The following is a 272765-nucleotide window of genomic DNA, read 5'->3' as shown; positions in this document are numbered from 1 at the left end:
CTGTCCCACAAACATTGATGCAGTGGTATAAAAAAGGGTGACCAACAAAACTGCTCCACTGAAAATGAATGTACGTTTTCTTTTAATTTAAGATATGTAATTTATATTAGTTCCCACAAACACTCTCCATCTATCTGATAGTGGCCCGGCCTGGCCGCCAAATTTTAAAACTTATTGTGTGGCCCCTGAGCCCTCCCCTGCGTTAGAGACTTTAAACAGCGATGATTGAAATGATGGTGGTTCCATGATGTGCTGACATAGATTTAGCCAAACTGTCTCCAACTGCAGAATCACTGATTTGCCACAGTAGTTGGGTTGAGATATAATCTATGTCACCACTCCCTGCCGTAGGCGTCCATTTATGGCCGTCTGTTACTGTTTAAAGTCCCTATTTTTGGCTGGACTGCAACAGTATATGACTGACTGACTGACTGACTGAGTTACACCATTGGTTGGTCTTGGAGCAACCTCATTGGTTGTTGCTCTTTCAATATTCAGTGGCACAAATAGATTTAACTAGTAGGGAGGAATTTACAGGCAATATCATCAGATAATCAGCTATAATGCTGGATGCTGTATGGAAACATATCAACTTACAAAAAAAAACATCTAGTGATTTTGTGACAAACTTTAAAGGGACAACGAGGAGTTTTGGAAAAGCGAAGCGTTTTCACACTACATTTATGAGCCTCCACACGCACCGTGAAATTCTTTGACCGGCGCAAGACAGACTCATGTTTTCATTCATCAAGAATTAAAGTCAGAGGTTTGAAGACGATCACATACCGTCGTAGTTCAGACCATAAACGGCGATTCAGCTGCGTTATTCTCATGACTCACCACGAAACCGAAAGTACAGAAAACTGGTCGGCTCGACCAGCATCTCCACCACCACTAATAATAACAAAATAACGATAGAGACAAAACGATATATTTATCGAAAATGGGCCCATTAACAAGTGTGGGTAGCGTAGATTCATCCACATTAACGTGAGACTTTTTTTAATAACCAAATAGAAACTCCTCATTGTCCCTTTAAGATTACCAGCATGAGGTGGGGCTGTCTCTGCACTGACTCATGGTCTGCCATTCAGTTGACTGGCATTAAAGTAACTGCACTGTGTACTGTTTGACAACAGTAACAGAAAAACATTGAAATGTGAACATTTTTGTTGTGAACTCAGCTGTATTAAATACTGTGTGAGTACAGAGAGGAAAACAGGTAAAGGACTGAATGACAATATCACACAATGACGTCACATTGTGCTAATTAGCGCCTTACGTCATGTGCTGACATTTAGCAAAAACTTTGACTACATGCTTTTGGACGTTGAAATTACACAGTCCAGTCATGCACTAGGGTTTGACCTAGTTGGAGTTCCTCGCAGCAAAATCTATCTATCCACCACATACTTTGGGCTGACCTTCATGAAGTTTATAGAACATCATCACATTTAAATGTTCAGCCAGTAAATACGATCACGTAGGAGTGCATCTTAGGAGTTCATCATCAAAAGTTGACACTGGGGCGGTGGATCTCTTGGCCTGCATGTAGGAGGTGGGAGTTTGTGTCCCGTCTCAGACAACAGTAACATCATAGTGTCATAGCCTCAGTGTATTTTTACCATAAAGGTTCTGTAAGCCAGACCTAGGAAACAGATGTTTTCTGTGTGAATATGCAGCGGAGTAGCAGCATCGTGACATACTGAGAAGAACAAAGCCAAATCAAACCAATCAGATAAAAAAAGGCCTCAGACAAAGAGATGAGACCAGAGCACAGGTGGACATGTGGGTCAGCAGCTGGTGGACCGTCAAAACATCCTGAAAGTTTCTCTCAGCTTTTATCAGCTCTGCCAGTGTCACTCATGCAGCTGGTCCCGGTGGAGAGGTGTGGGGCTGAATATCTCAGTCTGTCTTTATACTGATAGGAGAAGCTCACAGGCTGCTAAAGGCTCCGGCCGGACTCAACCGGATCTTCTTCTTTTCTATGTGTCACTAGCTTGATGGTTTTGTGTCAAATATCTCCTTTTTATTAATGATGGCTGTATCTGACATGGTAATGTTAGCTAACTTGCTGTTCCCATCATTATCAGCATGTTTGGCTAATGGTGCTATCACTAGTTGGCTACCTGTTGGCGTCACTATTACAGCAATTGGGAGTGGACGTTATGGTTGGATTGTTTTTTCACCTGTTAACATTAGGGATGTGCTGATCCAGCTTTTTCAATCCCAATGCCGATATTGATACCTGGGCTTAGCGTGTCGGCCGATACCAATCTGATACCACTGTTGAATTAACAAACTGTACACTTCCCCATGTGGAAGACAGTGAAGGCATCAGGCTGGACTTCAACATTACTTTCCTAACTTTGTGGAACGCTGTTGCTCTATGTTAGTTGTCTACCTGCTGACACGTTATGTAGTATTGATGTCATGGATCAGCCCCATTATACGATACCTGATCTAGCTATTTTCAGGGACGATAGCAGATCTTAATACTGGATCAGTGGATCCTTAGTTCACATGGCAACCTTTGTGTTTATTGGAGGATTTATTACAACTGAGCATTGTAACACCTTGCTGAGTGAAGGTATGTAGGAGATGTTGTGTGTGGAGATGTTAGTGGTCCAGTGTGATATCTAACGACAGTGACACTGTTTAGAGTTTACATCGTCTAACCTTGTGGACAAAAAAAATTACATAGACTCTTGATTTATAGAATCAAGCACTAGCTATCTAATGGCACTTTTCCACTAGCACAGTACAGCACGGCACGGCTCTACTCATTTTTTTTGCTTTTTCACTAGCCCCTAGTACATGGTACCTGGTACTTTTTTAGTAACGCCTCAGCTCTGGTTCCAAGCAAGCCAAAGATGAGAGGATTGAAAAAAGAGAGCGAGACGACGTGGCCGTAGCTGCCGTGATATGGCGACCCCGTCCCCGCCCCCGCTGAGGAGACTATGAAGAAGCTGAAATGGAAAAGCACCTAAACCGAGCCGTGCTGTGCCGTGCTGTGCCGTGACTGTGTAGTGGAAAAGCGTCAGATTTAATTCTGATGATGAGGTTGGAGGCACACAGCAAACACAACATCTTCTACACAACACATTCATATAGAGCCACTGTCTCAGCCATGGGCCATGTTAGTGACACATGGCTCCATGTTGCTATAAGTAGCTCATGTGTGGACCTCAGAGATTTTTTTTTTATTAGCATCATGCCACATGTTTTTCAGGGCGTAATATGTGAGCAACAGATTAAAAGAGTGATGAGGCAGAGACCAGAGGCCGACCGAGAAACGCTGCTGAGGCATGAAGCGTCTTGGAGCTACTGAACTCCAGTGGCAGATTTATCCCCAGCATGGCCACTGCATCAGGAGCGTTCGAAGAGGCTCAAGAGAATATCCTGCAAATGGATACGGGAAATGGCGGAAACAGCATTTATAGAGCTGAAGAGTCAGCTAGCCCGCTCAAATGTAATAGCACACTTTAGTCAAGAGGCTCAGACATGTGATACGAGAGGCTACTCCGCTGGAATTAGGAACAAAACCAAAGAGATGGAGCACTGCCTTCATCTGGTCGTGTGAGAAATTTAAGGATGAATGATGTATATAGATAATATGAAACAAGAACAGTCTTTTTGGGGAGACATATCTCACTCTGTTTTTACTGGAGCTTCCTGGGTTTAGACCTACTGTTTCATTGAATTGAGTAACTGTTGTTTTTCATTGTTATGAACAGAACGAGTAGCTGTATTAAGTCATGGTGTCTTAGTGTTTTTAGGCTTATTATGTATTTAGATTCGTTGCCATTATGTTTTCAAATTGTCCCTCTGTGAGTTGTGTGTGGATGTGTTCATCCACCTGTCCTAAACGCCCAAAGAATATCTTTATCTAACAAAAAAGACTTTTGGTGGTTTGACTCACTGTGAGAGACACTCTCTAATGGTCATTAGAGCATTTTTTTTAATTTGATTTTTTAGCTCTGGTAAGATTTTTGTTGTTAAAGGTCAAAGTTCAAGGTCACAGTGACATCATGGCCTTGTTTGATATATCATTAATTATATCTCATGGAAGTATTCACTTTGACTAAAGGATAACTGAAAAGAACTGATAAAATCACTGTGACATAATAATGTTTTGCAGATATATTTCTTGCCTGTGCTGTTACTCAAAGTTACGACTGCAGTGCTGGTTAATGTGTCAGGTTTAAAGGCTGTGTTTCAAACAGAGCTGTGCAGGGTTCTCTTATTAAGTACTGAGATCCTCTGGTTTCCTGGCTACTCAGGTACTCCAAGGAAGAGGAGGAGCACTTCCAATACACTGAGCCTCACCACAGCAAATAAACTACTTTTGATAAACGTGTCATTATTAGTAAAGTGACAGAGGAGGAACTGAGCAGGGTGGGTTCAGACCTGTGGCTCATTTGCTTTGTTTCGATTCAGCAGCTAAACCGATACAATTGTAGCATTTCTTTTTTGGGTCATTTGTGTTCACACGGTAACAGTCCCAAGTGGTCCAAATTTGTAAACCATGCGCGAGCCAACTGTTGTCTCATTAGTCAGAAATCTTACCCTGGAAAAACCATGAAATAGAAGCATCAATGGGCTTGAAAATTAGAACCCGAGCAGTGGTTGAAGCCCGGACCTGAACCCATCTGAGTCGACTGTATTGTCAACCTGAACTCGGTCAAAAAAAAGGAAGCCAACCCGAGTCATCCTATATATTTTCAGCCTGAACCTGGCCAGAATTAGCGTGTCCGGCACTAAACCAGCGTGTCCGGTCGGGTCGGGCTGGCCCGGCCCTTTGAGAAGCATGGGACATCAGCAGCAGGTCGTGTGTTGTGTTGATTACGGGGCTCGAATGGCCCCTTGTTTTATTCCACACCCGAGCACGATTGCTGTGTTCATACATGAACAAACAAACCAATCTTTGGGGTGAAACGCCCCAAACGAGCCAGGTCTGAATACACACTGAGGAAAGAGAGCAGGAGAGAGAAAGTCATCAGTATTGAGGCATCATACTAACGAGTTTGACATAAAGAGCTGCTTTTAATAAAAGTCTGCTACACTCTGGAGGCGAGGTAAATAAAAATATAACTGTTTTGGATCCCAGAGCTGCGTGTAAGAGAATAAATAAGACTGATAATCTGTCTCTGGGCACTGTGGGGGCTCACTGGTGGAGCATGTGACATTTGGGTTAGTCCTTTCCCCGGCGCCGGGGTTTGAGTCTGGCCTGTGGCCCTTTGCTGCATGTCATTCTCTATCTCTCTCCCACCTCCTCTCACTTTGGCCTAAGATATTTTTACCACACTACAACCAAAACAATATAAGTAGTCAGTCAGTTTACTGTTGATGTTATGAGGGAATCAGAGACAGCACAATAGTGATTTTTTTTTGAGTAAAATCAGACGGGTCAAGCTTAAACTTCCCTCTTCTCCTTCACTGCTGGAGACACTTGACAGCATATGCATAACAGCATAGCTTTGCATCATCTCAGGCTTGAAAGACTTAATTATTTAACCCTCCACTGCAGGGCTCTGGGTCACAGAGCACAAAAAAGCATCTCTCACTGAGTGACTTCTAATGGAGCTTTCTATCCATTCTTAGCGTGTTGCTAAGTATCGCAGCTTTTCTTCTGGACACGGCATCCAGAGCGTATCTTTGCTTTACCAGCTGTATGAGCAGGAGAGCCGGAGAATGACATGTAACCTAATTTGTGCTACAAGCAACACAATAGGGGACGGGGGCATCTATTTTCCCTCTCTCTGACCTTGCTATTTACTGTCTTTGGCACAGATTATCTGACACCATCCTGCCAGCCTCGTGTTGTCTTGGTACATCTTGCTACAAACACATCTCACTGTCAACACTTTCTTATCTAAGAGAAGGGAATCAAATCAAATAATTAGCTAGTGTGTTCAGTATTGAAACACCTGTTATGACATGCTCACAAATGAACAAGACTGTATTATTATTTCTATTTTATATCTTTTTTTTCCTTCTCCTTTGATTAATTCATCAATTTTATATTATTTTATTTTTTGAGAGAGTGTGTGGGTCATCCCATCTAAATATGACATACTTTCCTTTAAAATTACCAGGGTGGGTGGGGGGATTGTTCATTTATGTTCTTTGATTGTAAAAAAGAAAAAGAAATAATATTATTTGTATGTACCTATGCATTTTATTTCTGACAATTGATAAATAAAAGTTATAAAAAAAACAAAAAAACAAATGAACAAGACCAAACTAATTGGATGTAGTTTTCATTAAGGTTTATTATGGGCCTACAGTCATATTGTGTTCAAATACCATTACATGTAGTTCTCAATTAGTGGTTTGAGGCGACCTTTCAGGCTTATTGTAGCGACTCTGATTTGTCTGATCTTATTCCTCATCATATTTAGAATAAAAATTTAGAAGAGATGATAGCCTCCGCTTGTTGTTGTTTGTTATTGGTTTAATAGAAACCAGTGAGTAGACTTTAGTCAGATAAGGATGTTCGTGGTCGCTCAGAAGCACTTCTGATCCACGACCACATCCATTCTTGTGATGCGTCTATACTGACACTCTCATCCACCACATCACCACAGTGGCTTCCTGCAGCGTTCAGGAAGAGCAGTTTTCAGAGCGAGTGACGGACAGGACCACAGGGCTCTGGTGTAGAGGCTGTGATAAAGACCGAATTAATGAAATTAGCAGGGGAACAAAAGAGCTGTGGAGCCAAGGTGAGGGGGCGTCAGGGTGAAGAACTAGTGATGTATGGGAAAGAGAGAGAGAATGTGGCACATGTTGCAAAACCAGGTTGGTTTTGGATCTGTAAACTCTACTGAATCTGAATCAGTGAATCATTATGTATTGGTGGAGAGTGTTGGTCACCTGACTATGCCACCCATCATCATATCGGCAGCTTTCAGTTTTTTTGACAGCGTCAGGGAAGATTGCTAGTTTCCAGTCTCTGTTCCCCCTGAGCATCAACTGACATTCATTAATTACACTGATATATTTAAAGGTGCTATACTGTATGTAGGTTTTGCTGTTTCTATCCATTTTACTGTGATGAAGGAATGTGGTGTTGTGCTGAAGGTTTCTCTCAGGGCTAGTTAGCTAAATCTACAGCGACATCTGGTTCCATGTTCAGCAGTTCACACTTTTTCACATCACTCTTAGAACAATGGTCAGGCGCAGTGGGGTGGTGTTAGCATCAGCAAAACCAGAACTTTTCACACACAGCTGCTGCATTAAGTCAGCCACAACTCCTTTATGAATTTATGAGCCTATTTAATATCTATATAAAATGTAGAAACATAAATGAATAAATGAAACAACTAAACGTCATCTGCAGTTTTACTTTGTTATTTCTGCTGTATTAAAGGGGACATATTATGGAAATATCACTTTTTGAAGGCTCTTTACATATATTTGGGTGTTTGTCTTGCCTTCCGGCCCCCAACATGCGAGAATTGACGAAAACAATCTGTAATCTTCAGGCTCTCTAGGTTGAAATCCATGTGGTTTTATGAGCTGTTCCCTCAGATGTCTTCCACTGATGTCACTAGCTTTCAAATTTGCATAACCCCACCCCTACCTGGTACCAGTAGAAGGGGCGGGGCAAGCAGTGGTTCATTTGCATTTAAAGGGACAGACACTGAAACCAGCTGTTCTGAACAGGGCTGTTTTGAGAGGATGAAAAGAGCTGTGATGTTTGATCCTTGGGGGATTTTGACCGAAGCATGTCACAGACATGTCTTTAAGACACCTGGGAACTATTTTAATTTGTGGAAAAGGGGCAGAATATGTCTCCTTTAAGAACATGCCATGGCCCTGACACCATACACAGTATGTCACAGGTATATACTGAACCCCTAACTTTCCTCTGCCCCTACAACCACCACGACTTCTACCTCAATTAAAGGTGGTACTTACAGTTTACATCAGTGGAACAGAACCCCCCTTACTTTAAAACTCCAGTAAAATCATGGTATACGTGTGTATTGCAGTAGCCTATGGGTGAATCAGTGTGTAGTGTTGCATGTTGATGTTGGGGGAGGGTGAGTCTAGAGAGGATGAATTAGTTCTGCCCGGGGAGTCAGACATTTTCTCGGGTGTTCAGTGCCAATGGTGCAGTGTTGCAGTGCAGTCCATTGAAAATACCCACAACTCACCATAAAAGCCACTGCTCACCATGCTCACTGACCATGAGTAACAGCACCACACTCCCACTGCAGGAGTGATGTCCATTACACTGGACAGTCATTCACTTTCTCTTGAACAGATCAGTCTGAGCATTAAGCAGCTCTTTATACTATGTAGTGTCTCCATGGTGCTGAGTGAATGGATGACCCACCTTATGTGACCTTGTATAGAAACTACATTAGTATCCACATTAAGATTCTTACTACAATGTAGTATTAGTGCCACATTGATAAAAAATAAAGAATAAAGTCGTAATATTATTCACAGAAAGTCATCCTTTACTGAATAAAATCATTATATTTTAGGAAACACAGTTTTGTTGTAATTTCTCTGGATAAAAGTCAATATCATTAGAATAAAGTTCTCATTATGGTTATGTGCTGTTTAAAGGGGAACAGCAGAATAGCAGCAGCAGCAGCAGTAACCTGCTTTAAAATAAGGACCTGGAGCATGCTGTGAAATTATCAGCCTCAGCATCAGGACAATGAACCGACTGTGATGAGACTGAGACCATTGTCCTGTTAGACTGACAAAGAGCAGCTGTCACAAGCAGCTCAGGCTGCACAGACTGTCCTTTCACTTGGCTGCTTGTATTATTCCCCCAAAATATGTAATTCTCTCTAGAAATTCTACATTTTTAAATCTTGTGATATTACAGCTTCTTTCTTCTTCTTCTCTCTTTGCCTGTTATATTATGCCGTCTTTCTTGAAATCCCAGATTTAGTTTTTCCTCACTGTGGCCCTAATACTGTCAGATCTTCCAGTCAGTGCTGTGATGTGAACCCTCTCTGAAGAGCCTGCAGACCACTGGCAGTAGAAGTGACAGACAGAGTGTGAAGGCAGAGTAACACCCACTGCAGGCAGAACTCCACGTATCCTGCCTCAGAAAATCACTTTTCACTTTATTTGCCATATGTCTGCTATTGTTATTTTCAGGATAAATGTGGCACTATAGTTTTTACAACATGCAAATACTATTCATAGATTTTATCTTTCGATCTTAGTGATATTGTTTGGTATTTCTATGTGCAGTGGGTTATCATCCTGAGAAGTGATGCTTTTCATTTGAAGCTAATTATAAGAATCAATGCATGAATAAATAGGACTGTGAAAACTAACACGCACATGTGGACAGAGCAAGACTAAGACCAGAGAAACTCAGACTGCAGTAACAACACAGAGGGGCGTGGCTTCATTCTGGGCTCAGGACAACATTACTCTGCTGTATCTTTCAACTGAAAACAGTTTCTTCTGTAGTAGGCCTATTGTTAAAAATCTCATATATAACCCTAAAGGTCACAGCATTTTCAGATTATATGTTCATTCAGCTTTTGATTTCCTGTAGTTTTTTTATGCATTGCATTTTAAGGCAAGGCAAGTTTATTTGTACAGCCCATTTTCACAGTTTGTCTCAAAGGGCTTTACACAGCATCATTACAACATCCTCTGCCCTTAGACCCTCACATCGACTGAGGAAAAACTCCTAAGGAGAAACCTCAGGGTGAGCAACAGAGGAGGGATCCCTCACCCAGGATGGACAGACATGCAATAGATGTTGTATACAGACAAGAAAACAGTTTTGAACATGGAATATGGAATAAAAGGAGCTGATGAATGCAGCTTCTGATGGGTAGGAACTATACAACAACATTGAGTGCACAATAAATGCCACCATCAGCGAACCTGCAAGCCTCATTACTGTGTCCTGACCGGCACCTCATCTTGACCGCTGTAAAAACCTTAAAAGAGCTAGCCCTACAACTTACCTCTGAAACAGCTGGTTTATAAGAAGGGATGGAGGGCAGGCTGGTTTAGGAGCAGAGAAAAGGAGGTGATGGTTGGTGCAGACGGATGGAGCTCTGGATCTGGTTTCCTAATATATACGGTCGATCATGCAGCAAACACTATGCACGTGTGCGTAGTGTCTCTAGTGCAGTGGAGCAGAGACGCACTCGTAGTAGTTTTTGTGGTCATCACACGTGAATGTGACCTTCATGAACTGTCGCTGCACTCTGACAACTGCGCTCTTTAAAAAGGGCATTTACAAACGTGCACTTAAGCGCAGTTGGCACAGGATTTTAGGAAGACATCATCCACGTCAGCACCACAGTCAGTCTCCATCTGCTCCGGTCTGAGCGTCTGCTCGACCAGTTGCTCAATCTGGGTCAGCTCCTTCTCTCCCGGGTTACAGCAGCTTGTATTTTTCATCATTATGTAAGCAGTCTTTTCATTTCTGCAGTTTTTTTTAATCCCACTTTTTTATTTTCTTCACATTCATCTGGCAGACCTTTCTATAAATACAGATGGAGCTTTTACAAACAGATGCCCGAATACGTTCTTGTTGAATTTCTACTGCATTAATAAACATCTTGACTTTTTTTTTATTTAATCAGTGAATGATTCTGGATCAGAACCAGCAGGACTCCTCGCAGAAGTTGCTGATAGTTGACAGATTCCACCCCAACGCTGCGCCTACCTGTCACTTTTTAATTACAGCCTCTTAAATCACACTATGCAGTCACTGTGACCAGACGCAGGAAACAGCAGGATTTATAAGTTGCTGACAGTTCGTGAGTAATTGAATTAAATTTGCCGTGCAGTGTGTGTGGTGCGGCCAAGTCTTGAACTGAGGCATATTCAGCCCCTCTGGATCCAGTCCAGAACCTTTGTGCCGCCTGCTTCCTAATGTTCTGTCTACAAGACACAGAAAAATCTAAATGGTCTAAATGAAGCTCCTCTCCCTCAGAGATCTGCTGCTCTGACCTGTTCCGCTTCTACTGCTCTCATCATGTGTTTGCTGTCAGTCTCACCTGTTGCTTCTGGCCTGTCTGGCTCTCCCTCAGCAGCGTTTTTGGCTGCTGTCCTTTTCCTCCTCCTCCTCCCCTCCATCACTCTCCCTTCATTAGCTGCAGCTCTCCCTGCCTGACCCTCTCCTGCTGCCACAGCAACTCTGGTTAAAGCCTGGACATATCCTACAACAAATTAAATGGATCCAACATCACTATAGTCACACTGTTTCCCATGTGCGTTTTCACACAGTGTTGGTTTAGGTTTAAAGGGATACGACAACATTTTTTTTGTGTGTCTTGCCTCACTCCCGAGTCCATGACCAGCAGATAGACACCATCCTTTCGACTGTGCGTGCAGTAACAAGGGAGATAGAGCCGTATCGCCCGTAATTAGCTTAGCTCAAACGCTGGAAGTCTATAGTGTTAGCCTGCCTCCTACCCCTAGCCGAAATCAGTTTTGTTCGGATGAATTTGGTGCTACTCAAGCTAGCCGTTGTGACCAACGCACTTCCAGTTACTTTCACAAAATAAAACACCCGTTGCCCTTTACATAAAGAAAACCATCACGATAGAATTTGTGCTTTTACTTTGAAATAGGAAGCTAACCTACCCTCGATGTAGCTAGCTTGAACCAAAATAAACCGTTTTTGCTTGAACTCTCCGTTTTATCTCGTCCCGTTACCGGCATTTGACCACTCAAGATGCCTTATCGGAGAGTTTTGTCAGCTCTGAGACGAAGATCGACCCGCCAGTTTCCATTGAGAGTTGCTGAAGAGTGTCTCTGATGACTTTAGGTGGAGGCAGGCCAACACTACCTATAGACTTCCAGCGTGTGAGCTAAGCTAATTACGGGCGATACAGGCTCTCCCTTGTTACTGCACGCACAGTTGAAAGGATGGTGTCTATCTGCTTGTCATGGACTCGGGAGTGAGGCAAGACACGAAAAGAAAAGAAATGTTGTATCCCTTTAATGTGAATAAACAGGTTGTGTTTGAAGTAACTGTTTCTGTATAACACCAGATGAGGGTCAGTGCTTTACCTGAACCAGGAGCAAAGAGTCTGAACAGAACCAAACAGTTTAATAAAGCTGACATCACCACTGTGAGATCCATTATGGGATGGAAAAGGAACAAGATGGCTATGAACATTTTATTGATATGGATCTAGCTTATTAAGTTAATTAACAATATCCTCATTGATGTTATTGGACTGTAAGCTGGCAGCATTTGAATTTCCTATAAATCATATTTACTGTAAATGCTAGGAGGCAGAGTTCACTTATTAAGATGTAACTTCAAGTCATCAGTTCTGTGCAGTGATGATACTGACCCTTCACTGTGGATTGATTCTGTTCAGTCATTTAGGAAACAGCTTTGTGTCTCCTCTAAGCTTCTTTGCGATCACTCACATTTTATTTGTGTGTGTGGTGTGTGTGGTGTGTGTGAGTGTGTTCGTGCGTGCATGCCTTCGTGTGTATGTGTGTCTTCTATCTTTGCAAAGACCAGTTTGAGCTGAAGCCCATACAGAGGAGAACAATTTGATGATATCAGTATGACTTTGTTTTTCGTGCTCTATTCTCTAATTGTATTTTTCCGAGTCAGATCAGATATCACAAAGGAGATGATAACTTTGAAAGTAATTTTTAAAAACTTATCACAGAGCAAAACAATTTCACTGAATGTCTGATGTGATATTCACACTGTTAGTGATGCATTTGGTGCCTCGTGCATTGGATAATCTAATGATAACTGAAAGCTGTAGCCTATAAAGCTTGTTAACATTGGTTTGGTGTAGAGACCTCAAACATCTCAGACTTGTGTGCTTTAATGTTTCCTGGGGTATTTAACAAGTATGATAAAGTGATATGTATAATGATGATATGACATTGGTTGAGCTCCAGCAAATCCTGGCCTGATTTGACCTCTGGGGTTAGGCATGTATTTGTGATGGTTACGGTTAGGGTTAGTGGCTACGGAATGTATTATATCAATGTGTATCTTCAAAAAAGTAGACAGTCAAGTTTGCATGTGTCCTAGTTTATCCAATTTGAATTTTCAGACCTTTTTGAAGCCTCACTTCACGAGAAATTAATCTTAAATTGAATTTTATTATATTGTATTTTCATATGCTCATGATGCAAATGGAATTGGACCCCAGGAACATTGCTTTATTGCATTAATAGTGGTACCTTGACGATTACTTAATTTTAAGCGTCATTTTGTGGGTCTGTTAAGCCTCTTAGTGCACTGATATTGGGCTACACAATGTGGCTCCATTACTTCAACACTTCTAAGTATTAAATTAAATACAATTTCTACTGTACTGTTAAGTGTTAAAATAACCAGGGCTGAATAATACAGATTTAGGCTTAGGCATTTATATTTGGGTATACTTTTGATGCTATCACCATCACTGAAGACAGCATGACTTCAGAACTCTGGACTTATTTTAAACTTCAAATGAGGAATTACATCAAACAACAAGATGGATCATACAATAGTTTGTTCCATTCTTTCAAAACCCTTCAAGTTCTAGTGGCCCCAAGAGTATCCAGCATTTTTGAAGAAGCTGTGAAGCCGGGTATACTCTCAGTGTGGGACAGTTTCAAGTGAAAATAGATCACATTAATGTTTCATGAATGTTTCTGTATAATCCTGGACACACAGTTAAGGACTAATTCTTATGATTAAATCTTGACATCTCTATATCACTGAATAACGTTTATGGTGATAGAGTTCCCGGGAAACCAATCCTGCTCTACCTGAATCTGAATGCCAAAATTAACTTCAGACACAGACTACAGGAGTTGTGGATTGATTAAACCCAGATTCCACCTCCTAATAATTGGTGGGGAAATATAATGCAGAACTTTGGTTAATACAGATATAATTATGTGAAGGGTCTAAGAGCAGATGATGTTGTTATGATGCTATGTAAAGCCCTTTGAGACAAACTATTTGTAAAAACTATACTTGTATATATACAAATAAATTTGCCTTGCCTTGCCTGCCTTGCCTGAAGGCATCCAGTGTTCAAATCTCCAAAACTACTCATACTTCCCCAATGAAGTCAGACATCAGGAAAAATCATAATGATCACAGTTATGATTACTGTGCACAATGCTAGCATACAACTGTTACAGCTGTCTACAACTGGCAGAAATGAAGAATAGATACTGTATATAGCGCTGATTGTGTCTCCCTGACCATTTTCTCTTCCATATTCGTTTAACCATCTGCTTTCATTTTTTATTTCTTCACAGTTTTATCAATGTTATACAAAGTTTACACTTGTTCTTCCCTCCTCATGCTTCCTGATAGACCCTCTTTTGTGTATGTTTGGGAATAGAGTGGAGTTTCTCCATATGTGCATGATGGAACCTGATTTGGAAATCATTTTTAAAACTCCTGTAGTTACCTAACAAGTATGCCATACTGACTCATGATATTAGCTTGAATGTCACTGACTGAAATTCTTTGTTATCTCTCCAGGCAACATCAACATTAACGCAACTTGATGGAGAAAACTAGAGGAGTCCCTTTAAGATGACACGCACAGACCCGCCTGACATAATCGTATCAGCTGTGCATCGTGATATAAAAGTGATTCCCTTTTCTTCACACTACAAGTCCTTGCAACCCTCCAAACAATGTGATTCTATAAATTACAGCACACTGGAGGAAAGTAAGAGCAAAGTCAATAAGAGGCACTGCCGTACCTTTGACTACAAGTCATTGGAGTACCCCAAATCTCCCAACTACTCAATGGAGTCCCCATACAGAAAGGCAGACAGGCATGCAGCTAACCCAGATGTTGCCTGGAATGCCTTGGGCCGCCAGCAGAGATACCGCTTCTCTGCTCCAGACATTTTTAGCCATAGGTTAACTCCTCAACCGATGGCTGCTGATATGGCCAGTGAGGTTGTTGTCCCTGAACAAAAAAGGAGGACCAGGTCAAAAAGTGCCACTCGGGTCCAGACCAGTCTCACCCCTGTGTCTTTTGAAGGGTCCTCATCCTCTGGGAGGAAAGGAAGGGAGTCTCAAAGGGCTCCAAGAGACTCTCGTTGGCGACCGGAAGTATCACCTCGTAGGGAGTCATCCTATGCAGCAGCCAGGGCTCATATGCCTGAAGTACATCCCATTAAGTTGCAGCCTCAAATGAGTGACAGCAGTAGATATTCACCTCATTTTGCTGGTGAAGGTTCAGAAGATGGAGGTCTAGATAAACCAGCAACTAGCCCTCATGTCAGGTGTCGGGTGGACATCAAACCAGATAATGGAGCATTACATCATTCAGGACGTAAACAGCCTTCACCTCAAGTGGACATACCCTGGCAGAGGCACCACAGTAGGAGTCTTACTGTGCCACGCCATTTCTCCTACTCCAGAACACCAACTCCCACTGACTCTTTAGGCACAGAGAGTAGGCAAGCTTATCAATACTCCCGCAGCATGCCAAATAGTTACTTGCAACCCATGGAGATTCCCTTGCAAAGAATGCCATCGTCAGGTGAATACTATGGAAGGGAACGAAGGGCTCATTCTAGTCCTAATGTGCCAACCAAGTTCTTTTATGCAGATGACCCAGGGAGATACGTCACTACTGCTCCTCCTCAACCAAGTACTTACTTTCATGATGAACGTTACACACCAGGACAAACATACACTCCAAAAGTGCAATATGTGCAAGATCCAAGGACTCGAGTGGTGCAAGCTGTAGCTACAAGACCCTATTATCCTGAGGTGGAGCCCTATCCGTACCCTGTGCAGACAGGATATCCCAAACCCTATACAGCAACTGAACCAGGTCCATACATCATACAAACACCTCCTAGTAGAATATTTTATGGGGATGATCCAAGGTCTTATCAAATCCAGACTGCGCCGCCAAGGTTTTATTATTCCAGTGATATGTATGCAATGCCTCCTGAGCACCATATCCCAGCAAGAGCTTATTACACGGAGGGCCGAAGGCATGCTAGAGTCATCCAGGCACAAACAGATGACTGGTATGGCTCTGATGCATCTGGCTATTCTACCAACCCTGCCTCTTATGTATCTCAAGTCACTCCAACCAGAGTCCGGCAAGATCCTGTCTTAACAACCTGGTATGCCAACCCATGCGTAGAACCTCCGAGAATTGGCACAGAATCTAAATCTTACTCCAGGTCTTGGGACAATATTCTCAATTCTCGTGTAGAGAGAGAACAACCTCTTCCTGTACAGCGGGGTCAGAGCTATGATGATCTTCTTGACTCCAGGAAGTCTGCGGCAGTCGCAGGTGACAAACCACAACCAGTGGTGGTCAATCTCTCCAGTTCACCTAGGCGCTATGCAGCCTTATCAATGTCTGATAATTCACTGATTGACAAAAGCCCAACAGAGATGTCAAAAAGCACAGCGAGCAAACTCTGGTTTGTCACCCCTGAGATAACAATCACTGATAATGACATTCGACCAGGCAACCTTAGCAAGGCTGAAGGACGGTCTGCTAGTTGGGACATTCTTGACTCCAGAAGTACTGAAGCTCAAGAACTGTCTCATTGTGACTTTGAACCCTCAACCAAAGAGAAGACACATGACAATGCCTCACTACAGCAAAGCCTGGAACAACTTGATGAGCTTCTGGCAGATCTTGTGACTGATTACAAACCACCCAGTAGAAGGGCAAGTGAGGACATTCTGGATCAACTGAAGAAGCTAATTGATGAGGAAGAAGCTGTATCTTTGTCCAGAAAGAGTTCAAAGGCAGGTGCAGATGAACCACCCCCCCTCGACAAGCAGCCAACCTCTATAAGAATGAATCCTGATGCTTTTCGAGATATGGATGGGGCCAGTGACGCAATGAAGAGTGCAGATGAATGCTCCCCAGATCAGAGCCCAGATGAGGATGACACAATGATGTGCTCCAATAACAAATGCCGGAGGACAGAGACCTTGTTCAATGCTTGCCTATATTTTAAATCCTGCCACAGCTGCTACACCTACTACTGCTCTCGTAACTGTCGTAGGGAGGACTGGGACATTCATAAAGAAAGCTGCCTATATGGAAGAATTGGCAGCACATGCCGTCACATCATCAAACACTGCCGGGAGACTGTTGAAGTCCACAAAGCTTTCTCCCGTATTGCCAAAGTTGGGTACCTTTCTCGAGGCAGAGGAGTTCTCTTCCTTGGTTTTCCAAACCCTTCGTCATCCAGTAGTTTCCTGCAGTACGGCTTGGATAGCCTACTTATGTCTCCTACATATCTGTCTCTTCGAGAGCTTGAAAGCTTCAAGGACAACCTGGGGGAGTACTGTAAGGAGCTGCAAGAAGCTGGCAAAGAGTATGACCCAAACGAATGTTTCATCTTGAATGTATCGATTGCTGTTGGAGAGCAATTGCCTGATGGGCCATCACCAAGGAACGAAGCTCCAACTGTTAGAAAATATGCAAAGGTTGCCCTGGCTTCCTTCAGCCCAGAGAGAAAGGTTCAGAGGAAAGAGAGTGACATGGAAACACTGATCCTCACTCCACCACCAGGAACAGCAGACATCGACAAAGAAGGAGAGGAAGGCAGGAAGGCCAGGGAAATCTGTTTTATCAATATACAACGAGAGTTACGAATTCGAGGGGTTTTCCTACGCCATGAATACCCACAAGTGTATCAGCAGCTCTGTGAGTTTGTGGAAAGTAACAGGAGGTTCACACCCACAACTATTTATCCCATTGATAAGAGGACGGGTAAACAGTTTATGTGCATGATTATGGCTGCCTCCGAGCCCAGGACATTGGACTGGGTAGGCACCCCGCATCTCCTCGATGACATTATTTAAGTGCACCTTTTGTTGTAAATATATATGTATAAAAATACATATATATTGTTACACATATTTATATATCAATCCAATTACAAACATTTGTAGATAAGTATTTTGTTATCAAAATGATATATATTCATGTCTGCTTGGTCAGTATTATTCATTATCAGAATATTTCCTGTCAGGTGCTGAATGAGTACAGTACATTATTTATTTTAATGTTTTTAACAAGTACATACTTTTTATCCACCACAAGTCATTTATCTGTATCCTGGTCATGTACTGTTACAATGCATTCCCTTTGGTTGGGATTCTCTAAGCTAACATGCTGGTTTTCAACTTGCTAATAACTGTTCTACTTTGTAATTTAGTTCAACTGTTCTTTGTAACTCAGCCTCTTTAAATGACAGAATCAATTTCTTTAAATGAGTACAACATGACTATTTTTCATATACATACATCAATGGTATACAGTGCATTCAGAAAGTCTTCAGAACCCTATTCACTTTTTTCCCTATTTCGTTTGTAGTCTATGATAAAATAGTCAAAATTATTTTTTCCTCATCAATTTACACCAAATGTCCCATAATAAAGAAGTAAAAAGAGGAATTAGACATTTTTGCAACTTTACTAAGTTTTATGAAAGTATTGAGACACTTTTGACAGCAATTAAAGCTGCACATTCCAGTCAGGGCTGTGGTTGGGCCCCTCAGAGTTGTCCCTAAGCCACTTCTGTGTCTTCGACGTGTCCAGCTATGAAAAAGGGAAACTTTGAACCCCCCCACATACACACACTTACACACACTCTCTCTCCCTCTTCCTCTGCTCCTCAACTTTCTCAATGCACTGTATCTTTAGAAAATATGAAATATTTTCTTAACCACATAAATACTTTCTATGCAAAGTTGCTTCATGAGTTAGCACCACGTTCCTGTACAAGGAGTTGTTTATTATATTATATTATATTATATTATATTATATTATATTATATTATATTATATTATATTATATTATATTATATTATATTATATTCATCTATCTAAGGAGAGTTTTTGTCAGAATTCAGATATAATGTTGAAACTTTTGTTTGCAACGTGAATCCTCATCATAAGAAAAATAATGAAAAACTGGAAGACACAGTTTTTCTACTTGAAATGTGATTTTAAAAAAAGGCACAAAATGTTCTTGTTGCTTTGGTAGAACAACCATGTTGAAAGTTAACGCTTTCCTCTTGACTGAGTCTGAGTTGACTGAGAAGGAATAATTGCAGTTTGCTCTGTAATTCTGCTCTGGGGATCTGCTGGAGCTGAGGTGTGCGGGGCTTCAGAGGATCTTTCACAATGAAAATTGAAATGGTGCCAGTTTCCAGCCACACAGTAGGTGTTGGCCTGTACTGTTCAGTTTTAAACACTGTGAAAAGTGGGAGTTATCTACTAAATATCATGCAATTTCCTATAACACTGAAGTTGATGAGTTGTATTTTTAGATATACTTAAATATAAAAATATATGAATTAGCAGCTGGAGTTATTGTCCTTAGAGCAAGGTTTGCCAGATTTGGCACAGTAGCTATATGGTACATAAATGCTTGAAGATGACATTAGTTGTGTATTTGTGCTGCACTAGGTTTATTATGTGTGATTAATACTGTCCTTTTTGATTTTAGCAAATCAGAACCATTACATTACTCATTGGTTGCAGAAGTTTTAGAGAGATTTATCAATGCAACCCAGCCGTGTTGCCTCATTCTTTCTATTCTTTGTTTTGTTTTCGTAGCATCCTAGCTCAATGATTTCCTGCTGGAATACTGAGGATGCTGAATTTTAGAAACTCAAGAGTTTAGCTGGAATATATTGTATGTTTGAAATGATATGAACTATTTAAAACTGACCCCGTTTGATAAATGACTCGTTGTCAATTTACCAGTCAATCCTCATTAATGAAAAGTCGAATAAGCTGTTTTCTCAGTCATTCATCATCCTTGCCCATTCAAACCTTTTTCCTTGTGAAATCAGATTTCCTCAGAGTTTTCAAGACAAAGTCAAATGAAACTTGAAGCACATACAGTGAGGTCACTGTAGTTTGGTTGACAGGATGTGCTGTACAGAGAAAAGTTGCTGGCTGCATGTGATTCTGTTTTCTATGCTCTGATCTTATTTAATAATGACACTGATGATAGTAACTTGCTTGATGAATGGATTTGTGAAAGTGAAATCTACTATGCTGTGTAAGAAAAAAACTAATGATTTTTTTCATTCTTGTCAGTCGTTCAAAATATGATAACATGTCAAAGGCAATGAAGAAGAGACCTCACCAACGAGAAAATCCTGTAATCTTGTATTTTTTTATACTTTCAACATATGTGTCTCAGTGTGTCTATTTATAAAGCATATCTAATAAATGGAATGAGAACTCTGGGTTATGCCGTCTCCCTGTTCTTTAATGGGACTAAATACATGGTTTTATTATTCAGACTATTATTCAGACCAACTGAGGTGCAAACATTAAGTCTGCCCTCAAAGTGTCTCCAGAGGTCATTCAGTCTCCCTCAGCATTTTAGATCATAATGATTTTCATTTTTCAAATATCAATCATCTTCCTTTATTGTTTAGAAGGTGAATCTAAATGTTACCGTTGGTAAGTCAGTGGGTTTCTTGCATCAATGCAGACGTCCACAGAATGCTTCCAGCAGAAAGTGATGACATGGGGAGAAAGGAGAAAGGTGTAGTCAAGTGTTCGCTCTGCAAAAAAAAAGAGAGAGAAAGAAAGAAAAACTATTTCTACAATTGTTCAGCAGGCTGCTCATGCAGCAGCCCACAGGCCCATTGGAACTTTTCCCCAAGTCTGATCATCATGATCTTATACCGAGGCTTGGCTCAGGGATTTGGTTTGGACCCCAGTAATGATGTCTCAGCTTGAAAAAAAAAACTGATTTTAAATGTGAAACTGTTTTATTCCCTGGTCATGATCAGCTGGGGATGGTAAGCACTGTTGGATCTTAAATAGAAGGTTCTGGGAGGTGTTTGCAGGTTCTCCCTGTGTGGGTTCTCTCCAAGTTCTCCAGCTTCTTCCCACAGTCCAAAGACATGCACATTAAGTTAACTGCACACTCCAAATTTGGTGTGTGAGGTTGTCCGTCTCTATATGTTGGCCCTATGGTGACTTGTCAAAGGGTGTACTCTGCCCACCCCCTATGTGAGCTGGGATTGGCTCCACCCAGATAAGTGGTATAGCCATTGGAAGGATGGATGGATAATCAACTGGTCTGCTCGTTATGAAGAGGAGGACATCTCTGTGGAAATTCAGCTCCAGGTGAAAATCTGGTGAAAATGCAAATGCAGGTGTAAGCAGTTTGCACCAAAAGTACAGGAACAAATCATCAATAACAAACCCACACAATTCTGATAAATGAACAGAGATGGACAGAGTACTCCACCCCAGTACTTGAGTAAGAGTACAAATACTACTGGTCAAAATTTACTCCGTTGCAAGTAAAAGTAGCTCAGTCGACATGTACTTGCTTTTAAAGGTACTTAAGTATCCAAAAGTAGATGCTTTTAAATTTACTTTAAGTAAAAGTAAGAGTAAGAGTAAATTTCTTATTTTTCACATCAATGAATTACTAGAGGACAGCAATTGTCATTTTCACGACTCGCGGTATAGTTTTGAGTTGACAAACGCAGTCAAGAGCGTGGCTACTTTGGCGGTATCCTTATGGGGAGGGATGACGTATTTACGCTTTTACGTAGATCCCAGTGGAGAGCTTGTGTCCAATAGTATTTTAGAAAAAAAAAAGAAAGAGCAGACCTGAAAGTAACGAGTACTTTTCAGCCTTCCTAGGAATTAACTCGTAATAAGTAATAAGTACCAAAGAAATCTAATACTCAAATCCTCTGGATATGTAAGTACAGTATTCAAGTAAATTTACTCTGTTACTGTCATCCACTGTAGATGAACAATGGTAAGTTTAGTTTTGCCCTCTCTCTCTCTCTCTGTCTCTCTCTCTGTCTCTCTCTCTCTCTCTCTCTCTCTCTCTCTCTCTCTCTCTCTCTCGGTGCCACAGTGGGACTTGATGGAGCCTTGGACTCTGAAGATGAACCTCCCTGTCACTGTGACCTCTATCAGTCCTACATCCCAGCATGCACCACCTTCGATTTCACAATCACTCAATACCTCATCAAACTTGCTCAGGCGTTTGTTACAGCTGTGTGTGTGTGTGTGTGTGTGTGTGTGTGTGTGTGTGTGTGTGTGTGTGTGTGTGTGTGTGTGTGTGTGTGTGTGTGTGTGTGTGTGTGTGTGTGTGTGTAGGCCCCATTCCTCTGGCTGGGTATCAAGCTGCTCGGCTCAGCATCTTTTGTGGCTGCTGGCAGTCTGACAGAGTGCAGCACATTAGTGCACTGTAGTTCATTCAAGAGAGCAGCTCAACTGTAGCCACAGTCAATACCAGTGCTCTGAGAACCCACCAGTGAATGTGTGTGTGTTCACACAGAAAGTAGGCCATGTGAGTGGAGAATCTAAAGCACAGGAGGACTGGGACTGAGCCTCAGAGTCTCCTCTTGTCCACAGTGGGACTGCTAATCATTTATAAAAAATAAAAACAAATCTTTCTCTGGTCTGAATGGACATTACTAATCATTTGATAATCATGTATGTGTTTCAACAGTTTAATTCCAGCCGGGACAGACTCAGCCTCAGTCGTCCTCTGTGTTTGAGATTAACAGAGCGGTAAGTGGTGTTGGTCTCTTGTGAAGGAGACTGTTGTCTGTCAGGACCGGCCCAGGGAAGCAGTGCATCATGGAGCTACAAGACCTCGTATGGACATGATCGCTGGAGTGTGAGTGCTGCTTGTCTGTGGTTTGAACGGCATCCAAGGAACTTTTTCTTTTCTTTTCTTTTTTTTCTTCTACCCAGTTAACTTGAATAGACAACCATATTTACAGCACTGCAGAGCAGCAGGGATTCCCTATCTCCCCAGCACAGGCCCCAACATTAACCACTGCCAATATGAAAAAGGAATAGTGTCTAAACAAGGATTACAGTATGTCAATGCATTATGTTTGTATATATATATAATATTTCCATGCAGGCAATCTTTTCTAACAACAAATGAATGAACAAATCATAATCCTGCTCCTTCTCAAACCACCCCCCTCTATAGAGTCCACTTGGTTTGCTCCAGTAAGGCTGATTGATCACACCAGGTCCTTGTCAACAGCACTCTGGTGGGCACAGCTCCACAGGGCTGATCCATCACCTCCGACACACACAGCAACCAGAAACAAAACTAGAAATCATGGCTGACAAAAAAAACATCTCCTGGAAATGAATCTAACATGGTGTATTAATCCAGTAAACAGGGTCTGTCCCAGAGGTTGTAGCCACATCAGTGGTCTGTCCTCTGACCGTGGTCACAGCAACAGACCACTGGTGATTACCACTACTGAACCTTCCCTGTGCATCCATCCTTCAATGGTCTCTATACTGCTTATCTGTGCAGCGTTGCAGGGGTGGCTGCTGATATAGGGTGAGGATGGAGTGCACCCTGCGCCCTGCACACTTTAAAGGGATAGTTCAACATTTTGGCAAATTCGCCTATTGCCATAATCCCTATAGTCATAGCAGTAGGTTCATTATCTTTAATTATCGGTGCATGTTGTTTTGAGATCCGCAGGGCAGAGACAGAGCTCATCAAATACACAGCACATGAGTCCTAATGTTACATAATTATACATGATTATTTCATGCAGGTCACAACTTGTTCACAAGAGCGTTTTGGAGTTGTTGGATTGTGTATTTGATGACTTTGATGAGGGACAGGGGACCTGCATTGTGTTCACTGAGCAGCTCGCATCTCTGCCCCTCCGATCTCAAAACAACATGCACCAACAATTAAAGGTAATTAGCCTACTCCTATGACTATAGGGATTATGGCAACAGGCAAATTTGCCAAAATGTTGAAATATCCCTTTAACCAAATGCTGCTATTGCATGGCATGGAGGATGCAAGAAGGTTCATTTCCCATCCCTGAAGCTTTCCTGTGCCTCCAACCATAGTCCAAAGACACAAACATTAGATTAACTGGCAACTAAAAACTAAAGTGTCCATAGTGTGTGTGAATGTGAGTGTGTGCATTGTTTTGGTGTGGTCTGCATCAGTCTCCTCAGCAGCATCGCACTGAATCAATACACGCCTCTCCAATCACTCTTCTATAAATGCCTCATGGTGACAAGATATGAGCCAATACATTTTACAGTCACGTCACATGGTGGTGCTGTCACTGTCATATTAATAAAGGGGGGAGCACTGATGTATGGTGCAGCTGTTCTCCCAGTGCTGTAGCTTTAACATATGATCGTGTTTTCGTCATTTATCATACGAGACATAAAACAATTCATATAAAGTCAATAGACGTAGATATCTCATTAACATGCTCAATATGAAAACTGTTTCTCACCACATAGGAGTAACTGTACAAAAATATGTACTAATAAATAAAAATAATTAAGGGTGGGGATCTCAATAGCATGCCTGCTGCAATCACAAAGGACAATTTTGGTCAGAGACAACAATCTCTAAGGATGATGATGGTGAAACCCCCCTGCCTTATTTACTGACCAATTCCATTTCCATATTTTTCCATATTCCATGTTGTAAACTGTTTTCTTGTCTGTATATAACATCTATTGCACGTCTGCCCACTGTGGGTGAGGGATCCCTCCTCTGTTGCTCACCCTGAGGTTTCTCTAGTTTTTTCTTCTTGGGAGTTTTCCCTCAGTCAATGTGAGGGGTCTAAGGGCAGAGGATGTTATGATGCTGTGTAAAGCCCTTTGAGACAAACTGTTTGTAAAAATGGGCTATATAAATAGAATTGCCTTGCCTTGCCTTGCCTACATTCCCAGAGTCAAGGTTTTTTAAGCATTGTATAAAGTTCTACCAGTCAGCCAGTGAACCAGTCATCAGTATGGGACATGAAACGGTGGTGGTCTCTGAAAACTGGCTCATTATAAGCCCTTCATTTGCATAATCCTTCAACTGGGATTCATTATATAGCATCACCATCTCTCCTTATATAACCTAGAGGTGAACAGAAGCTGCTTCACACACCAGCTGAGGCTGTTGCTGAAACACTGACACATATAAAAATGATCAGTCTTTTGGGACCCAAGGCACAAAATGGCAGGGGCCCTGCATATCATTACAGTTACTGAGTTTTATTATTATGACATCAACCATAAACTCTATACAACAGGTTTACTCCAAAATGCACACACAGATTTTTCAAAATATAAAATAAATATACATTTAAATAAAGAAGCCTAAAAACTAAAGAAAAGGGTTAAGAACTATAAATAAGCCACTCTGTAAGGATACTGCCAATTCATTTTTGATTTGATTATCATGATAACTGTTCACGGCATGTGCAGCTTTACTAAAAATAGTTGCTTCTGAGATGCTGCTGCAAATGATCCGGGGAGTGACACGGGGCCCTGCAGGGAGGTTTCCCACTGAGATGTCGCTTCAAATCATCTATTAGTGTGTTTGAGGGGGAGAGAGCTGCATTCAGAGACATTACTGTGCAGCAGAGTGTATTAGTCCTCAGGGCCCTCTGACAGCCTCGGAGCTATACACATTTGTATACAACTAACTGACAAACCCACATGCTGGGTTCATACTCGTATTGACCACCAGATGGCAATATAACAATAAGCAATAATCAAGCTTTTTTAATACATTGGAATTATCAAGTTTGAATGATAAATGTACATCACATTACATTCACCATTATTCTTATGGACATTTTTGAATTAAAAAACATGAATTTGCGTTTGCATGGCACAACATTTTTTGAGTGAATGCAAGATTTTGATTTCAAAGCCTGTTTTCTGAGATGATGCATGTCTGCCTTAGTTGATAGCTGACAGTGCAGAGCAGGGAAGAGGTTTGAAAGTCTGAATCTGAACACAGACCTGACAGCTCCTCTACACAGCACGGGCCTTCAGGCCTCACTGTGCTTCCAATAAAGTGTCAGAACAGCAAAGACAAAAGATTCACTCTGCATCCAAATACCCAGACTTTGCTGCACTTATTGTAAAGCCAGCACTGCCATGAACAGCAATTTCCTTACAAGTGCTCAGCATCAAACTTCATTCCATTATTCACCAACAACGTTTTCCTGAGGTGGCTGCGGTTGGATCTAACCCAACTCCTTCAACTTAGTGGAAATTGGCATTTAAACACTGAAATCAGCAGAATAGAATAGAATGAATCCCTGGATAAATAATTCAGATTTGAAGATGGATTTAAACATGGAAGAAAACACTCATTAGATAAACCATTTTATAAATTAATTCATGAATAAATAATAGAATTTGGAAAACTATTTGACAACCCTCTTTAAAAAAGAAATCATAACTGAACACGGGCTGTGGAGTTCAGTGAGTCCAGGTACTTCACAGAAATGGAACCCAAATCAAAGATAGACGTGTCCATATAATACAAAATCCACTGTTGTGTTTCCTGTTGGTGGGGTATGTCCAGGTTGTGAGATAGAGAAAATACCCATTCAATCTGACCAAAGCTCTAATTATGCATCCATGTTCACGTAGCATCAAGCATTACCTAGTGTGAAGTAGCCTATATCTGGTAGGTGTAACATTGTAATAACAGTCAGACTGCAGAAACCTCACATAGGCTTCACAGTGCAACCAATAATGATATCAGCAAAACAGATGTGTTATGACTCTGTTTTGCATTATTTATCCATTAATTCATTTGAATAGCCTATGTTTTTATGTAAATGTGCCAGAACCAGTCAGTGACTGTGCAGCATTGTCAAGTCTTTTCTCCTCTGCCTGTAATTTAAGAGTTAGTAGCAGTGGACAGCCTTTTCTTATGATCACTTTCCTCCTGTTTATATGCATTGGAAAGGTTAGCCTATGTACAGATGATGTATGCTATTATATTGTTTCTAGAGACTATAGATTGTTTGTTATTCTGGCCTCAAACAGTGGAGGTGTTAACACATTATTCACTGTCAACCGCAGTTTGAAAAATAAGTGGGCTGCACTCGGAGGAGACCTGATAAGAGGAAGCTGAGCTTCACTTTATTTCTCTTAACTCTCCTACCTCCAACTTAAATAAGCTGGTCACACTTGAAGGAGAAAACTTAAGCCAATGATTCACTTTGTCCCGTCACACTCTGGCTGCACATTTGCAACCTTCAAGCTCATGAGCAACAAGAGACTTCCTGCCTCTTTGTTTGTATGTGTGTGTGTGTGTGTGTGAGCATGACACAGCATGACTAACATTCAGTGGATTAGTGGAGTATCTCCAACCCTGCATTGTTTACTTCCACGTCATATTAGCTCACAGCCTGTTACTGGAACACTGATACATGTCTCAGTGCCATACCAGTACACAAACAGGCAGGGATGTGTGTTGTGTCATGGAAAACATTAGATTCCAAAGCTCAGGAGCTGGCAGAGAAAACAAGGGGAGGGGAAGTTGCTTGATGTGAGTTTCGGATGTCATTTCAGTTGTATTTACAGGACAGGAGGTTGTAATGTGTCCCCTGAGCTGCAGGACAGACCAGAACCTACTGTGACTCGCTATCGGAAAATGAGGAGATGGGCTAGCTGGTTAGCATGCTAGGGGGCGCATGGCGTCTGTCCGACTACCCATTTCTCCGACCATACATTTCTTTATTTTTGCGTCCATTAGTCCGACCTCCCACTTCTCCGACTTAAGTAGCCCTAACCCTTAACCTTACCCTAAACCTGACCTTAACACTGTAGAATGGGTAGTCGGAGAAATGAGCCATCTGACTTTTGGGCAGTCGGACTGATGTATGCTCCCCCATGCTAGGTATTTTGGTGTTTGTTTCCATCTCTGGAGACAGCTGTTAGTGAGCTAAGGACTTACGTTTGATGCGGAATTCACATTTCCATTAGACAGATCAGTAAACAGCTAGCATTAGCGATGCAGCAATAGTACCATAGCTACCTATAGCTCCTTTGAGCATGAGAGGATTAGGGACCAGATTAAGCTCATATCCCTCACCTCCCTGAGGACAGACAGACTCCTGAGACTCTAATCTAACGTCAGTCATGTCTTCAGGTGTCTCTGTCTGTCTCACTGAGCCATGGTTTGTGCTGCTCACTCACAAGTCTCAGCTCTATGAGATCCTGATGCCTCATGTCAGAACTAATGACTATGGCTAACAGCAGGGACAAAATAAAGACAACAAAGCAGTCGAACGTCTTATGAGTGACCTCCATGTGTGTCCACAGATGGACTTTAATATTCCTTTTAGCTCCTGCCAACTCGTCAAGGCTTCACATCAACATATTGTTGCTTAAAATCCTGAAAATGTGTCATGATCACCACCAAATCAGCGTGGTCAGGAACACCCACCTGACTAACACAGTCTGATTCAACAGTCCTGCACTGACTGAAACTCTGAAACCTCCATTAATAGATAGGGCTGCTTGATCATGGCAAAAATCATAGCTAATGATGATTATTTTTGATCAATATTTAAATTGCAATTATTCAACACAATTACTCTTTGGAAACACAATGCATTTATTGAACTAAAAAAGCGAAATGTTTTGTTTTTCCCATTGATACCTGATATAAGTTAAAGATATCTGAGTGTGGGATTCAATGCTGCTCATCGATCTGGTGATAGGACCTGTAGTTATCTCGTTAAATAATGTATGTGCTCCTTTGTTTTTAATTTTTTCTTATATGTACTCATGCTCTGTCCAATTCAGGTTGAATTTAAAAACAATCAGACAATCACTCTTCATCATTAATCCATGTTGGTGTAATGTAGTTCACTGTGTGGCTCCAGGCTGCAGCAACAAAACAAAACATCTGCACATGACAGACTTACACTGGATGGGACTCCTCCTTACTTACATGAAAAAGACTTCATCACATCTTTGAACTTTTAGTTAGTTAGAGCAGAGTGTCAATGTGTGTGTGGGTGCTTCAGGTGTGTGAGAGCGCTGCCCTGACACACCAGGTCAGACAAACAAGAGATGAAGTTGGTGAGAGTGGAAGAGAACATGGAGGAAATCTATTCCCCTGATTTCTTCAGTACCAAGAGCAGAGCTGATGACGATGGCTGGTGTTTGTAGGGGGATGAAATTTATTGTGAAAAACAATGTTCAATCTTGATTATCTTGTTTTCACACTTGCCTGAAACCAAATTCGTAAAAGAAAATAAAATGTGATTGAAGGTCCAGCCCTGATATCAGACACTGCATTAGCTTTAGCTGGGTGTTCCTAATGATCTTTTATAAATAATTTGCAGTCTTGGTTTAAGGCAGAAGCATATCGATCTGTTGTTTAATAACCCAGACTGGGCTGATGCATCATTATTATCACTTAATGTCACGAATGTAAAATGTTTCTGTACAGAACATTAAAATCAGAGGCTTTCTCTTCATGATGAGTTAAATCAGTTAGACATTGGACAGAAGCAATGACGAAGCTTTGATTTGTTGTCAATGTGTTGAAGCTGTACACATCCATCCAGGAGGACGGAGCTGAAATTCATAGGGAGTGAATAAACAAAAAAGCTGAACCTGATGGCAACATGACACAAGAACTGTCCCACAGGTTCCATTTCATTCTACGGAGAACAGTGCGTTTTTGTTTTTGTCGGTGTTCTGTCTTCGCTCGCAGAGTTTCCGAGGCGTGGCCGCGCTCGGCTCGACAGAGACGCGTCTGCCCGCTCCGTTTCCTGCTCCTCCGATGTCACCGTCCTGTCAGTCAACACCTCTGTTTTCGGGCCTGACGTCGTCTGCGCACGATGCTCAGACCAGGCCTTTGTTTTACGTGTCTGCCTGTGCGTGTGGAGACAGACAGGCTGAGCAGCTTCGGGTCGGCCCGTCTACTGGCCGGTCTTCTTGTCCTTCTGGAAGCTGAAGCTGGTCCGCCGGCTCAGCTTCCGCTGCTTCTGGGCGAAGTAATCGGCCCGAGAGGAGCTGGCCCGCGACTCCAGGATGTAGTTCACCTGAAAGTCACAGACAAGTTTTATTCATTCATTTATTCAGTTTTATTTATTTGTTCAAAGTCTTACTGTGGTATACTGTATATAAAGTTATGGTGAGAAGGGAAACAGTACATCCAGACTGAACTCACCTTCAGCACTATTTCATTGACAGTAGCAGCATCAGACTCAAAGTAGAGGGGCTTGTAATCGTGGTTGCTGAGATACGTGAGCTTGAATATTGCGTGGCCTGTAAGACAAGAGAGGAGAACACATCAGAGAAGCTGACAGCAGCAACACCTGTCTGTGCATCATCACTCATGTTTGTGTGAGCTCAGAGGTGTCACGTCTGCTCAGAGCTGCATCATCTGATGAGCACGGATCCAGTTTTGTGTTACATCTTTCATCATCAGTACTTTCAGAAGGATCAGGAACATCCACATCATTTCTCCTCAGAAAAACTGGGAATTAACTAACGCTAAAACAGGAAAGCAACAGGATGTGTGTAACATCCCAACAGTTCAAATTTACATGATGGATATTTGCAGGACAAGTATCATAGCACTGTTACAAGACTGTGAGCCTGTATTCTGTGTTCAGGATCTATGTCATCTGGTTTCAGCATCAATCTCTTAAATCAAACTAACTAAATAAATTATTGTGTAATTTATCTCTTCTATATAACAACTCCATGGACTTCTTTTATTTGGAACAAAGAACTTCTTAGAGTCCAAACCTACTCTGACGAGTTTTCTTCGACATGATTTGGGAAAATGATTCTGATCAGAGTTAGGGTGAGGTCAGCATTTACCAATCACAATCTATACACACGATAAGCACTCTGAATCTCTCAATTTTAAAAGGCCATGTTAACGATTCATTGTGATGCGAAACAACATGAATGATACATTTCTCATAACATTGATCATATTCGTGAAGAGAATAGAGGTCAGTCTCATCAGTAAGTGCATCTAAAACAAATAATAAATCCTTATCAGTCCATGTTTTATGTAAGTGGATGACAGGACCCCTGATTTTATAGGAAGTCAGTCAATCTAATGACCAAGGTGGTTTGACTTCTAAAAAACTTCTGTCAGATATGTGAAAAAAAAAAAGTTTTTGTAAAAGTCCAGAACTGATTCAACTTTTGGATGGACAGATCGGACATGCTGCAAGAAAGCTCATGAGTTAACTCCTTTCTTTGTCCCTGAACAAGATCCTTTCTATTGTTGAATTGACCTGTTTAGAGTTTTACAGTTACTACAGGGGAACCAGAGGTGAACATCATACAGAGACAGCGAATCTGTGTGTGTGTGTGTGTTGTGTGTGTGTGTGTGTGTGTGTGTGTGTGTGTGTGTGTGTGTGTGTGTGTGTGTGTGTGTGTGTGTGTGTGTGTGTGTGTGTGTTTGCTTCACTCACTGGGACTTCTCTCCTCTACAAGGTCACAGGCACAGAGGTGGTCCGAGTCGATGGAGATGGGTTTCTGCCGAATCCAGAACTTAGTGCTGGCCTTCTGATTGGTGACAGGATCGATCTCCAGCTTCTCCCCTGAAACGCCTGAGCAAACAGACAAATAGACACAGCGAAACGTAAGAAAAGCAGCGATTATGTAAAACATTTCCAACAAGCATTCTTTTGTGTGACCTCAGCAGGCGGAGGAATGTCACCACCTGCAGTAACAAGTGCGTACCTAGCTGAACGTCCGTGGTGAAGCGCAGCTTGTGGATCATACTGATCTTGAAGGACTTGTAGTGGTGACTGCTCAACATGTCTTGGACTGTGGTGATGTCAATAGGTGGGTCTTCCTCTGAACTCTCCTCCCCCCTGGAGCCTGGAGGCCAAAAGGAAAAAAGAAAACATGAAACACTGAAGTGTCCACTCAGATAAGAGGTGGAGCCGTCTGTAGGTCGTTCACTGAGAGGATGAAGCGGTGGTGGTGGTGGAACGTACTGTTTTCTCTGACCAGGCAGAACTCCAGGGTGCTCTGGCTCTCCAGCGTCGAGTCCAGGTCCACCGCCACATTTGGCTCCGTCTGCTTCTCCAGACGATACATGGGCCCTGTTGGAGGAGGACGGTGTCAGAAGTCAAGTAAAATTTTTTATATGACTCAATGTGGTTCACAATAAAAGAGAGCACCATACACCAAAAACATAAAATATGCAGATAGATATTTAAAAAATACACAAAAACAGATTGGGATACTTAAAATTACAAAGTAAAACTACACAAAGGAATCAGATTAGAGGGTCAGAGGAAAATTAGAAACAGAAATAATAAGAGGAAGCGTACCAACCAATCATGTACATACGTTTTACAGGGATAGTTCAACATTTTGACAAATTGGCCCATTGCCATAATCCCTATAGTTTTAGGAGTAGGTTTGTTACCTTTAATTGTCGAAGCAAGCTATTTTTAGAACGGCGGAGCAGAGCGGCGAGCTGCTCAGAGCTACGCTACAGAGGCTCATGGGATTTCTTGGTTTCCCTCATCAAACTCATCAAACACACAATCCATGAGGTTTGTGAGGCAAATGCAGAGACTGCTTGCCGAAAAACTGCCCCAGACGGGAACGCGCATCAGTGGTTTTGCATGAATTTACCTCAAAAACAACTCTGTCTTGTAACGTTCCGTTATTATCTCATACCGTAGTGAATGTGCAGGTCACAACTTGTCCACCAGAGCGTTTTGGAGTTGTTGGATTGTGTATTTGATGAGGGAAACCAAGAAATCACATAAGCCTCTGTATCTTAGCTCTGAGCAGCTCGCGGCTCTGCCCACTGTTCTAAAAATAGCTTGCACCGACAATTAAAGGTAACAAACCTACTCCTAAGAGGGATTATGGCAATGGGCCAATTTGCCAAAATGTTGAACTATCCCTTTAAGACTGCTTTTGAAATTCTTTGTTTTATAGGGAGTCAATGCAGTGAGGTTAAAACAGGAGATTCATACTTTTTACTTTTCATTAAAGCAGAAGTAAGTGATATATTTGTGTTAATATAAGTCTTAAATAGTTATATCTTCCGACAGCAATCACTTACATAGAGTGTTTGGACCGAAACACGGGTCTGTCAGTCACTCTGCTCTGCTCTGAGCCGAGGAGAAAACTTTTCTCGTATCCTACAGTTTTTATCCAATGAGGAGAGAGAACGGCATGCAGGGCTGTGTGTGCAGCCAAGGGATGCTCCTGAATGTGGTGACGTAGGGACGAGGACTGTTATGGTGCGTTCATGGCAACTCGTAACTCGTGTTTTTCCGACCTGTGAAGTCGTACCAGTTCGATCTGGTACGAGTTCACGGGTCGGAAGTTACGAGTGGCCGTTATAGTGACTTTCACCGGTAAAACAGGTCGGAAAAACACGAGTGGGTTGCCTGGAACGCTACAAAGTCGTAAGTTGTGACTTGAAGCTGTAATTTACGGTTTCAAAAGCCTGCCTGGAACGCAGCATTAGCCAAAACAACTGGATCGCTTACTTCTGCTTTAAAGCTGGAATCAGTGAGATGAGGCTGATATTGTCTAGTTGTGGTCTGATCAGGATCAGAAAAACCTCTCTGACAGTCAGCTGCTGCGGCCCAGTGTTTCCTCTGTATTCACTCAGCACCACCACAGATTTTACACAATAGAGAGCCTAAGCGGAAGCAGGAAGTAGCGGTCACCATGGGACCTCAACTCTGAAAAACTCGCCATTCAAATGAACGGGACTGAAAATTTTATTTCGTGATCCGTTTGAATTGTGCCATGAGAAAAAAATATGTCCTCTACCTGTTTAAAACATCACGTTTCATCCCGAGAAAACAGCAGTTTGTTGTAAAGCTATTGTAGAATAAAATTCAGAAGAATCTGTAAGCAGAAAGACTACAAGTCGCGTAGGTGACGTCACACACCAAATGCCGCCCTTTCCCGTGTCAGTTGGTGACGTATTTTCTGTGGGACACAGATCTGTAGTCCGTAGAGCGGTCTTTACACAAAATACATTCTTCTGTTGCCGTTTTACGATGAACGGCTGATTTCTCTTCATGAAACGTGATGTTTTGAACAGGTAGAGGACATATTTTTTTCTCATGGCGCAATTCAATCGGATCACGAAATAAAAATTTCAGTCTCATTCATTTGAATGGCGAGTTTTTCAGAGTTGAGGTCCCATGGCGCCGTTACTTCCTGCTTCCGCTTAGGCTCTCTATTATTAATAACAACAGGCGAGTTTCACTTGCATACTGCTCTACAGTGACCATGGAGGAATTGAGGTCAGAGCAGGTGATAAATGAGAATTTTACTTTTTTATATACTGATTTCAAGATTAAGATGCAAAAGACAAACACAATTAATCCTATCTACAATAATTCTAAGGTATTTTATTTTGAAGTTGCTCTGGTCGCACTCTTCATGGCACAACAGCACCACTGCAGAGAGACACTGTGCAGCCTGATAGCAGCATCCCACTGCCTGCCTTATCTCTTTGAGGCAGTGTTTGGCAGTTCTGTTTTATATGCCTTACAAAAGACACACTCGCTGCAGTTTCTCTGTTGAAAAAAGAAGACAAAACGCTCCTGTGTCTGATTTGAGTGTAGTGTTGCTGTTAAGTTCAAACAAAGGGGGCCGTACAGTAGATGATACCTGAGCCTTTCTGTGAGCCTTTCCTCTTCTTCAGTGCTTTCTGGAGAATCTCCTTCATGGTTACCTTCAGACTGTCCACTGGGATCAGAGAGAAACCATGAGCAGCATTTCTACAAGGGAGGAAGCAGAAAAAAGGTTGAGAATACAGACAGACAGGGCCCTGGGCCTGGAGCAGGACAACTGAAGACTGGCTTCTTTCATTCTGACTGAAGTCACTCACTGGATGAACCATCTACCTTCAGCTAACAGCACCACACTCTCCTGATGTGTGTGTGTGGTGCATATTCTATTTCATATTTATTTTTTCTGTTTATTTCTACACCAGATGTCCTCTGTCTTATCTGGACTTGGACCACACAAAATGACAATCACTGTGTTATCCTGGGATAATCTGAAAACCACTCAGCTGTTTCACTACGTTCACTCCTGGTGTCTACACAACCACGGTGTGTCTGACCGTCTCAAATTGAAGCTTTTAGGCTTTTCTGCTGTTTTTGTTTGAAACCTCTGTGGTTGTGTTGCAGCCTGGATGACAGAAACCTTTGATGACGCCAACAGTCGCTCCCTGATTGGCTCCCATGAGATGTAGTTGTAATACAACATGGACACAAGCATTACTGACCTATTTGTCTTGGTTCACACTGAGCAAGTTCAATTCTATTTTAATGTCTTTCCGTCTTTAATAAAATTTTAATGTTACATCTGTCTTTGTTGTTCTTCGTTCAGAGTATTTATGCAACTAGTTCATTCAAACCTTTGAGAGACAATAATTTATAAGAGTAAATCTAATTGAATAAATGGATAATCAATATACTGTGTTGTGTGATATACAAAAATAATAAATGCCATACATAAAATCAGTATAGGACATGAAATATAGTCCATAAAAGCAACATGTCTCAGTCAAAGTAGACATTAGTGCTTCCATTTGTCAGCTCACAGAGATTTAAAAACATTAAAAGGGATTAACTCATCTGACTTGCATTTTTTTTGCATTTTATTACACATGTGTGAAGCATTCAATATAAAATCCAATTTTCCTCACCCCACATGTGCAGGGTGAAGATGATCTACAGTGAACAAGACATGTCTGGTAGCCAAGTGCTTTGTAGATACAAATAATGCAGTGTTGTCTTCAACTTCAGAGTAAACAACCTGCTTCCTGTTTACACCGACATACACCCCCAGTGCACATGAATAGTCATGTAATCTGTGTATTCGGGTGTGTAAGTATAGACAGATTATTTATGACTGAGCAGATAAAAATGTCTAGCTTTAGAAATGTTATTTATTTATTCTAGCTTTAGTAATTAATAGTTTATGAGAGTTGGCACAGACAGAGTTTCAGAATTGTGTTTGGAAACAGCACAGAAGATTCAGAGCCTGTAAAATGATAAAAGGTGCAGCCATGATGTGATTTTCACAGCTCAAACACAACACTAGTGCAGCATTGTGATGTTTCTTACTCACATTCTGACAAACAGTGACTGTCTGGAGGCGAGGCCGGGGGACGAGTACTTCTCCACCAAGGCCAGAGTGCTGAAACCGAACTTGTGGATTGGCTCGTTGGAGTCGAGAGGAGGGAAGTCGGTGTCGACCTCGCCGTCATCCTCTGCGATGTGGAGGCAGTAGGCGTTGACATTCTCACTACGGAGAGAGGGAGAGCGTGTTACAAACAGCGTGACGGCGTAGGAGACTCGCCGGTGTTAATTCTCCCTCAACGCACTCACTTGAGTTTGGGTTCTCGTCCCTCGCTCGTGTACTGCCAGCAGATGAGACCGATGAGGTCGTGGACGCGGGCGTTGGCGATGGTTACCACCGTCATGGGATGTAGTTTCTCCTGGGCCATCTGCATCGACAGGTACACGTCGATCTTTTTCGTAGCCGTCGTGCCGATGTGGCCCTGAAACATGGAGAGACGGAGAGCAGTGAAAGATCCTGATCTCATGGAGTGAAAAAACCTTTAGTGTCACATTGTCTCTTCACTAATGAGGCAGAATTGACTTCCTTTCCTTTTTCAAAATCATCTGAATATTTCAAAGTTAGAGTGAAGAGCTGGAAAATTATGAACTACAAACATCTCAATGTGAAAAAAGGAATCGATTGAACAAAAGTACAAAACAAATTGGAGTTAAACAAGTTAAATGGGCAGAAGGATGTCTTGTGGAGGAGAGTTCAAGACTCAAAGTGGCAACATGGCAGAAGGCTGAAGATTTAAAGGGATAGTTCAACATTTTGGCAAATTGGCCCATTGCAATAATCCCTATAGTTTTAGGAGTAGGTTCGTTGCCTTTAATTGTCGGTGCAAGCTGTTTTTAGAACGGCGGAGCAGAGCCGCGAGCTGCTCAGAGCTACGCTAGAGAAGCTAATGCGATTTCTTGGTTTCCCTCATCAAACTCATCAAATACACAATCCAACAACTCCAAAACGCTCTGGTGGACAAGTTGTGACCTGCACATTCACCACACTATGAGATAATAACGGAACGTTATGAGACGGGGTTGTTTTCGAGGAAAATGCAGAAACTACTTGCCGAAAAACTGCGCCAGACGGGAACGCGCATCAGTGGTTTTGCATGAATTTACCTCGAAAGCAACTCAATCAGCAATCAGTGTGAGATGTGACTGAAGAATGTACAGGAACAGCAGCACCGTGAACCGCTGAGAAACGAACATGACTGATAGTGTGTGGATAGAAAAATGCAGCCCAGGTGATGTGATGTGTGAAGAATATTAAGATTAAGCTACTGTGTACTTTATTGTCCCGTCAGGAAGATTTGTCTTGGGCATTAGGTGTGGCGGTGCATTCACAATACATACATCATAACAGAACAGGACTGACATCAACACCAACAGAGAACAGTAACCAGGAGAAAATCAATCAAATCACAGCAGCAGAGACAGTGAGCACACAGCAGTACTCAAGGATATAATGCATTATTATGTGCATATGAGTAGTGTGTAAGGTAATTAAAAGTGACTAAGTAATTAAATATAATTACATAAAAAATTAACCAGTAAAAGAGGAAATCAACAGTGGCAAGTGTAGACTCCTTAAATTTACTTTTTGTTCAATAAGGAGGATTTAAAACGGTTGCCTTTGCACCTAATGACTCTAAAATGCTTTCCTGATGGCAACAACTCATACTCAGAAAATAAAACCTGAGAGGGGTTGTCTAGGATACTCACAGTGCCAATTTGACAACACTGCTTTCTAGGGCAGGGCCAATATGCTTATGTGCCGATTCGATTCTCTAACGATTTTTGGGTCCCGATTCGATTTAAATTGCGATTCTGATTAAACAAGTATTGCGATTCGATTTTACCAAGTATTGCGATTTTATATTTCAATTATTGTGATTTTCTTTCCTTTAACAAGAGCAGGTTGAACCAAACACTTGATAATACATCATAGACATCAAGTCATATTTACAAAAAACAATACACACATCACATCAGTTTGTCTGTTGTGTTCGTTTGTTCACAGAATACATGATCGTACAATAAAGATTGGTCGTCCCAAAAAATAAAAAATAAAAAAATCGATTCTCGTATGAGAATCAGACACTGATGACACAGTGTTTTACGTCTTTTTTTACAGCCAAGAATGCTTTGCACTGGTTAGGGGATACATGACTGAAAAAAAGGTTGAGAATCACTGTGATGTGGTGGTATATGCTTCAAAGTGCAGGGTGCAGTCAAGTATGGCACCTAAATTCCCTGGGGTGAATGAAGGGCTGTGATGTCGAGTGTTTTTGGAGCCAGTGAGGAGAACCTCTGTTTTATCTGAGTTATTCAGGATCAGAGGGTAGATGGTAGATACAAGGAGGCTAAGACACAGCCTCAGAGAGCACTGCTGATAAGTGGGCAGGATATTTGTCATGATGACTGTGTGTATAGAAACGGTGTCAAACTGTAGGAATATATAGAGCAATATGTTTATCTTTACTTCCCTATAAAATAGCTCACATTCATGATATATTTACTCTTAAAATTACAACAGGATTGAACTGTTCCATCACTCACCTTGCCGTCAAATTTGGAGTATTCATTGAAGGGGTTGTTGAGCTGCTGTGGACACTGCTCCAGCCGCAGCGACAGGGTAGATTTGGTGCCCGTTGTCCGCGGCCTGTCTTTAAAATCCCGCTTTTCAAACAGAGAGCCCAGATCCTCCACTAGACAGACAGAGATCATTTTCAGGTACACAACAGTTACAGTTCTTTGTTCTTAGTGCTGGAAAACATCAAGATGTGGAAGGATTTTATGGCAGAAGAAAAAAAAAGTGAGAGAATCGCAAAGCAGGCTCACCCTCCAAAATAATTCAAACTAGGTGCTGGACCACAAAGAAGAATGAATCAAAAAATTGAGAAATAGAGTCCACACACTAGATTCAGCTCCCCAATGTCAGACAAATCTGAATGAAACGTAATATGTGGTGACACTCACATTAAAACTTTCAGGAGCTGAATCTAGTTAAATTTTAGAAGCAAAAATGGTAAAATGATCTAATATATTTCCTCCAAAATTAAAACTAGAATATGAAGGTAATTTGTTGGAGCCAAATTCTCTCCCTCATTTCCCTCAGAAACCAAATGAAAGCAAACATCATGTAAATAAAAATAGGCAGTACCTGAATGGGAGGACGACCTCTCTTTCCACTGAACGTTTTTACATTTGATTTGGTTCTGCCGCTCCTTCCGTAGCCGCTCAAGTCTTTGGGCTGAAAGGGAAAAACAACTTTAAAGCGTCTGTGACACAAACGAGTCAAAATGAACACAAACCTGATGAAACAGAACAATCCATCATTACGTAAATCACACAGTGAAAACAACAAACCACTGAACGCTGGCTCATGAGAGGAATACAAGCAGACGGCATCACATGAAGCCGTTTCCACCTGACTTGGAGGACACCTTCCATACATTTGCAGTGTAACCATATCCAGTAGATCGCATGTGCAGTTGGTAATGTGTAGAATAGTGGCTGAGTGGACTGTCCACACCACGGGGTCATGACAAATAGACCTGACCTGTATGTACACAGTTTAAAGGTCCAGTGTGTAATAATTGGCAAAGTTTATTGGCAAAATCTGAATATACTACCCATGAATACATTTGTATAAGTGGATAATCGCTATAAAATAAAATTTGTTTGGTTTTTCCTAGCCTTATAATTCTTATTTTATATCTACATATAACAAGGGTCTTGCTTTAGAGAGTGTCGCCATCTTGCACCGCCATGTTTGTACGGCAGCCCGAATGGAAAATCCAGTCAGCCTGAGAGAGCGTGTTCTGTGAGTTTCGTGTGCATAAATAAACCAACGAAGAAGCGAGTGAGTGCGAGCGAGCGAGTGAGCGCTGCAACTGCAAACTAGAATCTGAACGCAATATGTCACAGTTTTACCCCCATTTTACACACTGGACCTTTAACTTGGCTTCAAGGTTCTACATGTTATTAATGAAGCTGGGGGCCGTTAAGTGACCTGCAGCCAGCGTCCTACTGCTTGCATAGTGCCGCTGGGTCCCAAAAGGCCAAAGGTCAAGTTCCTTGTGACATCATAATGTTCTGTGGGAAAAACCTCCGGTCATTATTCATTTCTGCAGCTTAGACAGGGTAGACTAGACTGTGAACATATTCGCTGCAACTTGACAGGGTGGTGCAGGGAACAACCACAAGGCAGTTATTCTAGTTTTTTAATACAGTTCATAGTGTTGTGTCTGCTTCCACTGTAGCGCAAAAGAAGAGATGCATTGAGGCAAGGTCCTCAGGAGATTTAACATCACTTCCTTCGGGTTTTCCCAGAAAAAAAAAAGGAAAGAAAATTGCCAAGAGTCCTATCCCAAGGATCAAGCAGTTGACTGTTGACTGAGAAAGTCCAGGGAGGTCTCCTGTTTAAATGTTGCTTCAATCCTTTCACAAAATGCCATGAAACGTGATAAATACATGTTAATTGCTTCACATTCTTAGATAGAAACACCTTAAAAGTTTTTGCTCATCCCTGTGATCTTACCAGCAGCCCCGGGTTTCTCACGACTGTCTTGTTGGAGTCCTGATGAGACAGCCACCACAGGTCAGTTCTCAAGCTCAGGTCTGAAAGTCTCAGAGGATTTTTTCTGCTTTCTACCCACAACCCAGAACCACGACCAGCACTCCACCAGACTTACTGCGCCAGTGAAGGGAGCCAAAAGGAGACGTGCTGTCTACCTTTGGACTCCCTCCATCACCAAAACCACCTTTACCTTCCAAATAAAACACTTACATGTAGCTTAGAACAGATTCACACTGTTTGATTGAAACTCAATATGCTCATTTCTTACAGCACCATATTGCACACCCACACCCCAACACGATATTCAGTTCATGACTGATTTGATGGTGATTAGGACACCAAACCATGACATATAAGGGGCTCCAATTATTTAATTGTATTGTATTCTGACAGAAAATAACTTTTTGGACATAACAAATCAGTTTTTGTCCTCTGTACTGGAGGACAGTCACAGCCAAAGTCAAATGGACAGGAAGTAGAAATGCTGTGTAATTTTGGAGGAGAACACAGACTAAAGGTAAAGGATAGATTAAAATATAAATAGCAGAAATAAACACTTGAAGGAAGCTTATTTATCTGTTTTCATCCATTTCACTGATGACAAGCTCTGAGACGATTTTTCAAATATACTGAAAGAACCTCTTTGCAGCTGCTTATTCGTGGTTCTATCCAATACATCAGAATGTGACATTGACTGTGACGTGATTGGTTGAACTGCTGATCTCCTGGAACCCAGAAAAAAATCTCTGAAATGACCCAAAAAATGTAGGCTCTTGTAGGCTCCATGTCACGAAGCAAAACAAAAACAAGTTTCATAAATATTTAGTGGAAAACTCCGGGGGCATATGGCATTAATCTGAATTATCATGCACGACCACTTTAATTACTGTAGTGATATAACTGCATGGCATAACTGTTGGTCTGGTTGCACATGTTTCTTCTCCCATCTGACTGAACTTTATTGAGACTCAGCACAGTGGCTGAAAACATAACTGAGAGCAGGAGCAAAGAAATCATCGGAATTTTTTAATAATCTGTATTTTTTCTGATTAACGAAGTTTAGTTAGCACATGATCTTAGAGCAATGGGCACATTGGTGTCCCAATGGCCTGCTGGTGTAAAACGTACATCATGTTATGTCAACATCCTTTCCTTTTCCTTTCTATTTCTATCTCTACAAACTACCTACTGTAATCAAAAGTAAAGCATAAAGGATGTCCCACTTCCGTACTAGCTGCTAATTTATGTTCAGTGTAGTGCTGTGCGATATGGACAAAATGTTATATCCCGATTATATCCTGATAACGATATATAGTATTCTTTCTTAAAATTACATGTACAGGGTTTTTCCTGCATAGAGAATTTAGTGGGGTTTTTTTCCCGCAGGCTTTTTGTGCATTTATTTTGAAAGATGATTTGACAGCTGGAGAGAAACAGTAATGGCCCTTTTCCACTACAGAGTTACAGCTCTGCTTGGCTCGGCTCGACTCAAGTTCTTCGTAGTTCCTCCTCGATGTGGGAGGGGTCGTCACATCACGGCGGCTACGGCCACGTCGTCTCGCTCTCTTTTTTTCGAACGTCGCGTCAGCTCCAAACTCACTCGTCTGCATCTCAATCACGGACCAGTCACCTGTTGCCATACCGACGAGCTAACGTGTCCTTTTTAGTTTATCATCTCCTCTCCTTCAGCGTCACGTTCTCACCACATGCTGTTATGTTGTCAACAAACACACATGCTGCAAACGAACTACACTGTTAAATGATTGGCTGTCACTCAAGCTCCCAGGATGTTTTACACTGCTGACTTGTATCACCAGAACAAACATGCCCTGCGACAAGTAGAAACCCAGTAGCCTATCCCACACATTAAAATTACGATATAAACAATAGAGGGTTGTATCGTACAGTAGACATTTTTATATCGCACTACGATCGTAATATCGCACAGCACTAGTTCAGTGTTTGTTTGTTTGTTTGTTTATTAGATCCCCATTAGCTGCTGTACAAGACAGCAGCTAATCTTCCCGGGGTGCATTGTCAACTTCTTTTCAATGGCATAATAAAAAGAGCAACACTTTCTTTGCCAAACTGGCGCTGATCATAATACACAATTAATAAAATTTAACAGTTAACTACAATTTACCCCATGCTTTCCACCCCAGCGGCAACAACCTTTGGTAGCACACACAATTTGAGTTGAGCCTCACTAAACCACTGGCCCAGATCACACACACACACACAAACCCCCTCCAACCAACAGCAAGACAGGCTATCTGGCAGCCGCTGCCATGACGACAGGAGGGAGGTGTGGCCAACAGAAAGCCTGCCTTGCTAAGCAGCCAGAGCCTCGAGATGAGCCTACCTGTGTTGGAACGCCGCCGAATCCCAAAGTCCCAGCTGGAGGTGATGTCCATGGACTGGGAGAGGTCACAGGCATGATTGTCCGTCACGCTGCTGCCCTCTTCGCTCAGGGTGCCCGACCCCGTTGACCCGCAGCTGCTGCCGGGCACCAGGGCCAGTTGGCACTTCTCCAGATCCACATCCTGGTCTATTAGTACCATCTCACACATTCCTGTATCATCACTGGTCACATGAGACTGTCTAATGTGGGCCAGAATAATGGCTGGATTGTCCAAGAAAGCCATTTCCTCTACTGTGTGAAGTGCGGCTCGTAGCTTTGGATGTTTTTCTCTTTGTCTCACGTCTTGCCTCTGTGACAGTGGACTTCTTTCACATCCTTTTTAGTCTCTCTCTGAGAGCGTTGAAGCAGTGGATGAGGACAAATGGAGCGCAGTCATTTTTTCCATCTCCTTTTTCTGTTTGCTCTCTCTGCCTCCAAGTAGGAAAGGTGTCAGTACCTGTTTGGAGGGAGACAGCAACTATTACTGTACATGGTGCAGGCTGAAACTCATGAACCACCTTAAAACACATTACCTCATTTAATTATGATAGGGAACAACTTCTGGGTTTAGCATGTTGTAAACATGTAATGGAGAGCTTTTCAAGCAACAGTCAATATAATTTGATGCTGGAAGAGGGACAGGGCAACACAAAATTAAATATTCATTAATATTTTGACAGTAGGGTGATACTCTGCATTCAGTGCACTTGATCTGAGTTTTGAAAAAACTTTCAACCCTAACAATGAATGACTAAATCCTCTAACAGTGTTTGGGTTAAAGATTTTGGCTAAAAGTAGCTAATTAGCCAAGTGATGTTGCAGAAAATAGAAAATCATGAAATTATAATGTTTTTCAACATGATTCTTTGTTTTTCCTAAATAGTTGTTAACTACCATTTATTTATATAATGGAGTTGAAAGGTTTATGTCAGTCTCACAATAAAAAACAATGAAATATACGTAAGAAAAGATGCTAACATTATCTTCTCTTTACAGTATGCTCTCCTAAAGACTTGAGTGATGTCACTTCCTCAGTGTTGAGGATGTTAAACCTGGGACTTTGGTTGAAATGAACCATTATTTTCAAAACAGGGGAATTGTTGTTAAGGGATTGAACAAAACTGGGGGACATGATCAAATATTCAGCTTTTTGTATAGTTTTGTTTAAAGTAGTCAGGAACATTATTATTGTAACGAAAAAACAGGTTAATTCATTTTATTGGTTTTAAATTCAACGAAAAAGTGATACTACCGGTCAGCAGGGACATACAAATTTGGCTGTCATCTAGGCCTACTCCAATAGCAACCCTTTTTTTTTTTTTTTTTTTTTTAAGATTTCTATTGTTTTTTGTGAGTTATAATCCAAAGACACATGGATCCATCAATGAATGGCTTTAAAATAAATGTTACTTTATTCACAGATCTTTGAGGTAAACCTCAGTGCACCGAATTCATGGAATCAGCCAGTAAGTGAATACAGTGTAGAGTAATATTTTAGTCTATCATACAGTTTATTTGTTGCTTAACCATAAAAACATGAGTAAAACACCCTGATAACACTGCCAGTCAACAGTCATAATTATTATATGATGTTGTTATTATGTGACTGTCCTAACAGGGTGTTAGCCATGACTGCACACTGCTGTTTACCGCTAAACAAATGGCCTCTCTTCCAAACACTGCTCGTCGCTTTCCTGAGTGTTTACACTGTGGACACAAAGCTGTTGATGGTTTAAACACTGTGGCAAGAGCCGTGACGAAGGACAAACCAACCCAATCACCCCGGTGTTGTGGCCCTACTGGTTTCAAGTTAACTGGTTACAGCTGCAGATGTTTTGCGCTCCCTGAGCAGATTCGTCACAAATTCACAAACATACACAACATATTACCAGCGAGTTTCAAGCCACAATTCACATCTACCGCGGCGAATATGCTGCTGTGAGTGAGCACTAACAGTTACGTACCAGCCACATGAAAAAAAAAATAAAGTGGAGAAAAAATAATCTTCACATATTTGCGTGGGTCGGGACTCGATCTCGCTTCAGCAAAACCAATTACACCACTAATCACCTGTCTAGCTCTGTGAGCCACTCAAGCTCACAGGTGCCAGCCGCTTCACTGGATATCAGTCAATTACGTCACTACAGGTAACGTTTTGACTCGAGCTGACCTGAAACAACTGGTTACCATCGGTTTGCCTTTGAAATACACGGACAATGCCTCGGTGTATTGTTCTTTTTCCTCCAGTCTAATCAACACATTCAGCGCTACACTTCTCTCCGCACAACGCTACGCACCACAACAAAGCCTGTCGTGTTGAGAAAGTGATGAACTAGCTCGGAAATACTGTCAAAATACGCTCAACAATATGTAAACAAAAGCGAAACACTTGAGCCACTGCATGTGTACATGGTTGAAAAGTACTACTTGCATTTAATCACATTACTGTATTGCGAATGTTTTGTGTACTTACATTTCTTTACACTTCTCTACAGATCTTATAAAACGCACAACGTATTTATTGGCGTGCATTAAAAGAAATGTTCACTTCAAGTCGCCGTGGTCGAGGAGGAGGTGAAGTTAGCTCTGAGTCTACCTGTTTCTGCCTGATGCGTTCAAGGGAACAGGGCAGCGTCGGACGTGAGTCGATTGTTTGAAATTTAGATTTCGTGTGTCGACATATTTTATCATTGCCCTTTGTAAAGGTATACTTTTCATTAAAACTAGTTTGACATTCACAAAAAAAACTGACATATCTATGACAGAAAATCATTCTGGACTAATGTTCAAATAGAGATTGATAATTTTCTTGCCATTTAGATCGCCATGGACCCAAAACTGTTTAGTTTGTCAGTTTTTTCTGTGAATCCGTCCGACGCTGCCCTGTTCCCTTGAACGCATCATAGCCACAAGGCAGAAACAGCAGAGGTTAACATCACCTCTTCCGCGAACCACGGCGACTTCAAGTGAACATTTCTTTTAATGCACGCCAATAAATACGTTGTGCGTTTTATAAGATCTGTAGAGAAGTGTAAAGAAATGTAAGTACACAAAACATTCGCAATACAGTAATGTGATTAAATGCAAGTCGTACGTTTTTCACCCATGTACACATGCAGTGGCTCAAGTGTTTCGCTTTTGTTTACATATTGTTGAGCGTATTTTGACAGTATTTCCGAGCTAGTTCATCACTTTCTCAACACGACAGGCTTTGTTGTGGTGCGTAGCGTTGTGCGGAGAGAAGTGTAGCGCTGAATATGTTGATTAGACTGGAGGAAAGAGAACAATAAACACCGAGGCATTGTCTGTGTATTTTCAATGGTAACCAGTTGTCTCAGGTCAGCTCGAGTCAAAACGTTACATGTAGTGACGTAATTGACTGATATCCAGTGAAACGGCTGTCACCTGTGAGCTTGAGTGGCTCACAGAGCTAGACAGGTGATTAGTGGTGTAATTGGTTTTGCTGAAGCGAGATCGAGTCCCGACCCACGCAAATATGTGAAGATTATTTTTTCTCCACTTTATTTTTTTTCCCATGTGGCTGGTACGTAACTGTTAGTGCTCACTCACAGCAGCATATTCGCCGCGGTAGATGTGAATTGTGGCTTGAAACTCGCTGGTAATATGTTGTGTATGTTTGTGAATTTGTGACGAATCTGCTCAGGGAGCGCAAAACATCTGCAGCTGTAACCAGTTAACTTGAAACCAGTAGGGCCACAACACCGGCGTTACATTAGCCTGACCGAGATAACCAAGTTAGCATGTGAAATCCAGGATGCTGTGGCACCATATGTCGTTAGGACTTTATTTAATGTCAGGAAATAATCACCAGATAACCGGCAGTATCCAGTTACAATCGTATCAAACATGTCCCTTTGTGTGCGGGGGAGTTAAACCACGTTTAAAAGCCAGTTTCTGCAAAGAACTCCTTCGCCTGACGCTAACAGCAGCTAATGCTAAGCTGCAGTGTGATTTCAAGTTTGCTTTGTCACTTGAGACACATCTTTGAATTTTGACAGTTTCATGGCCAGCGAAACTAAACAAGGAGTGTCTTATAATTGAGCCGAGTGTCTGAAATACCTTACACCCTACAACCGAATTAGGTAACTTAGTGATGGTTCCCACTGGTTAGACTGACGTTAGCTGATGTAGCTATTGTTTTTGTTAGCTATTCTGAACCTTGCTAACTCGCTAAGTTGAAAGTCGTGCAATAGAGATGAGTTGGTGTTCACTTGGTAAAAAGCAAAGTACATGACTGGTGTTCACACTATAAAAACTGAACCAGGGGCAAACTGCATTGTTTGTATCGAGTTAGCTCGTAGGCTTGTTTAGGCTAAAATCACTGAGACTTGCTTTGGCTAGCTGGCTGTGGTTAGCTGTTACCATAACCTCTCAAAGATGCTACAACATAACGGCGTCCCACCTTGAGAGGTCCCATCCGACGAGACGTCCACGCTGCCTCATTTTATCCAATGCATACTCCCAATAATAACGGATAACTGTTCATTAGTAATAATGCTACATAGCTAAATCATATGAGCTCTTCCTTGCAGTGGAAGTCCAGGTTCACTTCCGTTTCCGCCCCTTCAAAGTAAAAGACAACGATCGTTAGGATCAGGTTTTTTTTTTTGATGGGCAGTATGTCAACAACATCCTCATTTCCTTAGATGGACAGGAACCTAAAGGAAATGCATCGCCAGACCTATGCTGTAGGCTATGTATCTTGAAGGGTGGATTTCAAAAACACAATTGTCAGTTCACAATTTCACAGAGGATTTAATACTTGTGGTAGCCTATCTGCCAGAATAGCTGCACATTAATCTGCACCTTTGCACCATGGAATGAAAAATGCATCTCCCCCAGTCTCAGGGTCTTTTGAAATATCAGTGAATACAGTGAATAACAAGTAGGCTACTGCTCATTATAATTTTGTACAATGCTCCGGGCAGGTACATAGCCTATGTCTGTATGTTGAAATCTAGTAGGCTAGGTGCATCACAAATAAGGTAGGAATTGCTGTGAATGGACTGCTGGTCTGTAGCCTACTCCGTGTCTTTGGGTGGGTCAACAGGGTTAGGGACCTCATAGATCCCCTATATGAGATTCTATATAATAAAGAGGATTAAAGTTTGTGAAGCTCTCTTCCCCTCTCTCCATGGATGTATAAGGTCTTGATTTCCTGACTGAACTAATTTCTGACTTTTAAATCTCCATCTTTGTATCAGAAGGGAACTTTCAGTCCACAGTGAATGTGGCCTGCTATATGCCATCAGTATCTGTAGGCTATGCCAATTCCATATCTTAATTCGTACTGGCTGATGACTGTCTTCACTTGACTATTGGATTCAATGTTGATGCTGCCACCCTGTGACCATAGAGCAGAAGTGTGGACTCAGAGCTCCAAGGCAGGAACAGAAAAATAGAAACACTGAAGCCACAAAAAAAAGAAAAGAATGTTGAGCTGTATGTCCATCCACCAGCTGACCTCCACACACATTTCACTGGTAGGGTGCTGGGCTAAAAAAAAAAACACACATTCTGTCCTATTAAGTGAAGGAGTTCTGGCATGGCAAAACCATTAGAACAATGGATTATTTTAGGAATGGTTGTTGCTGCATGAAATACCAAATAGCCTATTACAAGTAAAAGCCTGAAGATTTTCACCAAAGAGGTGATGAGAGAGAGGCTGTTGAAAGTCTTTGCACTGACACCAACTTTAATATGCATAAGTGCACAGAACAACACCCTGCACATCTCTTAATCACTACTGTTTCAGGTGTCATTGGCAGCAGACACATTGAATGACATGATATGGCTGGATGTCCTGGATTGTAAGAAGACTTAATGATTTTTTTCATACCATTAATTTTATTTGCACAACATCAGAAGCCTGTACATTTGTTGCATTTTAGGGGAATTCAAATCTCTTTTGGAGCATGAAGTTTCCTTTGCTCCCTATGATTTGCCTGTTAATCCTTAGGGGGCGATATGAGACTTCACAGAGGACTGAGCACCCTCTGATTACAGGAGCTTTGGTGTTTTGTGTTTAACATTTATTGAAAGGTCAGTAAATGGCAACACGTGTTCAATATCACATGGACTTCTCCCCAGACATCCGCTCCTCTTCCTGGAGACCCCTCCCACGTGTTCTACTAACTATCAGCCCACGGCCCCGCTCCTCAAAAGCCAAAGAACTCAAGAAACATATGAACCAGTACATTTCAGCTCGTAATCTGATTCAACATTAAATGAAAATCAATATTAAGATTCCAGACCACGCCCAAACTAGTTTGACTGGCTTTGTACCTTTGAGGACACTCAAGTTGAAACAAGGCCCTCATGTGATTTTCTAGACAAAAAGGGACAATCCATTTAGTCTCTCAGCTTTCCGCCCATAGATAACCAAAGGAGAGTTTTTGTATTTTTAGTGAACAGTGTGTTAATTAAAGAGTAAATTCTGAGCTAAACAAGATTCCTGCTACAATTTACGGGTTGTGTGTTGTGTGTGGTTTGCATGATTTACAGCAAGTCCACTAAAGTGGGTTTTGGTGCAAGCATGCAATACAGTAATGTGATCCCTCAAAGATGTAATCTGTAACCTTTCCAAATGAAATGTCTAAAAACAACTAGACCTATTTTCCATATGTTGTTCTCTCTCACATCATCCCAAATGTTTCCATCGATTTACAAACCACAGAGATCTGTGATTTTAATCTTGGTATCCATGGCATCTGCTTAATTGGTCCCCTAGCTGTCAATGACATCATATCCTCTATGATCATGTGTCAGTGTTGTATTTCCTGCCAGAAATTGTCTTTTACCAAGTTTTAAGCCACATTGACACCTAATGGCTTTTTTCAACTCTATATTTGAACCAGATGAGTCAGATTAGTCCTCAGACGTCTGGATCTGAAGTTAGAGAAACAAGCCGAGTAAATGTTAAACAGCTCATATCCCAGCTGCTGGAGACATCCTGTCCTCTGTCCACTGAGCTTTAGTGAATCTCTGCATTCAGTGTTTCTACTAATTTTAATTTCCTGGACACCACCTCCAGAGGTGAGGGTGAAAATTCGGTCCTCTGGTTTATTTGATAAAATATCTATGATTTAGCCCCAGTGGAGTGTGTTTGAGGAAACAGTGACAAATATTGCAAATATACATACGCATGTGTTTGTTTAGACCTGCTCCCATCAGATAAACATACAAGTTCATAGCTTACACTAAGGAAGAGGTCCTTCTCAGACCTAGTATCGAGTGTAAACAGTCATTTACATTCATAGGCTGTGAGAGGTCACTACGCTCTGTGGCTGGTTTGTACTTAAGTCATAACTCAGTATTCAGTCGTTACTATGAACAAATGCAGTAGTTCCACAGAGTCTTCTATACGTGAATTGGGGTTAATAACTGCAGTACAAAATAATGTATTTTTTTTCCACTATGTCAGGTCAGATAACCCTAAACAAAGCAGAAGTAAAGAAAAACTGCAAAAAACACACATGACAAAGTGATGAGAGGGCATTTCCTGCAGTTTAATCACCCACCAGCTGCTACAGTTATGTTATTTTGGTGTTTAAATCCTCTTGTAGTCATTATTCATTCCCATGCACACATGAACTACAGTATCATGGTGGCAACAGATCTCCATGTTGCATGTTTCCTTGTGAAAATGCACATCTGCCTCAAACAACTGCCAGTAAGGATGATATTTTTGTGCCATGTTTATGTACCAGCTCAGAGGACATTAGTAAATAAGCATTTATTGGGTGCAATAACATAGATATAGCCTAATCGATAAGATAATGATTACTTTATTAATCCCCAATGGGAATTTGTCTGTCAGCTCATCTACCTTTTGCAGAAAAAATAAGGTACAAAGATGTAGGTACAAAGGTACAAAGATCGTATAAGATATATCTCTGTCATGCACATGGATCTATTATAAGACTATAATATAGGCTACTATATTATAATATGATACACCCATGGTCGTGCATAGAGAGAGGAGCTGTCCACCACTGCAGCTTTTTCATCAAGTTGTTATGAAGTGGATGCTCTGAGTTGATCAGAATGCACTCTGCAATCTTCATTGTGCAACTGTTCCTACTCTATTTTCTAACATTTATAACAGTTCAGTAGGACATTTGCTTTGTAGCACTGGTTTATTCAATAAAATGCACCTTCTAAGCATGGTAGGCTATATAAAGACCATAACACGATTGTAACTGGGCCCCTCCGGAATCCAAAACCTGGGAATAACACAAGGGACCTATTGTTTCATTCATAATGAGATTTATTGGTCCTTGCAGTAGGCTACTCAGTATTTATTCAAGTAGACCAAAAATAAATGGTAGGCTACAGGGTAAAATTGGATTGACCATTTTTCTGCAAGTCAATGCAAATATTCAGATGAGCTACGTTTTTCCATTCTTGCTTTCATCCCCTGTGATCTGTTTCCAAGGACAAATGCCTGTAAGAGACTGGAGGAGAGTCCACTGAATGTTAGCATTTCACAAGTCTATGAGAAATCGACATTGCATCACCAGTGTTGTGTTCAGTGATGAACGTGGGCACCGGGGTGGCAGAGAGGGGGAAGGCTCCTCCAGTTGGTGTTTGTTGATCACACCCCCATTACAGTCCTCACCCACAGCTCCACTCTGAGCCCCTCTGAATCCACTAGCCGGAGGACCATTATGCAAATCTATACAAAGCGGCCAGTGTCTCCGAGTGGTTTGTTGATTATAGCGATTTTGTAAATATGCGAGTCTCCCCGAGGCTGTGAAGAGGAGCGAGACAGGATAAACCTACCGAAGAAAACAGCTGAAGACCGGCCGAACACAACTGTTAACCTCGCTGTGTAAGTGGAGAACTCAACTAGTTAGCGAGTTAGCTAGCATTAGCAGCTACTGCAGCTTCGGTGAAATGGAGAGGCAGGGGGCGCATAAAGCTGCTTTTGTTTTATACAGTTTAGACTAGAACGGCTTGGATATGAACGATAAACTCTTAAATTGCCCGGTAGTTAATGTTTGTCCACCGGGCCGGTCAGAGACACCACAGACCGGGCTGACTGCTGAGCCCGTCGGTCACAGCTGGTGTGACGCTATCGCTAGCCAGGCTAGCTCGCTAGCTTGTTAGCTGTGTTGCATCGCTGTGTTATCTCAGCGGCTAGATAACCCTGATAAACCACGGTACAAATTAACACAAGACTGACAAGAGGAAGGAGGTTATCGTTTAACGATTTAATTGTCCATTGTGATAGATATATCTGCAAAACAACAGAAGCGATGCACATCTCGCCCAGAGGAGATGCCCAATTCAATTGATAAATGGTCACAGTGATGTTTTCTAACAGAGATGCTCTCGTGTTAAACCAGGGTGGGACATTATCCAAGTGGTTCGGGTGTTGTGGTGAATTTGGTGTATAGCCACTTAATACACCAAAATCAACATTTTTCTCTAATGGGTTGTTTAGAAACGGTCCTCTAACTCAAATGTTTTCATGTGCCAGTGTTGTCGTTTTCGATAAACAGTTAAATACAACGATGAAGCTAAATATGAGGAGTAGAGACAGGAGGTAAACAGAATCAGATGCACTATTTATGGGGGGAACATATTTAGACATTAGACCCAAGGCCGTTTCCACTAAGACATCTGAAACTAGGCTGTAGCCTTTGGTCAGTATTGTTTTGCTTGTAGATTAGTCATTAACGTTTCATAAAGAGAAGGTGCATTAGTTTCAAGGTAAATATGTTACCTAAAACCCTAGTGTTGTGGTCAAGACCACATAACCCAAGACCGAAACAATACCAAGACCAGAGACCGAGATCAGTACCAGTACTCATAATAGTCATGTTGCTTTATATTTACACCTCAGCTAAGATAATTCTATATTTAATTGAAACAAAGTTTGGATTGAACAGAAGAACACAACACAGAACCTGCTGAAGTCTCCCACTTTTGACTCTGGTGCAACCATGTTTTTCAGACGGTAACACAAGCATACACAATTATAATTATCCTCAGTTATTGAATTATATTACATAAACCAATGTGAGTGAGTGACAGAGGGAGATGTTTAAAAAAAAAAAAAAAAAGATGTCACTGCAGCTGTGGTCTTGACTGATCTTGAGAAAAAATCCCGAGTCCAGCTCAATCGAGATGAAGAAAAATGTAGCTGATTCCTAGGCAAGACTAAGACCATGAAAATGGAGAGTGATTTTTTTGAGACCATCGTATTTAGTCAAAATGTTCTCTGTGTTGCTGTTGTGCCGGACCCGTCTCCCTTCTGTCCACTTCTTCTGCCTGTTTACAACATTTTCTCATGCCCTTTTGAATCAGAGCAGCCCTCACACTTAAGATTCAGATTGTTAAACGGCACATTCAACAAATTTCTTTGCTGTTGTTTGTGGCGTTTCTTTGCAGGGAATAACCCATTTTTATGGCAGCGTGACCGTCTGCCTACCTGGGTCTAGATTTCCCACCAAAACAAGTTACCTCACACTGTATTGTTGCAGCACCATCACTGAATACCAGGCTCAGTTGTGGTTGGTTTAAAGAAATGCAAACAAGCGACAGCATTTATTCTCCCAATAGCAGAATGATAATAGGTGCAGCCATTATCTAGCACTGAAACAATCTGGACATGCATAAGAAGCCAAAACCTTTCAACCGCATATTGCAAAGTCACTGGAAGGAAAGGGAGAAGTCCTGAGGACCTTAATCCTTGTCTTTGCAAGCATCCACGAGCATGGATGCAAAAAAACAAGACAGGTGCACCGCTATCTAATGTGTAGCATGACGGAATCACTTCTAGTTTGAGCGTGAAGTACCGAAGTAACAGTGAAACATGTTGCAAACACTCCTTTGATAAAACTCAAGTGTTTAACCTTCATATTATTTTATACAGTACAAAACAATATACAAAATAACCAGTCAATACCACAGCTGGGTGGTTCCACCTTGTACTACAGGGAACCATTAACAGTGTCATGAGAACAGATTCAGTTTGATGTGTTTTGATGTGTGTGTCACTAACCACAGAAACCATCTCCTCAGCTTTCAGGAAACAAGTGTCTGGGTAAAACAACAACCTGAAACCAGACAGCCAGAATTTGTTTTTACAGAGGTTAACAAATGTCAGAAGAGGAACTTTGAAAAATGACTAAACCACAACTAACTGCAATGTAGTTAGAGACGGGTGATGAAAAGAGCAACGTGACACTGACAGAGCAAGGCCAGGCCAGGGGACACACTCAGCTCTGGTGTCAGTTAACAGGGCTGTCAGTAGCCCGGCAAGAGGTATGTTAATGGAATGAATATAATATTATATAGAGCCGCAACATTTAATCGATTAATCAAACAATGCTCTTGTTTCAGCTTCTTAAAGGGATAGTTCAACATTTTGGCAAATTGGCCCATTGCCATAATCCCTATCCTAAGAGTAGGTTTGTTACCCTTAATTGTTGGTGCAAGCCAATTATAGAACTGCGGAGCAGAGCCGCGAGCTGCTCAGAGTTACGCTACGGAGGCTAATGGAATTTCTTGGTTTCCCTCATCAAACTAATCAAATACACAATCCAACAACTCCAAAACTCTCTGGTGGACAAGTTGTGACCTGCACATTCACCACGCTATGAGATAATAACGGACCGTTACGAGACAGAGTTGTTTTCATTCATCCAAAACCAATGATGCGCGTTCCCATCTGGGGCAGTTTTTCGGCAAGGGGTCTCTGCATTTGCCTCGAAAACAACTCTGTCTAGTAACTATAACTATAGGGATAATGGCAAAGGACCAATTTGCCAAAATGTTGAACTATCCCTTTAAATGTGAATATTTCTGGTTTCTTTGTTCATTTATGACAGTAAACTGAGTATCTCTTTGGTTTGAGGACGTCTTGTGGTTTGGGAAACACTGATTGATATTTTATAACATTTTTTAACATTTTACTGACCAAACAACTAATTATCGATAATAAAAATAATCGTTAGTTGTAGCCCTAAAATTGTACATAAAAAAAACATGTACTGTACTGTATGTTTGGGTGTATGCCACAGCTGTACAGCATTGCTGCCTGCCACAGGAGAGCTGACCTCTTTGCAGAGTTGATGTCTTCAACTAGACCAACCAACCACCAAACCAAACCAAACCAAACCTGTAACCAGCTGGTGACATATATGTTTCTGTGTGAAATGATATCAGGGGCGTGGTGTGTCTGCTCATTGGTCTGCAGGCCTCTGGGGTCAGAAGCCCAGCTTTCAGCCTTTTCTGGGTCTTTTATTCTCTCTCTCAGCGTCACAGCTCTGAACACAAGACTATAGTAGTCAAGGAGATGCTATGTAGGAGGCCTCTGTTGTCCAGGCAGCTGCTGAAGGGTTTCTGCTCTGTGTAAATGACACACTCTGTACTTCTTATTTATGTGCTGCTGTGGGGCTGGAGGGTCAGGCTTTTAAGAAGTTGGTAAGTTAAGATTCAGTGAAGTCTCATTTAGTGAACAGACAGAAAGAAGCTGCAGGGTTGATTTTATGTGGATAGTGAAGCTTTGGTGACACACACACTCCTCTGTTTTTATTTTTCACTCCAAAACGTTAATCTGCTCGCCAAATCCTTACAACTGAGAAACTGAAACTGTCATGCTAACAACATTTGTGTGTCTGGGTGAAGTAAGATATTATCAGTTTGTGCGGCTTTTTCATGGAGTGATGTCATGCGGTAAGAATGCATACTGTTGAGGGTGTGGCAGTTACATTTGGGTAGACATCACAACACAGATAGAAATTTTTGTTTAGTCTGGATTTGTTGGATTCATTTTCACTGTGTGTCTGTCTACAGTGATGTGTACTTATTTGTGAGTGTTGTTGACCTTTTTGCTGGTTTTTATTGCTGTTGACATTTATGCGAAAATAGTCTGATAGATATGTTTCATTTAAAAGGCACAAAGGCAAATAATAGTGAAGTAATTAATTCAAATGTTTCTATCCTCCTTAGTAAAGCATGCAAGCCTACATTAGACTACACACACTGCTCCTTTAAATCAGCGTTTACATCACCCAACACTGTATAGCCTAGAGCAAGTCCAAGTGTGAAAATGATATAGACAACAGAAGAGGTTTAATATTTCTGAAGTTGCACATATTTTTTTCAAGACATTGTTCATAGCCTAATATGTTTTGTAAAAGGAGAGTGCATTAACTGTAAACATCCTAATGTACTTTTCTTTGCACTAAAACAAAGGGAAAATTGTTGTTCTTGTTATTTATAGGTTATTATGCTTTTATTATAAGTGAAGCTTATTTTATTCAAAAATCTAAACTTTATCGCTACTTTAAGAGGAACTAAGCAGAATTTTTCCTGTGGCTATGCTACATTTTTACCTTAATTAATTTTTACCTCCCTAGTAACCGGCAATATTTTGTTTATGAAAGTTTAGACTACACATCGTAACACCGTGTATGTTATATAACCTTTTCCACCGCTCCATGTATTGATTTTTCACCGGCTTCCTTGTAAACAAATGCACATGGCCAGGCGGAGGGTTAGCAACATAGAGGAAAAACTGCCAGACTTGCATAGTTCGTCTTTAAAGCTTGAACTATGGTCTAAAAATGACGGCCCATAGAAAATGATTGGTCCAGGTTGTTGTGGGTGTTAATCTGTCCTTCTCCTCTCTGTTGCAGAACTCTGCCAACATGCCGGAGGTGAGGGAGCTTTCTGAAGCTTTACCAGAGATGCCCATGGACCCAATCACTGGAGTGGGAGTAGTGGCCTCCAGGAACAGGGCACCCACTGGATATGATGTGGTAAGTCCAGAACACAGCTGAACACAGAATGATAGCAGAATATCACATTACCAAGCAGAGTAGTTAGCACTTTCTTTTCCTTCCAATACTCTGAGATACTGAGGCATGACTTTCTAAATGTTGTCAAACTAATTAATTAGTTGATAATTGATTATAACCATATCATACCATAGCAACATCAAACAGGAGTCTTGCACTAGAATTTCTCAAGAAATAAAAATGTTATTAGGGACACACTGATTTTCCCAGGGACTCACTCACATAACCATCTTTGGTCCTAAAGAGTCATTAAATTGAAAATCTATCAACACCAGACAGTGTAGTTCAGTGACCTTTAATTCTATTATGCTTCTTCCTCCAGGTCTCCACAACAACAGACGGCCTTGATGCCGACCTGTGGAAAGATGGTTTGTTCAAATCCAAGGTGACGCGGTACCTCTGCTTCACCAGGGTCTTCTCAAAGGAAAATGTACGTAAAACACACACACACACTCTATATTCACTCTCCACGTTTTCCTGTCTTACACTATATTCCCTCAAAATCTCTGACCATCATTTCGCTGTTCTCTTGTTCTCTCTCATTTTCTCTACAGAGCCACTTAGGCAATGTTCTTGTGGACATGAAGCTGATAGATATAAAGGACACTCTGCCTGTGGGTTTCATCCCCATCCAGGAGACTGTTGACACCCGTAAGTTATCAAGTCAAGAGGAAAGCCACTGTGTGGTGAGATATGTCTAAAAATGACAAGCCCTAAATCATAAAAAACTGCAGAGAGCCTCTCTGGCATTAACGTAGAGTTCACGATCTGACCGACTGCTGTGCAGTGATTCACTCTCTGTTCTACATCCCACAGAGGAGCAGGCCTTCAGGAAGAGGCGACTCTGCATCAAGTTTATTCCACGGGACTCCACAGAGGCAGCCATCTGTGACATTCGCATCCTGGGACGCTCCAAGCAGGCCCCCCCTCAGTACACCTTCATAGGGTCAGTATATTTAGACAATCTGGACTGGACAATCTAAAAAGGACAGGATGCCAACTTTCCTGTTGCTGTCCCTTTCAGTTAAAGAAACAATCAAATACTAAAACAGAGGACATGTATTGAAGTGAAAAAAGAAAAGGTAGCATATTAAAATCTAATACAAATAAGACAGAACACTTAAGATAAAAATAAATAAATAAAAGCAGGTATAAAAATCCTTATCCACTAATAAAAGCAGGATATTAAAAAAAAACAATCTAGAAAATACTCATAGAATAAAAGCACAGCCTTAGATATGTTTAAAGGGATAGTTCAACATTTTGGCAAATTGGCCCATTGCCATACTCCCTATAGTCTTTGGAGTAGGTTCGTTACCTTTACCTTTCATTAAAACGGCGGAGCAGAGTCGAAAGCTGCTCAGAGCTACGCTACGGAGGCTCATGGAATTTCTTCCTTTCTTTCCCTCATCAAACTCATCAAATACACAATCCAACAACTCCAAAACGCTCTGGTGGACAAGTTGTGACCTGCACATTCACCACGCTATGAGATAATAACGGAACGTTACGAGACAGAGTTGTTTTAGAGGTAAATTCATACAAAACCGCTGATGAGCGTTCCCGTTGAGGACAGTTTTTCAGCAAGCAGTCTCTGTATTTGTCTCTAAAACAACTCTGTCAGTTATTATCTCTCAGTTGTTGGATTGTGTATTTGTTGAGTTTGATGAGAGAAACCAAGAAATTCAAACAAACCTACTCCTAAAACCATAGGGATTATGGCAACGGGCCAATTTGGCAAAATGTTGAACTATCCTTTTAAAGAAAAGGCTGTCGTGACACTTGAGACTCACTCTAGACTTGACTTGTGAAAGCAAAACCACTGAAGTCTCAAGCTGTGATTTGTAGGTTTAGGGTCATTCCTAATGGTTTATCTGTTGTGTAGACACACAGCTGTTCATGTATGCAAGTGGATTTCACACAGTCCAGGATGTTAAGAAAGCTCAGTGGTTGAGCTTCTGTCTGAGGAAAGAGAAAGAAACATGTGACATGTCAGTAAAAGAAACATGGACATGATTATCCACATGATGCATACATCACCATAACTCCTCAGAGAAAAGTTTAATGAGAACAGACAGGGCATGGATCATGTATGCACTTAAAGTTTGAGGGTGATTACTGTACATGACGATGTGTTAAGCCTGTGATCCATGATTCCATTAAGCGCTTTGTGCTTATTAGTGCTTGTGAACCTGTTTGACAGAGAGCTCAACAACATGGGGATCTGGTATCGCATGGGGACCGTGCCTCGGGCCCAGGACTGCACACACACTCCAACCACCAACAACGTCCAGAATGTGAACTCCTCCTCCAGCTCAGTCCCAGTGCCAGCAGCTCCTATGCCCAAGTACGTCCACCCTAACTCTGGTTGTGTATTCGCGTGTGTGTGTGTAATGTTCCTCACTTGTTCAGCTAACTCAGATCTAAAGTCAAGGAAAGAGGATGTTCACTGTCTGTTAACATCCTTTCCTCAAGGGAAGGAAATGCTTCCACATTTAGATCACAGTGAAGAAGGAAAAACCTGCAGCCGGCTCATAAAGAAGACAAGTTCACTGCGTGCCTCGCTGATGGAAAGAAATGAGGACAGTTGTCTGTTGAATTTAGATTTGATTCTTGGTTTTGACAAATCACTTTGAATCACCATACCTGCATTAATGGTGGTAATATCCTGCGTTTATCAGGATAATAGTATACATGTTAGTCCTGAACATATGAAAATGAGACAATGAGAGAGTGTTCATGTTCTAAACTGCAGTTTTTGTTTAGTTCTGAGCACTTATTTTCATCAAACAGCATGTGATGAGACAGAGGTGAGGTGAGAAGGACTTCCTTCAACTTGACTGGGCGGCAGAGAGATAAAACCACAAGTATTGATTATAGTTTAACGCTTAAAAGACAAACATCACATGTCCATTTATATACTGAGGATTATTTATCCTCTACATATAGTCAGTCAGACCAATAAATGATATAGTACAACTTTAGGCTTGTGCTGATTGGCAACCTCATCCTCTATCGGCAATTCATTTTTTTTATTACCTATCTTATAAAACACACTCACAGCGCCATATCCACTGTGCTCCGGCTCAGCTGATCGGCACTCCGATTTATACGTAATACAAAGAGCAGCCAAACACCAGGCTGAAATATAAAACGATACAGACTTCATGTCTTCATTTAAGGTTGACTTGTTCTGCTGCTACTCAACAATCATGTTTAGAACCATTCACGTGTTATATAATCTGAATCTTCCCACTGCTGTTTCGGGAGAGAAACAGCAGAGCGCTCCTCTGACAGCTCATCGCAGCTGATTTTTTTTTCTTTTTCTTTTTTAGCAGCGTCCTTATCGTCCTTACAGGGTAATTAGGTGAACCCCAGGGGGGGAGTGTCAAGATCAAGATAATGTCAAGATTGCCCAACTCTACCACTTTCCCAGTTTGTGATCGTCTCCCTCCACTTAGGCCTTGTCCACACGAACACGGGTATTTTTGAAACCGAGGTTTTGTTAAATAAAATTCCGCGTCCACACGGGTGGTGTAATAAATACTCCATACACACGCAACCGTAAAGTCTCCTTCGCTGCTCGTCCAGATGCCTCTGTAGATGAGACAACAGACTGTGTACGCCAGCATCCAAAATAGATTAGATTCGACACATGGCTCTGGTCAATCGCTGCGTTCTACAGTCTCTTATTTCTGTTTATTACATGGCTCTATTGAACGCTGCTCTCTGATTGGTCCATCGCTGCGTTCTACGGTCCGTTATTTCTGTTTCTGTTTATTCCACAGCACATTAAACAGCTTGGACTAATTGTGATGTTAGATAAATGACTTGCAACTTGTTACAGAGAGAGTGGAGGTAAATAAACCCCTTCAGGATGAATGAAACCCCTCTGCTTTACGTCGGGGTTCCATACATCCTGTCCGTGGTTTTTTTCTCCATAGCAACCGTAACAACCATAAGAACCGCTATGGACGGGCACTATTTACATCAGCACGCGCTCAGCTCTGAAGTAAACAATGGAAATAGTCGCGGTTGTCCACACGCAACCACTGAAACCCAACTCGGCCGAAAACTTCACCCTGGTCCCCGGTTTTAAAAGACCATGGTTTCAGTGTTGCAAAAGCACGGTTGCTTGTGGACAAAAATACCCGGGCTGGTGTGGCCAAGGCCTTAGGCTCATTAAGGAAACGGTGTCCAGGAAACACAGAACCACTGATTTATTTCCACAGCTCACACTGCCTCAGCTGTATATTCTCCTCAGCTGAAACTAAACCTGACAGTGATTCTTTTATTGCTTACAGCGTAGTAAAGCTCAGATGGGATCTCTGAATAATCTGTGTCAGTGTTCTGTGGCTGTTGGTATTTCAATGGGCCTGAAAAAGTGTGACTCTCTCTTTGAAGTGTACCGCCTGAAGGTTTGTGGATAAATGTCCGTAGCTCTCACAGAAGACTCAGCTCACAAGTTAATGCTGCCATCGTTGACAAAATAATCCTCCAGGCATCTAATCAGGGATGTGTGCAGAGTAAACTAATAGAGATGAGAGAATTGAGAGGAAATGCAGTGTTGATGCAGGAACCTTTAAAGCTGTTTGGTCTCTGGTGGTTGTGAAGAGGAGGGTTCTTCCAGACCCTGGAGGAGCCAGCTGTTTCCTGTCCTGCAGGTCTTTCCTCTCCAGGTTTAGAGCTCAGTACAGTAACTATGAACTGCTGAGGTTCTTAGGACTTGGAGCTGTGAGCAAATGTATAAAATCAATGTTTTTAATGTATTATTTTATTGTTCTTGTCCTCAGGCATATTTCCATGACCCTGCCGGCCAGCTTCAGAGGGAAGAACACCACCAGGCCAGACTATGAGCACCAGAACTCCAACCTGTACGCTATTTCAGGTCAGTGCCCGTTTGTTACTCTCTTCTTCTTCCTCCTCCTCCTCTTCCTCTTCCTCTTTCTTTTTCCTCTTTTTCTTCCTCTTCCTCCTCATTTTTTCTTCTTCTTCCTCCCCCTTCTCCTCCTCTTTCTTCTTCTTTTTCTTCCTCCTCCTCCTCATTTTTTCTTCTTCTTCCTCCCCCTTCTCCTCCTCTTTCTTCTTCTTCTTCCTCCTCCTCCTTATTTTTCTTCTTCCTCCTCCTCCTCCTCCTCCTCATTCTTCTTCGCTTCTTCTTCTTCCTCCCCCTTCTCCTCCTCTTTCTTCTTCTTCTTCTTCCTCCTCCTCCTCCTCCTCCTCCTCCTCCTCATTCTTCTTCGCTTCTTCTTCTTCTTCCTCCTCCTCCTCCTCCTCCTCCTCCTTCTCCTCCTCTTTCTTCTTCTTCTTCCCCCTCCTCATTCTTCTTCTTCCTCCTCCTCCTCCTTCTTCTTCCTCCTCCTCCTTCTCCTTCTATTTCTTCTTCTACTTCTTCCTCCTCCTTGTCCTCCTCTTTCTTCTTATTCTTCTTTCTCCTCTGTCTTCTTCTTCCTCCTCCTCCTCATTCTTCTTCTTCCTCCTCCTCCTTCTCCTCCTCTTTCTTCTTCTTCCCCCTCCTCATTCTTCTTCTTCCTCCTCCTCCTCATTCTTCTTCTTCCTCCTCCTCCTTCTCCTCCTATTTCTTCTTCTACATCTTCGTCCTCCTTGTCCTCCTCTTTCTTCTTATTCTTCTTTCTCCTCTGTCTTCTTCGTCCTCCTCCTCCTCCAACAAAAATGATGTGCTTTTCTTTCTTCTCAGGGACCAAACAAGCCTACAATCTATTGGCTGTGATTTGTAGGCTGGCAGCTCCTGTAGCACAGTGCTTCATTCCTGATGCTGTAGTGCATTAGTGCATGTCTGTCTGCTGCTCAGAGTCAGAGTCAGAATAGCTTTCATGGCCCAGTAGTTACTACACTTAGAAGGAATTTGATTTAGTGCAAACAAGTACATCCCCTTTCCCTGTCTTCATCAGAATTCAAAACATAGAGCTTTTAATGTGGATATGGGGTTGTTGGCTCTTTTCCATTATGAAAATATGGATTCCAATCCCTTCCACCCAGGGATGACATCGCTGTCTTGGTTTTCCTGTTATTTCCTTAATTCTATGGCAAAGACACATTCACTTATTCATTTCCTCAACCTTGCGTTTCAGCCATGGACGGAGTGCCCTTCATGATCTCTGAGAAGTTTGCCTGTGCCTCGTCTGACGTAAGTTACCTCTTATCTGAAGCTCTGTGGTGGCAGGTTGAACAGGTTTTATGTCCAGTAGTCTGCTGCTGAATTCTTTACCTGTTGTTTAATGTCACTGTGTAAGAAGATTGTTTAATCTGTCTGTCAGATTTAGTTTGGCTGGTAAATATTTAGTCAGCACAATAAATGAAGTAAGGTAAAACTAAATAATGGTTTAGGAAACACTAGAACCTCCACAGAGGGCAAACAGCCCAGAACCAGATCCTGTTCAGTCCAAAAACAGAGCTCCTTGGTGGAAGTAGCTAGTGTTACTGATTGCATAACATCACTGTTGTGTCTGTGCAGTTGCAGCAGGTGGATCTGATGGGCATCACAATCAAATCACTGGCTGAAATCGAGAAAGAGGTAAGGACACAGATGTTTGCAGTTACAGTTCTGCTGATATTTAATATAAAATGTGTTTTATTTCATGTGTTCATCAATTCTGTCAGCGAGAATAACATGATATAGACCACAGTAAATACTGGGACATAGAAACACAAGCACTTCTTCAGTAATAACTTTGCTGTAGCAACATTTCTGTAAAGAACTGAGTTTATTATCCTGTTGTTTATGATTCTTCATAGACCCAAGTTATAATGGGAAAGACCCTCTAGATCTATGCTTTGCCATCTAAATTGATATAAAAAGAATAAATAAATAGATGTGGAATTACAAAATGAATGTCTTTAGCTGTATTTAGAATATATTTTGACATTCCATAGAGCTCAGGGCTGGAAAAGTCAAAATAATCTCCTTAAACTTAACTTTATCAGTTTTATAGTTGGATGATAAATCCTCTCCTAACTCCAAACACCAAACACGCAGGGCTGAAATGTAGAAGTGAGATGAAAGAAGAATACAAATAGATAAAGTTGGGCCATTAAGATAACGTAGAAATTAAGAACAGAAATTAGAGGAGCATTCTCTTTGTTCCTTTCATGAAGGAGTATCCAGCGTTGCTCTGCTGCAGCAGATAAGACAGGAAGCATTCAAGCTCCTTATCAGAAGTGGAGCAGCTCTGATCGCAGCTGCTGCTCAGATACTTGAGATTTAAAAAAAAAAAAAAAACTTGGACTGCAGCCCTGGGTCGTCATGAATCATTGGGTAGTAGTAATGTTCCTGTAATTACAGACTGTGTCCACCAGAGGTCAGTGTGTTCCTGGTGCAGTGACTTGTCTCCTCTCTTTCTCTCAGTACGATTACAGTTTCCGTACGGAGCACAGTGCAGCAGCTCGCCTCCCCCCCAGTCCGACGCGGACTTCTCTAAGCTCCGAGGCCTGAGGACCCCCCCCCCACACCCCCCCAAACCAACACCCCCTTCTCCAGACCACGGCTGGAGATACCCGTACACAACTACTGACCTGCCCACAGTGAACAGTGAGACCCCACCGCCTCCAACACAACCGTACTGAGAAGACAGAAGAAAAAACAATAACGACAAAAAAAACAAAAGAACTATTTGTTTCCTAAAAAATTTTTGGGAGATGTTATTTGTCTTTCTGTGTTAGTTGTTTGTTTGCAATGACAAGGAAACTGAAACTGAAGTGGCAGAACGCTGTGGGACTCTGAAACCACTGGACAACACATGATGATGATGCAGATTTTAAAGTGAGACAGAAAAAAACCTATCAGACTCTTTTTTTTTTGCTCAAAGAAATTCAAATTGAGCATCATGCGATTTCAGATTTTTCCAAACGCATCGTGACGCGTTGAAGTGTTGCTCCGTTGTGAAATAGCCACAGCCCTGCGAGAGACTTGTTACAGACGAGGAACCGCTGGCTGAAGTGGACTGAGGACAGACCTCAGATCAGCCTTCGCCCCTTGTTCACGACACCTGCTGCTCTGAGGATCCCGCTTCATGCCGGAACACAAAAGGAAACTCCATGGGATTTGTTTTCCAGCTCGTACTGAACTTTTTGTTGTCGTTGTCGTCGTTGTCGTTGTTGTTGTTGTGGGGAATGATGTGTTTTGTTCTCTAGATGTTACTGTGATATACCGGTGCGACTGGCGTGTGCTCTTAGTGTGTGAATCTCAGCGTGCTTCTCTTCGTCCACTGTTTCTGTACACGAGCCTCAGCTTAGACACACGCTACGCTGCTGGGCCACACACACACACACACACACCACTGTTCTTCTGAGTCTGTCGACCACAGTTAATGTAGTGTCTGCTGCCGTAGGACTGGTGTCATCATACACACATAGTGATGATTCAGCACCTCACACTTTAACTGGCGGCGATGTTTCAATAACTTACTGTGTTACGTGTAACTATGAATCGTTTCTTTGAAGTCTTTGCCAGCACATCTGTCTGCATCTGCAGCGGAACTGTGACCTGGTCAATCTCTAAATCACGTTTCAAAATGAGCCTGCAAACCAGAGTCGAATGTTAAAGGGATAGTTCAACATTTTGGCAAATTAGCCCATTGCCATAATCCCTATAGTCATAATTGTCGGTGCAAGCTAATGGGATTTCTTGGTTTCCCTCATCAAACTCATCAAATACACAATCCAACAACTCCACAACGCTCTGGTGGAGACTGCTTGCTGAAAAACTGTCCCTGATGGGAACGTGCATCAGCGATTTTACATGAATTTACCTGGAATTTTGGAGTTGTTAGATTGTGTATTTGATGAGGGAAACCAAGAAGTCCCATTAGCCTCCGTAGCGTAGCTCTGAGCAGCTTGCGGCTCTGCTCCACCGTTCTAAAAATAGCTTGCACCGACAATTAAAGGTAACGAACCTACTCCTAAAACTGTAGGGATTATGGCAATGGGCCAATTTGCCAAAATGTTGAACTATCCCTTTAAAGCAGGGTCACCATCACTAGTATAAACACTCATGATTCATTTTTCGGTCACACGAGGAAAAGCACAGGTTCCTTTTAACTTGTTTGCAAAAGTAGAGAAACTACATTGTAAGTGTGATTGTCGTCTGTCTGTCGTTGGTTTTGTTTCAGTTTCCATCACATGGAGTGAACTCACACCACAAACCGTTGAGTCAGTCTGCTGAGGTTCGATGCCCAGCCCTGTTCTCTGTGCATTATATGAACTATTTCCACTATTTAACGTTACTTTTCTAAGCACAAACACAAACATGTAAGAGTCTATAGTACGTTCTTTGTCGCACACGAACAAAGTAGTCAAGTTAAAGTGCTCTTTGTCTTTTCTTTTTCTTTTCTTTTTTTTGACTACACTGTGTAGATGTGAAGTGTAGCGTCTGCATGTCGATCCTGTGTAACAGTGGTAGATCTCTGATTCAGCTCCAACTGCTTCTGTTAATTTGATGGTTTCATTTTAGTCCGGTCATTTTTAATGTAATCAGTTGTTATTTTTTTTATCCATTTGACATGTGAAGACCACTATATCCACCAAGAACCACTAGAGTCCAGGTCTCATTAAAACGGCCAGTTCTGGGTCTGAGAGGGAGAAGACCCACTTATGTTTTATACAACTCTTTTCATTTCATTTTCTCTTAACTGTTTCCTCTGGCAGCCACAGACATATTTACATATTAAGTTACATTTTTATTGTCGAGCAGTTATGTAAGACTTCCCTGATGATGTAAGTGAATGTAGCAGCTTCAAGTGACTGTGGTTCCATCTCCGGCCCCTGATTGGTGCAGAGGCCCTGGGCCCCTGCACAGTGATGTTACTGACCTGTTTCACTCATCAGGGCTCCACACAATACTGGTTTTTGACTCCATTATTGATAAGAACAGGTCAGTAAACTAGCAGCTTGCCCCCATCTTCACCTGTTTTTATTTCAGTGTTACAGAACATCCCACGGAGATGATGAGTTACGTCTTAATAAAGTAGTTGTTTTTGTAGCTATGGGCAGTGAAACAACACTTGCATTAGTAGTTTTCATGTAGATAGGCTTTTAACTTGTTTTTCTTTTTTGTTTTGAACGCTGCCTTTGGTTTGAGACGTCACATCATCTGTGATGAAGTCGACTGTTCCTGAAAACCGTCTTTGACTTTAAATCCAATCATTGATTCTCTGAGCGTCTCCAGGGAAACGTCTCCTCTCTGTTCTCACACTTTTATTTCTCTTTGTTCGTTCCACAAGAAAATACTTAACTTTTTTTTTTTTTTTACTACAAGTGTCTCTGCAATATTATCCAGTCATAAATGCATGGATTAACCCTTTTTGTTTTGTATTTTTTTTTGTTTTTCTTCGATCAGAGTATTAGTCATTTCAGTATTGTGACCCAGTTTTTGTTTTTAACCCGCACACTCTTGACGTGTTGGCTGGAGCCAGAGGACGAGGACAGTGCAGCACCCGCCAGTCTGAGACCAGCTCCACCTGTCGGCCGTGGTCTCCACCTCCAGACACAAACACTTACCGTCGCACTAACACGATGTGTCCGCATTAACAACACGCCAACTGTCCCGCTTCAGTGCCGTCTGTCAGCTTGCATGCACGGTGACATGAGGTTCCAGTGAGACGTTATTTTTGTAGGTTATCGATCAAAAGCCTCATAAATAGATTTTATTCACTAAAGAATGAACAAAACAGCATCAGTTGACTTTGTATTATAAGGAAGTTTTATTAAACTATGATGACCTGAGTCTAAAGTTGCCTTTTATTTGGTCTCAGTAACACTCATACAGATGTTTGGGAGTTTTAAAACATGAACATTGTATATATTTTTTACTATGTATGAGCTGCACTGGAGAAATCTGTTTCTTATACACTGCTGCAGGGCTAAGACCTCCACATAAATTAGCACTTCAGCACTTCCTGGGTTTTATGTCACAGTCAGAGCCAGATGTCTATGGATACTGCTTCCTGGTCTGTCTCTCCATCCCATTCACACACATGGTATCCCAGTAACATCTTGATTGAACTTTGCCATATTGTATTTGGTACTGCATTGCATTTCATACCAAGGGGCAACTCAATGTGCTTTACATAAAAACAAAACATTTAACAGTAAGAATTGAAAATGGAAAAAGCAACATGAAAACATACAATTAAAAAAAAATTACAATAAAACCCAAAACAGTAAAAAACTGGAAACATTAAACATACAATTAAAAGGAAGAAAAAAGGGATACAAATATAAACTCGGCCATAAACACATGAAAACAGAAATGTTTTGTTTTTAAATATAATTTTTGGGTCTGTTTTGCCTTTAATGGACAGGACAGTTGAGAGAGACAGGAAATGGGAGGCAGTGAGGGGGAGTGACACACATAGGGCCACTCGACGCGGGATTCGAACTGAGGCCCTCAACACATGGGGTGGGTGCTCTACCAACTGAGCTAAACACCGCCCCAGAATTTTTTTTTTTTTTTTTTTTACCTGGACTTAATAATGCTTACATTTGGGTCTGATTTCAGTTCTGCTGGTAGACCAAATTTGTAGTGGGTATACTTAATGCATTTTCAGTGCGTATACTGATATACCTGAGTATCACATAGACCAGGGGTTCCCAAACTTTTCCATGGCAAGGCCCCCCCAATAGCATTAGCTTCTGGCCGGTTGGGGACCCCCTTTGCAAACCTACTGAGTTTTGAAACAGTTAGCAGCTAATGGTCATGATGTCATGAATGATAATTTGTCTGGCAGACAATTAGAAAGATGAGCACGGCAAATTTGGTTTTGATGTGTTATACTCATAAATAAGATTTTATAATAATTCCCAAAATACAATTATTTTATTTTATTTTGTTATTTGCATTTGTTCTCATCTTCCCGAAAATTTGCGGAGGACCCCCCAGGAGCCCCGGCCCCCACTTTGAAAACCACTGACTACACCCCTGGTGTGACCTCACGAAACACTTTGAGCCAGAACTCAGTTAGAGCAGATCTCACACCATTGGCTCATATGGTAGGACCCTATATACATGGCTCATGGATTGATATAATCTGAACATGGTCCAGTCATTCTGGTCTGAACAGGTTTTGGTTAGACAACTGAGTTCAGGTCTTTAAAGCTGCCATGAACAAGATGAGGACTCAGAGACGCAACTTCTGACTCATCTGATGGTTTGTAGGAATCTTCCTCATTACACAGGTAGTCAATAGGATCAAGGAAATCAAATCCAAAGAGCACTGAGGAGGCAGGAACTGGTCTGAGGTCAGACATAAACACAAGGGGGGGTGTAAGCTTGAAGACAAACAGGCAGCAGGACAGTGAGATCCAGAGTCTTTACACTCTACACACATGGTGAAGAAGAACAAACTGCTGCTGCCGATTCATTTGCTCCGCTGTTTTTTATCTTCATATGTGTGTGTGTGTGTGTGTGTGTTAGTGGTTTTTTTGATGGTTTACTCACAAACACCAGTCAATTAGCTCTACAGCAAACACGTGGCTTCTCCTGTCACCGGCCCCACAGCAGCTTTACAGGCTGCAGGGAGCATGTGGAGCTGCGTCACGGCTTCACCACCACAGAGGCTGCAAGTGGAAAAAACTCTGTTTATGTTCCACCTCACTCGCTCACATGTCTTCTACACATCAGTAAGGTTCATTCGTTTGAAATCACAGGCAAACCACTAGTTTTTTCATTGCTCAATAATTTTTGTATATGGGTTCCTCACACGCTCGGCTCTGCAGCCGTCAGTGTGACCAGGCTGAGCATCACTTTTCATTCCATATCTCTCAAAACCAAATGAACAGGTTTCTCTTTAAAGATGTAAAACCAGTTAAATTTGATCAATTTTACATCTCCATGTAAAAGGAGAATCCTCCGACCGGTGCAGACAACACAGAGCCCCTGGTGACCTCCATGAAAGACGGATGTGTCAGGGCTCACTGTTTTCTTTGGTCAGTCAATCAAACTTCAAATTTCTAGAACACTTGTCATACAAAAAAGCTGCCCATAGTAGTGCCTGACATGATAAAATAATAAATAAAAAAGGACATTTCTGCACACAAACACACGTTATAAGTAAAATTAAAACATTGAGGAATTAAAAACAATGAGGAAACACTACTTTACACTCAACAATTTGCAGTTTGCAGTGGGGAAAACACTAGAGAATGGATAAAAGTAAGATAAATGAAGTAAATGGTATAGAATAAAATAAAAATCACTAAATATATAGTATGGTAAATGAATTACAAAGGAATGAAATGGCAATATTGCATACAATAAAGAACTATTAAAACAATATAAAAACAATACATTTTGCTAAAAATCTAAAAGTAATAAAATACATAATATTTATCTGAAATAAATAAAATTCACTTAAAAGGTTGGTGTTGAGTTTGACTGAGGATGTTGACATGACTGGACACCACTGACTTTCTGATCAGTGGACGAGCCCTAAGCTGCCTGGACCCAGAACTAATACAGTAGCTGTAATAAATCCAGACATCCAGAAGCAAACACAGCACTCAGCTATCACCAGCCTGATGAATGATCTACTGAGGGAAAGGTGCAGAGGCTGGTGCTGCTTCTTCTCGCCACCTGGTGCTGCCACCACGTCCTCCTGGACTTTCTTAGTTGATGAGGTCTTAACACTGAAGCAGCGTTAGACTGCACAAAGTCTGAGGTGTCTGTGACCTGAAGCAGAAAAACAACAATTAACTTCAGACTTTCTGTATATATAAGAGCTGATTTTTGAACATGCACAGAAACCTCAACAGTACAACTGAACCTGAGCCCCAGGACACAAACTCATCAATCACACAGCACAGGACTGAGCCGTGGGTTTTGCTAACGAGTTCAACATTTCATCATGTTGTCTGTGTGGAAATATCACAGGATGATGATGATGATGATGATGATGGTGGTGGTGGTGGTGGTGGTGGTGGTGGTGGTGGTTTGATACAAATGATTCAGAAATATAATCTTCTCTCATGTTTTTAACATGACAGCTATTACTTCAAGATGAATGTTACACTCAGCTGATGATTAATGAAGCACTAACTTGTTGCCTGAAGCAGCACAGACGAGCTGAGGAGGAGCAGCTCAGCTGGAGAACAGTCTGGGTGCTAATGATATAAAGTGGAAACATTAATAACTTTTTTGATCAAAGGTTTTAAATGTGAGTATAACTTTGATGTGTCTGTCTTTAAGGAAGCTGGATAATGATTTATTAATGATTGACGGAGAAGGAGTGGGAATAAACCTCTGCCTTTATTCAAAATCACTCTCCTCTCAGTTTGTTTGACTTTTTTGTTGTGTCGGGGTTTATATTATTTGCTAGTTCTGCTGCTTTAAAGGGATAGTTCAACATTTTAGTAAATTGGCCCATTACCATAATCCCTATAGTTTTAGGAGTAGGTTCATTACCTTTAATTGTCGGTGCAAGCTATTTTTAGAACGGCGGTTTTTCAGCAAGTAGTCTCTGCATTTGCCTCTCAAACAACTCATAGCGTGGTGAATGTGCAGGTCACAACTTGTCCACCAGAGCGTTGTGGAGTTGTTGGATTGTGTATTTGATAAGTTTGATGAGGGAAACCAAGAAATCCCATGAGCCTCTATACTAGTGTAGCTCTGAGCAGCTTGCAGCTCTGCTCCGCCGTTCTAAAAATAGCTTGCACCTACAATTAAAGGTAACGAACCACTGCTATGACTATAGGCATTATGATAATGGGCCAAACGTAACTTTCAGTTGCAACCTATTTTATATACAGTCTATGGTTGCGACTGCATTGACGTTCTTCTTCACGTCCTTTTAAAATTAAATTATCACATATTTGACCATCTTCAATTTTTTTTCTTTAACTTGCTTATGTTAGCCTATTTCATAATTCTACATAATGAACTTTTGTCTTATTTTGCTTATGTGTTTGAAATAAATTCAATTTAATTCAGGTTTTATTTTAACCTGTGTGCCAGACCTTTATAGTATTTTTCACTGTGTTCTCTTCCACATTTGTCCCCAGCAGACCTGTTTATAAGTTTTTGATTATCACTATGAGGGGCCAAACAGGGGCCCAGACATCTGCCTGGTCTGTCTTTATGATGCGTCTCTTCAGCCAGCACAGATAGGCCATCACAACATGCGACTTGTGTTCATCTTGACACATTTAAACCAGTGCTTTGTGTTGGGACCACAACAACCACTTGATCATTCCCAACAGCTCCGAGACGTCACAGATTCACATCCAACAGCTGCTGATGATTTTGATTTTTCCTACAGGTTTTTACAGCTCTGCTTGTTAAAAGAATAGAAAGGATGGAAGTCAACACATGGAGCGTGTTCCTTCAAAGAGTCATCACTCTTTTATCTCCATGTCTGCATGTGTCGGCTTTACATTTACAGTCGCTGAGGGTTAACGAGATCAAACCTCCTCTGCTCTTTGCTTCTGTTTTACACACCAGCTGCTGGAAAATTAGCAGAACGAGCTGTTAGGAAGCTGCGTTCATTAGACCTCGCTCTAAAACAGCAGGCTGGATAATTAACAGGATACATAATAAAGGCAAAGTGGTGGATAAAACCATTATCTAATTATAATCTAATTGTCTGGTTTGGGCGCACAGAGCAACTTAATCTTAATGTTACACAACTAGACACCACATGATCTGACTACTTAATCTGATTTAATTATTATTAATAATAATAAAAACTGAAAGAAATGTTATATTGACAGAAAAAAAAGTCAAAGCTCATTAAATTCTAAAATCACAAGAAAAATTCACTTATATGATTCATATCTCCAGATTGAGTCAAGTGAGTTCTCCTTGCATGGTCCTTTCAAATGGAGCAGGACCAGACCTTTAATTTAACTTTATTTAAATGCAACTTTATTTATTTTTTGTACTGTAGTAGTCACTAGCTAAGAATCAGAGAAAAAAATCCTTGTATGTACGTGTACGCTCACACATACCTGGCAATCAAACCTGATTCTGATTCTGATTCTTATTCTCTTTATAATAATATTTACAGAGACCCAACCCTTTCCACCCAGACTAACACTTGAGCAGTGGCAGGAAAAACCTCACATTCACTTTTCCCAGTGGAGTGAAGCTGGACACAAATACAAGAAGTGACTGCAAGAGCACTGTCTCCTGTCTGGTGGATATGAAGGACTGATGCTAATCACTGTAAAGGGAAACATTATTATAACTATTTCATTCCACTTCTGGCTAAAGGTCTCAGAGTCCTTCACATTATTGATATACATAGAAAAAACTTCAGTCAAGAATTGAACTTGTGGACACTGTTGTATTTTTGGTGAACTTCATCTTCTGACCACAGGGCGTCAGGATTGACCACTGTATGGAGGAGGACTCAGCCTCACACACTGGAGAGAAAAGGTTTGATTTTTTTTTTTTTTTTTTTAGCTACACACATCTAAACTGAATAAATGCAGTTATTCTTAATTACTGATTCCCTCTCTAGCTCCCACGCCTTCAGTGACAGTTTCATTTTACAATTTGTCATCATAAAACATAAAATACAATAAAATAAAACATCAGCTACTATTATCATACCAAGACACTGAATGGATCATGGTCTGAAAAGATAACTAACATTTCTGAAATCATCATTTTGAAAAATAGCTGAAATTCTAAATCAAGTTTTTGTGTGTTATTACATGAATATTTATCTGAATGAAAAATGATTCAATGACATAAAAAATGCAAAGAATAAATACATAAAAACAGGCCCAAGTTATTTAAAGAAAATAATTAATACATTTAAAAAAAATGTCTTTATTTTAAGTCACCCAAACCAGTTTTCAAGGTTCCTTGTGAATGTGAAGATTTTGTACAGATATCATCTGATAGACCTCTTCTCTCATGTTTAGGCTACTTAGATTTTATTTTTCTTGATTCACTAATCATCCCACCAATCAATAAAAAGTCAGCTGGTGGCAGGGCCTTCTCCTACCTGCTCCTTTTTTATGGGATGGCCTCCCACGAGATAGAGAAGCTACATCCACTGCAATTTTAAAGTCCCGTCTTAAAACATACCTTTTTACCCAATATTTTGGTTTAAACTAATTCTTAACTGTTTTATCATTTTCCTCTGGTGTTTTACGATTGTTTTATTGTCTGTTATTATTGTACTTGATTTTACTGTAAAGTGTATTGCGTACCATTGTGATTTTACAATCTTGGCTCAAGGACACATCAGCAGTGGAAGGTGTCATCATCTTAGTCCTGGTAACTGAACCTGATCACAGCCTCCTGCTCTTATTACTTTTCTATCTACAAACTGACCATGAACGCAGCGGGAACAAAGAGCAGACACACAACTGATCTCAGGCCGACTGACACCTCATTAGTCTGAATCTATTACTGATACATTAATGTGAAGTCATTATGGGTAATATTGGACACGTGTGAGTGTGTATTGTGGAGACTTTTGCAAATTTAAGGCACAGGTTTAATTCGTAACCTTATTTTCACATTTATAACACAACATCTTTAAATGTTAAAAAAAAAATCTGGAGTTTGAATGTGTATTAAATAATGATGTTTCTAATTGACAATATGAGCTATTGCTCTTCAATAATCAAGTCAATATCCTATAAATAGGATTTTGTATTTTATTTGGCTACATATTATTTTTTTCTTTCCCAGATGTGAATCGGCAATAAAATCTTATAATAATAATTTGATATTTTTTATATATCCTTCAGCGGCCTGGCAATTCATCATGATTTTTGTATTTGATTTTCTGAACTGGATTAATTTAAAGAGGTTCCGGTTATACGGTAAAAATCAAAAGGTTGAAGAAGTGAACAATAAAGTGCAGACACGTGTTTATTGGTGGTAAATTGTGTCCCTGATTAAACCCACCACAGTCCCTCCATGACGTTAGGCCCGGGTCTGCAGCAGCAGCAGCAGTCAGTCGGGCTGTGGGCTCTGCTGGTCTGTGTGGAGGCGGATCCATCCAGGCCAATGCCGCTGCGGGGCGGTGAGAGAGGGCAGGGGGAGGGCCTCGATCCGCCTCACCCGCTCTGACACACACACACACCCGGGCTGAGGATGGCACATCAGGTTGAGCGCTGCTGGACCGTCTTCACTCCGCACATCTGGATTTACATCAGCTGATCACCAGGAGACCGGAAACGCGTGAGGCTCCAGTTCTGAGGATTTTCTTTTTCTTTTCTTTTTTTTCTTTCTTTCTCTTTTTTTTATAAAGCTCGGTTATAGGTCCAGAGCTCGTGCCGCTCCTCCAGGGTCTCAGCTCTCAGAGGGAAGCAGCAGAGGAGCCGGATCCTTTATGGACAGCGGCAGAAGCGCGCGGTGCTCGGAGCGGCGCGCGGCTCAGCCTGCCGCCTGCGTCAAGATGCTGAACGACATTAAAATCGAGGACCGACTGCGGACTGACGCCTGCTCTCTGGACGTCATGATCGGTGAGTGGTGTTGTGTGTGTGAGGCCTGCTGTCTGCTCATCAGCAGCCTCTTCATGCTATAGAAACCCGTCTTCTCCTTTCCACGAGACCTGGCTCACAACCTCCTATTGTTTCATTTCACTTTATATCAGCTCTACTGGAGGTCCGAGCAGGCCGAGATCTTTATTTTCTGGACTATATGCTTTTCTTTTCTTTTATTTGTGGGGTTTAATTCTTAAAATGATTCTCTAAATCTAAGGTAGACAGCTCACAGCCAAAAACAGGGATTTTTACTTTTTTTTTTTTTTTTTTTTAATTTATTGTAATTATTATTTAGCTGCAACTAAGAATAAAGAACAGAAAACATGGAAATCCTGCTATAATCAGAAAAAAATCTGTTTCCATTGTACTGTCCGTTGTGATCTGTAGCCATATTAGCTTTTATGTTTTTGTTTTACATGAGTTTTGTATGTGTTTTAACATAAATCCAGCTCCATTTATTTAAACGTGACATAATATAATTCAGACAGTAGAAAACTGAGACAGAGGTTTCACACAATTTTTCTAAAATCTAAATGTTGATGCAGTCAGCGGGGAGGAGACACACAGCCTCCATGGACCTTCACTGCATTAGATTAAAAACATGTAGGCCTACATGTGAAGAAGTCAATGTCACATCACTGTTGGTTTTATTGAGGCCTTCATTATGACACAGGCCCACAGTGACACAGTGTAGAGACTGTCTCCAACCTCAACACAATGACTGTCAGGCTCATATATGCAGCTCAAAACATTTCAGCATTTCAAGGCAAGGCAAGGCATCGTTATTTATATAGCGCATTTCATACCAAGGCAACTCAATGTGCTAAAGACAAAACATTAAAAAAAAACCAGCATAAAAACTAAAACACTGAGTTAAAAACAGGAGCAAAGAAGAATAAAAAAAAGTAAAAGAAAAGAAAATAGATCAAGTTTAAAGTCCATAAAAAGAGCTCAGCCATAAGCACATGAAAAAAGAGATGTTTTTAACCTGGATTAAAGGTGCTCACAGTTGGGGCTGATCTCAGTTCAGTTAAATGCTGCTTCACCATGTCTAGTTTGAACTCTGTGCTCCACTATCTGACCTGAGTCAGTAGATCTCAGAGCTCTACTGGGTTTATACTCTACTAACATGTCATTCATGTATTCTGGACCTAAACCATTCAGTGATTTGTAGACCAAGAGCAGAACTTTAAAATCTATTCTGTAGCTGACTGGGAGCCAATGTATATTCAGAATAAAAGACATGTAGAAATTCATTAGTAACTGTGACAAACCTCAGATCAGTTGTAGGCTACTGTCTCAGAAGCTCTGACCTCCCTGACATTTTGTTCTCCTCCAATTTTCGTGAACTGAGCCTTTAAGAGGAGAGAGCCAGGCTTTGGCCAGTCTAATGTAAACCAGTGATGATGGCTATGAACGGGTTCTTCATCGTGTCCTCCTCCTCCTCCTCCCCGTCAGGCGGGGACTCTCAGCGGGCCGTGTGCGAGGGCTGCGCCCGGATCATCTCAGACCGCTTCCTGATGCGGGTCAACGGCGCCTCCTGGCACGAGGAGTGCCTGCAGTGCGCCGCGTGCCAGCAGCCGCTCACCGCCACCTGCTACTTCAGAGACACCAAACTGTACTGCAAGAGCGACTACCAGCAGTAAGTAGCTGCTATGCCCCCACTCTGCTATACACACCACACTACACACCCCGGCTCAGCGCGGCCTGCACGGCGCAGCGCGCTCTCTGCTGGGATATCACAGAGAAAGAAATGTGTTTTTATTCAGTCACCACACAGTAAGCTGCAGTAAAATATAAACAGAATAAACAAAGACGCATGAAGAGGCTGGTGAGTGCTGAGCCTCAGGCCTGGCGATCAACCAGCTGCCTTAGAAAGAAAAGAAATGAACTCAGACTGGAACCTCCAGAAATATAATCTGTCAATATCAGTCTTCAGAAATATTTAAACAACAACTGAAGAAAAATAAATTATTTTCATTTGTAATCACCAAAAATTAAAAAATTAAAAAACTACACATTTACATTTTTTTTAATAGTGGAATATAACCCTAATAATATAAACATGTCACAATTGAATTACTTTTTAGGTGTTTTGCACACTTATACTAAACCACTGTAGCTATTGTGTAAAAAAAGAAAAGAAAAAAGAAAAAGAAAAAAAGACCCCCAGCTTTGTTTTACATTATGTAAATACTGATCAGATATCAAATTAGAAATTCAGTTGAACCAATTTTTCATTTTCACCTGCAATGAAACAATAATTTCCTTCTGACATCAGTCAGACAGGACCAGAGACCACCACTGGGACTGACATTTGGATTCAAAACTAAATTAATTTATTCCATTTTGTTGATTCAGTTTCTTCCAGAAGACTAAAGTCTCTCAAATCTCTTCTAGCCCATCTCCTGTCTGATGTTTTAAATGTAAATCTATTATTAGTATTTGGCCTATATATCACCCCTCATTTTTGTCATTGCAATTAAACAAACAATATAAAAAAGTGATTTTTTTTATTATAATTATTATCATTCTGTGCGTCCTGATGTAGTTTAATTTAATGTAATGTGTTTATCAAAGAGCTAATATTCATATAATATCATATTAACATAAAAATTTACTGCAGTGAGTTGACATGAAGAATAAAATAAAAAAAGTAATTACCAGTAATTTCTTATTTGCAAAATATGAGAAAAAAAAGCTAAAATACACATGAATTAATTTAGGAATTCATAGATTGTATTAATAACCCATTAACACAGATTTTTAGACCATTTTATTTACATATGAAAACTCATGTTTAATACGTTGACTTCTTTCTCAGGTCATAAATGTATAACAGGCTCTCATATTATAATATAACTATAATAAACTGTAGGCCTACAGTCATGAGAATAAGGCCGTATTGACCAGAGTGCAGTTGTTATTATATTTAATGGCACATCTGTGAACATCTGTGCAGCTGTTGTGTTACAGCCCAATAAGACTTTAATGTGCTTTATAAAGACAGTAACAGTCACACCACAGAGCCACAAGAGTATGCACGACTGACGTGTGAGTCACTCTGAGGCAAACTGGTGGAGATGTGTATTAAAGATGTTTCTCAGGAAGTTGTCATTAAATACACAAATGTATAAATGTTATAAACATGTGAGGGAGCTGTAAATTCAGCAGAGAAGAAGGAGGAGGAGGAGGAGAAGAAGGTGTGAGAGGATTCTTTCGCTCATAGAGATCTGCTCAGATTACAGTCTGAAGCCTTTGCTGTGGTTGTGGTTTGACAGCGCTGTGTTGATATGAGCATTGTTGTTTGGAGCAAGGAGGAGGGGGGGGGGGGCTCTGCAAGTGGGTGGTCTTGCTGTTGTATTGAGGTTTTCTTTTCCAGACAGGCAGAGCAGCGTGCTGACAGCAGGCCGTCTGACTGTCACATCATCTCTCTGCTGGGTGTCTCTGTGACTCGGCCTGCTTTTCTTTCAAGTCTCTAAACGCTCTCTGTCAGGGCCTCAGTGTCGCTGCTGCACGTCTGAGCACCGACAATGGCCTACATGTAGCTACTTCCACCATCAGCACACTGGAGACACAGTGTGGGTTGAGTCGAGGAGAAATCACAGTGTATAGGCTCTGCACAGACCGGCTTCAACATTTTCATGGTGAAGATCCGCATTTCTTTCCATTTGGATTTTTCACGCATTCAAAATATGAAATAGTTACATATATCAAGATCCCTTCAGGGTGAAAATGATTGTGTTTTCACATTTTGGGATTGATCTGAACAGGGGCGTTGCTAGGAATTCTGGGCCCCCTGAAAGAATACTAAAGTGGGCCCCTGTCCCCTGACTTTTCCACTTTTTTTCTTAGACTACATACGTATTATCATTTTTTATTTAGCCTACTTTGTTTTGATGCTCATGCAGCATTGCTATGAGTATTAGTCAGGGTCTTACGCAGAATAATTCAGTCATACAAAGATTAGACTACTGGGGTTTTTTGTGGGCCCTACTGGTCGCTGGGCCCCTAGAATTATCATCACCTTTCTCCCCTATACAACGGCCCTGGATCTGAAAGCCTGAAAGAGACCCCTGACATACATTGAAACATTTTTATATAAACATATTTCAAATCAGAGCATATGTGCTAAAAGGCACAGGACGACACAGAGAGAAGACAATGTGAAAAAAGAAAGAAAAAGAGATCATGTGTCATTTAAGAGCCGCCTCGCCTGGTTTTCTGAGACACGTTGTTCCAGACCTGAGGCCTCATCTGGTTTTTAGTCTTGACCTGGGGACCACTTCCAACGAGCAGCCAGAGGATCTCAGGCTCCTCTCAGGTCACAAATAACATCTGGAGCAGGATCTTAGAGGTGATCATTAGAATATTAAAATCCACTCTTAAACTCTCAGGAAACTCTATTTGCGTGTGTGAGCGACACATCTGGACAGGAAACAGGCCGATGAAATAAACCGCAGTGGATTACGTTGAGTAAATTGCAAATATACTAATTTGCAAAAAAAAACAAACAGCTTTTAACACCCAACATAAAATATGATACGAGGTTTATACACTCCAGTCCAATACATTGTTAGATGTGATATTTTATTTCAGTGCTTTCAGTTCTTGGTTGTGTTGCTTTTAAACAATATCTAATTATAGTACTGTATTTTATAAATGCAGGTATATAAGCAATGCTATCATTAAACAGCAGTTTATGTCATATAATGAGGTCAAACATACAGTAAACAATGAAATGAGAATCGGACTGAGCAGCAGAGCAGACCATGCAAAACTGAAAAAAGTACAATTAAATGAAATATAATATTCTTCATATCACTAATATGTTACAATAATAGGCTATTACATATTACAGACAGACATTCAGCAATATTTGGCAAATGCATATTATAATAAATACATTAAATTAGTCCATATATTAAATTCAGTATAATTGCATGATTTTTTAAATATTTTTTTTTATTTTTTGATCCTGGGCACATATGAAGCACACACAAAATACTTAAGAAAAAAAAAAAAAAAGACACAACCTGTACACTTGAAGAAAATCAATGACAAAGACCTGAAGAAACAACAGTGCAAAAATGTGTAAAAGAATAACCTTTAATATCATAGTGAGACTGACGGTGATATGCAAGCACTTTGTGTTACATGGCTATGTAGGAAAAGTGCTCTGTAAATAAAGTTTTGATTGATTGATTGAAATAGATAACTGCAGATATACATAACTGACTCAGTGTGCACATTAAAATAATAATAACTGGATGCATAATTAGAATCACCTCTGTGGCTGATTCCTCCACCGAGCGACAAAGTCAGGGAAATGTAATCGCACTCTTCTCTGAGCGTTAAACAGCGGCATGTTTTTGAGGAGACATTCTGATGTCACAATAAAGCTGACCTTTAAACTCTCAGGCATTTGAGTTTAATTGTGTCATAATTAGTTGCTTTGTGAGTCATGGTGTTACTTATGGCGCATTTCCACTAGCACGGTTCGGCTCGGTACGGCACGGCTCGGCGCGCTATTGCGTGTTTCCACCAAGGGGGCAGTTGTCGGTCTGAGAAGTGAAGCTCACTTCCGCATTCAAAAAGCTGCAATCCCCTCGGCTGTCGCTGGGGGCTGGCTCCAGAAGGGAGCAACTCCAATCGAGCCCCATGTTAAAATAGCCGATTTTACAGCTTTAAAAAACATATTTATAGCCTGGTACATTTTATTTTTTTGGTCTCAATCGATAGTTTCTACCCCCGCACACACTCTGAGGGGGGTGAATTTTTTTTAAACTCTACCGTTTTACTATTATTAGGGTTAAAGTTCTGGCCAATCAGGGCGCAGAACCGTTGAGTGACAGGTCCGCCGACCGCTGCTACGAGGCCAGTGGGCGGGCTCTCGGCCGGCCAACGGCCGCACCGCTCCAAATATGGCAAGTAGAATCCAACATGGCGCGGTTCTAACCCCCGTAGTAGCGGCACAAAACAGACTCCCCCAAACCAATGGGTGACGTCACGGACGCTACGTCCATTCTTTTTACAGTCTATGGTTTCCACTAGCACGCAGTACCTGCAACCGGGTACATTTTTGGTATCACCTCAGCCCTGGTTCCAAGCGAGCCGAAGCGTTACTAAAACGTGACGTCAGCCGACTGCCTTCCACTGATTGGCCGATGAGTGTCGTCACTGGAAGCGACGACCGACAACAGAAATGTTCCTGCTGAAGCCTGTTATTACCAGAGAATTTCTAATATTGAGACTGGCTCTGTTATTACGTGACTTTATTAAGTTTTAATATTTTTTCATGCGAGAAAGTAACTGTTTAGATCCCCATGTGCGGTTAGTTTATCCAAACGACGGCTGTTTAGAAGTTTGCCCCGATGTTTTTCGAGTGTGAAGCTCCAGGTCCGAGCAGCGACCGCAACATCACAGAGGCAGCAGCCCGGCTCCTGACGTGCTCCGCCGGCCAGCCTACCACCGTCACCCCGAGGAGAACAGACCGCTAATTAACTTCCCCGATGGCTTTTAGAGGTTTACCACCGGCTGGTTAAACTCTTAAATGTTGGTCTCATTGATGAAATCTAACAATTGTGGCTGTAGCAGAAGTTTGTTTGTGGTTAGACAGAAGAGCAGCACTGCCTTGGGGTCTGTACGCACAGAAAACACCACATTTACATCAATAAATAAATGTTTTACAATGAACCAGGCCGATCTCAGAGCTGGCAAGACTCTCCGGTAAGGCATATTGAATGGTTAAATGCCGTTAACGGGACGAGAGCAGTCAAAACGGCGGTTTAAAGCTAGCTACAGCGAGGGTAGGTTCACTTCCTGTTTTCAAAGTAAAAGCACCAATTCTATCGTAATGGCTTTCCTTATGATAAAAGGCAACGGGTATTTTATTTTGTGAAAATAACCGGAAGTGCGTTGCTCACTACGGCTAGCTTTAGTAACGCCGACTTCGTTGAAACAAAATTGTAAACAGCTGGTATTTTGTCAGATTTTCAACACGTTGGGGATCTAAACGACTACTTTCTCGCCTGAAAATGATTCAAATGTTGCTAAAGTTATATATTTACAGAGTTTAGAGCGTTGCTCGGCGACGTGTAAATGACGTCACGGCGGTACTAGTGATACTCAGTTGTAATGGAAACACAACCAAACCGAGCCGAGCCGTGCCGTGCCGTGCCGTACCGAGCCGAACCGTGCTAGTGGAAATGCGCCATTACAGTAGATATCACATCCACTCGACGTGTGATGGACGTATGTGGAAACTGAGAGCAGAATGCCTACATCTGATGAGGACGATTATGTTACTACATGTATGGTATGTACTGTATGCATTTGGCATGTGAGGTATAGGAATAGCAGCAAAGTCAAACAGCAGCAGGTAACTGTTTATGTGTGAATAACTGTAAATGCAACAGTGACGGACAAATCTGATGAGTGTATTAAAATCAGTCAGGAGGCAAACAGAGGATCAGGGCCCGTATTCCTAAAGATTCTAAGAATCCTCTCAGAGAGCTCCTAACTTAACCTAAAAATTCCTAGCAAGGAGTCTTAGCTTAGGAGTGATTCCAGAACACTCTCAGAGAACTCTGAGCAAGGAGTGGACAGAAACTCCTATCTTAGTGAGGAGGTGTGGTTGACCCCCGTTGCTAGGTATGAGTCATCATTTCAAACGCTGTGATTGGTTGATCCATAAAGTTAGATAAAGGGGCGGTGTTTAGCTCAGTTGGTAGAGCAGCCGCCCCATGTGTTGAGGCTATAGTCCTCGCTGCAGGTGAGGTTTGAATCCTGTGTCGAGCAGTCCTATCATGTCATTCCCTCTCTTTCTGCTTCCTCTCTCTCTCTCAATTGTTCTGTCAATTAAAGACCAAAAAGCCCAAAAAACCTACTTAAAAAAAAGCTAGATTAAAAAATATACTTTTGGTGATAATGTGCAAAGGATGGACCCTCAAATCGACAAATTTAACCATAGAATCCAATGTTATGAAGACTGTGTAATTGTAAAAAATATTTCACATAAAACAAAATATCTGTTCAATGAATAGTAAGCTATACTTTAAAATTATCCCACAAAATGTGTGAAAACTTGCACAGTATTGACATAGTGACATATTTATTTGCTTATATTAATTACCATGCTAGTAATTTTTGCACTTTCAACTTTCAACATTTCAACTCAATTTGGTATTAACAAGGGTAAAATGGCTCAGCTTTCATCAGTGTCTGTGTTTGCTGACCGGCCTATAAGAAGCAGTGTTGGTTGGCTTTGAAATCTACCACAAACCAGTGAACAGCAATGGAGAAGAAAAGAACAAGGAAACCCAACTGGACAGAGGAACAGGAACAATCTGTAGCGTTTCATTAATTCACTGTCATCCAGTGTTTGGAGAATATCTCTCCTGCCTCTTCTGTCCACCATGTTGTCCTCTGCTTAGGGAACTCCTAAGCCACTTAAAAGTCCTCTTCCCCACTCTTAACAGATCCCACCTTAGGAGCTCTCTTAAGAGCTAGGATTCTTTAGGAATAGGCTTTTATCTTTACTAGGATCTACTCTTAACTTTTAGGAGAAATTCTAAGAAAACATCATGATTCTAAGAATTTTCTTAGAATTTGGCCACTAGGAGCAACTCTTTGCACTAAGAATCTTTAGGAATACGGCCCCAGATCATCACTTCCACAGAGGTGATACAGCTGCTTGCTCTTCCATCAACATCACACATCTGGCTAGTAGCTACTAACAGCTGGATTGATGGTGTGTCAGAGAAAGGTGATGATCAGAATCAGAGAGGTCTAACACCCACTGACAAAGCCTAATGTTTGTGATTTGATCAGTTTCAGTCCATTTAAAACTTCACTAGGAAAACATCACACTCCCCTCTCTCCTCTCTCCCCCCTGCTGGGTCTGTTGACCTCTTGATGCTGCAGGTTCTGGTTACACACCAGAAACCTCAGCTCAAACAAACGGTCAGGGGAAAGTCAAAATGAAACAAACACCATCTGTGGTGTAGTGGGTGTTTTTGTGTGCTTCCACGGTGGTGCTGGCAGATCATTGTGTTTTGAAAGGCGCTGATAAACAGAGTGTTTTATCATGTTGCTGACAGCCGCTCTGCTTCCTACACACCAGCTTCACTACAGCACAGGTAGAATGCTTTGACTTGTTTAGTCTTATTTTAATGTTACTCATGCATCGTTCATGATCTGTTCCAGATGTGTCACAGAACTCCGCACATCTTAAAGGTAGAGTATGTAGGATTTTCCTAAAAAACTAAATATAGACTTATACAACAGAAATCCTGCTCAATCACCACCTATGGGCTTCTACTCATGTGTGGTGGTGACAGTGGGGAACATTTTGCTGTTTTGGTGTCTGGGTGGGGAGTCTGTGTGTTTTCTCTGACCAATGACAGGGCACAGGTGAAGTTGGGTTTGTATAAAACATAGCGATTGGATGCGGTCAAGCCGGGAGAAATGGTGGATACACACTTAGCAGGGAAGAAAAGGAAAATACAGTCAGTGAGGTGCCGCAGCATCAGGCCCATACCCGGTCGTCGCCGGCAACAGGAGCCTCGGGGGCTATGCTGCGACAAGTAGTAGGGCCAGTCAGCCCAGTTGGTCAGTCCTGCTGTCAGGGGCAGGGGCCGTGCACAGTTGAGCCCCAGAGGAGGGGCTCAAATTCAATGTTGTGTTGACATGTTGTGGTTTTGGATTTTTTTATTAATTAAAAGGATATTTCAAAATTTTGGCAAATTTGCCTATTGCCATAATCCCTATAGTCTTAGGGGTAGGTTCTAACCTTTAATTGTCGGTGCCCTGAGCTCTGCACGGCGTGCGGTATTTCCACATTTCCCTCATCAAACTCATCAATCTATGAAACAATAATGGAACGTTATGAGACAGAGTTGTTTTCAAGGCAAATAAGTAGCCAGAACTACATTCCTAACACGGCTGCTCGGCAGAGTGACTTCTAAAGCAGAATTGCTTCATGTGTCGTAATGTTATACGTTATTATTTCATAGTGTGGTGAATGTGCAGGTCACAACTTTTAGAATTGTTGGATTGTGCATTTAGTTTGATGAGGGAAACGTAGAAATACCATGAGCCTCCATTGCATTAGCTGAGCAGCTCATGTCTCTGCCCTGCCGATCTCAAAACACCTTGCACCGACAATTAAAGATAATGAACCTACGCCTACTCCAAATTATAGGGATCATGGCAATAGGCGAATTTGCCAAAATGTTGAAATATCCCTTTAATGTTTAATGTTTGTGGCTGCCATTGTGTAGTGGGTCAGGGGGTTCTAGAAACACCCCTGCCACCAACTAGAAACCTAACTGACACATGAAAAGCAGCCAGATGACATTACATAGAACACAAGTTTAGTTGTTTTTAAAAGTTACAGATTATAACTTTATCTTCTCATTGTGTTGTCATTACATTTCAGAAATATAACACCACTTGATTTCAAACATTTAAGTTTTTTTGCTTTTTTTTATTGTAGCTGATAACATCAGACACTGGCTTCCTCCCTCATCATCATCATCTGTCTTTCATTGCCGTAAAATATTAACAGATATGGTCTTTGCTTTCCATCAAAATAAGAGTTATGACTCTGTGGACTAATATGAAGTTCAAATGTGTATAGCTGTCTGTGATTTGCTGAATTTGCTCATAGTTTTTAAAACAGGAGGGAGTAGTGCAGTTGTTGTGGAACTATTTTCAGCCGAGGAAACAATAGACACTCGATTCTCCGGTGAGAGTTTCTGGCGGCGGGATGGTGTAAATGGGGTTGTCTAAATAAACTGCAGTGTGTGTGTGTGTGATGTAGTAACGAAGGAGTGTTACAACAAAGGAGCTCTGTGGCTCCGAGCAGGAAGTTGGATACACACATAATACTATTTTATTAAGATGATGGTCCGTCTGTTCAGCTTCTTGGCTCAGTGAGGTTCCATCTCTCTGGTGTCATGTTGTAATGAGTGGAGCAGCCTGTCTTCTTGCCTGCATGTATGTTTTTGTTCCTCTACAGGAATGCAATGTTTTGATTCTGTATGACTGAGCACATTAAGATTGAGTCATATTAGTGGCATGTAACTGAACTATTGCACCTTTAAAGGGATAGTTCACCCAAAATTCAAATTTCACTCATTATCTACTCACCCTCATGTCGACTAAGAGCTGTGAGAATTTTCAGAGTCCTCCGTGGCTTCTCTGAGTTACGGGGGGGTCCGCGCAGCAGTATTTGTCCATATAATGGTTGTCAATGGATACCAACTTTCTTCGTCCAAAAAGACACACCAAAAAACATCCAAATACCTCCATGCTGCTCGTCTGTAATGTCCCTCTGGTATTGAAGCCCCGACATGAGAAATTGTTCCGCCGGTCAGTGCAAATCACGCAAGATTTGCACTGACACAGGAAGAGCAGTGAACCGAGACACTGGGAGCTTCCGCTACAAACAAGCTTAGATAAAAATAGATTAAAATATAGACTTATTTAATTTTTTTCGGAACAATTTCTCATGTCGGGGCTTCAATACAAGAGGGACATTACAGACGAGCAGTATGGAGGTATTTGGATGTTTTTTGGTGTGTCCTTTTGGACGAAGAAAGTTGGTATCCATTCACAACCATTATATGGACAAATACTGCTGCGTGGACCCCCCCGTAACTCCGAGAAGGCACGGAGGACTCTGAAAATTCTCACAGCTCTTAGTTGACATGAGGGTGAGTAGATAATGAGTGAAATTTGAATTTTGGGTGAACTATCCCTTTAAGATTTGCTCTAGTCTGAACATCCTGGCTCCTTATTTCTTTATGCAACAATCTCAGTGTGTTGTCTCTTGTTCCTTCTGCACATTATATCTACACTGTGGCCTGTTGGTGTTCATTGCTCTTCTTATTCATAAAACACTTTGGGAGCTTTGTGGGATTTGTCATTGTAAAAGTGAGCAGGTTTATTTTATTAGAAACCAGAGGAGCTGGTGTGTTCAGCATTAATCAAAGCAGAGACCCCTGCAGGTGAGGATCCAGGAGTAAATCCTGGACCCGGGCACAGCAGGCTGTCCGGGACTTTAAACATGCCCTCCCTCCCCCCCCTGGGAGCGGTGGGGGTAAAGAAAAGAGGATGGGGGTGAACAACGTCAGGCCAAAGAAACAACACAGGAACCAGCAGGAGCTCCTTAAAGTCCTGTTCTGTTTGGATACCACAGCTGATCAACAGCCTGCCCCTGCACTAGGAAAACATGTCTCCATGAAAACTTCTCAGATTAGATTTCATCGCCTCCCCGCACGCCCTCGCCCCGGCCGCTGCGGCTCGTTCTCCTCCTGCAGCCTCCCGCCATCGTCTAACTGCGGTGATTTATGCCAGCGCTCTCCCTGACCCCACCTTGACTTCAAACAGAGGCAACATGAAACAGTGTGTGGACACAGGGAGCTGTGGATGGAGAGGTTTCAGCTCCAGCACGGCTACTGTCAGAGGAAGTCCTCAATCTCTGCTCTCAATGGGGGCAAATTCATTTTAGACTCAGTTAGATTTTCAATATGCTGCACACATGATTATTTACTGATTTAAAACTCTGGATTTGCTTTTGGTAATTTCTACTTCCACATGTGGATCAGTTATGGGTCAGGAAATATTCTGGATGTCAAACAGTACAGAAGGAATATGTCTGCCCACTGGTGGATTTATTTTAAACGTTTTTACTTTTGGTAGCTGCCATGTTGTACATATTTATGTAAAGTCACAGTCCACTCTGCTATGGCACCGAGTGTCATGTCCCTGGTTTTGTTTAGTGTAAGCGTCATCAATCATTAACAAACTATTTTACAGTTATATTTTTTATTATTTGTTTGTTTAGAATAAGGAAGTATTTCAGTATAATTTCAAGTAATACGGTTTTATGTGTATTTTGAGCTATTTGAGTTGCTGCTGTTGACAAGGGGGTGGATCAGACTAGACTTAGACGTAACTCACCGACGGCCATATTGTGTTGGTCGACTCGGTCTGACTCTGGCCACAGTCATAGTGTCAGGTGGGAGGTTTTTGGACCAGAGTTTGGAGCCGGACTCGGTGTGCAAGTAATGAAAAGAGTTTATTTAACAAAAATGGTAAGTCCAAAGTACAAACAAAAAACAACCACCAACTGAGGGGCGAGAACTGAAAAGGTGGTGGCGGCAGGGGACGAGCTGACCCAAGGCACGGTGGACTCCAAACGTGGCTGTCTGAAAACAGGGAAACAAAACGGAGGAATTACTAAAAAGGTGCTGGCAGGACAGGCATGACTTACTGAATGAGAGGACGTGGTGACTACCGCATGGAATGGAATAGTCTGGCAGCTGGGTGCACTGGTGAAGGAGTTTTTGAGGAGCTTGATGAAGGTGGAATTGGATGCAGGTGTGCAACCTGGAAGTGGGTCAGCTCCGCCCCCTGTCACCACACACCTAAACGGATGGGGAAAAAAAAAGAGAAACACAAACACAGGCCAACACAAAATCCAAATCAAACCAAAACCATGACACATAGACTGTAAAAAGAATGGACGTAGCACCCGTGACGTCACCCATTGGTTTTGGGAAGTCGTTTTTGTGACTCAAATATGGCGGCCTGAACAGCGCCATGTTGGATTGGCCGGCCGAGAACCCGCCCACTGGCCTCGAAGCAGCTGTCCACGGAGCTGCTCGGACCTGTCACTCAACGTTTCCGCGCCCTAATTGGCCAGAGTTTTAACCTAATAACAGTAAAACGGTAGAGTTAAAAAAAAAATTCACCCCCCTCAGAGTGTGTGCGGGGGTAGAAACTATCGATTGAGACAAAAAAACGTTCTGACACCAGGCTTTTAACATGTTTATTGAGGATGTAAAATCGGCGATTTTAACATGGGGGTCTATGGGGAATGCTCCCTTCTGACACCAGCCCCCAGAGGAAGCCGAGGGGATTGCAGTTTTTTGAACGCGGAAGTGAGCTTCACTTCTCAGACCGACAACTGCCCCCTTGGCCACAGTAGATGGATGATCTGCACTAAAAAAACATTGTTAAATTTTGTCCGTATATAGCTATTATTTTAACTATTTGCATAATGTTAGCTGCTATAGTGTTACTTTAATAGATAAGTACATTAAAATGATTTGTGATTTTAACCTATGCAGTATCACAACTGCATTTCTGCTTCTGTAGATCTGGGACAAAGGAACAGGAAGTGGAATTTTATTGTGGAAATTCTGTTGAATTATAAACCAGTGGACGGTGGAGGTGTAATCAGCTCATGCCCTGCCCTAATGTGTTTCACCTGTGTCTCATTAGCCCCTCTCCCTTGTGTATATAAGCCGAGCTCCCCCTTCCCTTCTATGCCAGCTTGTCTCGTTGTTCTTGTCTTCCTTGTCCTCCATGTCTCCGTCACTGTCCTGTCCCTCCAGTGTGGTTTTCCTTTGTTATATTGGTGAGTCCTTGCTTTCTTGTCTTGTCTTGTCTGGATTTGCGTTTTACTTTGGTTATCTGTTGTACTTCATATTCCTCAGTGTCAGTGAGCTAGGCCTGTTGACCTTTTCTTTGATACTTTGTTTTGTGTTTTCTCCTTCTTCAATATATAACTTTTGTTACCCATCACTGAGTTATTTTGGTGTCCAGTTCTTCCTAGCTGCTCAGACAAAGAAGATAAAACAAGAAAAACTAAACAAACCCATGGACATGACACCAAGCTATCTGGGGGAGGGGAGCCATGAATGGGACCTAATGGGGACGATAAAGAGCTGTTAGAAAGGTCTAGTTCACATCCAGAGTCACCACCAGCCTGGACATGACTACAACATTTTTGTTATACAGCACTGCCTTCTGATTCAGTGCCTATAGGTTTTCACAGTAGTAATAGACCTCAGAACGATGCCAAAGTGGAACCAAGAAAACCAACATGTCCTCACATTTCAATGCAGCGTTCTGTCCTGTAAACTGGATCTAAGTTCTGTTTATCTACCATGGAACTTAGTGCCCACTTGTGGCACCAGCAGGGTATTTTCTCTGTGAGCTGACTACAGCTGTTGTTTCTATTGTCTCTGTCATTTTGGGTGGGTGTGACCATGTCCTGCTGGCAAAGACTGGAGCTTTTCAAGTAGAGAGGAGAGAAGCACTCTGTGGACATTTACTGCTTGAGTCGTCAAAATGCCATTCTCTCAACTAATACTGTTCTGAGATCAGTTATGATATTGCAGCATTAAATGCATGTGCAGACAAGAGGGGAATGTACTCTTAGGCATTAGTATTAAGACGCAGCAATAGAGATGCAGTGGACACTGAGGCTGGAGCTGTGAAGATACTGAGACTAGTAAATAGAGTATCCTACATTGTCTCTTATAATATTTTAAAGCTGAGCATGAAGTGATTTTTAGATATTTTTTTGTTTATATTCCACATTTGAACTTTTGATTGTCACTTCAATGATGAATAATCTTTAAACGTCCTCGGCCAAGAAAGAGAAAGGTGAAGATGTCCAGGCAGAAACAGAGGGAAAGGTTCAGCACAGACAATAAAGGACAGAATACAGAGAGATTATCATGAAAAGGTGAGCTCTGATGTCACAGACAGGTGAGCAGCATCCTCTCAGATTTCATCTTTGGCCACCACAGTTTCACTTCACTCAGGATGTAACACTTCAGCCTTTCTTACCAGCCGGTTTGGTGTCTGGCACAGTCCCTGGCATGCAGTCATGCAGTGTAATGGGACCTACACTGTATAACTCCATTCACGGGAGTGGTTTTGAGCACTTGGTAAGTGTTTATAGAGAGGTCCAAAAGTGCGAGACAGTGATATTTGCCCCCAGGGTGGGACTTCAGTATTCTGGCAGAGCGGCTTTCTAACACAACAGTTAATGTTGTAAAAGGGTCAGTTTAATCTAAATCACAATATTTCCCTAACTCTACCTAAAGCTCCTTTTCCCCTGGTCAACGACCCATTAACACCCGCTAACACTGGGCTTTTGTTGGCAGTGCAAAGAGTATTCATGTCTGGGTTAAATGTCTACAGGAGATGCAGGTGTTTCAGCCGTGATGGAAACACAACACCCAGGGAATCAGTTAATTTTGGCCCCTTTTGCTTTTCTGACGTCTTTGTGCACGAACACTGTAAAACACACCTAACGTGTCCAGCGTAGGACTGTCACACCAGAAACACTGTGGCTGCCTCCTCAGGATGAACGAATGTGTGAAAGCTACAGTCCTCTAAAAAAACTTCTTAAAGATGATCGCACTGATCGAAGTGTTCCACACACAGAGGCTGCAACACTGACGAGAGCACCAACCTGCAACCTGCAATGCGTCAGTGTTAAACCCCTCAGCTTTACAATAATGTGTGCACACAGCTTCTTAGTAGCCAGTGTTGTCATATGTGTCTCTCGTCTAGTTTGGTTCCTGTTTTAATTTGAAGTCCAGCGTTTCCTCTGATTACCTCCTGTGTCTCACCTGTGTCTGATTGTTCCACCTGTGTCTCGTTGCTTTGTGTATTTCACCCCAGTGTTTTCCCTGTTGTCCTTTGTCAGTTTGTCTGTTGTCAACCTGAGTTTTTCCTGTGTGTTCCTGTCTGTCACTTCAAATGAACCTGTTTTTCCAGTCTGCATTTGGGTCCAGTTATAGGCCTATTCCCCATCTTGAAGGTATAATATGTAGGGATTGCCCCCATCTAGCGGTGCGGTTGCATATCGGAACGTATTCTTGATGTTGCATTCACGTGAAATCGGGCAGACGTCAGACAGACAACAGACGCTGCATGTAACAGGATAAACAAGCGTCTCTATGTAAACAAGTGGTCCTCCAGCACGAGGCAAAACAATACATGCGTGACAATATGTTGTCATGGGGATTTACCTTACCTGGTGACAGTTTTAACAGGCGCTACCTGGAAAACTTTCTCCCCGAGCCGACAGCTCCGCTGAGTTTCTATGGTTACCTACGGTCACGCTGCCACTCAACGTAAAAAATGACATTGCAACATGGCCGCCTCGGTTCGGTGCACCCCCCCCCCCCCCCCCCCCTTGTGTATTTGTATCTCCTTTTATCACATAGCCTGTATAACCCCCTTTTATTTATTTTATTTAATTAACTACATTCTGCATTTTAATTTGAGTCCTCCTGGTCTCAAAGTGTTGTTGAGTTCTCATATTGCCTGCCTGTCAAGCAATAACGGAAATAACAGTGATAGCCTACTGACGGCGCTTCTTTTTTCAGTAACGAGTAATAAAACATGTTATTAAAAAGTAACCCAATAATTACTTTTCCTGGTAATTAGTTACTGTAATGTAGTACTGTAATTCGGTTACTAACTCAGTTACTTTTTTTGGGAAAGTTCTAGGCCTATAACTAATTACTTTTTAAAGGTAAAATAAAAGTCACATATATATAAACCTAAAGGAGATAGCAGAAAAGCATTTGTGTGACTACTATAACCTCAGTTTATATAGATACTGTTTCACTGGACAACAAGAATGGGATGTTTTGTGTGGATGGAGAAAATGTCTTAGTTTACCAACATTTTGTTTGTGACATAGGAGAAAAGCATCCCACAGACTGAGTCCTCCCCTGACCTCTGCCTTGTTTAGGCCTGAGAGAAAGTCAATAGCCTATAAATGTTGTCTGGTCTGTGGCTTTTTTCTTCTTATTCTGCAGCAGACGTATCACATTTTTACCGCTCATGATTTTATCTGTGCTTCACAGTCACTTTTCCAGCCCCGCACCTCCTCTGCACTCCATCCACGTCTGACTCTGGAGAGCTGCGGCTCTAAAAGTGTCTCTGACATGAAGGCATTTACGCCGTACATTCACATAATGGGCCCGAGGATCAAAGAGGGAGCCACTGCAGTCGAGCCAAACCACCAAGCCACCGGGGGGTGGGAGGCACAGGCTATTTTGTCGTATGGGCCATAACAGTCAGATTTATGGAGCGTTCTAGGGCGGGACGGTGAGTCAGAGGAGTTTGTTGAATTAATTATTTTTATTACCGCAGACAAGCCGAAGAGAAAACGAGATCCTCCCTGTCGCTCACAACAATAGTTCACATGAGAGGGCAGACAGACGGACAGACGTCATGATGTGGACACAGTTTTTATATGACCCACATGTCTTTACTCGAGACTTGGCCCCGCTGCTGATTGGTCCATTGTTTTAGGTGAAATAACAACAAATAGTCTGTTTTTGTGTTTACGGCTCACGTCTGTCTCGTCACACACCGGCAGCTCTCTGGCTGAGTGCTATCCATCAAATGAACACTCGGGGTAACTTCAGTTCATCCAAGCCTGAGTCTGACTCTCATACCACTGACATTCATTAATGATGACACTGAACTCATCTGGGAGCACGGTGGGGTTTTAACTGCACATGTAAACATGACAGCTCATTTCAGACACTGCAGACAGCAGCTTAAAGAGGAACTAGGCAGGATTTCTCCTGTGGCTATGCTATATTTTTTTTACCTTAATTAAAAAGCTCCGGAGTAATTGTGATAGTTAACTACATGACTTGTGACTTGTTACGAGTGAGAATGGAGGTTTTCTGTCTTCCACCTGGCGTCTCATGGCTGAAAACCAACCTTGCAACCTGGCCGCTGCCCTGGTGTCCCAGCTCTCGTCTCTGCGCACAGCGACACAAACGCGCTCCGCAACCTGTAATCGTTTGTTTATGGCAGTTAAAACTACACAGATATACACGTCGTAACATCGTGTATACCAAGGTGCAAAGAGAGCAGCAACATGCACAGGATGAAACGTGTAGAGACAGAAGTGTAGGTGGAGGGAGAACATGTAGCCTAAAGTCCACACAAGGCTCCCACTGGCTGCCAGGTTTAAACCCTGTAACCCTTTATCATCACTTTATTCATGTATTGTCTGTGTCTGTCTCCCTCGTGTCTGTGGATGTATATGTTATATAACGTCATCCACTGCTCCATGTATTGATTCTTCGCCAGCTTTGTTGTAAACAAATGCACATGGCCAGGAGGAGGGTTAGCAAAACAGCAGAAAAGCGACCGGACTTGCATAGTCTACCCTTCATGGTCCACTGTCATGTTTCAGGAACCAAACATTATTTGGTCTCTTTGGGTTTTGTTTTGCACTTTCTTCTTGTTATATGAGGGTTTTTTTTTTCTTGTAGTTATTATTGAGCATTTTTTTTCTTTATAGGACAATGGAGTGAGACAGTGAAGTCAAGGACTAAGGCTAGTGGGTCAGGCACCCTGTCACACTATTTCAAAGGCCTTTCTGCCTTTAAAGGTCCAGTGTGTAATAATTGTCAAGGTTTATTGGCAAAATCTGAATATAGGCTACTACCCCGGAATATATTTGTGTAAGTGTATAATCGCTATGAAATAAAATTTGTTTGGTTTTCGTAGCCTTATAATTATTATTTTATATATAGATATAGCAAGGGTCTTGCTTGAGAGAGTGTTGCCATCTTGCACCACCATGTTTGTACGGCAGCTCAAGTGGAAAATCCAGTCAGCCAGAGAGCACGTTTTGCGGGTTTCGCGTTCATAAATAAACCAGTAGGAAACAGCAGACATCGTAAAATGGTTTAGATCTTCACCTCATCGCTCTATGCTCCTGAAATACTTCCAGTCGTCCCAGTCGTGTTAAACAAGCTTTTTGTCCTCGGAGGCCACCGTCACTTTGCCAACAGGAGGGGTGATTGAGCGCTGCAAACTAGAATCTGAACGCTAGATATCACGGTTTTCCCCCCGTTTTACACACTGGACTTTTAATAAGAACCTGACAGCAGCTGAAGTCCATACACCACCTGATGCATGGTGCAGCTCTGTATGCTGCTTTTAACATGGTGTTACATTGAGGAGTAAATAGCACATCTGGAGGCTTCGACCATTTTCACCAAGGTGCAAAGAGAGCAGCAACATGCACAGGATGAAACGTGTAGAGACAGAAGTGTAGGTGGAGGGAGAACATGTAGCCTAAAGTCCACACAAGGCTCCCACTGGCTGCCAGGTTTAAACCCTGTAACCCTTTATCATCACTTTATTCATGTATTGTCTGTGTCTGTCTCCCTCGTGTCTGTGGATGTCACAGATATGTCTTCTACAGTGTCACAGTCCAGACATCTGGACTTCTGCAGATGTTGTGATCTGTCACTGTGGCAGCTGCCACTTCTTCCAAAAGATAATATTATATAATGCTATTAGCTCACTGTTGTGGATTGTTATGGGGCATCAGTCAGTGAGCGGGGGCATGCTCTCTCTGTGTCTCTCTCTGTCTCTCTATGTGGTTGTAATATTTCTCCTGTCTCATACACACATGCAGTGCATCAGCCACCCTGCTGCTACATACACTTGTAAAGACTTTAACACAGCGAGCAGCAGACTCTGCAGTGTCTTGTTATTCGTGTCCTGTGTCTGAGTCTGGTCACACAGTGATAGTGAAATCCAAGCTGGAAATCCAAGCTGAAGGTGATCAAGAGGGAGGATTGTTTCATAAACCCTTTAATGGATGTAATTCAGTGTGTAATTCTATGGTTTATTGGTGAAGTGGATGAACTGCACTGACAGCCACAGCATTAAGTGGTTTTTGCAGGTTGTGCAGTAGGCTACCACCTTTTAGTTGTGGGATTCGACCCATAGATGTGTCTCCTGTGTGTTTCTCTTACCACAGCAGTACACTGGTCTTGGTTGATGTAGTTACAATAATACACATGCATACTCCCAATGGCATACGATTGCATTTATGTTCAACCACCATATCACTGTATTAATTTAATTGGTTTAGGTTTACACCAATGACCATGCAAGACACATGGTAACTTATCTAACACATTAGCGAGGTCACACTTTATTCTGAAGCTGAGAGCTGTCACCACCTCGGCAGTGACTACCGTATAATTCCACCTGTGATGCCTATCCAAAAACTCAAATCCTGCCTGTGACTCAAAACCTAAACATCCTCAATCATTAAAGGTAGGGTTGGAGATCCTGGAAAAACGGTTCTAGCAAGCCACATTTTAAAAAAAAAAGTCAAAAGTCAAGCCCCTTTCCTCAGACTTCTCTCTGAAGCCACGTCTCCAGAGCTCAGGAACACTCAACGCTTGTTCAGTTCACCTGACATGATAATAGAACACCCAGCATCCAGCTTAGAGCTGCATTGCCACCTACCAGACTTCAGTGTGGTACATTGGATCACTGGCATTGTCTTTTCCGTGGTCGTAACTCATCTGATTGCGCACGCGTTTGAATTGACTGACTTAAATGTCACATTCAAGACGCAATGTGCATTTGTTTTCTACAAAGCCAACAAGAAAGCAATCCATGGAGCACAATGGATATACAATGTGTATATTTGTGTAGTCTTATCCACCAAAATACTATCCTTCTCCTGTTATGTGTGTTATCACAGAGCATCTCTTCCATTACCTCATTGATATACCTTGTCTAATTACCCTGCTTTGCATCATTTGCACATTTTTTCCTCCTATTTTTTTTTTTTATCATAAGCACAGACAGATGTCTGTAACCGTGTTGGGCTGGTTGAGTCTGTCTCTGTCTCCTGAGTCTGTGACACTGAGCTGAGTCACTGTGACTTTTAACCTGCCACTTGCCCAGAACAGTCGGCATTACTGGCCAATCAGCACCTGCTCTATGAGACAGAGCAGACTTTGTAGGAGTGAAATTCAAAACTACTGATGAGTGAAAAATATTGAAAATATTTAATAGTCAGTTGAGTGGGGGGTGACTCACAGCTTCGCTTGCAGGGGATGGGAGACTATATGCTGGATGATAACACAGACCTGCAGATGGTTAAATTAACAATGGTAACAAACAGTCACAGTGATAATGAAGATTTAAACTGTACCGTCTGGCTTTTCTGCTGTGGGTGAACTGACCCTTCAATTAAAGTTCACAGAATCGAATTCTAACGAGATGAGTGGACAGAAAGTTAATGACAAAACAAGAGCTGTGCAGTAAAAGTGAGTGGGTATGATCCTTTAACAGGAGTGTGGGTGTTTAAACTGCAGCGGTGGTTTATGACACTGGAGCAGGGCGACAGCAACAAGCTCGCTCTCTGTCTGCCTCTCCCTCTCCCTGTATGTCATCATGAAAATCACTGCTGTACACTCACAGAGATGTGTTATGACTTTTTGCATTGTGAATGTGTGTGTAGGTGTGTGTGTGTCTCTCTGTGTGTGTGAGTAAGTGTTTCTGGCTGGGTTGGGGACTTCAGTGAAATGTTTACTTTGACTTGTGGTGAACACCATATTATAAAAATATACATTTCTAATCCCCTTACAGTTGGAAACCTCTTGCTCTTCGTTCATTTTCCCTCCTCCACTGAATGGCAGCATTGACAGGAAAGAGATGCAGAGAGAGACTTGATGATGTGCAACATAAAGAAAGTCAGAGTTAAACTACACAAGTTCATTGTGAGAGCAAACCAGTTTATAAAACACTGTGCAACTGTTTGACAAACACATTAATTATTCCTTAGTCATGCTATTATTCATTCATTCATGTAGCCTATATCCTACCATTCTTGTTTCAAGTGAAATTTTTAATATTATTCTGTCCCGTGTTAAAAGTTGGACCAAAAACACATGTAGAAACATTAGCTCTTTCATAAATCTGAAATATTTTCATACAGATGCTTCTCTCAGTCATCATTGAACATAATGGCATCAGCTGCCTGGCCTCTGACCCCCCTCTCCCTTCCCTGGGCAGCACATGGCTGAATCAACCGAAAAGTGAATAAATAAGCAAATAAATAACACATGTATGTAGAAAGACTTAGATGAGGACATCATACCATTAAATGAGTGTTTGCTATTGCTACACTGCTAGCATTAGCATTATCTGCTATTTACTTTCCAGCGCAGAGTTTCAGCCATTGTTGTGTTTACAGTTCAAGAAGTTATAATATGTCCTCTGAGCAGGACAGCCTGGATGCTACAGTTTTAAAAGTGATGAGATGGGTTGACTGAGTTGAGGTGGTGAACATGCTACCTTCTAGTCATCAAAACATGACTGGGTCATAAACCTGCTGCACAGATGACCTGGGGATATGTTTTTTTTTTTTTTTTTACTGGAAAACAGTCTCAATATTTTAGTTAATGCAGTCAAGTAAAGTGAAAAGTCTAATGTCTATCTAATATAGTCCAAATATTAGAGGGGTAGTATCACTTGTTGCCTTCTGGTCCCCCAAATGTGAGAACTGACAAAAAAATCTGTAATTTGCAGGCTCCCTAGGTTGAAATCCATGTGGTTTCACGAGCTGTTCCCTCAATGATGCAACTAGTTTTTGAATTTGCATAATAGCACCCCTATCTGTGAGTACCATGAAAAGAGTGTTGTGATGTTTGATCCTTGGGGTATTTTGACCGAAGCATGTCACAGACATGTGTCTAAGACACCTGGGAACTATTTTATTTGTGGGAAAAGGGACAGAATATGTCTCCTTTAAATCAAAATACAACACTATCATTCGGCATGTTTAGCCTATCTACAGACTGCTGCATTTTACAAGTAGGCCTATCAACATGCTACAGAGACTTAGTGTACTGTCAGACTGTGATATATTGTATTTCCAAACACTCCCATTATTCACTGAAGCAGCTAAAACACTGTCAGTGTTTTTATTACCTACCCTTGTCATTTTTCCAGGTAACAGTTCTGTGGACTAAAGATGATGGATTCACACACAAACTTATATATCAAAAAAGAAAAAAATCATCCAGCAGGAGCAGTTGGTTCAGTTGACAGTTGGAATAATATTGTATCTTGTTATTGTCTGTGTGGAAAAGCTGAGTAAACAGGAACAAGAAAAATACTCTGTGTTCACAGCGGATACAGCAGAAAGACTCATGTGTCTGTTAATGGAGCTCCACTAAGTTTTGGTGAGAGAAACAAAAGAGGCCTGAAGATGTTTGTGGGATGAGTCAGCACTGAATCCGTGAAATTGAACACTGCATTAAGAACCTCTGCTTCCTGTGCAAAGTTCATGGTCTACCTTATTTTAGAAGCACATTTAAAAACAGCAGATAGCTGATCAAATGCTGCTGATCAAGATCTAGATCAATACAAGAGACTCAGACAAAAAAACAAATGTGGCAGATCTTATCTTGAATCTGAAAGAGAATAGATGTGTTTTCAGCTGTTTTGAGTGGATGGATGGTATCTGGATCTGGCTATTCCATAGTCTGCAGGCCACAACTGAGAAAACGTGGTCACTTGTGCATTTAAATGTAGTGGGAGGGGCGGTCAGGAGGCCCATGTCTCACCATCCGAGGGGCCTGGATTTAGTGTATAAGCTTAAAGGGTCTGTGATGTAGGGAGGGGTGATCCCACTTAGAGCTTTAAAAACAAACATGAGTGGATGGAGGGAGGCCAGGAGTGGGGTAACGTGATCCCTCCTCTTGGAGCTGGTCAGAAGCCTGACCACGGGGTTCTGGACCACTGGCAGGAGAAACCAGGATCATCAAACTGGAGGACAGAGTCCAAGGTTTTTAGTGTGGGGCTGATCAGTCAGTGTAATGGAGTGAAATAAATACTGAGAAAAAGACACAAGATCTTTCTGAAACAAATGTAGTGAGGTCAAGATACGATAAACTCATACATCACATGAAGCTGGGTTTGGCTTTGTTACTTTCCCACATGAAGAATGTAAACCACGTTGGTGATCGACAACAGGAAAACTTTCATTTCTTAGGGTTATTCCCATCTTCATATAAATGTTGGACCTTCACAACCGTTCATCTCATGTCTTACTGACATGAACTGTAGAGAGACAGATTAGTCAGACTCAGTGCTGTGGAGTAAATAATGATAACAGGCTCAGGGACCTGCAGGGTGTAACCTCAGTCTTCAGCTATAGGCTGGCTGATTAGATTTTAACTGGCAAGAGAAATACTACTTTACTGCACAGTTACAATTACATAATGATATTGTGAATATTTCAACCACTGCTGTGTTATTGCAATCCACCAGTTGTTATTTCACTGATACTGGAAACTTGATTTTAAAAAGATTCAATTTGTCTTTGATTTTGTCTTTAAAAAAAGTATTTTGAAAGGTTTTGAAAAAGATGGGTCATCTTATATTTAGGGCTAGCATACACTAACTCCCCCGTGACTTAAAACCTAAACACCCTCAATTATTAAAAAATGTACACACAACCTGATTGGGTTTTCTACATAATCTATTTACTGTTTCAGTTTAGTTGTGTATGCACATATTGTAATTTCGGTGAGACAGGTTTTAACAGATGCTGCATCTCTCTCTCTGCTCTCAGTCATTTAAATAGTATTTTATATAATCGGTGTCTCATATCTTCTCACACATTAAAAATTTACATTCTGTGACTGCCGCTTAACAGGCTATATATTTGGGTGTTTGTCTTGCCTTTCGGCCCCCAAAATGTAAGAATTTACAAGAAATCTGTAATTTGAAATCCATCTGGTTTTATGAGCTGTTCCCTCAGTTGTCTTCCAGTGATGTAACTAGGATTCAAATTTGCATAACCCCACCCCTACCTGGTACCAGTAGAAGGGGCGGGGCAAGCAGTGGTTCATTTGCATTTAAAGGGACAGACACTGAAACCAGCCGTTCTGAACAGGGCTGTTTAGAGAGGATGAAAAGAGCTGTGATGTTTGATCCTTGGGGGATTTTGACCAAAGCATGTCACAGACATGTCTTTAAGACACCTGGGAACTATTTTAATTTGTGGAAAAGGGGCAGAATATGTCTCCTTAAGTTTGTTTTGGGTTAAAGATACGAATGCATCAGAACCCAGAACCAATCCTCCTGGTACTGAGGAGAGCAGACTTCTGGTCAGCAGGTGGTGGAGGATCTTTTTGCCTAATGTGTGTGTCGGAGTGCAGGAGGTGGAATAAAGACTTTGACTGATGTAAAAAAAAAAAAAAAAAAAAAACAATAGCAGAGATCATTGTCAAGTCACCTCAGGCTCTTTTTATCACCCATACCACAATGTACACAGAGAGAGAACCTGAGAACGTGACTAGTGACTCTAAGCCCAGGAGGTGAGGAACCCCAGACAGAGATAAACACAAGTACCAGAGGCTGCATGTTGGAGCAGGATCCACACACTCTTCTCTCTTTTTGAACTTTGGTCTTTTTTTCTGTTGTGGTTCAAAGTCTAGACATCATCACAATCAGTCCACACACACACACACACACACACACACACACACACACACACACACACACACACACACACACACACACACACACACACACACACACACACACAGACACACACACACTTCCTCCTCCATCCTTATGAGGACACTCGCTGACATCATTCACTCCCTGGCCCCTCTCTCACCTCCAGCATCACAACTCCGTGCCAAACCCAAAGCCTCGCAGTCACCGCAACCCTAGACCCAAACCTGAATGTGAGTTTAATGAGTGTGTGTGTGGTTGAGTAGAGTGAATGGATACAGTTTATTTTCTTTCTTTTTTTTTACGAGAGACAGCAAATTTCGGTGTGTGTTGAACACCGATTCTGAAACCTAATCCAATCTAATTTCCCAATGTATAAAAAGCTTAAGCAGCTGTTCAACACTGCATTTATAATTCTACAGGACTGCAATGATCAGATTTTCCGGTTTTATTCATTGTTCTTCATTTTTCATTTAAGTAAACAAGACTGAACATGTGTTTAACAACAATCTGAACCACTAACTACTTAAAAGTAACAAAAAGCAGGTTTTATTTTCACCCTAAAAACAATACAAACACTTCAATTGTAAAAAGAAAAAAATAAAATAAAATAAAATGAAATAAAGCCGCTGTGGGAACCTTCCCTCTGTGTGTGGGCAGAGCAGAGAACAGACAACACCATTGCTCTTTTAAGACTCATTAAACAACCCAATAAACTGTCCGTTCTGGAGATCCTACAAATGTCTGCTGCATCTGATTTGCATTTCTTCTTTCTCCGACCTGAGGATCTCCTGAGGACCTCTGGGCTGTTGGTTCCCCCTCCTTCTCTTTGACTCTCTCTGTGTGCGACTTGGCATCAGCGTTGGTTGTGCTTTGTTGCCAAGAGAAGACAATTCCCACTTCAGCTCCCTCCTTGTCCTCTTCACTGCTCCATTCAGCTGCTGGAACGGTGGAAAACACAATCGTCCTCACCTGCTGTTTCATCAGGGGAGGAGCTGCTGTTGTTTAACGTGTGATGCTTAGTGTGCATGGTGTTCTTGAATAGGAAGAACTGTCAGCATGGGCACATGCACTGTTGGAAATAAAGGTGCACAAACTTGTAGTCACCAAGAACTTCTTTGTGCACCTGTGTGTTGATGCAGTAATCAAATCAGCCAATCACATGGCAGCATGTAAAAAAAAAAAAAAAAACCTAGCCAACAACCAAAGCCTCCAATGAGCAGCAGCAGCAGCTCTGTGTTGATGAGGTCAGAGGAGAGTGGACAGACCGGTTGGAGCTACAGTCACTCAGATAAACACTGTTTACAACGGTGAGAAGCACAACCTCCAGCTGCAGAGACCACACCAGGTTCCACTTGTCAGTACAGTAGAGCACAAACACGAGGCTGCATGTGGACACTCACCAACACTGTCAACTGGTGACTGTGAGTGTCAGTGAACCTCAGTGGCCTCTCAGGTCTGCAAACCTGAGTCTAGAACCTTGGAGATCAGCAACTTGGATGTTCAGCTGACAGATCTGCAGAAATTATGTGATGGTGTCATGTCAACAGGGGCAGGTCCAGAGGCACAGGGGGCAGCAACAGTGAATCTTTTATTGGCCACAATATTTCACCTTTTCATTTTCCACTTGTCAATATTAAAATTATAGTCAGTCAATAATAAACTCTATCTTGTAAATACGAAGTCTTAGCAAAATAAGCAACACAATGAATTTACAACGTGAACAGAAAATCTCAGTGTTTTGTGTAGCAGTTGGTCAATATATATGCAGAATAACCAGAAAAAGCCTCAAATTACACAACATATTTACTATACAGAACACTATATTTGCTGTACATAGTTGATTGAGAGCCTACAGTGAACATAGTGGTAAAGAGCTTTACACAGTGATGGACATTACCACAGGTCAATGACCACTGGGGGGGCAAACAGGGTGCCCAAACAGATTGCAGGGGGGGCAGGTGCCCCCCTGTGCCTCCATGGAAGACTCGCCCCTGCAGAGGAAAGTTTCAACTTCTGGTGCATCCATGACACAAAGAACTGAAGAACTACTTTCTTGTGTTAGTGTGGTGTTCCTCCCCATACTTTTTGCTCAGTTTACAGTTTTTACTATTCTGGGTTTTATTTTAATTTTTAAAAATAAAATAAAATATGTTTTTATGCGGTTTTATTTTCCGTTTCCAGTTCTTACTGTTAAATATTTCTGTAAAGCACATTGAGTTGCCCCCTGGTATGAAATGTGCTATATAAATAAAGATGCCTTGCCTTGTGTGCATAAACATGCATACAATGTGCTGAGGAATTTCTATACATGCAATGAACACATATACACACACAAACATGCACACACACTTCTTAAGAGAGGATTTACCCACCTCATGCAGGGTGTCCTCCACCGCTTCATCACAGCCAAGATTTAATATCAAGTATAGCCTGCCAACAACTGCCATGGCAACCAGCACTTCCCCACAATGCAATTTTTCCACTGTCTCTATGCTCTAATGTGCAATGTCTCCTTTCACTCTGTTTTATGCATCCATTGGACAACAAATGCATTCATGTCAATTCGGTTCATGTTTACTAAGGCCAACACGGTGCCAAATCATATCAGAGCGCTTTTTCAAGGTTAGGTCAAGAGGTCAACCAGCAGGTCCCACAGAGAGCAACAAAGAAACCTGCCAGTCTCAGGGTGGGGGGTGTTGGCCTGGACGGACTGGTGGGGTTGAGAGGACACAACCAAATAAACAAACATGCTACACCAAAAACAAACTGTATGTAGCGTGACAAAAAAGGGGGGTGAACACATCTAATCAGATGGTCAGATGTGTTGGAAAATGTGGGGAAAATAAAACACAATCAGACAGTGTAAATCACAAATTTAAACCTACATATTGTAGGAATTGTTTGCCTTTTTGGATATGCTGCTGTCTGCACCTCTCCCATAATGAGTCTACTATGTAGAAGCATTAATCCACACATCAATCCAGTTCATTTAGTTTATTAACCAACTGAAAAAAACACAACTCATTCCGTTTTTGTTTTATTGCTGGAGCTGGTGCACAAAGCACAAGGCATTTCACTGCACACTGTACCCGGTATGATTGTGTACGTGACCAATAAAATTTGAATTTGAATTTGAATTTGAACATGAATATTTGTCTAATTAATTGTATTGAACAATCAGCTTCCATTTTATTCCATTCCGTATTTATCTGTTAGTCCCATCCAATAACCAATACTCCGACTGACACCAAAACAGTAGTGATTGTAAACTGAGAAACAAAAAGGCACAAAACAGACCTCACCTCACCCAACATCAGTGCTGCACATGAGGTTCATGTTGGCTGAACGTGTCCATCCACTCAGACAGGTTCAAACATCCGCAGGACACACATTTTGATTACCCCTGGAAATGCCCAATTAAAAGCTGGTAATGGAAACATTTACATTTCGAAAAACCTCTCAAATATCGCCAAAATATATTACGCTCGAAAGTTCTCCTAATCCTTCATTGGCATGACGGTGAGTACAAAATTGGTGAATTACAGTATCCCTTTAATAAAACTTTGTTGTGTTCAATCATTCAACTCAGTCTGATAATAACATAACAATAGTTCCTTTTGTTACAGTCGTGAGAAATAGACTTTACAAGAATTATGGCTCATTTGCAAAACACCTGCAAGTAGGAATTGTACTTTTTCAAAATTTTAGAAATATTGCTTTTATTTTGCGAAAACATGCAATGGAAAGGCAGAGCGGAGGCTGCTGTAGAAGCAGGTTGATGCTGAGTTTGGGTGTCCACATACTTTTGGTCATGACACTCTTTTTTTTCTATGAACCTGCCTCACCCTCACTTCACCAAATCCCTCCTCCTCCTCCTCCTCCTCCTCCTCCTCCTCCTCCCTCTTCCTCACCTCTGGGGGTGCAGTGAAAATCCAGAAGGTGAATGAATGAGTGGCTGAGATCATTTCCCTGCTGAGAAACATGTTGAAGTGAGTCCCCAGAGAATCCCGAGGCCTTCTTCTGACTTCTTGAGCTTTGGCTGAGCAAACAGCACATCCCCACTCCGAGAATCCGGCTTTTATTTCCCTCTGCCTCCTTCACAGCCATCTTTTAATTACTCCTACTAATTAAAACTCCAACAAGCTGCCAGCCCCCAAGCCAGCACCCACCCACCAGCCTCCTTCAGGTCACTCAGCTCCCCGAGGAGGGAGAGCAAACAAGAGAACAGTGAAGGAACACACACATTCTGTTTTTCCTGCTTCATCCTTTCTCAACTCCTCTTATCCACTTTAATCCTGCACCTCTTTATGGTTGTTAAGCCACTGGAGCAGTGTGGAAGCATAGGGCGCAGGGCCAGGGGGGTCAGGGAGGCTCCTCCAAAGAGGCTGCCCCTAACAGTGGTGGTCCAGGTCCTCGCTGAAACGAACCACTGAGCGCTGTTGGAACAAAAGTTCACTGGCACTGAAAGCTGCACCAAACAAGAGTTTAAAACAAACAAGACTAAAAGTCTACAGCCTCGGCAGAAGTGGTTTGTTAAAGTCTACAGCCTCACTAGCAGCTCTTTGAAGCCGAAGGCTCAAAAGACCCACATGTCTGAGGCAGAACCAACAGCAGATCCTTGATGTTTTAAAACTTTAGCAGCCATAGAATTCAAAACGTGTAAGTTTGTCCTGAGGGGAAGTCGTTAAAACTTTAAGATTTGTCCCAGTGGGAGCATGAATCTCATTTTTTTTGTATCTCAATATATTTGTAACTGGTGTTTAGTGTTGTGTTACATGTGAACTCACTTTTCAAAACACAGTTACAAAATGATTTACAATTAAGATTAAAAAAAAAAGTACACACATAAAATCGGGAAATGCCTTACAATGAAAATAAGTGTTGAGACTTCAAGACTTAAAAATGGACAGATCTTGTTCCGTCTGGGCTCTGGAGAAAACAAGAGCACAACAGTTCATAGGAGGTTAAAAGGTCAGAGATGTAGTCTGGAGCTTGGCTGCTTCAAATCTATCAACAGAGACAAACAGTGAGCCAGCGTAAAGACGCTATAACTAGAGTTAATGTGATCCTGCAGTGTCTGATTAATGCAGGGGAGAAAGGTGGTAAAGCATCTTCAACTGTTTCTGCATAGACTGTAAAATCAGTCTAATTCGAACAAAAAAGTGAGAGAGAAAAAAAAGATTGCACAAGATTTGTGATGATGATGACAAGTTGCCAACACCAACAGTCTGACTGGGCTTCATCTCAGAACCAGTTAGACAAGTGATCTAAGAAAAATAAGTCACATTCAATAAACACACAATCGAAAAAAAAATCGAAATACTAAATGGTCAACATCTAATAGATGTTTCATGTAGAATCTAGGGGTAACCCAACGAGAGAAATCAAAATGCACCAGGAACACAGAAAACTAGAACAGGGGTAGTCACAAAAATTGCCCCACAAATATAGTGTATATGACATCATTGACAGGTGACCAGTCAGATGCACATTTATTAAGTAGGCCTAGTGTAAAATCTATTTTAATGATGTTGTTACAAAAAACTGGTCGAATGGTCATAGGAGCAAAGGGAAAGGTGCAGTGAGAAGGTTGGTGTAGGAGAGCAATGTTTGATTTCCATGTGAAACTACTGTAGCAGTGAAGCTGTTTGTTTTATCCTTCAACCACATCATTATTACAGTAACCATGACAACGAAGATCGTGAAATGTTGAGGAAGTACTTAACTGACGTGATCTTTTCCTAGACCTAACCACATGGTTATAGTGCCTAAACATACCATTATTATGGTAATTACCGCTTTAAGAGACATGAGTTGTTGCAGTGCTAAATGGCTGTAGCCTACTGTATTGGAGGACGTGTTGACCCACACAGATGGAACAAGGCCATTTAATGCTTAAAAGTTGATGAGGAGTTTTTTAAAAATCATTCTGGAGGCAGTGTAATTTTGTCAGAACCGTAGTGATGAGTTCATATGGGTTAATGCCAGTGAACATCTGTAAAGTTACATTCTGTACTACACTGTGACTGGTGGCAGCATGAAGAGCATTGCAGTAATGAAGGTGTAGGATAATAAAAGGGTGTTGAGGTTATAGTTTGAAATGGGATGTGGGAAATATCACTACATACATTAAAGGGATAGTTCAACATTTTGGCAAATTGGCCCATTGCCATAATCGCTATAGTCATAGCAGTAGGTTCGTTACCTTTACTTGTCGGTGCAAGCTATTTTTAGAACGGCGGAGCGGAGCAGCAGGCTGCTCAGGGCTATGCTATGGAGGCTAAGGGAATTTCTTGGTTTCCCTAATCAAACTCATCAAATACACAATCCAACAACTCCAAAACGCTGTCGTGGACAAGTTGTGAGCTGCACAATCACCACGCTATGAGATAATAACGGAACGTTACGAGACGGAGCTGTTTTAGAGGTAAATTCATGCAAAACTGCTGATGGGCGTAGCGTTCAGGGACAGTTTTTCAGCAAGCACACTCTGTATTTACCTCGAAAATGGCTCCGTTTCGTAACGTTCCATCATTATCTCGTAGCGTGGTGAATGTGCAGGTCACAACTTGTCCACCAGAGCGTTTTGGAGTTTTGGGATTTTGTATTTGATGAGTTTGATGAGGGAAACCAAGAAATTCCTTTAACCTCCATAGCATAGCCCTATGAGCAGCCTGCTGCTCCGCTCTAAAAATAGCTTACACGACAAATAAAGGTAACGCAGCCTTTCTCAAAGTGGGTGCCGGGGCACACTGGGGTGCCGTGAAAAAAATACCTCTTCTGACATTTCATAGAATACATTCTCTTTATTATGCAAAGGGGCCGTGTCCACCGTCTACTTTCCATTCAGATCCTATGGAGCTCGGAAAAAAGCTGTCGGAGTTTCCTTTTTTTGTCGCGGTGCTCAGAGTTGAAATATATATTTTATATATATATATGAGCTGCGGAATGGCTATTAGGACGACCAGGAGATCTCCCGGTGGCCCGCCCAGCCAATATGCTCCAGCATACCATCGAGCAGGTTGCCCTGCGCGGTTATGCGGCCTTTATGACCAGCCTCAGTGAGGCTAATGTAAGTCAATCATGTTCTCATGATAATCTTCAAGGTTTCCTTGAATTAATTAATGTTAACAGTCCAACCATTATTTATACCACCTCTTGTCTTTTTACATCTCACTCATGGTTGCGATAGTGACGCAGACTCTCATCAATCCAGCCCACTAAATGATTTTTGTTTAGCCTCCTGTCTTTATCTAATTCTTTTTGTTCAGATATAACTGAATTTTCATGTCCAAACATATAAAATAACCAGCAATGTTTGTTCGTTCTTAAATTGTAGAATGGCGCAAAGCCTCATGGGAAATGGGAAACGCGCTAGAGAAAAGTCACTGAGAAAGTTATCATTAAACTAGCGGCTACGGCTAAAAACAGAACGACTCACGGAAGCTAAACAGCAAAGCTTATCAGTCCTGCCCGTGTGTCACGTTATTTATAAGTTATATTAATTTAACAAGACAACACAGTCCGTGCTAAGTGGGCCGGTACGTTGGTACCTGGTCGGTACGCGGTACCGTTACTTCTGGATTTTAACCACTTGAGAGTCGGAACCTATGGGCACCGAAGCATGTTGGTGAGTAGGACAAGACCCGAAACCGTGGCGTGTGCAGTGCGCTGTCAGTAAAATCCATTCGCAGAGCAGAGTAGGGAGGGGGAAATATACCTGACTGGATGTAATGTAATGGTCAGCAGCGTTAATGCTTGAGTGGCACTAATTGCAGCTCTTTCACCCCATTCAGCATTTCTGTAGCCTACTTTTAATACAAATCCATGATCTAACTGGTGCCCACTTCTGAAGGAAATAGCAAAATATAGCTACCCATATTTCTTATTTTTCTTATTCTAACCCTGCCCCACTCCACCCCTGATATACAGTAGGCTATATCAAGCGGCGCTGGCGGCTCGTTTCTGCAGCGTTCAGAGAGAGAGAGAGAGAGATTATCATTTGTTACCAGAACCATTATTGATGTCACTTAATATTGTTATTTTTTTATTTTTTATTATCATTTGTTACTCTCATCACTTAAGAACAATATGTGTATGTTTTATATAGTATATAACAACTTGCAACAGTCTAATGATGCCCAATCTTACCACACATATTTATTTTTTGTTTCATGTGATGTAGACTATGTATAAGAGAGAGAGAGAGAACTTGATCAGCACACACATGCATGCTCTCACACACGCATAGGGTAAATCATTTTATGTATATTTTTTATTTATTTGTATATTGTTGTATATATTCATGAGTTGTACTGTGTCATTGATTACTAATGCTTTGGCAACATAGTTCTTTTAACTGTCATGCCAATAAAGCGAATTTGAATTGAATTGAATTGAGAGAGAGAGAGAGAGAGAGAGAGAGAGAGAGAGAGAGAGAGAGAGAGGCCGTTGGTCACGGGCACTCAGAGCAGTAGGGTCCGTGTCCACCAGACGCTATGAAAAAAATGCGTCGTACCAGGCTCACGTCTCACATTGATGGTGAGTCACAGCCTCCTCTCTCCTCTTCCACCGGTGGAAATTCTCTGATTGTTCGCAACGGAGTGAGAACGGAGCGGAGACGCAGGTGGATATTCATGTGAGCGCGTGCCTGCGCGCTGCAGGCATGTAGACCTTTCTCTCTTCCTCTCATATTGCGGATTATTGTGTGCGTGTGTGTGTGTGCATATGTAGGCTACAGAGGCACCTATGCATAAATACTGTAATACTGTCCCGTCTAAATAAACAGGACATTTACATTTAGGCAATGCAGTGTCATTTTGAATTATATTTTACACAGGGGTGCCGTGAGATTTAATGCACTTTTGAAAGGTGCCCTGACTGAAAAAAGTTTGAGAAACGCTGCTATAACGAACCTACTGCTATGACTATAGCGATTATGGCAATGGGCCAATTTGCCAAAATGTTGAACTATCCCTTTAAAGGGGAACTATGCAAGTCCGGATGCTTTTCCACTCTTTTGCTAACCCTCTGTGCATTTGTTTTCAACGAAGTTGGTGAGAAAGCAGAGTGGTGGATAACGTTTACAATGTTACAATGTGTATATTTGTGTAGTCTTATCTGTTATAAACAAGAGATTACGGGTTACAGGGCGCGTTTGTGTCATGATGCCACAGAAATGAGAGCTGGGACACCGGGCTGGAGGCACTGATCTTGCAAGATTGGTTTTCGGCCAAAAGGCAGAGAGTCTCCATTCTCCCTGTAACAAGTTACAAGTCATTTATTTAACCATCCCTCTGAAGCTGTTTAATTAAAGCAGAAGTGAGTGATATATTTGTGTTAATATAAGTCTTAAATAGTTATATCTTCCGACAGCAATCACTTACATAGAGTGTTTGGACTGAAACACGGGTCTCTCAGTCCCTCTGCTCTGCTCTGAGCCGAAGAGAAAACATTTATCGTATCCTACAGTTTTTATCCAATGAGGAGAGAGAACGGCATGCAGGGCTGTGTGTGCAGCCAAGGAACGCTGTGAATGTGGTGACGTAGCGACGAGGACTGTTATGGTGCGTTCAAGGAAACTCGTATTTTTCCGACCATGAAGTGGTACCAGTTCGATCTGGTACGAGTTCACCGGTCGGAAGTTACGAGTGGCCGTTATAGTGACTTTCACCGGTAAAACAGGTCGGAAAAACACGAGTGGGTTGCCTGGAACGCTACAAAGTCGTAAGTTGTGACTTGAAGCTGTAATTTACGATTTCAAAAGCCTGCCTGGAACGCAGCATTAGCGAAAACGACCGGATCACTCACTTCTGCTTTAAGGTAAAAAATGTAGCTAAAAATCCTGCATAGTTCCTCTTTAAGGCTACAAACCGACAGAGCTGTAACAACAGTCGTTACATTCAAAAAGAATATCTGTTGTAGTGAATGAAGCCGTAATTGTCCAGAGAGAGAGAGAGGGCTCTTGGAAGTCTCTCAGTTCATTTAATGACACTTTTACAAAACACTGCATCTGACTCTTAGTATATCAGGAAACACTGTTGTTTTATGTGCGTGTGCCTCTGTTGAAATGTGTGCAGTGATGTGATGATGCCACTTGGTTCATAAAACCGGTTTGAGTAAGGACATAGATCATGAGGCGACTGCCTCTACTGAATGATTTAGTGTGGTGTGGCTTCTACAGCCAAGTGTTTATGTAAGGAATCCATTAGGTTTGTTCTTGTTGTGCCGGATGGAATCAGGATTTCTGGACAGACAGAAGAGCAGAGCTGCTACAGTTCACTGATTTATCTGGCAGTGTAATCTAAGAGCAGTGAACTGCAGTGACTGATATGGTCATAACTGAGAAAACACGACGCTCAGAAACATTCAGTTCATAGAGTTGGCTCATTGTGAGACATTGAAAGTGTCCAGCATTACTCAGAAATAATAAAAGCATCACGCAGCTGATCGCTTTGTCCTTTAAAGGACACCGATTGAGTAGGAGCTCAGACACCAGTACTGTACCATCACCTCACATTCATTATATATTCATTTGTATTCATTTCTCAGTCTAAGATGTATGTGTTTCTACAATCCAGCAGTAAAATAGCTACATTCTTATCAAATCAATAATTAGAAGCTACTTCAAAGACACAGTGGTCCGTGCTGTGCAGCCAGCTGTTGTTAGGTCGGTGTGTTCTGGTGTGTGGATGTGGATCTTGTTCTCTGCCGTCTGATGGTAAACAGAGCTGTTCTGTAACTGTATGTAATCTGTTGTCGGCCAATTGTGTGTTTAGTCATCTGTGTGATCATAAATAAAGTGATTGTGATCTTCATCGTGTCCCTCTTATGGCACATGTGCTCCAGGATCACAGTGACCACAAACACACTGTGATGTCACTGTTTGCGATACACAAACTGCACTTAGAGCTGTTACTGCGATACTGTAATTCATCATCGGAGATGTTTTCTGTTATTTTGTCATCGTCGCTTTTTGTCTCTGCATTTTTTGGTTTAATATTTATTAATTTATCATTCTGTTTGTTTTTGAACTGGCTTTATTTAAAGCAGATATAATACACAACAGCTTGACACTGTACTGTAATTCTCTTTTTTTTAGATTATAATAACCGCTTCAGCTCTGTGTGGGTCCATGTGTCAGCCATGTGTGTTCAGTTATCCTGAACCAAAGGCTTCTGCATCATTATAAAAGCCATGCAGCTGACCAGCCAACCAACCCTGTCTCCTAGAGATCATATTTAGTGCTAAATAAACTGCAACAGTCACTATCAGTATTGTGTAATTGTTGCAGTCTAGATAGATGGCAGCTATGCATACAGCGGTCAAGGGGAAGCACACAGTGGGTAAACAGAATTGTGCAGTGTTGAGTCCAGGCTTTAGACAGTGTCCTGGTTCTGACTCAGACTCAGCAACCTGTTTCCACTTTTACATGTTGGCTGGTTTCCCTCCTCCTGTGTGCCACCTGTCCCTCTCACAAGGAGTTATAGCCCATTGTACACTATTGCAATAGTTATACATGGTATACGTAATGTAGGAACAATAATAATATTGTACCAATAGTGCATCAGAGTTCTCTATTCTCTCTATATAGCCTATACTGTATGTATAGTGTATACAGTATATGTGTGCATATATAGAGAGTGTATGTATATACAGCTCTGGAAAAAATAAAGAGACCACTCCAAAATGTCCTTAATAAGCCAAATCATATTTAATGAGGAAGAAAGATTATAAATACATTTTAAAAAAGACTGCTATGATTAAAAATTGGGATTATTCCACCAATTTTGATTTCTAAACTCTTCCTAAGTTTAAAAAGTATTGTTGTGTTGTTTTAAAATGAATATGAACTTGTTTTCTTTGCATTATACAAGGTCTGAAAAAATCTGATTTTTTTGTTTTGTTATTTTGACCTGTTGCCATTTTCTGCAAATACATGCTCCAAATGATAATATTTTTATTTCCAATTTGGGAGAAATTTTGTCAGTAGGTTATAGAATGAAACAAAAGTGTTCATTTCACTCAAACACATACCTATGAAGAATAGTAAAACCAGAGGAACTGATCATTTTGAAGTGGTATCTTAATTTTTTCCAGAGCTGTATACAGTATGTATTGATAATTTATAGAATAACAGTGAAATGTTGTTCTGTTGTTGTTCAATCTTTGAACCACTTTCTGCTGCCTCAAAACAACAGTGCACTAACATTACATGACCACAGCGACCGCACCACACAGATCCACAACAGTTGAGTCTCTCTTTACATCAACTATAAAATGTTACAGACTTTTATTAGAGGCAGCTCTTTAACTCCGTCTGTTTAGTCATTGTCAGTATGAAGCCTCGTCAGTGGCGACTTCTTTCCCTCCTTCCCTCTCTCCTTCCCTCCCCCCTGCTCTCTCTGCTCTGTGTATCTAATATTTAGCCCACAGCTACTGCAAAGCACTCAGTTCAGCATCGGTCCAGCCACAAACCAAATTTATAGCCAGTCTGAAAGTCTAAACCTAGGGACAAACAGCTTAATTGCCAACACTTACAGCTGCAAACATCTGCTCAGTAAAATCCATCTGAACCAGAAACTTATGGAAATGTGATCAGTCAGTCAGTCAGTCAGAGACATTTCAGATTGTAACACTGGTTCTGCATCATTGTCTCTGATTATCTGAGAGTCAGACAGTGTGAGGATATCGGCGGTGAAGGGGTTAAAACTCAAAACTGCTCTTCAGAAACTTCAGAAACTACTCCATCTTTGTTTACAGTTGAAAGTTGGTTTACACATGCAGAACGTTGAATCTTGAGAGCATTATATTTCACTCAGTTATAGGCTAATAGATAGAAAAAGTTGTTTTTGAGCAACCCACAAACACACTTCTGAAGTGACACGTCTCGGTCTCTGTCTCCTCCACTCTGTGCGTCACTGTGTGACTGACGGCTCCTGACACGCAGGCACAGAGGTGGAGAGAGGAGATGGAGGGAGGTGGACGACAGTGAAAGAGCTCTTGAATAGAGGAGGGTGGTCAGAGGAGGAGGAGGAGGAGGTGTGCAGCTGTTCAAACACTGAGCCTTTCTGTACCTGCCTTGGATCCACCTCCCTCCTTTAACCCTGCTCCACATTCAGCAGCACCACAGAGTGTAGAGCTGCTCTCTGCTGCTGCTGGAGGAGATGTAGTGATGAGAGTAGAGAGACTGAACCAGAGAAAGCTGAGAGTTATAAAACTAAGATGTGAAGGTGCATGTTGCTGGCGATGTCACCAACAGAAGAGCTCCCACAAAATTGATTGCCATAAAATTATGTTTTCAAAAAATACTACTATTATATTCTATCAGCTTTTGTAACCATTTAATTTTGCACATAGAATGAATGTGAAAAAAAAAATTGTTGAGACACTTGGCTAAAATAAAACACTTGGGTTAAAGCAAAATGTGATGACGTGAGTGTGATTGCTTTGTTGTGACATCACAAAGTCACAGACATCCTGATAGCTGGTTTAAAGGCTCCATTTGTGAAAACAGGCTGTGTGTAGTTCTCTGTGGACTGAGGCTGTGATTCTTTCATTGTATTAATATAGAACCTAGAGCTGCTTTATGATCACACTACACATGGAAATCTACCTTTACATTGCAAGGGACCTTTAAAGCAGAAGTAAGCGGAATGTTTGTGTTAATATAAGTCTTAAATAGTTATATCTTCCGACAGCAATCACTTACATAGAGTGTTTGGTCTGAAACACGGGTCTGTCAGTCACTCTGCTCTGCTGTAAGCCGAGGAGAAAACTTTCCTTGTATCCTACAACCTTTATCCAATGAGGAGAGAGAACGGCATAAAGGGGCGGTCCTCTCTGTGTGTGCAGCCAAGGGATGCGCGTGAATGTGGTGACGTAGGGACGAGGGTGGGGACTGCTAACTCCATCGGCTGACAGGAAGTTAGCCAAAACCACCGGATCGCTTACTTCTGCTTTAATGAGATGAATTTGATGGTTTTCCGGTTGATAGTATTTATCAGTTTATGCCAGATGCCATGAATCTTTCTGAAAGATTTTGTGACTTGACCCTGAATTATCTTCCCTCAGGCAACTGCAGAGCAGATTACCAAGTCTGTTGAGTGCTTCAGTGTCCCACAAGGAAGAAATTTAGATTTTATGATCTCTTGGTCAAACTGTATTATTTTACTTATATGTTCCTTTTCTGGCTTTTTGAAAATCTGTCAGTTTCCATCAGTGCCAGCATGAAGTGTGACCAATGTGCAATCCTGGGCAAGGAGATGCAGAAAAGAAAGTATCTCTTTACTTCATAGACCCCCATTCTGCGCGCGTATACACACACACACACACACACACTGTTAACTCATCCAAAAAAGACCCTGAACACAAATCTCTCCCTCTCTTTTGTTCCCTGTCCATCTTTTCTCTCTCCTTGGCTTCTATCATCTCTCTCTCTGTCTGGGAAGTTTTCTCACTTTCTCTCTGAGCTGTCAGGAGGAAGAATGTGTCTATAGAGATCTGTGCTGGCTGCGGTTTCTCCTTGAGTCCCCGTCTTGGCTCCGGTCGCTGCTCCAAAGCTTACGGTCATCATACTAATGCTATAGACCTAATCCACACACAGCTCCCTCTGTGAGACCAGACAACAGGACGTCACCCTGAGTGCAGATGATGAAACGGATGCATTTGGACGATGTCTCTGACATGTCACAGTGCACATACAGCATTTCTACATCTATGCAGTTATTTCTATACTGTTCATGGGCTGCAGACCTTGGCTGCATGTGACCGTGTTGTAACTTTAACTTAAAAAACATTGCAACCAGATCAAATTATTGCACTTGCAAACTATCATACAAAGATGAGACGATTGCGGTGAATGTGTATGGTTTGGGCAAACGAGTGCTCATGACATGATGTGATGTGGTCAGCTTAGGGACAGGAGCAGGACTATGGACTGGCTGGTTTTGAGACTCTCAAACTTTGAGTCTGGAGGTTATAGCAGGCTGGAGGACAGCCAATTGAACCACAGTCTGGGAGGAGGCCAAGTTTAAATTTTTTTTTTCAGGTGAAGTTTTTTCTTCCTTTCAGGAGACCATGGTTTGTTGGTGCCAAATGACGTGAAGTCAGTTCAGATATGAAAGTAGTGAAGTGAAATTACTCTCCTGCTGCCATTGGCATTTTACTAACCCGTTATTTTCTCTTCACTTTAAAATTCTTAAAAAAAAAAAAAATTATATCAATTATTTCTCCTTATCATGATTTAGTGTAGCATTTAAAACCATTCACCTTGTGGTCTAATTAGCTGGGGCTGACTCTTGGCTTATTTCATGGCACCTTCAATAAATTGAAAAAAGGGTAATGGCCAAATAAATCAAGCATCTTGAATTTGTCAAAGTGGACCAGATTCAGAGGAGACTGGTTCAGTCATATACTCCTTCATCTAACAGCATCCACTTCCTTGTTTTAAAGATCATGTATTTCCTCATTAGGTGGTTGTGGAGAGCGGTTGGAAAATTGTCCCTGTTCTTTCAATCTGAGCCCTGTGTGGGCCCATTACTACATCAAACAGCCCCTCATGCTGGGAGCATGAAACGGTTAAAAATTAGTGTTAAGTAAGAGCTCATGAATTTAGCCTGAACACATCTGGCTTCCTTTTTGGTTTCTGGCTTTGCAGCGTACAGTAATGATACACAGTACAGTGTATGCAGGGTGAAAACCGTGGTGGTTTGCCAGCTTTTTCTTTATTTATCTCACAGAAGACTGAGAGTTCCTGCCAATGCACTCTCCCCGTATTTGTGTTGTCACCAGCTCTTTGTCTTTTCTGATGAGGACGTGCCAACCCAGCGCTGGAGCGGCACAGTCACAACTCACAAGGTCATGATCTCGTACAACGGGCTATGAAGCAAAGTTTAGAAACAAGACACCTCCTGTAGGCCTATCTGTGTCACATGGGTTTCTCCTCGACCTCGCCCCTTTAGTAGACTAGACCAGCATTGACTCCAATGGGAGAAGTGAACGTGAGCACAGATTAGCCTATATGGTTGATTCTTTCGCCCCATAAAATAGTCACTGAAATAAATTCTGGACTCTTCACAAGCCACATATCTTCGGAACATTTTGACATAAAAATGGCAAATTTCAGGTGGACAAATAAGAAAAAAATTTTGTTCCAGACCTGTCTCTGTCTCAACAACACACTGGCCCAGATCTCCTAGGTAACGTCAACTAAAGTTCGTCAACACCCTCACTAAGACACATAGTCCGTATGACAATTAAGAAAATTAAAACAGACAAAGAATGGGAGGAAGTAGCCTACATTGTACAGTACTTATCCATAAGTTACCTTTTCCATTAAACATTTATTTCATATCAATATACACAAATCCATAAAGCATAGGCTATATGAGACAGCATTTACTTAAGAAAGGGTCAACATGCCAGTGCATTCGAAGAGCGTGGATGTGAACCGATCGTTATGATGGTATTTTCAGACACATCCAGTTAAAGCAGAAGTGAGTGATATATTTGTGTTAATATAAGTCTTAAATAGTTATATCTTCCGACAGCAATCACTTACATAGAGTGTTTGGACCAAAACACGGGTCTGTCAGTCACTCTGCTCTGCTCTGAGCCGAAGAGAAAACATTTATCGTATCCTACAGTTTTTATCCAATGAGGAGAGAGAACGGCATGCAGGGCTGTGTGTGCAGCCAAGGAACGCCGTGAATGTGGTGACGTAGCGACGAGGACTGTTATGGTGCGTTCAAGGAAACTCGTATTTTTTTTTGGTACCAGTTCGATCTGGTACGAGTTCACGGGTCGGAAGTTACGAGTGGCCGTTATAGTGACTTTCACCGGTAAAACAGGTCGGAAAAACACGAGTGGGTTGCCTGGAACGCTACAAAGTCGTAAGTTGTGACTTGAAGCTGTAATTTACGATTTCAAAAGCCTGCCTGGAACGCAGCATTAGCGAAAACGACCGGATCACTCACTTCTGCTTTAACACTGAAATGAAGTAGGCCTATTTGGTTATCTTTGGTTTGGTTTAGCTCTTGCTACAAAGCTAGCAAGTTAACAGCGGTTAACTGGCCATTCTAGATGAAGCTTTGCGAGTTCAGCAACAAACTTTAACACTAGCAACCTGTGTCAACTCTTGTCACTATTTCATATTTTATTCTATTGATGTTAGCATGCTAACCAGCTAGCTCTGGCCCTTCTCCTTCTGAAATGGACTCAGTGTAGCTTCTCAGAGGACTCATTATAACCTTTTAGTTTATGAACCTCATGGTGGCTGAAGCCACCGCCCACTCCTAGCAATTAAACTTACAAATAGCTCCTTAAGTGCAGAGAATGATAAAGGTCTAATAAAAAGGAGTGATTAAAACAACAGAAAAACTGGGAGAGGTCACAGTGGTGGAGGAATTATTCAGGTCATTTAGCAGAATTACCAATTAAACAAAAAATAAAAATGCTTTAATACTCCTTCTTGTGACCAAGTCAAATGTATTCATATTGTACCAATTTTACCACAATTATCTTCCTGTAGAAGTAGAGCAGGTCCATTCATAGTCATTTAATAAACTTAAAACGTTATTAGAAGAGTGAAAATAGGAAGTATTAGTATAATAACAGTGTTAAAAGGTCATATTATTATATATTCATCTTCATGAGTGAGAGCAGTGGCGTGCACAGACTTTTTGAAGGGCAGGGGCGAAAAGGAAAAAAAGGGGCACCTAATAGCGCGTCCTCGCCACTGAAGAGGGCACTTTAGCACACGTTTTGGCTTCCCTGAAGGCACTTTAACACGTGTTTTAGCTCCCAAGAGGCCACTTTAGCACATGTTTTGGCTCCTAGATGTGGCTCCTAGAGGGCACTTTCAGGGCTGCCAAGTTTCAGAAAATGACAAGTGAGACTGTAGTGACATGGTGCGTTTGGCCGGCGACCACAGGTCGGCGGCGAAAAAATTTTGGCCCTTTCTAACATCGATTTGGCCTGTTTTAATATCGATACCTTAAGACTAAAAAACATCGATGTGGCCTGTTTTAACACGTGTTTTGGCTCCCAAGAGGGCACTTTAGCACACGTTTTGGCTTCCAAGGGCACTTTAACATGTGTTTTGGCTTCCAAGAGGGCACTTTAACATGTGTTTTGGCTCCTAGAGGGCACTTTAGCACACGTTTTGGCTACCATGAGGGCACTTTAGCACACGTTTTGGCTCCTAGAGGGCACTTAAGCACACGTTTTGGCTCCCAAGAGGGCACTTAAGCACGCGTTTCAGCTCCTAGAGGGCACTTTAGCACGCATTGTGGCTCCTAGAGGGCTCTTTAGCACACGTTTTGGCTCCTAGAGGGCACTTAAGCACGCGTTTCAGCTCCTAGAGGGCACTTTAGCACGCATTGTGGCTCCTAGAGGGCTCTTTAGCACACGTTTTGGCTCCTAGAGGGCACTTTAGCACACGTTTTGGTTCCTAGAGGGCACTTGAGCACATGTTTTAGCTCCTAGAGGGCACTTTAACACACGTTTTGCCCCCCATGAGGACACTTTAGCACGTGTTTTGGCTTCCAAGAGGGCACTTTAACGCGCGTTTTGGCTCCCAGGGGGCACTTTAGCACGCGTTTTTCAACAATTGGGCCACGAGGGGGGGCGACCGCCCCCCCTGCCCCCCCCCTGTGCACGCCACTGAGTGAGAGTGATATAATATGTGAATGTCTCTCTGTGCGTGTCTCCTTACAGTACAGTTAACTCAGCATTGTTAACTCTCCTCCCTGTGTGTCCACAGATTGTTTGCCACTAAGTGCAGTGGCTGTCTGGAGAAGATAGCACCCACAGAGCTGGTAATGCGAGCTCTGGAGAGTGTTTACCACCTCAGCTGCTTCTACTGCTGCGTCTGCGAGCGCCGGCTGTGCAAAGGAGACGAGTTTGTTCTGAAAGAAGGTCAGCTGCTGTGTAAGAGCGACTATGAGAGGGAGAGGGAGCTGCTCAGTTCAGTCAGCCCAGACAACTCTGACTCAGGTAACATTGGTTTCTATACAGGACAACTACAAACCCAGTGAATCTGATAACATATACAGACAATCTGACTGTTTTCTTGTGCCTGGTGATAGATAAGAGTGAGGATGAAGATGTGAATGTGAAGTCAGAGAAGAGCCCTGCGGGAGGAAAAGGCAGCGATGATGGCAAAGACCCCCGCAGGCCCAAACGACCACGCACCATCCTCACCACCCAGCAGAGGAGAGCCTTCAAGGCCTCCTTCGAGGTCTCCTCCAAACCCTGCAGAAAGGTGAGTGTATATTCTGCTTACATATCAGTGTCCAAAGCTTAGCTTCTTGGCAAGATGAGAAACATCAGTCAGCTATGAAACAACAGAGAAACTCCACTACGTCTTTACATTGAACATAGTTGTTTGCTGCTTTATTGGAGCCTTTATATCTCAGGGAGATAACTTCTAATGAGACAAAACATTGGTGTCTACCTAATGCACCAAGTATTTATTGGATATTTTATAAATGGAAATGCAGGTAGGACACAGTGTGTTCTCTCCGACATGTTCTTTGACTGTCCTGAAGCAACTGTTGACTTGATTGAAGGTGAATATTAAAGGTATTTTGGTATTTTCAGAACCTTGTTTAGATCTCAGGGGTTTAACGGACTCAATTCTAATAAAACTCTGACATTATCTAAGTGCAAAGGCTGCCTGACATTTGTAACACATACATTATTAGACAAATGCATAGTGTGTAATAGGCTACAGGCTGATGAGTGTGGGACTGTGCTGTGACTTGCAGGTGAGAGAGACACTGGCTGCAGAGACAGGACTCAGCGTTCGTGTGGTCCAGGTCTGGTTCCAGAACCAGAGGGCAAAGGTCAGTAGCAACAAGCTGTCAACACTCTGTGCATATTAATGCAATGCAACGTTAGCATCATTAATGACTGGTAAGGCAAACATCGCATGCCAGTCTTATTGCACCTCTGAAAACAGGCAGGTGAGTGACTTGGCGACGAAGACTAGGTTAACAGACAGGAAGCTAACAGACAGCAGGTAACTAAACACTGACAGCAGGTCTGCTAACAGGAATGAGACTCCACAGCATGAACAGCAAATTGAGACATGAACATACGATCTGTCATCTGAGTGGTAAAAAAAAAAAAAAAATCTGGAATAAATACAGAGACGAAAATCAGGCAAATGAGGAACAGGTGTGTAGGTGGGCGGTGATTGGGAATGGGAAACAGATGAGCAGGTGGAGCGGGGAGCAGGAGGAAACTCTGAGGACGTCCAGTGGTCAGGTGGAGAAAGACAGGAATCAGTTCAGCTTCAGTTTCATCTACTGGACAGATTTGCTTGACACATATCCAAAAATAATCTGTCTATAATATATGACTATCAATCAGTGCAACAAGTTTTATATTTAAAGGACAAGTCTGACAATATCAATAAATCTGCCAAGTCAAGCCAACAATAAGTGATTCCTTCTTTTTCTTCCTTCCACATCACTGAGTCTCTCCACTGAATCAAGTGCCATGTTGATTACCAATAACAAGCACTAGCATAGTTTACAATGTTTGACCAGTTGCCAAAAGCACTGTCCTTTTGCACCCAAATACTAACCAAGTACCAAATATGGATTCTTTTCTCTAAATGATGTTATTGTTCACCAGTGTTCTGTTCACCCGAGCTCCAGGTGAATGTGAAGGTGAATGTGGGTAGTGAGTGAGTGGGCAGCATCACCTACATGTTCAGCTACAGAGAGCATTCATCAGTGAGGGGGATCAGAGAGTCCACACATATTTAAGGGGATAGTTCAACATTTTGGCAAATTGGTTAATTAGTCTTAGGAGAAGGTTCGTTACCTTTAATTGTCGGTGCAAGCTGTTTTTAGAACGGCGGAGCAGAGCCGCAAGATGCTCAGAGCTACGCTACGGAGGCTAATGGAATTTCTTGGTTTCCCTCATCAAAATCATCAAATACACAAATACACAGAGTTGTTTTAGAGGCAAATGCAGAGACTGCTTGCTGAAAAACTGTCCCAGAGGGGAACGCGCATCAGCGGTTTTGCATGAATTTACCTCTAAAACAACTCTGTCTCGTAACGTTCCGTTATTATCTCATAGCGTGATGAATGTGCAGGTCACAACTTGTCCACCAGAGAGTTTTGGAGTTGTTGGATTGTGTATTTAATGAGTTTGACCAAGAAATCCCATTAGCCTCTGTAGCGTAGCTCTGAGCAGCTCACGGCTCTGCTCCGGCGTTCTAAAAATAGCTTGCACCGACAATTAAAGGTAATGAACCTACTCCTAAAACTATAGGGATTATGGCAATGGGCCAATTTGCCAAAATGTTGAACTACCCTTTTAATATGCTTCACTTCAGTGAAGTTAGTGACTTTTTCATTGTTGCAGTTCTGTTGTTGTAGATGTAAAACAGAATGAGAGCTAAGACACAGCCCTGTGGGAGCCCTGTGTGTTTATGATCCTGCAGGAAGGTTTTAATCCAAAGCAGCGGTTCTGCTACAACCTGCAGTCCAGTGAGAGACTGAAAGGGATGGATACAAATCTAGTGAATACATAAAATGAGAGGAGTTTAAGCTTTTGTCACAGTGTGCAGCAGTGTCAGGTACACATCCTCAACCCCACACTTTCAACTTTATCCGTAACCCAGATGGATCACGCATTATGTGATCCAGCACGGAGCCTTTAACTCCACTCCAAATTCATTATTTGCATCTCCTTTTTTATGTAGTGGATCTATACACATATTTTTTACTGTCACGTATCATATCATGAAGGTGCATTGTGGAGATACATTTTTCTAGTAATCACAATGGGCCTCATTCACCAATATCTTCTTAAGAACCTTCTTAGATTCTTTCTTAAGTTGTTCTTAAGAAGTTCCTTAAGAAAACCCTACGTCAGATTCATCAACGCGTTCGTAAGCCTCAGAATTGTTCGCAGCTGTGTTCCTACATTGATGAATGCCATCTCCTCGTAAGTTGAGGGCGTGTGCCAGGTGAGTCTAATTAACACAGGATTAGCATAGGTAACTGCCCCATCAATGCCCGTAAAAGGGCATGAGACAGCAGGGCCGTGTGCAAACAGCACCCACAGGCACTGAGCAGAGAAGGTGAAGTGAGAAAGAAAGTTGAAATGCTCAAATGAAAATCTGGGAGGGAGCACCAGACTCCAAACGTAAAAAGAACTTAAGTAGTGAAGTGGCGCTACTGCGGCAGGAATGAAACAAAGAAACAAACGAAAGGCTTATATTTAGTTTATATTTTTGTATTTATATTTAGGCTATATTTAGTAGCGTCAGCAGTGGATGCAGCTCTTCGGTTGTTATCAGTGTGCCATCATAAATATCATCATATTATCACATATGAAAAAAAAAACAGTTGTGTGTAGTGTGAACACTTACAGTAAGTGCACTGTTGCAGCCCGCAATTAGGAAAAAAAAAAATCATATCGGCAGCTGTATGTTGCGCACAACAACAACAAAGAACACATTTACCCGCCCCCACCCCCAAAAAAGAGAAAAAAAAAATTATATGAATTAAGTGTCTATAATGTTTTTTAAGAGACTGCAATGATTTGTCAATTATTATTAACTGCAGAACAAAAGAAAACGCTATAATCTGTTATTTTTGCAGAAGTCTCAGCACTTAAAAGTGCGTAAGTATACTCCTGACTGTTCGTAGATTTTGTTCTTAGTTAAGAACAAATTCTGGATAAGAAAACATTCATGAATGCCACAATCTTCGTAAAAACTTCGTAAGTAGGACTTAAGAACAAATTTGTTCTTAAGAACGGTTCGTGAATGAGGCCCATTGATCTTGGATTGATTTAATGGCCATAATATTCAAATAAGTCAAAGCAGATTTTTTAAAATGATTATAACATTAATAAAATTCCCACTCTACAGCTAGAATAAGACTCAGGTGCTGGTTGGTCACAGAAGTTTTATAAATAAACCACCTCACACACACATTTGCTGAAGTTTAAAATATCATACTTAAAGCAGATATCAGCTTCACGGCCGTTTCGGCTAATGCTGCGTTCAAGGCAGGCTTTTGAAACCGTAAGTTACAGCTTCAAGTCACAACTACGACTTGGTAGCGTTCCAGGTAACCCGTAGCTCGTGTTTTTACCATCCTGTTGTCTGTGAAAGTTCCCTATAACGGCCACTCGTAACTTCCGACCCGTGAACTCGTACCAGATCGAACTGGTATGACTTCACAGGAAGGAAAAACACAAAGTACGAGTTTCTTTGAACGCACCATGAGTTAGCAGCCCCCGCCCTTGTCAGGCATCAATTGGTCCTCGTGCTACGTCACCACATTCACGCGCATCCCTTGGCTGCACACACAGCCCTTCATGCCGTTCTCTCTCCTCATTGGATAACACTTGTATCCCACAAGGAAAATTTTCTCCTCGGGTTACAGCAGAGCAGAGTGACGGAGAGACTCGTGTTTAGGCTGAAATACTTCATGTAAGTGATTGCTGACGGAAAATAGGACTATTTAGGACTTATATTAACAAAAACATTCCACTGATATCTGCTTTAATCTTTTAAATATTTATTTTGTCATTTACTATTTCAAATATTTAATGCACTGATTTGAAATTTACGTAACGTAACATTTCATATTTTAGCATCATTATTTTATTAATTTAACATCTCAAATATAACTGAATTGTCAAATGAGCTCTTTGACATTTTGGTTGTTTGTGTGTTTCCTGGTCTTGAGCCGCTCACCGAGCTATTTTCTGTGTTTATTTATTTACAGATGAAGAAGCTAGCCCGCAGGCAGCAGCAACAGCAGGAGCAACACAGCAGCCAAAGGCTAGGCCAAGGTGAGGATTTATCATCTGTGTGTGTTGACTGTGCCGGTTAGCTCCTCGGCTGCTCTCCCCTCCAGTGTTACAGGAGGAAGCGCACCAGTGACGTCTATCTGTAATCTGTCCGTCACAACTCGGTAGTTGGTAATTGATGAATTATTTGGCAAAAGAGCTTAAAATATTAAATTTATTACGGGAACAACAAACAGAGGAGAGTCACTCGGCAAACACTCCCAGTTTTGTGGGCTTTAGCATGAGTCCCACACTCTGAAGCCAGAGCCACGTCTCTGCTGGTAAATAAGAGCTGTAAAAGTGGGAGCCACGGTTCTCTCTGCAGCACAGCTCGTGGTGGCTAGCAGGCTTATTGCCACTGTGGTCTCACAGCAGATACGAGCAGACAGTATAGATAAGTGTCTCAGTGCTTTGGCAAGCACTGCCTCTATCTGTTCGGGGACTTCCAGTGTGTCAATATTGACATAGCAGCCGGGTTTATTATAGTGGAAGCTGCTGCTGTTAACCAAATGAGCAAAGCAAACCGGCAAATGGAGGTTGTTTGAAGTTGATGTTATAGGAGGAGATGAGGCGTTGACAAGTGAGGCATCTTCACAATCGTACAGTCAGTTATGATGATTATGTATTTACACTATACATTATGTTTAAATAATAAGAAGAAGTATTTGATGCGTAATGATGATTGGTCATGTGTAGAAACGGTGTGGGGGGGAGCATCTGTGGGGATGTTTGGTGTTCAAAGCTCTAGGGAACAAGAGAATCCCCTTTTCTGCTGCTTTGGGGTATTTACAGATTATATATGATCATGCAGGCAAGAAGGCCTTTAGAGTCTGTCCATGAGACAAAGGAATGAAATAAATCAATGAAACTGTGAAAGCAACACAGTGTGAAAAGGCCCAAAAGGCCCATTTGCGGTCATTTCAGAAATGGGGATCAAATCCAGATGCGACACTTTTGGCCCTTGTTGTTCAGTGGTCTTAATGCTGAGACAAAGCATAGAACCACAAGTGCTGAGCTACACATGTTTTGAAAAGAAAACTGAATATTTAGCTCTTCACCTGAGCCTTTAAAGAGAAACTATGCAGGATTTCTCCCGTGGCTATGCTACATTTTTACCTTAATTAAAAAGCTCCAGACTAATTGTGATAGTTAACTACATGACTTGTGACTTGTTACAGTGAGAACGGAGGCTCTCTGTCTTCTTCCAACATCAGTGTAGTACCTGGCCACCGCCCCGGTGTCCCAGCTCTCGTCTCTGCGGCACCGCGACACAAACGCGCTCTGTAACCTGTAATCTTTTGTTTATGACGGTTAAGACTACACAGATATACACGTCGTAACATCTTATATGTTATATAACGTTATCCACCGCTCCATGGATTGATTTTTCTCTGGCTTTGTTGTAAACAAATGCACATGGCCAAGAGGAGGGTTAGCAACACAGAGGAAAAGTGACCAGACTTGCATAGTTCCTCTTTAACTGGCTCTGATATTTTGCACTGTCTGCACTGCTCAGCACTTCTGTTTTGATTCCTGATTAAACATACAATCTCATTTTACATCAACGTCTTTGATTTAACATCAATGCATGTATTTAATGTTCATGTCATGTGTTTTCATGTAAAGAACTTGGTGCATAAAATGTCTTTGTTATAAAGCAACGACATGATAATACTAAGATATTGCGTCCATGATAATGGTGTGGGCAGACAACTTAAACACTGACTGACTGTCACTTAGCCTGATGCATCAGCCGCTTACTTCATTACATTTCATATAGCGTCTGAACACGAGCCATAGGGATTCGTTTGCTTCCGGGAGGCGGTTGCTTACATTTGCGTCAACTAATCGCTGCTGCTTGGTGGTCACGTGTGCTATACACCGGTTAAGCTCATAGGTTAATCTTGGGCGCTTGAGTTCAACGTCATCGCCTTCACTTACCCGTCTGTTCGCTGATTGGTCCGTCTGCTCTGGCGGACGGAGCAAACCGAAACGCATTGCTAGTGTCCTGACTACATTGTTGAGGCAAATGAAATTTGCCGGAACCAGTAGGCGGCGCTAGCCTGGCTAACTGTCACTGACACAGAGCTATGAAATGAAACATCATCCTAACATCCCAGAGCACAGGATTTACTGACCTGAGCCAGAAGCCTATGGAGTCACAATTTAATCTGAATCATCTGAATGAGACAACTTAGGAGTCACACTCTACCTAAAATCATGGGGAAAGATCAGAATTAGCCACTACAGTCCCTTTATGAAAGCAATGTTGTCAAATTGGCACTGAGAATCCTAGGCGACTCCTTTCATGTTTTATTTTCTTATTATAAGTTGTTGCATTCAGGAAAGCCTTTTAGAGTCATTAGATGTAAAGGCAACTGTTTTAAATCCTCCATCACCCCTATCTCTGAACAAAAAGTAGACAAAGGAAGTCTACTGTTGATCCCTTCTTTTAAGTTTATTAGTTAATATTTGATTGAACAATTTTAATTAATACTTGCTTCTAATTATCTCACAAGCTATTTATATGCACTGAAAATGCTTTATTCTATTTGCACATAATGCATTTTAATCTCAAGCACTGCTGTATGTCCATTTTTACTGCTGTGATTATTGTTACTTGTTTGTTGTTGTCAGTCCTGTTTTGTCATATGCACCTTGCACTTCATGCCTAAGACATATTTCCCTGAACGGGATAATAAAGCACATCTTATCTTATCTTACAGAGGTGATATCAGGCTGTATGGAGGGTCTGCTCAGCTCCTACTCAGGACCTCTACATCCGAACCAGCCTCAGCACCTGGTAACCATGGAGCCTAGTGGCTACAACATCGACCCCTTCCAGCAGGGCCTCACCCCGCCACAGATGCCTGGTGACCACATGAACCCGTACGGTGAGCGTCACACTCTGCATTGTAAACGAGGACCAGAGTCTGAGCTCAGATCTCAACTGTGAATCCAAAGTTAGATATTTTTTCCGTTGTGTTTGACCACCTCATGTCTTCTATCTCCACTCTGTTCAGGTACCGACTCCTTTGTCCATGACATGGACAGCGACACCTCCCTGACGAGTCTAAATGACTGCTTCATGACCGCCACGGACACGGGCTCCTTGCAGGCCCGGGTGGGGAACCCCATTGACCGTCTGTATTCAATGCAGAGGTCCTACTTTGCCTCCTGAGATCCTGGCTTTACATTCAGTCCCACACCACCTCGGGCCGTGAGGGGTGAGCACACCGAGTGCAGACACACAACAAAAGGCCGCAAGGATGTCCTGCAAGACATCGATCAGGAAGCAGGACCCAATCCACCAAACAAACCTGACTGACCTCCGCCAGCCAAAGGAAAGGGAAAACTTGAAACCGCAGTACGAGCGCCTGTCGTAACCTCCAGCTGTCAGTGTGTGTGTGTGTTGGGGGGGTGGGAGAGGGGTTCAGTGCTGTAGACCTTTAATCTGAGTGCATTTTGTTGGAGAGACAGCTGTCAACATTTGTACAAATACCACAGGAAAAATGTTCATTATGAAAAGTGGGACTAAAGTTCAAGTCTGAAAAACATTAGGCTCCATGGTCCTCGATAGGTAACACAGTTTAGATCAGTTATTATTGTTGTTAGTTGTTTTTAATGGGACGATTAAGGAAACATAGTGATGTCATTCTAGCTACAGTAAGCAGCCAACTGGTTAATCAATACCTGTTACTGAGCTGATACAGGATACTGTTGTATATGTAAATACTGTTCTTCAGATGCATCCAGTGTCACACGTTAGGACGGACAGCAGTTTATTTATTCCCCACCAATGCGCTGGTGTGCAATAAATCAGAAGATTCTATTTAAAAACTATGACAATATGACAATCCCAATGTGATGTACAAAACACCACCTTAATCCACTGATTACTTTGTTGGTGATATTTATCACAGTATTTGTGTTGGTTTACTGAGTGTGTAAATTAGTATGTCTTTGCTATTTATTTTTTCATCGAGATCGTCTGGAATGCATTTTTAATTTCTTAACTTAACAAAAGTGTCGGTACTTCAAATAAAGAAAAATGCATTCTCTTGAATACATGTTGTCTAATCTGTCTATACTATAGGTTCATATGGAAAGAGGAAAATTGTTTAGATTGTAAAAAATAGAATCAATCAGTCAAAGAATGAGGAGAAAAAAGATGACAGGCATTCATAAGAATTTGTTTTGCCTTCAAGTCTGTAACCCTGTGAGATGTTCGTCAACACCTACAGCTCCCCCATCACCATGACAGCAGATCACCTCCTCCCATCCAGAGCCCTCAGCCTCTTCTCTCCTACCCGGCTGCTCTGACCTGTCATCTTCTCCAGGTAGCCTGAAGGTGGAGAGCTATCCATTACACACCTGTCTACTCTGTTCTCTTGCTCTCCTTTTCCTCCCCTCAGGACAATATCTACGTTCTTTTACTGACCCTAACTGAACCTGCAGTAAAGTTTTAACACCACAGTCCTCTCTTCAGTTGCCTGATGACTCGGTGCGGTCCTCTCTGTACTGTCACTGGATCCTTGGCCACATCAAACTAATTGAAAGGTTACATACTAATTAGTTTAAGAAAACTCATTACACATGTCATGTTGATCATTTAAAGGGATAGTATCATTTTTTTTAAAGTGGGGTTGTATGATCTACAAATAGCCCCTAAGTACTTTAATTGCAGTAGAAGACTCTCTGCACTCCTCCCGTTAGCAACGCCAGCCCATAGCCCTGCCCAGAGATTTACAACATACAGTGTTGTGAATGGACCCAAAGAAACGGCCTATTTTCATGGCCTAAAAGAGGTTTTACCTGAAAAAAAAATACACAGTTCCTCACGTTTCAGGTTTCAGGTTCACGTTTCAGTTCACTCTCTCACGTATCCCCGGTAAAACCTCTTTTAGACCGTGAAAATAGGCCGTTTCTTTGGGTCTGTTCACAACAATGTATGTTGTAAATCTCTGGGCAGGGCTATTATGGGCTGGCGTTGCTAACGGGAGGAGTGCAGAGAGTCTTCTACTGCAATTAAAGTACTTAGGGGCTATTTATAGATCATACAACCCCACTTTAAAAAAAATGATACTATCCCTTTAAAACCTCTCATAGCTCCACATGTGGTGTCAGACTGAGCTTTGACTTCAATATTATTCAATGGACGACAACATGACCTACTGAGTCTTCATGACGTCACCAGTCGATCAATTGATTGAAATCCTTGACTAAAATTATGATTAATCACTAGAGTGTCTATAGTTAATAACATGTAATCACAAATGACTCACATTTTTTATTTTCTTAAAATGTACCTTTAAAGGTATAATGTGTAGGAATTCCCCCCATCTAGCGGTGCGGTTGCATATCGGAACGTATTCTTGATGTTGCATTCACGTGAAATGGGGCAGACATCAGACAGACAACAGACGCTGCATGTAACAGGATAAACAAGCGTCTATGTAAACAAGTGGTCCGCCAGCACGAGGCAAAACAATACAGGTGTGACAATATGTTGTCATGGTGATGTCGTATTGTTCACCTGACCCACGTTTTACCGTCTTTCTCTCGTGGAGTAAAATGACATCCGGTTGGTTTGCCGACGGCCGTCTGCCTGACTGCACCTGAATGCAACATCAGTCATTTTTGAGTGGTTAGTAATGGGTTAATGTGCTGCTTTATGCAACTGTGATCTTATTCTACACTGATATTGACTTGTCTTGTTCAGAAACCCAAAACCCGCTTTTGGAAAAAAGATTATACCCGAAAATGTACGATAACTGTTAGCATGAGACAGTTCAGCTTGTGACTGCGGTTGATTCATTCGTTCATTCAGTCAGTCAGTCAGTCTAAGTGGACACTGAAATCATCCACCAGTCAGTTCTACTGTAAAACAAACAGAAGAAAAACCAGGACTCTGTCTATCTGAGTAGCAGAGAGACTGAACTCCCAAAACATTAACAGAACCTTTTTTCTTTTCTTTTTTTACATTAACAGAACCTACTGTTGTGGCTTCTTGCCATCGTTAGCATGGCAACAACCTCCGACGTGGTCACAAAATCTGACAGGCCACAGACTGAGGTGTAACACCGGCAACTGGTTTGGGCCAATTAAAGGCCAGTATGGCTGAATGTGGTTTGGGTTATAGTTAGAGTTACAGTTGCAGTGCTGTTCCACTCAGAGCAGAAGGTTGATGGAAGTTCTTTGCCACATTTCAGGTACCTCTACAACAGTAAAAAGATTTGATTAGCTAGATGAGCAGTTGGAGTTACGCAGTCCTTTGCCGGCAGCTCTTCTGTGACTGCTTCACTGCTCCTGACAGATTTCTGACTGATCCACTGACAAATGACAAAATTACCTTTTGAATCTGGGAGTTATGTTCATTACTTTCAAATAACAGTTTAAGAATTTGTGCAAAGTCAAATCCTTTTAAAGCTGGCGCTTCAGATTGTACAAAACCTGCAGCTGTAGCAAAAGTTTGAGAGCAGACTACTGTATGATGAGACCAGCAAACACCTGAAACAGAAATGTGTTTGCATTTGTAATAGTTTCCTTCTTTGTATCTCAAGATGTTCTCAAAAGCTTTAGTGCGTCTTATCCTGCCAGTGACCCCTGAGACGTCTTACACAAACAGAGCACACATACAGGTATGCAGCAGGAAGACCGATCCTCCACACAGCCCAGACAGGCTCTGCAAACACTCACACCTCAGATTTAAATCCAATCTCCCTGCAGCATGAATTACATTTTAGAGTTTATATATGACAGTTGCACATGCTGCATCTGGGTCACTAAACAGAACATGCAATTCACCTGCCTCTTCACTCGTCTTCCTGACTGACAGACGGCAACAATATTTACCCACCAAGCAACAAATCCCTTCCTCCTCTTTGTGTGCGCTGCGAGTGAACATGAGTGGAATAACTCCATTTGTTCTGCTCCGTCGAGCCGCTGGGTGAAAGACAAACAGCTGCCTCTTTGCTAAACAATTGATCATAAAAAAGGGTGATGCGAACGCACGGCAACAGACAAAGACGGCTCATGGTTTGAGCTCAGTCAGGTGGAAGATATGGAGGGAGACAGATGTCAGTGCCTTTCTGCACGACGAAACTTGCCACCCAACAACGTTTGGCCTTAGTGTTAGGGCAAACAACTCCCGGGTGATTCAGAGGCCAAGGTGACAAAACACGCTCCGAGCACTCATGCCAGTCTTCTCACAGAGAGGAAGACGAGAGAAGACGAGGCAAACGGTTCAGACACTTGAGAAAAATCTGTATTTGTAGTGACCCCTCTTTGCCTTATACCAGCTTTATTTCTTCTTGTTACACCTGCACTGTTCTTTAGGCATTATCTCTGTCTCTTGAGTCCCAGACTGAGATCAGGGCAATGGTTGTGTCAAAGAAAAGTCGTGGCAGGTAGCTGGCGCAGGACTGATGGGCGGAACAGAAAATGTTTTGGGATAAAAGCCGATCTTTAATGGATGTGAAGATCAAGCACTCAGGTGCTGCAGTGAAACTGGCAACATGTGATTGTCGAAGTGTGAGTGAAGGCAGCTTCATATATCTGTAGTTTTAATCTCACTTACAGGAATGCTAATCCTCACACATGCCACATTCTTGGTGCTGTCATGTAAATGGGAGATAAATAGCGAGTGTCTGTCGCTGGCGTCCCCCAGGGCTCCGCTCTGGGCCCACTGCAGCGAGCTGTGAGACAACATGCCGGTTGTCTGCGTCTAATCACCGCAGCGATCTGACATCACAGGTGTGAGCAGCCGGAGCAGTCAACGTGGCCGTGGCTGTCTGATCCCGAGCCAGCGGCTGACACGTCGGTCTTTACAGATCTGGGAACACGCTCACTTTCTGCCGGGCCCTGTAACCTGCAGCCCTCGCTCACATTGCTGCCATACTTCATAGCTCTTCATCCTAATTGTGTCTGAGACTGATGAATGGCTGCCAGAGGGCAGGCTGTTCAATGGTTATTACTCTCGGCTTTGAAGACACTTTGACACCTCTTGGCAGATTTCTTTTGCCTTTTGTTTTTAGGTTGAGACAAAATGTCAAGAAAGAAGAAAAAGAGCCTGGCTGCATTCTCCAAACAACTAATCTTCAAATGTTAGACTACGTTGAACCTTTGCATGCATGGGTGTTTTTTTTCTGAGAACTCCTATACAGCACTTGTATGACCCGAACCCAACTGTACTGCTGTGGGGCTAATAAAGGGATAGTTCAACACTTTGGCAAATTGGACCATTGCCATTACCCCTTTAGGGGTAGGTTCGTTACCTTTAATTGTCGGTGCAAGCTATTTTTAGAACGGCTAATGGGATTTCTTGGTTTCTCTCATCAAACTCATCAAATACACAATCCAACAACTCCAAAACACTCTCATGGACAAGTTGTGACCTGCACATTCACCACGCTATGAGAAAATAGCAGAACGTTACGAGACGGAGTTGAGGCAAATGCAGAGACTGCTTGCCAAAAAACTGTTTTCAATGGGAACGCGCATCAGTGGTTTTGCATGAATTTAACTTGAAAACAAGTCTCAAGTTTTCAAGTCTCATAACGTTCTGTTATTATCTCATAGTGTGGTGAATGTGCAGGTCACAACTTGTCCACCAGAGCGTTTTGGAGTTGTTGGATTGTGTATTTGATGAGTTTGATGAGGGAAACCAAGAAATCCCATGAACCTCCGTAGCGTAGCTCTGAGCAGCTCACGGCTCTGCTCAGCCGTTCTAAAAACAGCTTGCACCGACAATTAAAGGTAACAAACCTACTCCTAAAACTATTGGGATTATGGCAATGGGTCATTTTGCCCAAATGTTGAACTATCCCTTTAAGCTACAGCAAGGGCAGAGACTGTATAGATATCAGACTTTGCACATATAATCTGAGAGGTGTTTCTAAATTTAAAATACAAAGTGCTACCAAAGGGATTAAAGGGAGAACCCTTAAACTCTGGAACACTTTTATAGATTTTGTGTCATTTGCAAGTTGTCAAGAGAGTGGTTTTCAGAGATATTTCTGAGTGTTACGAGTGTGATTTGATGGACTGGCTTAAAGATAAGAACGTTATATATATTATAAGCATTTTTTTTTTAACCTGAGTCTGTGCAGTAACTAGTTTAATATAACCATTGACGTTGTATTTGTTTTTTGTATCTATGTGATGGCTAAATAAAAGCTGCTAGTACTACGTAGAGGTGAGAGCAGATCTCTGTACGTCATCAGTGCCATCTGTCCAGGCCTCAGGCAAAGGAGTCAGTATATTGTGTCACATCACTGTCCTTCCTCTATTGTCTGTAATACATAACTTGAACCATGACACATCAGGAGCTCGTTCACCAGCAGACGGTCAGTAACAGTAAGTGAACAAATGAAATGCTATTACCAGCCCTGCATTACCAGCTCCCCTGTACATTTCAGAACTTTTCACCCCTACTCTGCACCGAGATCCCTCAGATCTGAAAATCAGATGTACCGACTGGCATTTGTGCAATAATTTTAATGTTTTTTTTTTTTTTTTTTTTTTTTTTTTTACATATTTTGATCTTTGTTTCTATTGTCTTATTTCCATTATTTTCATCAGCATCCGCTTATGCTTGTTCACTGTTTTCTGTATGATATTTTCTTCTTTTTGTCTTAATTGCTTTATTATCTCAATGATATTGTAGCCTATTTTGTATTTTGTGAAGCACCTTGTAACCCTGGTTTTGAAAGGTGCTATAGAAATAAAGTTTATTATTATTATTATTATTACATTATTAACCATACATTACTGTTAGATTGGATCAGCAGAATTTTACCGCCATGGTTGTTGTAGGTGAAGCTGGTTTGAAATGTGAAATCACGAAGGGGAAGTGCAGCACTGGTGGACCTCTTGAATAGAAACATGATGATGATGGATGAAAAGAAGCAAAAATGTTGTTTTTCTTTCTTCTCTGTGAGCAAGTCATTCCCTAAAGCTCACTTTCATTTTGCCTGTTACTGGGTATAAATGATGTCCGACAGCATCAGAGATTCCTCTGTATGTTGGCGGAGTTGCTGAAACCAAACCTACGCCTGCTTGTGGGGATAAAACCAGTTGCATACTTTGCATGTTTGTGGACATTATATAACACTATCACCAGGGTGCTCCCATTGTAATTATCCTACGACAGCTGCTCGGTGGTGATATCACTTGATGGTAAACAGATGGAGTTTTGTGGGGTTCCTCGGTCGAGCGTTGGAGGCTGTGACTTCTCACACAACAGAAATCCGGAAGAAAACTTTCTTTTTTTTCTTCATCTTGAATTACTGCCTTTCTTTTCAAGTGAATGGGGAAGGTGGGCTCAGACTTTTGGACCCCGTCGTACACGAACCCAAAGCCAATCAGCAGGGGCCGACTCCACAGTCTGTCAATGCATGAGGCCCCTGCGGCCCTGTTGTGGCCTGTAACCTGAGTTGTTTCCCTGACTTATGACGCTGGTTTGTTTATTGTTTTTCAAAGAGCTCCTTCTCTCTCCCTCTGCTGACATCATCTGAAACCAAGCAATGATTTTAGGCCCGAACTTGCACCGGCACTTCATCTCCCGCTGCCAGACATTATTCATTAATAACAGCGAGCCCCCCGATGACATCAGCAGCACACGGGGAAAAGGGCTCTGTCGTAAACATTAGAGACGTCTGACACCTGTCTGCAGCTACGTTAGCAGCTCGCCACGCTGCCATGAGAGAGGCGTGTCCCTCTGTGACCTGTGGCATCAGGTGAGTCTGAAAGATGTTTGTCACCAGCTGGCAACGTCAGGCACACTGCTGGGTTTTTTACCACCAGAGCTGGAGTGTTTTCATGTATTCCTAAGCAACAAGGAACACACCACGACCCGAGCTCACACATGATGAAATTCAAGAGCATGAGAAAGTTCAGAATGTGTATATTTTATTAAGACACGTTAATAGTGGAGTTGACCATGTACAGTGGAGCTTATATATATATATCTTGATAAGATAAGATAAGATAAGATAAGATATTTTGATAAGGTCTTCAAGAGAGACAGTTGTGAAACTGAACACTATTTAAAGCAGAAGTAAGTGGAATGTTTGTGTTAATATAAGTCTTCAATAGTTATATCTTCCGACAGCAATCACTTAGAGTGTTTGGTCTGAAACACGGGTCTGTCAGTCACTCTGCTCTGCTGTAAGCCGAGGAGAAAACTTTCCTTGTATCCTACAACCTTTATCCAATGAGGAGAGAGAACGGCATAAAGGGGCGGTCCTCTCTGTGTGTGCAGCCAAGGGATGCGCGTGAATGTGGTGACGTAGGGACGAGGGCGGGGACTGCTAACTCCATCTGCTGACAGGAAGTTAGCCAAAACCACCGGATCGCTTATACTTCTGCTTTAACAACAACAAATAAATGAATACAACTATATTACACATTGTTTTATTTATAAAAACATTCACGAACTGTATACGACACCAACAGAACACCCACAAATCCTTGCACCTAGCTCACAAGGGGCACTACAGTATGTTGCTTCAGGGCCACCGTAGATTGAGGACCTTTCTTGGCACAGTGTCATCTCACTATCATTGGGTTAAATGAATAAATGAAGTCCTGAGAAATTACAAACAGGATTCCACTATTACTGTATAATTACATCTATTTTTTAATGTATTAAATGAAAGGCTACTATGATTTTCAAAATATGGGATTGGTGCCCAAATCTTTCAGTGCAACTTCAATTTTGACATTAGGCCGACATTTGATATCTGTATTTATGTATCTGTATCTGTACTTATCTACATCAAAATCCAATCCATTGGAAATGGCCAAATATTTTAGTTTTGTAATGTGTCTGTGCTGGAATTAATCAGACAGTGATAGAGGATGTCAGTAGAGGATTCAATCCTTCAGTGTGATCGGGGCCCAGACCACATCTACTTTAGCAGACACCAAGAATAAAATAATGACCACTTAAAATGTCCTCTTTAATGTTTTTATGTGAGTTTTGCAGCTGTATGTAATGACCACTTTTGGCAAAAGATGCTTAAAGAAAACAAAGTCCAATCTGAGAGATCAAGCTGCCGCCGGTGGGAAAGCAGAGCTGAAATCACAGTAAATCACAGTATACAGCCGTGTTTTCTTTCCACAAATGTCTGCAGGAACAGTAAATAGGCAGAGACGAGTGTGAGTGTTTCTGGCCCAATAAAGGAAAACCAGTTGGGACAAACATGAGAGTGTGAGTGGTGAGTGTTGGAGTAAAGTGAGCAGTGTGGAGGTTCAGGAATCATACAACCCACTGCCTGAAAAATACATCAAAACAGCAAAAATATAAGCTCATTTCTCTCAATTTAATCAGACACCTCAATCCTAGTACAGCTGACTGACAGCATGAAAATACCTTGAACAGACAGAACAACAGAGCTCTCATTCACTTTTATAAGGGAAGAATCCTAATAAAACAACAACTTCTGTCTCTTCTTGAGAGATTTACCTGAAATATGAGCATGAACTTGAACTGCATTTCAGTGAACCAGTGAGCAGCGGTACTGTCCATTGGAAAGTTACCCACTTAAAGGGATACTTCACCCAAAATCGATAATTCACCTATTTTCTACTGGGTTTGGAGAACTTTCAGAGTCATCAAAACGCTTTAGGAGTTCCAGGGGGGGTTCGACTGGCAACGGATTTTCATATAATGGCGGTGGATAGAGTTCACTTTTGAATCGTCCAAAACACACACTATGAAACATCCAAATACCTCCATACTGCTCGTCTGTACTGACCCAAGTGTCCTGAAGCCGCCACCTGAAAAAGATGTCAGGCAAGCAGTATGGAGGTATTTGGATGTTTCATAGTGTGTGTTTTGGACGACTCAAAAGTGAGCTCTATCTGCCGCCATTATATGAAAATCCGGTGAGTAGAAAATTGGTGAATTATCGATTTTGGGTAAAATACCCCTTTAAGTCTATTTTGGTCCAAATTTAAGATGCTTGAATTTAAATGCATAGCCTACATTTTGTGTATTTTGTGTGTTTACCTCATTTTTCAAGGGAAAATACCTTCAACCCATTCCATTTCCCCAATTTTCTTTGCAGATTTCTTTGCAAAACAGTCAGATATTGACCCCTTGCACGTGACGTCACGTTCCACTCGCGGTAGCTGCGGACGCCATGATGGACGGCAAAAGAACAGTGAACGTCAATGTAATTGAATGGGCGCGTTATAGTTTTGTGACATACCGTGGTTGTAGGGTTTCCCCTCCTTTTCCACTGAGCTGGTTCCAGTGCTGGTTCGGAGCCAGAGCCTGACTAGCACCGGTTCTTTGCTTTTCCACCGCTTAAAAAACCGGATATTGGTTCTTAAAACTGGTCCCAAGCACCAACTCCTTGCTGGTCTAGAGCTAAGAACCGGGGGCTGGCCACTGGCAGCGGGGTTAGAGTTCTCAACGGGCCTGAAAATTACAACCCGAACCGACCCGACCCGCGGGTTATTAAGCCCGGACCCGACGGAGCCTGACACACCAGCATTCATTATCTGTCCGAACCCGGCCCGGCCCGAAAAAAAAAAAAAAAAAGCGGCGTGCTTTCTTTGCAGCGGGAGGACACAGCACTCGTCTTCTGCCTCACGTCATCTGGCCCCTCCGGTACCGGGCGGGACTTAACGTACTACTATAGGCTACACACTTGCCCTTTGATCAGCGGGCGCAATTGATTACATTTCCGCCGCGGGAACGGTGCGTCTTTGTGGAGATTTATCCACCAACCAGTGCGCGTGCTGTTGACGCACAGCTGTCAGCTGCAGGAGTAGGTACATGCCTATCGTCGGCATTTTCAGGCAGTGATGTTTCAGTGGTTCTGCCCACAGCAGCACAAGATGCAGAGTGGGATATAATTGCCTGAGACTCACACGTAAACAAACAACAATTTACACCATAAATGTGTTTTATGAGAGAGAAAGGAAGCCCGAGGTCCGACCCGACCCGAGTCACTTTCATATTTTTTCGACCCGAACCCGGCCCGAACCCACGGGTTCCGTCGGGTTTGTCGGGCTGGCCCGGCCCGTTGAGAACTCTAAGCGGGGTTACATGAGCAACAGGACCAGTGTGAAGATATACAGACACGTTATCGATGCCATTATAAGTTAGTTTATCTACAGTGTATAGTCGATGTAAACACAGTTGAAGCTAACTAGCTGAGCTACATGATGTGGCTAACAACAGCTAACCTATTAAACCTCCTATTAAACATAGCACTGTCACAACGTAGTTGGCGCCGGCGGACGGATCGCGGCGATTACAACGAAGACGGCTTCCTGTTTTCTTTTATTTTTCAGCCGGCTTTAATCAGAGAATGATCACTAATTATACAGACGTCGGGTCAGGTCTTCAACACCCACGGGTCGGACCAGGTTTTACTTTCCAGGTCTGTTAACTGTAGTTAGCAGCAAAGACAGCAGCAGCTGCTGTATGGGGAGTGTGGCACTGACTGACGTTATGGCTCCTCAGCAGTGGAAAAAGCACAGAAAACTGAGATATTCTACGGTGAATAACAAAAAAACAAACGGATTATTGCAACGGGTGTGTAGATATTCTATTTAAAATAAGTGATAATGCTGTAAGGTTGTAGTGTGAAGTGATCGAGCCACATTGTTGGACGGCACCCATACAGTCCATGGAGCAGTACATTATCACTGAGCACTTTCTGCCGTCCGTCATGGCGTCGCCTCTCGCGTAACGTTCTAATTGTGACGTAGCTGCAAGGGGTCAATAGCAATAAAAATTATATTCAACATGAAAAATATGACTAGTATGTCATATCATCTATCAAGTCACATCTTTTCTTCTTTTATAGATCGAATCTAAGAAGAAGTTCATTAGAAATCAAAACGATCCAACAATTTTATTGTCCAATTTGATTATTTGGGAAGTTCAGTCCTGGTCCTGGTCCTGGTCATGTTGTTAAGGAGTCCAGAGCCCATAGTACTGAATCTCTGTGAGGTCTGGTGTATAATTCTCGCTGTAGACAGGTAACATTGTGTACTGAGCCTGGATGCCTGAGACGATGCTCCTTCCAACGAGGGGCAAGACCTCCCAGATGTGCTGTCTCCATCCAGATGTCTTCTCCTCCTGAGCAGCAGAGTGCTCTGTGATGCAGGCCTGCACACATCTGACAATGGCCGCTTCCTCTCTGGGCTGCTCTGATAGGATGGCGCTCCTGAGTTTGCCCCTCCCACCGTACGTCCTCTCCAGGTCACTGAGGACGGTCTTGCAGATCTTCTTTACATCCTTGAGGTCCGGGCGGTAGTCAGGTCTCACAGTGAGTCCCTGCAGTGTCTGACGGACCAGCCGCTCAGTGTAGGTGACCGAATCCTTCCTCGTCCAGATGTCCACCACGCCGCTCTTGGTCAGCAGTGTCGCTACAACAATAGTGACACACGTGTGGGTCTCTGCACGCGTCTCAGACCTGGAGCAAGCAGACCCAGCTGAGTTCATGTTTTTCTCTGGGATTCCTGACTTTGGACTTTCCCTCTTGTCTCTGAGTCCTGGGTGTTTCTGTTGCCCTTGACTTCTTTACAGACAGAATCTCAGACCTCTCACTCACTATGAGACATTCTGAATTATATTGGTGTTTTGAATCAAATCACTTTTATGAAAACAATTGAGGTGCAGAATTCCAATAAAACAGCAGGAACACTTTGGCTTTCCCTCTGAACCTTTGTATTTGGGTCCCCTGTACGTTCTGACCTCTGATGCTGTTCACTACAATACGAGGCTCTGTGTTTCCTTCTGCAGAGCTGATAAAATTATATACTGTAGCAAAGAGAGACACCATCCCTCCTCGTCTCTGAGAGCAGCCCAAACTGTTTGGTGGGTTAAGAACTGTTATGCAAACTGCAGGCTGTCATTCACTGCAACTCCAGATGGATGGTTTAGGCCGGCCAAAGGCTTAGGGCCCCTGTGGCCACGAGGGCACTTGAAATGCCAAATAGGCTACAGCCCTATGAATTGTCTTAACACCAGTTGTCAATAGTGATAAAAAAAAATAATAATGATATTAATAATAATGTTAATGGTCTGGTGAGCTTTCCTAGTAGCTAGTTAGATTGTGTTATAAGCTCACTGTACCAATAGGACATAGCCTTAGCTACAGCCGTCCTGACTGAATGTGAATGAGCGGTGAAGACGCAGTCTGAGCAAGATCAGGTTTGACCACGTAACCCCAGATAGCTTTGACATCTATGTACTGTATTGTATGATTCACAGTTTTAGATTGTAGTTTTTCATTTGTGTGTAATTTTGGATGTAGGCCTACATTTCTGTGATGACTTCTAGTCCACCAATACATGTATGACTGATGACAGCCTATAGATGACATTCCCTGTGTCAGTGCCAGTGATGTTTTGTAGATCTGTAGGCTACATGGTTCTCTAACATAATAATTCAGTTTTATGTTTTGTCGTCACACCCTTATTGTTAGCTTGTTCCAAAATAGTAATTTATGTTTCAAATATTTTTTATATGAAGCAATGGAGTCATTCAGAATATACAGTACATTGGTTTCAGATTTTACAATAACACAAAGCTCATTACAGATGCAAAGAGGGAACTAAAGAATAATCTCGTAAAAAAAAAAAAAAAAAAGGAGAAAAAAAGGCCTTTCCCAACTGACCACCCCTCCCACCCTCCCAGTATTACTTGCAACACAACACAAAACACAGCAAATGCAGTTGCAACAAAAAAAGAACACAGAAAATGTCTAAATAGGCTATTAAAATGTGGTCCTTCCATCAGTCAAACGCCTCTGATGGTTTAGAGATGAACACAGAAAAAAAAATTGTAATTCACTTTTGATTGATTTTCAGCATAGAGAAAAAAATTATGCATCTGTACATGCCATACCAGCAGCCTGCATAATATCAAAACAGAGCTAAAATGTAACATCTCCAAAAAAACACACAAAAAAGAGGGAATCCAACAGAGACTGAACATTATACACCCACAACTACACATTCATGCATACATGTATACTGGATAGAATTAAAGGGATAGTTCAACATTTTGGCAAATTGGCCCATTGCCATAATCCCTATAGTTTTAGGAGTAGGTTCGTTACCTTTAATTGTCATGCAAGCTATTTTTAGAACGGCGGAGCAGAGCCGTGAGCTGCTCAGAGCTACGCTACGGAGGCTTAATCCCTATGGCAATGGGCCAGTTTGCCAAAATGTTGAACTACCCCTTTACAGGAAATGGTGCAGCCAATGATGTGTCAGGTTACAGCTGGATAAGAGCCCTATATTTTCATATATATATATATATATATATATATATATATATATATATATATATATATATATATATATATATATATATATATATATATATATATATATATATATATATATATATATATATATATATGTCTTACCTATCTATCAGCCTGTAACAAGCTTTTTATGGGAGGAAATCTTTGCCATTTTGTCAAACCACTCCCTCAAACCATACCCCACCGATATATCTCCTTTCGTTTTCCAACAACATCCTGCATCCAGTAATAAGTGCTGTTCTGCACCATGAGATCTGGTGGACATTTAGCCCTCTTCCCTTCGTTAGCTCACCAACAGACAAAGCAGCAGTTGTACCAGTGCAGAGGACATCACAGTAAATAATCTTTGACTTTAGAAAACCTATCCTGGGGCATGAATACAACAACAGGAAGAGAGTGTCACACAAAGCATCACATCCCCAACAAAGGTCAAAGTTTCTGATCACAGATATTTTCTAAAACAATATGTTTTCTGGTTAGTTTGTCTAGAGAAAAACAACAACAGAACATGTGTGATGCTCCAGTGAGATGCAGGCTGAAGCAACGAGCCGAGCGTCTTCCTGTCTCTGCCGAGTGAGACAGGAATACAGATGAGGAGATGTGCTCATTCCAAACAGGTGGAAATAGTTTATTGTTTATTAAAAGATGATTGGTTTGGGCTGTGTGCTCCGTATTTCTGTTTCCCTCAGTCATATGTGACACAATCCTACAGCAAGATTAAGTAGCTATTGAGTATTCCTTGGACTGAGCCAACCTCAGGAAACCAGGCCGTTGACTTGAACTCCAGTCACGGATGTGGCCGAACAGCTGCGCTTCACTGATGGACATTAAAACGTCATGATTAAATATTGCATCAGCATCGAAGCGTGTTGGTTACTCTCTGCTTACATCCCATGCTCAAACAAGAAGAGGAGATTACCCACTTTTGTCCGGAACCACTGCCAGTGAAGAAATCTTGGATACACTTTCTTCAAGAACTCTGGGCAGCCCGGCTACTGCGGCTCCTGCCAGAAGTGCCTGCAGTCACCCTGAGCTCCTGGATCCAGCAAAGCTGTCCTATATCCCAGCAGATGCTCTGACCGCCTGTGAACTCCATCCAGATCTGCAAGTTCTCAGCTTTCCTATCGGGTCCACTGGAAGGAGTAAAAAGTTCAAACATCTACAGCTACCTGATCTTCTTTGTATCTTCCCTCCTGCTGCTGCTGCTTTTATGAACCTCTTGGATGGTTGACTGTGAGTCAATGCCACCAAAGAGGTGTTTGTGTTGAAGCAATAGGAAGTTGTTGGTATTGTATAGTCAATGTTAGAGGATCAGATCCAATGCAGATAGTAAGATGCTTTACATATACCCACAGTCCGACCCCACATTACAGCATTTCCATTCATTCAGTGATTATTAAAGGTGACTGAATGCTGCTCGACAGTATACAGTGTACAGTATGTATGGTGGTGTGCAAAAGTTTGGGCACCCCTGGTCAAAATTTCTGTTCATGTGAGCAGTTCAGCAAGTGGAAGATAAAATGATCTCCAGTTATAGTACAATAAATTCAATATAAGCTCATATACAGAAGTGTCCAACACCACACACTGATCATGTTTTCACATGTGTTCTGTCTTTTATTACAGGCGTGTGTCCATATGTGTGTGTGTGTGTGTGTATGTGTGTTTCTACATACTGATCCCTCGAATTGTCCTTATTTATACTGATTGCTCACTGATTATGATCAGTAGTAGTAGTAGTGGTAGTAGTACTTTGAGTCTCAATAATATATCTTACAAAGGTTAAATGAGTGTCTGTGTGTGTGTATTGTAAATGTCACATATTGAAGAGTGGAAACAATGCATTTGGGTAAATAGAGAAATACCCATATTCTGGCACTGAGGATATTTTGAGGGTTAAAACTTGGTGTTAGGATCGCCACTGAGCTTGGACTATCATTATCATTATTTTGTAAGTCTGTGTTGAAGGTAACACGATTACAGGACCAGGGCAAGTCTTTATAATGTCAACACAGTGACTTTCAGAACAGCAGTAGGGAAAAGCACCTTTGCCTATAGTGGGGCTTTAGCATGGAACAGTCTCCCTGCATCAATTAAATTAATCAGCTCGAAACATAGATTTAAAGTAGCAGTGAAGAGGTGGTGGATGGATTGCTTAAAGCAGTAGAGTATTTCCTCCATCATCCTGCAACGTGCTTCCGAGTAACTTATGTGTGCACTTTTTCCTTAAGGTGTATTGCAAATGCACATAATCCTCGTTTTGTGTATTGTGTATTGCAAAGCTGTATTTAACATGTACTGTAAATGACTTATTAGTAGTAATTATTCCAATGTTAATGTTTTATCACCTAGCTTGGATTGTCTCAGAGGACCACAGTGGAAATAAGTCCTGGACTTTTCTGTGTTATCCTCGTCAGTTTTTTGTATTTCTTTTCTACTGACAAATAAATCAAATTTAAAAAAAACAGAGAGACTGTAATTAATGACAACAAATAAGAAAGAAAGAAAGAAAGAAAGAAAGAAAGAAAGAAAGAAAGAAAGAAAGAAAGAAAGAAAGAAAGAAAGAAAGAAAGTGTATGGACCAAGTCAAGTGTAGGCCTACTACACAATATAATCACAATGTCCCTGGCTGCATATTGTTCTTCTTCCTCTTTGTCTCTTTACTGTAATGTATGAAATAAAGACAAACAGCCCTAGACTGTTGTAGTGAATAATACATGAGCACTGTACAGCTGGACTGTCAGGCCCATTTGTTGTCTGATGCAACATCGCCACCTGCTGGTCATGAAAATGACTGTCCTTACGCTGGACTGGACATGAAGTCAGGTACAGGTGAGTCCAGTGATGATGAGTCATTGGCTGCAGCTTCAGATCAGACCAGAACCATGGAGATGGAGATGTCCCTCCTCCACAGGATGAGGACATGAGACCAGGGGGCTATGGTAACGGCACGTCACAGTTTCAGGTCAACTCTGTATCAAAGCAACTCCTCTCAGGACTCAGGTGATTCAACAGGTGAGAGTGCATCACCCAGAGCGGCTGATTTAACTTCACCTTCATCATCTGAGGAGTGTGAATTTTTGTTTTTTATTTGAAACAGTTTTAATGAGTTTTAAAAAGTTTCAATTTGTTCTTTTTCTCACGTGAGTTTTCCAGAATGCAGTTCAGACATGATGTGGATTTGGAGGAGCCGTGTCCGGTCTGTGGTGATAAAGTCTCTGGATACCACTACGGTCTGCTCACCTGTGAGAGCTGCAAGGTAGACGTTCTCCTCACTCTGCTTTATCTAAACTCCTCTGACGCGCTGAGCTGTTATTATGGGATTTGTAAGTTGAATTTGCTCTCACTGTATCTACAGTGTTAGCATTATGTGCACATGATGAGGTCCCATTAAAGGGATGCCACTTCTCTAATTGTTAACATAAATATACAACTGTTAAACAGAATGCAAACAGTATATGTAATGGTATATATTTGTATCAAAGTAGCTAATGTCTTTTAATGTCTAATGTCTTATAGGACTTAGTGCCACAGGGTTACATCCATAGAGGCTCAAATAAACAATATGACAGGCAGAAGGAATGGGAACAGAGTAAAGAGAACAGTTTTTGTACACAGCTCTGAAACCTTTCAAAAAATGTTGTTATGACAGAATTGTCTGCTATTTATAGCCTATTTAAAAATAAAACAAATTTAAAAAATCAATCATGTTTAACCAACATGTATTTAAGATATTGCCACAGGAAGACATCTGGGTCTGTGGACTAGACTTCTTCAGGCTCTAAAATAAAGTTAAGAGATGTTTGCTGTTTCTGGACTTAAAGCCCATACCATTTAGTTTGTTCTGATGTCAGAGTGGTTTAGTAATTTTGCTGTCAGGCGTCTGTGTGTGTCAGAAACCATACAAGACATCACACTGGAGGTGTACTGTGTTCTGTTCCCACGCTGTGCTGGGATGAGACCGAGTGAAGACTGTGACAGCAGTATAGCCTTCCTCTTCTTCGTCCGTCTCAGGGGTTTTTCAAGAGGACGGTGCAGAACAACAAGAGGTACGTCTGTGCAGAGAACCAGGAGTGCAGGATCGACAAAGCTCAGAGGAAGCGTTGTCCATTCTGCAGGTTTCAGAAGTGTCTTCACGTCGGCATGAGACTGGAAGGTGAGGATGACACCTTATATCTGCATTATTGACTTGATATGACTGAATTCACGTTGTTTGGTGTGAACATTAACTGAAACTCCTCACCTGAACTCACCTGCAGGAGTTTATACACTGCTCTGCTGCCACATGATTGGCTGAGTAATTACAGTAATAATCAGATGCACAGGTGTTCCTAATGAAGTGATTAGACAGCGTGTAGCCACTGTTATCACCTGATTCAGATCTAGCAGCAGTATTGGAGGCAACACACAGATATGCAGTGGGAAAAAAAGGGCACACAGCGTGTCCTCACCACTGAAGAGGGCACTTGAGTGTGTGTTTTGGCTCCCAAAAGGGAACACTGTAGATATGAGACTTGCAAAAAATACATTTATTACATGCAATATCACTTGTTTCTCAAGTGTGTGGAGTGAGGACATGGTGTGATGCCTATTGGTTAGCAAACCAAACAGAGAGAGGAGGCCGAGGAGGAGGCAGCACATCAGTCAGAGAGAGATGGTGCCCCCCACCCCCATTGGAAAAGTATGCATTATTGTAACGTCTCTATAGAATGTAATATATATATATAAAATATAAAATAACAAAAAGTCCAGTCTGTTTGATTTATCTGCCTCAAGTCATGTCATGTGATCAAGTCCCTCTGCTACTTACATTACACAGTTCAAACTAAAGATAAGAAATGTGGTCTAAGTTAGTCATAAAGTTATTTGGGTGATCAGACTACCTCACTAAAACTGAAGACTGAAGCTCTAAACCATTGGTTCCCAACCTGGGGTCTGGGCCCCCCTCAGGGGGGCGTCAGAGATTTCAGGGGGTCCACAGAGCTTTGTCTGTTCTGAGGTTGTGAGGTTAATATATTATTTGTGCATATTGACATTTTAAAATCCCAATAACACACCCAATTGGATGATTAAAATCAAAGACAAGGAAGAAAAACCTACAACCTCCCTGCTTATAGGGACATGATAACAATTATGACACAACAAAGGAAAATGGACAGAAAGATAAAATAAAATAAAACAAAATAAGATGGAACAAAATAGAATAAAAATAATCAGATTAATAATTCAGAATGGATTCAAAATGTATATGGGGTAATTACATGTCCATGGCAGGGCTCCACCTCTTATCAACTGTTTATTTTTGTAAATAAAAGCTTGTATCACATTATTCTTTTGATGCATCTGTGCAGACAGGGGTTGTGGATGGGGTGGGGTGGTGGGGTTGGGGTTTCAAGGAAAAAAGGTTGGGAACCACTGCTCTAAACAAACCATCTGCTCCCCTCAGCTGTCCGTGCAGATCGGATGCGAGGAGGCAGAAACACCTTCGGCCCTATGTACAAGCGTGACCGCGCCCTGAAGCAGCAGAGAAAGGCTCTGATACAAGCAGGCGGGTTCAGGCTGGAGAGCAGCCCAGCTCTGGTCTACTCCACCGACCACAGAGACTTCACCCTCATCAGTGGCCTCCAGCCAGACTCCGTGCTTCACAGCGTCCCTCTGCCCACAGCGCAGAGCGAATGCATCAGCTACCACCCTCCGTCACTGTGTCCACTGCTGCCCTCCACTTCGCCTGTTGCCTCCCAGTACCACAGCATCGCCCTCTCACACTGGACACTCAAGTCCAAGCACAGCAGCAGCTGTTACAGTCCACCAGGCTCTGCTGCAGGAATCCACCCCGGCTCAGACAAGCTGCTCTCCAGCTCTCCACGGGGTCCCAGGATGCCTCAGCTGGTGACGGAGTTCCTGCTCTGTGATCCAGACGAGCTGCGACTGCAGACCAAGATCCACGCTCTTCTCCAGCAAACATGGGAAGAGGGGAACCCCAGCACCTTCAGCCTGATCTGCCTCATGGCTGACCAGACGCTGCTCTCCATCGTGGAGTGGGCTCGCACATCCATCTTCTTCAAACAGTTTAAAGTAAGATCTGATCTGCTGGTTTTGTTTATATTGACATTAAAGGGGACCTATTATGGAAATATCACTTTTTGAAGGCTCTTTAACATATATTTAGGTGTTTGTCTTCCCTCCCGGCCTTAAAATTGTGAGAATTTACAAAATAATCTGTAATTTTCAGGCTCCCTATAGGTTGAAATCCAGGTGGTTTTACGAGCTGTTCCCTCAGTTGTCTTCCAGTGATGTAACTGCTGTAGTTTTAGAGTTTGCATAGTACCACCCCTACCTGGTACCAGTAGAAGGGGTGGGGCGGGGCAGTGGGCTGTTTTGAATGGATGAAAAAAGTGCTGGGATCCTTGGGGAATTTTGACCGAAGCACAGACATGTCTGTGTCCAGGAACTATTTTAATTTGTGGAAAAGGGGCAAAAAATTATGTCTCCTTAAAAAGATACACATTGAGTCTTATAAATCCTGTATTTATCAGTGCTTTCCTTTTGTTCCAAGGTGAGTGACCAGATGAAGCTACTGCACAGCTGCTGGTGTGAACTGTTGATCCTGGACGTCATTTCCAGACAGGTGCTGCACGGCAGAGAAGGTGTTCTGCTCCTGGTCACGGGGCAGGAGGTGAGCTCATCGCCCTGTCACACAGAACTCCTCAGTCATGAGGACCAGAGCAAGAGATGGATAGATACTCCATTTAAAGTGGCACATTATGAGGGGCAGGAATGGTCTATCCCAGCGTTTTTCAACCTTGGGGTTGGGACCCCACGTGGGGTCGCCTGGAATTCAAATGGGGTCGCCTGAAATGTCTAGTAATTGATTTAAAAAAATTACTGATAAAAATGTTTTTTAACTAATTATTCTTTTTAGAATTATGATTAAAAGCACCACACACAAACTTGAGTAACTGTATTCGATACTTTGACTTTCTCAAATATAAATCGAGTTCCATTAAAATGCAGCATATAAAAATATCTGAGCTGGCACAACTTGATTGGCGGCCGTTGTCAAAATGGGGTCACAAGCCAAAAAAGGTTGGGAACCACTGGTCTATCCACATTGTAGACAAGACATGGACCACCAACTGGTGTGATAGATGCTGTTCAGATACAGGAAATCCTAATTTGTTGTCACCATAAAAAACAACTGTGAGTGTGGGTGTAATCCTCCGACACTTACCTGATACAACAATTCCGGGTTGAAATGAGCTGATGTACCGATTTATCACCTGACACAGTAAACATTTTACATGAATATGGGAGTTATACGGAGCATTTTTGACATTTATGATGTCTGTATGTTTCTTCTTTGGTTCAGGTGCTCCTGTCAGACATAGCCTCTCATGCTGGTCCTGCCTTGTCCAGCCTGGTCCAGAGAGGACAGAAGCTGGTTGAGAGGCTCCGTGTCCTACAGGTGGACTGTCAAGAGTTTGCCTGTATCAAGTTCCTCATCCTTTTTAACCCAGGTTAGTGACAGCTCGTGTTTTTGTTTTTTGTATGCAGCAGCAGAACGGTTCTTTCAAAAAGGTCTTGTTCCACACAGGTTTTTGTCAGAGTACCTTTCTTTCTGTGTCTTTTTTTTCTTGTATGCTCTTAATTGATAGTCAGAGAGAGACAGGAAATGGGGAGGCAGAGAGGGGGAATGACATGCAGTAAAGGGCCACTAGGGGATCCGGGCTGCAGCGAGGACTGTTAGCCTGTGTATGGGGCGCCTGCTCAACCCCAGCTATGACAATAAGAGTCCATTTTCAGATTAAGACCCTTTTAATTTTTAATTCTAAGACCTGTAGCTACCTGAAACTGGACCAAAGGGACCTGGGTCAAGCTATAGTTATAATTTTCTGAGTCAATACAGAGTTATCAAATTATCTTATGTGCCTTGACAATTTTCCAGTTCTATGTCAAAAGATTTGACAACCTCTCGTATATTCACTGATTGTAGTTTATTTTTTCCAGATGTGAGAGACCTTGAAGAGCATCAGCTGGTGGAGAGCATGCAGGAGCAGGCTGAGGGAGCCCTGCTGGAGTACACACTGTGCAGCTCCTCCTCTCAGCACCACGGACGCTTCACCCATCTGCTGCTGTGTCTCTCTGAGCTGCGTTCCCTCAGCAGCCTTGCTGAAGACTACCTGTACTGCAGACACCTCAGTGATGAAGTGCCCCGCAACAACCTGCTGACTGAGATGCTCCACGCCAAGCACAGCTGGGCCTGAAGACTCAGACACTCTGTCATCTGTTGTACTTTTTATTAAGATGTAATATTTTCTAACACATATTTTTCTGTGCTTTAAGAATGAAGTTTGTCCATATAGTAAATATTGATTAGTGCAAGTGCAAATTTGTTCACAAGTTGCTTATCTCATGGTTATATTCTCTTTAGACATACTGCTGTGTTCATGCTATGTTCATCCCACATGTACCGGTATCGCTCGTTTAGAATCACACTTATGACATTCGGGACAAAAACGTCCCCTATAAACAACTGCTCTAAAAATGTATCAGATAAATATTTTTTTCAAATTTTTTTTTACAAATCTTTCAGTCAACTTCTGTTCTTTCCAAAAATACTAAATATTGTATGTTCTTTTTGGTTTTTAATATTTTTATTAGCTATTGAATGAAGCGTGCGCTGGATTTTTGAAAAAAATGACCTAAAATTGCTGATTTTCAATATAAAAAATGATTGGAGGTGAACGATTTTTTACGTGGTATCAGACCCTTGGATATGTCAAAGATTAGTAACAAAACTGATTTTGATGCATTATTAGTTTTTTTGTAGGTTCAGTTTTTCCAAAAGAATCACACTTGTAACATTCGTGGACGTTTTTGTCCCATTGACTTCCATTAAAACCACATTTTTTGATTGCAGGGCTATAACAGCATAAAAACATGCATTCTGCAATCTCAGTGGCTTCTTTTCTTCAGAAGAGGTCAAATTTGAAGATTTTACTGTCCATCACCAAATGGCGCCATTTACCTAGTAACCAGGCCTATGGAAACAGAGCATATATTTCTAGGCTTTTTCAATGGGATTTTACATAGAGGATATGGATTTGTTCAGTTCTGGGTGTGTGTGCGCGTACAAACACACACACACACACCCACACGTGTCTGCATGAGCGTGTGGGTGTGTGTGTGTGTTTGTACGCACACACACACCCAGTACTGAACAAATCCATATCCTCTATGTAAAATCACATTGAAAAAGCCTAGAAATATATGCTCTGTTTCCATAGGCCTGGTTACTAGGTAAATGGCGCCATCTGGTGATGGACAGTAAAATCTTCAAATTTGACCTCTTCTGAAGAGGAGAAGCCACTGAGATTGCAAATTTTGTATTTATTTTTTTACTTTTACAGCCCTGCAACTCCCTGCGATGAAAAATGTGGTTTCAATGGAAGTCAATGGCCTCTAGGGGGTGCAATTTTGGAAAAACTGAACCTACAAAAAAACTAATAATGCATCAAAATCAGTTTTGTTACTAATCTTTGACATATCCAAGGGTCTGATATCACGTAAAAAATCGTTCACCTCCGATCATTTTTTATAGTGAAAATCAGCAATTTTCGGTCAGTTTTTTTCAAAAATCCAGCGCACGCTTCATTCAATAGCTAATAAAAATATTAAAAACCAAAAAGAACATACAATATTTAGTATTTTTGGAAAGAACAGAAGTTGACTGAAAAATGTGTAAAAAAAAATTTGAAAAAAATATTTATCTGACACATTTTTAGAGCAGTTGTTTATAGAGGACGTTTTTGACCTCGAATGTCATAAGTGTGATTATTTTGGCAACTTTTGAAATATTGACCTTAGAAAAAAATTTCAAACAAATTTTGGAACGTTACAAAAAAAAAAGCTTATTAGGAAAGAATCATGCCATTTCAAGTCATACAGTGAAAGTTATGGCCAAGAAACTAGTAAAAAATGCCCCTAGTGGACGTTTTTGTCCCCGAATGTAACAAGAGGGATAATTATACACAATTGATATCTTGTTATTTTTCCACCTTCATTTAAAGCACAGTACAGACTTTTATTTAGTGTTGATTTTGGCGGCCCCGAAAGCAGTGGTGTTTTGCCGGAATGAAGACTGCATTTCCCACTGTCTATGAAGATGTTTGTCTGGCCGGCGCGTGTGATTTGTTTTGGAAACGTCGGAAAGAAGATGGGACTTGCTTTTTTTTTTTTTTTAGCAGCGTAATGTACAGGGCCGTTGCTAGGAATTCTGGGCCCCCTTAAAGAATACTAAAGTGGGCCCCTACCCCCTAACTTTTCCAGTTTTTTTTCTTAGACTATGTAGGCCTATGTCTACTACTTTGTTTTGAATAATTGCTAATGCAGCATTACTATGAGTAAGCCTGTGAATATTCTCATTTGTCCAGGTCATAGTTATCTCAAGGAAATTTAAATTGAATGCAACTGGACTTGGTTAAAAACAAATAACCAAGTCCAGTTGCATTCGATTTAAATTACCTTGAGACATTACTATGAGTAGTTAATCAGGGTCTTATGCAGAATAAATCAGTCATACAAACATTGTACTACTGGGGTTTTTTGTGGGCCCCACTGGGCGCTGGGCCCCTAGAATTATCATCACCTTTCTCCCCTATACAACGGCCCTGGTAATGTATCTATTCGTATCGTTTCGTCAGTGGTCCGACCCGACCATGCCTTCCAGAGGTATAAAATTAGACTACTTAGAAATAGCGTATCTTCACACTGATGGACTCATTTGCTGTTGTAGGTAACAGAGACACATCAGCAGAAACCAGAGACTTTTGTGTATCTAGTTAAAAGCTCCGTACAGGGGCTTTAATTTTAAATAAGTGTAAGAATGGTGTGAGTTACTGCCCATAAAGCAGAGGTTAAATGGGGAAGTTTTGAAGAGTACAGGGTTAGGGTTAAGTCATATCATGTTATGTGATAGCTACGGTTGTTTACAACAGTTAGTTCCAAACAAGTAATTTGATTGGACAAGAGACATTCCATGAGTGCTTCCTATCGGGGATAAGCACCTTGGCACGACACCGGCACTTATTTTTTTCCACTTAAAGCACTGTTGATAACAGAATTGTTGACATTTTGACAATTTTTTAAAAATCTGCCTTGACAGCTGCTGTCACCACGGTGACTGGTTTGGTCCATTTAGATTGATATATTCCCTTTACTGCAGCAGTGTTACATTATTAGATCATATTACACGGTGTACTTTTATCTCCAAGCCTCATGTGGTATTTCTGAGACTGCATCCACTGTAGTTACCTTCGATTAAAGATTCATGGGCTGAACCAGTGTCTGTAGGGAGCACATCTTCGTTCGTAACTTGTTGACCATTCCTCAACCCCTAACCCTGTTACATCAATAGGGTTAGCCCACAAAATCAAGGTTCATAGTGGATTAACTTTCAGTCCACCCTTGCATCTGGTGACACAAGTCCTGGTGGAGGCTCTGGGAACTGAGGACAGACTGGTTCACATCAGCTGAACTTAGGTTTTTGGAAAACAACCATATACCTGCTGTTAAACATGATGCTTATTATTCATCACTGAATGGAACATTAAGGTGGAGGATGACAGGAAACAAAAGGCACTTCCTGCAGGTTAAAGTCAGAGCATTAAACCTTTGTTATCAGTTGCCGTGATCCACCGATTACACCTTCAACCACCTGTTTTCTCCACGCTGCTTTAATAAAAGGCTTAATCAACATAATGCACTTGTCTTGTTTTGTGGAGGCACCCTATCTGATCTTGTCCACATCACCGGAGCCCATTTCCTACCCGACCTTGACATCCAGCTGGCACCAAGCTGGCATCCGTTCAAGGACGAAAACATCATGACTAAAAAACACAGTGTTGCAGACACACAACTAAATCTTCACAGTAAAGTTACAGTATAGAAGTTGAAACATATGACAGCCCTGCACTCCCAACAAGTCATCTCCCTGTCAGCTATTTAGAAAATGGCTTCATTAACATTTGCTTTTATGCAAGCAAGTTAAGGCACATAAAGTGTGTTACATAATTGCGATGTGATTAATTATGAACTTGAAGTTGCACTTGTGCCAGTTTCCTGAAGATTATCTGAGTAGCCTAATCTTGGTTCAAAATTCAAATCAGCACTGTCATTGTATTTTCCAGAACATGCAGAATATTGTTGATGTCCACAGCTCATTAGCTGTCTGTTCATGTTTTTAAAATCTAATTTTATTTCATCATTAAAAGTTTTGCTTAATAATCAACATATAGGTAAAATGGGTTGGATTGTGTTTTTGTTATAGGCTACATACTAAGTGTGCATCCTCTGCTCTTTATGTTTCTGCTGCCAACTCATGTAATCCACCTGGTCTGCTAAGGTTTACATCACATCTATTTCAATGTGACATTGTTTTTGTTTCATCAAGTTCAGCTTTTTGCAGAACAAAATCAAAATATATTTTTGGTCAATAAGGTGAAAGTTTCATTTAAAATTATTTATCAGTGTTAAACAGTTAGATCTCTTGTCTGTTACTGACATTAGCCACGCCTTCTCATACTGGGATAGTGGGATAGTCCATCTGCTTTGGAGTGTATACAGAGCTTTTTACAGTCTATGATACAGAGTCACACAGAATCACATAATATGGAAGTAAAGGCATTTATTACAATAAAACAAAACAAAAAACAAGACAGTGAGATTGTACTACTGTTTTAATGTTTTTTATTTTTTTTTCATATCTGTCCCATAAATAGGCTATGAATTAAATTATGTAGATGTATAATAGTACTACTAATAATAATAATACCATAATAATAAGAACAATAATAATACTTGTTATTATTATTATTGTTATTTATGATAATAATGATAGCCTATAATAATATTATTATTATCATTAGGCCTATTATTGTTAATAGTAGTAGTAGTAGCCTAGTAGTAGAAGCTAGTAGTAGGCTATTATAGCCTACATCGAAATGATCTTATCTTTAAAGATATTTATCATTATCAACCAAATCATTGTCTATTTATCTCTTCGTGTCGCTGGATGATGCTCAGACAAATGGAGGATAAATAGTCGCTAGGGGCGACCTATGGGGGCGACAGCGGCCCAGAACCGGACCGGACAGTGGGAGCAGAAACCCACCCGCCATAAAACGAATGAAGAAGAAGTTACTTCCTCAACTTCCGGGAAACAAAACTCTTCATTCACCAAGATGGCGACGCTGACAGTGAGCCGGCCTCCCGTCGGGGGTTTCAGTTTCGAAAACTGCAAGAGGTGAGTGCGTTTAAATGAATGAAAGTGAGAGCAGATTGACTGCAGCGTTTACTTTAATCCGCTCGTATCGTTTTTATCCAGACGTTTAGAGCAACGGACGTGTTTAAATCGCCTTTGCTAGCGATGCTAGCTGATGTTGACTTGGCTCCCGTACAATGACTCAGGCGTTTTCTCTCACACCGTTAAGAGACACTGGTTTCTAATGTTTTAACGTTATAGTTATAAACACGTTTTGTTCCAGAGCTGTTATAACATAAGTGTTTAGTATCGAAGCGAATCGTGTAATTTATATACGTATCATAGTTCATGTTGTGTAACCATAAATAACATGAGGCTCCGCTCAGCCCGCTACCTATAGAAACCGTACAGTCCTCCGATCAGTTTATTGTCATTCATTCAACATGTTCAAAACATGAACAAAATATGATACTCAGGTTCAGTAGCGTAAAGGATATTATTTTTTTAAATGTTAAATACATTCTATAATTATAATAAATAATCGGACACAGTTAAATCAAGCAGCGAGTTGTCAGTGTAAAATGCAGAGGACAGGCTCAAGGCTTTACCATAAGCCTCACAGCCTCGTGAAAAAATAACACTGGAAATTGGGAAATAACGAAATCAAGTGCAAATTCAAGTGCTAAAAACCTAGTGGAGTCAGTGTGGCATCCTGGAACATGAGCACATGTATGAATAATAATAATAATAATAATCCACATTAAATGTAGTTCTGAGTGGGACATGTTGATATGGTCCAAAGGTTTTCATGGCGAAACCTAAAGTGAGACTTCACTGTGTAAATTAGAAACTTAAAACACCGAGGTGCTGTAAAACTGTTGACTGGTGGTGTAGGTTTCTGATGATGGTTTCATTTACTCTGTTTTGACAGCCATGGTCTGACTGCAGGGAGATTTCTCTTGTGTGTCAAATTTCTGTGTCTGTTTTTAATAGTCATTCACTGTTTTTCTTTTTTGTTAATTTTTCCGAAAATAGAAATCAACTTCTGGAAGGTGAAGTTAACAAAGTGGGATGCAGTTTACCTGCTGCTCGTAAAACAGGGACCACAATCTGTGGTCTTGTCTTCAAGGTGAGTGACAGAAACATGTTGTGTACTATTTCATACACTGATTTAAATCTAGAACTTACTCCCCAAACACTTTGAACTAACTATTAGCATAAGAGAATTCAAATTGTTAGTGAAAAACATCTCTTATGGAATAAATGTAGTAAAGATACAGAATAATATTATTCAGTAAGTAATATTGACTACGAAGTAATAAATATAGATATAGATTACTTTAATATATATAATATCTTAAAATAAATGGATATTAAATATAAGGATATAGAATGAAATTATAAAATAGAATGATGTAAAATGTATGAATTGGTCAGATTTTGCAGCATTGTTGTATATAAATTAGGGCTGGGCAATATAGAAAAAAAAGCATATTTCGATATTGATAATTATAAAGAAAAAAAAATAGTGCGGCCAGGCTGTTTTATGCTATTGCTTAATGACCTACTTTTAATGAAGAACACATACACTGAATTCAAATTGAACTCTTTATTCAACCACCTTTTTACTGAAAATTGTAAAAAGAAAAAAAAAAAAGAAAGAAATCAACTGAAGTGACCTGACTGACGTCAGTAAATAGATATAACGAATAGACTGAAATGACCCGACACCAGAAAATCTGATAAATAAATATTTAAATAATCTCTTGATGAAAATAAATAAAACAAATAAATAAATCCTGTATTTCCTCAATAAAAGCCTGGTAAAAAAAAACTGAATGATGAGCTTGGTGCTGTGTAAAAATATATGGAAGGATTTAGAAATAAAGAGAGAGGGGGCAGGAGCTGTGTTTTTCTATCAAACTTTTTATTGACCCGTTTTTTTTTCTATCGCACCACGCGTCTGTCGATCAATATTGTTATTGAATTATCGCCCAGGCCTAATATAAATGTTATCTCTTTTTTATGTATTTTATATATATATTTTGTTTGTTTTTTGTTTCCTTATTCTTAATGCCAACTCTTCAAGTTTGCTTTTAATTTTCCGTTGTGATGTACCGTTATTATGTCAGGAAGAATAGCTGCAGCTTTGCTCCAGCTAATGGGAGCCAAATAAAACAATTAAACAATAGTTCATTGATACACAGGATGACATTTTGAGCTTGTTAAGTGATGTTCACAAAGAATTCCAGTGTGTTTTACCTTTTAAATCAACGTATGTAAATTAAGAGCAAGTCAAGTCAGTTGATGAGTAGAAATGATTTGTGTCTGATGTCTCTGTGAAGGATGGCGTTGTCCTGGGAGCAGACACCAGAGCCACTGAGGGCATGGTGGTTGCAGACAAGAACTGTTCCAAGATCCACTTCATCTCCCCCAACATTTAGTGAGTGACATGTCTCAATGCGCTAAACAGTCATTATTCGTGGAAAAATATGTTTCTGAATGATCTGATCCGGCAAATGGTGACCAGAATATTTGTTGTATTCTTTTGTGTTTTATAACTAACAGTCTGTTGTGTAATTGTGTGTGTGTCCAGCTGTTGTGGGGCAGGAACAGCTGCAGATACAGAGATGACCACTCAGATCATTTCCTCCAACCTGGAACTGCACGCTCTCTCCACTGGCAGGACACCACGCGTGGCCACGGCTAACCGCATGCTCAAACAGATGCTATTCAGGTACGCTGCTCACACCGCGTCACTGTGTAACATGGTCTGGTTCAGTTAATGGGAAATAACTGGATTAATAGAAACAAATCGCATCTCCCCAAATAGTGACCAGGGCCTTTATTTACCTGTTTATACATTAACAACCATATGCAGCAACAAGCTCGTTGTTCAGTAGCTCATTTTCATCTTCCTCTTAAGCTCATGGATGCAAACAGCGCGCCGAAAAGCGAAACTCGCTTTTTTCATGACCAATTAGGTGACTTGTGTGACTCGTTCAGATCCGAAGAGTTTTTGTTTTTGGGGGGGAAGGGGGGGGGTCTCAGCGTCTCAGCTGGGGTCAGTAAAATGTTTTTCTAACAGGCTGACAGTGACAATCACGTGAAACTGAGGCGAACTCATTCATGGTTGTCTCTGATTATACTGATAACAGCCTACCTCCAATGTAGACGCGCGACGCGCTCGTTACCCAAAGCGGCGCGTATCCGCGTGCAGTCGACGGCGACGCCGTTTTTTCCCCCCGTGCATGTCCATGGAGCTGTGCACCGCGGACATGCACGGTTCCCTACATACGTTGCTGTGTCAGGCAGGTGTTTCCACGGAGCTCTGCCCCGTTTCAGAGGTGAAGGAAGCCCTAAGTGGAAAGATGTCGCCTCCGCGATGTAGAATGTGTTCAATTAAAGTGAAACTAACACATTATATAGGCCTATATGTCCATTACACACTGAATGACACATCACATGTCTTTATTTATTCAGTTTATTTTAAAAGTAATAATTATGACTAACATTCAGTGAAGACCTAAAATTCAGTATCCAAAATTGATATATTGCAAAGGATTTTATTTATTTTTTTTAAGCATTTTTAATATAGAAATGTTGGCCTTCTGAAAACTATGTCCATCTACAGTATATGCACTCAATACTTGGTTGGGTTGAACTACTGGAAATTGACTTTTCCATTATATTGTAATGTCATTATTTGTTAATGGTGAGCCCCCCCCCCCCCCCCCCCCCACGCCAGACAATTCCTCTCTTTTTTGGTCCTGACCCGTTTGCATCCCTGGTAAATAGCTCACTGACTGACTTGATGATCTGACGGTGGGACAGCCGCCAACCCTCCCAGAGTTTATTTGTTTTTGTAAACGAGACCCCCAGCTGTTATAAGAGACCCAGTTCTTCATTGAATTCCTGCTTGTACTTGAGGAAATACAGTCTGTCAGTTGTGGTTCATGGAAGTGAAATAATTACCTGTTTAAATCAAGATGCTTAATCACAGTGATGCAACAATGACATCATTAATTAATTTAAACTGACAGATAGATGGACTGTTTGGTTTTGGCAGTCAAAGGTTATGAAGTATCTAATGTCTGTACATGTGACTGTAAAATGATTGTGTGTGTGTAGGTATCAGGGCTACATCGGAGCTGCTCTGGTCCTGGGTGGAGTGGACTGTAATGGACCTCACCTTTACAGCATCTACCCTCATGGCTCCACTGACAAGCTGCCCTACGTCACCATGGGTCAGTCTCTAACACATGGAACAGTGTTTCATCAGCTATGATGAGAAACGTGATCCTGAGTTTTTAAGGCCGATGGTGAAACAGGTCTTTAAAGGGATAGTTCAGCTTTGCATCACCGGTGCATCACGCTGCACCGAGACACAGGCAGTACACTGATGTCAATCGGCGTATTCTCGCCATCTACGAGAAGTCCTGTCTCAAAATAATGCACCAGTTTAAGAGTTACTATGCATCAGCTGGTCGGAAAAAAATATATATCTGGAACTAACCAACTCACTCAGTACTCCTCCACACAGGTAGGCTTCACTCTAGTCGACAAGTTGTGACCTGCACATTCGCTACGCTATGAAATAATAATGTAGCTTTACCAGATGGAGTTGTTTTCAAGGTAAATGCGTAGTTGGAACTACATTCCAGACACGGCTGCTGGGTGGAGTGACTTAAAAACGCAAGTAGTTCTGAGTATTTGCTTCATGTGTTGTAATGTTACATAATTGTATCGTGGTGAATGTGCAGGTCACAACTTGTCCACAAGAGCGTTTTGGAGTTGGAGTGTTTTTAGTTTGATGAGGGAAACGCGAAAGTACCGTACACCTCTGTTGCGTTAGCTGAGCAGCTCGCGTCTCTGCCCCGCCGATTAAAGGTAATGAACCTGCTCCTAAGACTATAGGGATTATGGCAATAGGCAAATTTGCCAAAATGTTGAGCTATCCCTTTAAATATGGCATACTTGATGTCAAGGGTGTGGCTAATAACTCAGAGTTGAGAATTGGAGTCTATAGTCTCTAGTCCTTGTGCTGTTCTCTGGGCTGAAAACATGAACAAAATGAGCTGACTGATGAAGGTTTTCTCCTCTGAAGGTTCTGGCTCCCTGGCTGCCATGGCTGTGTTTGAGGACCGCTACAAGCCTGACATGGGGGTGAGTCCACAGCTCACACAACTCATATTAAATACCACAGACTGTCCTGTGAAGTGCCTCGTGATCGCAGACTGACCACTCGTCTCTCTTCCTGTCAAAGGAGGACGACGCCAAGCGGCTGGTGCGCGACGCCATCGCCGCAGGTATCTTCAACGACCTGGGCTCCGGCAGCAACATCGACCTGTGTGTCATCTCCAAGGGTAAAGTGGACTACATCCGGCCCCACGACGAGGCCAACAAGAAGGGGGTCAGGTGAGGACCACACCACTGAGGATTCTTGTACTTTGATATCATCCGCATGAGAAGTTGAGATGTGTTTGACGTTTGACTCGGGGGAAGCTGAGGTGTTGAGTACTGTAGCTGTCCCACTAATAAATCTGACAGCAGAGTGATATACAGCAACGGTTCTCAAAGTGGTTCCAGGGATCCCTGGAGGTTAAAGGGGGACCCCAACTTTTCTTGAAATTTTACCACTTTTTCTTGAATTTCTAAAGTTTTTTTTACCACTTCCTTTTTTATTCTTTTTTTTTTAAAGACATTTTACCACTTTTTCTAGATTTTTTTTAAAACTTTTTTTTATTTTTACTTTTTTTTTTAGACATTTTACCAGTCTCTTCTAGAATTTGTTTTTGTTTTAAAACTTTTTTTTTGAGAAATTTTACCACTTTTTTCTAGAATTTTTTAAAAACATTTTTTAAGAAATTGTACCAGTTTTTCCAGAAATCTCTCTACAATATTAACAAAAATTCACACCATTGGCCCTAATTTGAACGTACATTCACTAAAAAAGTAACATTCTTCAGTCTCAGAACAGATATTTGCGTATTTCTGGTGTTTGCTTCAAAATGTTGTCCAATGGGGGTCCGTGGTCTAGTTTGTATGAATAAAAAGGTCCTTGATGGAAAAAAGTTTGAGAACCACTGATACAGCAGCACGTCTATAGATCACATTAGTACATTACAGGGCAGAAGGAAATGAACCCCGCTCAGGCTGCTGTGGCGCCACGATTCATCCTGTTACCACTTCAATGAGTTTAGAAACATTATTTTAAGGTTAAAAAAAACTGCATAGTGTTGCTTTAAAAGTGAAGTGAAATGATCTAGATGACAGATCCATCCACATCTAAATATTTTCAATACTGTACTCGTTTGATTTTTATCCCAAATAAAGAGCTAATCTAATCTGTATTCCAGTTTTGCCAAGATCAATTGTCTAAGCTTTTGAAAACAGCAGACTTAGTTTTATCATGATTTAGCAGTGAGTTCCTCTTAAAAAGCATCAACATTAGGCTATTAAATTGTCAACAGTCATATATATGGGATCTGCCCAGAAAAATGAACCCGTGCCATCTGCACAGAAATGAACATAGAGTTTCAGTTATCATGGCTTTTTTTTTTTTGACTGAAACACACACACACACCACCCCAGATTTCCCTCCTCAGTCTTTTTGAACCCAGACTTCAGGATTTGTTAAACCTACTTCCTGGAACACACTCCTTCATGAATGACTCATTTCACAGTGATTGCCCAATGAACCAACAGCAGACGTTGACACCTGCACAGTGTTTTCTCCACCTCTGCTATAACAGAATGCATTTACACAGCATGTGTCATCATTGACTACACTCATTAACTGGACTCATTAACTTACCGGTGACTTGTTGTCTTGTTGCTGGTTCTGTTTTAAAGAGCGATTGAGCTTGATGCCATGCAGCTGTGAGTACAGATGTTGAGTGTTCTGGTGCCGCCGCTTCTCACTCATTTGAACTGAATACTAACCAACCTTTTTTTTTTTTTTAGTCACTTGAGTAGTTTGACTTTCCATAAGTTTAGTGTGATGTAGACTGGCGTGCTGTGCTGTGCTGTGCTGATGCTAACATCTGGAAAAATTGGCTCAATCTAGCACTTCTTTGCTGTTATTGATTTTCATTACTCCATTTGTCTCTTTCCTCTCATGTAGAACCGGTGACTACAAGTACAAACGAGGAACCACCGGTGTGCTGACGAAGGCGGTGACCCCCCTCAACCTGGAGGTGGTGGATGAAAATGTACAGACGATGGATACGTCTTAAATAACTTTGTCTCTCTATGTAACGCACCACTTGTCAGAGTTCCTAGTGCAAATGGTTCCCTTTTCCATGATTTACAATAAAAAACGTGTTTGAGTTGGTTCATGTTTTGTTCTTGTTTCTTTCAGTTGTTGGACAACAAATAAAACAGCTGAGTCACTTTTAACAGGGTGACTGATGAGAAGCTGCTCGTTTTATAAGTGTGTTTCATCTGAATAGAATTTCTAGCAAAGGCAGATGTCAAGCTGGAAGATGACAGGGTGACCTGGGGTCCTTTAAAAGTCTTAAATATAAATTTACTAATAAAAAACTTTAAAAAGTATTAAATTGTCTTAAATTCAAGATTGTTTAAGTCTTAAATATTGCTGCCTTCAAATAGACTTTGTGAACTCCTATTAATATTATTCATATCACCATGGTAATTTCTGGTATGCGCTGAATGAACACTATTTTTGCGTTTTTCACTAATTTTAACCCAATAAATATAATTTAGAGAATGGTATTTTTGTTTTTTCACATCAATAACTACATAAAAACTATTTTCATTTTACCTTACTTACTGTTCATTTTGGACTGACATCAATGCCTTTAATTGGAAAAAAGTATATCATGACTTTTGGTGTGTATTTCCATGGCAGGTTTGGGCTTAAATTTGGTTTAAAACTGTAAAAAACAAAAACAAAAAAGGTCTTTGTTAAATACTGTATATGCCAAAGTGCAGCTTTAATGCCTCATTAAAATCCTTAATTTGTTTTGCTGAATTTATTCTTCTTCACTGGGTCTAATACTCCATGATAAACCTTTATTCTAACAGAACATTGATAAAACTTTTACAATGCAATTAGAGTTTAGTCCAGAGCCATGGTTTCATTTTAAAAACAAGAACAGGAAACATGTTTCACACACAGATTTAATGTCATGTTGCACAGAAAAACAGAGTTGGTAAAAAGATAATGACACAAAACTCTGCAGTGAAAAGTCATAATACATGCACGATGAAGATCTGAGATAGTAACTAATGTTCAGTTCAAAGTGACTGTTACAGCATCTCATGTCTTTGGTGTTTATGTTTTCAGTCTATATTTGCACATAGGAACAAGATGATAACTAAACAACCCCCACCACCATGACACAACACATTTGTTATTCAAACCCAACTCAACGCTGTGTCTGTAGATTAGTACTGAACAGATTCTCTGCTGCTTGTTCAGCTTCACGGCGGTGGATGGTGTGAAGATGGTGTACTTTTCCTTTTTTAATCTCCATCAGCTCTGTAAATGATGACACTGGCAGTGTGATGTATAAAAGCCCTTTATAAACATCCAGACAGCTGGAAGCTGGAGGCAGCTGTGGCGGATGACGATGAGTTTCTAGGCCTGTGATTTCATTGTTTCACTAGTGATCACAACTTCAACCGTTTAGTTGTGACTTCACTGATTAAAAACTGGATCAGTCCAGACACTGAACCAGCAGAGGCTCAGATCCCCTGACTCTCTGAACCCTATTTATCATAAACCTAAAATAAGGCAATGTGTTATTAGAAAGCAGAAATTTGACTAAAATGCTTCTCTTTGGTCTTGACATAAACATATTTGTCAGCTGAGCTTCTACAGGCTAAAAATCTAAATCCTACTTTGAAAGCTGACAAAAAGGATGAAATATGAGTGAACCTAACATGGAGTTTTGATCTGAGGTCTAAGACTGAAACCAAAACAGATGACACCATGAACATGTGACCACTGGGCAAACGCCATATGCTAATGAAGATCATGACAATGGAAAAAAAAAAGCTAATAAGTGAACCTTGAGTGAAGATGATGCGTTGAGCTGTATGATGAGATGATGATCTTTAGACACTGGGTCCATCTCCTGCTGTAAACATGAAGGCAGAGCTGTACGCTCTCGCAGGGATGTGACTATTTGCGACTTAAGTATTTACCAATCGTCCCTTTAGACCCCTAAAATTATGAAACAATGTATGATATGATTACAATGATAAATGATAGATGATTAATATACAAATCTCCCAGCTCCACTGTGTAGGCTACGTCACCTGAAACACAGGGCGTGAACTTGGAATGCAACCCCAGTGGAGTTGTAGAGGAAAAGCCTGCGTGGTGGTGGTGAGACACAGCTCCCTGTCCTCAGCTGTCCACAAGTGCAGCGTCATTAACTTTCCCTTGGGTGCCACACCACTGACCCGTCTCTTCACGTCCCCCATGACAGTGGATGTGGAAATATCACGTGTCCACTAGTGCGAGTCTTTTCACGGTTTCCTCCCGTCGAGGCGAGACGAGGGTAACAAACACTTTTTCTGCCCCCACTCTCCCCTCCAGGCAGAGCTTTAACATCGGCTGGTTTCAGGTCCTCGGACTTGAGCGGAGAAGAGGTCCTGCTCGGAGCACCGGCGGCGCTCAGGTGCTGGAAGTCCACATGTGCATCTGTTTGGCGATCTGCTGCATGAAGACGATGTCCGGCCGCTGGTCCGGGTCCGAGTTGATGCACATGCTCACCAGGTTCCGCAGCTGTGGGGACAGGCGGGATTAGTTTAACAAGTCGGATGTCAACAAATCAGACCAATGAGATGTTCCTCACTCTGTCTGTCTGTGGTCCTGACACATAAACCCTCTAGCAGCATTTAGCTGCTATGCTGCACATCTACTAACAGAACTGAAATGATCCTCAAATGCTTTGAAATCCAGGCTGAAAACTGTTCTTGTGCTTATGGATGTCTTCTTTTAAAGTACTGTAAAGGGATAGTTCAACATTTTGGCAAATTGGCCCATTGCCATAATCCCTATAGTCATAGCAGTAGGTTCGTTACCTTTATTTGTCAGTGCGAGCTATTTTTAGATCGGCGGAGCAGAGCCGTGAGCTGCTCAGAGCTACGCTACGGAGGCTAATGGAATTTCTTGGTTTCCCTCATCAAACTCATCAAATACACAATCCAACAACTCCAAAATGCTCTGGTGGACAAGTTGTGACCTGCACATTTACCACGCTATGAAATAATAACAGAACGTTACGAGACGGAGTTGTTTCAGAGGTAAATTCATGCAAAACAGCTGATGTGCGTTGCCTTCAGGGACAGTTTTTCAGCAAGTAGTCTCTGTATTTACCTCTAAAACAACTCTGTCTCGTAAAGTTCTGTTATTATCTCATAGCGTGGTGAATGTGCAGGTCACAACTTGTCCACCAGAGCGTTTTGGAGTTGTTAGATTGTGTATTTGATGAGTTTGATGAGGGAAACCAAGAAATCCCATTAGCCTCCGTAGCGTAGCTCTGAGCAGCTCGCGGCTCTGCTCCACCGTTCTAAAAATAGCTTGCACCGACAATTAAAGGTAACAAACCTACTCCTAAAACTATAGGGATTATGGCAATGGGCCAATTTGCCAAAATGTTGAACTATCCCTTTAACTGATGGCCAACAGTGCGCTTTAGCTCTACCTTCTCAGAGTAATGGTCAGGGGGCAGGGGGGGGTAATCACACCGCTCGATCTTGTGGCAGAGGGAGAGGAGGTTCATCTTGTCCCCATAGAATGGACTCTGCAGAGCCGCCATCTGAGAGAGGAGGAAGACAGAGAGGAAGAAGAGCTGATGTGGGTGTAGACAATGACTGGAAACAAAAATATTTATGAAGTTCAACTAGCACCAACTTTTCCCAGCGCCTTAATAATTGTTCTTGGCTAAACCCCAAGAGATTAACTACTTCCACAACAAGAAAAAACATTTCCTCTGGCTGGCTGCTGCTGCAGCTTGACCCAGACAGACTCAACTCTGTTGCCGCCACTCGTTAGGCTTTCTGTCCTCATGACGAGAAGGTTAATGGTCTCACCTCATACAGGAGACATCCCAGGGACCAGATGTCTGACTTAAAATTATATCCGTTCTCATGGATCCTCTCCGGTGACATGTAGTAAGGAGTCCCCACTGACACAGACAGAGAAATACACAAACATTAAAAAAGGACTGGCATCACAACCGTGTGGTTTTCTGCCTCCTCCACTCAGACTAGTCTCAGGTTACACCTCAGTTTGTCCACAGTCAGATTCACTATGAACAACGTGAAAATTTGTTATAATTTCTGCGTGTCTTGAGTTATGTTCATCTTTGTCCTCAAAAATCAGTTCCTTCTTTAATCCAAGTGAACATTTGTGCTAAATTTGAGGTAGTTCCACCAAAGAGCTACAGAGTTACTGTGTCCATGACAATGGGACAGACAGATGGACAACCCAAAACCAATGTCTCGATGGTGTGAAGAAATAATATAAACCCTCAGTGAATCAAATTAAACATCGGATATATGACATAAAGCTGAGTAGCAACCTGTAGCTGTGTGTTCATGTGTGTGCACATGTGTTACCTAAGGAATGAGCTGCAGTGGTTTTAGAGCTGAAGAAGCGGCCTAAGCCCAGGTCACCCAGCTTCACCTCCCCCGTGGCTGTGATGAACACGTTGGCTGGTTTAATATCTGGTTCACACGCACATAGAAAGAGAGAGAGAGAAAGAGATACAATCAAACAAGGGAGTAATATCCACACCCTTAACATCAAATTTGTCATATTTAAAGGGATAGTGCAACATTTTGGTAAATTGGCCCATTGCCATAATCCCTATAGTCTTAGCAGTAGTTTTGTTACCTTTGATTGTCGGTGCAAGCTGTTTTTAGAACGGCGGAGCAGAGCCGTGAGCTGCTCAGAGCTACGCTACAGAGGCTAATGGGATTTCTTGGTTTCCCTCATCAAACTCTTCAAATACACAATCCAACGCTCTGGTGGACAAGTTGTGACCTGCACATTCACCACACTATGAGATAATAACGGAACGTTACGAGACGGAGTTGTTTTAGAGGTAAATTCATGCAAAACCGCTGATGCACGTTTCTGTCGGGGGCAGTTTTTCAGCAAGCAGTCTCTGTATTTGCCTCGAAAACAACTCCATCTCATAACGTTACATTATTATCTCATAGCGTGATGAATGTGCAGGTCATAACTTGTCCACCAGAGCGTTTTGGAGTTGTTGGATTGTGTATTTGATGAGTTTGATGAGTGAAACCAAGAAATCCCATGAGCCTCCGTAGCGTAGCTCTGAGCAGCTCACGGCTCTGCTCCGCCATTCTAAAAATAGCTTGCACCGACAAATAAAGGTAACAAACCTACTCCTAAGAATATAGGGATTATGGAAATGGCCAATTTGCCAAAATGTGCCAACTATCCCTTAAAAGAGAAAGATGTAGATTTATCTCTATAACTACACATACTGGTTTGTCTCACTGCAGAAAAAAAGAAACAAAAATAGAACAAAAAAGAGACTGAGAAAGGAATTAAAAACTGCAGTGTAAAAAAGCAATTGCAGTGAATACCATGATTAAATACTGGGATCAAATATGGAGAGATAAAAGTAAAGAGAGCACAGTGTAGATGAATCTGTGAGGAGCTGTTTACCGCGGTGCATCACTCTGCGTGAGTGCATGTGCTCCACAGCGCTGCAGAGCTGCACAAAATATTTCCATATAGTTCTCTCCGGGATGAGCCGCCGCTTCTTCTTGAAGTACTGAACAACAGAAGAAGATGGTATAAGTTAGTGATCCGGGATCTCTTTTTACTTTTAAGCACAATTCCATAAGTTAAGCAACAAGTGATCAACTAATCTAAGTATTGTCCCTGGAAAACATTGTCTGTTGAGGTTTGGTTGTTGTTGTTACCCATTTAGTCATTTCGTTTTTTCTGACCTTTATCATCTGGGACAGATCTCCAGCATCTGCCAGCTCCAGGACAATGTTGAGCTCATTGTCTTCAATGAAGGAGTCCAGGTATTTGATCACATTGGGGTGATTCAGCTGCTGCAGTGGACAGACAAGACAGATGTTAGTAACAGCTCTGATCCTGTCCACTGATAATCTGCACCAGAGGACATTTCTCATAGAGGATTTTAAATAAAGTTTCTATTTTTGTCTTTGTTCTGAGATATTTCAGTCACATCAAAAACAGTGGTTTTACCTTCAGTAGGTCGATCTCTTTGATGCAGTCCTGACGAGCCTTGGCATCCATCATTTCAAAGATCTGCAGTGACAAGACTGAATGAGTCAATGACATTGATTTTCATTATTTCAAATTTTGTTTCTCTTTATTATAGGATGTCTCATCACAGTGGTAGAAATGAGCTTCCATAGGAAAACCAGACAGAGTGAGAGGGAGACAGATGTCTGTGTTGTGGTTCTATGAGGCCATAAACTATGAAGGCCAGACATACATGTTACCGTAACAACATGTTAACATATCAATTTCTTATAATGCTGAAACATTGGTCAGTCGCCCATTTTCATTCTTTCAGTCCTCACTGGCTGCTGAGCAGTAGGATTAATAATAATAATAATAATTCATTTAATTTATATAGCGCTTTTCAATAACCCAAAGACGCTTACAAGGACACAAAAGAAACAGGGTAGAGACATACAGGGGGAGACGAGGGAGAGACAGTACACAGTGAGACATTAATGAGCGAGGTGATGGAGAGACCGGCTATGGGTAGGGGAGGTCTGTAAAACTAGAGGGGGGTCCTGCCACTACATAACATGCAATTTTCTCTCTCTGGATCACAATTATATGACTTAATTGATTTTCATCACGATAAATATTAAAGTTATTAGTAATAACTGTGTAGGGGGAAACATTACAGCTGTGGTAGGTTGCATTTTTTATTTAATTGAGGCCTGTGACCAGCAGGGGGTGCACTAGACTAGACTACATAGAGAGAGATGTACCTGGACTTTCTTGAGTGCTACCAGCTGTCCATCCAGCAGGTACGTGGCTTTATACACCTCACTGAACTGGCCCCGACCGATCTTCTTCTCGATGCGGAAGTTTGCCAGCGTGCAGCAGTACCTGAAGCTGGGCATGTTCTTCTGTGCAAAAAAACAACAACACAAAAACACCATGTGAACAGGTTTCACATGGTCAGAGTCACAGAGCCAAACACTGCAGCAGTTTATGCCACTGATCAGTTGGACTGTTCACATCTCCTGAGCAGGGCCGTTGCTAGGAATTCTGGGCCCCCTGAAAGAATACTAAAGTGGGCCCCTGACCCCTGACTTTTCCACTTTTTTCTTAGACTACATATCATTTTCTATTTAGCCTACTTTGTTTTGATGCTAATGCAGCATTACTATGAGTATTAGTCTTATGCAGAATAATTCAGTCATACAAAGATTAGACTACTGGGGTTTTTTGTGGGCCCTACTGGGCGCTGGGCCCCTAGAATTATCATCACCTTTCTCCCCTATACAACGGCCCTGCTCCTGAGCACAGTGGTTTTCTATTATGTATTGTAGTGTTGTTTTAAACTGTTTTTATGTAAATAGGACTGCGAATGGAAATTAGCATTTTAGCTACAATCTGGCATATTTTCATACATAGTGTATGAAAATATGCCAGATTGCAGCTAAAATGCTAAAACATACTATTTACATTGTAAATAGTATGTTTTTGATTTTTATACTTGTATGTTCATCCATGTGCACTGTCACATCGAAATAAAAAAAGAAATACAAATCACACTGGCCCATCTAAAAGGTTGCTTCAATGTATTCTTCTCTTCCTAGAAAACAAAGGCTAGTATCACAGATGGATGAATCGTGGCCCAACCTATCCCAAGATTCATTGCGCACTGCACTGGTGATAAAAAATAATATGGCAACAAACAACAGTGACAGAGGAGTCCCTGAGGATGACGATGTTAAACGTACGTATTGACTTTCAGCTCAGTCCGTCGATAGAACTGAAACCACGAGCCCTCAAACCTCAAGCTTTTGTGAAAGTTGTGTTGTCAAGGTTACAAGGTAACAGGGGGGAAGTTCTTTGTGACGCAACAGTCAGGACAGACGCAGCTGGTGACGCAAAGCAAAGACCCCAGAATGTCTCGGCTTGTGCCATCTATGACGTTGCGTCCTCTGAGGGACATGACCCCTGAATTGGGACACAGCTCACATCTGAAGAGTCTTGTAAAGCTTCAGGGCAGAAACACACTGAACACAGTGAATGGTGGTTTGGCTAATTCAACAGCAGCCATTCAAACCTGGGATAGAAGCATCACAGCCAGCAGTCATAGCCTACTTTTAGTGGAATAATTAATAAATGACATGTCTAAAAATAATTCAATCCAGCTGCAAATTCCCCTTCTGGTATAAATATCTGTTGTTGTTTTTTTATTTGATCTGTATTTTATTTACTTGTATTATTTAAATTCATGGGGTCTTATGTCAGTGAATGTCTCCTTTTGTGGAAAAATAAAGAGAACATCTCCTCTGTATCAATCTAGGGAAGTTCAGATACACAACTTGGGGATCAGATAATAAATTCTACAAAATATGGCGCCCCTTCTTGGTATTTTATAAGAAACCCGCAATAATAATTTCTGAATAGACCCCACAGCTCACCCCTCCTTTTTTCTTTTCTTTTCATTTATTTTACTTTTTTAATTACTTAATTTTTTCTCTTTTTTCTCTTCTCTTTCTCTGTTACTGTTAATTTATACAGCATTTTTAAAAGATTTTCTATGCATTGTTCTTAATAATTTTTATTCTGCCTATCAACAATTGTGTGTGTGGTTGCCTGTGTTTGTCCATGTTTGGCCAGTGGGATGTGTTGTGTTTCGGGTGGATGTTCAGATTTTTTTTTTTTTTCTTGACCAGTGACTGTCCTATTCATGTCATCAATAAAAAAAACCTTTGAAAGAAAGAAAGATGAAAAGAACAAAATAAAAAGTTTAAATTAAAAAATTAAAAAAAAAAGTTCAATCCGAATATTAATGTTTCTTTTTGTTTTTTTTTACATTGGTATGAACAAAATGTCAATAAAGATTGATTTGATTTGATCTATTTTCTTACAGGGTCTACTTCTGAATGTGTCCGCTCAGTATTTCTCCCTTCTTTTCCTCTCTTTTTACCTCACTAATGAGCTTATCACATAGTTGAGCTGCAGATGTGTCAACCTGTATGAAGCACCGGTGTCTTCTCATGAGGAGTGAAACCAGCCTACCAATACCTCCACAGCTCACCGATCAAGTTCAGTTATAACTCTCTGTGGTTAGATGAGGTGCTGTGTGCCAGACTATTTCTTGGCCAGGAGCAGTGACTTCCCCGCTGGTCATCACGGTGAGGAGGTGAGATTCCGGGAAAAAGGCCGCACCGGGCCAAGAAATGCTCAAGCCTCAACCCCTCCTCCTCCTCGCCTGTCGCTGTTTTTAATTGAATTTGAGTTTTTGAGGGAATGACTCTGCTGGTTGTAATGTGTTACTGTGTCATCAGTGAACTTTCATAACCTGCAACATGTAGCTGTTCTCTCTACTAGAATGACTAGTTAACACACAAACAGGTCAGACATCCTACCTGGTCCTCCTGGCCAGGTATCTTGTACAGGTTGTTGTGGTTGTCTAAGTTGGGCTGGTTGTTGTTCTGTGCTTCCATGGTGACATCACATCCGCCCCCACTGCTGCAACAAGGAAGATGATCATGTCAAGTCTGCCGTATTCAGCACAATTACAAACAGTTACTCATTTCACAGAGGATCAAAAGATATAGTTGTGAGAGGCAGGTGAGAGATGAAAGTGACGGCAAACACACACGTGGGTGCAACTCTCTGAAAACACCTTTTGGACTCTATCTTTCCATACATCATCAGCATCACTTGCTTTCAAGCCTCTTTAATAGTTATAATCACTGTGCATATAGACAGTGCGTATGTCATTAGCAGGATCATATATAATCAGGGTGTTATTTCATTTGACATTTACAGGACTCTTTGATCATAATACTCCATGATACCAGGGCAGCACAAATAAATGTCAGCCGAAAAAGCCTGATATGAAAACATAAGCAGAGAGCTCTCAGAGAACACACACTCCCAGGCTACAGAGCTGATCACATGTGGTAAAGATCTGCATCTGGATACCACATCTGGGCCAAAACCGACCTGGTAAAACAGAACAGTAAAACCCTTACTTGGACTCTCACAGGAATTATGTTCTCCACAAAGCAGAGATTGTAAGAAAAGAGTTACGATAACTGCATACCAGTCCGCCCGGAGAAAGCTGGTAAAATTAGTCAGCTAATCTTTTACTCTTTATTAACATTAAAACTGCAGGTTTTATTTCCCAAGAGCAACCTTCACAGTGTGTAAAGCTTCAACGCTGACTGGGTGTTTCGTTGGTGGAGAGGTACTGTACGTATCTAGATGTCTGGAGGCTACTTGAAGTAAGAATCAGTTTTAGTCGCTATTTTGCTCTCATAGTGACATGTTTTCAGGTGATGCTACAGGTATTTATTTAGGTATAAAGCTAATTATTGGACAATTTCATTTAAAGCACAAGTCAAAGACAGGATTCCATGGTGATTAAGCATGCAATCATGCAAGTTGCAATTTCATACAAAGATTAACAGGTTTTTCCTGGATTAAAATGAGGTGGTGGTGGTACTTGAACTCAAATATGCTCCCGCTACCTACTATACAGGGTAAATATCATCATATCACATGACATGTCTGTTCTAATGATACAAGTCAGACTCAGCAGTGTAAAAGGAGAGGAGATTATGAATAAAAAAGGACACGTTAGCTTGGCAGTGTGGTATGGTGGGCACAGACCAGTCTTCAATGTTTTTTAGGCCAAAGACCCCCAAACTGATGGAGAGATGGAGCAGAGACCCCTAATATATAGTATAAAACTGGGCCCAGTGCCATGTATAAACGTACCTTGTAAGCTATAATAATGTTTTTTTTTTTGTTTGTTTTGCTTTGTTATTTGTGTAATTACTTTTTATAGGTGAGGTTTAAAGATTTTCTACCTCACCCGCATATGTTTTATTTTTTTGTTTCATTTATTTTGATTCTACAGTTGTGCAAATAAAACTTAAACTTATTGTGCATTCAATACTAAGCTATTCAAATAATACACAGGTTCTTATATTCATGTTTTTCTAAACGTGCACAGGTACACTGAGGAGGGGGGCGGTGCCACTGCCAATTCTAAACAGACCTTGTTCACTGATACCAATGTTGCTATCTGTCAACTGCATGATAGTTATTCAGACGAGCTATTCAAATTGACGTTTTTATTTGAAACGTAACTATAAGATATAAAACATTGTCTTCTCAACCCAAAATTCCACGCCCCCCCCCCTGCAGCACCCCCAGCAGACCACCTCGGGGTCACCGACCTCCTGTTGAAGACTTCTGCGGTAGACTATTATTGTGAGTCTGCCCCAATTCTCATATAGGTTTGTGCTGACCCAGGGAATACTGGAAACTACTTACAGTATGTGCCTCTGCCTAGCTGCCAAGTTGAAGGAAATGGGCAACTTCTTCACCTCCTGTCTGTCACCAGTGTGGAGGTATAATAATATTTTTACTTCAGCATGAGGAACCTTTAAAGTTCATTATAAATGGTCCAAATAACTTATTTTTCAGCACAGGGATCAACATTTCATCAGATTTCATTGTAATCTGCCGAGTAAAATGCTGTTTATTGGCAACATCACCCAAACCTGGAGGTGTAGAATAATACAATTACACCGTATTATAAACAAACAGTGTAAAGTTAGTCCCAAACTATGTAAGACCGCCTCATATTGTTGCACCCCAGTTCCATCTATCTCTGATCAGGCATGCAAACTGGTCAGGGGTGAAAAAGGTGACAAGGGTACGCGGACGTGCGCGCGCGCGGAAAAGTGAATTTCGTATGTGTTATAAGTGCAACCAGAGGCATTTTGAATTAATAAATATAAATATCTATCTTCTTGAACACATCAGATAATGGGAATTCCCTGTCTTCTCCCTTCACTTCCACATGACACTTCAAATTAAGCCAGGTGAAGTTCCAAGAACATCTGATGCCTGCATCCAGCTCTTTAATACAAATAGCATCCTCCACTCCTAAATCTCTCATCCTGAAATAAAGACATGAGACACATAGAGTTGCAAATTATACAAAATATAAATCATAACATAAAATAAAATTCACTCAAGCGGTAATTTTTATCGATCGATCAGCTGTGTTTACACAGAGCGATCGATCAGCTGTGTTTACACAGAGCGTGTCGCACTCTAACCGCTGCTGTTTAGGTGGAGTGGGTGCTTGCGTGTAGCGTGTGCTCGCTGTGACTCTGGAGCTGTGTCCCAGCTGCAGCCTGAACTGACACACAGCTTCGGACTCGGATGCTGCGTTAGCTAATGTTACCTTAGCTCGCCGTCATGCCGTGCTCTGACCTGTCTCGTCCTCTTCATGGAGCGTGTTTGATTACATGTAGGACGCTAGAGGGCACCGAGTGCTTTGTTGTGCTCTGTCTTTCAATTCAATGAAACTTTATTGATCGCTAAAATGTTATGGGAACTGTGTGCCGTTGTAAAACCTCACCAGAGGGAACGGAAAAGAACGGAGTAACGCAGCGTTCGGTAACGGAAACGGAGTTACTGATTTTAAAAAAGCAACGCGTTACGTTATTAGTTACTGAAAAAAGGTAACCCAACACTGATCATCAGTCAAATTTTAGCATTTTAGCTTCAGAAGAAACTGTTGATATTAATTATTACCTTGCCGCAATTTCCACCGAGTGGGAGATACGAGGCGGGGGGAGGGAGGGAGAGGGAGAGAAGGGTTCGCCCTCCTCACTTCTGATTGGTGATGGGGCTTCTCTCACACGCCACTCTTGTCAGTCATTTGTTGTCACGAGAAGAGAGTGGCGGCAAATAAATCTGTGGTCCGGGTCTTGTGTTGTTTTGAGGTTCACAGTCCCACTCGCTAGTTGACATGCTCGGCTCGGCCCGAGACCCCCCCCCATCAAATTTTTTCTCCTCGGATCTACGCGATTCAGAAGAATGACCCATTTCGATTTCAAAACGGCGAATTTCGCCGAAAGGTGGCAAGTTTGCATGTCTGATAAAGGAGCTAAAGCAGGGTTGCCAACTCTCACGCATCTGGCGTGTGTCACACGCTTTTAGGTCCTGTCTCACGCTCTCACGCCACTCAAACAATTCTCACGCCAAAATCAAGCGATTTGAAAAAAAAAAAAAAAAATGTAAAAAGCAAGCTTTGGCACTCATCAATAGGCTCTCTGATTGGTGTGCGCGATGCTTATCCGCGTGTCGATTGGACGGCTGCTCAAGCCTGTGATCACAGCACAGTAGGACGGGGAGTTGTCGATCCGCGAGCCACCCCCCCACCCACAGCGGCGGTGCGCAGTGGCAACTGGCGTCTCTACACTGACCGAGTTATGTTTTCGGACTGAACGCGGCTCGAACTGACGCCTGCGGTCGGGCTGGTTGGGCCAGTCCGTTGAAAACTATAAAATCAAGATGCTGACTGGGTAGCCCAAAAGTACAGCCAGGCAGCTCAGTCCAGAGAGCAGAGGAGAGAGAGACAGCGCAGCAACAGGTGTGTGTGTGTGTGTGTGTGTGTGTGTGTGTGTGTGTGTGTGTGTGTGTGTGTGTGTGTACGTCTGTGTGTACGTGTGTGCGCAACTGCGCATGCATGCACGTGGGCCATACCTGCAAACTCCGAATGGGTAGAATGTTTATTACAGAAGAGAAACACACATTTCAGGACCTGACTTGTATCATCAGGCTGTAATAGAAGACTGAAAATCACAGGACGTGTCTGTTCTGTCCTTTCATATATTAATAGGCTCAATAGGCTGGTCCAGGCCAAAAGCCACAGCTCCCCACTAGACCAGTTTCATACACTCCAGCCATACAATGATAGGAACTACAGATCTGCTTTTTTCCCTCTTATCTGAAGCAAATGTTGTGTTTTCCCTTTATTTTCTTCTCAGAGTACACCAGAATGCTTCAAATACATGTTAAAACCACAATTTTTCCTGGGGGGGTGCCCCCAGACCCCCCTAGAGGGATATATTGTCACCTATTCCACCTCTACTCAGTTTGCAGGTATAATGTGTGTGTGTGTGTGTGTGTGTGTGTGTGTGTGTGTGTGTGTGTGTGTGTGTGTGTGTGTGTGTGTGTGTGTGTGTGTGTGTGTGTGTGTGAGAGAGAGAGAGAGAGAGAGAGAGAGAGAGAGAGAGAGAGAGAGAGAGAGAGAGAGAGAGAGAGAGACAGAGAGAAAATCTACATTAAACATTACTATTACTATTATTACAGATAGCCAGCCCCCCCCCCCCCGGCCAACAGAATCTCACTCCAGCCCAGGACCAAAAGTTGGCAACCCTGGCTAAAGCCCTCTGGGGGCTGATGACTCATGATAATGGAGGCTTCGTTCTGGTTTTAACTGGAAATGTGAAGAACGTTTCCAAACAAGCCGACCTCTGAAAGCAAGTGACAGGGCGAGCCGGTGAGCAGCTCCCATCATCTGTGTCCTCCTTCTTCCGACTGGCTGAGTCATCGGAGCGAGACCTCGCGCCCCCTCCGTCTCCGGCTTTATTCAAATAAGGACAGACTGTGAAAGGAGCATTCATGGACTCAACCTCTGGATTTCCCACTGAAGTATTAATGACTTGTTTAACCGCAAAGAGCTGGCTGAGATGTCTCGGCTGGGTCATGCTGAAACTTGCTCCTCATCCCAAAGCATTACGAGCGTTATTCTTCAGCATCCCCTATCCCCCCCCCCCAGCCAGCCCATCACTGATGAGTCAGGTTTAAGCATTAAGTTAACACTTGAAACGAGAGCGTAGAGCGTGCATGTGCTAACTTGAGCTCACCTTAGCCTCCTTGGCTCCATTAACCATTAAAATGTTTGCAATGCCAAGTGGGCCTAATGCCATGCCTTGGGTTACACACACAGGAACAGATCTGCGCTGCGTACATATGCCAGCCTGCTCTTAATTGCGGTAATGAGGGCTATGCTGTTGTTGGCATTCCAGACTAGGAAATCTCTCAGCATAGGCCTGCCTGACTGTGCAGCGCGTCTACGGTACGCTGCCTGCCAGCTCCATGCTTTTCCACTAAACTCGACTGAGATGTGCAGAGTGTGTGGAGGAACTCCTGCTGAGAAAAACACTCGCTGCGAAACAAATGCCTCCGATTTGGTCTCTGGCTCTTAAACCATGTTTCGGGCCGGAAAATTGTACAATAGGCTACGTTTTTTTAAAAACATGGCTCCACTTCAGCATGTGAACATATTCCAGCCAAACCAAGGGCAGGGGAAGATAAACGAGGGGGAGGGAAAGCAACAGAGCCTGATGAGTGGCTGCAGAGGCGGGAGTGGGAGAATGGCTCTTTAATGATGCGTCTATATATTACCCAATATTCCTTGGGATTGTTTGGCATTCGCAACAACAGGTTATGACAAAGTCAACACTGTACCTCTGATCCTGTCCAACACGCCGAGTGAGGAGATGGGAGTCAGCTTCTTCAACAGTAACCAACCACTCCTTTGTTTAAGTCCCCTATTCAATATGGAAAATGAAAAACGAAACTGAATTTGAATTTTAAAGTTTCCGTTTTCACTCATGTGCATCTGTTACACACTGGCGCATCCTCTCAGAGTCGATGGTACAGTCTCAGGAGACCTGTTCAGACCTGGTATCCTCATCCGTCTCTGGTGATCCAACCACAGGTTCAGGTGTGGACGCACCTAAGATTGGAAGCATCCAACATTCCAGCGATCGCAAAAACACATCGTAAGTCTCCACGGCACCTCGGCGTTGTCAGCCACCACCACGCCAGTCTGTTCCTGGACTCACGTACAAACATTTGCACAAGCACAAGCCCGTTCGTTGGTTGGATCGGCCAAAAACAACCTGTTTATTTGCATACAAAGCAGGAAGTGAGATCTGATCACACATGGTCAATTGAGGCACATGTGCAGACACATTTTTATACCGGATCTAAACAGACACTCAGAGCTGAACACCTCCCATCAGATCACTGAAGACACACACAAGACATGGACAAGGCCATGGATTCCTTACTCTTCCTGACCATCACTTTACCACATCTTCTCCAACCTTTATTCCATTGAAGCACTGACATTTTATCATTTTTGACCAATCATTTGACCAGGACCTTCTCATCCACACATTAGTGTTAAAGGGGAACTATGCAAGTCCGGTCGCTTTTTCTCTGTTTTGTTCACTTTGTTTTCTACAGAGCTCACCCTAGAGTTTCAGAGTGCATAGTTTAGAACAATGTCTTAAAAACTCACTCTACTCCCTCCCTCCCTGGCAATGTGTATTTGTTTTATGAAGGCAGTAAGAAGGCAATTGATCGTATCTGCATGTTTGTGTCCTAGTGCAGTAAAGCAAAGACAAGATCTGGAACACCTGATCGGAGGCAATTATCTTGCAAGGTTGGTTTTCGGCCAAGAGACACTGGAAATTAGAGGAAGAGACTGAAAAGGTTGTTAAAGTTTGCACTTCAAAGTGAATGCTTACAGCTACAGGCAAATCTTCTATTCAATTAATTGGCATAGTGCCAATTCACAACATGCATCATCCCAAGGTATTTTATGTTAAACAAACCAACTGTTCCCAAAGAGAGCAACACACAACTGAGGGAGGAAAACATCCTCAGGGGAGGTGGTGTGATGCCTCCTGGTGATATTGCCTAATGAAAGCATTTCCAAGGAGAACGGCATCAGTCCTAGCATGGCACCTTGTGTAACTCCATCACTAACTTGATAAGCAAACTGAAATCCATGCATGACTAAAACCAGTGCAGTGCCCACACCTCAACAGATCTCAACAGTTGTGATCAACGAGTACAGAGCTAATGAGAGCATCAGTAACTTAATCCACAGCCTTTCCTGTGCTCTAACAACTCTGCATCCTGTTGGGAGATCTTTATGCAGCCCATTCCAATGCAAAAAGTATTTCAAGGCGGCATCGTTTAGCTCGGTTGGTAGAGCAGGCGCCCCATGTGCATAGGCTGCTGTCCACGCCGCAGCCAGCCCCGTATCCAACTTTAACCACAGCAAAGGGCTGCCCATTCCCCCTCTCTCTGCCTCCCCCTTTCCTGTCTCTCTCTACTACTACACTATCGATTAAAGACAAAAGCCCCCAAAAATATATCCTTAAAAAAAAATTGTCAAGGATGGGACTGAAATGCATTCGTGGCTTTTCTCCTGCAGAGGATCTACAGCCCAGTCAGTGAATAGAGGGAGTGGCTGAGAACAATGACATTTACATTTTGCGCTCAGTTTAGTTGTGATACAGCCGGTATGTAAGGTAATTTTCTATGCAAATTTCCCATTCAAAAAAAAAAAAAAAAAAAAATTTGACTTTTTTTTTTTTTTTTTTTTTACATTTTTTGTCAGAAGGTCCAATTAAGGGTCCAATTTCAAAATTTCAGAATTTTCTGACAATTATTTCATGGTTCAGGCTTTACAGGAGGATAGAGGTAACTACAGCCACCTTTAAAGCCTGTGGTATATAACCTGTAAATTCAGATAAGTTCAGTACCTATGGTCAACTTCAGCGCTAATGTAATGGTGATTACAGTATTAAGGACAAACATCCTTGATCAGTCGTCCTACAGTTGAGATAACTGAAAACTTTGGAGACATTAAAGGGAGAGTCAGGACATCACTGCAGTCTGAATCATCTGGAAACCACAGATAGCATCACAATTTATTTGCGATCCATTTGACAGTTATTTTTTATTGCGGTAATGACTACTATGTATTCACCAACATCCCAGCAGCATGGCAATAACATGGGTGTGCTGTTTACACAGTCACTTGTTGTTCTTGTATTAGGACAGACTGAGACACACCCTTAAAATGTGACATTTCATGATATGATTATGGATGTGTTTTTTTTGTGTGTTATTTTTTAAATTTTATAATTTTGCTCCTGGTCAGACTTCCCCATCTCCCTCTCCCAATATTCTGAATAATACCAAGAAGAAATACCGACTGAAGCCAGAACCAAAGAGGTGCTTTCCAAAGATGCTGCTTGCATTTTTTTTTTCTGTTGACCCTGAGCTTAGACAGTATGCCAGCTTGAACCAACACAGCTGTTTCCTCTTCCTCTGTGTTGGTCGAAAGGCAGGTATTTGTGCTTCTTGAGAGCGCAGCAGCAATTTCCAGAGAATTAGTGGAAGGGAGATTCTTGAGCGGATAAAGGGTCAGACAGAAAGACCGTCTGTGTTGTTATCTCTTGGCTGTCACTGTGGGTGTTAATGCTGTAATAGATGATACCCAGGGTGTGTCCTGCCTCCAGCACAGAGCGCGCTCACACACACATCAGCCTGCTGTAGTAGACGTTCAGTATTAGTTTGACATAAAACGTACTGGTGACATTGGAACACAAGTTACTGGGGACCTTATCAGTTAATGCAACAAGCTCCCAGGTGCCTTGTCCTGTCTATAGGCTATATAGGAACTACAATTTTCAATTTAGTAGAAAATAATCACAAAATGTAACAGCACAACATGCTGTCAGCAGCATACAGTAGAAAACAGATAATACTAGTATTACAGGAACAAATCCACCTCTGGATTTATTATTACATTACAGTTTACCCCAGAGCAGTCATTGCACTGAACACTTTAAAATGACTCAATACTCTGTGCAATATACTGTCCTAACATGCAATATCCTTTTCTTTTCTTATTAGCGTGAATCTGCCTGTTATGACCATCTTTTACTTAACTCTGCTGTGTCTGTACGGTTGTTAATGTGTTGTTGCTGTCTCCTTATTTCTTTACGCATCCTGTAGCCTACTCTTTGCTACTGTTACAAGAGAATTTCCCACATGTGGGCCAATTGGCCCATTGCCATAATCCCTATAGTTTTAGGAGTAGGTTCGTTACCTTTAATTGTCGGTGCAAGCTATTTTTAGAACGGCGGAGCAGAGCCACAAGCTGCTCAGAGCTACGCTACAGAGGCTCATGGGATTTCTTGTTTTCCCTCATCAAACTCATCAAATACACAATCCAACAACTCCACAACGCTCTGGTGGACAAGTTGTGACCTGCACATTCACCACGCTAATAACGGAACGTTACGAGACGGAGTTGTTTTCGTGGTAAATGCAGAGACTGCTTGCTGAGAAACTGCCCCGACGGGAAAGCGCATCAGCGGTTTTGCATGAATTTCCCTCTAAAACAACTCTGTCTCAAACGTTCCATTATTATCTCATAGTGTGGTGAATGTGCAGCTCACAACTTGTCCACCAGAGCGTTTTGGAGTTGTTGGATTGTGTATTTGATGAGTTTGATGAGGGAAACCAAGAAATTCCATTAGCCTCCGTAGTGTAGCTCTGAGCAGCTTGCGGTTCTGCTCCGCCGTTCTAAAAATAGCTTGCACCGACAATTAAAGGTAACGAACCTACTGCTAAGACTATAGTGATAATGGCAATAGGCCAATTTGCCAAAATGTTGAACTATCCCTTTAAAGCACCATTCTTTGAGAGTTTCTACCAATGTATACTTGTGCAATGACAGTAAAGAATTTCTGATTCTCATTCTGATTAAGCCTCTGTGTCAGCGACAGCGGGGGCTGGAAGCTCGAATCCCTTTTTTTCTCTCCATCTCCACTATCCTGTCAATAAGGGCAAAAACATGTAATGACTGTACACTGAAGCTCACTGAACAGGTAATGAAGGTAATAAATAAAAACTCTAAACAATGGGATGCTGGACAAACCATCCATCTGAACATGACAAGCTGAGACAACATCACGTTCCTGCCTCACAGTGAACAGTGGAGTGGAGGTGCACGGATCAGATGGTAACTGGCTGAACCATGCCAGACTTTGCAAAGCGCTGCAGAAGTGTGCACACACAGAGAGCCAGTGACTCACCACCACTGCTCTGCAGACTGAGAGAGGCCTCCAGGTAACTGCCTCTGCTGGGTTAAACAAATATAAACTTAAAGCACTTCAGAGTTTTCACCGTACATCAAACTTTAAAGCAAACCAGATGACGGGCCAGTTTGCTTCAATATAAACTACTCAAATACTTTAATAACAGTATTACACTAGAAGCTTTGAACTATACACTCACTAAGCAGAGTCACTTCCTCTGTGCCAAAACATTATCCACAATGCAAATCAATGGCCGATGGTTTCAGTTTGTTACTCTTCAAGAATTCATACAATGATAATAGATGTAAAATTCAAACCAAATGTTTAGAATAAATAAGTGATGACATTTTATATCCACAAAGGTCAAATTCAACACAGTAATGCTGTAAGGAGAGATTGTGACCTTATTTCCTGGCATTTGATTGGTTGGTGGAGAAAACCTCTTCACATCTCATATCATTTCTCTCCTTATCTCTTTTCCTATCACTCCTCCTCCCTGCTCCTCGCTCCTCAATTTTGTTCTCCTCCCGATACCTCATCACTCCCCTCTTCACATAATCTCATCCTCTCCCGCTCCACAGATTTTCTCCTCTTTTTTAACTCTTTGCTCTCTGACTTATTTTGACCTATAGATGGTGATATTTCCCCACACAACTCTATTGATTAGCAGGTCCACTCGGAAACACTTAAGCAGAATGACACAAAGCTAGTTAAATTACAAACCTAAAAGTTTCACAGATTGTGGGAAAACATCTGGAACTCAAGTCGCATAACCGACACCCTGCTCTGCTGTCGTCCACATTAGTAAAACATTTCAATTATTATAGTTCTTTTCAGTTATAAACAAGTAGTTAAATCATTGATCACTCACCCAGCTTCTTGCTTTGCACACTTGGAGTGTTGTATGGAGCCTCTATTAGTTGTACAGAGTGAGCAAGATACTGAAACATAACTGAAGTTCCTTGTTCTCAGTACCAAAATATCTCACATGTTAGTCATCACTTGGTCTGTCAGCTTCCTTTCAGATGCTTTCTGATCAGTTTCATCTCTCAACTGGCCTATAGGCCATTTCCTGAGTGCATCATGACTTTATTTTATTCATTCATAAAATTGTTGAGTTGAGTTGAGCAATTTTCAAGACAATAAAACTATTGATCGTCTCATATAAAACATTGATGTCAAATCATTTTTATGTTTTTGTTGTTACGCCTTTCTTACGAAACAGTTTTTATGGACTCAAGTTTGGTGGTTTTATGTTTTTTTGTTTTATGTTCCTCCTTTAATCTTCCTTCTACGTATCTTGCATTTATTGTCTCTGTGTGAAAAACAATTTTCCCTCTGTGGGACAATAAAAACTCTGAAATGAACTCTTTGTTTTGGACGTAAGTTGTCAGGAAAGAATTAAGTAGAGATCAACAAACAAAACAAACTAACGTTAGCCAAAGTATCTGCACGATAAAAAGTGTACTAGACCTGCAGGCAGGTTGTTAGCAGGGTCAATGACGATGCCCATGCCATAATACACATGCAGTTTGATAGAGATTCCGGTAGACACCAGCTAGTGGCCAGTTGCCGACACAATTTGCATCAGTTTCAGTGTGACACTGGAAATGCGGGCATTGACCAGATATGCAACACCTTCTGTTCGGACAGCCACTTGCAGGAAGTTGCTCCTTTATAACTTGCTTGTTTTTCGATCTGCAAATTTATTTTCAAACCTGCAGATCATCAGAGTACGTAGTTGTCCTAATCTGACACACAACCTAGCATCTAATTGACATTTTTCCATTAAGTGATTATCATTTGGTCCATTAAATGCCAAAAAACGCAGGAAAAGATCACAGTTATCTTATGCTATTATAAACATAATCCTCGCAAACATTTTTCCAAAAAGGTTAGCTTATTCCTTTGTACGTAGAACGAGTGACAGTGGAAAACAAACTTGCCGGCCCCCTCTGGTGGCCACAATATAAAACAGCAACACTGTCCCTACATGAGCGTTTTACCTTTGCACTGTTTTTTGTAGAAAGACATAAACTTATAGATAATAACCACACTGGGCTGACTGATTCTTACTGAGCAGAGTGTGTGCTGAACAACGACATCGATGAAACAAATAGGAATGTATTTATCTGCCTTCATTTAATATTTTAAATTTTGGATTTAAAACTTTAAAATAGCTTTGTTGTTTTTTTTTAATATAATTTATCAAAACCACGCTGCTCATTGGAAGCTAAACCCACTCGTTTGAATGAAATCTAATGCTCATAACTGCACTGCCAAATTACCTGTAACAGCCTTTTCTTCCAAAGATGGTCAAATGGGTGCAGACCAGCAGCAACGCAGCCTTTATAATACCCGTTGAGGATGTGTGTGTGAGTGTATGGCTTCCTGCTGGGTGGATACTAACCAGCCCTCCCAGTCAAACAGGACACTGGCTCCCTGTCACAGCTGACACGTGACTAATTTTAGCCAGTTATTTGACCTTGGATGCCCAGGCATCCTCATAACCACCAGCTACCACCCCGCGCCGCAGCCAGCCTCCTCCCCCCACCTCGCTCCCTGCTGCTACTGTTTCATGTAATGTATGTAACATTCATCTATACGCACAAACAACACCCATATAGCCCGCACCACCAACACACACACACACACACACACCCTCTGCGCTCATGCTGAATGACACATGTCAGCATGTTGTTTTCCTTAATGGAGGGTGTGTGTTCAATGAGACACCACACCTCCTTCATTTGGGGAAGTTGCACTGCATTGCAAGTAAATGTTATAGTCCAAATTTGTTTTATTCAAATATATGAAAAAAATGCTATTCTGAGGAAAAATAACTAACAGAGTTTCTATAAATATGTCGTATGTCTCCTTATAACTTTATACAGATTTTGTTAGTATTTCCTTAATATTATTGCTACCCCAAGTTATTTTATCTTTTTTCTATTCTATTTGAGCTCCTGTGACACAAATATTTCCTCCAAAGGTTTAATAAAGTTCTACTCTTTTCTATTCAAATAACCCAGAGACTGCAGAAGTTGGCAATGTGTTGCAGTGGTTTCCTGTTGTGAAAGAATAGCCTGCACAAATGAAATAAATATCTCCAGATGACAGCGATTTTATATTGATTTTAACACTCCTCTTAGCTGGACTGAAGCTGCCAAATGATACATGAACTTGGTGCGTGGACAAAATGAAAATAAAGATATTAACTGAATTTCAGTCCTACTGTAAACTTCTGAATTAAATTTCGTTACAGCCCAGATTACATACAATTCTTTGTTTAACACGGACAATTTATGAAAGAAAAAAAAACATATTTAAAGCAGATGGCAGGAATCAATACAGGCTCGTTTCCCGTCCAGGGCAGCGAGTAAATATCATTTCCATATGGTCCCAGTCAGAGCTGCGGGCTAACGCTGCTGCTAGCTAGGTATGTGCTAAGTGTGGGCACTGCAGAGAGGGGGTAAACACACTGAGCCCCGCTTTACTGCGATATAAACACATACTAATAAATATCAACAAAGATGGCTGGAGCGTAAACGGAGCGTCAGCTGCTCCTATAAAAAGCCGTCAGCGGTGCGCGGAGGGAGACAGTCGGTGTTTTACGGTGAGAGAGCGGAGAGGTCTTACCTGCGGAGTAGTGTCACTGACTGTCCCGGTGATTTGAAGTCTTTCAACTCTTTCCACGAGTTACAGTTACAGTGCTCCGTGTTGTTGTGCAACTCCTCACACCGATACACAGACCCCCTCCCCCGACTCTCTCTCTCTCTCTCTTTCTCTCTCTCCGCGCGCGTGTGTGTGTATATATGCGTGTGCGCGCGCCGCCGCCGCTGCCACGCAGGCTGCTGCTCGACGCAGTTTGCAGAGAGACTTAATGAATGAGCGGAGGGAGACTTCAAAGTGTAAAAAGCTGTGTGTGGTGTGGTGTAGTGGAGCGATGTGAGGCCGGGGCAAGTGTTTGTCGGAAAGTAGGTCAAACGTCATGGCTCCCTCTCTCCTCACTCACTCCCCCCCCCCCCTGCACGTTGGATGGGGCCATTGTTCCAAGATGTATGATGGGAGAGTATTTGTGCACGTGACAGACACAAGGCCATGAGAACTGTACTAGTCAGAGTCAGGGCAGGGGCGTGGAAAGGTGTAGTAGGCTATGTTGATCATATTTAGGATGTTTTATGCTGTTTTATGAATTCAACCACATACTTGTTATAAACCAACACAAAGTCGCACATAATTGTGACGTGGAAGGAAAATGATACATGGTGGGGAAAATCTGAAAAGTTTGTATTCAGCCCCCCTGAGTCAATACTTTGTTAAACCACCTTTCGCTGCAATTACAGCTCCAAGTCTTTGGGGTATTTCTGTACCAGCTCTGCACAGCTGCAATTTTTACAAAATAGGTCCAGTTGAGTCAGATTGTATGGAGAGCGTCTGAACAGCAGTTTTCAAGTCTTAGGCTACCACAGATTCTCAGATTGAGGTCACAAAATGTGGAAAAGTTCAAGCCGGTGTATGAATATTTTTGCAAGGCACTGAATTCTTCTATTATCTAAAAGCAGATTCCTCACAGTCTTTTCTTCTCTCAAAATATTGTTGCATAGTCCACCCCCTACACCTGATATCTCATACAGACTAAGAGCCCATTCATGCTTGCCTGTAGGGATGGTATTAGCCTGGTGATGAGTAGGCAGCAACAAGGTTCTTGGTTTGAACTCTAGAACTGGAGCCAATTTCTTTTAGAGTTTGGTTCTCTCTGTGACTTCTCTCCAGGTTCCTCCCACAGTCAAAGACATGCACATTATAATTTGTGCCCATAGGTGTAAATGTGAGTATGAGGTTTGTTGTTTGTCATGTGATAAGCTGGTGAACTGTCCAGGGTGTAACCCTCCTTCACCCTGCAGCTAGGATTGGCTCCAGTCCCTTGTGTATAAGCGATGTAGACAATGGATGGATGGATGGATGGATGGATGGATGGATGGATGGATGGATGGATGGATGGATGAGCATTCATAGTTTCAGCCATTAAATGTTTGTCTCATCAGAACAAAGGGACATGTTCCTCTTGCGCTCAGTCTAAATGCTGCCAGACAGCAGGCTTTACTCAGTGTCTTGTCTCTTCAAGAGCTGATTGATGGAGAGCTGCTGGGATGCCTGTGCTGCATTTGGCTGGTTTCCTCCCAGATCCAGCACCTTCTTCTCTGGCTACAGTTTGGCCTGATGGTCATAAGCCGCGTCCTGGAGACTTCAAAGCTCTTCCATTTCAGAGTCATATCCTTGTCCTGAGTACCACAGCAAGGGGTGTACATGGTCAAAATGCATTTTTTTAGTTTTTCATGAATCTCCACATGCTGTCATATTGGGTCAATGAACATAGACTAATGGGTTAAAATTGCCCAGATAACACAATGAATCCAGTCCAAATTTAGGGCACATGCTTCTCACACTTGGTTCCAATCCATCCCATACTCAAATGTAATACCTCCTGAATTTGTATATAAAATGAAACATGTAAGAAAAATTGGAGCAATGTAATATAACGAAATGTAGGCTATATCGAGTCCATACAAATATTGAAGCTTATGTAGGCTATCTTTGCATTAGTAGGCCTATGTCGTTTTTTTCTTATTTAATTAAATTAATTAATTTATGTATTTATTATTATTGGTTAACTGTTAATTTCGTGTTTGAAATTAACAGTTAATACAGAATTACATTTGGTACAAAGTATCAGTAATTAACAGTTGAACTCAGTAGTTATTAATGCCCCATTATCCCTCAATTAACCGCTACTGAAGTAAGTAACGGGTCATGCGACCTACTCGTCGTCAGCGACATGCATCATGGGAGCTGTAGTTTCCCGCGCCGCGTCTTTCCGTCTCACGAGCTCACCAGTCCTCCGGGGCGGAACTACAACTCCCAGAGTTCGGCGCGAGGCGGAGCGTGATGTACGCGTGCGGACACACCATGGCGTAGAGAGGAACTCTCTGTGACAGGCTAGCAGCAGAAAAACATCTCCGGTCAGACGCGTCTGCGCACTGCTATCTGCTGCCAGCGACGGCGGGGCGAGGATCCAGGATGGGTTCCCGAATAAAGTAAGAATGTGTCGCTGTCGGTGTAACGGGAGCAGTTAGCCTCCCGCCGCTCCGTTAGCTTTGTTCCTGACAGTCATTGGGGAAAGAGACAGTACAGTGCGAGGCCCTGACTTGTTGCGACACAGGCTAAAAATACTGGTGGCTGTCCACTGTGCTGACCGGAAAAACAATGCGTTTTCAAACGTCTCTTTACGTTTCGAGCTCTGCTGGTCATTTACAGCCAGACACGGGCTCAGACAGAGGTAGCCGAGTGCGAGTTAGCAGCGTATTGTATGTGTGCAGCCAATGTAAACATTGTATCTGTGTCAGATGATCACCCTGAACCTGATGCTGCTGGGTTGCAGGTTCCGAAGTTCAGAGATGCAGAGATGCAGCGGTTTGACAGATGTGCTTTGTGTCCTTGTGCTTAACGCCTCTGCTCTGACGTGGTTGTAGGTCTGTGACTGACCTGACACTGGCTGTTGTTAGACCAGTCAGCTGTTTTTGTTTTCATGGAGCATAAATGGGAAGTTCTTCATTCAGCTGCACAGAGGCTGTTAACACCGCACTGACACTTTGACAGAATTGGGCCATAGAAAGTTGTAGAGATCATATTAGGGAGGAATTTGTGCAGACAATGACAGGTTGTCACAATCAGCATGTCAGCAGGGTCACTGTGGAGCGGTGTGGGACATGTTGATCATTAACTAATGTGTCATCACACCGGTTTTGATGAGGGTAGAACACTCCAATTAGGTCGTTTATGTCATTTCTATGTTAATCATTAACAATTAACAATCATTACTTATTTATATAGTGATCATTTCCTGCAATAAAACCTGATTCAGAGTAAAGACAGGTAATAAACACTCTGTTACTTTATTTGAATTGTAGGGCTTTCAATACAGTTTATTCAATGAGCCTTCAATATTTAAACTCAACAGCAGAAAATAAAATAAAATCAAACAAAATAAATATCAGCACAGTTTTGGTTGAAGGCAGCAGGCTTACCTTACAGCGGTGGCTTCATTTTCGCTGTCCCCTACTTCAGTTTCCTATGATCAGCTGACACATGAGCTCACCTGGAGGTGTGTGTGTGTGTGTGTGTTGAAGCATCCAGGCTTCTCTCCTTCCCATCATCCTCCGCTGACGGCCACACATCATTTAATTTAAATGTATTTTTCATCTTTGCAAAAACGTTCTCGGATCGATAATGAGTATCAATGCTCATTTGGGGCTCATAGCAGAGTGATAGGCCTTTACATGTAGCTGAGAGTCCCAGCGCTGTTGTTCTCAGCTCTCCATCCAATCAGATCACTCAGTTGGAACTAATTGCTGTTTGTCACAACGGAAAACAAAAGAAACCTTATAATATAGCATGATGTGCTCATGGTACACGGACACAGTGTTCCAGACAAAGTGAAGAGAGTTGGTTGTTTACATTGTTGTTGGACTGTGTGTGCTGAGTTGCTGACAGCTAAACTAATGAGGAAGGTAACCCAGCAGAGCATTTCAAATGATGCATCCAGGCAAATAAATCCACTCTGCTAGGAAACTTGTGTTCTTCAGTCTCTGTGGATACGACACGTTCAGGTTCCACATGTTGTAGATAACAGGATAGATCAGTGAAGGTTTCCTAATAGCCTCATATCCACATCTCTATACTGTAGCTGACATCACACCAACAACATGTGGTACACTCCTGCACTAGAGACTAGAGATGCACATTTTGCATTTTATTGTATCTTACATATTGTTTTAAATATATTTTTGGGGATTTTTTTCCTTTAATTGACAGGATAGCGATGAGAGACTAGAAAAGATCGGCACAGTCGGGAAAATTGATCCAGCAATCACTGCGTTGGGCATTGCCAACATGGGATGTGCTCTCAAAGGGATAGTTCAACATTTTGACAAATTCGCCTGTGGCAAAATCCTTATAGTCTTAGGAGTAGCCTACTGTAGGTTCATTAACCTTAATTGCCGGTGCAAACTGTTTTTAGATAGGCGGAGCAGAGACGTGAGCTGCTCAGCTAACACAAAGGATGTGCATGGTATTTCCACGTTTCCCTCGTCAAACTAAATAGTAATACACAATCTAACAGCTCAAGTTGTGACCTGCACATTCGCCACACTTTTGAAATAATAACGTATAATTATAAGATTATGACACATGAAGCAAATATTGGAACTACTTGCGCTTTTGAAGACACTCTGCTGAGCAGCCGTGTCTGGTATGTAGTTCCTGCTACGCATTTGCCTTGGAAACAACTGTCTCGTAATGTTACATTATTATTTCATAAAGTGGAGTTGTTGGATTTTGTGTATTACTATTTAGTATGATGAGGGAGACGTGGAAATACCATGCACATCCTTTGCGTTAGCTGAGCAGCTTACGTCTCTGTCCCGCCGATCTAAAAATAGCTTGCACCAACAATTAAAGGTAATGGACCTACTCCTAAAGCTACTGTATAGGGATTATGGCAATAGGCAAATTTGCTGAAATGTTGAAATATCCCTTAAACCACTCAACCAGCTGGTTTCTATGTACCATACTCCACCAGGCCTGGACCAGACCTGCTCAGGGTTCAGGTGGATCAGGTCTGGATCACTCTTCCTTTTTGAGCTGGTGCATATTCTTTGAGGTGTCTGCTATGAGCTGCTCTCTGCTGTTCACTCCACAGGCTCTGTACTGGATTATGGTCTGGGCTCTGACTGGACCATCACTCCAGATGGTGGATTTTCTCTGTCTGAAGTCCTTCAGTCAGTAGAAGATTTACTGTGATGTTTAGGGTCAGTGTCCTGCTTGTCTGTGGAGCAGCAGGCCAGGCACATACAGTACAGTACTGTGTGAGCATCAAATACCTGGAACATCCATAATAACTGTTAGAGAAATGAATTAAGAGAAAATGCAACTTAATAATATATTCAGATATTACAAAGAACACACACACAGTGTAGTGTAGTGTAGTGGTCTACATCATACAATGATGTAATGTTTGATATTTGGGCTGCGATCATTTGGAAACCACCGACACCCTATGTTTAGTTTTTTCAGTAGATGGTGTTAACTATGTGTCTTTATTCTAAGGAAAAGATCACTGACACCTCACACCCACAGAAAATGCTGCGTGTTTCTCTTTGACCCTGTTTGATCTTATGTTTATTTGCTTTAAGAGTCAGTGGTGAAAGTATCAAACTCAGTGTAACTGCGCCTGAGTGTTTGTAACTGAGACTCAAATTTCAGAACTCTACAGTACAGTTTTTTTTTTTTACTTTATTGATTTTATAAAAGTTCAGGGAGCTTTTTTATTTGTTGATTTATTTCAGTGAACTTTAAGAAATGCTGCTGGACGGTCGCTGCTTGTTTTAAGACTAAACATCAGTCCAGGGACAGCAGATGTAAAATAGCCTTTTGGCTAATTTTGGCATGTTTACATTTTTTTTACATTTACATATTTTATTAATGTGCATTGTCCCTGATTATTAAACTGTTAAATAAATAAATAAGATAATTTAACATATTACTTAAAGGCATTTCAACAACATTTGTGTTATTCTACAAAAACTTAAAGTTCTTTTTTTTTTATGCCTTTATTTGATAGCCATAGTAGAGATAGACAGGAAAGGGGGAAGCAGAGAGAGGGGGAATGACATGCAGGAAAGGTCCGCCCGATGTGGGATTCGAACCAGGGACGCCTGCATCATAAGACACCAGTATTGTGATAATATGGTATTGCAGGGCCTCTGGTGATACCCGCCCCTAGTTCAGTCTATTCCCAGATGTGTTATTCTAAATTTTGACATCAACATTTTATTTTTACAGCAAATTAATGAATCAGTTCTAAATGTCAGTTATCGGTTTCCGTGATTACTAATAATCGCTGCTAGCCTTGAAAAAAAAACATATGGGTGGATCCCTTTAAAACGCCGTTAAATAGTTCAGTGTTTAAAAAGGAATGTCGGTGAGAAAAGCAGCAGTTGCTTAACGAGGAACTCTTTTAATTATGACCACAGTTAAAAAAAAATACAAATATTGCTTTATTGACTGTTGGGTGATAAGTGGCTGAGGTGGAGTTTGAGGTCGGTGCTGCTCTGTAGTGAGTGGTTTCTAACGGCTCTGAGGGAAAACAGCTGGAACAGCTGGAGCAGAGGATGAGCTGGATGAGTGGAGTCTCTCTCTGCTGTTCCTGTTTTGATCTGTTACACTGTAAATGTAAATGAGATGATCATGACCGTCATGTTGTATAATCTCTGACTTTGCACCGGCGGACTTGTTTCATGTATTTATCTATGATGTTTATGTGTTTTGCTCAGTGGGTGATAGGTCAGCTATACTGCCGTTAGGTTGATCTTTGCTGTTGTTGGTCTTTCTTGTGCCAGAGGTCAGATCTATATATTTTATGACAGGGGGCAGTGCTGTAATGTAGGATAGCATATTAGAAAAGAAAAAAAAAATAGAATTAAGTTGTAATCTTGAGAATAAAATGGTAATATTACAAGAAGAAAGTCATAATATCATGAGAATAAAGCAGTGATTTGAGGTCGGGTGATGTGAGTGCAGTGTGAAGCAGGAACCTGGAGCGTCTTGTGAAATCTAACATGTTGGAGGTTTCACAATCCAGGAGATACTTCATCTTTTGGCACAGTGTGTGTTCTGCTGCTGCAGCAGGGCGCTGAAAACACTGACAAGTCAGTCTGTCGGCAGAATCAGCTCAGTCTGCACTGTCTGTTGTTGAGGTGATAAGTTAATGGAAATACTCCAGAAAATATGTTATTTCTCTTGAAATAATATACCGGTAATACTACATTATACTGTTATATTATTATTATATTACACTCTGTTTTTGTAAGATTATGGTTTTACTCTCAGACATCAGGCAGACAGTTACATTGTGCAGAAGACAGTTCCAGGTCAGCACCATATTTAGATCCTGAGCACCAGGGAGTCACTGAAAAAGAACCTGTTGATTTTATTAGGATGATGATTGTTATTATATAATCAACTTATAATCACATCATAATCTATTACTCATTTTCCCAGACTTCTGTTTGTACTGCTCCGATTTTCATTTCTACTGCATCATCACCTTCTCCTTGGAGACTAATAAGCTCAGTGAAAGAATGTGACAGACTGTGTTTGCTCAGGGCAACTGTGCAGTAATGCATGCATGTGAATGAATGGACTTTTATTTGCAATTATACCAGCAACAATGAAAATATGTGTAACTCTATTAGAGACTACACACGGATATTAAAGCAGAAGTAAGCAATGCGGTCGTTTTGGCTAATGCTGCGTTCCAGGCAGGCTTTTGAAACCGTAAATTACAGCTTCAAGTCAGAACTTACGACTTTGTAGCGTTCCAGGCAACCCACTCGTGTTTTTCCGACCTGTTTTACCGGTGAAAGTCACTATAACGGCCACTCGTAACTTCCGACCCGTGAACTCGTACCAGATCGAACTGGTACGACTTCACAGGTCGGAAAAACACGAGTTACGGGCTGCCTTGAACGCACCATAACAGTCCTCGTCCCTACGTCACCACATTCACGCGCATCCCTTGGCTGCACACACAGCCCTGCATGCCGTTCTCTCTCCTCATTGGATAAAAACTGTAGGATACGAGAAAAGTTTTCTCCTCGGCTCAGAGCAGAGCAGAGTGACTGACAGACCCGTGTTTCGGTCCAAACACTCTATGTAAGTGATTGCTGTCGGAAGATATAACTATTTAAGACTTATATTAACACAAAAATATCACTTACTTCTGCTTTAAAATAGCAGCAGACATTTAGATTAAAGTGTACAGTGCAAAAACCTAAGTGGCAATGCAGTCTAAAAGGTCGCCTGTCTGTGGGGTGGGTGGGGGCGATAGATGCTACTGCAAAACTGTTTCTGAGTCTGTTGGTTTTTGTTTTAATTACTGATGATTATTATTTATTCTGTAAGTCGTTGCATTAGAATAAAATTCAGTGAGAAAATGACTAAAACCTTGATGTACTCATGGTTTTTGGGCATTTTAATGCTCAGTGCCCCTCACTCTAAGTCTCTGTGGGTAAAAACATCTGACATAAATAAACATGAATAAACATGTCCATAACATATGAAGACCATGCTGATGATCTGTGTCCCTCTCTTCCAGGGAGAACCCAGAGTCCACGTTCGAGGTGTATCTGGAGGTTTCCCATCCCGGCACACACAGCTCCAGTAAGTTTGTAACAGCTGCACTGATTTCCACCATGAACCCAGACAGGGACTCGTCCTGGAGCTGCTGCCCCGCTGGCCTCAGCCTCCCCATCAGCTCCTCATTTGAATCCATTATTCTCAGACCTTTCTTTAATGACAAACTGTTGTTCTACATTTTGGCCTCTGACTAGAAGACCTCAGGTGACCTGAGCAGTTTTTTGTTGAGGTATCCACAAGTTTCCGAACGTCATCTATGGTCAAAACTGGCTTCCGGTTTGCCGGTTTGGTGGAATTTTACGTTTACGTTTCCATGGTTTTCAGGCGTTGTCATAGTTGCGGTAAACGCATGGATCTATTAACGCTGGCTTTTAACACAGATGTCAATTTGTGTGATATCCACTGTTAAAAGCTGCTGTGATGATCCATGCGTTTTACAGATTTTCATTGGGGGAAAAAAAAAAAAATCCATGCATTTACCGCGGCTACTGAAACCATGGAAACGTAAACATAACATTCCAAAACCGGCAAAACAGGCTACGTTTTTGACGTTCGGAAAAAGGTGGATACATTGGGTTATTTTTTAGCAAAGGACTTTGTTTTTTAGTTGTCTTAATTGTATTAATTGTCTTCCTTTAACTTTTTGAAATTATTATTATTTTTTTTTTATCCTACTGCAGGCCTGGCACAATTATTACATAATCGCCTGATCACAATCATTTGAGCCGATCACAATCATTTTGCATGATCGTTAAAATCATTTCCATTCATCTGCATAAAAACAGCTGGATGGAACTAACAGAAATGTCACATTTCCATCACTGTTTCCATCGTTCGAGGTTCGTCATCGACATCATCATCGACGACTACATTTCAATTATCCTCTATTGACATTAGCATCATGGATTTAGTTGCAAAGCCAATAAAAGGCTCTTGTTCTGCATAAAGTGTATGTGTATTATTAAACTATGTTGAGTCGTACTATAATAGTGGCATAAAATGATCAGAAAATGACAATTACTGTAGATCGTTAATCTCAATTATTGACATGGCAATTAATCATCTAACTTCAATGTAATGATTGTGACAGCTCTGTTGTTGTGTGGATGCTTTACTTACTTTAACTGCAGAAAAAAAGGTTTACCTATGGGTTTCTGATTGCTTCTTGTCTTCAAACTGGGGTCACAAGTAGACCCTGGTTTATCACAAGTGGTTTGAAGAGCAGTCGGTGCAGATTTCACGATAGCAGGAGGTTGATCCTGTCTGTGTCTGAGGCTTTATTTAAATCTGCTCGACGTGACTAATTTCCTGGGTACCGAGGAGAGACCGGCGGCTTTATTTCTAAGAATTTCTTCCTGTTGGAGTCTTGTGTCTGATCATTTCCTGTTGAGTCTCACAGATGCTATACTCATATCTGTCACTCATCTCTTCAGTTTGAATTGAGTAGTGACAGTTCTAATCAGCATTTTTTTTAGTGTGGTCTATTTTTACACATCCCCACAATAAGATGTTGCTCTCGTTTGATGTGTGGAGGTTACCTAACAGTTATAAACATCACCTGGGACATTTTTGACATTGCAAACACATATTCTAACCCCAGGCAGCAGTGTGAGAGTTAGCAGGTTGCAGACAGGCTCCAGATAGACTCCCCCTGCTGGAGTCAACATGCAGACAACACAGAGACAGAGAGAGAGGCTTCACCTGACCATCAAGACTAAAATCATCAGAGAAAGGACTGAATGTCCTCTGTTAAAGGGATATTTCAACATTTTGGCAATTTCGCCTATTGCCAAAATCCCTATAGTCATAGCAGTAGGTAAGGTTCATTACCTTTAATTTTCGCAGCAAGCTGTTTTTAGATCAGCGGGGCAGAGGCGTGAGCTCTGCACGGCGCGCAGTATTTCTGCCTTTCCCTCATCAAACTCATCAAATACACAATCCAACACCTCCAAAATGCTCTTGTGGACAAGTTGTGACCTGCACATTCACCACGCTATGAGATAATAATGTAACGTTACGAGACAGAGTTGTTTTCGAGAAAAATAGGGAACTTTATTCATTTTATGAATGATTGAATGAAATTTTATTATTGCATATACCGTAAACACAGCCCTCATGGACATTCAGGACACCAAACAACCACAGAAACCAGGACCAGTCTCATCAGAACATCAGAAAAAGAAAAAAACAACAAATGAAAATACAACTCAAACAGCGTCACACAGATCCTCAGGAACTATCAAATCATCTTCACAGTTTACCGAGTAATCATAATACCCAGCTTTGTTACTATATTAAGAAATCCAAATAAAAACTAATTAAACAAACTATCTTGTTTTCTGTTCCAGGCTGTGGAAATCAAATTATCAGTCTTTAACACATCAAAAATTAAACAACTGTTCCAGTTTTTGCTCATCAGAGCATCAACATACTTCAGGGTTTTTGTCTATAATTTTGGTGGAACAGTAACTCTCTCAGGTCATCATCATGTACAGAACAGAAGAAGATGAGACTCGCTTTCCACTTTGTCCAACTCACACATGTCTGTCTTTCCCCACAGAGCCAGAGGTGCGGAGACAGTTCCCTGAAGACTACGCAGACCAGGTGTGAAACACAGGATTTACTTTTACCTCTTCTCTTCAGTCAGTTGAGTAGCGACACTGCTACACCATGTAAACAGGGAATTAGTTCCCTCTGTATTGTACACAGGTTTAACGCTGACCACCAGTGTGTGTTATGTTATGTACACTGGTTTATTTTCGTTACAGGCGGATGTTCACATCGTTCCTGCCATGATAATCCATCTGACTACTGCTCTTTGTTAACTTTCATCTGTTTCCCACAGGAAACTCTTCAGACCGTGCCCAAGTTCTGCTTCCCCTTCAGCATGGACAGGTACACACACACACACACACACACACACACACACACACACACACACACACACGCAAAGGTTTTAGTGTCTGCACATCAGTTACCCATTTGTGGTCTGAGCCTATTTTGGCCGTTATTGAATACTTTACATTTTTCCTTTATATACCAAATAGAAAAATGTTTCCCATGCCCATATTTGGTATCTTTTTGTCTTCAGCACAACTTCACCTACATGATCAGACAATTGTTTTTTCACTTTAACCTACTTTATTAACATATTCGGCCCAAAAATGTATAGAATTTATAACCAATGATGAGTTTTATTTTTGATATATTGGTGGTATTTTTGTCATTGTTGTTGTTCTTTTCGTTTGTTTGCTTGTTTTGTATTCTGTATGTTTGTTTAGTGTTTCTTTGTTCTCTTTAGTTTGTTTATTTTTCCTAAAGTATTTTGATTATTTTAAATTAGGATTTTCTGATTTATTTTTACAGATTTATTTTTACAGATATTTTATATATATATACATTAGGGCCGGGACTCGATTAAAAAAAATAATCTAATTAATTAGAGGCTTTGTAATTAATTAATCGCAATGAATCGCATTTTAATCGCATATAAATATTTGATCTGAGAACAGTGCAAAGCTATTTTTTTGGATGGATTTTAGTATACCATTGAATATTGACTGAATACATAAGCTTAAGCAACAAAACATTGTTTGTTTGTTTTTTCAAGGTGGTACTTATCCAAGACCAACAGACTAGGGATGCAAATTATCGATTAATTTATTGAAACTGAACTGAAACTCATCCAGTGAGAAACGTTCCGCGGTGCAAAAATAAGTGCGATTAAAATGCGTAATTTTTTTAACGCGTTAATTTTTGTGTAATTAATTAATCTTAATTAACGCGTTAAAGTCCCACGTATACATACATACACGTATATAAAAACCACTTGTAAAATGAATTGTCCTACTGGGTGTTGAAATACTACCGATGCAGAAGTGGATGTGAGGAAATAATATATGAGTAATATGAGTCAAACACTTTCTTCCGTTTTGTAAATTACAAAAAAAAAGATAAATATCTAAAAAGAAATGCAACGCCTGCCCATCACCTCCCACTTTTACGCTCAAATTAAAACTATTATTATATTATTGGTTTTACATGGTCTATCAACGTCAAACAAAAAATAAGACTGAGTTTCAAATCTGCACTTTCCACGGAAGGTGACAGCAGTGCTACAGTAGCAGGTAGGTTGTTTTTTGTCACGGCCCTTTGAAAACGCCACATGACCTGATGACGGCGTGGTCACAGACTGGAGGGTTAAACAGCAGATGGTGTTAGATGCCATACATGTTGGCACCAGGCTGTATTGAGTAGAGTCGTAGTGGACCTGCTGGTCTGCAGCGCTGTGATTAAAGACTTGTCCTCCATGTCCTTCACCCCCTCCTCTCCTTCTTCATCTCTCTCTCTCTCTCTCTCTGTCTTCTGAACCTCTCTCGCCCCGCAGCCTGACAGTCAACCAGGTGGGACAGAACTTCACCTTCGTGTTGACTGACATCGAGAGCAAGCAGAGGTTCGGCTTCTGTCGCCTGTCCTCGGGTGCACACACCTGCTACTGCATTCTCAGGTAAGTGTGTGTGTGTGTGTGTGTGTGTGTGTGTGTGTGTGTGTGTGTGTGTGTGTGTGTGTGTGTGTGTGTGTGTGTGTGTGTGTGTGTGTGTGTGTGTTACATCCTAGACCTATGGTAGCAGGAACTGGGTGGTTTTTCAAAATGCCACATGTCTGTTTTATCTGTTTATCCATCTGTTCAAGCAAGGAAACCAAACATGTGAGATTAAATTATAAAGGGGAAAAGATAATAGATGTTGAAATAATAGAGGGTTAAAAGGCAAAGAGATGAACTGATAGATAAACAAACGATCCACACCTCCAGCTAGCATTTAAGAATTGAACCTGCAGCACATTGTGCCATTTGCCAACATTTGTTTTCAGTCACAGATCACTGCATCCCCCTGTCAATCATTCCCATCCAGTGAAACAACATTCATGTGGAGCTATAATGTACAAATGACTGGGGTCGGCTCTCTGGCTTCCTTTTTTATTATTTTTTTTAAATGAAACATCCTCTTGCTGGTTGTAACGTGTGTTGTTTATTGTGAAATGCAATGAATCGGCGCTGCTCATTTTGGTGATGATTATCTAGCAACAGAAGAATGTAGAAGTTAGTTCAGATGCTCACTGAAACAGCCTATCATACCCCTGGATGCTACGAGTGATGGGCAAACAGCCAATCATTTCACACGCTCTGTTGTTTTCTCTTCCCCGTCACCACTGACAGCTGTATATGCTTCAGTCATTCATAACTTCTTTTTTTTTTAAAGTACATTTTTTTCCAAACGCAGCATAGTACCGTTTCTAAGCCGGTATACAGTACCTAAACTTAGTGGTTGAGTAGAAAAGTGTTTTTACCATCATGTCATCATCACTATTATTATCAAGTGTGCCTGTATAGGGGTTAGGGAGAACTCTATGAGGATCGGATCTCTCCTCTGACACCCAGGTGAACCAGATTAATGTGTCTGGTTCTGAGGTTCCTCATTGGATTAAGACTGAATTGAGTGATGTCAGATTGAAGCGTCTTTAAAGGGATATTTCAACATTTTGGCAAATTCGCCTATTGCCATAATCCCAATAGTTTTAGGAGTAGGTTAATTACCTTTATTTGTCGGTGCAAGCTGTTTTGAGATCGGTGGAGCAGAGACGTGAGCTCTGCACAGTGCTGTATTTCTGGGCTATCCCTCATCAAACTCATCATAGAAATACCATGAGCCTCCCCAAGCTAGCTGAGCAGCTCGCGTCTAAAACAGCTTGCACAGACAATTAAAGGGATAGTAGCATTTTTTTTAAAGTGGGGTTGTATGATCTACAAATAGCCCCTAAGTACTTTAATTGCAGTAGAAGACTCTCTGCACTCCTCCTTTGGGTCTGTTCACAACATTGTATGTTGTAAATCTCTGGGCAGGGCTATGGGCTGGCATTGCTAACAGGAGTGCAGAGAGTCTTCTACTGCAATTAAAGTACTTAGGGGCTATTTGTAGATCATACAACCCCACTATAAAAAAAAATGCTACTATCCCTTTAAAGGTAATGAACCTACTCCTAAAACTATAGGGATTATGGCAATAGGAGAATTTGCAAAAATGTTGAACTATCCCTTTAACATCATTAGATAAAACTAACATGAAAACAGTGTGATGTTCAGCTCTGTGTTGTTCTCTTAGCTACCTGCCCTGGTTCGAGGTGTTCTACAAGCTGCTGAACATCCTGGCAGACTACACCATCAAAGGCCAGGTGAGTGAGGACAGGTGACAGGAACTACTGCAGCTTGACAGCCCATCTGACTGTGGACTGAATGTTGAGTGGTGCTTTACCGTGTCTTTCAGGAGAGCCAGTGGCAGGAGCTCCTAGTGTCACTACATGAACTCCCCATCCCTGAACCGGGGATCCCTGTTCATCTTGGTGTGGTGAGTCTCCGGCAGTCTACTGTTGGGTAGATCAAACTATTCAAACATAAGACATTTCACAAATAAATGTGATGTTGACATTTTTAGTTTTAGAGTTGGGGTACAAACCTCAACTAACGCAGAGGAGCTTTTCAAAGTGTGAGGTGCACCCACACATAGCTCACTTACACCTCTCAAGGGAAGCATCATCACAAGTGTCCATCATAAATTTAAAGGGGAACTATGCAGGATTTACCTTAACTATGCTACATTTTTACCTTAATTAAACAACTTCAGAGTAATTGTGATGGTTAAATAAATGACTTGTAACTTGTTACAGGGAGAATAGAGGCTCTCTGTCTTCCACCTACTGTAGCGTCTCTTGGCTGAAAACCAACCTTGTAAGATCAGAGCCTCCGACCCGGTTTCCCAGATCTTGTCTCTGCAGCACCGCAACACAAACACAACCCGTAACCCATAATCTCTTGTTTATGACAGATAAAACTACACAAATATACAGTACACATCGTAACACGTATGATAAATAACGTTATCCACTGCTCCATGGATTGCTTTCTCGCCGGCTTCGTTGTAAACAAATGCACATGGGCAGGAGGAAGGTTAGCAAAACTTGCATAGTTCCCCTTTAATGTCCAAAAAATTTGTTGAGAAAATCACAGAAAAAGATTCTCACTTCTTTCAACCAAAAGACATCATTCAGAATCCTCATGGTTGGATGTTTTCTCTGGTTTGATCCAGTGGCAGATGTCTGCTCATCTATCCATCCATCCATCCATCCATCCATCCATCCAGCTAATGCAGCGGCTGTTAATGGTGTCACTTTGCTACAATGTAAAAAAAAAAAAAAAAAAAAGTGCTGTGAACTGTAGTTTTAAAACATAGTCATTCCCAAAATAGAAGTAAGATGAAGGATTTTACCTTTTTTGACACAGTAAGAACTTTATTATGTTAGAAACTGATAGGTTTGTTTGTGAACACAGTGGAAAGTATTTAAATGATGGAAGTAGTCTCATCCTGCTGACTCTCTTCATTGCAGCATTCCTTCTTCACTGTGCCTGACACCAGGGAACTCCCCAGCATACCTGAGAATGTGAGTGTTGTTGTTTCTCTCTGCATGTTCAGTTTAGTTTCTTCACTTCCTGACAGACTGACACAACCGTGATGAGCTGCTGAAAGATTTGGCTGGGGAGAATTTTTGGCATTAAATGATTTGTACGTGTGAGGAGGTAGAGGTCAGATACTATAGACACTATAATGGCCGGCATTTAAAGTGAAGAGCTCCTTTCTGTCAGATAATCCCTCTGCCATTCATAAAGAAGTGGGCGGGGCCAACTGCCTCGACTTGTTCTGAGGGAGTGCGAGAGAGCACAGAGGAAAAAGCCATGCAGCGATGGTAGCAGACTACAATAATAAGGTTAATATGGTAAATAATGATGAAAGCTAATTAACAGTAGTAGTTATTATTATTCATTTCTAGCAACAGTTATCAGCTCTGCACAACAAATGATAATCAGTAATTTATGGTTGTGTTATAATTAGATGGTAGTCGTAGTGTGAACACTCATTAATATATTCAAAGACATTGCAACTGCAGAGCACCAAACAAAGCTCTGTGATTGGTCAAACTCACTGTAAATATGGAGGTGCATGGTGCATTCCATGTGCAATCAGCAGTTTTGTATTTGAAGTTACTTTTACTCTAGAGGCCATCCTGCAGCTCAGTAATGTTTTCTCGCCACAAATCTGCTGACATATAATTATCATTCTAATACGTATTTAACGTTTTGTCATGTATGGTTCAGGTTCAAGGATTAAGGAGTCATTAGGATTTGACACCCTGGATAATTGTCAGTGATGTGTTTGACATTCAGAGGTGCTAACAGTTTTGACAAGGGCATCTCTCTTGTTCTTCCTGTTTGAATGCAGCTCATCTGTCATAATAACATGTCCTGTAATGTAGCTGCTGGATTCTGAGAAGGAAAAAGGATTCGTGGAATAAGAAAGACAGTATTATGGAATACCATGCAGAAAAACCTGAAGTTTACCTCATTTTTATCATGTTTTTTTTTTTTTTTTCATTTTGTTTTGCTATAAACTTAAAATGTTTTTTCATTTGTTTCTAATTAGATCTTTTACTACCTTTATTTCTCGTCTACTTAGATATGTTATTTGTGTATCCTGGATGTATGTGTCTTTTTGCTCAGCTATATTGTAAATAAGGTTTTTATCGAGATAGGTTGATGAAATGAATGAAAATATGACACATACTGGAGGAGGATGTTGTGCAAAATGTAGTTAATTGATTACTGATAAACCTTTGACTTTTGACACCTTATTTTTTAGAGAAATATTTGGAAGACTAGACCATTGAGAATTGATAAGTAAATGACCCGTTATGAGAACTGTGATTGTACTTTTCCTGCCGTACAGCCCTGTTATGAACATGATGCATACCTGTTCTGTTTTTTTGTCTGAACCTGTTGATACTGTATTGAAGATTCTGCTGGTCCTCACCTTCACAACTAACTCACCTGTTTCTCTCCTCTTGTGTTTGACCCCTGCAGAGGAACCTAACAGAGTACTTTGTAGCAGTAGATGTCAATAACATGCTTCATCTGTACGCTAGTATGCTTTATGAACGCCGAATCCTCATCTGCTGTAGCAAACTAAGCACTGTAAGTAGAGTCCACTTCCTGTTCCTTCTCTCCTCTACGGCTCTGTCCATGTCAGGCTGTTTTATAATTAGTCGGTCTGTTACAATCTGTAGTTTAATGAACTGCATATAAACAGTACAGTACCTTGTGACCTTGAGAAGAGTTTAGAAAATGCTTTGTCATGTTTAGACTTGAAGGTCAGGGGTGAGTAAATTCCACAGGTAGAAATTAGATTCATGTGTGAGTAGGACAACAACAGCACATCCACTGCAGCCTGGGAGAAACATCCCAAAATAAATAATTGATAGGCTTTTAAAGGGATAGTTCAACATTTTGGCAAATTGACCCATAATCATAATATAGTCTTAGGAGTAGGTTCATTACCTTTAATTGTCGGTGCAAGCTATTTTTAGAACGGCGGAGCAGAGCCGTGAGCTGCTCAGAGCTACGCTACGGAGGCTCATGGGATTTCTTGGTTTCCCTCATCAAACTCATCACATACACAATCCAACAACTCCAAAACGCTCTGGTGGACAAGTTGTGACATGCTCCGACGGGAACGCGCATCAGCTGTTTTGCATGAATTTACCTGGAAAACAACTCCGTCTCGTAACGCTCCATTATCATATCATAGTGTGGTGAATGTGCAGGTCACAACTTGTCCACCAGAGCGTTTTGGAGTTGTTGGATTGTGTATTTGATGAGTTTGATGAGGGAAACCAAGAAATCCCATTAGCCTCCGTAGCGTAGCTCTGAGCAGCTCTGAGCGGCTCTGCTCCGCCGTTCTAAAAATAGCTTGAACCGACAATTAAAGTAACAAACCTACTCGTAAAACTAGAGGGAATTATGGCAATAGGCCAATTTCCTGAAATGTTGAACTATCCCTTTAAGTTCTCATTAGAATAGAGAAAATAGCTTTTATGTTACTGTGTATAAATTGATGTTTGCTCTATCACCACAACAAGTGGACAATAAAAAATATTGTTCGCCTTAAATGGATCAAATTCAATTTAGCCATCCTAATGAAATGAAAGCTAATTGGCCAAAAATGAAACTTAAATTTTGAATGCGGATATTAACATATAAAGAACTGTGACAATATGAAAAGGCCTATAAATAGATTTATTCTGCATTAGTCCATTTCTAATATCATGGAGAGAGACACAAACAAACTCATCTTTGTTTATTTTCCACTTGTGAAAACAGAGCACAGTGTGAAACTGACAACTGACATTAGACTGATCTGGACCGGACTAGAAACACACACACTGCTCCACATGAAACATCCCGTCACCTCACAACTGTTATTATAGCACATTAACACATAATGAATGACTCTCTCTCTGTGCTGGGCTTCACAGTATGTGATAAAATATAATTCTGTAAACTTACAATAACACTCACTCAAGTGTATAGTATTGTATATTCCCTACATATATATTAGTATTTAGTTGGAGTGTGTTTGAAAATCTTAACATCACAGATCATATATTTGATGTCTGTCCACAGTTAACAGCTTGTGTCCACGGGTCTGCGGCCATGTTGTTTCCAATGCACTGGCAGCATGTTTACATTCCTGTCCTGCCTCAGCATTTGTTAGACTACTGCTGGTGAGTCTACACACACACACACACACACACACAACATCTGTACCAACACCACTGGAACTCCTGTCTGTCACAAGGAGTTTTTTTTTTTTTTTTTTTTACAACACATGACAAGTAGAGAAATTCTATGTTGAGCTTGACAAACATCTGAAGTTAAAAGATGAGCATTAACATCATTACATCTGGTGCAATTGAAATGTTACCACGTCAGAGAGCAGGGCCTTAATTCCTCTTTTTTTTATCAAGTGTTGTGAATGTATTTCATCATATTTAGTTTTTTTTCTGTGGAAGCAGTGTCAACACTTCTTCTTTTGAACCTCTGAACCTGTTTTTCCTCATTGTCAAAATGCCAATAATTATTTCTACCACATACAGGCTTTGAAAACAAAATGTTGGCAGGGTCTGAACAGTATGATTTAAAAGAACTGAGTTCATTTTCCTAAAAGAAGAGGCATACATCTACAATCTGTCCAAACAACTTAGAATATATTAAATAGTCAAAGATTTCATTAACACAAGTCTTAAATCTTGTCTGTTTCCTGCTGCAGCTATTGTGTTGTTTGTAATATTCTTATGAATATTCCAAACAACATACTGTATATGTAGTTTATTTTAAAGAGTGAGTTTTGTCATTGCTACATAGCAAATGTTAACAAACAGCTGACCAGTCTAGAGGAAACACTGTGAGTTCAGCATCAAACTTGATTCATTTACTCCCCAACATCTGTCTCCAGGGGTGTAAAACAAACCCCAGCTATGAACTTCAGCTCTCTCCAGCCTGTCTCCTTACCTTCTGAAAACCTCCAGCCTGTCCTGAAGACATAACAGTAGCAGCTCAGAGGATGTATCATTTCCTCTTTTCAGTGTAATAAAGAATGAAGCTACAAACAGCCTTTTTTACCCACACAACACTCTGGATTTTTAACTTGAATTTTTACACGTGGGATCAGATCCAGGAGCAAGGAGGGAGCATTTAAAGAAACCTATGCTATCCATGATTTAATATCTGTGACACAATTAGGTTGAGACCTAGACAGTAGCACTTCCATGACCCGTCTATCTGCAGACTCTAACAGCAGCTCTGACTCTCTGTTCTCAGTGCTCCAATGCCCTACCTCATCGGAGTCCATTCCAGCCTGATGGAGGTAGGTGACTCTCAGTGAAGCACGTGTCTTTACAGTCACTGTAACCATGTTTCCATCTGCTGGTCAATCAAATTATCTCAAGATCGATAAAGTTTAAAGGGACATTGTATAACTTCTCCTGTTATCTATCCACGAAAATTGATTATTTCGTTCAAAAGTCTGTTTTTCATTCATCAGTAATCCCCCCCCATCAACAAACTGAAGTGTTCCTTTCAGCTCTGAATGAGCCGTTCATATCATTCATATCTACATGGAGCGGGTAAGCTCGGTGCTGGCTGCCATGTGGTGTCGCCATGTTTTTACGTTCAGTGGCAGCGTGACGGTAGGAAACCACGGAAACTCAGCGGAGACACCGGAGCTGTCGGCTCAGGTCCAGGTGGCATCTGTGAAAAGTCACCGTGGTAACGCAGTGAGGAGGAATGGAGCGTTACACTGATGCTGCATTCACCTGCAGTCGGGCAGACGGCCGTCGGTAACAAACCAGATGTCATTTTAGTCACAGAAGTCCAGAGAAAGCCGGTAAAACGTGGGTCAGGTAAACAATACCACATCGCCATGACAACATATTGTCACGTGTATTGTTTTGCCTTGTGCTGACGGACCACTTGTTTACATAGAGGCTTGTTTATGCCGTTACGTGCAGCGGCTGTCGTCCGTCGTCCGTCTGCCCAATTTCACGTGAATGCAGCATAAAAAATACGATTGAGTTGCTTGCGATATACAACCACAACGCTAGATGGGAGTAATTCCTACACAATGTCCCTTTAATGTGAATAAAAACATGTGGATGGAAACATGGTTTGTGACTTTGTATCTTCCTCTCACAGAAAGTCCGAGGGATGGCTCTGGATGACGTGGTGGTCCTCAACGTGGACACAAACACCCTGGAGACCCCGTTCGACGACCTGCAGAGCCTGCCCAATGACGTGGTGAGTCTCCTCTGCACGGTGTAGACCTGGACCTAAAACTGTCTCAGGCGGTTCCCTGTTCTGACGTTCCTTTTGACGTCTGCTTCCCCCACAGGTGTCGTCTTTGAAAAGTCGCCTGAAGAAGGTTTCCACGACAACGGGAGACGGCGTGGCCCGAGCCTTCCTCAAGACTCAGGCAGCTCTGTTCGGCAGCTACAGGAACGCTCTGCAGATCGAGTCGGTCAGTGCGGGGGCTGCTGGGTAGTGGATCTGAAAGGTGTCATGTGGTAAAGCCGCTCTCTGACGGTCGGCGTGTTCGTCTTCATTTTCAGGGAGAGCCGATAACATTTAATGAAGAGACCTTTGTGAATCATCGCTCCAGTGCCATGAGACAGTTCCTGCAGAACGCCATCCAGCTGCAGCTCTTCAAACAGGTACACACACTCTGCTCACTGCCTGTCTATATGTGAGATGGTTCATTTTAATGTGATATTTCAGTGTGTCTTTTTTAAGTGTAGATTGATGGTAAAAAAAAAAGGATTTTATTGATTTTAACATAAAGCTTCAACATAAATTTGAAGGGGGGTCTGTAATTTGAGCTGCTAAAGGCTCCAGTTTGACTCCTCTCCTCCATGTGTCACTGACTTGATGATTCATAATGCTATAATCATGAACGATGGCTACAGTAATATGATAACAGTCGCTAACTCACTGTCAGCTGTGTAATGAATTTGCTTGGCAAATGTGGATGACTGACTGTGTGGACCGATGGTTGTGGTTAGATTCAGCTGCTCCTTTGACGTACTGATGTTTGGTCAATACAACATTTTCAAACACGCACACACACACCCACACACTTTGTCTTGGTCTCACAGCATCACACTTGTTATGTTTCTCCCCTCAGTTCATTGACAACCGTCTGGACCGGCTGAACGCAGGGGAAGGCTTCAGTGACATCTTCGAGGAGGAGATCAACATGAGTGAATACGCAGGTGAGAGACGCTAAGGAACATCTGGAATTTGTGCTTATTTATTTATTTTGAACTTTTTATTTTTCATTTTTCTACAAAACAGAACATTCACTGACATACAATGCTATGAATTAAAGGGATAGTTCAACATTTTTGAAAATTGGCCCATCGCCATGATCCCCCTAGTAATAGCAGTAGGTTCGTTACCTTTAATTGTTGGTCCAAGCTGCTTTTAGATCGGGGGAGAAGAATACCGAGCGGTGCAGCTACACTACGGAGGCTAATGGAATTTCTTGGTTTTGCTCATCAAACTCAGCAAATACACAACCAAAAAACTCAAAAACGCTGTGGTGGACAAGTTGTGACCTGCACATTTACCACGCTATGAGATAATAGCGGAAAGTTAAGAGAAGTGAAGCAAATACTCGGAACTACTTTCTTCAGTGAACCACTGGTCGGAGGGACACAGTGTGCGCACCTCAGCCAGTGCCGTAGTATACGGACGTATCTGCAGTAAACAGGCGCTTTTGAAATCACTCCGCCGAGCAGCCGTCTAGAGTGTAAAGTCCGACTTTGCCTCTAAAACAACTCCATCTCGCAACTTTCCGCTATTATCTCATAGCGTGGTGAATGTGCAGGTCACAATTGTCCACCACAGCGTTTTTGAGTTTTTTGGTTGTGTATTTGCTGAGTTTGATGAGCAAAACCAAGAAATTCCATTAGCCTCCGTAGTGTAGCTGTGCCGCTCGGTATTCTTCTCCCCCGATCTAAAAGCAGCTTGGACCAACAATTAAAGGTATACGAACCTACTGCTATTACTAGGGGGATCATGGCGATGGGCCAATTTTCAAAAATGTTGAACTATCCCTTTAACATAAAAAATAAATAAAATGCAATAGAAATACCACAAGGGGAAATCACATGGAGAATAGATATTTGCACCAAGGGGAGTTACAGCAGAATCAGAATCAGATTCAGAGTTTATTTGTCATTGTACAACAGCACAATGAGATTAAAAGATAAACCTTAAAGTGCATCACACATAGAAACAAGACAGACAATAACGCATCAGTGCCGACATTCAGTTGTACAGCAACAGTCTGTTGTTTATTTCTCAAAGATGGTAACACAGTCATAATTGCACAACTTTTTATGATCTCATATTGTATACATAATAAAACATAAACACAGTTACCCATCAGCATAACAGTGATATCAGCAGCAGATCTGATAGCTGTGCAGGTTAAGAACCTTAATAGCCTCCTTTATTGTCCCATTTGTCTGTCTTTAGTTTCAGGACTTTGAAGGCAGCAATCTAAGGACCACATCTTTACGAGTTAGAGTCAGGGGAGATCTACACACATTTAGAACCACTTGGTTTACTGGTGGCAGTGTCTTTAAAAAGTCAGAGACATGTGGTCCTCAAAGTCCTGAAACTGCAGCCTCCTCTTGTGGAGAAACATCTTACTGCCCACATGGGTAATAACAGTAACACTGCAGCAAACATAAAACCGTAAATAAAGAATTTAAGACAACTAATAATATACCACAGGAACAAAGAAGAGTTCAGTTAAATAATCAAATATCCTCTGTAACACACGAGAAGAGTCCAGACTGCACCTGACCTGATGTTTCTGACCTTTCATTGTTGTGACTTTCCCTCCACAGGCAGTGACAAGATGTATCACCAGTGGCTGTTCACTGTGAAGGTGAGCTGCTCTGATGTTGTTTTCCACCCAGCATCTCAATCTATACTCCAACAATCCATATTCTGCCACACTGCAGGGAGCCGTGACGACCAGTGCAGATCATGTGTCTGTGTATTGATCCACCACTTTGACACAGAATGCTAAGCTGCTGATGCATAGGAAAACTGTTTATTAGATTAGTAGGCTGTTCAATGAAAACTCAAGCTTCACAATTTAGCCTCATAAAAGTCTTTAAGACGAACCCGATTAAGTATCATAAAATCAGAATGAAGTGCAGAGTAAACTGAAAATTGCTGACTTCTTGTTGGTGGCTCAAACAGGCACTTTTCATTCATAATTTCATTAATAATAAACAGAGTGATTCCAGTTTGCCAGTACGATAGATAGATAGTACGATAGTACGATAGTACGATAGATAGATAGTACGATCGATAGATAGATAGTACGATAGATAGTACGATAGATAGTACGATAGATAGATAGATAGATAGATAGATAGATAGATAGATAGATAGATAGATAGATAGATAGATAGATAGATAGATAGATAGATAGATAGATAGATAGTACGATAGATAGTACGATAGATAGATAGTACGATAGATAGATAGATAGATAGATAGATAGATAGATAGATAGATAGATAGATAGATAGATAGATAGATAGATAGATAGATAGATAGATAGAACGTTTGTATGTGTGAACGGAATTTTGTTTCTGTGGCTATGACATTGATAAAAACAGAGAATAATAAATTAGAATAGAGCTATATAAAAATATATATATATAAATATACATAAATACATAAAAGAAAGACAGTAAATATGGCACACCAGAACAGATGAATGATTGCATTACTACTGTATAGTGTAGAACAGTTGATTAGCATTAGCTGCTGTTAGCTGCTTCATGCTCTTACACAGTTTGACCACCTGCTGTGTGTGAGCAGACTTTTGTTTATACCTTACATACCTTTGTCACTAAGTTTTGTGTAAATATATTTTCTCAGAAAGGGGGCGGGGCTATCTTCAACACAGTGAAGACCAAGGCAAACCCGGCCATGAAGACCGTTTACAAGTTTGTAAGCACATCCCTGGATTCTGTTGGAAGCTGGAACTGATAGAGTTGTGAGGTAGAAGTGACCGTAACAGTGACGAGGCTCTGTGTTTGATTGACAGGCGAAGGATCACGCTAAGATGCGCATAAAGGAAGTGAAGAGCCGACTGAAGCAGAAGGTGAGCCGCTCTGTTCCGTCGTTGTAAAACACTGTTACCCTGGTGACGGCAGCACAGGAAGTGACGTTTCTTGGTCTCTCCCTCACAACAAACACCCAACAACCTCCCCCTACCTCCTGACTTACCTTAACTGAACCCCACCTCCTCAGCCGCGGCGTGCAGCCTCCCTCACCCTCCCCCTGCAGTGTCATCTCCCCTTTCACCCATGTCAACCGCCCTGTGTCCTCCCTCTCCAGGAGCAGGCGGAGAACGGCCTGTCCACCGGAGGGTCGGCCGTCATCGACGACGACAGCCTCGTAGGCGTTACCTCCTCTACCGGCGCCATCAGGAGGGAGGGGCCGCTGCAGCCCTGGGAGGACCACAGGCCAATCACGGTGCACTTTGGACAGGTTGGCAGAGATGAGTCTGAAATGTCTTCAGATTATATTTTTCTACACAATTTGACATCCTTTAACAAGTCTGCTCTTCTTTCTTTCCTCTTCCTAAGTGGATTTCTGGAGATTATGCAGGAGTGACATCAGATGTAGTTCAAGTTCACGTTATTCGTCCCCATTGGAGGAATTAGCTGTGCAACAATGGGAGCCAAAACAGTATACACACATCAAACATTAAAAGGGATATTTTAACATTTTGGTGAATTCGCCTATTGCCATAATCCCTATAGTCTTAGCAGTAGGTTCATTACCTTTAATTGTCGGTGCAAGCTGATTTGAGATCGGTGAGGCAGAGACGCGAGCTTCTCAGCTAACACAATGGAGGCTCATGGTATTTCTACGTTTCCCTCATTAAACTAAACTCCAAAATGCTCTCGTGGACAAGTTGTGACTAGCACATTCGCCATGATATGAAATAATACGGTGTAATTATGTAACATTATGACACATAAAGCAAATACTCAGAACTACTTTCACTTTTGAAGTCACTCTGCCGAGCAGCCGTGTCGGGAATGTAGTCTGGAAATACTGCAGAGCTCACGTCTCTGCCCCACTGATCTCAAAACAACATGCACTGAAATTAAAGGTAGTTAACACACTCCTAAAACTATAGGGATTATGGCAATAGGTGAATTTACCAAAATATTGAAATATCCCTTTAACATAGCACAGAAATACAAACCAAAGCATAAATACATTTAAAAATATGCTCAGTTCAAGAGTTTAAAAATTAAAACACTAAAGATAAACTAAAGAGCAGTGGCATCTGAAAATCAGCTATAACCCACAGAAAAAGAGAACAGTTTTCAAACCAAAATGCTACAAAGTGTTTTAAGGGATTTGATTGAACATGCATTAGTGTCAGAGAAATTATAGAAAACACATGTTTGTTTGCTGTTTTCAAAGAAGTCCCCTTCTCCTGGATGATAGAGACTCATCTGTGGACTCTTCGATGTGTTTTGTCACTGAAGTGTGTCAGGGGAGAGAGAGCTCCCACTGCTCCACCTGCTGACGGTGTTGATGATGATGCTGATGCTGAATCCACGACACAAGCCTGAACCTGTCTCCTCACTCTATCTCCTCCTCCGCCGTTAGAAAACCTCTTTATTAGACTCAGTTGTCTTTCTGTTTAATTCCTTTGTTTTTTCATCCTATTGATTTCCCTCCACAGGCTCGACCTCCCATGGTGATGAAGAGGCCGAGCAGCAATGTGAGTCTGGAAAGCAGCATTGACCAGTAAGCCTCCCTCCATTACACACAGCATGCCCCACTCTCTGTGCTGTAGCTAACACATGACATGTTCACACCTGATAGTCAGTGACTGAGGTGGAGGGGTAAAAACTGCTCCGAGGTTCTTTATAGCTATGGTTCTCAAAGTGGGGTCCGGGGACCCCCAGGGGTCCTTGAGAGGATTCAAGGGGGTCCCCAACTTTTTTTTCTTGAATTTTTAAATTTTTTTTTTTTGAGAAATTATTTATTTATTTATAGAAATGCTTTTGAGAAATTTTACCACCTTTTTCTAGTATCGTTCTTCATCTCAGAACAAATATTTGTGTATTTTTGGTGTTTGCTTCAAAATGTTGTCCAATGGGGGCCCGTGGTCTAATTTGTGTCAATTTAGGGGTCCTTGATGTAAAAACGTTTGAGAACAACTGCTTTATAGGGATCAATCAAAAAACATGCCTGGAGTGCTGCATGGGTATCAGTTGTTTGTAAATCAGTCTCTTTGTCTCTTAGTCTCTACCTCTGGTGCTCTTCAGTGTAAGGATCCAAATACTAGGTGGTTCAGGGCTGATATAAGGGATGTCCGATAATATCAGCAAAGCAATATTATCGGCCAAATATTAGCATAATAATGTAATATCTGTCCATATCGTTATCGTTTAATCTGCTGATAATGCAAACCTGATACGTAATGCTTGGGTTTCGAATTACTCTAGAAAAGCCAGTGTTTTCCCTCTCAACATCATGTTTCATTAACACTGCAGCCAGTAATTCATTGCACTCCCTGGAGCGACATAACATGCTTCTTGTCAAAACCCTGAGCTTTTTGGAGTGGAGCCTTCAGCACCAAGTCTAACTGTGTAGCATTTGTGGCAATAAAAGGTTTTAATCAATGACGAGTAATCCTGAATGAATGACAGTAACAACAGCTGTGGCAGCAGGTGTGCAGCAGGTGGTGCAGACACAGGTCCACATCAGGACGGTCTGATTCTTAAGGAGCTGTTTAATTTGGTGTGAATAGGAGTGGAGTTAATGGAAACATGATGTGATTCCACTCAGGGCTTCTGCTGAGTGAGTCAAGTGGATTCACAGAGGGTTCAGATTAAAGCTAATAATGAAATGATGAGTTGAGTCGGAGCCTCAGACTGATGTTCTCCTCTGTTTTTATTGTGTTCCAGCTGTGAACAGCTGCTTCAGTGGAACACACACAACCAGAGCTTTTGATTTCTTTCAGCAGTGACACACACATGTTGTTCATTTCTTTGTACTATGTCGATGTGGTCTAGTTTCCTTTTTAACTGACTTCGCATGATAACTGTGAAACACTAATCCTTACACACAGCATGTAATTGAATATGAAATCTTGTACTGCTTGTACTAATCCTCCTCTTCTCACTGCTTCTCTCTTCTCCTGCTGCTGTTTTCTGGACTTGATTAACACACCTGTAACGAGCCATGTGTCTCCTCTCCTCGCTGTAGCTCTATCCGTCCCACTCGTCACTACACAGTCTTTCTGTCGGAGGATTCGTCCGGAGACGAGCTCCAGTACGACGATGACTCCATGTCTGGATTTCCTGACAGCTTTCTCTTCTCCGTCCCTTTCGAGTGGTCTCCTCTGTACGCATCTTTCTCTCTTTCTCTGTGTCTTTGGCTCTTTGTGTTGGCTCTTTAATAAGCTTTTCTCAAATTACTTCTTCTTTCCACTGAGAGCTCTGTGTATGTGTGTTATGCTTATTAGAGGGAAGTTTAGGATTAGGTTTTTTTTGTTTGCTTTGGTGTGTTTGTGATTAAGTTTTTCATAAGGCAAAAGCCCAACCTGACCCCAGTCTGATCCCCAGTCTACACAGCTCACACATACATGTCTATTAATATAGGTGAAAAGTGTCAACAGTATTTATTTTATTTTATTTTATTTTTTGGAATACTATACTATATACTATACTATTTATTTTGAAGTTTTCAATTATGCAAAAACAGTACAACTTATTCCCACAGGTAAGGTAGTATAAATAATAGAGACAAACAAATAAATGAATAATAATAACAAGTAGAAAATAAAATGAATACATAAAAAAAGAAAGAAAGAAATAGACAATTATTACATTGTGACATATGTCACTAAGACATCTTAAACATTGAACCTGGACATTAATATCAATTTACAATTGAACCAGTTTAAGGATTACAGAGAGTCCACAGCTGTTAGGGGTAATGTTTCTATATAATCAAGAAAAGGTTGCCAGATCTTTAAAAAGGTGTCATATCTATTTCTCATGACATATGTGATCTTCTCTAAGGGTTGACAGGTCATCATTTCTGATATCCATTTCGATATAGAGAGGGAGGAATCTGACTTCCAGGTTACTGTGATGCATTTTCTGGAAACAGTAACAGCTATGTCAATGAGTTTCGTGGAACTCTGACGTACAGTCATTTCCAGTTTGTTGCAGAGTCCTGGATCTAGTGGAATCGGTGTATCCATGATTTTTAGTTAGCGTGTCGCATACATCATAGCAAAAACAAAATGTAGTTACTCTAGTGCAATGATACCCTCAGAAATACCACACCTGAAACAGATATTTGACATTGAGGGATTATACCGGTGTAATTTTTGAGCAGTGAGTGTCAACAGTATTAACATATCCCTGACACAGCATGCTGGCATTTTGCAAAAATTCAGTCTATGGCCCAGTACGTGTCTGGCACATGTACTGATTCAGATGTAGAAGGAGCAGCATCAGACATTGTGGCACCAGAATAATTTAGCTTTTTTGAAAATAACGCACCAAACTGGTCCAACCAGAACTAGATGACACCAGTGCGGTGAATCCCTCTTGTCTCTTCACTACATGATTGATACATTCCTCAGTAATCATATATTTTCTTGAATAGTCGGCCTCTGGTTTTCCCACAACTTGTTTGTACCTGACAGTAGAATCTAATTCATATTTGTCAAGCAGTAGAGATTCTGTAATATAATCTCCTCCAGTCGTCCCGTGAACGTCTCTGTATCAGGCTAAGTGATCTGCTCTGGTGGTGGAAACTGTTCCATCAACAGGATGAAGATTACAGATGTGTCAGGTCCAGTGCTACATCAACAGACACCAGGCCGCTGTGACTGTGAATGGATTTTCAGTTAGGTTGATCAGATGATGAGATCACTGAAGACCACTGTATATGAACATTTTGTCCATATTGTTCATCATATCCTGACATGTATTCTAATGTATTACACAGATAGAATGCAACTTTTACTGTCCAACAGTTCCCCCAGTAGTCAGGGTTTTAAAACCTGTGGCTTCAATGCGACATTGGTGTGAAGAGATGTCAGCATGTTAAAAAAAAAACTCAGAAAAATCAAAATAGCACTTTTCATACAGTTAAGTTGTAGCACAAAGTGCTTTACATACAGTGAGACATTAAATACCCACCCCTCCCTCAACCGACAATTCATTCATGCTAGTAGACAAAAGTGTGTAATGTGTTAGGAGCTGGTAAAACCAGAGTCGACCGAGGAAACGCTGTCATTACTTTGTAATGAGGAAACACAGGAAGTAGTGCTAAAAGATGAAGACAAATACAAAACTAAGGAGTAAAAACTAATCCCCTACAATAAAAATATGTAATTGATCTGACAATAAATTAGTGAATGAATGTATAAATAAGTAAATAAATAAATGCGCTACAAAATAAAATGGCATAAAATCTAATTCAGCTTTAAGCTACACTAAGATATATAGAGACTAAGATAAGTCTTGAGTTTGCTCAGTCCTCAGGTCGACTGTTCCAAACTCAGGAGCCATAGTAACGAAAAGACAACTCACCATATGTTTTAGTTCTGACCTTTGGTGCCGCTTCCAGAGGACCTGAGAGCTCTCATTGGCTCAAATGATGAAAGCAGATCTGATAAATACAAGAAGCTTTTTAGACCTGTAAGATAACCTTAAAATCCTGTTGACCATAGATCCACTAATTAATTCTACTTCTGAAAGCATGTTTTCCAAGATTTTTTATTTCTGTTTTTTTTTTTTTAGTTTAGTTTTAGTGTAATAAGACTAAGTGACCATGACTCCCACTGTCCCTTCAGGCCTCAGCCGTACCGCTCCCTGAAGGAGGTGGAGCTAATAGAGGGAGATGACCCCGGCTTCGGAGCAGAGAGTCACACGGCCCCCCCCAGCCCAGTCACCGAGAAGTTCTCCAACGTCAACCTGCTCGGCGACATCTTCGGCTGCCACGACGAGCCGGACAGCCAGCTGATGACCTTGGCCAAAAGCCTGGAGGACCTGAGGACTCCCAAAGACCCCGCGGAGCTGCAAGCCAAGTTCACCTACCAGGTCAGAGGTCCACGTGTTCATCTTTACAGTGTTATTGGTACTGGTAAAGGCTGCCTAAACCAGCTGCCCATTCTTATAACAGGGTTACCGCTATGTAGCCTACATGAACACAGCGGCGGCAAATTTGCCCATTGCCATAATCCCTATAGTCATAGCAGTAGGCTCGTTACCTTTAATTGTCGGTGCAAGCTATTTTTAGAACGGCGGAGCAGAGCGGCGAGCTGCTCAGAGCTACGCTACAGAGGCTCATGGGATTTCTTGGTTTCCCTCATCAAACTCATCAAATACACAATCCAACAACTCCAAAACGCTCTGGTGGACAAGTTGTGACCTGCACATTCACCACGCTATGAGATAATAACGGAACGTTATGAGACAGAGTTGTTTTCGAGGTAAATACAGAGACTGCTTGCTGAAAAACTGCCCCTGAAGACAACGCGCATCAGCGGTTTTCCATGAATTTACCTTCACTAGGTGCGTTTACAGTACATGGTTTACATGTTTGGAGCTCTTTATTTATTGTTAGTATTTAGTGCTGTTTAGTTTAGTATTTCATTTAGTGAGTATTTAGTTTTGGTTATTCTGAATCAATTTATTTGATTTCATTATGATTAGATTTTTCTTAGTATTCTAGTTTATTATTTGGTTAGTTTAGGTGTTTCTTGTTTATTATTTGTGTTTTGTTTCATTTGGGCACATTAGGGGGGCACCTGAAATTATGTAGGTAGGCTGTTGGTAAGGGACCAGCATGCACCTGGGTGACACATGAATTTTCTTCGTTCTTTGTTTGCTCGCTTCTTGGTTAAAGCAGAAGTGAGTGATATATTTGTGTTAATATAAGTCTTAAATAGTTATATCTTCCGACAGCAATCACTTACATAGAGTGTTTGGTCTGAAACACGGGTCTCTCAGTCCCTCTGCTCTGCTCTGAGCCGAGGAGAAAACTTTTCTCGTATCCTACAGTTTTTATCCAATGAGGAGAGAGAACGGCATGCAGGGCTGTGTGTGCAGCCAAGGGACGCCGTGAATGTGGCGACGTAGGGACGAGGACTGTTATGGTGCGTTCAAGGAAACTCGTATTTTTCCGACCGTGAAGTCGTACCAGTTCGATCTGGTACGAGTTCACCGGTCGGAAGTTACGAGTGGCCGTTATAGTGACTTTCACCGGTAAAACAGGTCGGAAAAACACGAGTGGGTTGCCTGGAACGCTACAAAGTCGTAAGTTGTGACTTGAAGCTGTAATTTACGATTTCAAAAGCCTGCCTGGAACGCAGCATTAGCGAAAACGACCGGACCACTTACTTCTGCTTTAAATAAACCATGTTTTTTGTTGAAATTGGAGATTTGTTTGGAAATTATGTGTTTTTTGTTCCCATCCGAGTATACCACAACCCATGGTGCAACAGTGGCCATTTGATTTGTATAATTTAAAGTTTGAATTGAAACTTTTATTTGTTTGACAAATGGCTACTATAACCCCCTTCAAACTGATTGGAATTTCAATCGGTTTGGGGTAACTGAGAAAGTTTCAGGTTTTTTGTATATACAGAATATATATATCAAAAGTGCTAGTGGTCTCTTATTGCTCACTTTCACGACTGGAGGTGTTTACAGTCTCCATATGTGCGCTTTTACTTTCCCCTTGATATTTTTGCACTCGTCTGGTCTTCATGTTCATTGTTTGTTTGTTTCATAGACTGTAATGGACGTAGCACCCGTGACGTCACCCATTGGTTTGGGGGAGTCTGTTTTGTGCCGCTACTACGAGGGTTTGAACCGCGCCATGTTGGATTTGACTTGACATATTTGGAGAGGTGGATTTGGAGGGCCCGCCCACTGACCCCGAAGCAGCGGTCTCCGGACCTGTCACTCAACATTTCCGTGCCCTAATTGGCCAGAATTTTAAACCTAATAACAGTAAAACGGTAGAGTTTTTTTTTTTAAAATCACCCCCCTCAGAGTGTGTGCGGGGGTAGAAACTATCGGTAGAGACCAAAAAACGTTCTGACACCAGGCTTCGATCATGTTTATTGAGGATGTAAAGTCGGCTATTTTAACATGGGGGTCTATGGAGAATGCTCCCTTCTGGTACCAGCCCCCAGAGGAAGCCGAGGGGATTGCAGTTTTTTGAACGCGGAAGTGAGCTTCACTTCTCAAACAGACAACTGCCCCCTTGGTTTGTTTATATACAAAATCAAAAATCTATAAAAAAGTAAATGACAAAAACATCTCTACTCACCAGTGATCTCTTGTGTTGCAGCGGATGGACCTGAGTGTGGGTGAACACTCGCGGACGCTCCCGGGCCTCAAGCTGTCCAACCCTTACAACAAGCTGTGGAGCGGGGGTCAGGAGGACCCGGCCCTGCCCGTCTGCGCGGCCCCTCCCCCTGAGAGACCTCCGTCTGTCCAGCTCCCCGCGCGGCCCGAAGCCCACTCCCCGAGCTGTGAAATCTCCAGCCTGGTCCCCGACCCCCTGGAGCCCTCCACCCCCGGCAACATCACCATTCCACGTCCCCACGGGAGAAAGACCCCGGAGCTGGGGACTGTCCTGGCGCCCCCCGCGGCCCAGTCCCGCGCTAAAGCGGCAGGACCCGGTGAGGGAAGGACTACGTTAGGGGGGCAGGAGTTCAGGCAGGCTCTGAGTATGACTGCAGATGAAGACCTGCTGAAGCCCACGGGGGACAGTCTAGACCTGCTCAGCCTCCTAGACCCCCTCAACAGCTCGGCACAGACCGGCTCCACGTCGCTGCACGACGGGGTGGACGTCGCTCTGTCGGCGCCGTCCTGCAAACCAGCGGTGCCCCCCCGCTCGTACTCACAGGTCCTGCCCCCCTTCTCGGTGCACCCCCACATATCGCTCAACCCTTTCTCCCACCCCCTGCAGCACCCCTCCCCCCAGATGCACTACTCACCCACCGTCAGCGGGAACCCCTTCAGTACAGTGTGCCGGCCCCCGCCGGGCTCCTACCTACACACCCCCCCCCATCCACAGTCCTTCTCCACACTACCGGGCCTCTACAGACAGCACTCGCCGGGCGGCTCCACCCTGCCGCCCGGCTACGGACCGCCCCAGTCCTCCTTCCCCTCCTCCGTCTCCTCCCTGCCCCCCTCCTCCGCCAGCAACCACGCCCTCTCCAGCCTGGCGGACTCGGCGCCGCCCCCCACCACGGCCATGGCGGCGCTGGCCAAGCCGCTTCGCCCCGAGAGCGACGGCCAGAAGGCTCAGGATCCCTTCGGGGACCTGCTGACTATGGCCAAGCCGGCGACGCCGCCCAAAAAGAAGGTGGAGGACCTGAGGAGGAGGTGGGAAACGTTTGACTAGAACCCTGTGAATACTGTGTCCAGGTGCTCGTCTCTGTCACTACACTAAACCTCCTGCAGGACCCTCTGTTGCAGTTACTGACGCGTTCGCACGGACGTACTCTGAGTTTGTTTTTTGTGAGAGTACACTAAAAACATCTGTGGGTTCTGTTCACTTCAGGTTCTGTCACAACTTCTGAATCAGAGAGGGTCCGAGTACGGATTGGAAAACGGAGATAGTGTAGTTTAACTGATATTCACTGTGGCGTCATGGCAACCAGAAGAGCCATACATGTATGTTGGAGCTCATGTTATTAGGACCTGCCTTCCCTGAATCATATTCCCCCTCAGCAGCAGTGGTCCTAAATAGACAGTCCATGTTAAAGGGATAGTTCAACATTTTGGCAACTTCGCCTATTGCCATAATCCCTATAGTCATAGCAGTAGGTTCATTACCCTTAGTTATCGGTGCATGTTGTTTTGAGATCAGCGGGGCAGAGACGTGAGCTGCTCAGTGAACAAAATGGAGGTGAATGGTACAGATCTCCTGTCCCTCATCAAACTCATCAAATACACAATCCAACGACTCCAAAACGCTCTTCAGATCACATTCACCACACTATGAAATAATCATGTATAATTATGTAACATTAAAACACATGAAGCAAATACTCTGAACTACTTTCTTGAGTAGTAATCTTTAGTAGTCTTGAGTACTAAACGGGAGTAGCTGCACTAAATGTGCGCATTTGAAATCATATCATAATTTAATAGCGTGGTGAATGTGCAGGTCACAACTTGTCCACCAGAGCATTTTGGAGTTGTTGGATTGTGTATTTGATGAGTTTGATGAGGGACAGGGGATCTGTACCATTCACCTCCATTGTGTTCGCTGAGCAGCTGGCGTCTCTGCTCCGCAGATCTCAAAACAACATGCACCGATAACTGAAGGTAATGAACCTACTGCTATAACTATAGGGATTATGGCAATAAGTGAAATTGCCAAAATGTTGAACTATCCCTTTAATCATGTAATATTACTCACTGTTTCCTCTACATTAAAGGAGCTAGGTGTAAGTTTTGCTATTGCTAAATAGCTAACGTTAGCATTTACAGTCTAGGAGAAAACCTGATTTTTTTTCTAACCAACATCTGTCTCCAGAGGTGGAAACACACACCTGTGTTAGCTGTTCTCTTCTAGTATCAGTCACTTTCTGGTTAGACTCACCGCAGCCTCCGATCCACCCAGAACACGTAGCTGCTCAGTTGATGTATTTTAACCTCTTATACTATAAAGACAGAGATGACTGAAGCCACAGCCGCCGTCACCACCTGCTTCTGATAAGAAACCACCTTCAACTGCTACCACCTTCTTCGCTTTCACATGTCACTGTTAAATATCCTAGAGTAGGTAAGAAACAGGAAGCTGTGGTCCAGTGATACATGTGGTAAGAGTGCTCACCCTGCTCTCACCCATTTGAATAGATAGAACAGTCTTATCATCAGACGCAGCATCAATTATCAAGTTACGATCCTTCAGATTTTTCATGAAATCATGTTCTCCCTTTTGATTCTGTTGATCTTGAGCATAATTTTCGAGCAGCAGCCTTTGAATGTATTTGCATTGTGTTTTTACCACTGACTGAACCTGTGCTGGAGTCACACAACTGAAAAGGGACGGACGACAGACCGACACTATGCACTGGACCTGATGCAAAAAAAAGACAAGAACGGATCAACGGCGCAGACTGAAATGTTCAGGATTATAACTTCTAAATGACTTTTTTTATTACCATAACGCAGTCTGTGTTTGGTGCACTGATGTATGATGAACACTTTTCTGTGATGTTTTTGTTCTGACTGTCATGATTTTTCTCCTTGTACAAATGTTGTGGATGGGATCGGAGGTGATCATGTCTTTAACTGCAACAGACGCGTCCTTGTCCTGTAGGTAGGAACGGTCCTGGGGTGCAAGGCCACACACACACACACACACACACATGCACGCACATACACAGACTTTCACACCTTCCCTCCTTTTACCCCTACCACCACCATCAGACCTGCTGAGGACGGATGCAGAGCGTGGACTGTCCGACATTTTGGACTCCTCTCATCTGAATTATTTTGGGATATTTTGTGTTGTTTTTTGTTTTTTTTTCAGTGCCAGCCTTGCTTCAAGACGCTCAGATGCCAACACTTCTCAGCCTGTGGCCACTTCGCTAACACACTTGTTTGCACAGCACACACCCTCCCACGTCACCCACAGTTCATAGTGGTGCTCGGTGTAGATCAGTTAGAGATTTGTGACTTGAAAAAACTAGCCCGCAGTATTTTCTCCCCCTGCGAGTGACGTTACGTCGCACAACAGCGTAACGATGTCGCCCTCTATGATTAGCTTGTCTTATTGCTATAGTCAGCTAACATTCCTAATAGCAGATAATAGACGTGGCGAGCTCACCTGTCGATGTTTTAGCCTGCCGCACAGTGCTGTTGTTCTTTCTTTTGTCTCGTGGCCTTCATGATCGACCTCCTGCCTCCAACAGAATCCACTGTCCCTGATGATTTTAAACATTTCTGTCTGATTCAATAAGATTAAATATGTGGGGACCTGGAAACACCGTGGTATATTCTGTTGATTTCAAGAATCCTGCTCATACATGCACATTATATTGTTTTTTTTTGTTCGTTTCTTTGTTTTTTTTGCCTTAGTCCAACACTACTGTGTGTGTGATGACGGTGATGGCTAATGAGCTGTAGGCTTTGTGATCCATGTGAGAGCAGAGGTGACGGTTCTCACAGTTTTCTCCATCAGTAACACCAGAGAACCCTGTGTGGCTCTCGCCCCCCTCGTCAGCCTTCACCTCTCCCCCAGGTGACCTCTGTGTGTCCACCAAAAAGGTCCTAAATGCTACAAAGTGCAGTGCAGGTCTTGTTGCTGATGTGTTTGTGTACAGATGACACTATATTTATTCCAAGACTGATTAAAGAGTGGTGACAAGTCTCTCACTGCACCTACTGAAAGTACAAAGCTTCTGTTGATTCTGATTCCACAGCTTTGTCTTCACAGAACGCATTCATCGTCTTGTACATTATTATTTTCCTTTGATGCTCAGCTGTCCGTTGGTCCTGAGCGAGCCATCCTGTCCTGTCCAATCACCATATCCCTGTGACATTTAGTAGGTGTCCATCCTGTCCTTCAGCATCACTTACTATCACTCTCTTCATGACACTATACATCAGACAAAGGTCCTCTGTGAAACGTATGTTTTTGGGACTCTCAGACCCTTCAGCAGCACCGTCACTACACCACAGTATCCACTTGTACAAAAGAAATATTAAAAACCAATATAAAAATCTTAAAATCTGCAACACTGTGCTCCATTCCTCTGGTTTCTTAGACAAATTTCATTTGTTTTGACCTCCCTTTGTTAGCCTGGATATACTGTTATGCTAAGCTAACCTTATACAGTTGGTCATGAAAGTCTACACTGAAGTACTAAAACCTGCAGTTCCTCTCCTGACCACTAGAGTGAGTCTCCAACAGTGAGTCAGTCCCATAAGCCGCGTTTCCACCATGGATGTATTATATTCACCACGCTATGAAATATTAATGTAACATTACAAGATGGAGTTGTTTTCAAGGCAAATGCATAGCCGGAACTACATTCCAGATATGGCAGCTGGGCGGACTGATTTCAAAAGTGCAAGTAGTTCCGAGTATTTGCTTCATGTGGCATAATGTTATATAATTATACATGATTATTTTATTTTTGGAGTTGTTGGATTGTGTATTTGATGAGTTTGATGAGGGACAGCAGACCTGTACCGTTCACCTCCATTGTGTTCTCTGAGCAGCTAGCGTCTCTGCCCCGCAGATCTTAAAATGACATGCACCGATAATTAAAGGTAATGAACCTACTGCTATGACTAAAGGCAATAGGCGAATTTGCCAAAATGTTGAACTATCCCTTTAAATTTTGAGTGACAGGAGGGTGGAGTCACAGTTGGCTAGCCGCTCAGTGTCTGATGGGCATCACCTTGGCTTAGTGGAGTCACCTGTTGCACTCTTCAGCAGGTATCTGTGTCTGTGCTGATTAGCTTAGCCTGCTAACAAGTTAATTAGCCAGCAAATGAATAAGCCTGAGAACAAGATGCACACACACTCACAACTAGTTTTCCTCAGTGGTTTTTACATTCTCTGGAAACATTTCTATTGGTTCTTCCTTAAAACCAACTGTTGACAACATGCGAGCACACAGACTGTGTGCAGTCTGAATGGGTCTGAAACCAAGACACTTGAGAACATTTCACTTTATTGCAGGTTATAATACATTATCAATAAAACCTGGATCCTCCTCGATTTTGTACATCAAAATAAAGAAAACGACACACTATTCAGCCAAATCCTAAAAAAACTAATAGCCTACTGTGCATTTACATTTTTCACATTTAAGTGTGATACAGAATATTTTGCACATCCAAGGATACAGTAGGGCTTTTATTTTGGTGCAGTCTCTCCTACATCCTGTACAAACTGACAACTTCACATCTTCAGAAGCCGTTCATTTCACCTTCAACTTGTCGTTTTTATGAGTTCCTCATTGTAAACAGATGTGAAGTTTCTTCTGAGACAAACATGAGCAGACTCTCCCTTTGTGCACATGGGGCGCTACAACTCAAAATACAGTTAGACACACACAAATAGAATAAAATCAACTGTACAATAGACTATTGTGAGAACGTCAGGTCGTGGCTAGCTTTTAGACCTAAAGGAAAGTCATGGTTTAACATGTGCAGAAGGTGTTTTGTGTGCTTTTGCAGAGATTTATTCTCTTTTGTTCCCTCACAGCAGTCCTCACTCCACATATTCACAACATTTTATTTCATGGCCAGGCCATACATTTTGTGCATGCCCTAGATTTTTTGTTTTTGCAGGATGAGAAAGTGTCTGTAAAAACTCAGCAAGTCCAGATTTCAGTTTGGATTTCCAGTTGTACAGCAGGTGGAGCTGATTCTCCATCACACCACTGCAGAGGGAGACGACCCAACCTGCATGGACTCACAGACTGTGATCCAGGTTCCCATGAGGCCTCAGGTCCGTCCCACTGTTCAACCATCAGGTACATGAATAACCCTCTGGCAGACACTGTGTGCTCCTTGTGCTACATTTTCCATAAGGTATCCCTGCAAACTGTGGCTGAGGGACCCAAAGTTCATAGCATTGTGATGTTAAACATGGTTGCTAATGGTTACCGGGAAGTCCAGGAGCATGAAAAAAATATTAACACGGGCCATAAAACAAAAAGAAAGAAGCATAAAAGAAACAAATCCAAACATTTATATACAAGAAAGAAAAGTTTACCTGTACAAAGAGCTCAGTAGCAACTCAGAGCCAGAACTAGCTCGAGATATGTGTCCTATCACATGTTGATGAATATGCATTTATATACAAATATACACAAATATGTTTTCATCAGATCTGATCCAACATCGTCATATTTTTGTTTACAAAGAGGGGATTAAAAAAAAAAAAAAGCACAAAAAAATTCACAAACCCACAACTGTACACAGGATGTTTTGGCGTCGTTAAGGTGATGCGATTTCTCTTCATCCTCACCCGCAAGGTGACGTCAGTAAAGTCTGTGAGGGTTCAGGGTCAAGGCCTTATGGGGGGACTTGGGACTTTGAGACCGGGCCAGGTGAGGTCACTAACACAGGTCACAGGTCCAAGGTCAGTCATCTCCATGTATGAATATGAGGGAGGGTCCAGCCTCCCCGCTCCATACAGAGCTGACCTCTCCACTGGCAGTGACGGGTCATGTGCATCAGTGTTTCTTCACTGGAGGCAGTTTTTAATTTGTGTTTTGACTTACAGTATTTAAATATAAATTCTCTCATCAGTGTGATTAACCTGTTTAACATATTTGTGTCTCTAAGTTGGACAGTTATGAATACAACTAAACAGATAAGCTGTAGTGATCAGTATGGAGCAGCTCTGGATGCTGATTGTGCTTCTAATACATCTACTGATATTGTGTCCCAGACAGTGAATGTGTCTCCAGCAGCACCGTCCTCCTCCGACTGTGGAGACAGTAAAAGTTTGTGTGCTCGTGTTTTTAGCTGCTGTGATTCTCACTGCAGCTCTTCAGTGGTCCTCTGTGCGCTGAGGCCACAGTGTCACACAGTGATTCTACCTCCAAGCTTTAGCTCGTCCCTGTTAGATGCAGAGCAGCAGCTCTAGGTCAGCACCTGTCCTCCACCAGCAGGGGGCTGCGTCCTACAGCATCTGTCCTTCACTTCAGCCCACAAGTCACTACGTTTTCACAGTTAGTCCCCGTGCACCTGCCCGCGGTGCTGGGATCAGGATTACCTGGGATCCCCCCCTCCCCCCCACAAGCTCAGATGAGTCTTTCCTCCGGCGGGACTTTGAGCATGCTGTCCATCTCCAGCCGAGCTCCGGCCAGCTCCTGAGTGCTGGGGCTGTACGCGCCTTCCGACTGTCTCTTCTTCCTGGCTGTGATCAGCATGAAGGTGGAGCTGATGACCAGTATGAGCAGGCAGAGGCAGAGCAGCGGGATGGCCACCACCAGCCAGGGGACGCCCTGTTTATGAGTTTGTTTCTGCAAGAGCACAGAGGGCACAGGTCGTGAGTTAATATCAGAAAAGTTATTGTCATTGTTGCATTTGTGGTCTAACAGTAGTAGTAATAGTTTAACATTTTGGCAAATCGGCCCATTGCCACAATCCCTATAGCCTTAGGAATAGGTTTATTACCTTTAATTGTCAGTGCAAGCTATTTTCAGAACGGCGGAGCAGAGCCGCGAGCTGCTCAAAGCTACGCTACGGAGGCTAATGGGATTTCTTGGTTTCCCTCATCAAACTCATCAAATACACAATCAAACAACTCCAAAACGCTCTTGGGGACAAGTTGTGACCAGAGCTGCATAGCTTGCATCGACAATTAAAGGTAACAAACCCACTGCTAAAACTATAGGGATTATGGCAATGGGCCAATTTGCCAAAATGTTGAATTATTCCTTTAAAGTTTCCTGCTTCAGCACCATGAAGACACAGCCTTTATATATCACATGGATGTGTAAAAAATTTCATAATTGAAAAGAAATATTGAACTATTTTTGACGAGAAAGGTGTGAGAGACGTACATTCATGTCACAGATGGGTCCGCTGTATCCAGAAGGACATTCACACACAAACATGTTGAACCGGTCGAAACAGGTGCCACCATTTTGACAGGGATTGGACTCACACTCATTGGCCTCTGATTCACAGCTGCAAGACAGAACACACATAAAGTCCCATATTTATAAATGAATGAATGGATGTACAGCACTAATACACAGATAATAACTCATAATGACAGTAGAATAACATAACTGAACATAAATGATTCATGTTCATATTTGAATATAAGAATAAAAATAACACCTTTTCACATTATAGTCTATACTAAAGTATTAGTACCAACATTATCTGCACAGATCAACATATAGACACATCTCTCACACCTAAACAGAGGAGGGCTCTGGTTTCAGACCCACAACCCTCTCGCTATGAGACAAGCTGCTAACAACAGCACCATCTCTGCTGTGAGCCATGTTTCTATTCAAAATTATTCTGAAGCCGTCCCCCTTTTGTCTCTTTGGTAATCAGACTAACAGCAGGACACCTGGGAGGCTTTCAGCTCAGATTCCAATCTGTGTTTGAAATAATCATCATTTTATTTTATTGTAGGTTTTCTTTATATTTCACTGAGGTTACTGCATATCATTGCCATCATTAAAAAAAAAAAGTAAAATGTTGAGGAAAAAAGGATTCATATATTGCCATAATATTATGACTTTATTTATTTATTTCCTTTTTCCCTCAGTCTGGCCCTGTACTCTGTTATATTCTTTCATGAAATAATAATTTCTGGACCCACCTGATGCCTGTGAACCCTGGTATGCATGTGCAGTTTGCTCCCCACAGTCCGTCATTACAGACACCATCATTTTCACACTGCACGTCTTTACCGCACTTCAACGGAGGATAGACCCACCTGGTGGAAAAGGTACGAAACATTGATTAATTGCATGAATGAATGAATGAATTGATTAACCTTCGTCTTGTGTCAGCTTTCTGCTACCATCTCTTGTGTTAGGGTCGGTTTTGACCTGTGTCTTAAATCAGCTGTAGAATACACTATAAAAATCTTTTGGTTACATTGTTAGTCTTCCTTATTAATGAAAATGTCGGTTTTGCACTTATGATTTCAGTTTTAACTCTAACCAGGTCATAACCGACCCTAACAACACAAATGTCATAATTTAACTAGAGCATTTTAGAATTTTTTGAAAAAATTTTTTTTTTTTGTTTAAATTAAGGTTCCTAACACAGTCAAATTTATCACAAGAGGAAGGTTAATCAATGTGTTGCTTTGTGCACTGGATAGTCATAGGGATGAAGGAGTGCTCACTGGCAGAGGGGGCCTCTGTAGTCCTTGGGGCAGGTGCAGGTGTACATGTTGGGGCCATCCTGACAGGTGCCTCCGTGCTCACAGGCGTGATGCTCACACTCGTCCAGGTCCTCCTCACAGAACGTGCCGGCAAATCCGTCGTGGCAGCGGCACTCGAACCCGGCCAAGTAGTCCTTACAGTTTCCATGGAGACAGGGCTGAGACGCACAGTCGTCCGTGTCCGTCTCACACTGCTCCCCCTCCCAGCCGGAGTCGCACACACAGCCGAACTTATTGAAGAGGTCCTCGCACGTGCCTCCGTTTAGACAGGGCCCCGGGGCACAGACGGGGGCGCTGGTGCACCCCAGGCGGATCTTTGGTTCTCCCACTAAGTGGAACTGGGACGGCTGTGGGGCTTTAGAATCGTCCACGAAGGGAAGGTGGACCCCGCCCACCCTCACTGCGCCCATGCAGCCGGTGAAGCTCTCTGCGATGGCCACCGTGGCCCCGTCCTCGTTGAGGAAGTGCAGGCTCCCCGCCACCTCGGGCACGCTGCTGCTGTCTGTGATCCCGTCCACGGTGATGACCCAGGGAGACGCCTCGCTGTCCTGCTCGGCCATGGAGATGTTGACGCGGTGCCAGCTCCCGTCGGCCACTCGGCGGACTCCGGTGAAGGTCAGAGTCTCCACGCTGTTGCCCGCGTGGATCTCCACCCGCACCGAGGAGTCCAGCAGACCCACCATCAGCAGGTCCGAGCCCCAGGAGGCCCTCAGGAGCACGGCGTTCTCCGACCGGGTCCGCACCTCCATGTATATGTTGGAGACGGGTTCGGACAGAGAGCCTCCAGAACTGTACTGCACTGGGTTGTTCTCGAATGTAGCATTGTACACACCTGAGGGTCAACATGGAGAAAAACACATTTTATATTGATTGAAAGAAACAGCTAGTTTTTTTTCTTCTGTAGAACCAACCAACACTAAACCAGACCTGCAACAACTTTCTCTTCAGCTCATGGTATCTGATCCAGACCACTGATCCAAGACCAAGGCTCCAATCACTCACTTACTCACTCATAATTGTTATTCATCATTATCTCAATCACATAAATAAACAGCAGCTATGAGACAGATACATTGAAATACTATCATCTTACAAATGATTTGTCTAAGCAGCACTGTGGAGACTTGTAAGTATCTCAACTGGTAGCTACTGGTAGCATTTCTGGAAACTACCTCATCTGAAGCACATTCAAGAGAGATTGCAATGCATGTTGGTCTAGTTTGATAAATGTAGTAGGTTTGTGGTGCATTTTGGTGTAACTCCCTATACAGAAAACAGGGCCCAGACCCATAAACGTCACAGTCTGGAGGTGAGATTGCAACACTTGGAGTTCAGTTTGCAGTTGAGGCCTAGCAGAGCATCATAATTATTTTCTAACTGTCATGAACCCAGAGTAAATTAATGTGTTTGACTTTGTCAGTATGGATTGATGTCAGTTATCGCTCTACAATTAAATCTACAACGAAAGTGAAGATGTGTGATGCGTAAAGGGATAGGTCAACATTTTGGCAAATTGGCCCATTGTCATAATCCCTATAGTTTTAGGAGTAGGTTCGTTACCTTTAATTGTCGTGGGAGCTATTTTTTTTAGCTACGCAACAGAGGCTAATGGGATTTCTTGGTTTCTCTCATCAAACTCATCAAATACACAATTCAACAACTCCAAAATGCTCTGGAGGACAAGTTGTGACTTGCACATTCACCAGGCTATGAGATAATAACCAAGACATCCCATTAGCCTCCGTAGCGTAGCTCTGAGCAGCTCGCGGCTCTGCTCCGCCGTTCTAAAAATAGCTAGCACCTAAAACTATAGGGATTATGGCAACGGGCCAATTTGCAAAAATGTTGAACTATCCCTTTAAACCACAAATGCAACAATAAAATTGACAATAAAAATCTTTGAATCTTGGATGTTCTCTGTACAGAGGGGTCTGGCAGTGCCAAAATAACATGACAGGAAAGTTGCGAAATCATGCAGAATGATGTTCTTACATTCATATCCATCATGGAGATCCACACAATGGCCGCCATTGACACAAGGATCGCTGACACACCACACTCGTCTTTCACAGGTCTTCCCGCGGTATTCCTCCAGACAGGAGCAGGTGAAGTCGTTGAACGTGATGGTGCACTCTCCTCCGTTCAGACAAGGCTCCGCCTGCAGAGGGAAGCACCCAGGTTTCAGACTGTCCAAACACAAGGACCTCACACAGATACAGCTGTGAAGCCTGCTAGGTTTCACTATGGTTGATGGCTGATTATTGCTCCCTCTACTTTCCAAACCATGCAATGATCCCTTGGTGTTGTGTGGTGGTCTGTAACTTTGAATGAGGCTGAGAAAACTGTCTCTTACCTTACAGGTGTCATCACTGACGCAGCCCTCCTTCACGTTCTCCGCATCACTCGGTAAATACACTTCCTCATCGTCCGAACTGTTCCAGGCGTCCACGTCCAGATGCACCGAGTCTAATTTGAAGTCTTGCAGGCAGCCTTTGTAATGTCCTCCCCACATATCGGAGTCCCAGTCTCCTGGAAGTCCTCCTATGTAGGCCTGATCTCCGCTCTCAATGTTCACCTCGGGGATCTCTCCGACTCCATAGCGAAGGCCCGCGTGCTCAAAGATCACCTGCCTGTGCAGGACCTCCACCTGCAGAAGCTGCTTCTCACCGGTGGTCACAAATATGGGCGCGGTCAGGGGGGCGCTGTTGGGTAGAGAGCTGACCAACACCCTCCCCATCCCCAGGTAGACTGAGAAGTAGACCTCGCCCCCTTCCTCCTCCTCTGTGGGCTTCCTGAGCTGGAACAGGAGCCCGTCCGGCTTCAGGGACCTCAGGAAGAAGGACACGTTGAAGATGCTCCCGAGGCTCTTGCCAACGTCGTAGGCACTGAAACTCACTGTGTCCTCGTGGCTGTAGGTCCACGAGGGGCACTCTGTCAAGGAGGGAAAAAAAGAAATAAGATCATGTCAACGTTTAGCAACAGCTCCTGAGGCAGTGGCATTGATATCAGTGCCTGTTAGCTTAACTTGTGAACTAGCTATAGCCAGCAAATGTATTCTACTGAAATCAGAATCAGGTGAAGTCAGGCACTGCTAAGTTGGCAAAGGTGAGTTTCAAAAATGCTACAACAAGGCTACATCACCTTTACAGACAATCTATAGTGTAAATAGTTTGGTAGGTGGGCTATGAGTGCACAGGCTTTAGATTTAAAATGTAAAAATGGACAATTAGAACTTAATTTGTTTCTTCATCACACCACACATCAAAAATAAACAAATATGTGAACAGCAACAATGCTGGAGACAATGTAGGCAGATGAGTGCCAATCACACACATGTTTTCTGGTCATGTGTAAAACTGCAGGGGTTCTGGGACAGACAAACAGATGTACGTGGGTTTGACTCCAGACGGTAGCCTACTATTCAAAAGGGGGACCTGTATCTTTCAAAATATTGATCTTGGCATGTAAGAAGGCCATGAAAAGAAACTGGCTGAAAAGTGACCATCCAAGTCCAGGACAGTGGCTGGACATTGTTGAGGAGATTATTTTATTTTATTTTATTTTTATTTTTTACTTTATTTTTCACTTTCCAAAGTTGCCATTTTGGATACTTGCATTGTTACAGTATGCATGTGTATGGGTACATTGTGTATGTAAAAAATGCAAAATAAATCAAATGTTTTTAAAAAAGTAAAAAAATAAAATAAAATTTAAAAAAAGGAACAGTTAATGCGCATAATGATAGAGAACCCTCAGGTGTGAGCGGTGCTTACCTTCAGAGCAGCTCTCGCTGTGGAAGGGGCGGTAGCAGTCACACTGATAGCTGGTCCACAGGTCCACGCAGCGTCCATGTCCTGAGCAGGGATCAGGGTGACACCATTCAGTCTTGCTGCAGCCCAGCTCATGGCCCTGGTCCTCCGGAAGCGACTGGGGCAGGATAGGCTTCGAGTCTATCATCAGGTCTTCCATACAGCCAATGAAGCCTGAGCCGCTAACGGTGTACTCCAAAAGCTCCTCTGGTGCTCCGCCTATGTAGACGTTAGTGAAGGCCTCGGCGGGCTGGAAAGGTGATTCATCTGCGCCACCATCCGTAACTGTGCAGCCATCCCTGTCACAGCCTGGGCCTTTCAGAATCAAGACCAGACCTTCTTTATCTATAAACACGTGAGCATCCCGCCAGTCTCCATCGCTAACCAGGCCAGAAAACGTTACATCCAGTTCAGACTCCTCAGAAAAGGCTTTTGCATGAAGACCGCCGTTGACAATCTCCAGGAGGAGGTGGTTGTCCACATCCCCTCTGTAGATGAGCAACATGTTGGGTATGGTGGTCCGGAAGCGAAGCTGTACCCCGACACCCCGGTGAACACGGTGCTCCACCTCCCTCCTTGTCCTTTCCTCCAGAGTCACCTGGATGTGGATGAATCCAGGGGTGGAGAAGGAGAAGGTGGTTCTGGTGGAGCACAGCTCGTCGTAGAAGCCGTGAGGACACAGGCAGGTGTGGCCGTGTTCTCCGGCCTCCAGCCACGGGTGGCAGGTGGCTCCGTTCTGGCACTCGTGGTCCACGCAGCCATGGAGCTTCACTTCACACTGGTCTCCTCCCCAAGGGAGCTCGCCTGGCTCCGCCTCGGGACAGTGGCAGGTGTAGGACGCCCTGCCGTCCTCACACCAGCCACCGTTCTGACAGGGCTGGCTCTCACACTCATCCACGTTCACCTCACAGAGCTCACCTGGGAGGAGATTAGACATGGTGGTGAGTGCTAATGGACACCAGATGTTTTGTTTTATCTTTCTTCAAATGTCCAACACTTTCTGAATTCTGTCATTTGTCTGGCTCCAATCCCAGGATGTAAAATCTTTAAAGGGGACATATTATGGAAATATCACTTTTTGAAGGCTCTTTAACATATATTTGGATGATTGTCTTGCCTTCTGGTCCCCAAAATGTGAAAACTGATTTTTTTTTTTTAATCTTTAATTTTCAGGCTCCCTAGGTTGAAATCCACATGGTTTTACAAGCTGTTCCCTTGGTTGGACTATTTTAATTTGCGGAAAGGAGACATATTATGCGCCTTTTCCACATATTAAAATTGTTCCCAGGTGTCTTAAAGACATGTCTGTGACATGCTTTGGTCAAAATCCCCCAAGGATCAAACATCACAACTCTTTTCATCCTCTCAAAACAGCCCTGCTCAGAACGGCTGGTTTCAGTGCCTGTCCCTTTAAATGCAAATGAACCACTGCTTGCCCCGCCTCTTCTACTGGTACCAGGTAGAGGTGGGATTATGCAAATTCGAGTCCTAGTTACATCACTGGAAGACAACTGAGGGAATAGCTCGTAAAACCACGTGTATTTCAACCTAGAGAGCCTGAAAATGACAGATTTTTTTGTCAAATCAAGGCAAGACAAAGACCTAAATATATGTTAAAGAGCCTTCAAAAAGTGACATTTCCATAATATGTCCCCTTTAAGCTATATAGCAATAGAAAAACGTCAATAGTTCACTGATATGTAGTTTAATTATCTTATCAAACTAATGGAAATATTTCAGATTTCTTGTGGTTGGCATCATGGGAATCCTGATGGCTGTTGGTGGAGAGTGGTCAGTTTGACTCCATATGGGTCTGTTTATTAGTGGTTGTCTGTTTATTAAAAAACTCACCCAGAAACCCTTCGGGGCATGAGCAGGTGTATCCCGCGATCTGATCTTCACAGGTGCCTCCATTCTGACAGGGTTCAGACTCACACTCGTTGATGTTGACGGAGCAGTTCTCTCCTGTAAAGAGAAGGAAAACAAATGATTCTGAGGATGTTGAAAAATAAGTGTGAGGGGTGAGATAAGTACTGATTAGTTTGTTTCGTGTCACTCAACCTGCAAATCCAGCCTGACACTGGCAGATGTATCCAGCTGCATCTGCAAAGCTCAGCTCCCAGTCCAGCTCCCAGTGAGACGGGTCGGAGCGCTCGAAACACTCCCCGTCGTTCTCACAGGGCTGCTCTGCACACTCGTCTATGTCGATCTCACAGTTCGGTCCTTCATAACCTGGAGACACAAGATCACATTGAACACATCATAAGATTCCACACTCCCAGGGAGAAGAGGCTGAAAACAACACTTCGTGGCTTTAGGTCAGATGATTTGACCTTGGCTGCCCTTGTGCTGGGATATGATATGTTTTAAATTGTACAGTGTGTGGGTCAGTACCTGGCCAGCAGAGGCAGTCGTATCCGTTGACTTCCTCCACACAGGTGGCGCCGTGCTGACAGGGGTCAGAGGCACACTCTGCGATGTCCACCTCACAGTGCTCACCCTGGAATCCTGTATCACTGCAGTCACATTCGTAGCTGAAAGAGACACACGTGGGTTTTTATACAGCGCAAAACTAAGTGGACACCATCATGGCTAAAATCTGGAGATAATAACAACTTCTGGATGCTGTCTCCCAATGCCCTAGTTATTTCACTTGGTGTGTGTTGGTGGTGATCTTTGCTACATTATGGAATCATTGGGAACAAATGTTCTCTGGCATTTTTATTTGATGTGAGCCAATCTCAGCTAACACTGAGGGAAGGGAGGGGTACATCCTGCACACATACAGTAGAGACATCACACCAATGCTAATGAGCATATGTTTAGGCTGTGGGAGGAACACAATATGACACATATCAATATCTTACCACACAATATGACATAAAATGGTACATTGCAATATGTTAGAATGCAATACAGTACAGTATGATATGATATAATACAGGGCTATAAGAAAATTAGGCAACAGCAGGTCTGGTTGCTCTAGATTTAGATTTTCCACCATTGGAAACCTACATCACTGTGATCACTGTAGGACAGTGGTTCCTAACCTTTTTTGGCTCATGACCCCATTTTGACATCACAAATTTCTGGTGACCAGGATCAGGATGCGCCAGCTCAGATATTTTTATATGCTGCATTTTATTTGATCTCGATTTATATCCGAGAAAGTGAAAGTATCTAATATAGTTGTTTAAGATAGTCTGTGGTGTTTTTAATCATCATTTTAAAAAGAAAAATAATTAGTTATAGTTAGAATATTTTTATCAGATTTTTTTTTATTATCAGTTACTAGACATTTCAGTCGACCTCATTTGAATTCCCTGCGACCCCATGTGGGGTCACGACCCCAAGGTTGAAAACACTGCTGTAGGAGCTCCCACAGACAGTAGGCTAATGACCTGCTTACCTGTTCACCATGTCATGACAGACAGCTCCATTCTGACAGGGGTCACTGGCACACTCATCAATGTCCACCTCACAGTCGATGCCGTCAAACCCGGGAGGACACTCGCACGAGTACATGGCAACCAGGTCTTGGCAGGTGGCTCCGTTAAGACACGGATTGGACTCACACTCGTCTATTTCAATCTCACAGTTGCGTCCTGCAGGAGGGGAGAGGGTCAGTGACAGCACTGATGAAATGTATGATCAGTCACATTTTTGTAAATCCACTATGACTATTCTGGTCCACAGATATCTGTGGTGATAAAAAAAAGTCTTTCTTTACATTTTCCATCTGACCTGTGAGAGTGACAGGGGAATGCCCCGCTCTCAGATAACGCTGACACAGAGCAGGCTGACGGAGAAGGAAGGCCGTGCAAGAAAAGCAAGATGGGAGTGTTTTCTCTCACTCTGCACGATGACTTTATCTGAGGTGCAGATAAAGACATCTTACCGCGCACTTAAAATACTCCTCGTGCCCACTTTATCAGGAACAAACAAAACACTTTGGAAATGAGAAATGATGATGAAAGAACAAGAGGCGGACAAACCTCCAGAGGAACAAGTAAAAGCACAAAGTCTTTGTCTCAGTGTTCCTTTACTGAGGAGATGATTAATAATGACATTATCAAACATTTTGATCTTCTTTCACAGATTTGCACAAAGTCTGAAGGTGGGGGTTCTGACTCTTGGTAATATCACTGTACTTCACTGTACTCCTTTACCTTGATTTTTTGTCGTTTAAATCTGTCGTGAGTGTGTGAAAATGACTTTTCCTCCCCCTCTCTACTCTGTATATGAACAGTTGACATGGCAGCATCTCTGAAACCAACAAAGTGCCTATGCCTTCATCATTTTATGAGGTGTGTTGGGTAGTTTGTGATGATTTGATTGAATTTTGTTTAGGAATATACCAAATGCAGCAGAATATCAGCTAAAATGATGACAGCAGTTCAATGCTGGGTTGTGCAAGCTATTTTTAGAACGGCGGAGCAGAGCCGCAAGCTGCTCAGAGCTACGCTTGGAGGCTCATAGGATATTTTGGTTTCCTTTATCAAACTCATCAAATAGGCCTACACAATCCAACAACTCCAAAACGCTCTGGTGGACAAGTTGTGACCTGCACATTCACCACGCTATGAGATAATAAGGGAACGTTACGAGACAGAGTTGTTTTCGAGGTAAATTCATGCAAAACCGCTGATGCATGTTCCCGTCAGGGGCAGTTTTTCGGCAAGCAGTCTCTGCATTTGAAAACAACCTCATTATTATGGATTATGGCAATGGGCTAATTTGCCAAAATGTTGAACTATCCCTTTAACTTGTGCTTTAGCATAGATCACATTAACATTGCAGTAACTTTGTATATTATATTCATTTCATAATGTTCCTTCTTGATCATGGTGGAGAAGTCAAAGTGTTGAACACATGTTGTGTTTTCATTCAGTTTCTGAATAATGGACCAACCTGAATGATAGGTCATTTGCCTCATCCCTGGCCTTGGTCGTCATGGTTACAAATACAAACACCTGGATATGCTTATGGAGCTCATCAGGTTCAGGAAAAGTTTGTGATTTGAGATTAAGATGAGCTTCCTATTGGCTGTTCTGGTGGGTGTGTAGAGAGCATGTCCCTCATGGGCTCTGGCCCTTATGCAGGAGATCACAGGTTCAACTCCTGTCACAGATTATGTTTATCGTGTGTTTCCAAATGATCTCTCCCTGCTTCCTCTCACACCTCTCCACTTTTCTATCCATCAATGGCTTGAATTTAAGAAAAAAAAGACAAGTTTTCCATAATGTTACATAAACTGTGTGTTTATGTGTAACGTACCTGCAAACCCCGCCAGGCACTCACACTGGTAGTGGTCCTTCTCATTGATACAGGTGGCGTTGTTCTCACAGGGCCTCGACGCACACTCGTTGATGTCAATCTCACAGGTGTAGCCCTGGAAGCCCGGCACACAGAAGCAGTGGAACTCGGCCACTCCGTCTACACAGATGGCTCCGTTCTGACAGGGCTGGGACAGACACTCGTCCACGTCCTCCTCACAGGTCGTCCCCTTGAACCCCGGTGCACAGTTGCATTCGAAGCCCTCTGGTTGTAACATGCAGGTCCCGTGGTTCTTGCAGGGTTGGTCGATGCAGTCGGTCACATGCGTCCCACAGTCCTGTCCTCCAAACCCTTCGGGACACCTGCAGAAGTATCCGTTGAGCTGGTCCACGCACATGGAGCGGGGTTCGGTGCAGGGGTTGCTCTCGCACTCGTCCACCTCCTCGGTGCAGTTGTCCCCCGTGAGTCCATCTGGACACTCACAGTGGTACTCTGGTGTACCAGGGACGCTGGTGCAGTCTTCGCACGGCGCAAAAGCGCAGGCGTCGTAGAGTTCGTCGCATTTCTTGCCCATGTATCGGACCCCGTCTCTGGCACAGATGCAGGCGTAGTCGTCCATGGTGTCCACGCAGGTGGCTCCATTGTGACAGGGAGCAGACAAACACTTGTCTGAGGTGGCGTTGCAGAAGATCCCTGAGACAGACAGGAAGAAATAGGCAGGGTCAAAGAAAAATCTGGTGGGTCAAAGCAACAAAAACACAATATGACTCTTTTATCCTCTTTAATTAAAGCAGCTGGAGAAAATCTGTATTTCATTGAAGGGCACACCACTGAGAGACAACCCATGTCAAATGTAGATAGTGTCAGCAATAAAATAAAGTGAATAAAGTCAGATACAGCATCTTTGTGGTGATGAGAGAGATCAGAGAGTGGACAGACTGGTTGGAGCTATGGTCACTCAGATAACCACTGTTTACAACTACGAGAAGCTTCAGAGTGAACAACACGTCCAACCTAGTTTAGTTTAGTGGCTGTTTTGGTAAGAAACCAGAACCAGGGTGAGAGATACAGGCCTTTCCATCAAAATAAAAGCACCTAGCTAATAAAATTCTTTAAATTTAATTTAAAGAATATAATTTACAAGAAAATTATTTTATGGTATTTAACTGTATTACAAGTTATTGTCTATTTTATAAGTTGTATTTAGGTGAACACTTTTACTTATCCAGACAAAATTCAGAGTGAACAGATACCAGGCTCTTCTCCTCTCTGTATGAAGAGCCTGGTGACGCGAGGCTACGTCCAACAGCAGAGACCACACCGGGTTCCACTTCCTGTCACCAAGAGCAGAAACCTGAGACCAACTCTGGACAGATGAAGACCTGTTCTCATGGGTCTGGATTTGTCCTGAGGCAGCAGATGGTCAAAGTCAGCAGAGCCTGAATCTATGGCCTGACCTGCCCTGTGTCAACAGTCCAGACTGGTGGAGACGGAGTGATGGTGTGAGGAATGATTTCTTCTGACAATCAGTCGTGGTCTGGATGTCGGTCTGAGTATTGACGCTGACCATGTTCATCTCCACAGTTCATCATCCTCTGCTCTACACACCAATGTCAGAGAACTATGATCGACTGTTCCCCTCCTGACCTACAAACTACAGGTAGATTCTGATCTGAGACCAGACATAATGAGACTCTGATGTCCATGATGGGACACTACTCACTAAATATATTTAAATGACCATGTCTGTATCTAGCTGCAATAAAACAAATGTACAAACTAAAACCACCATGTGTGACTGAAATGGGTCACCTCCTTTTAGACCTGTTACACTTATTCGTCCTGACATTCCTTCTAATCCGCCCTCACTTCACTGGAAAAGACAGATTGTGTGTGTGGGAGAGTCCTGGCAGACGCGTAAAATCCTTCCATAGACGGCTGAACTCTAACACACGTGCCGGTGTTCACTTGAACCTAGAGCTGCTTTATAATCACACTACACACAGACATCTACCTTTATACTGTATGGACCTTTAATACAAACATACCTTTATACTGTATGGACCTTTAATACAAACATCTACCTTTATACCGTATGGAGCTTTAATACAAACATCTACCGTTATACTGTATGGACCTTTAATACAAACATCTACCTTTATACCGTATGGAGCTTTAATACAAACATCTACCGTTATACTGTATGGACCTTTAATACAAACATCTACCTTTATACTGTATGGACCTTTAATACAAAGATCTACCTTTACCGTATGGACCTTTAATACAAACATCTACCTTTAAAACGTATGGAGCTTTAATACAAACATCTATCTTTATACTGTATGGATGGAGCTTTAAATTCTGTTTCACTGCTTTCTTCATTTATTTCACAGTCATTATAAACTTGTGTCTGATAGCAATAAAATAAAAATAAGTGCATTGGAATAAGTGAGCAAAATCAAAAATATCTGACAGCTGTGTAGGTTTCACAGAACTTGAAGGTTAACTTCCAACATATTGTGGAAAAAGTTGCAAAACAAGTGCAGATGACTCGGGGGGAAGCTGGTAGGTGGGACTGGGGAGCTTTTGTGTGTCTGTGCCCGGGGGCCCATTGTCTCATAATCTGTCCAGGGATTGTAGTGGGATTTCTAACCCTGTTTCACAAAGAGGGGGGGTACAAGTTTCACTGTTAATGAACACTGGGCCAGCCCATCAAGCTGTTCCACTAATTAGCTCTGACTGTTTTTGTCACCATCAGCTTGTAGCCAGAGCAAATAATGACTGTGATGTACTGTGCATTTTGCTCCATGAATAGCCGTTCTCTTTGGCCGTGGTGCCGTTCTGTATGTCAGTTCATGAAGTGCATGTGAACACGTTAAAGGGGAGGGGAGGGGGGGTTGGTTTAGTGAAGATTCACAATACACTGTCTCCCCTCAACCAGCCAATACCAAGAGGTCTCTGTGGAATCAGTCTGCATTCCTTTTATTAGGCCAATCTCAGCTCCCTGTGCAAAGTACTCCCAGCCTCCCCTCCCCCAACACTTTGATCACTGTTCTGGTGCCACATTCTCACTGGAGGGGAAGAAATTAACAGTGATGGGAGTTATGGAGGGGAAGTTGGGGGGCAGAGAGAGGAGGAATATTTAATGAGGTGAGAAGTGAGAAAGATGGTCACTCATTTGCTTCAAATGCAGGTCATCACTGGGCCGTTTCCTGAAACAAGAGAACCAGAAGACCAAGGCTCCAATTTATGGATCCACGACTTCCCGTTAACCTTCTGGTCATGGACTTTTGTTCTTTTTCCTTTTTCTCTGTGTTCTGTATCAATTGACTTTAAATACTCACTGATGAGCCACACTGTTGCACTGCGTGACATTGTTCTGTTTCTGTTTCACCAACAAACACACTGGTGTTTATTCTGACCCCACACACACCACACTGCCCTGCTGCCCCAAATACTCACTACATAACCAAATGTGGATTAATCCACTGCTGAAAATAGTCCCCAGTAATTGCAAAAAACAACAACAGCCAACACTCAAAAGGTACACTGACCAACTGCTCTAGGAAACTACTTGTAGCCTACTTAAAAAGACAAAAAAAAAAAGATTTTTACTTTTTTTTTTTTTAAATTCCATTCACATAAATGAAAGGTGTACAAGCTACAAGTCACAAACAGAGGAGTGAAGTCAGATTACTGGAATTTGGAAAGATAGAGTAACACACAGGCTTATCTTGTGGCGATGCAAAACAAAAGGACAAGGATTCTCTATTGATTTCACTGTGAAGAGCAGTTGTCAATAATCATGAGTTCTCAGAAACACTGGAGACCAGACTCAGACACTGAGCTGTGGTCAGAGCTGTAGACTATATGTAGTCGTTTCCTAACTCAGATCAAATCCTCTGGTCACCATTGACTTATCATTAGCATGTGATGCAGACTGTGCTCCATCTTGACCTCATCTTAGCCTTGGCATGCCAGACCATGGTGTCATAATCAGCTGTCTGAAACACTATGTTGACACCAGTGACATCTGTACTGGTTCATCTCATCTCTATCTACAGTAGCAGGACCCCTCCAGTTCCTCAGGGATCTATCATCTTTTATTAAGTGTTATATTGATTTTTTAATGTCCCATTAAAGCCTGGTATTGCAAATGCATCTTGCACTGATGAAATAAAATTCTGGGTTTCCGACAATTTTGTAACATTAATAGTTAATAAGCCAGTGCACCACCTGGCCCCAGCAGCAGCACCATTAGTCTCTCATCTTGGGAGGGGTCTTATCTAACACTGTTAAAAAATAGATCCAGGTGTTATTTCTGACCGTCAGCTGTTGTACAACCTGCTCTGTGCAGCTGGTATATTTAACCAAGATCAGGTCGTTCCTTTCACCTGCAGATCTAGAGGTGGTCTGTCTGTGCTCTGACCCCCTCCCCCCCACCCTGTGTCCTGGCATCAATAGCTGATACAGGATGTTGTGACACTGTGTAAGAAAAACAACCTGTTGCTATTTGTGTGATGGCCTGAGTTTCCCTGCTCACCTCCTGTACACCTGAGTTCCCTTCATCATCGTGTCAGTATTTAAACCAGACGTTATTCCATTACTTGTGTCTGCTTCTGAACCCATCTACCTGTTTGTTTGCCACTAAGCCTGTTTGTCCATTATACAGCGTCTCCACTGACTCCAGATCTCTGTCGGTCTGGATTTAGGTCGTCTCTGCTGATGATCATGTTGTCCTCATAACAACTTGTTTTCAGTCTTGTTTTCAACAAGATTTATATTTATTAGTTTTATTTTTTTATTTTTTTTATTTTACACACTCAAACATATTCAGCCAACAGCCAATCACTACCATTATTACAGTAACTCAGTCTAAACCTGCTGCGTGCTGATTGGCTCACTGATGACTGACTGAATGAATTAACTCGTTTACTCTATGGAGTATGAGGACATCTATCCATCCTTCATCATTTCAATTCATTTGGTCAATTAAACTCTTTGAGGTTTGATCCCCTGTGCAAGTTTAAAGGAGAGATGCTTTGATTTATTTATGGAATGATAACATGAAAAATATAATATAACTGTCATGATACACAAGTGAAGTATTAAGTATATAAATGTTTTGTCTAAAATGTAATCAAGGAACTCTATTTATTTCCAATGGTTTGATAACTGGAGTGAGAAACCTCTATAAATTGAGTTTTTTATTGACATTGTAATGCTTTACATGTACAATGTAACGCTTGTATTTATGACTTGTGAAGTATTTTAACTGATACAGATTTATTAAAGGTGAGCTACAAATAAATGTATTTGCTCATAATCCTGGCTAGAGTTTAAAATAATAATTAAATCTGAAAATTATTAATTTCTAAGAAGAGATCTGATGCAACCTGACGCTTGATGACAAACATTCTCATCATTACAATGAGAAAAATATAAGAATGTGTTCCTATAAAAATGAGAAATAATCTCAGCATAATGAGAAAACACCTTTAGCACCATTTTAATTACTGTATATTGCACAGAAGCACCTCAGATGTCATTTGTCCTGTCCCATAACTTATATCCCCCATGATTAGGTGTATTTGATTGGCTCTTTATCGGCTGCTCTCAGATCAGCCAGGTGAGATCGGCCCTGCACCCTGGAGCAGAAGGTCGTTGTCACGTCCAATTGTGGCTGAGGTCCCTCCTCTCAGCAGGACCCGTGGACACTAACTGTGTTTGAGCTCCCCCAGATTAAAGTGGGCCGCAGGAGAGTGTTAGCCACCTGTGGACCGGCACGGGCCCAGGTGGCCGGTCAGGGTTTCCAGATTAGGTTCAAGTCGCCTCCATGTTAGAGCGAAACCGGGATCAGCATGTTAGAGCGAGGGAGGAGATGATCCTTTGGTTTCTTGATTAGAAACTTAGGTGCTGTTGAGTCAAACGTGTGTCCAGTCAGCGCTGAGCCACGGAGAGACAAGTGTGATCGATCATCTTCTCTTTAGGTATCTTGGTGTCTTGGATGAACAGAAAAACGTCACCCATGAATTCAGACCCAGCTACAACAAAATGTCATTAAGCTTTCAGAACCTCCTGTTTGGTACTAGACACAAATGAATCTCTGGTACGACTGCACAACTTTATGTAAATGTTAAAGGGATAGTTCAACATTTTGGCAAATTGGCCAATTGCCATAATCCCATAGCAGTAGGTTCGTTACCTTTATTTGTCGGTGCAAGCTGTTTTTAGAACGGCGGAGCAGAGCCGCAAGCTGCTCAGAGCTACACTAAGATGCTAATGGAATTTCTTGGTTTCCCTCATCAAACTCATCAAATACACAATCCAACAATTCCAAAACGCTCTGGTGGACAAGTTGTGACCTGCACATTCACCACGCTATGAGATAATAACGGAACGTTACGAGACAGAGTCGTTTTAGAGGCAAATTCATGCAAAACCACTGATACGCGTTGCCTTCAGGGACAGCTTTTCAGCAAGCAGTCTCTGTATTTACCTCGAAAACAACTCTGTCTCGTAACGTTGCATTATTATCTCATAGCGTGGTGAATGTGCAGGTTGATGAGTTTGATGAGGGAAACCAAGAAATCCCAGAGCTACACTACGGAGGCTGATGATCAGCCTCCGTAGTGTAGCTCTGAGCAGCTCACAGCTCTGCTCCGCCGTTCTAAAAATAGCTTGCACCAAAAGGTAATGAACCTACTGCTATGAACTATCCCTTTAACAACATGCAGATATCAGTCTGTATCAAACAGCAGCATGTTTGAGCCTTGATTTTAAAGTCAAGGTTCCATCCATCCGCATCAATGAGAATGAGAGAGCAACTAAAAATTATGTGTTTCTATTGACTGATTGAGATTTAATAACTCAATCATTTCAGCATCTGTTGCGTTGGTTCAGATGAGTCGTTTTCCCTCTTCGCTGATCCCCTCCCACCACCCTCTCCTTATCCCCCCTATACTTCTACTCTTCATCTATACTTTACTTTCCCTCCCCCTCTCTGAGCTGAGCAGGTTTGATGGCCTCCCTGACCTCCAGAGCCTCTCCACGTTGTAATCCCTCCGCCCTCTTTGGGCCAATCCCCTTGCTCCACTAATCTCCTGGTGGCAGGATACCTGCACAGATTACAGCCCCACTGTGTCCCCTCTGCCACTTCCTCTGTCACCATCTTCTCTGTCTCATGTTCCTCCTCTTGTCCATTTGACCTCACATCTCACCAGCTTCCCACACTCAAACCTCGTGAAACTTTGGCAACACTTGTTGTGAGGATGGTAGGAACAGCTGGACGACCCTCTGGGTGGTGCTGCAGTAGGCAGTAGGCGGCGGCAGCTGATAAATGAGTTTATGTGGCTATCAGATATGGTATTTAAACATAGATGGTGAGTAGGTGAGAACAGGGAGGGTTGTAACACACACATTCATTCATATATCCTCTGGATATATGCAGCTGCAAGTTTTCTAACAAACATGACATACCCATCGTAAAATCTGTGTATCTGTAATTCTTTATATATATGATACAATATTGCAAGCATATGATCTATATTTGATTTATGTAAGTTTATTGACAATATGATAATTCTGCACACTGTCAAATCACTTGCAAAAGACTTTAATAAAACAAACAACGTTTCGGTCCACAAGACCTTTTTCAAGCATTTTTCTGCTTGAAGGTGCAGAAAGGTGTTGCATCAGCCTCCACACCTTGACAATATGATAATTCCACATTTCTATATGTTATTACTTATACATGGTTGTCCATAAAGTTGGAATAATTTTGTTTTTGGACACATTCCTCTTTTTATTCTTATTATAAAAGTTAATTGTGGTTTAATATTCACAGTGATATGTTTGGTAAAGAACATTTCCATGTTTCCGACATTCTGCGTTATAAACTGTTTTCTTGTCTCTAACAACATCTATTGCACGTCTGTCCGTCCTGGGTGAGGGATCCCTCCTCTGTTGCTCACCCTGAGCTTTCTCCGATTTTTCCCTGTTAAAAGGGTTTTCCATGGAGTTTTTCCTCAGTCGATATGAGGGGTCTAAGGGCAGAGGATGTTGTTATGATGCCATGTAAAGCCCTTTGAGACAAACTGTTTGTAAAAACGGTCTATACAAATAAAATTGCCTTGCCTTGCCTTGCCATCAATAAAGTTTTGAGAAGATATACACTTTATTTATCAAGAATAAATAATGGGCAACTGTATATTTATTGATTTCAAACATTTCTATCTCTCCGAGGTGGTCTCAGACTTTGGACCTCAATAATCAGCATATTCTGATTGTAATTCTGATTCTTTTAGGATCGGTACATAACATATGTCTACATTGTAAACATGCATAAATATTTATATGGGCAGACCTATATGACAATATTCAAATATGGAAATTTCTAATATGTGTTCTATGATTTTATGTGGAAATAGATATAGGCTATGTATTACATTCCACTCACCAGCCATGTCACTGCATCTTTAGTTGTGATAGAAATCTACATCGCTGAATAGCAGCGATACTTTGTATTATCTATCATAATTTCCACATGTTCTGCTTTGTTATTTTTGCTGCTTTTGTCATTTAAATTTAAGATATAGAGCACAAACCTATACACACACACACACACACACACACACACACACACACACACACACACACACACACACACACACACACACACACACACCACAGACAGTCATCATGACCTGTTCACCATTCATGATAATCCAGAGAAGACACACACAGTTGACCCTGAGGGTTCAGACACCTGCACTGATCAGACAGAGGAGGCCGATCAGACAGTGGACACAGCCAGGAGGACATAGTCTTATTCACCTGACACAGCTCTGATTAATCTATAGGGCACACGCACACGCGCATACACACACACACACAAAACACATTTTAAAGGTGGCTCATACACAACCGTTCTTCACAGCTCAGCCACCACCTATCCCATCACTTTGACACAAACACACACACACACACCTTTCTCTTCATTATGTCAGTCATAAACAGTCCCACTATCAATGCCGCATCATCCTTTAATCTGTAATAATCTGACTGTTTTTTGTCTCTGACCTCCTCTGACACAGATGAGCTGTCATCTAGCCTCAGTTTTCTGAAAATGAGTGTGTTAACATGACTTCTTCCTGTTCCTGATAAAGTTATTTCAAACTCTTCACCTGCCGCCTCCCAACCCTCCGTCACACTGACCTGATAACCTCACAGAGCGCTCTGATTCCCCAAACAACCTGAATCACTCACAGGATGACCTCATCAGTCCTGTTCAAAAGTTAAACTGTTCATTTATTCATTCACTTGTTATGTTGGAGTTCATTTCTCTTCATACTTTACTGTATTCATATCGTCTTTAGCATGAACACCTTTCTAAATGATGCACACACTACATGTTTGTGTGTGTAGTTACTTTGTTGTAAAGCACAGTGCTATACAAATGAAGTCATTATTATACTGCAGACTGTGACCTATCATTGTGTTCTGTGCTCAGTAGTGTAAATACCTATTTAAAAGGGACTGTGTGTGACCCAGTGTTTTGCAGTCCACCTAATTTGCAGGTTGGATCCTGCAACAGAAACTTTTTACTTATTGATGACAATAGAAATGTTGAATGTTGCCGTGGCATAAAGTTATTTTTTAATTGTCTAAAAGCACTTCACTTCAAGTTTCTATGTTTAGCATGAGCATTGTGTAAAATGACATGTTCATATACACACACATATATATTGTACTTGTGTATTGTTTTTCAGTTTGTACTTATTAATTTTATAAAGACTTAAATATTACTTTAGCTGAGTTCTAATGTGTCATTATTAAAGTAATAGATGATAAACCTATCTGTGAGATCCCTGTGAGATCAGTACACTGTCTGACCATTAGGTGACTTTTTTCTGAAAGTGAAAAAAGTCAATGATAATGAGCTTTTTTTCTTTTAACAATCAGGCCCAGAGTGACATCAGATGTTTCTTTGGACTTGTGTAGAACAGGCTGTAACGTGTGGACGTTTGGTGACCGGTGTGTTCGCACTGGGACAGATATGGGCGAGCTGCTTTGCACCGAGCTGTGTTTTCTCTGTTTGAGTATGCATGACTGAGGAGCACTGTCTCTGATTCTGAACCAGTCATGTGTCAAATCTGACGGAGAGACCCCGCTCCTAAAAACCACACCACTAATACACAGTTTGTGTTTTCTGAGGCCACGCCTTCTGCAATAAATCAACCAATCGCTGCTAATATAGAAGTTAATTTTACCTAAAGTCCATCAGAATTATAGTCTTTATGTTTTCTTTAGTGAGGAAACATTGTAAAGTCACCAGTCCCCTCATCAGCCACAAGTAGTTTGAGTCTGTTAATGAAGTGGGAGCACAAAGCACCGCCCAGAAAGCACTTGTTCAGAGAGCAGCATCTCTAGTGACATTCCCGAGACCTGCTCCAGTTCTCTGTTGGAGAGTTTGGCTCCAGTAAATGATGAAATGTTAACACTAATGTGTGTTCTGTTAGTCAGTACGCAAACAGTAAGGTCGTGTGACGTACCATACTTGTAGTTTACATCCTTGTAATAACTCTTCCCTTTTAACACGTTACCAAAGCAACAGGTTACAAGACAAAAGATTCAACAACTTCAAGCAAAATACCAAACAAAGGTTCATCATCACAGCCTCAGTTCCAGTTTCACCAACTGTCCTCAAACACAACTAATATTTCAACTCACCCCACTTGAACATCATCATGGTCAGCAGTACGGTCTTCAGGTTCAGATGAACTCTTCTCAGCTCCATGGTAAAACTCGATCTGTATCAGACTCAAACAAGAGAAGAGGAAGAAGAGGAAGAAGACGAAGTAGAAGTCCTAGAGCCCTGACATGGTGCTGTGTGCTGGAGAAGCTGGTGACTGCGTTGCTGCCTGTCCCCCTGTCTTTAGAGGCTGGACTGCTACAAACTGACACTGCCCATGCTTGGTTGGTAATGAGCGCAGCACCGGACTCAAACGGCTGCGGACTCACAGAGTGTAATCAGCCATGAGAGCAGAGAGACAACAGTAAAACATGAGCTGGATTAACACCTGCTGACACCGATGCTCCCTCTGAAGGCAGGCTGCAGGAACACAGGGAGGAACACCATGAACAGAAAGTATATGGAAAAGATAACAGAGTGTTGAAAAGAAAAACAAAGATAATCATACTTCCCTGTTTGTTAAGTTGTTAACACTTTAGACTTTGGCTGTGTTTTGTATTTCTTGGTTCCTTTTGGCACAAAAATAATAAATCAATCACCTTTCAGTTTCTGAGCCTGAACTGCTCAACAAACAACTACTGGTTTCCAGTAAAGTGAAATAAAAATAAGAAAATATGATAAATAAAAATAAAATAATAAGTAGATGTTTTGTAATTCACACATTCATTTTTGTTGATATAAGCAACATATAAAAACCAAATGACCCAAATAAATAATGTGTCATATTGTAAGACAGCGTATCGCTTTGTAACATTGTTTTGTAACATCAAGTGGCATTACATTATGGCACAAAATAAATAAATTGTACACTCTGAGAAATAAGGGTTCCAAAAGGGTTCTTGTAGAAGGGCTCAGCTCCTACCCAGAACCATTTGCTTCTAAAAAAGCCAGTTTTGAAGGGGTTCCAGGAACCACAAACTAAAAAGGGTTCTCCTATGAGGACAAGCCAAAAAACCTAATATGGTTCTAGTTAGCACTTTTATTTCTAAGAGTGTATAATAACATAACATATCATAAGATCATATTGTTACGCATTAAAAATAATAACTTACTGTATCATATAACATATCGTATTATAACATACTGTATCATATTGTATGAACTTGCATCTGTGAATATCAAGAGCTGAGACTTAGGATAGGAATTGATCAGTGATCAATATAAACAGGTTCTATGTTCAGGCGTCTTGTGAAATCAACTTGACTTGAGGCTCCTGGTCTGATGATAGACACTCTTCACTGCAGTCCAACAAATATAACAAGTTCTGCAGAGATTTATATAATAAACATAAATAAATATCTGTCATAATAGCCCTGATTGCTTTCTACAGCTAGAAAAAACAAGCCATAAATCTATATGGCACAGTTGTATGCTGGACATGCACTCTGAGTACCTCCTATGATATAATTGTAGTGAAGGGGGAAAATGGGAAAAGAAAGAGCGTATACCTCAGCAGAATTTTTACTCTTATATTCTTCAGTAAACCACTTATTTAGGATCACAATTAATACACTGTTAATAACGTTATTGTGGCGTTCAGGTGCGTGAAGCAAAACTAATGTTTCAACAACTTCAAATGTGCTGCACCAAACACAGTGAGGATAAATGAGCCTTTCCTTACCAACTAAATAAATTATATCTGCTTTAATCATGTCCTGACATACATAATCATCAGTTTGTAGCTGTAATTTGGGTAACACTTTACAATAAGGGGCCCTTAATTAACATTAGTTAGTACATTATTAAGCATTAATTAACTGTTTACAGATATATTAACAATCATTATTATATATTACTTATTTAGGAAACACATTAATTAATGTAGCCTATTAGTAAGCAGTTAATTAATGTTTACTACTCAAAGTTAGTTAATACATTTAAAAGTTGAATAATGTAATTAGTTATCATTATGTATGCATTACTCAGCATTAATTAACACACTAGTTTATATAGCCTATTAATGCTTATTGCTTAATAACTAACGTTAATTAAGGGACCCTTATTTAAAGTGTTACCATAACTTCTACTGGATTGCTTTGAATGACCATGTTCAGATTGATGTTTTCTCATAATTACATGTCATTCAGAATAAAATGAATAGTGTATGATAAACATGTAACAGTCCTGCTTCACCTGTGTGCAGACATGCAGGATGTGATGCATCCGTTGCCTTTATATTCACATATACTCATTTAACTGAGGGCATATTGGATTAGGAAAACTAAATCCACTGGACGTCCTTGCGTGACCCAGTCAGTCGGTGTCAGTGTGTTGTCTCCTCCGTGTGCGGTCCAGTGAATCCAGGCCAGGTTTTAGTCACTGGCTCATTAGTGTCTTCAGCAGCTTTAGTGGCTCCTTTGTAGCGTGGAGCTTAGCAGTCAGACATCCATCACTTAGCCTCTAAGAGACTTGTTACTCCTTTTACTCCCACCAACCCACTGCCCCGCCCCAAACACCAGCTGTGCCTGACACCCCCGCGGCTGACTGGACAGATCTGCGCCCATGAACTTTGTGTCACCTACGGTAACTGGCACATGATCAGGATTGTGCATTGTGTATTGTACATTATGGGCAGACTTGGGTGAGTGATGTCTAGACATTAAGTGTATAAAACTGCAGGGTGATGTGTTGCTTCGGTGCCAGTGAGAAACACAGAACAAGAGGAGGGCGTGTAAAACTGTAGCTCGTTTATCTGATACAAAATAATCAATCAATAATTATCAGTGGATAGACTACTGTAGGCTATATAGACTTGCTCACGTTTGATTGGCTGACTCAGTGCTGACTAACATTGTACTGTGCGGATGGTTCTGTTGTGTTAATTGATGCAGTCTCAGTACTGGTCTCACACTTCTGGACCTCACTGGGAATCTGGGAATTGGAAACTGGGAATCACTGTTTCATTTACACATGCTCTGCTTGTTCTAACCACTGCCACAGAGTGGTGTTAGAAGAAACAAATGTACAAATACAATTCAAAACTTTGATCCTGTTCATTTTAATTATCTTATTACAACTTTTTTTTATTTGTCTCTTGTACTTTTAAAGGGATAGTTCAACATTTTGGCAAATTGGCCCATTGCCATAATCCTTATAGTTTTAGGAGTAGGTTTGTTACCTTTAATTGTCGGTGCAAGCTAACGGCGGAGCAGAGCCGCAAGCTGCTCAGAGCTACGCTACAGAGGCTAATGGAAGTTCTTGGTTTCCCTCATCAAATACACAATTCAACAACTCAAAAATCCTATGAGCCTCCGTAGCGTAGCTCTGAGCAGCTCGCGGCTCTGCTCCGCCGTTCTAAAAATAGCTTGCACCGACAATTAAAGGTAGCCTAACGAACCTATTGCTATGACTATAGGGATTATGGCAATGGGCCCATTTGCCAAAATGTTGAACTATCCCTTTAACTTTACTTTATTTATCTCTCATATTCTGCTCCTTCAAGAGATGTGCAATATATTTGTGTTTGTGTGATGCTGCTGTAACAATTACATTTCCTGCAAAGGATCAATGAAGTATCTTTAACTTTAACTTTAATTATATGAGACATTATAATCAATTCAAGGAGGCACCAACAGAGATTAGATGATTTGAGATTATGGAATCAAAATGACCTTTTCCAAGCGAGTTCCATGTGCAAAGTGTAACCACAACAAAGACAGTTCTTCCAGTTTCACTATGAACACAAGGGACATGGAGTTTTTGCTCTTAGTCCTGGTATGATGGAGTCCACTGAACCAAACTGACACTAGGAAGATTTGGAGACATAAATAAATAAGCATGTGTGCAAACCTCAGCTCTCTGAGGGAGAGGACCACTCAGCCTCTGCTGAACTGGATGCAGTGATGGGTGTCTGAAGCATCAGCAGTAATGAACCTGAGAACAGAGCAGTCAACAGCACCAGGTTTTAGAGTGAAGCCTGAAAGACGACTTCACAGTGTGTGTTCACTATGACTCTGAGATTCAAATCAATATCTTCTATATATCTCACTCTGCACATAGTATTAACTGGACAGTCACCAACAAGACAGAGACATGTCCATGGTGACTCACATGTGTGTGTGATACTATATAAAGAGGTAAGCTGGCCACTGACACAGGCCAGTATGTGGGATAAGCCTCAACCCAACATGATCTGTACATAACACAACTCCAGACTGCACGCAGCCCTACACTTTAATCCACTCATCACTGTTTTATCACTGAAGAACTGCCAGTTAATTGACCTAATGCGCCGTAGCTGAATGAACACAGCAGCTCAGACTGACTGGGTTACACTTTGCATTTCACCGCTTGTTCTTTTAGTGTCCCTACATAACATAATATAACTGCAAACTGTGCAGATGTGCCGTCCTGTCCTTGAGAGGTTCCTTCCTAATCAGTGCGAGATAAAGACCCACATGAGGGGTGAGTAACCGGAATGACAAACGATAGTTAACACCATCTATTAGTCATCTATCTCAAAGACAGCACTCGTTGCGTGTGTGTCATTATCTGTTCACCACAAATCTGTTTTATTTTGTTGTCAGCATTATTAATATGTTTCCTGTTTACCTCAATGAGCTGATCAGAACATGACTCTCACAGCACACACGTGACTTATGACTGTTTGAGCAAAGATAGAAAACACTTTCCTAGAAACTGGCAGTGCCACCTTAAATCAAATCAGATATCAGGCATGAATCATGCAGTTTAGATCATTGTTTTTCAACCTTGGGGTTGGGACCCCATGTGGGGTCACCTGGAATTCAAATGGGGTCGCCTGAAATGTCTAGTAATTGATAAAAGAAAATTACTCATAAAATCCCTAACCCTAACCCTTTTTAACTAATTATTATTCTTTTTAAAAATAAGATTAAAAACACAACACACAATCTTAAACAACTGTATTTTATACTTTCACTTTGACGAGTATAAATTGAGTTCAAATAAAATGCAACATATAAAAATATCTGAGCCGGTGCATCTTGATTGACGGGGTTGCCAGAAATTTGTGATGTCAAAATGGGGTCACGAGCCAAAAAAGGTTGGGAACCGTTTAGATATTGATGTGACTGCAACCTCTTTAACTAGTGAACCCTTTAACTAACTGATCTGTGGGTTTATGCACACATAAAATGTAGTACATCAGAAATCTGGCATTTCCAGGCAAGGCAAATTTGCATATATTGAATACAGAAACCAAATCACCTGGGATTGTATTTTTTTCACTTAGGTGAAGACGAGGCTGGAGTATTAATCAAGGTGTGGTAATTAGTGTTATATTGATATGGGTCCTCTTTAACTTCCTGATCTTGAACGATAAAATTGGCAGAATTTCGACCACACAAGAATACACTTTACAATGAAAGTCATATCGACCCATTCATATGGTGCTTACTGTATTTATTTCTTCCATCACACACACACACTGATGGGACAGTATTTTTGCCGAACAGCAAAATGTCACTCAAGCTGGAGGAGCAAGGGATCAGATCTGTGACCTGCTGGCTGGTGGATGACCTTCTCTATCTCCTGAGCCACAGCTGCCCACACGGGGCCTCTGTTCTGCTCAGAGACGCTATGTCAAAATCTGTCAGGGAGAGCCTCATTTGCAAAATAATTGGGTTTATATTTTGGGTGGTGTTCACAGAACATTTTTGCTCAGGGCCCACAAGCGGATTAATCTGCCCCTTGTAGATAGGGCTTCGCGTTAATGTCAGAGTTAAGGAGAGAACTGTCAATCATCTATTGTAAAGTGCAGCTTATCGGAATGACTTCCAAACAAATTCCTTTTGAGGCCCAGTGAGAAAGAGAAAATGGTTGAGATGGTTGTGCCAGGTTGTAGTTCCATGACTTGGCAGACATAAAGAGTTGTTAGGAGGGTGCCAGAGCAGTTACCCGCTTCACTAGAACTCTAGTATTAGGGATTAGATTTGGACATAAGCCCAGAAATGTGAATACTTGGGAAAACAAAAGGCCTGACCTGAGACTCAGCGTCATGCATGCTTCAGGAGATGAACAGGAAACTACACATTTCTGGAGAAAAGACGATGGAAATGATCAACTGTATTATAAACTATTCTACGTTTAGTATAATTCAGTCTAAATTGTAAGTAAGGCTGAGGTTACAGTGTAGGACGGCTACTGCTCTCCTCATACAAAAATGTAACATTCTAACAGGTATAACATGCTGTGACAATATTAATAATTAACAATAAATTTAATTTATGCAAGTTATAGGCTATTTGTACATGTATACAGCTGCACTGCCATCAACAACACCTTAGACAAAGGAATGGACTCAGGAATGGACTAAATGAATAACCGTTGTTTGTTATTATCTCTGTATATTTGTAAAATGGCTTCTCTTATCACTGAATATAATATCAATATAATCAGACTTTGGGATGGATAGTCAATACAATATAGGCATACATACAGTATATCAACATACATATTTGTATTGGTTAAACAAAATGTAGGCTACATTAAATTGATGTAGGCTACAGTTATTAATAGGGCTGATCGATTTGGGAAATTCTTTGCTACACAAACAATATTTTTTCTATATTATGACCAACACAATATTTAATTAATTTAACATAAATTGGTCTTTCCTGTGCTTTGTTAAACTTACAGGCTTGTTACTCAGCATGTATTAATTTCAAAGTTCTAGGTCTCAAATAGGATATATATTTTATATAGCCTAGGGGTGTAATAAAAAGAATTGTATTGTGGGAAGAGTAGGATCAAGTGTTTCAAGAACATGGGAATCAAAACTATGTGAATGAAGTCACGTCAAACTCGTGGTTTGTTTGCCACCTGGTGGTCATTATCCCTCAGCTCATTTCAACAAGCCGCACTAGCCCACCTGAGCCCTCCTTGTCTCGCGGGATTTTAATAAGCGCGCCTACAGTCAGAGAGAAGTCGGGCAATAGAGTTTGATGGGCAGAGGTACAGAGTTTGATGTAGAAGCTCCACCAAAACTCACAATGACTCACTACCAGATAACTGACACTGAGGCTCTACAGACACAACGGAACCACTGACAGAGCCAGGCGTGCGTAACCAAGCCCCGGTCACACATTTCAACACCGTCCCACATTGTGCGCGACACCGGAAGCTACTTTACCTCTCTACTGTACGACGTTTGATTACCGCAGCGTTGTCTCACAGGCAAAATTAAATCTCATGGAGAGAATAATACCAATCAAAGATGCATCAATGTGTGTGTGAGGCGGTGTGGTGCTCGACCTCTCTCTATGCACGCGCTCAGTTCGCTCGTGACGTTACCGGGGGGCAGCGACAGTAAACGCTCCTCCGCCGCCTCCTGTAAGACACAGCTGAGGGCGAATCGCAGCGTCCACACCAGAATAGCGTTTTCCATTATCTTGTGGTTTTCAAGCTGTCAGAACCTGCTATCGCTCTGTCCCACAACCTGGCCCGAGGAAAAGCCCTCCTCCTGGGAAATGTACCGAAAACTATTCCATTACAGACGTGTACTGTAGTTACCAATTAACAGGATCAAGTCCTCTCATCATGGTGGTTAGCTAACGTTAGCTACGAAGCTAGGTTACTTGGACAATCCTTTCAACTTGCCTGCTGACAGGTTAGCTCACGACAGCTAACTTCGATATGTGAACTCACTAAGCCAAAGGAAAGTGGCGATAAAGGAACTCCCTGCAACTCTCCTGGTTGGTGGGCATTTTGAATTAACGTTTTTCAAATGTTATTTAATTTACTAGGAGATGTTCATTGATTTTTTTTCTTCCAGGGGGGGTGTTACCAGTCGTAGCTAACTTGCTATTAAATTGTAGTAGTATTACTTAGCCGTCGTTAGCTGGAAAAGTTGCTAACTAGCTAAGTAGCTAAGTAAGACATAAATACATAAGCAGAAGCAGTTAGTCGTAAAGGTAATTACCTAATTAGGTGTGCTAATGAATGAAACGTGTAGCAGATACATGCATGGACGGTGTAACAGAGCAGCATTGGTTGACATTTTATAGTTCATCATCCACAGCCAGGTGAGCTGTCTGAGACATGCTGCTGAAGCCTTCAGCTGTTCGGATGTTTATGTTTCTGTCATAACTCACTGACAGCGTTCAAATGACACAAATACACACATACATGATCCTACTTTAATGGGCGTGTCAGCCGGGCCCAATGCTGCCTCGTGAATATAATGTTTTCCACTCACTGAAATACTGACTCATGGATTGTGAACAACTGACAGTTTATCATAGCAGTAGCCACAAACCAATAGCTCTGTTATAACCTAACAGAGCTTACACATATTATTTCTAGCTACAGTAATGGATTATGAAACTGCTAACATTTTGTCAGTGTAGTAAATTTGATATCTCATACACCTCCATAATATCATGCTTGTTTGTTTGAATTGAGGATTGTGATAAAAGCCCAAAGTATCTAAGTTTATAATGATGAAATAGAAGGCAACATCTGTTTCTGGTAAATGTTAGGATGCTTTATTGACAATTGATTTTTTAAAATCAATTATTACATCTATTACAATAATATTAATAATTATATATGCATGATTTCAAAAATAGCATTAACTAATTTTCTATTAACAGCAAATTCAACGACAAATAGCCTACTTAGTAATTCTAATATTTGCATAATGTTATTTGAATAATAATGATTTATACTGATGCAATATTGATCTATAATGACATAGCAAGAGCTCCAGTAGTGAAATTGACATATTTTGTTGTGTATTGGTCTAATATACTATATTGTTTTTAAAGCTTTACATTTAAAAAATGTGAGAGTTCATATAGTAACTAAAGATTCAAATTGCAACCTCATGTCGTCTTGTGTAATGAGCTGAATTGAGACCCATGGTTGTTCCTGCAGGTGTTGCAGGCTGCTCTCATGTGCCCATGGAGAAGGCAGCCTTTGAGGGGTGGCTGGAGACAGTCTCTGCCACTTTCCTTACTCTAAATGACCAGCAGCGCAACCAGTCTCTGGACCACCTCATATCACTAAGTGGTGCTGTCCAGCTCCGTCATCTGTCTAATGGGCTGGAGACGCTGCTCAAGCGTGACTTCTTGCGCCTCCTCCCTCTGGAGCTGGCCTTTTACCTGCTGCGCTGGCTGGACCCTCAGACCCTGCTCACCTGCTGCCTGGTGTGCAAGCAGTGGAATAAGGTAAATACCATGATGCTCCCTGATGCCTGCTACTGCTCATGGGATGCTTCTCTTTTCACTCCCATCACTCGTATGTAGACACAAGAATGAAATATCTAGGAAAACATTAATGAGACGCTCCTTCCTGAAGGCATCATCTGGAACATGAAGGGACATCAATTTCTGTTTAAGGTTGCACAGCTCAATAACCTGGCAGTGCACTTAAAGTGTTCTGCATCACTATGTGGTGGTAAAATCCATATTCAGACCATGTACAGATCAGTTAAGTCAGTGTTTGTAGATGGATTTGATCTGCATTTGTTAATGTTTGCCTCGTGGATGTGTCTGGGTATGGATCTGTATGTCCTGCAATATATATGGAAATAACTAAACACTCCAAGGAAAAATGGGGTTAGTTTTAACTCAATGAACAGTGACTGATTTACAGCATTATATATAACTGAATAGAAATGACACAGATGTATTAATACAGCAGGCAACAACAAGTTAGAATATTGTAAAAAAAAAAAAAAAAAAAAAGCCTAGGCCCTCCCTAACAACCCAGAATGCTAGTTATAGAGTGTTTGATGAGGAAAATATCCACGAATGATGAGATACAGGAGAACATAAAAGTAATCCTATGATTTATTTGTTCACCTGGACTGCAGTTAACACAGGGACGCTATTTTGAATCAGAAAAAAAAATGAGAATACATCATCCAATCAACAACAGATTTTCAAAGACAAAATCTTCTTTTTTTCTTCTTTACAATAGACTTATTTCCACATCCATTAAATAACAGATAAGAAGTGAGAATTGAAGGGGTGGTGGAGGTCACAGAGCAGTGACAGTCATTATGGGCTGTTATTTGACCTTCACTACTCATGGTCTCGGTTCTCAGTGATGCTGCTCCACAGATGACTCTTTACTCACACCAGCTGCATCAGTGTAAAGAAAAAACATTCAAATCCTTTACAGTAGTTTGATGTTGATGCAAATCTGCCCACAGCACACAGCACCACATGCTAAAACTTTCTGTCTAAACTTTAGACAAAGGTCTAAATGAAGTTAGATAAAAAAAATTAAAAAAAAAGACAGTTAGGTACTGATTATAGTTTTCATGTTAATAAATAAACCCATGTAATGTGTGGCACACTGTCACTGGTTTCAAAGGTTGCAGTTAGAGGATGTTTTGATTTGCAAATGTATTGAAATTCTCTGATGTCCAAAACGAAAAAGACAGATCACTGAAAAAAAAAAAAAAAGAAGAAAAGAAAGTGCTGAAATGCAATTTTTGCATTCAAACCCTTTTTTTCTTTGATTGAAATGTTTTTTTTTTGATTGAATTGAAGTTTGTTAACTCATTGAGTGCCAACCACGTATTTTCTTATCTTTCGTTCCCATGCGTTGAGTGCCAAAAACGTAATTTTACGTTTTTTGCTTTTTTTTAAATTATGAAAATAGACACTTTAACACACCTTTATGTGTAAATTTGGGTTGACGATCAAAAACTCATGACGGCTCACGATCTGGAAGTTTTTATCATAACTCGGCTTTTGCAAACCAAGTTCTGCATGTGGATGCAGCGCAGCTGCTCTGCTCTCACCCGCGAGGCTCCAGCAGCTTTTGTTTAAATCAACTTTTGATTGAATAATAAAGACACAAATGTATCTCCATATCAATGAAGACAGTGTTAGAATCTGAACACCAAATATACGAAGCAAAATCAAAGCAGCTTACAAGAACCATGCAGCAGCTCACTGTCTGTTCACCGACAGCGCCACCATGTCTGCCTCCTCACAGGTGATCAGCTCGTGCACAGAGGTGTGGCAGGGGGTGTGTCGGGAGCTGGGCTGGAGGATCGACGAGTCCATCCAGGATGCGCCGCACTGGAAGGCGGTCTACCTGAAGGCCCAGCGGCGCATGATGCAGCTGAAGGACCAGGAGGCCTTCGAGACGTCCTCCCTCATCGGCCACAGCGCTCGGGTGTACGCCCTCTACTACAAGGACGGCCTCCTCTGCACAGGTACACTGACGCTCCGCTTGATCTCAGTGTTGTGCACGTTACTTTGAAAAAGTAATTAGTTATAGTTACTAGTTACCTTCCCCAAAAAGTAACTGAGTTAGTACGTGATAAAAGTAATTAATTACAAGGAAAGTAACTATTGCGTTACTTTTTATAAAATAGAGCAGACCAATTTTATGCTGTTTAGGCTGTTTACACTCCTCAAAACCGTAATTTTTTCCACAGAAAGCTATTCAACACCGAGGGGTTTTCTTTACTTCAAGAAAGCTGACATGTTTGTTAACAGAGCTGTTATACAAAGTGGGGCTTCAAAGTCTAGCCCCAAGTTGAATTTGCCCGGAATTGTCCTTTAAACAGGTGTATTATTTTCTGAAAGGACTTCTTCAGTCAAGTGACGGCATATTTTATTGTCAGTAACGGTAACAGTTTTTTGATCATTCGTTAATGAAAAAAGGAGTGCCGTTATTTTATAACGCCATTATTCCCATCACTGATGACCACTGGGTTGGATCCAAATTATTTTCTCTTTGACAGTTTAAATGTCACGCATGTAAAACAGGTAGATACATCTGTTCGAAGTCAATAATAGCTAAAGCATGTAATTAAAAACAGAGTTAAATGAACCTGCTGCTTTAAGCCAGTGTGGTAGGGCAAGACGACCAGGGTCATGTGATGTGAGTGTGTATGCAGATGGACACTGTGGACAGTGCTGAGCAGGCATCATGTGGAGCTTTCTCAGGATACATGTCCTTTTTCTGTCCACTGCTCAATAAGAATATGGAAACTCAGTATATTTGTAACCAGCTGCACTGTGTGTGCATCAATGTTGCAACCATCTGTGGATGGATGCTGACGAGAAACTCTGCATCTGTGTGTGAGCTCTGTCGTCTTGTGACATCACTCCCAACAGAAAGGCAGACACAGCATTGCTGTTGCTTGTTGATGCTGTGCAGAATGTAATGTAATGTAATGCAACTCTAATTAACCACAGTGATTGGCCAGACTTATAGTGATGATTTAGATATAAACAGTTACCGCCTGGAGTTTCTTTGGTGTTGGTTATCAGTGGAGCAGGAAAACAGTTTTAATTCACAACAACACCATCTTGTGTTTCCCCAGGGTCTGACGACCTCTCTGCCAAACTATGGGACGTGCGCACGGGCCAGTGCATCTACGGGATCCAGACACACACCTGCGCCACGGTCAAATTTGACGAACAGAAGCTGGTAACCGGGTCCTTCGACAACACTATTGCATGCTGGGAGTGGAGCACGGGGGCTAAAATCCAGCAGTTCCGCGGCCACACAGGAGCAGGTGGGTTATCCAGCAGCACGTTTCATAGAGGGAGCTGCAGTGAGTGTGTGTGATCGGATGAAGTGGGAGTGATCCTGCAGCATACACTCTGTAAACTCCATCTGGAAGTTACAATATAATTATTTGAAAACTGAATGAATCAGTTTAAAGGCCCCATGCTGTGCACTTTTCTCTGGGTTTATTTACCTGCTGATATCCCTAACAAGATGTATCATTGGTTTTGAGGACCTGTGATCTGCTTAATATCGTCTATATTGCCCCTTTCTGTTGCCTCTTTCTGGAGTTCTAACAGGCACAGGTCATTTGGCCAATCAGAAGAGAGAATGAGAACCTCTCCTCTGATTGGCTGACTGTTTTAGAGTGGCATGTGGTCGGGCCAATTACAGGCAAGTAACTGAAACCTAAGCTGCATTCATAGAAATTGAAAAATAACAACTGGTCACGGTGGGCGGAGTTACCTTGTGTGTGACATCACAGAAAGGAGGAAGTGCTATCTGCTCGTCTCAAATAGAATGTTCCTACAAATGGGCGGTGTGCGTTTCTCTGTTTATGACCAGTTTGATGCATGGGACAGTATATACGTGACCCAGAGACCTCCCCAAGCATGAAAAAATAACCAAAATCACATTTTTCATGCCATGGGGCCTTTAAAGGGATATTGCCATAATCCCTATAGCCTTAGGAGTAGGTTCATTACCTTTAATTGTCGGTGCAAGTTATTTTTAGATGGGCAGGGCAGAGACATGAGCAGCACGGTATTTTCGCATTTCCCTCATTAAACTAAATACACAATCCAACAACTCCAAAACGCTCTGGTGGACAAGTTGTGACCTGCACATTCACCACGCTATGAAATGATGACATATAATTATGTAACATTACGACACATGAAGCAAATACTCTGAACTACTTTTGCTTTTGAAATCACTCTGCCGAGCAGCCGTGTCTGAAATGTAGTTCACGCTACGCATTTGCCTTGAAAACAACTCCATCTCGTAATGTTACAATATTATCTCATAGCGTGGTGAATGTGCAGGTCACAACTTGTCCACCAGAGCGTTTTGGAGTTGTTGGATTGTGTATTTGATGAGTTTGATGAGGGACAGGTGAAAATACAGCGTGCCGTGCAGAGCTCACGTCTCTGCTCCGCCGTTCTAAAAACAGCTTGCACAGACAATCAAAGGTAATGAACCCACTCCTAAAACTATAGGGATTATGGCAATAGGCGAATTTGCCAAAATGTTTAACTATCCCTTTAATGTTCTGAGCTTTCATTGGTATCAGCAGCTGGTTTTAAAAAGACAACATTGTGTGTGTGTTTAGTCTTCAGCGTGGACTACAACGATGAGCTGGACGTGCTGGTCAGCGGCTCTGCAGACTTCTCTGTGAAGGTCTGGGCTCTGTCTGCCGGGGCCTGTCTCAACACTCTGACTGGGCACACCGAGTGGGTCACCAAGGTCAGCTCACTTTATACACTTGCCTTGAAATGCCTGCTGTCTCATGCATGGAACACCACACTAACACCGAACGTGTTATCGTCTCCTCCGCAGGTGATCCTGCAGAAAAGTGAAGTGGAGTCCGTGGCGCACAGTCCTGGTGACTACATCCTCTTAAGTGCTGATAAGTATGAGATAAAGGTAATAAATTTTTCCTTGTTATTGTCACGTCTGGGCTGTCTCCCCTGAAGGATCCAGAGCAAAACACTGTTTGTCCCGCAGGTTTGGCCTTTAGGGAGAGAAATCAACTGCAAGTGTCTGAAGACGCTGGCGGTGTCGGATGACCGCAGCATCAGCCTCCAGCCCCGCCTGCAGTTTGACGGACGCTACATCATCTGCAGCTCCGACCTCGGAGTTTATCAGTGGGACTTCGCCAGTTTCAAGGTTCTCAGGTAAAGTTGACACGCGACAAAATGGAATGATGATGTGACGAAATTACTCTGTGGCGCGTTTGCATATTGTGTGTGTCTGTTTATGTAGCAGAGGATGTCACAAAGTATAAACAGCACTAACCACAGAAAAGACATGAACATAGCACAGCAGTACAGATATTCTCCCCTGATGTGAACATGGTGGCCCTCGGAGACAAACTGAAGACCTGATGTCGTCCTACACCTCACTTTAGTGACTATAAATCCACTTTTATAAGGTTAGCAAGCTGTATTTAATTGTAGTTTATGAGCTCTGTGACAATAAAGGTTCTTTGTCTTATTTAATTCAGCCCAGTAAAAAGTCACCGGCTCCACATCCCTTTAGTGGAAGGCTGCTCTGTTCATCTCAGCAGATGTCAGACCAGAGGAGGACGAGTTGACCTGGTCCAGGACAAGTCAGAGGCTCGTTGTTAACGTCGGTCACACCAGTTGTTAGCAAAAACAGGATGCTTGGTTTTACACCATAGCAACGTGTGTTGCAACAGTTTTCTGTGTGTGACTGAATAATGAGACACAGACACAAGTGTTGATAAACAAATTATCACTATGACTTTTCCTTCCTGTTGGTGCACCACCTTGGATTATGAGGTTGAGAAGAAGATGTAGAACTTTGCATTTCCGCTTTTACAAAGTAAAACAATGTAAATATACAGTAAACACACTCTTTTCTTGAGATTATTGTTCAGGACATTTTCAGCTGCTACAGTCTGACAGACATGTTATTACGCCGTACACTAATACAACATCTGTCCCATTCATGCTCTGGAGGAGTGTTCTTTTCCAGTTTGTACATGATTGCTTCTTTGTTTATGTTTATTCCTCTCTCACCCCAATAAGTCTGATTTAACAGTGTGCAGTCTATGGCTCTAACGTATCTATGAAATCATCTCTTACATGTTTAGAAATTATGACAAATCTATCAGAACAACGCAAACACCCTCACAGCTCTCTGCTGCTCCTCTATCTGTCACTCAGCAGAGACATGAAGCCTGAAGCCATGAAAACCCTCACGCTCACGGTGCAGTACTGGAAACACTCATCAACTCAAAGTCTCTAGTTTTCTCGCTAGGCACTTATTTGGAAAAGGTCTGAAAAGTCAAACAGAGCTCTGGTAGCTGATCATTTTCCAGGACAACACAAGCTTTTCCAGGACTTTGACTTCATTTTCCATGTGTTTTCCATGACTAAAAAAATTGGTCAAGCATTTTTCAGGTTTTCCAGGACGCGTGGGAACCTGAAACAAAGACCTGAACAGTTTTGTTGGTGTTGCAGGAACAGGACAAATGTGTCATATTCTCTGATAATCTGATCAGACTTGTATGTTGTGTGTTCTCAGGGTGATAAAAACACAGGACCCAGCCAACCTGTCCCTGCTCAGCTACGGCGAGGTGTTCGCGCTCCTTTTTGACAACCACTTCCTGTACGTGATGGACCTGAGGACAGAGGCCATCTCGGGCCGCTGGCCTCTCCCGGCCTACAGGAAATCCAAACGAGGATCCAGCTTCCTGGCCGGCGTCACCTCCTGGCTCAACGGGCTGGACGGGGAAAATGACTCTGGACTGGTTTTCGCCACCAGCATGCCCGACCATAGCATTCACCTAGTACTGTGGAAGGAGAACGGGTAGACGCCGAGCCAGGACGCCAAACAGACAGACTGTGAGGATCTGAGCCGCCGTCACGTGCGCTACGGAGTATATGAACCTGAACAGCCAAGATAGATCATGCATGGACCAAAGCATTTTTATTTTTCTGTTTCTTCCTCTGGACATTAACATGAACAATCACAGATGATGTGGAAGCTGACAGACGAGGAAACTGTTACCGAGACGCTTCGTCCCTGCTCTCTGCAGAAACCTTAAAAACCTCTAACTGGTCTCCTGCACACACACACACACACACAGACAGACTGAGAGAAAACCTGAGGTGCGTCAGCAACAACAAAACAAACACAACCATACAAAGTCTCCTGTGACAGACTTTAAACATGAAAGTGTGTTGAAAGAATGTTTTTGGCAGATTTGCTCTTTGATCAGTTTCTAAACGTGCAGTGAGAATATTTGTAGCCAAACTTTAATCCGGTCCAGTCGTCGGTTGCCAACCTTGGCCACCCGCTGAGCTTTTCTTACCGGGGACGTCGGACACGGCGCCGGCGCTGGTCACTGAGCTGATTTGCAGAAACATGGTTCTCCTGGTAGAAAAAGCAGGGTTTGCCTTAAACACAGTCGCTGTAAATAACGGGAGAAGAGTTTTAACAGACCAGCCCAGATGGAAGCTGTATCCCGGAGCGTCTGCTTAAAGGGATAGTTCAACATTTTGGCATATTGGCCCATTGCCATAATCGCTACAGTTTTAGAAGTAGGTTCATTACCTTTATTTGTCGGTGCAAGCTGTTTTTAGAACGGCGGAGCAGAGCTGTGAGCTGCTCAGAGCTAAGCTATGGAGGCTAATGGAATTTTTTGGTTTCCCTCATCAAACTCATCAAATACACAATCCAACAACTCCAAAACGCTCTTGTGGACAAGTTGTGACCTGCACATTCACCACGCTATGAGATAATAACAGAACATTACGAGACAGAGTTGTTTTAGAGGTTAATTCATGCAAAACTGCTGATGCACATTCCCGTCTGGGGAAGTTTTTTGGCAAGCAGTCTCTGCATTTACCTCAAAAACATCTCTGTCTCGTAACGTTCTGTTATTATCCGTTGTCAACGAGAGCGTTTTGGAGTTGTTGGATTGTGTATTTGATGAGGGAAACCAAGAAATAAAATGAGCTTCCGTAGCGTAGCTCTGAGCAGCTCGCGGCACCAACAATTAAAGGTAACAAACCTACTCCCAAAACTCTAGGGATTATGGCAATGGGCCAATTTGCCAAAATGTTTAACTACCCCTTTAAAAAAAAAAAAAAGCGGTGTGGTACATCGGTTGTGTACCACATAAAACATTGTGAGGTTTCATGTGATTCCACTAAGGGACGTCTGGTTTAAATGTCGGCTTGAGAAATGTGATGTGCCTTTTCAGTTCGTTTGGTGTTGCAGACTAGAATTCCTGGATAAACTCCGGCACGTTGCAGCGAGGCGACGCCGGCGTTGTAAATCAGACTTTTATGTTGAATTTTTTTTCCATATTTACTGTGCTCTAACAGTCTGAGATGTCTGTAATTTTATAGCTATCTACCTGACTTGACTTGCTCAGTGAAATTGCTTTTATGAAATCATTGACTGTGTTGAACATCAGGTTTATTTTTCTAAAGGCCTCAATGCACTGCACAGCAGAGGAAGCGGCTCCACGCGTCGTTGGATCTGTGCGAAATGACCATTTTACACTTGAGAAGAGAATTCGGAACGGATGGTCGCCTCGTTCTGTGCATCACTTTTAACGTCATGTCTGCAGAAGTGAATCTCTCTCCCGCTGCCTGCCTTCACTGTGGCAGGACACAGGTCACAAAGATCAACATGTATTCATTCATATGCACCAAACCTCATTTATGACACGTACGTTCTTCTTGTACTCAGACTGTAACTCGTCTCACTCACAGATAATTGTACCCAGCAGATGTACAGACTGTTCTTAGTTTAATCTAATTAAAACCACCAAAATACTGTATCCTGTACTGTTGTCTGACCACTGTACCACAGCCTGCCCCCCCCTCCCTCCCACCCCTCCACCCAGCAGCTCTCAGCTGAAAACACAGTCAACGTCATTTGTATATAAAGTGACAACAGAGGAGAAATGTGGCACATACAGTACAAGCTTTTGTTGATGAGTCTCTTCATAGTGACTGCCATTACTTCCAGGCGCTGTACAGTGTTATTTCACGAGGCTCTTTGGTCAGCTGCACCCACCTACGGTCTGCTTCAATACTACAGTCTTTCAAATAAATCAAAGTAGCAAATGCGCCCTGTTGTATCTGTATTTGGTCGTCCAGACACCATGGCAACCAGACAATGTTATTTTTGTCAGCTGTCAGATTGGTGATTGGTGTGTGCCAGTACTAAGCACTCTGATGTGCATGCATGCTACCATGGATATACATATTTACATACATGCATACATATATATATATATCTATAGTATGCATAAGAATATGTGTGTATGAGTATGGGGCTGTATGTGTGCACAAGAATGTGTCTGCGTTCGTGTACACAGCTCTGTATATGAACATGACAGTGTGTGTGCGTCCATGAGGGGACACATCAACCACCAATACATAAGGAAGAAGGAGTGATGACACAGGTGGAGGTAAAGTGCATGACAGTGGTCAGGGCTTCTCAGGCTGTAGCTGCACACTCTGCTCAGTGGGGATCAAAAATGTAGGCCTACTGACCTCTATAGCTATGAAATAGTACACACACACAGGTAACTTGACGTGATAACAGTTTGGATATTAAAGGGGAACAATGCAAGTCTGGTTGCTGTTCCTCTGTTTTGCTAACCCTCCTCTTGGCCATGTGCATTTGTTTTTAACGAAGCCGGCAAGAAATTAATAGGATAACGCCATTTATCATATACAATGTTATCACGTGTATATTTATGTAGTCTTATCTGTCATAAGAAAAGAGATTACGGTTACGGGGCACGTTTGTGTCGTGGAGAGCAGAGACGAGAGCTGGGACACCGGGTCGGAGGCTCTGATCTTACAAAGTTGGTTTTCAGCCAAGAGACGCCAGGTGGAAGGCAGAGAGCCTCCATCCTCCCTGGAACAAGTTAAGTCATTTATTTAACCAGCACTATTACTTAATTAAGGTAACAAATCTAGCATAGTTAAAGTAAAAATCCTGCATAGTTCCTCTTTAAAGTTGTTTTTGTGTTGTTTCAACTGAATCTCACTCAATAAAAACTAACGAGGCAAAATCACCATGGCAACCCCGGAGGGCAGGCTGACACAGGTGTTTTAAATCAGATTATTAGCAACATCTTGGATATTTGTGGTGTTTATCACCTCCTCTACTGTCAAAGTCCAACACATACACACACAAACACACACAGGCAGGTTGACATCTCCTTCATGTCAGTGTTGTCTGTTCAATATGTGACTCTTGATCTTAAGGTAGTGGGTTTGATTCCCATGTTGACAGAGATCACACACACCACCGTGGCTCACTCAAAACTTCAGTAAGGAAATTGTCTAGTTTTAAAATGAGCTGCCTCTCTGTCTGTGGTCACCGCTTTGGAGCGGTGTCCTGCCCACAGCACCATCTGATTGGTCACCAGTGCTGAAGGCGACTGTGTGGACAAATCAGCACAGACAGATGTTCAACACACACAGGAGACACTCGTATATCTCACATATTCTCCACAATGTAGACAGACATGTATGTGCAAGTGTTACAGTAAAAGGATAGTTCAATATTTTGGCAAATTGGCCCATTGCCATAATCCTTATAGATAATAATGGAACGTTACGAGACGGAGTTGTTTTCAAGGTAAATTCATACAAAACTGCTGATGCACGTTCCCGTCGGGGCAGTTTTTCGTCAAGCAGTCGCTGCATTTACCTCGAAAACAACTCTGTCTTGTAACGTTCTGTTATTATCTCATAGCGTGGTGAATGTGCAGGTCACAACTTGTCCACCAGAGCATTTTGGAGTTGTTGGATTGTGTATTTGATGAGTTTGATGAGGGAAAAAGAGCTTGCACCAACAATTAAAGGTAACGAACCTACTCATAAAACTATAGGGATTATGGCAATGGGCCAATTTTCCAAAAATGTTGAACTATCCCTTTAAGTACCAGTGTAAGTTAAGTATCTGAAGTGGCCCAGACAGCTTCTCGTGAGAAACCTGTTCTCTGCTGACACAGCTGAAACCTGCTGCCCTCTGTTTACTCACATGACACTCTGTTACCAAGTGTCCACAAACACACTGACTGTATGAGATGATGGAATGTTTCAGCAGGACAACAAAGACTGACTGAAAAAGAACTGGATGGACTGTTTTTAAAGTCCTGCAGACAGACAGACAGGTCAGTGAGCAGGACTGTACATGTAGATACAGTAAGTGTTACATTACAGTAACAGGACAGTTGCTGCACGTGGATAACAGCAGAGGACTGTTATGTCTGGAGCAGCTGTTTTCCTCTGTGGGATGACTCACACTGCACAATTATGAGCTGATTTAAGTGTGCAATAGCTGAACCAGTTCTCAAAATCAATTTCCACTGAACCACGACCCGATCCGAGGTCACCTGGAGACAACACAGCAGCACTGACTGACTGACTGGACGTGCGACTGACTGCAGAGAAAAACCACGTGACTGATGTTCCTACAAAACAAACACCACTGGGATATTTTTCGGATCATCTGTAGTTGATCATATTCACACACCACTGTCTGCACAACATGTTGAGAGCCCTGATGGCTCTGCATCATATCAACGGACATGGTAGGGGCCTTGGCATCAGTGCTGTTGTGTGTCTGAGCTCCAGGACCTTCATGGTTTCAGTTTGGTGTTTCCTACATGCTGCATACACTGCAAAAACTCCAAATCTTTCCAAGAATATTTGTCTTATTTCTTGTCAAAATGTCTCATTTCTAGTCAAAACTAATCTCTTTCCACTTAAAATAAGACTCATCACTTAAAAAATAACTTGTTTTTAGATCATTTTCATTTGTTTCAAACAAATTTTTATTTGAAATAAGTAGAAAAATCTGCCAGTGGAAGCAGTTTTTTGAGCTTGTAATAAGAAAGAAAAACTTGCTCCACTATCAGATTTTTCTACTTAATTCAAGTGAAAATCAGCTTGAAAGAAGTAAAAAGTGTCTAAAAACAAGCTACTTTTTATGTGACGAGTCTTATTTTAAGTAGAATGAGATTTGTTTTGACTAGAAATAAAAAAATTTGACTAGAAATAAGACAAATATTCTTGGTAAGATTTTGAGTTTTTGCAGTGTATCTCTAACACAACCTGCTCACACTGCATAGAGGTGAACACAACAACACCCACACAAGTAGATGTTCCTCCATTGGACATCTAATCATGTTTATGCATCAATGCCCACGATAATTCAGTCAATTCAACAGCTTTCTGTACAGAAATTTTATTCCCAATTCAGTGTATGAAGCTGAAAAATACAGCAACAAATAGCAATGTCATGGTAAGAAATAACTTAGCAAAAAAAAAAAAAAAAAAAAAAAAAATCACAGACTGATAATCACAACCCAGTGGTTATCTTTTTCAGTTACAACTGTACACGGAAATACATGCAATGTTACAGAAACACAGTCAGTTCGTCCTCAGCGGGACTGGATAAAAACACAAGTCTGAGCAAGTATCAAAAGAAAGAAGTAAAGTAATACTTGTTTAAATACATCGTGAGAACAGTGACGTCGTCATGTACAAACTAACTCTAATGTTTTCTACATCTGGATCAAAAGTGTTTGGATTATCAGTTATTTTAAAAAATCACAGGTGAACTGCTGCTGAACTAACGAAGGCTACGTTACACATGCCGAAGTGGTCGCGAGGTGTTTGGGGAACAGATAGAAAAAAAGAAGAACAACAATTTAAACCGATTCAACTTTAGCGCTGCTTTGATCAGTCGCTCAGAGATCCATCAGCATTGGTTATTTAAAAAAAAAAGAAGACATTTAATACAACAACTCACTGTAGAGGTAAGTTCATAAAAACTGCTGGCACACACACATATTTAACACTCCAGACTTTAAATGATGGCAACGTGTTTGTTTGACATGTTGGAGAATGTGCTGCTTTGGCCTGTGAGTCAAAGTCAACCATCTGTCTGTGTGTCCATGGTGAAAACCACCGAGATCCTGCTTCCCCTTCACATCCCAGTGTGTCAGATACAGTGACAGGTCAAAGGTCGCCAGTCACTGAACAGGACAATGATAACAGAGCAGTAGTTCCCAACCTGTGGACCGGGGCCCTATTACGGGCCAGGAAGGTGAGGCCAATGGGCAGATGTGGTGAGATATGTATTCAATTTTTTTTTTAATAATATCTCTCTATATATGTGTACAATATAATGTTTTTTATGAAATGATCATTAAAAACAAAAAAAATGTTTAAAACAACTCCTTTCATTATGTTTTTGGTATTAAGGCCAGTCATTATGTCGTGCTGTCTCATCTTTAAATAGTCTTTGGAAACAAAAACTTCTGCAGTTGCACAAAATACTATGAGCAAACAGCAACAAAGACCGTTTCTGCACTAAAATACAGGATTGAAGTGGACAGCAGCTGCAGCAGTTAACACTGACTCACTGATTTATTATCATGTTGTAATTATCACTGGCTGTGGAGGCTGATGGGAGCCAATCAGGGAGCGGCAGTGGACAACTACATCATCACTTCCAGTCACTTCCAGTTTGTGTCTGTCCAGAATCCAGACTACAACAGTTAGTTTTCAGAATAAAACAGGTCCAACAGAGTTTTATGTGTTCAGTGAGTCATGAAGCGGAAACAGACCAAAAGAGACTTGTTTAGAGTTTTAAAAGGAAGAGGTGGGAGAGTCCGATCACACATCACAACCGTGGCACAGACTGGAGCAGCGTGATGGAGTTAAGTTCAAAGAGAAGAAAGCAAAGACCCTGGCCTGTGTGTTAGGGGAGTTGGTGAAGGTTGGGAGCCACTGCTGTATATTCATTTACTCTCACAATCTTTACAGCAACAACACACTTAATGTTGAGTTTCACCATGTTTGGCTCTGTTCTCAGATATGATAATCCAGTGTTGGCTTCACATTTGGCCTCCAGTCTGTTTTAGACAGAGTGATATGACAATAACATTTACCAGCTAAGATTTGACATCACTACTTATATATCTTGGTAAATCTCCCTTTAATTAACCCAACAGTAAATGCAGGTCACTAACTGACAGGGACTTTTGATTTATTTAGTTTTCCATGTTTTTTGGCTGATTAGCTGATTTGTCAGATATCCAGTTTGCTGCCATGGAACACACATTTGCCCTGTGGATATGTGAAGAATTAGATTATTTTCAGTGTTATTAACAAGATATGATATACTATCTTGTTATTATTAGATACCAGATTATTCAGTTTAAACATAAAACTTTTTTTTGGTATAAAAATACATCACTTTTTCATCTTGTTACATCACAAATCGCTCAGTCCTCCTTGATTTAATCAGATGAGAAGAGAGAATACACCAGTTTCACATTTTTACATCCAATATAGAACTTGATCCAGGC

General features: G+C 41.8%; 10 protein-coding genes across 18 annotated transcripts; 7 read left to right on the top strand and 3 right to left on the bottom strand.

The window, feature by feature from the left end:
- Window positions 1-14527: 14527 nt before the first annotated feature.
- ajm1 (apical junction component 1 homolog) lies at window positions 14528-17797 on the top strand (the record flags this gene model as incomplete). The annotated part of the gene is made up of 1 exon (XM_083983003.1): window positions 14528-17797. The coding sequence occupies one exon, from the start codon at window positions 14528-14530 to the stop codon at window positions 17795-17797; it is 3270 nt and encodes a 1089-aa protein (XP_083839129.1).
- Window positions 17798-28092: 10295 nt separating this feature from the next.
- On the bottom strand, window positions 28093-47423 carry mapkap1 (MAPK associated protein 1). Of its 2 annotated transcripts, none has more exons than XM_083982838.1 (12): window positions 47268-47423; window positions 42806-43301; window positions 39025-39114; window positions 38421-38569; window positions 36126-36298; window positions 35866-36042; window positions 34384-34505; window positions 31734-31841; window positions 31474-31614; window positions 31203-31340; window positions 29936-30033; window positions 28093-29807 (listed from the first exon to the last, which is right to left on the bottom strand). In XM_083982838.1, exons 2-12 carry the CDS (start codon window positions 43086-43088, stop codon window positions 29685-29687), a joined length of 1602 nt encoding a protein of 533 aa, XP_083838964.1. In that variant the 5' UTR covers window positions 43089-43301; window positions 47268-47423; the 3' UTR covers window positions 28093-29684. The 2 variants fall into 2 exon arrangements, with proteins under 2 accessions (XP_083838964.1, XP_083838965.1); XM_083982839.1 differs by having other exon boundaries at window positions 28095-29807; window positions 34396-34505.
- A 4041-nt stretch (window positions 47424-51464) lies between these two features.
- On the top strand, window positions 51465-65290 carry mvb12ba (multivesicular body subunit 12Ba). The gene is made up of 10 exons (XM_083983006.1): window positions 51465-51698; window positions 56518-56640; window positions 57002-57109; window positions 57234-57330; window positions 57496-57625; window positions 58883-59026; window positions 61473-61567; window positions 62772-62827; window positions 63155-63214; window positions 64046-65290. The coding sequence occupies exons 2-10, from the start codon at window positions 56530-56532 to the stop codon at window positions 64130-64132; spliced, it is 888 nt and encodes a 295-aa protein (XP_083839132.1). The 5' UTR covers window positions 51465-51698; window positions 56518-56529; the 3' UTR covers window positions 64133-65290.
- A 9751-nt stretch (window positions 65291-75041) lies between these two features.
- On the top strand, window positions 75042-128290 carry LOC310994912 (LIM/homeobox protein LMX-1.2-like; the record flags this gene model as incomplete). The annotated part of the gene is made up of 8 exons (XM_083983817.1): window positions 75042-75117; window positions 76597-76780; window positions 120044-120276; window positions 120369-120544; window positions 121050-121127; window positions 125046-125112; window positions 127836-128003; window positions 128133-128290. Exons 1-8 carry the CDS (start codon window positions 75051-75053, stop codon window positions 128288-128290), a joined length of 1131 nt encoding a protein of 376 aa, XP_083839943.1. The 5' UTR covers window positions 75042-75050.
- Window positions 128291-145566: 17276 nt separating this feature from the next.
- Window positions 145567-150673, top strand: nr5a1b (nuclear receptor subfamily 5, group A, member 1b; the record flags this gene model as incomplete). The annotated part of the gene is made up of 6 exons (XM_083982941.1): window positions 145567-145668; window positions 146424-146565; window positions 147856-148484; window positions 148966-149085; window positions 149779-149926; window positions 150417-150673. The coding sequence occupies 6 exons, from the start codon at window positions 145567-145569 to the stop codon at window positions 150671-150673; spliced, it is 1398 nt and encodes a 465-aa protein (XP_083839067.1).
- Window positions 150674-155598: 4925 nt separating this feature from the next.
- psmb7 (proteasome 20S subunit beta 7) lies at window positions 155599-163006 on the top strand. Its single transcript, XM_083983806.1, has 8 exons — window positions 155599-155712; window positions 156706-156799; window positions 158016-158113; window positions 158267-158407; window positions 159802-159917; window positions 160778-160836; window positions 160937-161088; window positions 162797-163006. Exons 1-8 carry the CDS (start codon window positions 155651-155653, stop codon window positions 162906-162908), a joined length of 834 nt encoding a protein of 277 aa, XP_083839932.1. The 5' UTR covers window positions 155599-155650; the 3' UTR covers window positions 162909-163006.
- Window positions 163007-163853: 847 nt separating this feature from the next.
- Window positions 163854-188621, bottom strand: nek6 (NIMA-related kinase 6). 6 transcript variants are annotated; one of them, XM_083983797.1, is made up of 11 exons: window positions 178427-178565; window positions 178211-178293; window positions 172291-172393; window positions 169669-169809; window positions 168905-168967; window positions 168637-168747; window positions 168350-168458; window positions 167269-167376; window positions 166741-166835; window positions 166353-166466; window positions 163854-165430 (listed from the first exon to the last, which is right to left on the bottom strand). In XM_083983797.1, exons 3-11 carry the CDS (start codon window positions 172366-172368, stop codon window positions 165320-165322), a joined length of 930 nt encoding a protein of 309 aa, XP_083839923.1. In that variant the 5' UTR covers window positions 172369-172393; window positions 178211-178293; window positions 178427-178565; the 3' UTR covers window positions 163854-165319. The 6 variants fall into 6 exon arrangements, with proteins under 6 accessions (XP_083839923.1, XP_083839925.1, XP_083839922.1 ...); XM_083983799.1 differs by having other exon boundaries at window positions 172291-172390; XM_083983796.1 differs by lacking the exons at window positions 178211-178293; window positions 178427-178565 and adding an exon at window positions 188481-188621.
- On the top strand, window positions 188604-221303 carry dennd1a (DENN/MADD domain containing 1A). 3 transcript variants are annotated; one of them, XM_083983748.1, is made up of 22 exons: window positions 188604-188753; window positions 194873-194937; window positions 197474-197517; window positions 197759-197808; window positions 199301-199420; window positions 201075-201144; window positions 201237-201317; window positions 202354-202407; window positions 203882-203992; window positions 205481-205581; window positions 206678-206723; window positions 207551-207652; window positions 207747-207872; window positions 207964-208065; window positions 208536-208623; window positions 210271-210311; window positions 211322-211393; window positions 211491-211547; window positions 211784-211936; window positions 213153-213217; window positions 217293-217539; window positions 219800-221303. In XM_083983748.1, the coding sequence occupies exons 1-22, from the start codon at window positions 188737-188739 to the stop codon at window positions 220859-220861; spliced, it is 2874 nt and encodes a 957-aa protein (XP_083839874.1). In that variant the 5' UTR covers window positions 188604-188736; the 3' UTR covers window positions 220862-221303. The 3 variants fall into 3 exon arrangements, with proteins under 3 accessions (XP_083839874.1, XP_083839873.1, XP_083839875.1); XM_083983747.1 differs by having other exon boundaries at window positions 211697-211936; XM_083983749.1 differs by lacking the exon at window positions 219800-221303 and having other exon boundaries at window positions 211697-211936; window positions 213153-213191; window positions 217293-217500.
- A 5937-nt stretch (window positions 221304-227240) lies between these two features.
- On the bottom strand, window positions 227241-249244 carry crb2a (crumbs cell polarity complex component 2a; the record flags this gene model as incomplete). The annotated part of the gene is made up of 13 exons (XM_083983744.1): window positions 227241-227462; window positions 228006-228132; window positions 228785-228901; window positions 229319-230189; window positions 231350-231515; window positions 231711-232288; window positions 233131-234084; window positions 235018-235131; window positions 235228-235398; window positions 235561-235700; window positions 236576-236771; window positions 238444-239136; window positions 249178-249244. 13 exons carry the CDS (start codon window positions 249242-249244, stop codon window positions 227241-227243), a joined length of 4416 nt encoding a protein of 1471 aa, XP_083839870.1.
- A 7342-nt stretch (window positions 249245-256586) lies between these two features.
- fbxw2 (F-box and WD repeat domain containing 2) lies at window positions 256587-265308 on the top strand. Its single transcript, XM_083983789.1, has 8 exons — window positions 256587-256872; window positions 258056-258348; window positions 260132-260354; window positions 261474-261668; window positions 262992-263125; window positions 263219-263305; window positions 263387-263556; window positions 264932-265308. Exons 2-8 carry the CDS (start codon window positions 258082-258084, stop codon window positions 265218-265220), a joined length of 1365 nt encoding a protein of 454 aa, XP_083839915.1. The 5' UTR covers window positions 256587-256872; window positions 258056-258081; the 3' UTR covers window positions 265221-265308.
- The last annotated feature ends 7457 nt before the right edge of the window (window positions 265309-272765 follow it).

The sequence above is a fragment of the Trachurus trachurus genome, assembly GCF_905171665.1.
Source record: "Trachurus trachurus genome assembly, chromosome: 12".
Classification (NCBI taxonomy): Eukaryota; Metazoa; Chordata; class Actinopteri; order Carangiformes; family Carangidae; genus Trachurus; species Trachurus trachurus.
This window is presented reverse-complemented; position numbering and strand designations above follow the sequence as displayed.

Bases quoted from the DNA above. Each gene is read 5' to 3' on its own strand.
- mapkap1 (XM_083982838.1), bottom strand. From the start codon at position 43,088: ATGGCTTTCTTGGACAATCCAGCCATTATTCTGGCCCACATTAGACAG. The intron at 39,115-42,805 runs GTAGGCTCATCT...TTTCCCTTTCAG, and splicing joins TCGGCGGCGTTCCAACACAG to CCCAAAGACTTGAGCGGCTA. The intron at 29,808-29,935 runs GTGAGTTCAGTC...TGTGACTTTCAG, and splicing joins TCAATGAAATAGTGCTGAAG to GTGAACTACATCCTGGAGTC.
- mvb12ba (XM_083983006.1), top strand. From the start codon at position 56,530: ATGCCGGAGGTGAGGGAGCTTTCTGAAGCTTTACCAGAGATGCCCATG. The intron at 61,568-62,771 runs GTCAGTGCCCGT...CTTGCGTTTCAG, and splicing joins CAACCTGTACGCTATTTCAG to CCATGGACGGAGTGCCCTTC. The intron at 63,215-64,045 runs GTAAGGACACAG...TCTTTCTCTCAG, and splicing joins TGGCTGAAATCGAGAAAGAG to TACGATTACAGTTTCCGTAC.
- psmb7 (XM_083983806.1), top strand. From the start codon at position 155,651: ATGGCGACGCTGACAGTGAGCCGGCCTCCCGTCGGGGGTTTCAGTTTC. The intron at 158,408-159,801 runs GTACGCTGCTCA...GTGTGTGTGTAG, and splicing joins CTCAAACAGATGCTATTCAG to GTATCAGGGCTACATCGGAG. The intron at 161,089-162,796 runs GTGAGGACCACA...CCTCTCATGTAG, and splicing joins GCCAACAAGAAGGGGGTCAG to AACCGGTGACTACAAGTACA.
- nek6 (XM_083983796.1), bottom strand. From the start codon at position 188,503: ATGATGCATGTCGCTGACGACGA. The intron at 168,459-168,636 runs GTCAGAAAAAAC...TCTGTTGTTCAG, and splicing joins ATCTGTCCCAGATGATAAAG to TACTTCAAGAAGAAGCGGCG. The intron at 166,836-167,268 runs GTAACACATGTG...TGTCTGTGTCAG, and splicing joins CACTGCAGCTCATTCCTTAG to TGGGGACTCCTTACTACATG.
- dennd1a (XM_083983747.1), top strand. The intron at 207,873-207,963 runs GTCAGTGCGGGG...CTTCATTTTCAG, and splicing joins ACGCTCTGCAGATCGAGTCG to GGAGAGCCGATAACATTTAA. The intron at 211,394-211,490 runs GTAAGCACATCC...TTTGATTGACAG, and splicing joins TGAAGACCGTTTACAAGTTT to GCGAAGGATCACGCTAAGAT.
- fbxw2 (XM_083983789.1), top strand. From the start codon at position 258,082: ATGGAGAAGGCAGCCTTTGAGGGGTGGCTGGAGACAGTCTCTGCCACT. The intron at 261,669-262,991 runs GTGGGTTATCCA...GTGTGTGTTTAG, and splicing joins CCGCGGCCACACAGGAGCAG to TCTTCAGCGTGGACTACAAC. The intron at 263,126-263,218 runs GTCAGCTCACTT...TCTCCTCCGCAG, and splicing joins ACACCGAGTGGGTCACCAAG to GTGATCCTGCAGAAAAGTGA.